At 36.2% G+C, this 250,942-nt stretch overlaps 8 protein-coding genes across 11 annotated transcripts in view; 3 read left to right on the forward strand and 5 right to left on the reverse strand.

The window, feature by feature from the left end:
* Positions 1-278: 278 nt before the first annotated feature.
* LOC133525025 (tryptophan 2,3-dioxygenase) lies at positions 279-15,409 on the reverse strand. Its single transcript, XM_061861220.1, has 10 exons — positions 15,276-15,409; positions 10,142-10,314; positions 9,501-9,634; positions 4,991-5,113; positions 4,187-4,278; positions 3,361-3,505; positions 2,652-2,773; positions 2,286-2,413; positions 1,744-1,837; positions 279-1,391 (listed from the first exon to the last, which is right to left on the reverse strand). The coding sequence occupies exons 1-10, from the start codon at positions 15,290-15,292 to the stop codon at positions 1,214-1,216; spliced, it is 1,206 nt and encodes a 401-aa protein (XP_061717204.1). The 5' UTR covers positions 15,293-15,409; the 3' UTR covers positions 279-1,213.
* Positions 15,410-19,603: 4,194 nt separating this feature from the next.
* Positions 19,604-42,343, forward strand: LOC133525030 (probable protein phosphatase 2C T23F11.1). 3 transcript variants are annotated; one of them, XM_061861226.1, is made up of 9 exons: positions 19,604-19,806; positions 22,319-22,412; positions 24,720-24,816; positions 25,348-25,445; positions 27,189-27,341; positions 28,229-28,409; positions 28,666-28,757; positions 29,123-29,302; positions 35,834-42,343. In XM_061861226.1, the coding sequence occupies exons 1-9, from the start codon at positions 19,775-19,777 to the stop codon at positions 35,927-35,929; spliced, it is 1,023 nt and encodes a 340-aa protein (XP_061717210.1). In that variant the 5' UTR covers positions 19,604-19,774; the 3' UTR covers positions 35,930-42,343. The 3 variants fall into 3 exon arrangements, with proteins under 3 accessions (XP_061717210.1, XP_061717211.1, XP_061717212.1); XM_061861227.1 differs by lacking the exon at positions 35,834-42,343 and adding an exon at positions 30,254-33,358 and having other exon boundaries at positions 19,605-19,806; XM_061861228.1 differs by lacking the exon at positions 19,604-19,806 and adding an exon at positions 19,909-20,189.
* Positions 42,344-43,566: 1,223 nt separating this feature from the next.
* On the forward strand, positions 43,567-96,345 carry LOC133525026 (transient-receptor-potential-like protein). The gene is given in 27 exon segments (XM_061861221.1): positions 43,567-43,639; positions 52,388-52,447; positions 53,838-53,968; positions 54,375-54,612; positions 54,847-54,989; positions 55,306-55,486; positions 55,733-55,924; positions 56,221-56,455; positions 56,750-56,902; positions 57,424-57,566; positions 58,615-58,727; positions 59,508-59,641; positions 60,321-60,444; positions 65,797-65,992; positions 76,290-76,457; positions 80,387-80,518; positions 80,952-81,039; positions 81,912-82,107; positions 88,624-88,730; positions 89,797-89,943; positions 90,513-90,604; positions 90,930-91,065; positions 91,324-91,418; positions 91,789-91,902; positions 92,099-92,182; positions 92,185-92,274; positions 95,368-96,345. Coding segments are annotated over 26 exon segments (3,615 nt in total). The 5' UTR covers positions 43,567-43,639; positions 52,388-52,420; the 3' UTR covers positions 95,524-96,345.
* Positions 60,438-62,957, reverse strand: LOC133525029 (tektin-1-like). Its single transcript, XM_061861224.1, has one exon. It carries the CDS (start codon positions 62,955-62,957, stop codon positions 61,671-61,673), a length of 1,287 nt encoding a protein of 428 aa, XP_061717208.1. The 3' UTR covers positions 60,438-61,670.
* On the forward strand, positions 63,547-65,761 carry LOC133525028 (tektin-1-like). Its single transcript, XM_061861223.1, has one exon. The coding sequence runs from the start codon at positions 63,640-63,642 to the stop codon at positions 64,924-64,926; it is 1,287 nt and encodes a 428-aa protein (XP_061717207.1). The 5' UTR covers positions 63,547-63,639; the 3' UTR covers positions 64,927-65,761.
* Positions 96,346-104,303: 7,958 nt separating the features above from the next.
* LOC133525027 (transient receptor potential protein) lies at positions 104,304-172,850 on the reverse strand. The gene is made up of 21 exons (XM_061861222.1): positions 172,753-172,850; positions 143,866-144,029; positions 133,814-133,958; positions 126,103-126,198; positions 125,038-125,180; positions 124,217-124,418; positions 123,534-123,707; positions 120,259-120,357; positions 117,348-117,483; positions 115,759-115,911; positions 115,300-115,445; positions 114,220-114,460; positions 113,486-113,609; positions 112,629-112,824; positions 112,201-112,365; positions 111,377-111,599; positions 109,676-109,841; positions 109,278-109,438; positions 108,602-108,781; positions 107,727-107,828; positions 104,304-107,584 (listed from the first exon to the last, which is right to left on the reverse strand). Exons 2-21 carry the CDS (start codon positions 144,021-144,023, stop codon positions 107,085-107,087), a joined length of 3,510 nt encoding a protein of 1,169 aa, XP_061717206.1. The 5' UTR covers positions 144,024-144,029; positions 172,753-172,850; the 3' UTR covers positions 104,304-107,084.
* A 17,893-nt stretch (positions 172,851-190,743) lies between these two features.
* On the reverse strand, positions 190,744-236,178 carry LOC133525031 (FMRFamide-related peptides-like). 2 transcript variants are annotated; one of them, XM_061861230.1, is made up of 3 exons: positions 236,105-236,178; positions 193,761-193,903; positions 190,744-192,638 (listed from the first exon to the last, which is right to left on the reverse strand). In XM_061861230.1, exons 2-3 carry the CDS (start codon positions 193,892-193,894, stop codon positions 192,248-192,250), a joined length of 525 nt encoding a protein of 174 aa, XP_061717214.1. In that variant the 5' UTR covers positions 193,895-193,903; positions 236,105-236,178; the 3' UTR covers positions 190,744-192,247. The 2 variants fall into 2 exon arrangements, with proteins under 2 accessions (XP_061717214.1, XP_061717213.1); XM_061861229.1 differs by having other exon boundaries at positions 190,744-192,647.
* A 14,284-nt stretch (positions 236,179-250,462) lies between these two features.
* The window catches only part of LOC133525217 (uncharacterized), a 1,233-nt gene continuing 753 nt past the window's right edge, over positions 250,463-250,942 (reverse strand). The window contains exon 1 of the mRNA XM_061861506.1: positions 250,463-250,942. This exon is cut by the window's right edge and continues 753 nt beyond it. Coding sequence (XP_061717490.1) covers positions 250,463-250,942 — 480 coding nt within the window.

The raw sequence follows: 250,942 nt of genomic DNA on the forward strand, positions 1-250,942 counted from the left end.
GGTACTGTCGAGCTGATCTGATGATGGAGCCGGAAGTTATGAACTGGAACTTCATGATGGAACATCGTATCATAGTTGTGTTTGGATTTGTCAGAAAAGTCTTGTAATGAACTTTGACTAATCGTGGTCTGATGATGAAGCCAGAAGATAGGCACTGGCACTCCATCATGGAATATCGTGTCATAAGCGTGTTTTATAGTGTTTTTAAACTATTAATTTATTTAACTTTTATAAGATGATGAATTTGTTGAGAATTGGTTTGTAAATAAAGTCATAAGTATAGGAAATGGTGTTTATTATGTAAATAAAATATACTTAAATAAAAAAATTACGATTAACCTTTTTTTTGCTTAAAATTATTATAACACCGGATAACAATGTTTTTTAAATGCATTAAACTTCGTTTTACTGAATAATAATATATGAAAATTACATATAGTATATGATATTAAGCGGCATATAAAAATTATTTATCTGAATTACTTTGACTGCTGCGACTCACCATCATGATTGGATTGCTTACCATATTAGGCAAACTAAAATGTTATTTTAGGCCCACATTGGAGCTGGCTTCCCACTAGCCTTATCAAGTCTAAAAACTTAACCTACTCACCTAGACTAATCCCTATAAAAACTTGAAGCATTCCTTAAGGCAGTTCCAGTCATCAGTCCTATTGCTATTAGCTCCATCCTAGGTTAGGTTAAGGCTGCGCTTCATGCCGTCGTCCAGGGGCGAAAAGAGAGAGCGTGGAAATAAGACTGGATAGGTCCATCAGTGTTGGTCAACGGGCTCAAAAACTATTGAAGGTCATGGCCTTTCCCGCTTAAATTGTTTAGGTGAGTTAAAGGTGTTCTTTTAAGCCCACACTGGAGCTGGCTTCCTAGTAGCCTTACCAAGTCATCAATATAAAAATTTAAGCTACTTATATAGGGCTACCACTATAAAGACTTGAAGGATTCTTCAAGGCTGTGCTTCATACTGTCGTCCAGGGTCACAAGATGTCGTCAGGATTCAGGGTGTAAGAGAGGTGAAGAATGTGGCTAGGTTGAAAAGGTCCAAGAACACTGTTGGTCCGACAGTGTTGGTTCACCGACTCCAATAGTATGTACCGAAGGTAAACTAAGACGTTCTTTTAGGCCTACACTGGAGCTGGCTTCTTACTAGCCTTATCAAGTCATATCTATCTAAAAACCTACTCAACTAGGGCTACTCCTATAAAGACTTGAAGGATTCTTCAAGGTCGTTCTGGTTATCGTTTGCGTTGCCGTTGGCCTCGCCCCAGGTCAGGGTGAGGCTGCGCTTCATGCTTTCGTCCAGGGGTGGGATGAGAGAGCGAGGCAATAAGAATGTGGATAGGTTGAAGAGGTCCAGAAACACTTTGTAGCGGTCGCTGCAAATATAAACAAGTATGGTTTAAAAAAATCCTATAAGTAATTTGACTTCATATTGTAGCGCACTTTTACGAGTACAACTGGAATGAATCAAAAGTAACCTCATCGGCCACAATCCGTCAAGTCACTTGAGTTGCAAAACATGCCAAAGAAAAATATTCAATTATCAGAAACTATTATTATTTGACTTATCTGGGTTTACGAGCGACTTGTACCTGGACGAGGCCTGATACAGAAATATTACGGTAAAAGTAATTAAATCTTACTAAATAAGTACTCGAGCCCTTTTGTTACCAGTCATTCAACACAAAAGACCATAAAGATGACGTATCTAAGAGTAGGCAAACATACCTGAGCGTGGAACGAAGATACTGGTAGCCTGAAGAACCGCCTGTGCCAAGCTGCTGGGAACCTATCATACGCTGCACCATAATCACGTGATTATCTGCAATAACAGAAACAGTTTTTATAGAAAACAACGGGAAGAAAAGGCCACAGAGTCCACAGATAAAGGAAGGCTGGTAAATAAAACTACTAAGATCGATGTCGAGAAGATCGGCATATTATGTGAATTTGAAGGGAAGACTCGTATTTGTATAGGTACGTCGCTCAGAAACAGTCGAACAGTCAGAAAGGGAGAGTTTCAGCCTTCTGCTCTACCGACGTATCTAGTAGACGGCCTTTTCTCATAGACGGCCTTCTCCCCACATTGACCACAATGAGAAGTCTGTGATATAATTTTTCCTTGTATGTATTTGTCTAAACGCAGTATATTCATGGAGAAAAACAGGGATTACTGGGGGGTTGATTAATTTTTAGCCTTGCAGGGCTCGTAGTGCCTTGAGAGACGATAGGATGTTCCCAAATGGTATTATCTTAGATCATGCACTTACATCGCCACTTGGTGATAAGACTATCCATGTCCATCAGAAGTGTCAGAAGTTGATGCGGCTGCGAGAAGCGAGGCTCGTCGCGGTAAAATGTGATCATGATGGCACCTTGTAGCGCTTTGTGAGACAGTCTGAAACAAAGATTGGCGCATTAGGAATCGGATAAGTATTCGTCTCATAATGCAGAACAATTTTTGTCCTGGATAAGACGCTAGTCTAGATTGCCACAAACTGCGGTACTGGGCAGGCCCTAGCGAAGTTTATGAGATTCCCTGACTATGGTCAGCTGAAACTACTCGAGGAAGAAGGAATGGGAGGAAGGGCCTAAATGCTCTGCTAAGAGAACGACCAAGTAAAGATTTTACTGACCTTCTCTCGCCTCGGGATCGTAGAGCATCGTGCACGGAGCGATCGAAGATGGAGCGGTAGATCTCGCGGCGATTCTCAGCGTCCTGCAGGCGGTGGCGACGGACCACCTCGTTGGGTTCTTCCTAAAAATAATAAGTGATGATTTCATTGATCAGCCAAAATGATGATCCCCACTTGAAAACGAGAGGTGCACATATACCTAAATTGGCAGAATCTTTCAGCACATCAAGTTTTGCGTAAGTACTAAGAGTAGGTAACTCAGCACTATCAGGAATGCTGCCGATAACTTCAACCCGCCATTGAATGTATAGGAAATGTCTACTTGTGGAATATTATTCGTAACTCTCTACCTACTCTATAGTCTAGTAGTCCATCTACATATTACATTACATACCTATATTTATCCTTTTGAAGTAAATATTTTTTATTGGCATCGCATACAAAACAAATTCAAACATGAAAATAAATAGATGATCTATTTTCGTCATATTCTTCGATATTCATCCTCTCCGACCCGAAACATATGATATAGCCACTCAGCATAGCAGCAGCGATATCCTCTTTTATCAAATTGTGGACTGTGGTTTAGAACTTGCCCTAAAAGTTGAAACCGTGCGCGTTGAGGCCGGGTGTGCATTCCAGCTCGCGCTCGATCAGTGCCAGTTCCTCATCAGGCCTGAACCAGATGAAAAATAGGTAAGTCACTCACCATAGCAGCAGCGATGTCCTCTTTAATCATGTTGTCCACGGTAGCTTGGAATTTGCCCCAGAAGTTGAACCCTTGCGCGTCGAGGCCAGGCGTGCGCTCCAGCCACCGTTCGATCAACGCCAGCAGTGCTGGCTCTTCTTCTGACCTGAAGAAGACATTTAAGCAGGTATAAGATTAAGATCGAAGGTACGCCGCTTCATTAGACTCTACTTTACTTGGAGTTGGTGGTACTGCCCGGAGTGTTTTTTTTGGGTTGGTCCAAACCTGCGGTAAAGGGGAGTACTCACTAATGTCACAGAACATACCTTACTTGTAAATTGATTTTGCGCATTGGGCCTATAAATATTTGTCAGCCCACAACCACCAAAAACTGACCGTTGGGATCGTGTTACATCGTCTAGCATACGCCGGTACTCCGGACCAACCCTGACTTGACTACGGGAGACCTATCTTGGCTCTAAAGTAAGTACGCTCTGCCCCAATCCCTGGCTTTAGGCAAAACACAGTCTGGCTGTAGGCCCCGCGAAGCACGCTCCTTAGTAAGTATAGATTTGCGTCAGGGTCTATGTGCTCGATACCCAATGAGCCAAAGTAAACTTGTTGCAAAATGAAGTAATGGTAGGGTAGGGAGCTCAAGGGCGTCACCAGGTGATGGGCTAAGGGGGGGAGTTAGTTGCTATGGCCCTATAGCCGATGGCGGAGGGGAGATCTTATTGTCTAACAGCGCAAGCAGCCCCCTGTGCCCCCATCTCCCTGGCAACGCCCATCAACGAGCCTCAGTACACAAGATGTTCAATTTCTACAAATATAGTAGGTATTTCTTTACTTTTGTAGTTGTTCCATGGCTTCTGGGTTGTCTCCGAAGACAGACTGATAGTTCTGGTTGTACTTCACGCGTAGCGCTTGCTTGAGGCCAAGCTGGAATCACAGAAATATACTTACGTATAAATGCGGCCAGCCAACGACTAGTAGGTATAATATACAGTATGAATTATAATCGCAAGTAAAATTGCTACGGAATATCTGCTGAAGGCATACCAAAACATTTGTATCTTCATCCATAGATACGAGTATATGCAAATGAAAAACAATATTATCATCATTTATACGTCAGTACGAGTAAAGCGGTTTAGCGTGTCATATACCTAAAGTTTGTTTTATCATGTAGTATTTTTGAAGATAAATTGCTATGCAACGACACTATCATTTTACTCACACAGTAACAGGATAAACTCACGGTCTGGTCATGATCATGGTGTAGATTGAGGGTGTCCTAATTCGTACAGATATTTTTCCTACCAACCCACCCTACCACCACCACCCTAATGTGTGTGGGATATATTGCTTATTTGACAGTTTGCAGCTGCCAAATAAGTATCGTGGTGCCATAAAAATCATATTTTCCCACGTCGTGCGTTGGCGTCATTTCACGTTGCGTGCGTTGGCGCGCATAGACAATAATCCTAAATCCCATGACCCGTAGCAAAAAGTCATGACAACGCGCGGAAAATGATTGCAACCCTGAATATCAGCTTAAAATCGACAGGAAAATCAAAAGCGTGGAATTCGTAAATTACGAGTACATTGGGGAATAACTCCAGGTGATGAATTACCCGAGACAGTTGAGTACCTTGTTCTCCAGTAGACGGAACTGCAGACTCTGAAACCCTGAGGCAGGCCGCAGGTAGTGCCTGAAGTCCATGAAATCCAGCGGCGTCATGGTCTCCAAGATCATCACCTGGTCCACCAGGAGCTGGAAACCAGAATTCATGGTAAAGTTTTCACTGAAATTAGGCAAAACTAATTTTCTCTAAGGCACTTTGCGAAAAAATAAAAATCGTTTTGATTGAAAAACTATAGTTAAAACAAAATTTTCTGGAAACGATCACTGAACTAAGCCGCAGATGGACAGATACACAGATAGACGGATAAGGCGAAATTATAAGGGTTTCTAGTTGGCTACGGAACCCTAAAATTTCAGTACCAAAATACATAAATATTATTACAACTTATCATTTGATTTCTTGTTTGAGGACCCTATCTGCTCCAATGTGCCTAGGTACTTGTCCAGAAGGCCATTTTTATAATTATAGTCCCAATAATAAATTATATCCTAATGCTTGCAAATTTAGAATTGTAAACAGATTACGTTGATAACCCGGACACCGTTAGGTCTAACCCTTAGCTTCGGGGGCGATGAACGATAAGGATCGGCTGGGCGTATGTTATTTTCAGGATAGTGTATAATAAATTTAATATTTTTTTGAATGCGCGCGGACATACCTAAAGCTGATAGTACTGCTTGCAGTTCTGCAAGAGCGGAATACAGTTATGCGCTTAAGGGAGAAAGTAATATACGAGTATTAGGTATAGGTTTGTATTATCATCACTCTCTGTCATATAGCATTACTACCTCTTCTCTTCCAATGAGTAAGGATTAGGACTATTAGACTTATAAATTTGTTGCAGTATGAGATCATCAAGTTATATTTTCTAAGTAACCTCCAAGGCGAATTATTGCAAGGTCTGTGGAGCCCTTAATTTATTAAACTTACTTAATTAAACTGTGTATTTGTGGTAAGCCGTAATATTTCTTGCCAAATGTCAAATACATTTTTCATCACACTTGCTCGAAAAAGATTTTATTTCATGCAGGTGTACTGAAGGGCAAAGGACTATTTTGTTCCCGCGAGAGTTATGAATTGTGAAATAAAAATCTATAACTCCCTAGGGTGTTATAGTTTTTCTTTTAAATTATGTCACCTATTCATACAAACCAAGTAGCATTACTTTTAAAATACTGACATTTATAATTTAATATTTTTTGTTTATGTTTAAAATTATTTAATTTGATTAATTTAACAGCCGTTTAAAATATTTTTACATAATTTTCAATCGTGGCTGAATGCCGAATAGGTCTGGGCCTTCGATGCTTAACCTAGCGAGAAATCACAAAATGGCGGACGAATGTTTGATATGTATGTCACCGTGTTTAAGAATTATGTCGCATAAAATTTTTCTTCGCAAGTGTGATGAAAAACATTGTGTGTAACTCCGGGGTAAGAATATTGCAAACTCGGGTCTTTAATTCCCTCCAGCCTGCGGCTGTCGGGAATTACCGCCCTCGTATCCAAATTTTCACTTACCCCCCTCGTTGCACAATGTACTATTGTTTTTGTCGTGCTGTATATTTTAAAATGGTAAATACAAAAACAATATTTTATTATAAATGTGTAAATCGAGCAGTTTAATTTGATACCAAAACTAGGCCATACTTTCTGACATACAAGATTATCAGAATAACAAGACCCCTCACAAATAGCTATTTGGCCTTCTAGGCTCTTCTAGCCCCGTAATCCCTTCATCGAGCCTGCTCATAATTTAATGAATAAAATATAATGCCCTCAACAATGTGTTTACATATTTTCATTTAACTTAGAAAAAAATACTAAGTTATTGCATAACAACATATTATCTTCAGATAGCTCAGTTAAAAAAATCGAAATGCCGGGACGTGCCCCTAGCCACAGCCCTGTGTTCCAAATTGAAATTCCTATCCCTATGGACATGAATATTTTTAGGGCTGTATGCACTATTTTATGTCCGCTTAACAAGTTTTGTTAAAGTTTTACTCCCATAGTTCCGATCACTGGTAATCATATCGTCATATAGATATCTATGTAGCACGATAATAATTAAATCAAAACAAACTGGATCACAATCTGGTACCAACCGGTTAAAAGATGCTTCAGTATTTGATTAGAAAGTATATCGCTGTATTATGATAATGTGTAGCGTAGCGTAGGTACTTACTATTGAATGGAATATTAGTTCATTACATAAAATAGGAGGACTAATTATTTATGCCACTGCTTTAGCTTGTATTTAAATTAATAATGTAGGTATGTAAGGCATGTCTATTCATTTGATTCAAGTGTAATGTAATAAAAATAAAATAATCGTCTACTCATAGCTAGGGTTTGCACGACGGATCCGAAATGTATAGGAAGATACACGGATCCGGATCCGGATCTAGATCCGCATTATTACAATTTCATACATATCGAATCCGGATTGCAAACCCTACTCATAGCAAGTCTTTTATTTAAATTACACCTTGGAGTTTTATACTGGAAAATAAATTAATTTTTACAATTTGCAGGTTGGTCACAAGTAAAAGTCGTTCAGTATGATCTGCGTATTCACCTCACGCTGTAAGGGTTAAAATACTCTGGCACAGAGACCTTGTCAGTACAAAAAGCGGCAAATTTAGAAATTGCAGGCGCGAAGAGTTGATTTAGAATATCCCGTCTTTTTCTACTGACAAGTTGGGTGTGTTTCATTCAGTATAATAATTTATTTTGTGTTTTTTCTTGCAATTTTCTTTTTTCATTATTTAAAAAGTCTGATCACTGGCCGTTAAAAAAATCGTGTTGTCGGTACTTCGATTGTGATGTGACGTCGTACCGGGTCGGATGCCGAGGGGTCAGACCTCGTATCTTGAAAGCCGATATTGAGGTTTCAAATAAACATTACACGATTGAACGCACAAGGTCGGTTGTTGGAACAGTTTCCGGAGGATAATTTATTATTATTTACATTATATTAACGGGTCATTCTTCAGACAGTAAATTATCTGCATCTAGAGGGAAAAAGTACCCGAGACGTTAAAAAAATTTGACCTCATTATTTTTTTACAATTTCACTATATATGTCGTATTGTAACTGGGCCACGATTCGTTTTTTGTTTAATGTTGTTAACGATTAGTCAAACGAATACAAAGGGTCTATATCCCAGTACCCTGGCGCGTCAATTTCCCATGTTTTGAACAAACTGCATCGAAAACAAGTACTATTGATTTTGTCGAATTTTCAGCAGATTAGTTAATTAAATGATAAAAAATATGCGCCCTGTATTTGTCATAGTTTGTTTAAATATTTTTTTATGAAATGTAATATTTATCTTGGGTATACATGAGACACTGTGTATTAGTCGCATGGAAATTACATTAATGTTTAAATCTGTTGATTTAGTAATTATTATCCTAATGTTAACGGTTTCAGAGCAGTTGATCAAAAACGTGCGTATTTATATTCCCCTGGTACTGATTCCCTTGTCGTTTGGATTGGCGCATCAAGTAAAATTAACACGTGGCACATATTTCAATAGGTCTTAAAAATAACATTAAGATTGTTAAGAGCGGTTTTTGATTCACGGTATATTTTTGGAAATAATCGCTCCAAAAGTCAAAAATATGGCGCTCCCCTTTCCCTTTCCTTGTGATTTTTTTCATTTCCTCATCATTTATATCATTACATTGTTGTTTTTTGCATTGCCTTTGTCAATTTTATCATTCCACTGGTAGCTAAAATTCAAATTGCTAAAATTGTGTAATAAAAATAAATGGACCAAAAGTGATGCCTATTCGGTAGATGGGCTTATAATTACTTAAATTCAACTTCATATTTTGTTAAAATTTGTACAAATAAAAATCGCTATGCCATATGCTAAAATCGGAATGATATGAATAATCCGTTTTTAAAGAATGACCCTAATCTGGAAATATTATTGAGTACTAAATGTAGTAAACTGTTATCTGAGGTGTTATGAAATGCAAGTCATTATGACATTGACACAAAATGCGTCTTAAATTTGATGTGTTCTATATATTCCGTTAAGTGCTTAATTTCTAAACACGTTGTAATTTTAAGGAATGCATTGGAGTAATTATTCAAATAATCTGGCTGCATTAAATTTCAAAGGCTTAAAACCTGTATTAATTAATTTAATATCGGGTTAGACATAAAAATTGCTCATATTCTTTGATTCCCTACAAAAAAGCAGAAAATTCCAAACTAACGAAATAACTATCACCCATCACCAAGCTAAAAAATATCTCTAATGAATAAGTTTGAAACCGTTTATCCTTTTGGCCCCTACGATGCTACAGACAAACAGAGTACATGAGTAAAAGTAGTAGGTAACGTCCCTAATTTTGCGTTGGTGTATAAGTGTATGCAGCACTTTTACCAACCTAAATAAATTTCAATCGACTTAAAAAGGACGGTTTCGATTTGTCGAGATCTATTTATGTCTTATTGAATATCGAATAGTACCTATGTCAGGTATAGCACGTTACCTTTAGAATAAGGACGACTCGATTGAGCCGCTTCAGTATCTCCATGGTATGACCCTCATCCAGACCTTCAACGTCCAGCAGTGCTCGTACCGAATCCACCTCGAAAATGATCTGCTTGAACCAGAGCTCGTATGCTATAACGAAATGATTAGGTTGATCAGACTAATGTTTATCACGTGATAAAAAAAGCAACAACAGTCTGCCCGTTTTGCTTAATATCCCCCGTTGTGTACGCCCGACTTAGACATTTTTAATTAAAAATATTCAAGAAACATGATGCAGCAATCCTAGATTTTGTGCTAAACTGCGAGATACATATCTTCCACAGAACATCCGAGAAAACCCTTCTAAACATGATTATTTCATTATTCGATCCAATACAGGGTGTTTTTCTACCCATTGCCATATTCAGCAAGGCGTAGCACTGAACAACTCTGTGCCGATCCCGAAATCGCAAAAACCATTTTGTTTGTCCAATAGAAGACGTCGACATCAGATCAGCAAACAACAGACAATTTTTTATATAGTATGGTAGAATTTAAGAATATCCCGTACGATGACATACAGGAAATGAAGCACAAAACACGTCAGGATTACCCACCCCATTACAGGATCCGCAAATAAGTATATGAAAAACTTACCTTGGTGGGTAACGATGAACAAGTGCTCATCATGAACAGTCTTCGAGCTCTCAGCGCTGAGCATCCTTTGGGCTGTAAGCAGCTTGTCCAGCATGAGATATTCGCCGTACAGCATACCGGCTTCGTTGCCCAGGCATGCGCCATCTTGCCCCGCTGATTCGTCGATAACTGATCTATAAAACAAAAAAGTATTCAATGAGTTTTTTTTCGGGAAAGTCTTATTAAATCTTAGATGGTGTGAAGTATAGTTAGGATAATTATTTTATGCTGTGATGAAGAGTACGATAAGTGACATTGGACAAAAAATGACGGAGTCGGTGACTATTACATAGTGAAAGACAAAGGCAAGGCAAGGCTTTGTGGTAGGCAAAGTTCGATAAATCATAAATAATTAAGTACTTTGATCACCAAGAAGCCTACCGCGAAAAAAGAAATTTGATGTAACTCTGTCTTCACCTCTATCACACAGCATTTCAAATTTTGTATTTTTTTGTATTTTGTATTATAGGAGTTAGAAACATTTCAAATTTTGTATGAAATCTGTTTTTCGCTCCTAATTTTTATAATAATAATAAAAAATCTAAAAAAGTCAAACGTAGGGGCATAGTTATGGTTAATATACATCAAATTATGGAAAAATATTTTCCAAAATATCAATATCCAGAGAGGAAAATGGGGACTACATTTGTATGGAGAATCGGCCGTCCGCTTTCCTCTTAATCGCCAGTACTAGATATAAACTTTGCGAACATGGTACCGTATACCTACTTTTACGTATTCGGTTTAAAATTGATAAGATAGGTATAGTCGTTAGATTTGTAGCTGGCCCCCCACGGCTTATCCTTTGTCTATTGTTAACTAAAATGGCGCGTGCCACTACCTGCAAAAAAAAGGGCCCGGTCACTTTAACCGGTTATTTAATTACAACTCCTATGGTAATTGAAATAAGATTCAAAATGAACAAATGGAAAAATATATATTTGCTATTTCTTGTGTGGTCCCTATACGTTTATTGAGTGCCGGCGAGTCGAACGTTACCGAACCAGTCTAAAAAGTGTCCTCGATATGCGTAACAAAGGCGCGTTTTCGGAGAGCACACCTACACTGGTTTTTTGAGCGTTGGATTAGCTCGCGCTCAGGTGCTAATTAGAATTATACGACCCTTTTTAGGGTTCCGTAGCCAAATGGCAAAAAACGGAACCCTTATAGATTCGTCATATCTGTCTGTCTGTCCTATTATGTCATAGCCACTTTTTTCCGAAACTATACGAGCTATACTGTTCAAACTTGGTAAGTAGATGTATTCTATGAACCGCATTAAGATTTTTACACAAAAATAGAAAAAAAAACAATAAATTTTGAGGGTTCTCCATACTTAGAACTTAAACTCAAAAAATATTTTTTCATCAAACCTATACGTATGGGGTATCTATGGATAGGTCTTCAAAAATGATATTGAGGTTTATAATATTTTTTTTTTCTAAACTGAATAGTTTGCGCGAGAGACACTTCCAAAGTGGTAAAATGTGTCCCCCCCCCCTGTAACTTCTAAAATAAGAGAATGATAAATCTAAAAAAATATATGATGTACATTACCATGCAAACTTCCACAGAAAATTGGTTTGAACGAGATCTAGTAAGTAGTTTTTTTTAATACGTCATAAAATTAAAAATATTTTTTGTTTTCATCAAACCCATACGTGTGGGTATCTATAGATAGGTCTTCAAAAATAATATGTAAATTTCTAATACCATTTTTTTCTAAACTGAATAGTTTGCGCGAGAGACACTTCCAAAGTGGTAAAATGTGTGTCCCCCCCTGTAATTTCTAAAATAAGAGAATGATAAACCTAAAAAAAATATATGATGTACATTACTATGCAAAATTCCACCGAAAATTGGTTTGAACGATATCTAGTAATTAGTTTTTTTTAATACGTCATAAAATTAAATAAAAAAATTGTCATCAAACCCATACGTGTGGGGTATCTATGGATAGGTCTTCAAAAATGATATTTAGGTTTCTAATATCATTTTTTTCTAAACTGAATTGTTTGCGCGAGAGACGCTTCCAAAGTGGTAAAATGTGTTCCTCCCCCTCCTGTAACTTCTAAAATAACAGAATCAAAAATCTAAAAAAAATATATGATATACATTACCATGCAAACTTCCACCGAAAATTGGTTTGAACGAGATCTAGTATGTAGTTTTTTTTTTAATACGTCATAAATGGTACGGAACCCTTCATGGGCGAGTCCGACTCGCACTTGGCCGCTTTTTTTTTGCAGGTAGTGGCACGCGCGGTTTTAGTTAACAATAGACAAAAGATTGGCCACTTCGGGCCAGCTTCAAATCGAACGACTATAGTTGTGTGACAAAATGCACTCTGTCGTTAATTGATTCAAATCTATTTCGAGATAATTTTATGATGCTCTTAGTTTATTGACTATAAAATATCACAAATCTAGCAATTATATTAGTGTTACTGTTCCATGTAGTTTTCGTGAAAGAATTCTCGTGAAGTTACTGTAAAATTGTAGGTATAAAGTCAAGTATAATGTATACTTACGGGATTACGAGAATGCTTTTATTAGCACGCGAGTAAAGTCGTGGAACACGCCAATCATCGCCAAAGTAATAATTAATGGGAAGCCGTCTAAGAAATATCAGTCCACTTATAACGGTTCAGAAAAAGTTGAAGAACGACGGAACCGAACCGGTCAGTCAGCAAAAAATACGCGCGTCCATTGAAACGCTGCCTGATATTTCATCATTCAAAGTCGCTACGGCGAACATGTTCTGCTCGACATTTTTTATTAACATATCTAATGAACTATAATGGGACTTTAATGCAATTCGGATGTTTCACGAAAATATCACTATACTCGTATACTTAAGTTTAGTTTTAGATCATTTACTTGTGTTTGTGTTGTAAATATTATTCGTTCTATCCTTATTGGGAATAAATGCCCAAGTAATTATTATACCATTCTAGCACTGTTAGTTAATTTCGAATGACTGACATATAACTTTCTATTTAGGTAAGAAAATAATTTAAATTGTTGGCTTGTTTTCTTCTATGAACTATTACCTATATAATTAGCTTTAATTTTAGTCTAGAGAAATTTAATTGTATATTTAATTTAATTGTATATTACATGGGAATTTAAATTGGGAACACCGTTCCATTCTAACGTTTTTTTTTTTATCTTGTCCATCACTAGTTATGAATCAGTTAAAGTCCGCACTTTGATTTGATTCAATGAACTTTGGTTCCAACTGAAACAAATCCCATCAAACACATAAATGTGAAATGAGCGCCAAGTTCAATATTAAGGATATACATAGTTGTTGACTTCGCCAGGAAACGAATTGAGATGTATATGGGTCACGGCTGACTTTTGCAGAAATCTCGATAGGCGCTTAGTGTGTAAATAAAAACTGTTTTTTATAAAATATTACAAATTGTAAAAAAACTGCTTCTTTATCCTAGGTTCGAAACCACACAATTGCTCAGCTGGACGCTAAATTTCAACTTGCTAGGCCATCTAGAAGTGGGTTAGGATTTTGATGTCAGGTCAGTCAGTCAGTCATTGAGAAAAACCCCGATTATTAGATGTATGTATATTAATAACCGGTTCATGAAATTTGGGGTTCTTCGCCGTTCTAGTTAGCCTTAATATTAGTTAGAACCATTTTTCATATGTTTATGTTCAATATTAGATTTTGAGTTACGTAAGGGTCGAAGGTGGCTTGAAATGGTTAGACACACGGTCACGGCCGTTGCGTCACCAGTTCTATTCTTTTGAACTTGGCTTGACACGCTACCGCGTGTCTATATGAGGATGCCGGTAGCCGGTTGAGCCAAAAAGTATTTTAGTCTGCTTTTAATTTAAAGCTTGCTGACTCTAATTAGAGTAGGTAATTAAATCGGCGCGTGGGGCTGGGTATTATACTTATTATAGATGCATCGGATTTTATCTATTACAACTGAAGTAACCAATCTTGTAATAAAAAAATATTAAAAAGCATTACAGTCAACTCTCTTTTTAACCCTGAATGAGATGATTTTATGAATAGGATGAGTATCACCGAAAATAATAGATCAGTTTATTTAACTCTATTGTACGAGGGGTGGCCGTTTACATGTTGTAAGAAAGGTGGTTTCAGAGTGTACTCTGCTAATACCGTGCAGGTGATATTAAGAAACCAGGTTATTGTAAGTCTTTTAGTATATGACGAGGATTAGCTTTGGCGAGGTGAATGAACACTTATATCATAGTACCTAATGGAGTCGATGGTAAATGCATGTGTACGTACAGGATATCGATGATTTTAAAAGTTGTGAATCAATGCTATATACTGGTAAAGAGAAAACATTAATAAACTTGTATTAGAATACATTATTGATTTCGAATTGGATATTTCATGGTAACATAGAAATTTGACACAGTAAATAAAGGTTACATCATCTCGCGCCATTCAAATTGTATATGGATAAATGTATTTTGAAACATTTGCATAATTAATTAAAAACGTTGTAAACTAGGTATTTATTATTTTAAATAAATAAATATTTATAGTGTATTTTTTTAAGCTAAGCTCAGAATTTGAAGCAACAGACAAATAATATTTAGCGGCGGAGATTTGCAAAATTTAATATTCTAAAACATGCCTTTTATTTAACAAAATCTTTATTTACATAATAAATGACAGAGGTATTAGGTTTTTTTATATATATCTATTTTACACAATGTCATTTACAGTAAAAGTAGTACCTTCAGGTAGGTAGGTACTAACCGTACTAATTACTTGTGTTTAATTCAATATTATCTAAGAATGAAGTAAATCATTTAGTTTAAAACAAGCTACTAAGCTAGGTAGGTATGAAGAATTAAAACAATACCACTTAATTTACTTGGAACGCGTGTTACTTGAAACCATTGAAAATTACCCACATAACGTTTTTACGTCTCTTTGCAAACTATTTACACTTCCCAGTTTTTACTTTTAAAAATACCTACGGAATTACAGTTCAAAATAAAATTTTGGTGATTACTTACAATTAGTAAAATAATGTTTTTTAATAGAATAAAATACATACGTATTAAATAACCAAATTAAAAATTATTACCTCATAGGACACGCCATGTTTATAAACACAAACCACAGACAATTAAAACTAAAAAAATAAAAAAAGTTTTTTTTTCTTTAAGTCTGTGCGCGTACTTTCGCGCCGCGCGGTTACTTGATACTGAATGGCTAGGCGATGTATTCCCTTACTTATCCAACGCAGCTGAATAACAGGCTCAAATAAACCAATGTAACTATGACCCCGCGATTCATACTAAAAATGCATATTTCAGAGAATGTATTTGAACTGGTTTGCCTGAACGTAAGACCTGGTAGGCGATTTTAGTGAATGAACATCGTGGTATCAGTTTCGGACTCCCAGTGTAATTTAAAACTTCTATGGCTATTGATTAGAACAAATGCCGCTTTCTCAGGATGGAAAAGTTTAAGGTTGCCCATCCGATAATAGTTATTTGTTTTACAAGGGGGCAAAGTACATCGCGGTCCATATTGGGATACCCTCCTCCAATTGAGGGGGGAATTAAATCTTCGCGGGTCAGAGGTGTAGGGTTAGAGCCGGTGTAGCTTTATTTGACGTTCATAAGCGCATTTTAATATGCCTACTTGAATAATAAAATATCTTTATCTTTATCTTCACATACTTGTTTAACCGCTCGTGCTAATATTGATACCCGAGCAAGCGAAAGATTCCAAACTTGAACCACGAGCGTAGCGAGTGTGATGTGATTGATCGTCATTTTAATCATCATCAAAATTAAAAAAATCGAAGCGAAGTTTGTAGGTAGATTTCCCCACATCGGCGCACGCATAGACTACGCACCTAAGCTATAACCTAGTTTTAGGCGGAGGCCTCATTTTCATTTAAGAGGAAATACCACAGCTGAGCCCCCCTCAGACTTGACAAATTTTAGGTAAATATCCTCCGTCGCACTGTTGTAACGGGGGTGGCTCCTAAAATTAATGCGATAAGTACAACTGCAGCTTAAGCGAAAAATCCTGCGTAAAAGAACCTCAGAAATCGAGGTCTCCATTTTCCTGCTCCAAAACTTGATCAATCGCAATGAAATTTTGGGAACAGAATGAGAAAAAAATTATCTGTGTCTGACCGTTTTGATTTTTGCGTTTATTGTGCCTGACTTTGTATGCTAAGCGTCTGCTTACAGCGCATTGATTTGGCCGTTTTTAGCGCTTTTTAAAGTAACTTAGTTCTTATAAAACAAGAATAAAAGAAAAGTAAAACACACAGGCAAGTTCTGGTAATATTGAACGCATAAAAAATATTCATCTAGGCCCAAAATCCAGAGAAGAAAATGCGGAGAACGTTTGTATGGAAAAATTACCACTACTGCCTGGCGTCGCATTGCGTTAGCGTATACTAAAACTTCTCATTCTCACTTGCCGCTGTCGTAAAAGAGTGACAGAGATGGTTTTCAATTTGGCTTTATACCGAACACTCGCTCGTCTAAAAGAAAGTTGTAATGTATGGAGTTACATGACAGCTGGCACACCACCTGCAGAATACGTGACGCAAACGATTTTGTCCCATGCCATGTAAACGCCACAGCGAATCTGATGTCACATTTCGTCAACTAACCGTCATATTGCTACATCGTGCATCGCGGTGTTTTGTTTCTATTAAGTCGACCTTGGTAATGATATTATGCCAATCGAGCAATAAATATATTTGCGTGTCGTTTATCAATTGGTATTGGCATATTTTAATGAAAACATCTTGAACCAATACTTTTGTAAAGTACACCTCTTGTGTTTGGGGTCCCTTAGTCAACTAGTTTCACTATATCCGTCTGTTTCTCTCCAGCTTAGGTAACTACGTAGGTAGGTATTTAGTCTACTGAACTATAAATAGGTAAGGTACTAATTTTAGCTTGCTAATAGAGTTAATTAAATAATTTATAATTAAAAAATTTAATTAATAATTAAAAAAGCGGTGGTGGCCGAGTGGATATGACGTCTGACTTTCAATCCGAAGGTCGCGGGTTCAAATCCTGGCTCGTACCAATGAGTTTTCCGGAACTTATGTACGAAATATCATTTGATATTTACCACTAGCTTTTCGGTGAAGGAAAACATCGTGAGGAAACCTGCATACATCTGTGAAGAAATTCAAAGGTGTATGTGAAGTCCCCAATCCGCATTGGGCTAGCGTGGAGACTCTAGCCCGAGCCCTCTCGCACATGAGAGGAGGCCTGTGCCCAGCAGTGGGACGTATATAGGCTGAATTATTATTATTATTAATAGAGTTAATAGGTACTGAGCATGGTCCGACATGCTCTTAGTCAGTATTTTGCTATAAGTAAACATCCTACGCCGCGTTACTTCTCATTCAAATAGCACGGCAGCACGGCTGCGGCTCTCTCCGTACATAGACAGCTAGTAGACACGAATAGTAGAATACGAAGTAGATGAAAGTTGTAATGTGTGGCGTTATATGAAAGCTGACATACCGCTTGCAGAGCATGCAACGCAAGCGATTTGACATCCTAACCTTTTTCCCATGCCATGTACACGCCACAGCGAATCTGATGTCACATTTCGTCAACTAACCGTCATATTGCTACATCACGGTGTTTAGTTTCTATATTAACTCGACCTCGGTATGAATGATATTATGGCATTTATAGCAATCGAGCAATAAATATGTTTGTGTATCGTTTATCAATTAGTAGGTATTGGCATATTTTGATGAAAACATCTTGAATCAATACTTTAAATAAATAAAATAAATAAATAAATAAATATTATAGGACATTATTACAAAAATTGACTAAGTTCCACAGTAAGCTCAATAAGGCTTGTGTTGTGCTAAGTAGACAATGATATACAGTGTGGAAAGATAAGTCAGGCCCTGGAGGGAAACTAGCTTAAATCCTTAAGCTGGCTCATTTTGAATTAAATTAAATTGAATTATTGGATATGGGTTCAGCTATGATCGATTTCGACAGATTGCAATGGTATCATATCGCGACTTAGAAATATGTTTGTCCGATGTTTCATTTGCCAGATTTTGGTTTGGTCGAATGTATTTCTTTTTTCAAAAACTTTTTTTTTACAATCAATAAAAATAAAATCTATTCTATTATATTCTATTCTACATCGGACAAATTGTTTCGAAGTTGCAATAGGTAATCCACAAAATGTGGTGTCAAAATTGAGGTAGGGACATATTTAATAATGGCGAGGCGGCTTTACATGAGCGAGGTACCTTCGATGATATATTTAACTCAAATCGATCACAGTCAATAATTAATGTATATAGGTACTGGTAAATAATCGTAATTAATTACGAAGGAAAAATCCGTGCCTGTGGTGTACCAGGTACTGGTCGGGTTCTTATCTAAACGTATTGGGGAACAATAAATCGGCACATCACGAGACATAAAATTGAGGTGGCGATGTGAAAATGACACGGCCGTCACTTTAATCACTTTAATATTTAATACGTCTATGATACAATAGTAGATTTTTAACCAAGGGATGCAAATTAAGGCACTCATTTCAGTCGAGGTAGTTTAGTACGCGCTGGGTACGGCTGCACGCGCCGCCGCTCGCCGCACCGCGCCGCTATTAATTAATGTTTATTATTATTTTTATTTTTGTTTGTTGTTATAGGTGTCACTAACATAGATTTATAAGTTTTGCTGTGCTATGTACTAACACTAATATGGATTGTATTATTCGAATTAAAAATATTGAATTGAATTAGTGCTCGAACGTAGTGTGCTTTCACCTGAGTTAAACAGTCTACTTTTAATTTCGAACATGAGGAAAGTAAAAATAGTTAAATATATGTGTATTAAAAAAACATCACTAAGTATAGTCTGTCAAGCCCTTTCCGTCAGAAGAAAAAAGCAGCAAATTTGAAAAATGTAGGCGCGAAGTGTTATCGTTCCATAGAAAATTTAATTTACTTAGCACTTTTTTTTACTGACTAAGTTGTTTGACAGACCATATAAACTTTTCTAGTGTTTCTTGAGGGTAACTTTTTAACAATTTACGAAGTATTATTCATTATTTACGAAAAGGGGAGTTAAATATCTGTAATATATAAGTTTTAATTGCTTATCGTAAAAAAAACGCACTTGGAAAGTAAAATGCCCTAAAATAAATATATGTATATGCCGTAAAGTGCCCTAAACTAAATTGATTAACAATAATAAACCTTAATGTTTACAATAAACAACAATAGAGTCTGCGTGGAAAGAGCAGAGTCGTGGAATGTATGGGGTCCATTACATTCCCCGACTCTTCTCTTTCCGAACAGACTCTATCATTAAAAAAATGGAAAAAACTCTTTGCTTTACGTTGCATAAAAACAATATTAAATACCTACTGGCTAGTAATCAAATATCAATACTTCAAATCACACGTCATTCAAAATTCTGTGTAAGTTTCATTGCTTATTTTATTTATTTTGATGTGTTTTTTGTAGTGTTTTATTAATATTCCCGAGCCTTGTGATAAACTGTGATATAAAAGCATAAATCACGTTGCATAAATACTAGTGTATTAACTGATGATATGGCCCTTTCCGCGGCGTCTAGAATTATCAGGTTAGTTAAAGATCCGGACCACCAATTCTTTTCTTCCTACATATGTTAATTGTTAAAGAAAAGCCGGTACTGCTTTTCTTAATGACCACACTTATGTTTTGTAATGAATTGATAATATGATAACGCTCACCACGTTTAAATTTAGCGGGGTTTGCTGGTCTATGTCGTGAAGTGTTTAGTGGCGGAAAAACTGAGAGCAAATTGCACGGTCCACGAATCACATAACTTTGGTTTATGTTCTCTATGGTAGCTGTCAACTTGACGTTTCGTATATTTACGCATTTCGATCTCATAAGAGCTACTCGTATAAATAAAGCATTTATTTTGCAAGTAAACATTAAGATATTTTGTAGTTCATCAGACGTTTTAGTGTTTTCTTAACTGTGAGTAAAATATTTCATATGACAATTGTGTAGTTGTAGTTATAGGCGTTAGATAAACACTGTAGGTAGTTGTTATCATGTTTTTTGTTTTAATTTCGATAATACGGCTGATATCCGTTAAAAGGCACTTGTAGATCGCTCAACAAACAATCTGTCTTGCCGTTGTTCGGGTAAGTCTCTGCATAAGATACGTATATGCGAATGACATCAGAACTTAGTCATAGTGTCAAGTACTAGAGTTTGGTTGGTGTTAAATTTCACTGAAAGTAAGGACTAGTTGCCAACCGAAACGCGCGTATAAAACGAATTGAAACGTTTAGTTCAACGTTTCGTGCAATGCTTTTAGTTTAAAAGTAGATTTAGTTAGTATATTGCCTATTTTGTTTATGTAATTTGAATCTGCATTGAATTCTACCTATAGTAAACAAACAGAGGACGTTTTCATTTGATAACCCCTGTGATATAATTGTTTTGTTTTTGTGCAAGAGATTAGTTCGTGTGTATCAGTGAATGCAGTGGCTCTAGAATTGCTTTGTTTTTGTATTTGTACATTGTGTCTCTTGCGATTCATAAACAAAAATATTGAACACATGCATACTGTGAAGTTAGTTAATATTGACCACTGCTGCATAATAAGATTTAAGATTTCTAAGATTTATTTATTTTCATTTTATTTTTACATTACAAATATTTTGTTGATATAGAAATTCTGCTTCCTAAAAAGGTATAACCTGTACTTTAGGGTAAACAGCACTCCTTCCCAGAAATTTAGTTGCGGGAGATGTTTTATTTATACAATTTTAGATAAAAATTTAGAATCATTGATAATGAAAATTTAACATATAAATTTAAATTGGTGTATGTGTGTGTGTGTGTGTGTGGTATATGTGTCTGTGTATGCAGAAAAATTTACAAAGATGTTCAATAGATAGTTAAGTAATTATATTGTGAAGTTATTTAATACTGACCACACCTGCATACTGTGAAGTTATTTAATACTGACCACACCTGCATACTGTTAAGTTATTTAATACTGACTACACCTGCATACTGTGAACTTATTTAATACTGACCACACCTGCATACTGTGAAGTTATTTAATTCTAACCACAACTGTATATTGTGAAGTTATTTAAAGTTGTGTATGTTAAACTGATAACCAGCTTTTTATTGGGTTATTCATGTAATTATGGCAAGAGAGGGTAAAAATAAGTGGGATAGAGAGGTAGCGGAATGGTATCCTAGAGATGGAAGGAGGAGAAAAGGTAAACCAAAAATGAGATGGTTGGATGACATCAAGAAGCATGCGGGAGTTAATTGGATTGGGACAGCACAGAACAGAGAGCTATGGAGAGAGCTGGAGGAGGCCTATGCCAAGAAGGCAGACTAAATAATTAATGAAAAGCAATGGTATTAAATTATATTTATTAAAATCAATATAAATGCCATATGAATTCATGTAAAATTTTATATGTAATGAATTATTATTTTGGTCAATAAAGGCTATTCTTATCTTATCTTATTCATGTAATTTTTTTTTTCTCCATATTGAATATACATTGTAGTGACAGAGTCTGGAGGTAAAGTTGTAAAACAAGTAATTATTTTTACATAGATTCATTCTCTAGGTAAACCATACTGTATTTACAATTCATTGTGAATAATACAATAAAATATCAATTCAATAACTTTTTGTAAATAATAATCCAGCTGTTTAAATAGTTCAGATTACAAATGGCAGATGTGCAATTGTTAGTCATAACTAAAAAAAACTTAATTATTATCAGAGAAAATTGGTCCTAGTATTTTTTAACTATTATAATTATGCTTAGAATATATTTAAAAGTGGAAAAATTACTGCCTTGGGTGAGACTACTGATACTCCAGTGCTCTGCCAACTGAGCCATAGTTCACCAGTTACAATATGCTACCCATACTAAATTAATTTTTAACAAGCAGAAACGTCTGCGAATAATGCTATTAACATCACATGCATTAGCATTATTTGCAGACAATTCTGCTTGTTAAAATTATTTTATTATAATTACTTATAAAAAATGATAAAATGATCTAGTTATCATCAAAAATCAAAGCGGTGTGTAAAAGGGGATATTTCTTGCATTGTCTAGAGTTATGGGTCAGACCCTCTCGGAGCCGGTGACAGAGAAGCAGTCTACAACATGCCAGGATTCCCGCTTCCTCATTGGCTCGTCATGCATGCAGGTAAGCAAAACTATATGATATGCCAGCAAGAGAAATAACTTGCAATGAGCAATGTGCAAGTTATTTCCTAAAGGGTATAGATAGGTTTCTTTTGAAAAAAAAATTGTCTATTACTAGGTGCTTTCTCACCACTATTTGGATGGATGTGTAAGGAACCAGCTGGACATAAATTCAGTGCCATAGCCATCGCACTCTAGGGGGCATTTTGCTGGCAGGACAGTAACTAATGCCTGACTAGTAATGTATGATCATGCGCCATGTTGCAGTTTCATTGGAACTAAATTTTTCATACTAAACTGAACTGTCACCCTATACAAGAGAATAACAGCGCCCTCTTTACAATGATCATAGTATATTTCTGGTCGGGCTTTAACGTTTGCAAATAAATGCATAAATTTTTGAGTTGACAGAAAGTATTGAGGTGACAGTACGGTATTTGTAACCTGGTATTTTATCATAATACATTATTTTAATTTATTATATGTACCTTTCTTCTTCCTCGCATTGTCCCAGCTTTTTGCCACGGCTCATTGAAGCCTGGGGTCCGCTTGGCAACTAATCCCTCGGTTTGGCGTAGGCACTAGTTTTAACGAAAGCGTCTGCCATCTGAAAGTGGTATCTTCCAACCCAGAGGGTAAACTACCTAGTTTGTTACTAAATTCTGTTACTGCAAATAATCTTTATCTACATAAAATATAAGAACGAAAGTTGAATAAACTATATATTAAAATGAATTACACAAAATCAGGAATTACATATGACAATATCATTCAAAATGGCCTCCTCTGGCCTTGACATAGACATAGACCCTCAAACGACGAGGCCAGTCATCAATAGCGGCACGCACGATTGTCATGTCTAATTCCGTCATTGTCTTAACTATGGCCCACTTGGGGGAGTCAAGATTTGGGTGGGGTTAAGCACAGGCTTTCTCCTCAATAACCTGCCATATGGCCTAATCCAGGGGGTTAAGGTCCGGGCTGGAGGACGGCCAGTCTTCGTGGGCAATAAAGTCAATTGTGTTCCTTCGAAACCAGGCTTGAGTTGTTTTTGCTTTATGTGCAGGAGCTGAGTCCTGTTGAAAGACCCATGGCTGGTTTTGAAATAGGGTGTGGCTTAAAGGCTTCACTATTGGTTCGAGAACGGTTTCCTGGTAAACTTTGGCCCCAGTTTTCACACCTTTGTGTGTTTTAGCCCTCAGTATGACACACCCAGCCAGATCATCACATAAGAGGGATGATGGCCTCTTTGCACTCTCGGAACAGCCGCAATCGCCTCTTGACTGTTTTTTGCATACACTCTGTCATTCTGGCGGTTACAACATTCTCCAATGGTAAAAAAAATTTCATCTGTAAATAGTATTTTTCGGTGGCCATTTCGTGCGTACCGCTTCAATAGCACGCGACTTCTCTCTAGCCTCATGGTCTTTTATCGTCCATTAAGCAAATAACCTTTTTGTCTGCGGTAAGCGTGTAGTCCAAGGTCTCCATTGATAACTTTTTTTAGGGAGCTTCTCTTCTCTCCGGAAGCAAAAGTTCTTTTGCTTTTGCTTCCGGACGGGGTTTCATGCAATTTTCGCCTTCACTGCCTTTATTAGAGCTGGGGTTTGAACGGTGCGTGGTCTTTCAGACTTGCGGTCATCGAAGCTCTGAGTACTATTGTATCTATTAATTGTGCGATAAACAAATTGTTTGTTGATTTTTAGGTTTTCAAGCAACTTCAAAATCATGTTTGGCGGGCGCCCACATTTGTGCAATGCAATTACTGCGATACGATTTTCTTTTAGGCCCCAATTCATTATAGATACGACGAGATAAGCGTTATGTGTGGTATATAATTATAGCTCATAAATCCACCACATTGTCATTTTTTCGGTAGCATTTGTTTTAGGTAACGGAAATAAAGAGGTTGCAAATCGAGTAACAGAACTTAGTAACCAACTAGGTAGGCCTTATTGGGATTAGTCCGGTTATTTTCCTTCACCGAAAAGCGACTGGTGAATATCAAATGATATTCCGTACATAAGTCCCGAAAAACTCATCAGTACGAGCCGGGGTTTGAATCCGCGACCCGGATTGCAAGTCGCATGCTCTTCCCGCTAGGCAACCAGCGCTTCCTAGGCCACCAGTGCTTCGCAGACACACAGTGCTTAACAGACTGCCATAGGAGCTTGAACTCACGACCTTTCACGTTTCTTGTCAAAGGGTTAATCCAACATAGATGTATACTTTTAGCGTGTATAACTTGTCTCATGTGCGTAGGACTTTTTTCGTGGTCTCTGTATTAATATATTCTCGTATTATACAGGGCTGGCGCGTGTCTATGGATGACTCGCATACGCACATACTATCGCTGCCGGACGACCCAGGGGCGGCGTTCTTCGCGGTATACGATGGACACGGAGGTTGGTTCTGTGGGATGGTTAAGGGCTCGACTGGAGATCTACCTACCGCTAAGCTATTGAAATGCCATCGCGTTCTCTTGACAGTTCCAAGGACTTTGACAGGCTTGGGCTCGACGCCCGTTTATGCATATGGGATCTCGCATTGGCTCACTGATCTCACCTAATCGGACGCAATATAACCTCTTACACAAATGCTACAGCCAAAACTTGTCACGAGCTTAGTTTCCCCACTTTCTATACCTTTTGGCGTTGACTACCTTTGTTGCAAAAATTATATTTTCATAACCCCTTTTTATGAATGTGCTTACCGTCGTGGGGCGCGCCCTACTAATAGGGAAGGCTGGCGAAAGCTATGGAAAGTTTATGGCGGTCGTTAAATATTATATTAATATTATGTACGATGAGTGAGAGACAGAAGATGGTCTGTCTTTAACTATTTACTGAAACCATATACAGTCAGAAGGCTAAAACCATCCAATTGCTTTCCTCATTGAGAACCTCCCAGTGTAAACTAAGTCGTCTAATTTTCAGGAGCGAACATAGCGGAGTACGCCGGTAAACATCTTCACAAGTTCATCACGGCGCGCCCGGAGTACCATCTGGGGAACATTGAAGAGGCTATGAAACAGGTATTTTTATTCATACCATCTACACTGTTAACCCTTTGAACGTCACGCCTATCGGACGCGCGTCATCGTGAACATTGTCGGAATGTACGAAGTTTGATATAGTTTTACAGGCTAAGTCTAGTGTGGGGATCAATGTACTGCTGCTCTTGTAATGCCAAATTCTTGAAATAAATATATTCTTTAGATTCTTTATAATGTATTGTATATTGCTATTATAAGTTAAGAAGTAAATATACCTAAATGTAACCTGAGTGTTAGCATGTAAGGTTTATCTGTTAGTGCTAATATTATATATATATTAAATAAAAAAAAAATAAAAAAAAAATATTGGGCTGGAGCCGCGCGCGTCAGTTGACGTCTTTGGCGGTCAAAGGGTTAACTGACAATTCCCTTAAGGCCTACCAATGGTCCTTCAAGAGTGTGGCTGTCAATACATAATTAATTTAGGACTAGGTATCCAGTTGACGCCCTTTGCTGCACACTCAATCAGTCTAACGTACGGCATGCTTCATAAGAGCTCGCTCTTGCAAGACTAAACCCGCAAGAAATTAGACTGAAACCGTAAGAAATCAATCGCAGTGCGTTCTAAGCCTTACTCAACTTGATCTATTCCCAAAGTATGCATAATAAGGCTTCTGTGGCGGGTACTAGACGACGATATGTATGTATAATAGATAGACATATAAAATTGGCAAGAGTTATGAATCACTGACTTGTATTTACTATTCTACCCCTAATATTGTGCTTACTTTTGACAAAATTCTTTAAAGCCCTAATGAGTTGATATCTTTCACCTATGAATCATTTCTTGTTTGGTTCCAACCGATTCTCGACTTAGGCTGCGTTTCCGCCAGAGGTGCGAGGATGCGTATCGAGGGATGCGTTTGTTAAGAACCAACAGAATCACTTCATTTACCTTTCCTCGTTCAGCGTGAGCAATTATGTACTTACATATTGTTAGACAGCCTAATGGCAAGGATTCGGCGAATATATTATTATTATAGTTAAACTGAATATTGCATAAACTGTCTTTACAATTTTCTTGCAGAGAAAATAAGGTCGGTATTTATTTGCTTGTAATGTTTTGTTGAAATTTCATCTCAGATTTCAAACATATATGGAAACTCCTTAGCTCCTTAGTGTTATTTTCGTTAATGATGTGAACTATTACAAGGCCTTGCGTGTTCTGATCATTTGTGAACCTTATGTTCTTTCAATAAGGTCTATGAATGGTTATTTAATTATTACTGGGTACAAGGAGTTCGCGTGTGAACTCGACCTCGCAACGTTTAGCGTTGCATGTGATAATATCCTTGCTACAATGTGAGGGTTAGGGTCGCTAAATGTTATAACGAAGGTTCACAGAAGTCCCGTTAGATTTCGTTCACAAAAACCACAAAAAAAAAACTATTTTCAACGATTGTATAGACTTTAAAGTCTAAACACGGTTTGTTTTGTCTTAGAATAGACCAACCTTGTATCTATTTGTAACATCTTGTTTTTCGCAATAAACAATAATTGAATTCTTATTAGATATAGAAATATACGCTTAAGACTGAGACTATCTTTTGCAGTTATTTCATTATATATTTCAGTGTATCAAAAATTCTAATATTTTATACCCTTAATTTAATGGCTTGCTGTTTTCAGCATCTGGCATATAATTATAAATTTCGTTCGTAAGTATGACTACTAGTGTGAGATGCTAAAACAGCGTAAGCAATCTAGTACTTGATTTTCTAGGGTTTCCTTGACATGGACCAAGCTATGTTAGAAGAAGACATGCTTCAAGAGAAAGTAGCCGGCAGCACCGCTGTGGTGGTGTTGATCAAGGACAACACCCTGTACTGCGCCAACGTGGGCGACTCTAGGGCTATAGCGAGCGTCGGTGGCGCGGTGAATAGTTTATTAGGTTTCACCATTGAACAGGCTATGTGAGAAGACATGCTTCAAGAGAAGGTCGGCAGTGTCGCTGTCGTGGTAGGTACTGTCCAAAGAGAACACTGTACTGCGCCAACGTGGCCGACTCTATTGCTATAGCGAGCGGAGGCGGCGCGGTGACTAGTTTACTAGGTTTAATCATGGAACCGGCTATGTGAGAAGACATGCTTCAATAGAAGGTCGGCAGTGTCGGTTCTCGAGAACGTTCCCCGTTATGTATAAGGAATGTTCTCGCGCGAGAACATTCTCCATACAAAATGGGGAACGTTCTCGAGAACGGCACAACTATAGCTGTGGTGGTACTTATCAAAGAGAACACTGTACTGACAACGTGGGTGACTCTAGGCCTATTGCGAGCGTCCGAGGCGCAGTGGTTTGGTCATTGTTTTTGCTTTCGTGGTTATCTTCGTTATTATTATTTACAAAAGTTTTCATTTTGTTTGACTTAAACAAGTGTGCCCTCTACGAGTCCACCAAGGAGCCTCCATAAAAACACCTCATCAAATTCTTTGCATCATCAGGTATTCGATTCATTTTCTTGCTAGGATATGTAGTCTCTTTTATTTTATTTTCTTAATTCTTGAAAAGTTGCGTGATGTCATTATGATATTAAATAAACTGATAGGTTTATTTCGTGTACTTGCGTAGCCATTTGTTCTTGACCACTTAGTTTGTCTCACAAAAGATTGTGTGAGCGATTGGCCGAATATTTTGGTCGTGTTTTGACGCCTTAGAATAGGACGCTGTAAACTCTGGACGCTGCCAGCGTTGCAACCCTTAGGGCATTTTTTCGTGGCATTCGGGTTAGTCCCCAAAATTAACAATATAATCATCACTTTCAGGTGGAAATGCTCTCTTACGACCACAAGCCGAACAACGAAGAGGAGCTTCGTCGTATAACCGCGGGCGGGGGTTGGGTCCAGCTCAACCGAGTTAACGGCAACCTGGCTCTGTCCCGCGCGCTGGGCGACTACGTGTTCAAGCGGAACTATAGACTGTCTCCGAGGGATCAGATCGTCACTGGTAACGCGGTCTTGACATTGCTCTCTTTCTCACATTCTTGGTATCTCGCTCCGGTGTGCAAGTGGGAGATTGCTATGCACGAGATTAGAGCTGTTTCGCTTACAAACCAGAACGGCGTGCGGATTCGTTTAATTTTGACTTCCGAATTCTGGGCTTTTTATCCGAATTTAATTTTAACTTCCGAATTCCGGGTTTCAAATTTCGCAGTTTGCTAATATGATTATTCATTAATTATAACCTTATTGTATTTTTCTAGCGTATCCGGATGTACAAGTTAGGCAACTGAACGACGACTGGGAGTTCATCGTGATCGCTTGCGACGGCATTTGGGAGGTGTTGTCCAATGAGGTAAAGAGTCACAATACTCATAATTATCAACACTCGAGGGAACTATTGTGGAGGAAGAGATTCAGCAACCGCTTCCTCCACAATAGGAAAGGGAAATTTTTGTCAAAATCATAACTTATCAGATTTATTGTTTTATGAAGTAAATGGAGCCGGAAGGAGGTCAAAAACATTTCAGGACCTCCTCAAATTCCAAATTTGGGCATAACGAAATTGTGAGTCGCCACCTCTGAACAGCTTTACCTACTCGAGGCCCACGGTCTCGATAAAGCGTCAGCATAATAATCAAAACTCGGTCCTAAATTTAAAACATCAATGTCGTTTTTCAGCTTGCAAATTTACATCCCAGTCATATTGTAATGTTTCAGGAAGTGGTATCATTCTGCCGCGTCCGTCTACTGAGCGGCTGGGAGCCAGCCGCCGTGTGCGAGGCGCTCATGCAGCGCTGCCTCGCGCCCAACTGCGCCACGGGCGGCCTCGGCTGCGACAACATGACCGTGCTGCTCGTCTGCATCAAGCCGTTCCCCAGCGCGCACCCACACATACCGGTCAGTACAGACTGTTCTCGGCCTTACTGCACGGAGATCTACTAGATCTACAGCATGTGCGAGATCACGCAGCGGTGCCTCGCGCCCGACTGCTATGGAAATACCAGTCAGTACCTGAGACACTGTTAACTGAACCGTACTACACGGAGATAAGGTCTACTACGGCGTGTGCGAGATTATGCAGCGCTGCCTCGCGCCGGCCGCTTTCATACTGGTCAGTGCCCGAGACACTGTTAACTGAACCTTACTGCACCGAAATAAGGTCTACTACAGCGTGTGCGGAATATGCACCGCTGCCTCACGCCGGCTGCTTCCATAACGGTCAGTACCCGAGACAGTTAACTGAACCTTGTTGCACGGAGATAAGGTCTACTTCCGCCCAACCGCTTCCATACCGGTTAGTACTTTACATTTGGCATTGTGAAAAATGTAGTGCGAGAGTGAGCTATTATAAATGAGAAGAGAAAGAATGAGAGAGAGAGAGAGAGAGAGAGAGATAGATAAAAACACAGACAACGTCTGACATTGTCGTTCTTTCATTTGGATAAACTTTTTGTGGAATTCGTTTCCGGATGCTTCAATTTTGTTTGTGCTCTTGTGTTGCATGTTGTATGTGTGTTTGCCTGTTCATGTATATGCATGCTACAGTGAATGTATAAATTAACACTGACATTTTTTAATACACACTCTAGTAACTGAAAAACTACCGCTTAATGATTGGTCTATTTCATTTCATAAATGTTTTTAACACAATTTTTTTTATTAAAAATTACTTACTGAGATCTTTTTTGTATAATACAAAAACACTTTAAGATGCATGAATACCTATTAAAGGTAGATTCTTAACTACATATTTTGGTTTTACAAATACACGCTCATATATTCGGTGTACGAACCCTTATTATCTAACATTTAAAGTTGAATGTCGCACCTCACACCTGCATGTTTCAGTCGTTCAAGCGGCTGGACGCGTCGCGCGCCAGCAAGCAATGGCTGCTGCCGTCGAGGCGCTTCTCTTAACTCCGCCAGCGTGTGGATCGGTCAAACTTACACAAATTGCACTCTAAAGGCTCAAACACACTTGTAGTTACAAACCGCTAGGGTGCGCTGTGGGGCGGGTCGCAACTTTTTTTTTTGTATCCAACCGCGCTCGTACGCATTTAACTGCTATAATACGAATTCTCTCAAATGATTTTTTCCCTCAAACACTGAGCTGTTAAATAAAATGCATTGTTTCTTTTGTGCACCGCGGTGGCTACCGAATACCGAATTAGTGAGAAGGATTAAACCAATTTAAGCGTGTACATATGGCTCAAATTTATGTAACAGCTTTTTGTTGTCTCAGAATATTCTTACCCATCGTCCTACATTACCCAAACGTGTTATCTTCGAATGCTGCTACCTGAATTTAAACCATATAAGTAAAATGCTGAAATTGCCTCTTAGAGCGTGATCCTTTTCACCAATGAGAAATTAGGAAGCCATCGCGGCGCAGAAAAGAAACAATGCCTTTTGTTTAACAGCTTAGGAAACCCTTTTCGAAAAAATCATTTCAGATAGTTCGTACTGTCGTGTACCTATATAAGTACCTATGGAATGCAAGCCCACTGCCGCTGTAGCAACCGCGAGTTCTTTCTTGGCTATTTTTTTTTCGTTTATTTTGTAATTTTGAACTTAACCTTTACGTACACTTCTCATAGCCACAATAAAATCATCGAGCAATATTCTCAAAAAACTGTACTAATGTCACGTTTTTCAGTATTGTCTTAAAACTTCAGGTGCTGAATATTTGTCTAAGTTTGACCGGTCTAAAATGAATATAGCCGTGACACCGGAAAGGTTGACAGCTAGTAAAAAAAGTAAAATGTTTCTAAAAAATCATAAAAAAATGTACAGAGTAATTGTAAAAAATGTACACGAATAGAAACTTTAGAGTACAAAAGAAAATACTTAATCTTCGTACTGTTTTTAATAAATTTTAAACCTGTATTAATCATGTACCGAATCATTACAAAAGTATCTATTTATAGCCAGAAAGCCTTTTCGGTTAACACGGTTAAATCTTCCAGTGTATTACGAACTGTGATCGATATCGAATAAATAAGTAAAAAGTTTATGTAACAGCGCTAAGTTACATGTTACTCCGCCCCGCTTTCAGAAACTTACGTACAGTGGAAATCGAAAATATCTTTACATTACCGAATATTTTCCTGGGAAAAAGACACGTTGTCACGTGACAAAAAGTCATTAATATGAATCTTCGAAAACTCAAAGGAATTGAAATGTACACTAAAACATTTTTTCTTGAATAAGTTTCCACAGTGCGTCTCTTCTTTGCTATTGTTTGTATCGCTCCGTCCGCCAACATTAGGTACAAACTGCTGCAAACATATCTACCCTACTATGGGTAAAAGAGTTATGTCTAGGTTTTTCCGAATGTGCTGGTAGCACAGATACTTTTGCAGCTGCATGTACCTAGTTAGTCACAGAGCTTATGGGTATTTGTTATTTGAAATTGATGTACGTACGTATTCAGGAACGTATAAGCCATAATATATTTTAGAATGTATAATTTAAATGACAGTTAAATATCGCCAAAGTTAGTCGTAATTGCTCAATGATTTTAATCTTATTTTTTAATAAAATTGGTTTATGATATCCATTATATATTTAGTTTATGGTAGCTGCGTAAATAACTGACTAATGTGAAGTAACTTGAAAAGTTCTCACTGGGTTGCATTTCGGCAGAAGTCATTAAATTATTGATTTATTTGTTATGTTTCCTCGTAAGTCCCAATGTCAATTGCAATGTACACTCCGTTTTAATATTATCGGAACCTTTCATAAATCAAATAAAGTAGCATTTATTTCTCAAACAAACGAAATATATTCTAATTTTCACAACAACGTTAAAATTAAAAATTTGAATTAGAGGTGGATTGTCAAAGAAACCTTTGTAGCCACAGTAAATGTACTGCCATCTTTCGACACATTATTAAAACTTTTAGAACGCCATTTGACTTTGACCCTTATTCTTTAACTAATATGTGTTAAATATCAAAAAGTGGCGCCATCTTACCGGGCATATGCCAAAGGTTATTGCGCCATCGTTCTAAATGATGCCGCCATAACTTTGGCCTATGTTCTATTAGATGGCGCCACTTTTTAATTTTCACCTATTTTAACACATATCAGTGAAAGAATAAGGATCAAAGCCAAATGGCGTTCTAAAAGTTTTAATCATGTGTCGAAAGATGGTAGTAACTGTGGCTACAAAGTTTTCATTGACAATCCACCTTTATTTCAAATTCTCTTTGGCCTTACGAGGATAAAAGTGAGACTGATGTGTGCCATGATTTCAGTTGAGGAGGTTTTGTACATCAGTTATTGACAGTGAATGTTCCTACAATTTTGCCTAAAAATCATGCAAATAACAACAGTTTTCTAGTTCTTTTTTAGCTTTGTGTATAAAAGTGTAGTATTTTAAATATCAATTTATATTTGGTGTAGATGTGTAACAATTATGGAAAAAGGTTCATTTTACAATAAAGTCTGGTTTAATGTGCTATTGCAATCGAGGTACTGGTTCCAATGCTATTAACTATGTCAATATCTTTAATTATTTGGTGTATTGTGACAGTAATCAAATCGTGACTACGTGTTATTTATGATAATTTGCCTATGATTTTGCGTTTGATAGTGTGCCTCGTCAGTTTCAGTTATACCTAATTGCATGAATGAGTTTACTAGAAGATGTAACACAAGAAAACGATGCAATACAATATATACCCCACGTTAGGAATCTCTGAAAATAAGAGTTTACTGTGTGCTTTTATGATATCGTTAATTGGTACTTTTTTTCGAACAATACAGGCAAGGATGTAAATCTTATTTGATATAACACGTCAGGCGTGATTACTGTCTCAATCTCATTCGTTGTCTTTCGTGATATTACTTTTTGAACTTTTTAACTAATCGTGAGCGGTTTTTGTTTGATACTAATAAATATTTAAGTGTTATTGTCTCATTAAAATCCACCGTGGCGCACACCGCATGAATACAGGGTGATTCAGGAGACGTGAGCAGGATCAAGCTTGAGCATTCAGTAAGTTATAAGCAACTGTTTCGTACCAGTATTTGTGAGATTAACGTTCTTTTATTTTTTACTGTTCAAAAAAAATTGTTTTAATTTATTTACGCCATGTATGGTCACCCTTTGTTTTATCCATAACAAGTGACAAATTGAATGTCTGGTTACTTTTGAATAATCGTATCTCACTCAAGTGTGACATTTTGTTTTCTTCATAATCAAACTGCTGTCATAACGGTTAAAGAGGTTTTATCTTTCTTAATTAAGTGTTGGAGGGTGTCCATGATTGTAGATTATCAAATTTGTCCTTCCCAAAAAGTTAAATAACAGAAATAAAGCGAGATTGTTTTACTTAAATATGATGATGAACGGTTCATTAACATTTACTGATTGTGTAGGCTTAGTCCTGCTCACGTCTCATGAATCACCCTGTATATCCAGTATTCATTACATTGGCTTACTCTTATGCAGTCTAAAGACGACGACATTTTTGTATATCGTGCTAAACGCCACAAAGGGTTTTTAAGATTTTAGCGTTTAAAAATTAACTAACTTGTCGGTATAATCAAAGAGAATTTGAAATAGAGGTGGATTGTCAAAGGAAACTTTGTAGCCACAGTAAATTTACTGTCATCTTTTGACACGTGATAAAAACTAGAACGCCATTTGACTTTGATTCTTATTCTTTCACTGATATGTGTTAAATTTGTTAAATATCAAAAAGTGGCGCCATCTAATAGATCAAAGGCCAAAGGTGCCATACCTTTGGGTTATGCCCGGTAAGATGGCGCCACTTTTTAAAACATAGAAAAAATAAGGATAAAAGATAAATGACGTTCTAAAAGTATTGATCATGTGTATGCTCTAAACATGGAAGTAAATTTACTGTGGTTACAATTTTTTTTTGACATTCTACATTTATTTCAAATTCTCTGTGGTATTATCTTGATACCTACAGTATCTACATAGTATGACTTTCTGATTGGTACGCATCCCCACCAATCAGGTTGCGTTAGATTCTTTACCACCAAGTCTGGAAAGTACTGTTTGATATCTTAAAATCAATGTCGCTTTTTACTGCATGTGTCCGTTAATATATAAGTGGCATGTACTTAAACGCATGGATTTGTTTGTGAACGCTTATTCAATTTGTGAATGAAATGTTTGGATTTACTTTTATATTGATAACATTTACGATTTGTCGATGTCGCACTAAACACAATTTGCTTTGGTTTTGTACTCACTTTGTTTTCTCAATAAAAAATTATAAAAAGTTTTTTAATGTTATTTATTATTTCAACCCGACTACCAGCTATTTAATCTTATTTTATGCCGATACCTAGTCTAATTTATAATAGGTAATATACGATCACTCATAGGTATATACTTGGGTCGATGTTATTTTCGATGTCTTGTTTTGGACCACTCTGTCACGCTGGTATAAAATATAAAAAAAAGACATTGCATATGTTTTTAGCTGTAGATTACATTTACAATGAGACAAATTAGAGTCTAAATTTCATTTCATACAAAAACCTACACCTTTTTTAGAGACGAAAAACAAGACAACGAGAATAGTTTTGACCCATTTACAATTAGTTCTGAATTTCTCCCTAGTTTTTAATTTAATTAGTATTAAGTCTAGTTTTTTCCATTATTTCAAGTCCCTATTCGTAAAACTTATTTGCTAAAGAATTAAAAAAAAGTTTCATATGTTTTTGTATCGTACATGGTTTGGTGGTAGGGCTGCCATCCGTCCGGGTTTTCCCGGATTTGTCCTAGTTTGGAAGTGACACTTTCCATGTAAGGAAGCACATTAAAACTACATGTAAAATTAAAGGTCTTGTTTTTTAAAAATATTATTTTCGGACTCGTCCGGGGAAAAAATGCGATTTACGCCAAATATCCGGGTTTTTTTGAATCTTTGTCCGGGTTTGGCGAAATTCGAGATGGCAGCCCTATTTGGTGCGTATATGTTATTTGGATTTAATGTTTGTTTTATTTATATATACATATGCTTGTCCCCCACTGTGCATGCTTTAACTTCTTTAAGGGTGAGTACAACAACCTATATTTAAATGAAATTTTATATGTTTAATCAAGTGACTTGAAAAGTGTTTTATTAGTTGGGTGGGTATCTAGACCCAACCAGCACCAGGGTAAAATGTATGACAATCAAAAACATTGATCATTGGCACCATTTTTTGTGGGAAAGTCATTAGAGTACACTAAGCCAACTTTGCACGGGCTTGAACAGAACAAAGTGTGGAAGTATCTGTAAACGTCATATTTTTATAGAAATTTGACATTAATGATGAAATTGCCACACTTTAGTCGTTCCAAATGCTATGCAGTTAGCTTGATCCGACTCTACGGGTTGTCGCCTTTAGTTTATCCTAAATTAATAATTATCTCAAAGTTAAACCCCCTTTTCTTTCTAGGAGTCCCTACCAGCACCTGAGCAGCTAAGTAGTAAGTTTATGACTAAAATGGAAGATTTACTTTACGTCGAAGACGACGAAGAAGATTTAAAATGAAGAGTCAACAGTCTTAGTGTAAATGTGTACATAAATAGTGTAGTTGAAGCTTTACATACGTTTGGTAGGTTTTTGAACACCGAAACACAAAATTTAGGTATTTTGTTAAATTTAACCGGAACAGTAGTAAAATCCGGTTTTACGTAGCTGTATTGTTTGTCAATATAGTAAAGAAGTCTAAGTAATGATTTCATCTTGGAAAACATTCTAGGACTTATGTAGTCAGAATGTGTACGTCTGTACAAAAAAAATAAATAAATAAAAAGTTACAAAGTAGAACTCTTGCATTTAGAGTTAACGTCTTCAGAGAAAAGTTGAAAGTTTGTACACAGCACGAGAAACATTTTTAAGGTTTAAAGTATGGAAGGTAGAGGCATGGAATACAATCTCCATAGGCAGAACTGTTGCAAAAGCGTCCAGCTGTAAGCTATAAATAATAGTTCCAAATCCCTCCAGAGTAGCGCTAGAGTAGTTAAGAACCTAGGCGTGACTGACGGAGTGAAGTGCGCTGTCTATGACTATATTTTTTTCTCAAGTATTCTAAGTATTGTAGAGCCACCTATTTATGGTTTTTTATCGGACACTTTTTGGTATATGCAGATTTTATTCCTTAACTCTACTTTCCAAAGGTTTAAGTGATATGCGGGCGATTTTATACGCAAATATGAATTATCTCTACAGTTTTGCACTTATAATTTTATGGTTCATTTACATGCATAAAATGTGCACTTATGCCTGAGATACTCTGCTTTTCAATCCGATTGCGAGGAAAATATACAGAATTATCAAATATTTAAGGTGCAGTAGGTTCAGAAAACGGAGTTTTAAAAAGTCGTAGCCCTTTTTTGGATTACAACACGGCTGCCATAAATTTAATTAAGGGTCTTAATCGATTCGTATCCTGAGTTTTGACTTTCGTTCCTATCAAAAAAAATACGAACATATTTATTCTACCAAATTATACGAAAGAGAATTAGAAATAGAAGTGTATTGTCCAAGAAAACTTTGTAGCCACGTAAATTTACTGCCATCTTTCGTCACATTATTAAAAATTTTAGAACGCCATTTGTCTTTGATCCTTATTCTTTCACTGATATGTGTTAAATTTGTTAAATATCAAAAATGGCGCCATCTTACCGGGCATAACCTAAGGGGTATGGCGCCATCGCTCGAAACGATGCAGCCATAACTTTGTCTTTGACCTTAGATCTCTTAGATGGCGCCACTGTTTGATATTTAACAAATTTAAGATTTATCAGTAAAATAATAAGGATCAAAGTCAAATGGCGTTCTAAAAGTTTTAATCATGTCTCGAAAGATGGCAGTAATTTTACTGTGGCTACAAAGTTTTCTTTGACAATCCACATCTATTTCAAATTCTCTTGCTTGGGCAAGTGTGCCAGTAGCAATACATTCTTCTGTCTGCTACCGTCTTCTTCTTCTTTGCCGTTATGCTCTATGTAGTGTCGTGGGCAACTGCTTACATCAGGCACAGATGTTGCTTGCCGTACGATTTCTCGCCATTTTCCGCAGTTGGAGGTCATTCTGGCAAATGCGTTCAGGGGTGCTTCCATGGCAGGTTCGATCTGGTCAGTCCATCGTATAGGTGGTTTTTTACGCGGTCTTGTTGCGGTCTACCCTGCACCACTAGACGCTCTATGGAGTCATTGTTTCGCCTCGAGACGAGACCGAAAATACTGAGTATGCGGGTCTTTACGAAAGTCGAAAGGCGCTGCCTGATACGGAGCTCTTTAATGATGAAAACATTGGAGACATAAGTCCGAAAGTCGGTCCAGGATATCCCCAGCATTGTCCTCCAGCACCACAGCTCTAGGGCGTCCATCTTCTCTTCAGACTTTCGGATAGTCCACGTCTCCACAGCATGTAAGAATATGGGAAAACGAGGCCCCGCATAAGCCGAACCTTGTGGTGTTTGTGACGTTTCGGTTCTTCCGAATTCTTTTCAAATTATCCATTGCGGTTCACTTCATCTTTACAGTCGCCTGTATTTGATATTAAAGCTCCAAGATAGATGTAGAATTGTACCACGTCTCAGTTCGCCGGGCGAGTTCTTGTCGCCATGTTTAGTTATGATCTTTGTATTTTTGCGATTAATCTAAATTATGCTTAGGCTTATGCATTCCATCCTGTGAAGTAAGTAATATCGTCTGTTACAGTAGTTATGTAAATATTTAACAAGTTGTGTTTAGTAGTGTTGTTACGCGATTTGATTAAAGTGAATTGTAATGCATATTCGTGTAAGTATATATGTGTAGAAATATGTCAATTAATCTATAATAATATATTACCGTTCCCTTGACTCTCAATATCAAGCAATTTCACAACAAACGCATTTGTATATAGGTCCTACAATATAATACTTACATCTGGAATTGCACTCACTTGTAATAGCAATACTGTATGTTAAAATTTCACACATTATCGTCTTTGCCAGAAGTTACCTTTGATTGTTTCATATAAAAAAAAACAAATCAGTTGAAGTTGTAACGTCAGCATGAAAATTAGCGTATCAGACTGTGCGTCAAAAGTGTAGATACTTCTCTAATACGAGTAGTTTAGTAAAAAGAGATGTCTCAACATATAGATCAATTAAACTGTTTCAGATATATACTTTTGAAAGCGATTTGTCGAGATATATCTCAGAAACATTGACTTATTACTTCGTAAAGACGGACCTTACGGACACTAAGAATGGTGCCAGTTCAGCGGTGTTATTTTGGTTATCACTCACGAATTCGAGCCAATCGTGCAGTGTAACGCAATTAGTTGCGACCAATCGCGCGCGTAATACTAACTCATCAACCAATCGCATTGTAACATTCCATCCAGGCACACCAAACGAGAATGTTAGGTCGGGATTATATGAACGGGCCTATTTTTACTTTTGAAATCATTGCTCAGAAAAGTATTCAAGGCAGATACTTTTGATTCGTTGTTTCATACGCTATTATTGATGTTGGCAGTACAGCGACTGTTGTCCGCGACTTAGTGTAAGGCCTGAGTGGACGCTCGAAGCGGAGCGTTCGGCGTGGCGTGCAGCGCGGCGTCGGGCTCGCAAGTAATTTGAGCAGCGTGCACTAAGGCCGCTCCTATACGTTTGCATTTGTTCAACATGCACGCCGCACGCCCCGCCCCGCTGCACGCCCAACTCGAGCGTCCACTCAGGCCTTACACTGAGTCATCACTTGTAGACAGAATAAGTGCCCGCACTTTTCCCTTAACTTACTGGGCAAAGTGAGCACGAAGCACGCGGAATGGCCTCCTATAAAAATGTCATCTGCTGGATTAACCTTTCATATGTGTGATCAAAATTTATTATCTTTGTTACTATTATTATTGTTGTTTTGTTATATTCGTGTAGATTTTATTAATAATTTTATAAAATAGATATGATTTGATTTGATTTTTTTAGGGTTTATAAGTTTTTTTCGGTCCAATACTGTCAATAAGGTCCAAAATATTTGCCAAAATAGACCATACACTAAAGTCACCAACTAAAAGGAATTGTAAAATCGACCAATAATAAAACCAGCGGATATAAAACACAAAATGGCACGTGACATCCACTAAGATTAAATGGAAGAAACTAATTAATAAATTAAAATCAAGTAATCAAAGTGGATTATGTATAAGAAATTACGTATATCCAAAGAGTTATTATGAATTACTTTTTGGTATAGAAATAACCGTTTTTTATTTAAATTATTCATGGAACTATATACTAGAAATTATCAGGCCAAATAAAAAAAGAAGGACCCATATAGACTTTAAGAGTCCGCAGCAAGTTCGGTCGAATTTGGACTTTCGTTCTCATTTTGTTGTAATGAAACTACACATACATTGACATGAGGTATATTTATGCTTGTAATTAGTTTTATAGCTCCAGCTTATAAAACAAACGGAATAGAGCACAAACAAGTTTAGTATGAAAATTAATTCGATGTTTTTTAAACTATGGTATGTGAAGCTACATAAACCAATCACAGCCATAGACAGGTATACCTTCTCTTATTGTATGTAAAAAGTTATAGAGCAGTCTAGCTAGTCGTTTTGAAATGAGAGCGTAACGACGTTTCTGTGGAGAGCTTGCTGCGGACTCAAGACAGATGGTTACAAGGTTTGGTCAGCCAAAGTTATTAAAAATTATAGTGTTTAAAAAAACTTATAATCATATTACGTAGTTTTACCCAGCTCCTTATGGAATCAATAACTTAAAACATCGATGACATGATTTTTAACTTGAGAGTAGTTTTGTCACTTTCTCAGTAAAGGAATTGAATATATATTTACAATTTTAGCAAAGCGTTTGAGTAGCATTTAACTAATTGTAATAGCATTTTTGAAATATACCATTTGGTGAGGAATAAACATAGACTTCATTTGCACGTGACTGAATTGTTTCATACATTTATACATACGAACATAGTTTATTGTGCTCGAGGCAAGACAAACAGTATGAGGATTCGATTTAAGTGTTTGTCTTGGCCCGGAGATAATCTTACCCCAACTTACCTTATTAGTAACATCAGAGATTAGAGAATGCCCTATACACCGTGTTTTTTTTTTATTTCCGTTTATTTAAAGGGTATGCACCCTGAGCTTAAATTAAGTAACTTTCTCAAAGACACCGGTATTCTAATTAACTATATTTCGGAGATAATCAATAATTGCGGTACACCTGTCTTAGGTCCTGTTTACATATTTTTTAGTGTTTAGTATGAGTTAATGCATTTGCTACTAAACGTAAGTAGGTACTTATCTCGGATAATCAATGTTCGAAATGACATTGATTTGTCACAGATTTCAATTGTTTGGTTGAGTTAAATGTAATGCCCGTGTTACAACAACGCTATATGCAACATTTAATTACTTTTTATAAAAAAGAAATTAATTAAAAAACAACATTTTTTTTTTAATTAACTATGTCATTTAGTTTCCTTAAACATGTTTACCGATACCTGGAAGTTAACGGAATTCAATAAAAAAAACACGGTGTATACAAAATTATGAATCATGGAATTGGAAATGTATCGAACATTGTGCGAAAAATTGGATCACGACAAATAATAGTAACATATACTTAGGCATGTAAGTTTTGAATTTTACTCATTCGTTTGTTTTTTAGTATAGCAAGGTCCAATTGTTGATTGCAAAGTTATTTAGTCATATTTTTAAGTGCACTAGTCATATAAGTACCTATATAAAGAGTAGCCTGGTGTGTACAGTTCTTTACATTAAGATATAGAGTCCATATAGTTCGTGTCATCCACGATGACGCGCAGATTTGTCAAATCTATCCTTTAATAACATGGCAATAAGAGTCAAGGCACGCGTCTTCGTGAATGACACAATCTATATAAGCCAACCTTGCGTCGACTTGAACAGGACAAAGTGAGTGAGTGTCATTACAAACTAATATTTTCATAGTCATTTGTAATTAATGATGACACCGTCTCACTTTGTCATTGCAAATACCCTGCAGAGTTAGCCTGGTCCGACACTACGTTTCAAATATTGTAATAGGCATCTTTTTTGGCGCCATGTTTGATCAAAATGATTCGTCTTCAGTAGATTTGATTATATGAAAATTTTAAATTTGAAGTTTGTTTATATTAAGTAATTTTGAGGGTGTTTCCAGATATTGTAGAACTCCCCACTTCGAAAATCTAGTCGTAATATTTGTAAAGATGCCACGAATAGTAGTTACAGCCGAATACCGAATAGTCGGCCACACTCTCAGCCGAAGCGCCGAATACTCGGCGGACGAATCGGTAAAACACGTGTACATTTTGAAACATATTTATTATGAAAACTAGTCGGTAACCGCATACAAAGGACAATGTTTGCTAAGATTTAAGTTTTGGTGCTCATACGCATACCCCGGACAGACAGCATTATTATTAACTCATTATTATTTATTTAATTTGCAGCCATATTTCTGCTAGATTTTCAACTTTCATTTGCCTATGCACTATTATCAAACCTAAGTCGCCCCCGTCTGTCCGGGGTATGCTCATGAGTCAAGCAAATCTAGCCCATGACAAAAATAAAATCATTTGCCAGCAAGTGCTTGAATATCCTCTTAATTTATAACAAAATTTTAATTTATAACTTTGAAGCACTTCTCGAAAACACATTTTAATTATTATTTAAATATAATTGTTTTCGTGACACTTTAATTGTGCATTATCTTCATAAATTGATGTAATAGAGGTATTCGGTATTCGGCCGAATAGAACGCAATATTCGGCCAAATACCGAATAGTCGGCAAAGTGGCCGATTAGTCCGAATACCGAATAGTTGACGAATATTCGTGGCATCTCTAGTAATTTGTTGCAAATTTTGAAATGCGCCTTCATGATATGGAATACAAGTTTTACATTTTTAACAAAGCGTTTTAATATTTCATCCTATGTATAATATTGACCCACCCCTCAGACAGAATTAATTTAAAAAAGTTTGTACAAAAAATAGGGGTTTTCCGAATACTTCTAAATGAAAAAATAAATGAAATATATTTTATTAAATGAAATATTTTCGAGAATGGGTTACATGTTTAGCTAAAATTGCTACTTTTGTAGTCTCACCAAACTCTACCTTTTCAGGCGTAGGTACATACATTTCAGGACGACTCACACAATCACATTATACAGAATTAAAAAAAAACGATAATATATAATATCGATTTAAAATTCTATAACTAACATACCTAAATAAATTAAATTACTTACTTACTGCTGTGGCGCAGCGACCCGAAGTGGATCTTGGCCTCCGACACCAAAGACCGCCATTCCATGCGCCATTAAAGTTAAATTAACATGTCATAGTTTACATTATGAAATTATTCATCATGAAAAGTGTCATTTAGATATTCGTTTATACTATAATAACATTTTTGTATAAGCCATTGTTAAACTAAGCTCTTAAATTTATTAAAATTACATTGGATATGTCCGATAACTTATTATCAATAAAAATTGGATGACATGAGTCCAATTGCTCCACCCCAAAAATTGCTCAAATGCAGCGTTTTTGCACAAGGAATACCTGGACTCTGTCTGTCCTATTTCCCCTAAAACTACACCGTAGCGGAGAATTGAGTCTACGTACCCATGATATTCAACTAACTTGTTTTAACACAGTTTTTGCTGTCCACATGATTGCATAAAACTACTTATTCTGGAACAGACATTACAGACTTCAAAATGCCGGTAAATACAAAAAAATACCCAGAATTCTATGGATGCTCTCTGGCGATCCCACATTGCGTTTTGGCATTTTTTATTACCTAGTGATTTAGTACATAATTTGTACCTAACTACTAAATTTTTATTTAGTTACTTGACAAAATTGTACCTCTATAGTTTGGAAGTGCCATAATACATAAATGAGTTTGGAACTCCCAAATTATTACGTGAACATTTCGAATTGGGCTCTTAGAGTTAAAAGTTCAAACTCGACAATAAGTATCCTCTGTCCATTAGGTTTCAGAGTCCGCTCACTAATGTTAAAATGAGCGTAAAACGTGTACACAATAACCACGTGACGATTAAACAAATGCGAATCGCTCGAATATCTGCCTCGCTTCGGCTCAGACGACGTAATTGGTTTAGCTTCACCCCCCTATATAAGGGTAGGAGGGCGGGATAGCGCAGGAGTGGCGGCGCGCCAGCCTCAGCGTTCGTACTGTGAGTATTTTACGTTAAGTTTAACCTTTTGAATACCAAGAACACCTAAAGTCGTCATTACTAGTCGTGCCCACAGCGCCAATTACAACTATAGGTATTATGGCGAACGCTGTCAAAGTAACCTTCACACTTTCAACTAAGGTATACATTAGCTCACTGTTGCCCGGCGTCCGGGACCTCGACGTGTCAGTGAAGTTTTTGTTTATGCCGCAAGGCGTTCAAAGATTAACACATTCACCGCTGAGCTACGGTCGTAGCGCGTCGTAGCCGACAACATAGGTTTCTCGGTATATAGACGAAATACTTTGTAGAGGTAAAACGATAATGTGTCGTGATTAGCGCTGAATTGGTTAATCAACAAAGTGATGAAAACAAGCAAGAATGTTTTTTTTCGTCACACCAGCTGGTAGTCTCCCCTTATTATCCACAAAAGTGGCAATGTATTTAGATGCAAATTTCGAGTTTATTCCTCATGTTGGTTGGTGAAACTGACATTTAACCTTTTGGACGCTTTATGTCATAAACACAAACATCACTCAAACGCCACGGGGGCAAGCGAGCTAATGTAAACCTTACTTGAAAGTTGTCCTTGGCGCTGTGGGCACGCAACTAGTAATGACTCCTTTAGGGGTTCTTGGCGTTCAAAGTGATGATTTTGGATAACAAATATTTAGTTAATAACATTAACCTTTTGAACGCCACGTCTATCGCACGCGGCGCGTAATCGTGAACCTTGTCGGTACGCATGAAGGTTGATATTGGGCTGTAGCCGCGCGCGTCATATGACGTCTTTGGCGGTCAGAAGGTTAATTTTTTTTTTTTTTTTTTTTTTTTTTTTTTTTTTTTTTTTTTTTTTTTTTATTCAAACAGATTACACAGTATTACAGTGAGACACTAAGGCACTGTGGAATGCATACAATATAATTACTATCCAAAAACGTTAACGTAAAGTTGTGTTATACATTTGATTTTTCGAGATATTTTCGAGTCAGTATTTTTCTCGCGGTGGTGTGATGATAAATTTTGTGTTTCACTCGGTAGCATATAGGTAGTTTGTTAAATCCTCGTCCCTTAAACTCCTGAAACGCTCAAGATTCTACTTTTCCAACGCCCAAGAATCTACTTTTCCAATCTTTCAATTTTGAAAACTTTTTCTTGCTTGGGTATCGGGGAGTTAAACTACAAATTCACCCCCTTCTAAAATAAATGACTATCACTGACGTAGGTTATCCCGAAACTGCAGTTGAAATATGGTAATTATTATTCCCTTGATATCTCCAGTATCCTTCCCTATAGTATTTTTCAAACAGCTTGGGTATAGTGACAGATGTCATCTCAATACAAAATACTATAGGCAAGGATAGTGGGGATATCAAGGGAATAATAATAACCATATTTCTTTCATTGTATTTGCAACACCTACAGACATATGTAAATTTACAAATTTCCGCTACCCAAAGGCTGTGTGGAAGAGATCGCTTTTTAGCGATAAGACCGCCTGTTGTTTCTGACCTCTGCTTGTGTTCCTATTTAATTGAGGTGTACAATAAAGAGTATTTGTATTGCATTTGTATACATTGCAAGTTAAATAAAAGCTTGTAATAATAAATAATAAAAAGGGAGTATTTTATTTTCGAAATGATTGGTCTATTACACTATAACTATCCAAATTAATTAAAATTCATATTTAGTTAAGTAACATAACCAAACTCACTAATTGCAAAGAAAATAATTACACAAAAATGAACCTTATTTTGGTACTAGTAGAGTCTACTAAGTAGACTAGTACGGTTCACTATGGCTCTTAACCTGTGGTGTGCTTATGGAAAGTCAGGCTGGCTAGGAACTTATACAAATAAACAATATAATACGGTGGAAAACAGTTATTTGTGACAAAAACCTGTATCAAAACCACAACTTTTGACAAACACTTTGGGCTATTCCGAATTTGAGCGACATCCCACATCTGCTCAGACAGAACAATGGGTTAAGTAGGTTAAACAGGGAAACAGACCGGTGTTCATTTTAATCCAACAATGGAGGATCGTCCAGAATGGTAAATGTAGCTTACGGACTACTTGTACTGCCCTAATACCCGAATACAATATGTAACAAATGAGTCCTTAACTGTGTCCAAAATAGTCCAATCAATGAGCAGAATTAGAAAAATTCTTCTAATTTTTATAATCCATAATCAATTTTTTGTTTTGGTGTAGCTTAGGTTTGGTTGATAAATACTTATCATATACCTACTCATAATTTCAATCTAACCCTGAAATGTCGTATATACCTTAGATTTAGGACCTATTATATAAAAAGGAGATATTTTTTCTATGTCCGACTAATAAATAATAATCACTATCTATTTGACATAAATAACAGAATAGGCGCACGAGTAAAATCAAATTATCGAGTCATGATCACTTTTATATCATTGAAAATATATAAGTACCTAAAGTGTAATTAATTCTGAACAAAACAGTACATAATCTGCTCAGTAGTCAATACGTTTCTGTTCGTAAATATTGAAATACATCTCGAACCAGTAAGGGTCTCCAAATAAACAAAAAAAGGCCAATTTAATCTAAAACTGCCGAATAGCAAATTGTATCACATCTTCTAGCGGAAATTCGTCGATAAGATCAATTTGTAAGATTTTAGTTTATATATATAAATATCGTATTACATATATCGTGGTCTAAGTATCCACAACACAAGCCTTATTGAGCTTACTGTCGGACTTAGGCAATTTGTATCCTGTCCTATGTATGTATTTATTTACTTTTTTATTTAAAAACAATTATTTAATTTTTAACGTGAGCTCCCTTTATGATTGTAAAATCTTTTTTTTTGCAATAAATACTCATTAAACTGTTATTTTAATACTCTTGTACACATATTACATGCTACTATTTTTCCGGACCACTCTTTAGTGGAAATGTAACAAAAACGATGCATCAGAATCCTGGCCAACATTGATGAAATGGAATCCTGTAAGCCATTTTTTATTAAATCACCCTTACCTCTATATATATTCTAGAGACCAGCAAATTTGTAAGGAAATATAGTGAATTATACACTCCTGAAACATTAACCAAAAGAAATGACCGCAATTTAAATAAACTGAAACTTCCTTTTACTAAAATGAAATTGGTGACATGTAGCCTACACTACATGTCAATAAAAATATATAACCAACTCCCAAATAACATAAAAAACGAGGATAAACTAAGCCTGTTTAGCACGAAACTAAAATCATTCCTGATGTTAAATAAATGCTACTGTAGTATAAGAGAATTTTTTGAAGATACATAATATCTCTTTTGTGTAGTGATACATGTGATTGTAAATCTTTAATTAGATAGGTATTATTAAAATGTAAAACAATTAATTAATTATTAGGAATATAACGCAAGTAACACATCTGCAGTTGCAGGCGTCCATAGGCTACGGTGACTGCTTACCATCAGGCGGGCCGTATGCTTGTTTGCCACCGACGTGGTATTAAAAAAAATGTAAATAATATGTATAATTTTAGAATAGCTTAGTATGTAGCCCTATGTGGAAATATGTTGCTGTGCCCTAACAGGGCGTCACATGAACAACAGCCTTATATTTAACAATTAGGTACCTGTCCTGCTATGTGATACGCAATAAATGATTTCAATTTCAATAATTTCTACGGGCTAAACGAGGTATCTCTTTGACTGGATTATTTCAACGCTTCTTCATATCGTCTGGTATCCTTTTATAATTCATGTGTGCGTGATGTGTCTATTTCTTGCCAGGGAATGATCGACTCAAGAGGGATATTCTTGATCTTGTGAAAAGGAAAGCTGCAATTTTTTACAACTTATTGGCGTATTTGCAAGATATTTAACCTTTTTGCACAAAAGTAATCGTTAAACTACAAAAGGCGGACTTACTGCCATGTACATACAGTCAGCATCAAAAGTAGCGGATGAAACAACGCACCAAAAGTATCTGATATTCCGGATAAATTTTCTAAATGTAGGTAAATCACTAAAATACACGTCCAAAACTATATCGTTTACAGTCTAAATTGTTCTACATATAGAACCATCACTTTTTTAAGCTGTTACAGAATGGTAGATACTTTTGAAGCGTTGTTTGATCCACTACTTTTGATGCTGACTGTACGAGTAGCATCCTGTGGGTGTATTGATATTCCCATTTGATTCCGCCCCAAGTGACCGCGACCATACGGCAGGGCCAAATGGAAATGATTTTTTAATTTGTGCCCGGGAACAAAGAAGGGAAGGGAAGAAATACACCATCCTGCAACAGATAAGATCCTTGTAAAATTTTCATGTTTTTAGTAATTTTATGTGTTTTCAAGATTATCATTAATAGAAGCGGAGGTGGTTGAGTGGGTCAGTACGGCTACCACCAGTTTGAAACAGACATATTCTTTAGCGTGTACGTTACTTACTTTCTCGCTCGTACTCGCATCTTGTGCGAGCGAGATTTATAGAAAGTAAGTTACGCAGACGTTAAATAAATATGCCAGTTTGACACTTCTGGCAGTCGTAGTAAGGCTAATAGTATTACCGTACAGAAAGGAAACTTCATACAAAGCCGAAGTTTGGCAGCGATTCAGGGCCGAATAATGTTGTTCCTTTCTAATGTATGGAACTATCCCTTTCGGCTATTTAGGGTTGTCAAAATTCATGTAATTATCTTATCTGTGGTTGTGCACGCAAAGGGACATCAAGTTGTGCCAACCCTAATAATTGCTCGGAGCAATGCCGAGCCGAACGGAGCCGAGAAAGCCCGAACGCTCTAGTTTCCTCCCCCTGGTCCTACGTTCAATCCTGAGGTCGCGGATTCAAATCCTGGCGCGTACCTACGAGTTTTTTTAAACTTCATTTGATATTTACCACTAGTTTTTTGGTGAAGGGAAACATCGTAAGAAAACCTGCATACATATTCGAAGAAATTCAAATGAGTCTATGTAGTCCCCAACCCGCACTGGACCAGCGTAGGGACTATAGCCCAAGCTCCTTCGCGCATCAGAGGAGGATTGTACCCAGCAGTGGGACGTATATAGGCTGAGCTTATTATTTTATTATTCATAAAAATGTAATATTTTTTTAAAAGTTTTAACGAAAATAAACATGGTTAAAATCGAACAAAAGAACGTACACCAATTTACAAATTACAAATATGCCCACGTTTTAATTCGAACGAATCAACGTGATTGAAAAACATGCAAAAGAAGATTTATTAGTAAAACTGTGAGCTTCGCTGGAAAATCGAACATTTATTTTACAGTACATATGGTGGTACTTTACCGCACGGGTGTGGGAATGAGCATTTTCCGTGCATTTGTCGAACCTTTAAAGATGTACTGTACTGTACGAGTAAAACGTTGTAGGATACACGTGCGAATAGGCAATTCGCAATTCGTGTCGATTTAAAACACCTTGGGTCATGTTTTAATTTATCACCACTAGTTGCGAATTTCCTATTTTCTGCACTTGTATCGTATCTAATAAGGAGTAATACTGCAATGTTCTGCCGCCAGAGGCAGCACTAGCACAAACGATACAGTAATTTTATATACTATGCTTTAACATATTTTTAACAAGTTATCACTGATTATTAGTTACGAATATATATGACATTTATGCATCGAGGCGGTTCGTTTACAGTTTGTAGATACTAGTAGCGCTCCCTACGCAGTTTTGCGTAATATTCCTCATTATCAAACTTGGAGTTCGATTCTGATTCGATAAATTAATTACGGGTTTGATCTTATTATGATACGACCTGGGGCTCATTTCTCGATCGGTAATTAGTCTAATATTATTTGTGTGTTGCCATGGTAACCCATACGACTTGGCAGTTTGTGGACTGATAATATTAGTCTAATAACGTTCGAGAAATGGGCCCCTAGAAATGGGCCCCTTGAAGATCGCTCACACTGATTGCTGCATGTGAAATGAAGCGAAAGTCGCGCGTGAGATGCGCGCCGATCACCAAAACAATTATCAAAACTAGTACAAAAACCATAACAATTTGTTGAATAAGAATACTCACATAATTTCATGAATTGGTTGATAAATGTGACGTGTAGAGAAGAACAACCGGACTGTAAAATCTTCGCCGGTCTCAGGGGCCCATTTCTCGAAGGATATTAGACTAATATTATTAGTCCACGAACTGTCAAGTCGTACGGGTTACCATCGCAACACACTAGTAATATTAGACTAATACCGTCCGAGAAATGGGCCCCAGGTGTTGTAATTGTAAAGGTGTCAAATAATAGTGAACTGTAGAATTAAGCTGTTTACTTTCAAAATTACAAGATACGAAAGTGACAAAGTGTATGGTCGTTGGGGATTCGGAATAACAACGTTAAGATTTTGAAAGCTCTAGAAATTGCCATAGTTAAATTTAAATATAGAGACATTGAATGACGATTGAATTTATACATTTTTTAATTGAAAATATTAATTAAAAAATATGCAATTTAAATTAAATTAATTATATTATATAATTAATATAATTATTTATCGATACATGAAATTAAATTATATTATAAATTATGATCTCGATTTTTAATTGCAAATATTAATTGAATTAACCTAACTAATAAAGGATGAAAAATTTGACCATTTTTTAACGATTCGTAACACGGACAGACATGAAAACGTTTTTGCCGAAGCTAAAACCTTCTCTAAAAGCGGCAAAAATGTTGTAATGTCATAATTGACCCCAGATCTACTTCAAGGGGATGAGATAGCAAAATGTTATGATGTTCATACTTACATTTGAATTATCCTTCAAAGTTTGCTTTGTCATTGTTGTTCTGAAAATGACCTCGGTTCTCGGCCTGTTGGCCGTCTTTTGTTTAACTTAAGAACATACACTCACCAACTTTTGTATAGTAGATCTAGGCAGTCTGAACCTGAACACGTAATAAATTAATATTATAGGACAATTTTACGCAAATCGACCAAAATCCCACAGTAAGCTCAATAAGGCTTGTGTTGAGGGTACTTAGACAACGATATATATAATATATAAATATTTATAAATACTTAAATGCATAGAAAACACTCAGGAACAAATATCCATGCTCATCACACGAATAAATGCCCTTACCAGGATTTGAACCCGGGACCATCAGCTTCGTAGGCAGGATCACTACCCACTAGGCCAAACCGGTCGTCATTACATTACATTACATAATTATTTATAGAATTTTTATTTCACTGTTGCCGTATCGACACTAAGACCAACGAAGCCCTACAAGTAATCCTGACGACACCGGCCGTCACCCACATATGACATAACCTTATCGCTGGTAATTCAATTGTACATGTAGGCTTTGTTTGTTGTACATGCTACAGGTCCGAGTTAGGGATTATGATACGCGTATCCATAGACTCAGTTTAGTAAACGCTAAACAGCCTAAACGTCCTCGTAACCTATACTCTGTATCTTTAGTTATATGAAAAAGGTAAACAAAATCTACCCTCAAATGGCTCCTTAAGTCAGTTGAGGGTAGATGAGAACATTACATGATCAAATAATGTAGGTTTAAAGTCAGGTCGTTCAGTGAAAGATCCAGGCTGTTTTGTATTTGGTTGGTTTACCAATAAATATTATAACTACCCGAAAATGTACTACAAATTGTTTGTTTACTTTTATTTAAATACCTAAAGATACAGAGTATAGTATAGTAATAAGTCCTGGATTCCACGTCATCCACTAAAATCACCTGACCCGATCACCCAGGTGATTGTATTTGACGATTTTGTCTTCTGAGATCCCCCAGGTGATCCCATTGGGCCATGTGTCAGTCATGCTCCCCCGGGTGTTATAGCGGACAGAATGATATCCAGTAGGATACCCCAGAAAGTGTTTTTTCTCAGCGTGTGATCTTAGTGGAAAAACTTATCCAGCCAGTCAATTTGTGTAATAATGTCGTATAATAAAAAAAAAAATACTTTACTCTTTGGTCATATTGTTAATATTGTCATTTTTTATCAGGCATCGAAGGCACAGACCTATCCGGTATTCAGCCACGATTGAAAATTCTGTAATAATATTTTAAACGGCTAAAATTAATCAAATTAAATATTTTTTAACATGCAACATAAATAAATTATTAACTTCAAAAGTATTCAAAAGTGTATTTTAAAGTTTATTTCAAAAGTGTACAGATTTTTAAAGGGTCGGCAACGCGTATGTAACACCTTTGGAGTTGCAGGCATCCATATGCTACGGTGACTGCTTATCATCAGGCGGGCCGTATAATTGTTTGCCACCGTCGTGGTATAAAAAAAAGTAAACCGCTTAACAAACCGTAACTCCTGCGGAAACAATACATGCCTTTGTCCTTCAGTATACCTGCATGATCAAATCAACACTTGATTCTATCGCATGTTGATTCTATCAATTGATTCTAACAACTGTGGATAGTGTAATATCATTTGGAACACCCAAAAATCATTGATTGAAAAAATAATCAAACAACAATCTACTTTGTTTTATTACTACTATACGGTTGATAAACACCCCAACTCATAGCCGGAAAATGCCCACACTGCAAACCTAATCTTAAAACACATTTATTTTTCTTACATCACCCTTTCACTCCGCACTTCAGACGGTCTTCAGTTTCAGTCCCTTAAAAATATACTTAAATATTATGATCCTGTGAAAACATTACCAAGATGGCGTTTTACGTTTCTAAAATGGCGGACAATGTTTCAGTGAGTGCTGAAGGGGCGTTCTGCGCTTTACATCATGGGGGACAAAAAGGATTTGGAGAGCGTAAGTTTTACTATAAGGCATGGATAAATTTAGCCTTCATTCGAGGATAAAACGATCGAACAAATATTATCACACGTATAGGCAACGCAATCTAGCACAATACTTTGTCTTTTGCAAAAGCGAAAGTGCTGTGTTAAGATCGTAGCAGGTGTAAATCCGTAATCCTTCGAGAAACGTATGATTTTATGTTTGCATGAAATGAAAATACAATGAAAAATAAAAGTGACGTTCAAACTACGATGGGGACTAGAGTCTAGAGTTCTTTATGGTATATATGTTACGAGTTGAAAATAAACGAACATTTTATCGACAATTAGAATTTACCTTCAACTACAAAACCTCTCGAAGGAATGCAATACCTTTGGCTGCTATGGCAATCTTTTGACATGAATAGTTTCACATTACCGCCAATAAGATTGTTCATTTATTAACTAACTTTAACTCGTCGTTTAACTTAGTTGAGACTTCGTCACTTCTCACAAAAGCGGCCAGTTACTATGTCACAAGTTGTCAGTAAACAAGCCGGAATAGGCAGGTTAGTTAGGCAACTAATTATGTTATACGCATTAACAACTATAGTGATCGTTACTGTTCAAATTCTGTTCCATACCATTTGTAAAAGTAGCCCTGACAAGGGGGCATTGAAAAAAAAGTAATATTGTCATTACTCTGACCACTTTAATCACCAGTAAACAAAAAAAAAAAAAGATTGTGTTAATGTAGGAACTAAGTTCATTGCCTACTTGGCGTGAATAAAATTTAGCTAAGGATAAAATGCAAAGGTATGCACGTTCTAGAAATAGCAGTCAGCATTTACCTTTAACCATTTTCCATACATAATACGATTTATCGACCACATACGCGCCAATAGAATTTCAACTTTAGCATTCCGATTTAAGGTTGCACTTTCGGGAAATGTGACTTATCTTCAAATGAATCATCTAAGCTAAATTAATTGGAATATATTTAGATTTTTTGGGAAAACCTTATATATTGTTGCGGCCTGGAAAAAGATTAAGACTGACATGTCAGGCCGAAATATTCCGTAGTAAAATTTATTAATTCATAAAAGGCGCCCCGGGTAAGAATTAAATTGCAATTCCCTGGTGTAATATAGCGACAAGACTATTAAGGACTGTGGCGTAAAAAATAAGATTAAACTATGTAAAACAAAGGTGATAAGTAAGTACTTATATGCAGACTAGTCGAATATCTTTTATAGACTTTGTTTTGCCACCCAAAGAGTATGGAAGCCTCCCATCGTCATTCACGTCAAATTACACCATTGCACATGCATTTAGCATTAAATAAAATTGAGGTATATCAACTCTGATATGTTCACTCACAATGTACCTATACTAAAACTTTGACTGCCGGCCTTTTTGATTAGGGGGACCCCGCGCTCGAATGCTCGGGGGTGCGGGCGATGACAGAGTTGCCGACGCTGCCCAAGGCCCTCACCTATGAGGAGAAGAAGTATCTCCTCGCCGTGGAGCGGGGAGACATGGCCAATGTCCGAAGGTAAGTCATCGCAACTAATGGCGACACAATTAACAATGCCTGACAGTTCGGTCTCAATAAGCCCGCAACAAATCGTTCCCTGCGATGAGATAGTTGCATCGCGGCAGCCTCCCTTTCAAAAATTTCGCAGTACATGCTTTATCGTACTGATGATAAATGTGTTAAATGACGTAAAAAAGTATGCATAAAGTAATATACTTAAGTATAGCATTAGTAGTATGCAGGTAGTAATCAAGGTAAGCATGTGTTAAGTTACTTATCTTCAACTAACCGGAAAGGTTAGGAATAAATACTATTCGTTAGCTTCAGATGCATGGAGCTCCTTTATGAGGCGCCAGGGTACCTACTCTTATACTTACTTTCAATGAGGGTCTTTATTTCTTACTAAAGATTTTTTTGATCCTAGGATCTTACAGCGAGCCCACCGTCAGAAGCACGTAGACGTAAACTGCGTCGATTCCCTCGGCCGAGGAGCTCTAACCCTGGCCATAGACGGGGAAAATATGGAGATGGTGGAACTCCTGGTCGTTATGGGCGTGGAAACGAAGGATGCTCTGTTGCAGGCTATTAACGCCGAGTTTGTTGAGGCAGTGGAACTGCTGCTGGAGCATGAGGAGCTTATTTATAAGCCTGGTGAACCGTACGTAAGTATTTCAATTAAACTCCTAACCAAGGAAACTGTAGATTTGCTTCTAGAGTATATTCATTACGCCTGTCTTGTCATTTTAAACTTTGATATGGTTTTTTATGGGCGTTCCTACGCTATTCCCAACTAAGGTACCTAAATGTCGCATGCTTAAAGTAATAATGATGAAACACTTATAATGTTGATCTGTTTAGTGTCTTTTGTAGATTAAATTACAATTTTTCCTAAACAGAGTTGGCAGAAAGTGGACCCGAACACGGCCATGTTTACTCCAGACGTGACACCGCTGATGCTGGCAGCTCACAAGAATAACTACGAGATCATCAAAATCCTTCTGGACCGCGGAGCCACGCTGCCTGACCCTCATGACGTCAGGTAGGTAAATAATACCTAGAATTTGGATGGGGAAAAAGTTTATATTGATTGAGTGGGAAAGGGAACTATCCTTTAGTACCCTAAATAAATAAACCTACTTAGTTACTTATGGTAATATCAGAAGGAAAACGTCTGGACAGATCCCACGTGGATATGTAAAGACCGGTCGGGTGCTATCCTCATCTAACTGCAAACTTGATCAGATTTTATCTGAGTCCTCAGTACTAAATAACCTTATGTATACCAGCGGTCACTAATCAATACACTCACCGTGTGGTCACTTATTTAATAAATTGATATTTATGTTGTTATTAAGATGCGGTTGCGACGACTGCATCCGCGAGTCATCTGAAGACTCTCTGCGGCATTCTCTGGCGCGCCTCAATGCGTATCGCGCCCTGGCCTCTCCATCTCTCATCGCGCTTTCTTCTACCGACCCTATCCTGACAGCCTTTCAGCTGTCGTGGGAGCTCAGGAACTTGGCTTTTGCTGAACAGGTTGGTTTGCATGAAAATATTTAACACCGATCACAAGAAACGTAGCTTTCACTGAAGCTGAAAACAGGACCCTTTTAGACTTCGTTTGTCATGGCAAATAAGATTGAGTTTGGGCCAAAATCTTTCAAGTGAGATACTGCCCGTAAGTCAGGTCATAGGTATGTGAAATAATGTTTAAATAAATGAATATCTAAATAATTTCTCGATATAAACTCGGTAGTCGTGAACGCTCCATTGTTACTACAGGAAAGCAAAGCAGAATACCTTGAGCTCCGCCGGCAAGCGCAGCAATTCGGCGTGGATCTCCTGGATCAGTCCCGCAGCTCGCAGGAGCTGGCCATCATCCTGAATCACGACCCCGACGAGCCGCCCTTTGCGGATGGCGAGCATATGAAGCTGGCAAGGCTGGAGCTTGCCATCGACTTTAAGCAGAAAAAGGTAGAATGGATGTTTGCAGGCTAGATATTTAAAAAAACAAATTTAAAGGATCAAATAGTGTGATTTCTCTAGCCTGGATTAGTTCCCGAGCTCTCAAGCGCTAGTTATCAAACTTAACAGTAAGCCTGACGAGGCCACCGTTTCAAGTACATTTTAAAAAGTTGATTATACAATACAAAATGTTCTGTAATAATACTCAACTTTATGGGTCGCTTTTACTTTGGGGTTTGTTTTATAATATAATACTAAGAAGGTAATAAGTACACTTACTCACAAACTAACCTCTCCTCTTTCAGTTCGTAGCCCACCCAAATATCCAGCAGCTCCTAGCATCCCTCTGGTACGAGGGAGTACCCGGATTCCGTCGCAAGACGGCCATGGAAAAAATCAACATCATCTGCCGCGTGGCGATGCTCTTCCCCTTCTACTGTTCACTGTACATGGTGGCCCCGAACTGTGCCACTGGCAAACTGATGAGGAAACCTTTCATGAAGTTCTTGATTCATGCATCTAGTTACCTGTTCTTTCTGTGTAAGTATTTCTTTAAATGTTCCGTAAATGTGTATGTGAGGAAAGGAGAACGGAATCCTTAAACTAAGCTTATGTTCAATCCATGATCATTATTTATTTTTTATACTACGTCGGTGGCAAACAAGCACACGGTCCGCCTGATGGTAAGCAGTATCCGTAGCCTATGTACGCCTGCAACTCCAGAGGAGTTACATGCGCGTTGCCGACCCTAACCCCCTCCCGCCCCTCGTTGAGCTCATGTTCAATCTTGGTTCCTACAAATTATGATGGTTTAATTCGATCACTTTATTCCAGTAATTTTGATCCTGGTATCTCAAAGAGCTGAAGTGCAAGTGATACAGCTGTTCGGTCCAGAGTGGATGGTAAAAGAGCTTGAAAAAGAACTGCTGAAACAGAGAGGAAATGGACCGACTTACTTGGAGCTCGTCGTTGTGGTCTACGTTCTTGGTAAATACTGTTTCCTTTTCCATTTTCCAGAACCGGGACTAGCCACGCCTCACCAAAAGAGAATGTTCTTATGAAGGTATTTGTACCTACAAACTAAATTATTAAGAAGATGAGCCATTTTCAGCAAAAATCATCGGCGCATTTATCCACCAATTTTGATTTAGTGTGTTTGGTTGCCTTTTATTTTTTGAGGTCTTCTATCTTCAATTGTACTTTGAAAGACGTACTGAGACATAGTGTGAGAGTGCCACTAAAACCTCATATTTTCGTAGGAACTTTATATTTACGAGTATGGTGGCGTGTTTATACTGTCGCTTGCCAAGTCAGAGGGCCAACCGCGAAAAACTAGGATCGGAATCGTTTTTCGTTCTTCCATATGTGTGCGATAGATAGGCAGATAACGAAATATATTATGGATTTTCGTTTTTTGCGGTTGGCCCACAGTGAAGAGTTAACTTAGTAGACGGACTTTACCGAGCCGGGGGTGCCTACCTCTGTCTCATCTATTATTGAAATTTCAGGATTTATATGGGAAGAAACACATGAGATCTTCACAGATGGCATTCGCGCATACCTCCGGGACATGTGGAACTTCATCGACTTCACACGCAACTTCCTCTACGCGACCGTGGCCTTGCTCCGGATAGCGGCTTATTTGCAACAGGTTTACACATTTACTCGTAATAATCTATCACTTGTTCGATTCGTACTGCAATGGTACTGAGTATCTGGCTGCTGATATTCCGCAGGGAGAGTTACCATATGAAAAAGGAATATGCTGATAAAATTGCAGACATCACACTAAAAGTTCTGACATTTCGTAGACGAGTCATTTCTTCAAAAATTCCTCCATTAAATCCCTTATTCCAAAATCTTTCGTGGGCTAGTAGCATAACCTTCCCTTTCCCCTGCACATGAGGCTTGAAAATTTTAGCTTGTGGTTGAGGTTTCTTAAAAACCCTGACACTCGCTAAGTCCCCCGCAATCCTGACAAAGACAAACAAAAATCCTGACATATCTGGGGAAATCCAGATGTATGACAACCCTATCCGCAGGTGACGACATTGACAGGTGACTACCGCAGGTCGAATAGGGTTGTTTCCATCTACAAATCTTAGGGCAGAATTGTATCCTAATCAATTCTTTTGGATTATAAGATCATGTTAAACTACTTTTAGGGGACCTCTAATAACCATATTTTTGTAAATTTTGAATTTAAAATATCTTTTGGCACACGTCACGTGACCAAACTCGAAACGTCATTGAACATTCTGATGACGTCACAACTCTCGGATTGACACTGTTGACAGTTAGGCGATAATCAACAAATGACAAATGTCAGTTGACAGTTCGTATCTTCGACGTGCGTATATATAGTTATGTGTCAAACCGTAAACTGTCACGTCACACAATTTTCAAAGAGCGTTTTGGGGGCGAAAGCATCTGTCAAAATATAGTTTGTTAATTTAACAGATTTAAAGCAGTTTTTAGTATAAAAGTTGAATTTTACGGCAACTTTTAGTTAATATAGAACGTAATACGAGCGTTTCAAAAAATTGGAAACAACCCTATTACGTGTCACGCAAAGTTAATATTCTTTCGACAAAAAAGAGACGAACTGATAGCCATTGTTACGCGAATTACAACGGTTTTTTTTTAAATATAAATGTTGTCAGGCATCATTTCTGAATAAAATGTATTCTTTGCTACAGATCACGGAGATCAAGAGAGACCCGCAGACCAAGTTTATACCTAGGGAGCAGTGGGACGCTTTTGACCCTCAGTTGATCGCTGAGGGCCTGTTCGCTGCTGCTAACATTTTCAGGTACTTAGTTATTAAACAATTTATCCCTCTCAACTATATAGCCCTAACTATGGGAAGGAGGGAGCACCGCGACACTATCTCGCCCGCGAGATAGACTACCCGTCACTCTCTAATTATACTTCGTTTTTTTAGCATTAGCACATAATAAAATATACTACCGTATACAAAGAAAACTTCCTACAAAACTGAAGTTGACAGCGATTCAGGGCCGAATCATGTTGTTTCTTTCCAATGTATGGAACTATCCCTTTAGGCTATTTAGGGTTGTCAAAATTCAAATAATAATCTTATCTGTGGTTGTGCACGCAAAGGAACGTCAAGTTGTGCCAACCCTAATAATTGCTCGGAGCAATGCTGAGCCGAACGGAGCCGAGAACGCCCTAACTCTCTAGTTTCCTCTCCCTGAAATTAGAAAAAAAGGTAATCAATTTTTACGTGTCGTTTAATTGAAAATAATTTGAAAACGCTTTTTTTTAATTAGTTTATATTACTTATGAAAGGAACGGAATGTAATTAATGGTCTATGATATATAATTCTTACATATTTGCTGTGACTCATTTTGTGTAAAAGTGTTTTTTTTTTATTTATAAAAAGACACGTCATAATCGCTTACCTTCTTTTTAATGCTAAAAACGAACTATAATACAGTAAAAAATGGGTGGTCTAGGCGAGCTACTGTAGCGACGGCGACGTACCTGTGCTAAGCTGGCTGACTGCGCTTTGGAGTGTGGCCTACCTGTCAAAAAATAAGCCGAATACTAAAACATGGTTCTCCTCAGTGCTCTGAAGCTGGTGCACCTGTTCTCCATCAACCCTCACCTGGGGCCGCTACAGATCTCCCTGGGCCGCATGGTCATAGACATCGTCAAGTTTTTCTTCATCTATAGTTTGGTGCTCTTCGCTTTCGCTTGCGGTAAGTTATTGTTTCTATAATAAAGTTAATTCTTAAAATACTGGATTTTAATAAAAAGATGACTAGAGCTCAAAAACGACTCAACTACGACTCAACTCTACAGCTCGTAGTTTGACAACGTCAAATATTATAATGCCGCTCAAGAGGTTTGGGTATAGAATTATATTTTGGGTTCTTCCCACTATAGTCCGTTTTTTAGCATTAGAAAGAAGTTAAGCGAGTTGACGTGTCTTTTTATTGAGAGAGAGGTAAAGTCTAAAATAAATGGCCCCTTAGTTTGACATTCAAAACTGGCCGCCCGGTGCGTCCGACACGTCATTTTCTATGACGCCTGATCGGTGCCCCGGCCTTGGTGTAACGTAAGTCATCCTTAAATCATATACGATAATTTACATCATTTTTCTTTCATAAGTAATAGTTACTGATTTAAAAAAAGCGTTATCAATAACAGACATGTCAAGATTATTTACTTTCTTTTCTAAAACAAAAGAAACGAACTATTAGTTACCACCAAGTTACCAGTGGGAACAGCTGAGGATTTTTTCAACGTTAGGACAAGAATCAAATACACATTTTATTTATGCATTTATTTACGTTAGAGATACCTTACTGGGCAAAAGGGCCGTACCCAAAATATGATGCTAGTGTATATGTTTTGTTTAAATTTACCGGTACTTAGGTCTTAACCAGCTCCTCTGGTATTTCGCCGACCTGGAGAAGAAGAAATGCTACGTCCTCCCAGGAGGTCTACCTGACTGGGATAATGCCGGTGACTCTTGTATGAAATGGAGGAGTTTCGGGAAGTAAGAAGTTTGACTTAGGCTAGCATAATCAACTTCGTTGCTTTTTTTTCGATTGTTTAGTCGGAATGACAAAAATAATGTATCCTTACGTTAATGGGGGGAGATAATTCTCACTATAAAAAGAATTAAATATCCTCGTCAGACATACAATGCTATGCGTAGTACTAAATACTTCTATGTAATCTAAACAATCTTAAATTGGATTACACTTGAATTTATTTTGTTTCGTCCAAATTTTAACCAAAATAAATTCAATCGTATTTCCTTCATTATTGATTTCATATTTAACTGGCATTTTTTGTATCGTGGGCCTTAGGAGGATATTAATTCTTAAACGCAATTACCTCATAAGTAATATAATCTGCCAGTATTGCGTCGGAGAACTGCATTGTTGGCTATTGCCGTACAAATCATAGTTACTGCTAGACTCTTCATACCACATAAAATTATCAATTATGTCAACACGAATAATAATTATTGTTTTTGTTGGCCGTTACCTCACATTTTATAAGCTATTGTTTACTTATTTATGACCGTACTTACATTTTTTGTTGATAAGAAACAGTGTTAACGTTTTTGTCACGTACCAGACAAATAAAGTGGTTTTTTTTTGCAAAAATGAAGAAAATGTATATTTCATCGACTATGGAATATTAACAATAAAAATTAAAATAATAAGTAATCGATGTTACATAGTAAATAATGTTTACTAATTAAGTAAGTAATACTTTCAGTTTCAGTTTAGTTAGTAGCAATAGCAGTAGTAGTAGTAAGTAGTTTAACTAATTTAGTTAATTTAGGCACTTAACAAAAGTTTTTATCATGTACCACACCAAAAAGTGGCTTGGAATTCTTTGCGTAAATGAATATAATTACATTTCTGCGAATTTAACCTTAACATTAAAATAAAAATAAAAAATAATTAATCGAAATTACATAGTAAATAATATTTACTAAGTAAGAATTACTTACATACTTAAGTTAGTTAATTTAGGTACTTAACAAAAACAATTTTATCCTTTCTCTTTCAACATAATACAAACATTTCCAGAACTTTGCTCTTAAATATTTACCTCTACTAAAAGGCCTTAAACACTTATTTATATCGTTAGAAAGAGTTCGAAAAGTTTATCATGTCCGTTAACACACCATTACAATATACCTCATTAAATTAAATTAAAACTACGACTTACTTCCATATTCTAAACGAGAGTCATGTCCAAACTTCAATAGGCATGATAGTCCATTGTCACCCTCAGAGACATGCAATCTACCTCATCGATCTTCAAAGTATTCATCTTTATGTTAATGTCCTCTTCCAACTGGATTTGTGTCTGAGACAGATAACGAAGAGCGGCCGTGGCGTCTTGCAGCATCTTCTGCAGTTGTTCAGTGCTGTGACGAAGCATCTCGCATTCATAGTATAAGGCTCGTCCAGGGGAATCTTTCACCAACTCAGCGCCGACTCTCTGAGCCCTTCTCCCAAGTCTCGTATGCGCCACGCCAACATATCCTTCTTTATCAGCTATGGCTTTCTTTAACAATTCAATGTTCTTTTGCATGGCAAGAGCCTTTTCAGTGACTTCACGATGCATGTCTTCGAGGTTTCCTTTAGCGAGTTTAGTCGCTTGTATACGCTCGTTAAATGCATGATTGCATTTGTTATAAGCCGCCCATAAGTCGTCGATGACCTGCTTCAATAACGTGTCAATAAAAACTCGAATTGGGCGGGCCGAACTCACTTCTTTTGCTGCCAGTTGTATATTTTTAGCGGAATAGAAGTTGTATTCTTCAGTTGATATATCTGCTGGGTCCATATTTGTGTAACCTTCGTAAATAGATAAACATGTGTCAGTTGGTTTTAATGTAAGCGAACCTTTATCGGCATCAATAGCAGCTTGTTTGTATTGCAAATCTCGATCGAGCTGGTATCGCGTGGAACGCAGGCGTCTCATTTGTTCATTCAACTGCTCAAGAGCTCGCTTCAACAGACTTTTAGCGCCAAGAATGGCTGATATTTCTTCTTGTAAAGCAGATTCCACATTGTCAACCACTAGATCGATGCCCAACCTGCCGTCTCTCAGCATGAGACATTTTCTACATATGTTTAAAGCATTTTGTTCTAAAGAGGCCAGACAATCTTGCAGCCTAGTTTTGTATACACTCATAGCTTCAAGTTCGATGCAGATTTCTTTTCTCTGTAGACATAACTCATTTTTATTAAATTCAACATCTAATATACGCTCTTCAATGCGCATTTCAGATGTAGCTTTTAATATTTTGCTTCTGTCTTCTGTTTCTTCTCGGACTCTCTGACACTCTCCAAGGACCTTGTCGGCTAGTTGTTGCTGGTCTGTGGTGATTCTACTTTTCGCGTTGTTGTTCAATTCCCATTCAGCGAGGGTAAACTTGGCTGTTCTGGGGGGTATGCACACCAATTCTTGTTGCGATAGCATTGTTGTTGCCACTGGGGCGCCGATAACGTGGCGAATTCCAAATTTGGTGTCGCCCATAGTTGAATTCTTTACAAGTAGGTAATCTTAACAAATCACGAATAACACTTAGCTTTAACCACGAAGGTGTACCTATAAGTAAGGAATAAATATGTGGTTCTTAAAACGTAATGTGAACCAAGTTTAGTAATTGACTTAACTGTTTGTTTCCATGGGAATAATTAAGGCGTTGCTGTGCGTGCAGCATGTAGAAATAATCCCCCTCCCTTTCAATAAAATCGGGCGCAACCTAGTGCGTGTCTGTGAAGGTTCCGTACACGTAGTTTCATAGAAACAACACGAATGCCACAGTACTTGCACAGTACTGACGAGTTTTATTAGTCTCAGTATTTATTTTAGCCATAACAGAAAAAACAGGTAAACGACTAAACGGTTTCTATTTCAGGTTATTAACTACTTAAATAAATACAGTATCATTGCACAAAATACTTGTACTAAAATATAAAAATATAATGATCAGTGAAATGGCTGTTCGTTTAAAAAAAAGCTGAGCCAAACTAAATATAACCTGCGTACTTAAGTACAGAGCACTGCCAATAATATTTTTAAACCACTTTTCAAGTAACTTTTTTGCCGTCACAGTTTTGACAACGAAATTATTTGATTGACAAATATTGTCATTGACTATTATTATATTTTTGTTATTTCCTTACAAACAAGTTTTCGATAATTATTTAGCAAAATGAGCGACGCGCAATTTGGTGTGCGCCACGTAATTGGAGCCCCGGTGGCCACGACGCGGCTATCTGAGCAGGCGATTGTCTGTGTACCCCCCAGGTCCGCCAAGTTCACTCTCGCAGAGTGGAAGCTCAACAACGACGCCAGAAACAGAAATGCTGAAGACCAAGCCCAACTCGCCGACAGGGTCCTTAAAGAATGTGAGAGAGTCCGCGACCAAACGAAAGAAAGCGCAAAACTCTTAAAAGAAACCTCAGATCGGCGCATAGAGGAACGAATTGGTGATGTCGAGTTCAATAAAGGAGAATTAATGGTACAAAGAAAAGAGATTTATAATGAGCTAGAAGCTTTAGGCATGTATAAGACCCGGCTACAAGACTGCTTAGCTTCCCTGCAATCAAATGCTCTTACGATCTGTAGGAAATGCCTTATGTTGCGAGACGGCCGGTTAGGAATCGATTTGGCTGTCGATAATGTTGAAGATGCGCTGCAAAATGAAATAACTACTATCCTCGGGGGGCAAAGTCTTTTGAAACGGGCTCTAGAACAGTTGAACGAACAGATGCGACGACTGCGTTCCGTTCGGTACCTACTCGATCGCGATTTGCAGTACAAGCAAGCTGCCATCGATTCCGATAAAGGATCACTCACGTTAAAACCGACTGATTTATGTCTGTCCGTTTACGAAGGCTACGCAAATCTAGACCCCGCTGATATTTCAGCTGAAGAATACAATGCGTACTCCGCAAAGAATATACAACAGGCAGCACGAGAGGTGGCTTCCGCTCGCCCGATACGCATATTCATTGATACTTTGCTCAAACAAGTTATTGATGATTTATGGACATCCTATAACAAATGCAACCACGAATTCAATGAGCGTATTAAAGAGACACATATTGCAAAAGGAAGGCTGGAGGAGATGCATCATGAGACGGCGAAGAAGATTTGTGACATGCAGAATAATATTTTAGAATTGCAAAAGGCTTTAGCTGAAAAGGAAGGGTACATAGGTCTGGCGCACACGAGACTTGGTAGGAGGTCTCAGAGAGTAGGCGCCGAATTGGTAAAGGATCCTCCAGGGCAGTCCCTGTACTACGAGTGTGAGAGCCTCCGTCACAGCGTGGAGCAGCTTCAGCAGATGCTACAGGAAGCCACGGCCTCACTTCGATATTTGCTGCAGACACAAATACAATTGGAAGAAGATATCAACGTCAAGATGAATACTTTGAAGATTGATGAGGTGGACTGCATGACTTTGAGAGCCACTATGGACTATCATGCGTACTAATTATGCCAATTGCATGTTTTATATACATTTATTATTTATTTTTATTATATTCAAAATCGTATTTTTTCATAAATTCGGATTGAGTGTTATTACGTAACAATGTTTTTCTTTGATATGAAAATTTTACTGAGACATTTCTTCAATGGCTCCAAAATAGATTTAGAAATAAAAACACATTTATTTTTAGAATGCTTTATTAAGGCAAATTCGTTACAAAACATCTATTACCTATCATTTTTGTACTTAATGGAAATTATAAGTATTTCCCCGAATCTGAACGTAATTTCCATATATTTATACGTGTGAGCTTTATTCTGAAATGTAGTTACTCCTACGTTACTCGTCAACTTGTGGATATGGAATTGGAAATAAGAACGACTTTGTTACTTATTCTAAACAAGCGCTTGTATAGATTTTTTATAGAATCATATTTTGCTATATTTTTAATATAAATTGGTGAATTATGGACATTATATGTACTGTGTTAAAGCGCTAATTAAATAATAAAAGTCCGTTTCATTATGATTTTATTTGATTTAAACACTAGTGAATCTGGAATTACGAGTGCGAACATGTCCTCGTTTTATTAAGAATAAATAGATATATATCTACGAAATGTGCAAGAATCATTAGAGTAGACACATAATTTATTAGATATTTTACTATTTAGAGGGACGAGGGACTTTTTTGGATGATTCACAAACAGCCAAACTAGAACGCAGAACTTGTTTGAAATACTTTTTGTTAGTTATATTTGATGTGCTTTTAAGTATCTGTTTTACCTTCAAGTTCATTAAGATATTCCTTTAAATTAGACGGATTCTACCCCGCTTGAGCTCAAGGTGTTTTAATTCTTTTTTTTACCACCAGCGTATTCGAAGCCTCTCAATCCCTCTTCTGGGCGTCATTCGGCATGGTGGGCTTGGAGAACTTCGAGCTGGCTGGCATCAAGAGTTACACTCGCTTCTGGGGGCTGCTGATGTTTGGCTCTTACTCCGTGATCAACGTCATTGTGCTACTGAACCTGCTCATCGCTATGATGTCCAACTCTTATGCCATGATTGACGTAAGTGGAATTTAAATTAAATTTCAAAACATACTCGTATATTCTGTTTTGACGAAACCTGCGCTGTGGATCTGATGGTATGCAATTTATTTGGTTAATTTCAAAATCTGTTTCTTAGTAGGCAGAGATGACGGATCGCCACTTGACATTATCATAATCAATTTAGAACCCATTTAGAACCTATCAAATTATTATTAGGGTAACATTTTGTATCAAAGGAAAAATGGAAAAACTTACCGCCTCCGCCAGGAATGTTCAGGTTAATGTGGGGAAGAGAAGAGAGAGAGAAGAGATACAATTGATGGCATGGAAGACTATTATAGATATCGGAAAAGAACTCTCATATTTGTATACGTCTGTCGCTCGGACAGTCAGAAAAAAAGATCTTCAATCCTTCGGCTGTACCGAACTTTTGTAAGCTTTTTGTGAGCTTGTAGATGCTCTTCCCTTATAGATTATTGTATTAATACACTACATAATACTAATATGCTAAGAGCGGGCAGGCGTTGCAGAGATATCTAATCATTCGGTGATTTACAGAACAAAATTCATACAGGAGATAACATTTCAAATTATCTCCGATCTTATCTTTAGGTGTTAATCAACTTGTACTGTATATAGGCAAGCTGTAGATATTTGTTTAAAGTATTGTAAAAATTGTTTGCATTTATATACGATATTTTTGTATTCAAAAAAAGCATTAGCTTCGTATTTTGATATGTAAATTAAGGAAACTATAGGTCAATTTACTGCTGCTTAATCTACTGTTCAATGTTATTGAATGACTGTTTGTTTCTGAATAAAAGAGAAAAAAAGAGATCTTACATACCTATTTTATTATTAGTACGAGAAGTTATCGGTAATATTATTATTTATTAAGTTAAAGGAATCGGTAAATTTTCAGTTACATTTATTATTAATTTAAGTGTTCGAATAAAAATATGTACTTAGTCCTTATTTACATTAAAACACTGAGATAATCTCTTATATTTCGTGCTGGAGCTTTCAGCAGATAATTTAATTCTATATTTACTTACTATAGATCGCGTCATCGAGATTACATGAAGTATTACATTTTTGAATTTTTACGGCATTTACTCGTACTCTGCTATTAGAAATATTACTAGTGTCTCTGTGAGCTGTAGACCTCGCGATAAGCTTAGGAATTGAAAAGTGAAAAATACTTAGTTCATGGAGTCATTGTCACAGTGGACTCACAATGGTCGTAAGCGCCATAGATCCCATTGGCGCTTAAGTCCTTTATGCCAAAGTCCGCGTAAAAAAAATCCGAAATCAGAATCGACAAAAAATTCTATTTCATCACAGAATCTGGCCACAAAATCACACGAGAATCGGTTGAGAATTGTGACCTGTATAGTAGAACATCCAGACATACGAAGGCAGTTTTCCCGAGTCAAAACGGACACCTTCGCTAACGCTAGATGCGCCAAAGAATGCTCGGTTCTTTTTCTATCCCCGTTTAGACGGCCTAAGAAAATTTGCATGCGATTTTCCTTACATTGAGGAATCTGGTCGATCGACTGAATTCATTGTACTGTATAGTTATATACAGTACAATGAATTCAGTCGATCGATGTAATGAATATTGCTTGCAAGTTCTTGAAGCCATAAGTGTGAATGGTAGTGAATGGGATTTTGCGTCCATGTTTGCTAGTATCATAAACCAAACTGCAAGTTCATATGAAACATGAGAAAAATAAAAATACCTCGACGGCGCTGGCGACACGTGTCATGTGACATTTTCTCGTAGTCTATCCCTAGCTTCACTCTAAGTTCAGGGTTTTTTTGCTATTTATCTAAGTATTTATATCAATAATAAATAATAAAACCTAAAGGGGCCCAATGATTACCAGTTCGCCGGACGATATCGGCCTGTCAGTTATTCGCAGCAAAAGCTGATAAACACGATACTCACAGGCCGATATCGTCCGGCGAACTGATAATCAGTGGGCCCTTTTATTAAGTACTAACCCCCTTATTCATAAACGTCTACTAAAGTTGACAAGCCGCTAATAATCGTTTGTCCCTTTCCATCATACCAATACGTCAAGGGACAAACGATTATTAGCGGCTTGTCAACTTTAGTAGACGTTTATGAATAAGGGGGTAAAGGTTTGTTCACCATTTAAAAATCTCATGTCCCAATCAATGAGCCAGTATGCCATGGTGGAACTCGGTTTCCATTAATATTAACTTAGTATCTATTATTAAACTTAAGTTCTCAGTCAAGTTAGTATCTTCATAAAACATTTAACCGGTATGATTCGAGTTGTGTTTGCGTGCTAATTGTTCACAGAATCACAAATGTGCTTTGTAATTAGTCTGATGGAGGTCAGAAATGTCTGTGAACCAAGTCAAAGTTGTTTAATAGTCGCCATCAGATATATCGGAACGGCCAAGGTGCTCGAAAATATGTGAACACGCACTCTAACGCCTTGACAATAGAGACCTGTTCAGATATTTGTGAGCACCTCGGGCGCTCCGATATATTTGATGGTGACTGTACGTATATGTTATAAATACTAAAGTATCTCTTTTTTCTTGACTCAGAGAAAAAAGCGTGCATAGGTTCATGCGTAGCACGCCGTAGGTACGCCGCATTATTTCTAAACGATTGTTTTTTTAATCCAATATTCCTTTCATATCAACAAATGGTAAAACGATCCAACTTTTTACAAGCTTTTATTTAACTTGCAATGTAACTATGTATTGTTCGTACGGGTCAAAGCTTGCAAGTTAAATTCGACTCACTCCCTGGGTCAGTCGGGTGACGATGGAATACGGTACCATCGAGCCGACCTGATGGAGACAAGAGGTAGCCATAGGAACTCTCTGATAAAACAATGCAATCTAATTGTGTTTGTTTTTTTCGTAACTTAAAAAAACTTTTTATTATGACCTCGTAATTAAATTTTAAAAATTTACCCTCCAGCAGTGTAGCAAGCGTTGGCAGCAAAGATAATTTGAAATAGAGGTGTATTGTCTAAGAAAAACATTGTAGCGACGTAAATTTACTGCCATCTTTTGACACATAATTAAAACTATTAGGACGCCATTTGAATTTGATGCTTATTACGAGTATTTTACTGATATGAGTTAAATTTGTTAAATATCAAAAAGTGCCTAAAGCCTAACCTAACCTAAAGCTTATGGCTCCATCGCTCGAAACGATGCTGCTATACCTTTGGGCTTTGATCTATTAGATCAGATGGCGCCACTTTTTGATATTTAACATATTTAACTCATATCAGTAAAATAATAAGGATCAAAGTCAAATGGCGTTCTAAAAGTTTTAATTATGTGTCGAAAGATGGCAGTAAGTTTACGTCGCTACAAAGTTTTCTTTGACAATACACCTCTTTGGTTGGCAGTTATTTAGTTAGTTAAAAAGCTCGTACCTCTCTCGTAACTTTTGTATTGCTTGTACAGTCAGCGTCAAATACTTTGTAGTAACCAAAGTAGCCAAATAGTTCGGTACACCATATATTTAGTATGGTGTACCGAACTATTTGGCCACTTTCACTGCTACAAAGTATTTGACGCTGACTGTACATTGCGGGCTGAATTATTTTGTATGGTTAATATTTTCATTGTATTTCTAAGCAACTTATCTCAATATACTGCTTAGGTCCTGTGCTAACCATCGTTTAAATATTCGCCCATATTGAATTTACACAGGGAATACTAACAGCGCAAGTTAAATAAAAGCTTGTTAAAATAAGCGTCCGCAAATATCAGTTTATACCTATTCATTTAGGATATTACAGTAATTCAAATCGGTTTAATCAGAACAAACGGTATATATTCCGTGCAGTTTCATTAATGGGATTGCTTTCAGCTGCGCGGGCGGAGATCTATATCATAGTGCACTAGCAACGATGACAGTTTGCAACTGTCATAAATACAAGAACTTCTAAACGAGCATTTGCTGTGTAAAGAAACGCCAACAAACGAGATAGAATTTAAAAAAAATCTTACGTTAGGTGTCATTAGTGAGTATTATATTCTTTGGGTGTCATCCATTAATTACGTCCCACGTTTAGAGGAAGGGAAGAGGTCAAGGAAATGTGACATGTTGGGACAAGGGGGACACAGTCACAAACTTTGTGATGTCACAAACTTCACGAGAAACCGAAAATAAATTTATATTTTAACACTTAAATAAGGAGTTTTCGGAATAATACTCATTTTGTTCGTGTATTTTTTTTCTTATCGGTTTTGTGTTATTAAATGTCTCATATTTCTTTTATCAAAAATATTAGGGGTTTGCCAAATGTAACCAAGTGTGACAAGGACGGGGAGAGGGGTCAAAAATCAAAATCATTCGTACAAGTTATATGGCTCGAAATGAAACTTTAATTTACGATTACTCCTGAAATATTCATTTAAATTGTATGGTGTAAGGGATCATTGTAATTTGTATGAAATGCTTAATATGAATACCGTGTAAATAGCTTTGCAAATGCTACATATTACATATGTGATATTTTTCTAGAAGTTAAGAATGGGTATAGTAAGTTATTCTTAAAAGGAAGATATTCACCATCGCGGACTTTTTTGTAGACCCATGAAAGAAAGACAACCCCACCATACATTGTGTTGTTATAGCTGAAACGGATTAGGCAGCGTTTTCGATTAAAGCTCCTAGCCAGCGTGATTTTCTCCGACAACATCGTCATATTTCAACAAATTTACACAAAATATTAACAAATTATATACTTAAACCGTCCTCAAGAATCACTCTATTGATAGATGAAAGTCGTATGAAAATCCGTTCAGTAGTTTTTAGTTTTGGAGTAGTTTTATAAGATGTAGTGAATTGATGTTTTCCCCTAGATTTGCGGATGCTAGGTTGCGTGACAGTCATGCACATAGCGAATAGCATTTTTAAACACATTAGGTACGGTAATAGCTGCCATCTCCATAAAATGTATAACCTTAAAACGCAAAATGGTATTGAGATGACAGGTGTCAATGTACCCAAAATATTTGATTTAAAATACTATACTTTCAGTATATACTCCATAGAGTATATTGCATCTAGTATGTAATTAGGTTTTTTGACGAAAGCGTTAGTAACGTATTATATGAAGTAAAAGCAATGCCAAAAGATAAAATTATATTTTGGCAAGAAAACAGGGTTGCTATTACTTAATAAAGTTGAGGTACTCAGCTACCTCATCCAGTAAAACTGTGATCTCCTGTTACTTAAGTTGTTACGGGCACGAGGCTCAAGTTGTAATGGATGTCAGTTGAAAACAAAACATTTCGTGAATTGGGTATTATTAAAGACGACTTAAGCGTATAGGGTAAGCATTCCTATTGTTGACAACAATAATACCGGCTGGATAAAAGACATTTTATTATTTGATGTGTTTATATCCTATTGTAACATGTAATTCTGACTAAGCAATATAGTTGAAGTGTATGAAACCACAGGAAAAAATCTGTAATTAAAAGGGAACAAAATATACGTATGGCGCGCCGCGCGAAATTTGCGACGTGAGATACGGACCGTGCTCGTTCGAGAGTCTGCCATCTTGTGGCCTGATTTGGAAACATAAACTACATTGACACTTCACGTCAAAGCAAGTGCTGCCCTCTACAGTTCATGTACGTTTTTTATGTACTTATTGTAGGGTCTGCCATCTTGTGGGCTACATTGGAAGTTTAAACTTGACATTTCCACTTCGCACCGATAAACAGGGGGTTTTTGTGCTGCCCCTTACAGTTCATGCACGTTCCCTATAGGGATATCGAGTGGAATATAAACATGTTTAACGTTTTACTTGAATTAGTCTGAAAAAGTACTTCTCGTGATGTCACAAGCTTATATCACTACGTATTTTATAGTACTGCTATGGTATGCAGGGTAACGATATATTAGATTATCCCTTCCAATTGGCAGATATTAGTTTAGTTTTCTTAGAATGTAATTTTCTGTTAATTACATAAAACCTTACAGAAAACCGCAGCCAAATAACACTAGACCCTACTCATAGTGTTGTGTTCTTGCCGGAGAGTAAGGTTGCCGGAATTCAACGAGGGTGCGTAGGGTCAGCAACGCATGTAACTCCTCTGGAGTAGCAGGCGTACATAGGATACTGGTTATCAGGTGGACAGTGTCCTTGTTTGCCACTAACGTAGTATTAAAAAATACAAATAGCCATTCCCGCTGCGGGAGTTTGTCGAACGAAGGGTTTTAAGTAGGGTACATGGGATCTGTGATGTCAATTTAAACGTCGCTGGCCTGATTCCATTAAAACAATTCAATGTTTGTTCATTTAAATTATAACCAACCACAATCAATATTAAAACTATTTACTCAAATGCGTGCTTAAACTTGCTGGAAACACTTTCATATTGTTTAATAATAACTTCAGGGGTAGTAGGCGGTTAAGATTAATTATCTTTAACGAAAATGGTTGTACTCGTATTCTTCAGAGAATAACCGGTAAGTACTTAATGACGTGACAGGCTAAGCTTTGAGATATAAGATGCGGAGATTAAATAACGATTAAGTAACAAGGGAAATTGTTGACTCGAACTCAAAGCATTCAGCATATAGGCCACAGGAGTCTAATTTTTACAAACAATAAATAAATATAACCAAAATACAATTACATATAAATATGGAATCAAAGAAATATTAGATACTTGTATACAGTCTCTTCTTCTTCTTCCTCGCGTTGTCCCGGCATATTGCCACGGGTGCTCATGGGAGCCTGGGGTCCGCTTGACAACTAATCCCATGATTTGGCGAAGGCACTACTTTTACGAAAGCGATTTCCATCTGACCTTCCAACTCAGAGAGTAAACAGGCCTTGTGGGGATTAGTCCAGTTTCTTCACGATGTTTACCTTTACCGAAAAGCGACTGGTAAATATCAAATGATATTTCGTACATAAGTTCCGTACTCATTGGTACGAGCCGGGGTTTGAACCCGCGACCTCCGGATTGCAAGTCGCACGCTCTTACCGCTAGGCTATCAGCGCTTCATATGTATACAGTCTCTAACTATCGAATTAAAAAAAAAAACTATAATAACAAGATAAAAACCACAGACAAACACTAAAATTCTTTAGAGATGTAAAAGTATCTAAGTGTCCGAGATAAAATATATTTAATAAAGAAAACAAACATCCTTAGATATCTAAAGGGTCTCCAAGACTTCAATTCTTATACAGGATGTTTATTTAGTCACCTGCAATCAGTTACGGGGTGAATATATAGGTCATACTGAGCATCTTTTTACTATGGGACGAACCCAGATATGGCGAAAAATTATCTGTTTCATACATTTTGGCTGTCTGACCTGTATGAAAGCTAAATAAATTATGATGTAATATCTGTTAGGTAGGTACACAATTATGTACATGTATTATTCAAACAGAAGTTCGGGACTTACGTATGCACTAGTGAGGTTTCCACCCAATGAAACTTAATGTATACGTAATTTATGTTTTGGTATAACAATCATGTTAATTGTTATTAGTTTATTAGTAGGGTAAGTTTACTTAGTATCCATCCAATGGCGGACGTGTAGTGTAGATATTTATTGATAGCAATAGTACTGGCAAAAGTGATGAGTGCCCATAAATGAGTCTTTTACCCTATGTTTTATCCATAGAGAAGAGGTTATATGATTTGTTTAAATTGGTTTTGTAGAATCAAAATATGTAATATAGAAAGGAACCTCATTAAATACCTATGTACGAGTAGGTAAACACAAATGTACATATGTGGGCTGACTTTTATTTTGTTCTACGTAAGATCTGGATAAAATTTGGCTGGTCCTCATTCTGGGTGAATTTTATGTACCTACAGAATATAACTCCATCCAGCCCATCTATCTACCTATATGCAACATTTATTTATCGTAATCTGACGAAAAAAATCGTCAACAAAATAAAAATCAGGCAGTGTTGAAAAGTGTTAAAGTAATAATAAATAATAAAATAATTCAGCCTATATACGTCCCACTGCTGGGCACAGGCCTCCTCTCATGTGCAAGAGGGCTCGGGCTATAGTCCCCACGCTAGCCCAATGCGGATTGGGGACTTCACATACACCTTTGAATTTCTTCGCAGATGTGTGCAGGCGTGTGTGTGTGGGTGTTAAAGTATTATGAATAAATAAATATTATAAGATATAAAAGATATTATCATACAAATACATACAGTAAGGTTAATAAGGCTTTGTGTTGTGGCTACTTAGACAAAGATATATGTAATATATACATATTTATATATACTTAAATATACAGAAAATACTCATGACTTAGGGACAAATACAGGGTGTTTATTTATTTAGTCACCTGCGTATTTGTTTAGTTTGTATGACCAGTACAGAGTGTTTGTTTAGTATGGGACCAACCCCGAAGTCGCAAAAAAAATTGACTTTCCCATAGAAAATGTCAAGGTCAGGCAGCCAAAATGAATGAAACAATTTTTTCGTGATTTCGGGGTTGGCCCTATAGTAAAAGTTGCTCAGTATGACCTATAGGTAGGTAATATATATATTCACTCCGTAAATTATTGCAGGTGACTAAATAAACAACCTGTATAAAATATACATCATGTTTAAGAATGTATATTATAATATTTTTTAATTAGAATTACCTACACGGAGCTATAAGGGTAGAACGCGTTTTTGATAAAATAATTCTACACACTACAAAACTCTCTAGCAGAGACGCCATTACTTTCTGGAATCCCTACTTTTCTGCTCTAATTAAACCCTCGCCTTCGGCTGCGGGCTTCAATTCAGACTCGTTCGTAATTTAACTGAAGTGATTAAGCCCGTAATTATACAGATTTTCTTCAAATGAGTTTTACGGAGATAAAGATAACATTCGAATTTGCTTTTTATCAGTAGGTACCTAAACTCTTTTTTTCATCACAGTAGCTCATAAAAGGTGTTATTATACGTAATCTGTACGTAGGTGATACGGTTCGCACATCCAAAATTTCGAACCAGGGTTGAAATGTACATATGTCCGAAATTAGGCAGAAGATTAGATTTTTTTCCCTTCTTTTTTTTCTTCGCAAGTGTGATACAAAACATTGTGTACTCGGGCGGTACAGGAATTACGAATTCGGGCTAATTAAACCCTCGCCTTCGGCTGCGGGCTTCAATTCAGACTCGTTCGTAATTTGTGTAACAATTATCACCCTTGGTGGTAAACAATTATCACCCTTAATACACAATGTACTATTGCACCAGTAAAATAAACGTTACAAAGGATTTTCCGATATCTTAGAATAATATACGGTCCTGACACTATCATTTAGAATGACAGGGATGCGGGATGCGACGAACCTCACGAACCCATGGCTGACTGGTTTTACCCAGAGATCTACAATGACGCATACTCTTTTAAAGATAATTGTAGTGTGCAAAAGGGAAGCCATCAAGTATTTAAACATTGCATGAGTACGAAAGAGAAAGACTACAAAAAACGTGACCAGTTTTGAGCTTTATAGCGGCCGCTAACGGCCGTTTGAGTGTACCAAAATGTAAGGTTAGCAAACTGGAAAATACGAAAAACTGTAAGCTGTCTTAGAATTACAATATTTTACGTTATAAAAGCGAATAATTTACACCAACTTATACTCGTATTATGAATTCAAATTCTTCCAATGATATTTGACATCTTTTCGACATTGATCGCGCTTTTAATTTTTGACAGGCAATCTTGAACATTCTAGACCTGTGAATGTGACCAATCCAATGCCGACTGGTTTCACCAGTGCAAAGTCAACGCAGAGCAGTTCGGGAGCTGAGGTCCACATACACTGAGGGCTCCTGAAGTGTGTTGCTCTTGAGCCATCTTAGATAGCGCTTTTTGTGGGGCCCAATATAATATGTTGATAGGGTTTACTCTTCGAGCAACACAGGGAAGGGAGACGGCATTCATACTATTTCTCCTCTGCCAAAGCATAGGCACAACTGTACCTATGGCGGTGCATGTCGTCCGTACACAAAAAGAGATCGAGGTCTAGATTCTATGTATTTGTGTCGTCATTACACATTGGATTTTGTATCTAGTGAGTGAGAAGTGTGACTGTGTGCACGTTTCCCTCCGCAAAAAGGCAAAAGATTTGTACGGTTTAGGCTCCTCCCTTCCGACGTGTCGGAAGCCGGTGTTGCTCGAAGGGTTTACTCGTACATGTCGAGTAAGAAATATTAACAGAGCGCAGAATACAATTTCTGTACGACCAAACAACGCCATCTCTCGCAAAATTTAGAAACTAAACAGACAAACCTTTCACAGGAACACTCTGACGTTGAATGGAAGTTTGCCCGAACTCGTCTCTGGATGAGCTACTTTGAGGAGAGCGCGACGTTGCCCCCCCCTTTCAACATCTTCCCAACCCCCAAACTGCTGCTTAAGATGCTGGGTCTGAGGAAGAAGGATCAAAAGGCGAAAGAAAAGATAAAGGTATGTGGTGTGTAGTATTAAGAAGAAAGGGGAATGACGTGACTGCTTCTCCATACAAACGTAGTCCCCATTTCCCTCTCGGGATATTCACATAGAAAATATTTTTACGAAATTTCATATATATTAATCACATTCTAGGCCCCCTCGTTAGATTTTTAAATTATTACAAGAGTTACAATGGAATGGGATTTGTATGGAATTTGTTTTTCGCTTCTTACTCTTATACACTTTGTTTCTTTTTATTCCGTTAATTTCAAAGGTGCATTCCTGAGGTTAAATTAAGTAAGTTTGTCAAAGACACTGGTATTCTAATTAACTCGATTTCCGAAATAAGCAATAATTTATCTTTATCCGATAAGGCCCCTACGAGTGTATACTCTTACTTTAGGGCCTGTTTGCATATTGCTTAATGTTTTACGAGTTTATTCATTTGCTACTAAACGTCTATCTCGGACGATTGATATTCAAAATGACATTGATATGTCACAGTTTTCAATTGTTTGTTTGTTACAACCACGCTATATGCAACATTTAATTACTTTTTACAATTTTTACAAAAGTAAAAAACAAATAAAAAAACATTATTTATAAACTATACCTTTTAGTTTCCTTAAACGTATTTACCCATACCTCGAAGTTAACGGAATGAAAAAAACACGGTGTATAATAATAAAAAAGTCAAAACGAAGTTATATAACTATGGGCATGTACTATAAATTGTTTAAAAATGTTTCCATAGTTGGTATACATGGAGTAATAAATTGGTACAGTCGGCACGCAACACGCCTTTATTGTCAAGGCGCTAGAGTGCGTGTTCAGATATTTATGAACACCTCGGCCGCTCCGATATATCTGATGGCGACTGTACTACGTTAATTGGAGAAGCAGTCGACACACTATCTAAACATGGAGGTATTCTATGAAGACACAAATTTTTTTTTAATAAAAATATTTTACTTGTGTTATTTTAAGTAGAAACACTGGAGATATATTTAGTTATATTTTTTTATGAACAACTCTTATGTGACTTTCGGACACCTTAAATTTTTATTTATTGGTAAAAGTAGAATAAATAGTTTTTTCATCATGCTTTTTTTTGTGTTAGTTTCTTTTCTGACTGCCTTATTTCTTCGTGAAGAAAAATGAAATAATTTATTATGAAATAAAGGTCAACATATTGCGTTACTCAAATATTATTACTCTCAAAAGCGTGAACACCTTAAATTAAAATATCCAATTAAATTGAATGACAGGTAAACTTCCGAGTAAAAAATTTGGTGTAAAATATTTTCGTCTGTTTTTTCGGAAAAGGCTCTTTTAACGTTATTAATTAATCCAGTAATTTGAGAGACGTGGATAATAACGGAGGTGTAACAACCGCGGGTTTAAAGGTCTCTTTTTAAAAAGGTATGGTTGTAATAAATCGTTAAAGTTTTGGAGAACACCGAAATGGCTGGAAACCTTTACATACTAACGGCCCGATGCGAAGAATGATTAAGACACGTTTAAGATCTTGAAAAGATCGTTAAAAAATTGATAACTAAACGACATGTCAAAACTGACGTTTATTTCGATTCCGCTGTGATTCCAATAAGAGATCTACGATAATTCTAACGTCAAAGTGACATTGGTTGCCCGAATCGAGCTGCTTCTGTCAATTATACGACAAACATACGATATCTAAATGAGAACTTATCTAAACCAGAACTTATCGTTATCGTATTTCATTCTTCGAATCGCGCTGTAATTGCCACTGGTTTTAATTACTGTGTGTGTGTTACAAGATCAAAGTCGTTTCCGCACATTAAGACTCTTGAGAATTACTATACATATTTTTTTAAATATTAGGTACTAAGCATGATAATGATAATACCTTGAAAGCTGTGTTGTGTAAGTTATATTAATTCTTTGGTAGTCATTTGATATAATAAAAGTTTTCTTAAACAACAGTGTTTAAGAAAACTTTTTTTTTATATGAATTAATTTGTGAGCCTCTTTTTTGGCTCCAATTTCGTGATAAAATTCAGCTCAGTTCCTAAGTTCGGGAACTCGTGTCCCCTGTTTCGGAATAAAGTTTTCTAGAGTAATTGGTGATAATTTGTTGATAATAATCATAAATATTTAACGAGCTTACCTACTTGAGTAAGGTCAAATTAATGATAATATTTAAGTACATAAAGAACTATGTTAACTTGAGATCCAGCTAAAAACTTTTTCTAATCGTCGACTTTAATGGTTGAATTAAGACTTCGTAAACCTAACTATAATCGCATACATACATGTGACTAAAAAAACATTTATAGCAGATCAATGATCCATAGGATGTTAGTAACAATTTTGATTTAATAACTAAGTTAGTAGGTGCAGATAATATATTCAAGAGAGGTATGGGCATTGTGAATGTCATCTCCCTTTGTGTGGTAGGGCACAGCCGGTGGATGTCATTCCAGATCTAGAGCAGAGCCCAACTGGGGAAGTATCTCTACTTTACAGAAAACAGCAGCCAAATAACACTAGACCCTAGGCATTAGCATAACCAGATAAAATAACCCAATCTCTTAAGGCGGTGTCTTATGTCACGTGTAGGTAATTTCATATTAATAATTTAATCAGAAAGTAAATTATGCTTCGGCTCTGTGAAAGGAGACAAAACGTTTATGACAACGGCGTCTGTTCTATGTCAAACAATTTAATTAATAAACATTCAATCTTACGTCCTCCTGTCTCATATTTTGAGCTGCAGCAAGAGGATACTTAAAGTAAGAAAATTATCTGGACCGATTTTTTTGAAGCGATGAATTTTTTGCTTGTTTGAATAAATACTCATTCTGGACAGAATAAATATGAAATCAAAACTTTAGATACATTATGATGTCTACTTGAACATGTTCACTTAATAAACCGCTGCTCAGAGGTTTAGTTTAATTAAGAGGCTCACGCAGCATGAGTTTTTTAATAAGTTTAATGAAAGAGTTTATAGGGGCTTAACAATTTCTAATGAAAACCAAGATATACCTGCTGTTCGGGAAAATTTACTTTGTCGGTATCTGATTTATTGAGTGTTTATGTAGCATAAATATTTGAAATTTGAGTATTGACATACGTTTAAATTTTTTTTAATATTCATAATATCCACAGCGTGGCAAATATAATTAAATAAGTAATTATATTTTCACGATACCAGTATATAAAGGCTACATTATTCTTCGTTCATATCACTTGGATTTGATTTGTAATGTTTTACAGTTAAATTCTCCTTGCTGTTGTTTGTTGGTGTTTGTTTGAAAATGTTGTGTTTCACTCGGTAGAAAAGTTTAACTCTCGTGCCTTGCAACCCTCGCAACGCTCAAAATTCCAATTTTGGAATATTTCGCTTGCTCTGTAGCAATATATATATCTGTGTGTGTGTATATCAGCATGAGGAGTCAAACAACTATTTCGCGCCTTTGTTAAACAAATAACTATTAAGCCACATCGTGGATACAATAGCAGATTGTGTCACAAGGGAGCAAAATAATATATTTGAATTTTGAACGAATAGAAGGATTCTAAAATAGAATTTTGAGCGTAGTAAGGGATTCATGTGTTGGCGCCCATTGTGGAAATAATTTTGCTACCGTGTGACACTTACTGCACTTCACATCACCTATGTGGAAATTATTATGTTATAAAATATAATTTAAGTGAAAAGTGCCACTTGTGTGCAATGGTAGGAGGCAAGGAAGAAAATGCCCGTTTCTGAATAGGTGATGTGAAAATGCCATTTTAATATTATTCCGACTGAATTACGCTTTAGTAGGACCAAATCGTCTGACACCGTTAAAGCGTTTGTTTTTTTGGTGGGAAGTTTCACAGTTCATTGTTGAGTGATGCTGATCATTCATTAATTGTGTGTCTATAATTATTTATCCACATCCATTTTTATCTAGGAAAAAGTGGACAAAGAGCTCGACGTCCGCTACACCGCCGTGATGCGAGCGTTAGTCTGGCGCTACGTGTCCGCCATGCACCGCAAGATGGACGATGAGCCGGTTACCGAGGACGACGTCAACGAGCTGAAGGTAACCATTTGTATAACGCGGCTACATCACCGTGATGCGTGTTGCAGTGTGGCGCAACGTGTCGGCCATCAGAAAGATGGACGATTGCTCACGGAGGATGACGTCAGCGAGGTGAAGGTAAGCATTTGTATAACGCGGTTAATCTGGCGCTATTACGTTTCGCTCATTCCCCGCAAGATGGACGACGAACCGGTTACAGAAAACGACGATAACTTACTCAAGGTAACCATTAGTATACCTAGTAAATGTTTTCTCAATCGTGGTATTGCCTATTGGGTTCAATCAGAATGGACTAAGAAATATATAAATTGATTTGTAAGATCGGCTTTATCTAAATAGCCACGTATTACCACTTTGATATTCCTTAAAAAGAGGGCGCAAAAGTGTGTGTGCCAAATGTAAATAAAGAAATTAATTATTCATTTCATTTAAGGGTGACGTGTCGGCTCTTCGGTATGAACTGCTTGAGGTGTTTGAGAAGAACGGCATGGATGTGTCCTTCACCGACCGGAAAGAGAAGAGTAAGTATAGTATGATATAGGTATTTTAGGTTGGCTTACTGGTAAAAATCGTTACTATAGGTAAATGCGGCGTAGGTACATTACGTGCCATGTACTTAGATTATTTTTATTTTTATTTTTTATTTTATTTCTTGGGAAAACTTACAGCTAATGTAACAAAATAGGTTTCGAAATAAAAACAGTAAGCCAATTACAAGTTTCCACAGGTAGAAACTGCATAAAGTACATGGCGTGCGAAATTGCAGAATTAATAATAACTATTATGCTTATAACTATGTTGCTTGACAGTTAGACAAAGTTAAACATTTAACGAAAAGAACAAAAGATAAATAAATAAGATGGAATTGCATAAGTGTTAACAGTGGGAGAAATCTTGGCTCATTAGTTTGCGAATTGAACTAAAGCTATCACAGAACAGATCGATGTGATCGTGATGTTTACAAAGCTGATTAAAGGACTTAGCAGCTCTTAGAAGAAATGAGTTATTCCTATAATTAGTATGAACGAGGGGAATATGAAACGTTCGTTTGGTGCGAGAGGATAGGCGTGAGGGGACTGAGAACCATAACCATAGTTATAAATAGGTTGTTCCCATGAAACTCTGACAAAGTACTGAGGCTGTATATAGGGAGACTGTTTATAAGAACTGAGATGTTTGTAATAAGGTCGCAATTTTTTACTCGGCTATCGCAGATAGGATACTAATTTTGTTCGCCTATATATATGAATCGTCGTGTCGTTTATGTCTGTTCTTCAGTGCATTATGTGTAAAGCCTGGATAGATGTGCTTATGTTGTAGGAGTGAGATGATAATTACTTATTTCAAATAATTTGATCATCACTCATCCTCTACTACCTACTCTCTTCTCCAGCGGTCCTCGGCAAACGCATGAAGGTCTGGGAGCGTCGTCTGATGAAGGACTTCCAAGTGGCTCCAGTAGCTCTAGAAGAAGAGGGAGAGAAGCCGCCAGAAGATGGTCTCTCCAGGTTCAGAAGGCTTGCCAAGCTCGCTGTAGCGTCCACCAGCACCTCCAAGTGGGACCAGACGTTAATGCAGACTGGAATCTCGTAAGTAACTTTAAGTTTTTACTATCTCTCTTTTATAATTAAATTGAGAAAGTTCTCAGGAGAACGGAGGTTGCCAACACAAGCTTTAGAGGCAATGGTCAGTGTACCTAAGGAGAAGGTTCAGGAGGCTTATCAAGCTCGCTGTGGCGTCGATCACCACATCCAAGTGGGACCAGACATTAATGCAGACTGGAATCTCGTTAGTAACTTTACCTTTCTACTAGGTATCTTTTCTAATTACAGTGCCTATTTGCTCAAGATGGCAGACATTTTCAACATAAGTTAAATAAGTGCCTCCGATGTCTTGCGCGGTTGCATGAAGCAAGTGCATGCCTTCGGGTACTCGCGGCCGCTGCAGTTAGCGTTGGTCATACTATTTCAATTTCAAGTTTCAGCGGAGGCACTTAGGGTCGGTTGCACTAAACCGTCAGTTACCGTTAAAGCGTTTACTAAATTGTATTGTATGGGAAGTTAGGTCTCTGCTGCCTGACGTTGATCAGAATGATAACTGGGTTGGTGCAATTAAATTGAGAAAGCTCTCAGGAGAACGGAGGTTACCAACATAGGCCTTAGAGGCAGTGGTCGGTGTAAGGGGTTCTTGCAACTCTTTAGCCCTTAGTGGCAGTGATCGGTGAGGAGTTTTGAGAAGCAACCTCGTGTCGGAAATGTCGCACGAAGACCCCTAACAAGCTGGATCAAGCGGCTAGATAAATTAACTGGAAACTTTTGGATGAGATCAGCGCACGATCGTTAGTTGAACCGAATTAGGATTTGAAAATTAACTATTTGCAGAGACTAGTAAATTTTCAAGACGAAAAACCTCTTCACCGCGTTACTCGCGGATTTGTTAGGTAAGTTTTCCAAACGCAGTTATTCCCTGCAGCTAATTTTCTTTTCTTATTTTTTCCCGAAAGCGATTGTCACTTTTTTCTTGTGCTGTGCTGTGCTGTGCAAATGCTTTATTTACGCATTAAAACTATTTTTGTAATTATAATAACTGCGGTCAGTCAAGTCTGATTTGAAATTAAAAATAGCATTAGGTGGCTACGCAAATTACTAAAATGTAAAATAATATTTCATGTCACCTACAACGTTGACGATTCTTGCAGCGTTAGATGGAAAATGTTAATAGGGGATATTACACAAAACTCTGGGTAGGGAACGCCTCTAGCACATACTGAGGGTCTACCGCGAAACACGAAAATCGAAGTTTGGTCATCTGCCTCTCTATCACTCTTGCATATTCGAGCGATACAGGGGCAGATAACGAAATTTAGATTTTTGCGTTTCGCGGTAGGCCTCTGTAAACAAACTGTGAGGTATGGTATGTATAAGTTACTCTATGGTTTAGAATATGTGATAGTGCTGCTTTCTGGCGGCAGAACTTTGCAGTAATACTCCCTATTGTTTATTGTCAGTCTACTTTATTTACCTATTCGACTCTGCTATTAGGTATCTAGAGAATAACGATTCCAATACAATTCGGTTTCATTAGCCGCAATATAAATTGTAATGTGCAACGAATAACAATTAGGTTATAGTTAGTAGTAATTAAGGTGACCTTAATCTTATAAACTTGGTTTAGTTATTCGTTTAGTTGTGGTGAAGAAAACACAAGCGACGCTAACGCACGACGTGGTAAAATATGAACTTTCATACTATTTGGCGTCTGCCATCTGTCAAATAAACAATATGTCCCACACTTACTAGGGCGGCGCCACAGTCATGCACAAAGCGAGAATATTATGTAGGTACTGTCACCATCAGATATATCGGAGCGGCCGAGGTGCTCAAAAATATCTGGACACGCACTCTAACGCCTTGACAATAGAGGGGTGTTCAGATATTTGTGAGCACCTTGGCCGCTCCGACATATCTGACGGCGACTGTACAAAGTACAAACGTAAACTATACGTTCTGTTGTCAAATGATTTTCAAAAGTATATGGGTAAAAGTCGTTTTATATTTTAATAGTTATTTGTGCAACAAGATACGAAAGTTGTTTTTTTTTTGCGAGTGTTGATTTTGAGTCCCAAGTAAGCGAAAGATTCTAAGTTAGAATCTTGAGCGTAGCGAGGGACTCAAAAACACGAGATGTAAAATAACTTTGCTCTCGTGTGACACACAACTTTTTGCCTCAGTAGTGAGAACATAATATTAAAGGTTAATAAAATTCAATATCAAGTTAACCACATTTATTTACATTCATGAATGAAAGGCATCATCATAAAATTGCCATTGCTGATAATAGTATATTACTATACAAGTGCAAAAAATGGAAATTCGAAACGAGTGGCGATAAATTAAAACTCGATCGAAGGGAGTGTTTTAAATCGACACGAGTTGCGAATTACCTATTCGCACATGTATCGGACAAAGTTTTTTAAAGTACATATGGCTCTTTAAAATTTCGACATAGTTACGTAATGTGCTAATTATCGCACTAGTGCGGTAAAGTAGCACCATATGTACTGTAAAAATTAAAAACATGCACTTTGTATCACTGTATGTATAAAGCTAGGATCCTAAGCACGAAGAATTTCGTACAGTCACGCATGAAAACATCGACACGTTTGAAGTGCCAAAAATATGTATACATGACCTTATGGCCCATATATTGGGGTAGTGTATACATATTTTTGGCACTTCGAACGTGTCGATGTTTTCAGACGTGACCGTACATCTCTATCGCACACGCATAATATACACCGCCCGCATCATTGGCGAGACAGCAATATAATTATACGTATGCGATAGAGACAGAAAATGACGTTTCGTAGGTACATTGACCTACGAAAATGTTCGTGCTTATAAGGTCCTAACTTTAGTGTATCAGATTAATGATTGAACGTTTATAGTACATTGCGATACAAGTGCGAATTACCTATTCGCACATGTATCGTACAACGTTTTACAGTACATATGGCGCTACTTTACCGCATTAGTGCGATAGTTAGCAAAATTCAAAATTCAAAAAATTATTCTGCAAGTAGGCCTCAAGGGCTCTTTTACAAGTCAATACAACATTTATAGTGACATGAAAAATACATAACAACATTTATAAATACAACAGCCAATACCTGGGTAAACATTACATTATAATAATCTTAAAATAAATAATTAATACAATACAATAGAGATGTATAGTCTCTATGGTTAAAAACACATTAAATCTGGAGATGTAAAAGGTCCCCAATGTCATAGTACTAATACTAATAAAATTTGGAGGTGTAAAGTCTCTCCAAGTTTCAAAATAAAATTTATACTAAATAAATAAACCGCGTCTGGACTGTTAAACTAGCAGTCTCATAAACTAATAATGCTACATTCTGTACATAACTAGTATGTACCAAGTCAAGTATATTATACAATATGACAGAGACGTATAGTCTCCACGGTTAATACATTAAGTTTGGAGATGTATAAGGTCCCCATGGTCTGAGAAAAATAATAATACACAATAATAAGATTTGGAGGTGTAAAGGTTCTCCAAATGTCAAAGAATAAAAAAAATAATTTTTTTTATGAAATACATATTTCACGTCAAGAGACTGTTAAGCTAACAATCTTAAAACTAGTTCTACAGAATACATAACTACTATGTATTTAATATGTCAATGTCATCATCAAAATAACTAAAACATAACAAACATTAATACATAAGGTTGAACAGCTAGAAACAACAGCGCCATATGCCTCTCCGGGACACTGCACGCAAAACTATTACAGCTTTTGAGACTGGATACTTGGCCATGATTCCGTGTCTCCCAAGTAGTCATCTATTTTATAGTATCCCTTTTTGAGAAGTGCATTTTTGACGTATTGCTTGAATGAAGTATAGGGCAGGTTCCATGCCTCTAAGGGTACTTTGTTATAAAATGTTACACAGTTTCCCATGAACGATTTTTTAACTTTCTGTAGACGAAACTTGGAGACTACTAACTTATGTTTATTTCGCGTATTATAACTATGGATATCGGACAGTTTCTTAAAGGACTTTATATTCTTATGCGTATACATTATCACATCTAGTATGTATTGTGAAGCTACTGTGAGAATATCTATTTCCTTGAATCGTTCTCTCAGTGAGTCACGAGAAGCCATGTTATAAATAGATCTGATTGCCCTCTTCTGAAGAACGAAGATGGTTTCTATGTCAGCTGCTTTGCCCCACGCCAGTATGCCATAAGACATAATACTGTGAAAGTAACTGAAGTAAACTAGGCGAGCTGTCTCCACGTCAGTAAACTGCCTGATTCTTCTTACTGCATACGCGGCAGAGCTCAACCTTTTCGCCAGGGCAGATATGTGAGGGGCCCATTGCAGTTTACTATCTAAAGTAAGGCCCAGAAAAACCGTATTCTCGACAAGGTCCAGCGTTTCGCCATTTAATGTGATGATAGTTTCAGATTTTCTTACATTCGGCAGCGAAAATTTGACACATTTCGTCTTTTTCGCATTAAGTAGTAAGTTATTTGCTGTGAACCATTCTAGTACCTTTAGCACATTACGTAACTATGTTGAAAATTTTAAGGGCCATATGTACTGTAAAACGTTGTACGATACATGTGCGAATAAGTAATTCGTAACTAGTGCCGATTTAAAACACTCCCTTCGGTCGTGTTTTAATTTATCGCCACTCGTTTAAAATTTCCTATTTTTCGCACTTGTATCGTAATGTACTATTACAGTACATATGGCCCCTTAAATGTTCGACATATTAACGTAATATGCTAATTTTCGCACTAGTGCGGTAAAGTAGCACCATATGTACTGTAAAATAATTTGTATATGCTGGAAGATAACAGCATGGAAAAACTAATTTGCATCACTTCAGATAGAGTGACATACGGACATAAGGTCGCCGATCTCCGGGATGGAGATTGCACGTAAAGAAGAAGAAGTCTGGCAAACACAACTTGTCAGTCAGTAAGAAACAGGAAAACTATACTCATCCCTTTCTTTTAGGTTCTAGTACTAGCGTAAGACAAAGACAGCATGGCTCTCTGTCTATGTTTGAAATTAGACAGTCTTGCATCAAACTATATTTTATCTCTTTGGTAAACTATTAGGCATCTTTACTCGACACGTGCGCGTTGTTCACACTCACTCACATGAGCAGAATATTTACATGATGTATAAATCACGTCTAATGCGTCAAAGTGTGCTCGGTCTAGCGTAAACATCGGGAAATCCGGGCGAAGTGAAAGGTCGACTTATTTATGGCAAAACATCCATCATTATATGATTATAGGCAAGACATGATAGTATTCTTAACTCTATAGTGGTCATGTTACGAGCATTTTGACCCCCCTTGACGAAAGAACTATGATCGTGTGTGTACTTGAACATGATATATTTGTGAAGGTAATTATTTGTACAACTAAAAACTATAATTACTATTAGTTTCTAATAGTTTTTGATTTTTTTATTCCATTAAAATGATTAGAAAACTAGTTTATCCGTCATTTTATACAAACAATCCGTTATAACAAATCATTTTAAGTATGGGCGGCCAGATGCTCCCCAAGCGAGCACTTGCGTCGCGTGTCACGATTACGAAAAGGCGCGACTACTCTAGGGTTAAGATAATTAATTCAGAACCCTAGAATATTAATTAGTAAGTACTAAGAGTTTGCTCTAGTCTAAAGCCCACGCACATTTCATTGATTAAATTGGTTTAAGGGCCAATATTGACACTAAATCGGGCCTGGTGTCAGGCCCGAAGTCGGTATTTTTCCGTTTCACCAAATATTAGCACATAGTTTACAATATTTGATATGTAAAAAATACTTTGTCTCTAATTGCCGAAAGTGCTCAATATTTGATATTATTGCATATGAACTAGTTTATTTTCATTTCAAAAATTTCTAACAATGTGCTAATATTCCGAGAAACGGAAAACGATTATCAGCCCCAACATCGGGACTGACTTCAGGCCCGATTCAGTGCGGATATAATTGGAACTTTAAGAAAATTACCCATTTAAGCCTTCGTATGTCTAAGCACTGATCAGGGCGAATGAATTTAAACCTATTGTATTATACGTTGCCGGACCTTGCTCAACATTACAATTTACAATTGTCCCCTAGTATATGACTATTAGGCTTTGTAATGTACACCTATTGTATTAATTTCATACACGCAAGTTTATGGCACGTGTACAACTGTAACTTAAATCAAAACTAAGTTTGATAACACAATAAAATCAATAATAAAACTAATAGAAGTTCTTAACTTTAGGTATGTAAGAACCACGTGGGAAAGACCGTCTAAAAGCTCTTTCATTCTTACAGAAGTTCGGTAGAGCCGAAAGAGCGAAAATTTTCGTTTCTGACTGTGTCTGATCGAAGTTCGTATACAAATTCGATTTCTTGCCCTACGGCTGGCTTCCCAGCCGAAAAAAAAATATGCCGGTCTTCTCCGCATTGACCTTGATTTAAATTTTTTTGCATTTCACCCTTATTGGGTTTTTCACAGAAACGAAGAATAATGATAAAATAATTGTTACAATAGGTCCCAAATCGGCCGCTGCCGCAGCAGGGAGTCCTTCAAGAACCAGCAGAATCTCCAGCGCGCTATGGAGGAAGCTAGGAAGCTGGTGATGCGGTCGCCACTACCAGGTAGACTATACAATCTGAAACAAATTACAGCAAACACAACTTATCAGTCAGTAAGAACCAGGAAAATTATATTCATCCCTTTCTTTTGGTTGCTAGTACTAGCGTTAGACAAAGACAGTAAGATTATCTCTGTCTAAGTTTGAAATAAGACTGACCTGGGCCGAACTATTATGTCCGCAGTTTTACTTCACAGTGTTGCCATATTAAGAAATCGGTTTCCTACCCTTATTTTCTTGGATGAAATAAAGGTGTCGGTTATTGGTTCCTGTCTGTACGTGTGGTTGGATGTAGGTACTTTAAGAGCGTTTCCACTCTGTCCGATCCGATATCGATGTATCATCAAATCTTTTAAGTTTTACATTAACGCTTTCTTTTGAACAACAAAATATAATATAAAAATATATAAAAAGGCACTTACATTCGATATCAATTCGGAAAAAGTGAAAATACTCTAATAAAACGTAATATTTACCTTGTCTTATATTTAGGCCCTTGCGGTCAACTTACGGAAAATACCCAGAAAATTTTAGTAGTAATCATTCTTTAAGAGGAATTCCTATTTGCGATTTTTCCATACAAATGCTCTCCACTATTTCCACCCTGGATTTTTAACCTAGAGCAATGATTTTTTCAAATAAGATCATCCATGATGGAACTCCTCAGGAGTTGCTGGCGTACATAGGCTACGAAGACTGTTTACCATCAGGCGGGCCGTATACTTGTTTGCCACCGACGTAGTAGTAAAAAAATTTTATCTATCTGTGCCGCTATGTTTTGCTTTTTTGGATTATCTTATTTTGAAGAAACTTACAGCGCCTCAAAAATCGCAAAAACGGCTCAATTGAATTGGCTGCAAAAAAAGGCGAAGTATGCAAATATGACAACACATATCTAAAAGAATCAAAACGTTTGACGTTCGAATGTTTCCTAAATCATTATCAATGTTTGACGTTCGAATGTTTTCTTGCTTCTTCCTGTAGCTCTGATTAAAATTGAAATATAAAAAAAAAATTTTAAAACAAATCGAGGCAGTCACTGCTAATAAATCTTTCATCCCTCATTGCAGAGGGCTCTCGTGGCGCTTCTCCCATCTCTATGCCAGCCACCCCTGGCCACACCCTCCTGGAGCTGATCAAGGATATTTCTGAAGAAGTGGGACCCACGCCTGAAGGAGGTTCTACGCCATTAACCAAGTCACCGTGGAAACCACCTAGTGAGAATCGAGCCTTGCTAACACATCCCTTTGTTATCACTATTTTTTGATTTTCTATCGTATCGTTAAAGTCACAAAGGCCAGGTTAAAAATATCTACTATTTTACTAGAAACACATTATTGCATTCGCCAATTACCTAAGTAAACTATTGGCGAAAATGTATGTGAAGTGAGGTTTAATAGATATTGCAAATAATGTAAACAAACCCATCTTCATTTCTGCGAAATCTCGAACTATTTGTGGACAACCATGATTTTATCAACTGTGTATATTTAATAACTTAAACCTTTTTTTTTATATTTAGCAGTTAAAATATAATTTAATGAATTCAACCATCGTAAACCTTTTAGGTCACATGTCAAATGCAACAAAATCTATTATATTTGTTTACATTATTATCAATTTCTATTGGACCTTACTTAGGTTAGTATAGGACCTTATGCATATATGTATAAATCGAGCATTCTATTTTGAGTAGTGCTGATTACGCTTATCAAAATTTGCATAGGTAGTTGTCTTCACAGTAAATAGTTTAATAAAAGTAAGGCAAATATTATGTTCTGTTCAGGTACCGGTGCTTTACTGGGCGCTGCAATGAAGAGTCCCTGTCGAGGCAGCTCTCCCAAGCCTCGAACGACATCTCCTGTCCCGCTGAACATGGTACGTTACGTTTAGGGTTAAAGTAAGGACGCTAAGCACCTGTCATTTCCTGTTTCTATCGAACGCGCATAATTATTTTGTTGTCCCGCTCGCACAGTAACGTTGACCGCCGGCCGGCATCATGGGCGGAGCTTGTACTTGTTGTGCCATGTATTTTCTTTTTGACATTATTGTTTTTCCATTTGTTATTTCCACCTATCGTCAAAAGTTTTACGATATTGATATACGCACGACGGCAATTTTCAGCTTATTGTTTTGCCTCAAGGAATAGTTAAAAGTCCAGTGCGTTATAGACTACCAATAATTTATTTCTTGTTTTTATCAGGGGATAGTAATAACTCCTAGACCATCACCGGTGCCATCACCGGCGCCATCACCGGCACCCACACCGCGGGGCCCCAGCCCGGTGCCAAGTACTTCCGCGAGGCCCGTCAGTCCGGTGCCAGAAGAACAACAAACTGGTAACAATATATACATCTTTATTAAATTGAGTGAGTTCTCAGTCCGGTGCCAAGCGCTTCAGTGAGGACAGTGCCAGAAGCACATAAAACGGTACCTATGTTCATCTTGTCCCGGACAAAATAAAATATATTGCTCTTAACCCACCTGTGCTTTTACAATCGTATGACCTTGGCATTACAAAACTTTCTAAACTAATATGAAAAGTTTGTTTTGGTTAAAATTGATTTTAATTACCTATAATTTTTCTTCTTGTATAGAACCAACCCCGTTGGTAGGAAAGCGTGTCCCTGGCGACACACCACCAAAGGTCATCAAGAGGAAACCGCCTGGGCCGCCGGTACAAGATGACCAGGTAAGGCCAGGTTATCCTGCGTTACTGTTATTTCATTAAATACCTTTCGTTATCTAACATAATTACATTCAACGTGTAAGTATATAAACCAATTATATTAAGTTCATCGCATTAGCTTTCATGTTTCCACTATTTTAACAGCATTCTAATTATAGAAATACATTAGTAATTCTAACAAATTTGAAGATTAAACTATGCTTTTACTACGCATTTTCTAGTAATAATTCCAAATAGGTACGTTTCAAACATACATTTCAAGTAAGTAACATGTCGTGTTATTCTATATCATTTCAGAAATGAAAGTGTATACCCTGCATGTTATATTTTCTAGTTTAAACAAATTACAGACATTATTATTTTGGCTGAACAGGCACCAGCAGACGACAAGCCTCCTGAGGACATTGCAGTCGCCAGACCAGTGGCCCCAGAAATAAAACCTACAGAAGGAAACCTACCACCTCCACCCGCGCCGGTCAAACCTAAGGTAAAATATGCGAAAGCAAAACGAAGTACAAGTTTGTATAAAACGGGTCGTAGATTGCTCAAAATAAATAAACCAATAAATAAACTAATAATAGAAAAATAAATGCTCATATACTTATTTCTATGAAGGTGTCCGAACTTATAAAAGTATCATAAAAAGAAAAACCTTGCATAAAACACAAGTTTTTCACCCCCAGGCTCCACCAGCACCAACAATGGAGGTGACACCGAGCACGCCACTGAAGGCCCCCACGCCGTCAGCGAAGCCCCCTCACCTCCCAAATCCCCCACACCGTCGTCCAAGCCACCTTCGCCCCCTAAGTCCCCTGCTCCGTCGGTCAGGGCTACGAGCCCGCAGACTTCTGCACCTCCGGTAAGTCCAAGTCTCTCCCCAGGGTTTATACATACCAGGTTTCACAGAAGTCCTAGCACTATCCAAGTCTTCCACGCCGTCGGCGAGCTCGCAGATTTTTAGCATCTCTGGTAAGTTACCACACTTGAAAAGTATAAGTTTACCCTCAAGGCTTCACCAACGATAGAGGTGGCACCTAGGGTGCCCTCAAAGTTATTCTTTGACTCACGTTGGTCACGAAATCTAAGGCCGCGAGCCCACTGACTTCAGCGTCTCCCGTGAGTTACTACACTTGTATGGTACAAATGTATCCTCCAGGATCCAGCAATGATGTTGGCATCTAAGATAAGATGCTGTCCCCTACTCTGTCAGAGAACCCTTCTTAACTCCTCTGGTCTAGCCTCGATTACTGCCGTAATTTGACGCATGTAATGTAAGGTCACGTAATGTAGGTATACATATATTATATTTATCCCCTAAACACTACTTCTTCAAAAAGCGGATATAAGAAAGAAGAGAACCATTTAGAAAATGCAAGTAAGCAAGAGATTAGGGGAGGTATGTATGGTCGTACTACGCTGTAGGTAAATAAGTACTCAAGATGGTAATGAATTTCCCTTAATCAAGTTAAATGGTTTTACGCTCAAATAACTCTACGTCAGTGTTAAAGGTATTAAGATACGTTTTTGAGATCGCGTTACAAATGAATTATGAATTAATAAAAAATGGACAGGTAAATATTTTTACAAACGACCTTTCGTTTGCTTTGTCCGGTATTCGTCAGTCGCGTGGGCTTCAAATTTCAACTTTATGATTATTATTTCAATAGAATTTACTTGACAGTGGCATTCAAGGAATATTGTGTTTTCGGTGGTATGTAATTGACTATGTACATCAGATGTACATACAAAAAATCACGTAGTTCTTCTAATGTAAATAAAATAAATGAATAAATTAGGATAAAGGAAAACGCAACACTGCTTCTAAGTATAACAGCCATAACAGCCATAGGAAAATGCATTCAATTGTTTACCGTATCTATTTCGCGCAAAATATTTTAAGCTTAACTGGTTTTCCAATGGCTGTTGCTGTTACATATGTTAGCGTGGCACTACACTAGCATTTAGTTGTACATTCGTTAGATATGCCTAGGTACCAAACGAAAGTAATCCTCCGTGCACTCCTCCGCTAACTGACGCGGATTATCTGGAACGGACGCGCCGTCTAATAAGAAATTGTATGAACAGCGCTAAATGGCGCGGGCGCGGGCGACGGATTTGGCCTGGGAGCAAGACCCGCGAGCGTGCGCACGCGGCGGGCGTCCGCGTCAGCTAGCGTAGGCCCTAACTTTTGGTCTTTGTCACATAGTTTTAAACGGAAAAATGAGGCCACTATTCGAGGCCACCGTTCGACGCAGTCTTAATAATATTTTGTTTTGCATTCCCTTGAATATAAACCAGTCAAAATACGCCTATTTATCTTAAAATACTTTACCTTCATCCGCTTTGATAACGCTACGAATATTTCCGTCACGGAAATATGTATTTTTGACGTGAAACATCCTTTGTTCAAAGGGATAATAAGTTCAAAGTCATTATTTACTTTGTTTGGAAAAACGTTTTCATTTTAAAACCACGCAGATAGTTAATTTACCAACCTACATTCTGAAAAATATTTGTTACAATTTTTTGTTGAACCTTTTAGAAATTTGGGTCATTCTCCTAAATTCAACAAAAACACATGTTAAGTTTTATACATGCGATAGTGACGTGTGATTGGACGCTTTTATTCAAAAAGCTTACTCGAGTTAATTTGCAACAAATAAGTCCTTATCAAATGGCGGTCAAAAATAAATATGGTTTCCAGGATTACATTTCGTTATATGTAAATAAGTTATTTGACTAATGTATTCTTACCGGTGTGAAGTTACCGGCCAAAAGTTGGCCAAAAAAAAATATATTGCTCTGTACGATGCAGTGGGTGTAGTTTACTCGCCTGCCGTCGAAGATGCCGAAAAACTTCAATAAATGCAAATGTTCATAGAAAGTATCAGATTCTTATTTGATGCCCGTGCACCATTATTATGTCGCCGAGTATCACTCTAGAGATAGTGTTATTTAATAGATAGTATTATGTTCTGTACGATACAGTGGGTCTGGTTTACTCGCCTGGCGTCTAAGGTGCAAAAATTCTTCAATGAATGCAAATGTTCATAGAAAGCCTAAGTTTCAAATTTATAGCCCTTGCATCATTCATATGCCGTAGAGTCATACTATACGACACACGACGACGACGACGTATACGAGTCATAGAGCATCTTATAGGGTATTTAAAGCAGCTTTTAGTAGAGCTGTACCCCGTTTAGTTTGGACGTTATAGCAGCAGCAGAATTATTTCTAAAAAGGTTTGTGGAGAATAATTAAATATTTTATTTTTTATCAGCTAACTTCTGGATCGATGATTGGGGTTGCACTATATACGTTTCATTAAGCATCTAATAGACTATCCAAAACAGGTTTTAGTAGAGTTGTATCTCTTTTAGTGTGGACTATATAGCACTAACCGAAATATTTCTAAATGGTTTTACGTTTTGTAGAAAAGATGAAATCTGTAATAATCGGCTGCAATTCTGCAGGGCAGTTTAGACAAAATACCCTTATATAACGAGACACTGCCCTAACGTTCCACCAATTGTGTTATGTATGGTTAGATTTCATACGGACTTCTTAATTTGGTAGGTTAGTTTTAGTGTGAAGTTGGCGGCCAAATGTTGGCGGCCGATTGGCGTCAACATTTGGCCGCTAACTTCACACCGGTTGTATTCTTCGGTAAAAAGTAAACCCACCTTTGACAGTTGCCCAAAAAGATACTTGTGATTAAATATTTTGCACTTGAGAAGCGATCCAACCAATCAAAAAAAAATACAGCCTCTTAAACGCCTCGCCTATCGTGCGCGGGTTCGTGGTGCCATATTGTGAACCTTGTCGGAATGCACGAAGGTTGATATTGGGCTGTAACCGCGCTCTCAGTTGACGTCTTTCGCAGTCAAAGCGTTAAGAGATAGACAGATTATACCTAGGCAACGCTCAATTTTGAAAACTCCCAATTTTCCAGCGCTCGCCGACCCCACCAGCCTCGGCCCCGCGGCTGACCTCGACGTCCAGCACTGAGCAGCTGATTCCCCCGTCATCCCCTGAGCCCCTCCGCCCGCAGGTGAAGATCGAGGAAGTCAAGACCATCAAGAGGCAACCTAAGTATGGATGGCTATAGAAGTACTTAGTTTATATTATTTAGTTTCAGTGTTTAACACCCGATTTTCATTTATTTATTTTTAGACGAGGAATTCAGCTATTAAGATTAATTTAGCTTTTTAAATAGCAATTCATAGCCAATTACAGGAACTCGCAGATATAAATTGGATATGTAATTACACAGTACACCCCTTGATACCAAAGCACATGTGATACGGAATATGTATTACAACAAGGCACACCTATTTCAAAATTACAATAAAGAACAGATCATTTTAAAGCAATAAGTAAAAACAGTTATAAATTTACACAGAAGTGAAAGAAGTAAGTACAGTCAGCAAAACCATTAGTATTGCATTAGCTTAAAAATGTATGCGGGGGTGCTAAACTAATACATTAGCTGACTGTACATATTTGTAATTACTAATTACATAGACAAAATATAACGGGCACAAATTATTTAAAACACAACATAAAACATAACTAAAATAAAGCATCAGTACACAACATCTAAATCCTAGTTTGATGGAATAAAATCTAATTATTATTTGTCGGAAGGGAACGGAACGAAGTGGAACTTTTGCCATTGTAGTTTTTGGTTGACAACAAGATTATATTGAAATATTTAATTGAGTACAGTTACTATTGATGTTTGTTTGATTGACATAAACATACTTTGAAGTAATTTCTTACGAACACATTTATAAGTAGGTAAGCGAAGAAAATTGTGTTACAAATTCCACAAAGAAGGCTTTAGTTTTCCTGCGAGTTTTAATATCTACGGTATCTACGGAGAAATTGTTTAACGATAAAATACATTTCAATCTTTGTACCTATTAATTTTAATGTCGTTTTATTATACTTTTTATTATAAGCTTTTATTTAACTTGCCCTGGTAGTGTGTATGTTATTTATTTATTGTGTTAGTATCAAATCTTGGAAACTAAATATGACCCACTTCCCGATTTCCGATTGAGCTGCCATTTTGCATACATATATAAATCGGTTTACAATGCAATATTATGGTGACATGGAGCCAGTGGCGGGGCAAAACCAAAATTGTATGTGGGCAAGGTACATTTAGCGAGGCCCTCTAGTAGCGCAAGAAATAACAATATTTTTTACGTTGTGTCCGAGATATACTTATTTGAGGCGTGAGGCCCCTCGGATCGCGAGGTCGTAGGCGGTGGCCCACGTCGCCCACGCCTAATGCCGCCTCTGCATGAAGCTGATCTGATGATGGCCATGCGAACTATGTTATAAAGCAATGCAAACTATTTGTGTTTGTGGTTTTTAGAATTGTCTCGATGAGTAGTAGTTGCCCGTGATAAGAAAAGTACGAGTACAGTCAGCGACAACAGCAACTTATTTCTTAGTTACTTAATTTTGAAGTGCCAACAACTGCTTTTATATAATCTAGCAAATAGGTTTCAGTTTTCTTATCACTTCCGTAAAAAATCTTAATGTTTATTTAGGCTATTATTTTTTCTCGCTTTTTAATAGGTCAGTTTATTAAACTTGTTAAGTTATTTTGATATATTATAAACTAATAGGCGATTGGCCATAGTCACACGTGATGGAAAGTGAAGCCAGGGGCTAAAATGGAGCTCACCCGTTCAGTAGTAGTCTATTTCCTCTAGCGATAGATGTTAGCACAGTTAGCCAAGAAAGTGGTTTACCACTTTTCGACTCTATTACTTGACATGCCTCTATTGTCAAGGCGTTATAGTGCGTGTTCAGATTTTTTTGAGCACCTCGGCCGCTTTCATATATCTGATGGCGATTGTATTTATGTCACATTGAACTGAGCTTATTCATGGATGTAAATATAATATTTACCTGAGACAGGTTAATGCTTCTTATCAGGAGGTTGTTGACATCAAAAACAAATCTGCCGAATCATTGCCATTAACACGGAGCATACTTTACGGAAGAGTATTCAAAAGGCAGTTGTCACTTTTAATTAAGACCTTCTAGTATACAACTTAAGGTTTATTTTTGAGTAGTCTTATGAAGGAATTTAATGCCTTATATATTATTATTTGTAAAAGTGTCGTGAACTTTAGGCCGCGTAGGCAATGTGTACTGTCACTGTCGTATTAATATGGAAGAGTGATAGAGAGAGATGAGTACGCTTTGCTACGGAGCGTGATTGGCACGTTGGCTAAGCACCCAGGTGTAATAGCAGGTAAGGTACTATTATAGTACCAAGTTTTCAAGGCTCTGTGTGTGACCCTGGTTTTCATAAACCTTTGCATCCTTTAAAGTGAAAGAACTTAGTTTAGGTACTCAAATAGTCTGTGCCTAGACTAGATCTCTTTTAATATATTATTCAATATCATTCCAATGCTTCAATTTGAGATATTTAATATAAACTATTCATATGTCACAAAAACATCAGTATTTATTGTATTTTTATATTACTCTGAATAGTTTCAATCATCTGTTCAACAACCCTTAACGTAATTGCTTGCTGATTTCAAATTATTTGCAATTCGGAAAGTGGATATCGTTAATAAGTAATTGCATTACTTTTAATTTATATAAATATTGATTTGTGCGGTAATCCCAGTGAGTGCTCAGTGAGCAACATTTTAAGGGTAAAAAAATTAAATTAACTTTTTTGCAGAATCATTACATCAATTTGAAATATTTTGACAAATGAAAATAGATCAGATATTGTCTGTAGGTGTTTTTAGGGTTCTGTAGTTTATTATGGCATTATGTTACAGCTACAGTCAAGTGTATAATTATTAAATTATTAAGTTCCTCAAAAATATGTCCTAGTTTTTATGTCGACGAATTAAGAGCTACGGGACATATTTTTGAGTAACGACAGTTTTACACTTGACTGTACCTACTTACTTACTGTATGGTGACAGTACTTACACATCATTTAAGTACCTATACGATACACGTAGGTGTGAATTTATGAGCATAATTTTGTTAAAATAGCCTGTAGTTCTTTAGCAATCATATTATACAAGTATTTACGAGGTGACAATATTGATCTGTTATTGAAAAGTTAAACAAATGTGACTGCGGCCGGCAAAACGTCCCACTTTGTCGCTTGCCATAAGAACGCCATTTCAGGTTATTCGTATAAAGATGCAAGCAAATCTCGTCCTTATGGCAAGCAACAAAGTGGGACGTTTTGCCGGCTGCGGTCACAAATAATGCTTAAGAAATAAAGAACTATTTTTATTGAAATAAAATTATATTTTTAACAATATCTATCGCTAAATAAGAAATATTTTTGTATGTTCTAGTCATTATCTCATTGATATTTTATAGGTTAATATTTTTAACACTGCCGTCCTGTTTTAGAAAAGCCTATAATCTTTTCTTCTTTACTTAAAACATTGATTTGTGCGCTATAATAGGTATGTGGTTTGATTGTGTTCTATCTTTAATAATAATATGTTTACAGTGAAACCTGGTTAATTGGGACCTGGATAAACGGGAAATCTCAATAATTGCAACCCAAGGTCCCGGTCCCTTGGGACCAAAAGGCCTCTATTGAAATTATGGTACCTCTTTATTATTGTTTTGTTTAGAACTTAACGAACTGTTTCATAGCAGTGACAGACTCCATAATTGATTTCTAATATTTCTATTAATATGTATCAACCAATCACGAGATTAACTATTACGGAATTAGCTAATGTATCTTGACGTGTGTACATTGTAATGTACTTAGTTGAGGTATTTGTATCCAAATATACAGGAATCGGCAATGGATGACTGCTCGTGTTTCCGGGGCTTCAAATGTGCTTATTGCGAGAAATTTCCAAAAAAGCAAATATCTCGGAAAATTCAGGAAATATTCGGTAAAAAACTTTCATTTTAGAAATGAAAAGTTTTCATTTCTATACACAAAAAATTTAAGTATTCGAAATTTTGATTTTGAAGTGGAAATTTCGCAATTTTGTATCCTTTCCGACGTCACAGCGAACTTAATATAAAGGAAAGTAATTACCCATATACCTTATGAAATAATTGCGAATATTAGATTTCTTGTTATGGCCCCCACGTTTTGGTGAAAACCTGTATTTTTTTCGGGCACAATGTGCATGAAATTACACTTATTTCAATAATATACCTACTTGTTGCATAAATAGTTTTTTTAAAGATGGTTGGCAGCCCGAATAACATTTTTGTATTATTATTAGCATTAGCAAATATTTAATCAGCGAGGTATGTGCAGAGTTTTTTATGTTAACGAAATACAGTATCGATTCAAGACTAAGGTTGAACAAAATTGTTGGGATTCGTGCTTACAATCTTCGGATATTTATAATATTTGATTCGTACCGTGAAATTGGGACGAAACAAGAATATTCACCCCTTAACCCTTTCCACTCGGTCAGATTCGTGAGGGTCGACTGCAAGTTAAATGTCAATTTTAACACATTGTCACTCTCAATATTTCGATTAAAAAGGGTTTATATATGGAAGGTAGAGGCAAGGAACAGAATCTCCATAGGCAGAACTGTGCAAAAGTGTCCAGCTGTCAGCTATAATAGTTCCAAACCTCTCCAGAGTAGCGCTATAGTAGCTAAGAACCTAGGCGTTATTGACGGAGCGAAGTGCGCTGTCTATCATTTGATTTTTTTCTCAAGTATTCTAGGTATTATAGCGCCACCTATTTATAGTTTTTTATCGGACACTTTTTAGTATATGGAGATTCTGTTCCTTGCTTCTACCTTCCATAGGTTTATGCTAAATCTAAAACTTTTGTGTACGTAGAAGTGGGTTAGATACTGACTCTTCTGGTCAGGACAATGTTCGTAGCGCTACGCTAGTAGCCGATCCCAGCGTTTTCCCGCTTTGTAGAGAAAAGCGACTACCAACAGAGAACCTACCGAGCGGGTTCCCGGCACTCAATGTGTTAATTAAGTGTTAAATGTCCAATATAAAGCAAATCCCTAAATGACTCAACAATTTAGTCCGTGACTATCTATAAACAAACTTGACAAAGATTAATGTACTCAAAGGCGAATTTATCAGAAGACATATTGTTCATCAATTATAAAGCCATATTTTAAATATTTCCTTTTCTCGCTGCCTCGTTTCTCTACAGTCCTTAAATGACGAAATACCTTCCTTTTGATCCACGGCGCCATAACAATTTCCGCAATACTCTTCAACGAATTCCGGTTACTTTAACGATTTTACTTGGTTTCGATTACTGTATGTGTAATGGTATTATAATGCAGGTTTTTGATTAAATTGACTCCATAAAATAAATAAATATTTTGCGGAAATTTCATTACCCTCTTCTTAAAAATATGCGAGATCTAAACAGTTGTTATTGATGCTCTAAAAAACTCAACACGGCATTAGTGCCCTGAGCAGCTATTGCTTTATTACTTTAAAAATATGTTCTTGGTGATCAAGCGAGGCGCACGGGCGGGTGATGTCAAAATGAGATAAAATTAATATCAATTTGTACATTCGAATCGGCCTCCTCGAGTGTAAGCCAGCTTCACATTCACATCTAAATGATGTACCTATCGTAACAATTTAACTATGTAATCAGCTTGCACAGAACAGTTTTAACCCATATAGGTAAGTAGTAAGGCAATTTGCAGATTTCCTAATTGATGCGATTTGTCATACATACGATAAAACTGCGAATACCAAGTGCACGTGCACAGTTAAATCGCTACTTAAAATACTTATGGTCAGATCAAGCTAAGTTGGCAGCGATTTTGATAGCCCAGCCTAAGCAAGTGCTAAGTAAACGTCATAATGTCATAGATGTTTGACGTTTAAAATAACACTTGCACTGTCTGGGATTACAAAATCGCTGCTAACTTATCTTGGTCTGGCTTTACGTAAGTTACTAAAATCGTTAACCAAAAGATATCTGAATAGGCATTGACTTATCGAATTGGCGTCGAATACGCGGATAATAAATGGCGCGAGCAGAGTGCGTAGTTTCAGAGCGTCAAATTCATGACTAATGTGAATGTCTGATAGACCCTCTTGTCGGCCTTCGTTCGTTATTCCATGACGATTCGGTGTCGGTGTCGGTTTCACATCGTTACTCATGACGTAACAGATAAAATAAGTTGTACCTACGTTAATATACCTGAAGGTACCAAGATTGTTTGATTGATCCTTTTTGTCAAGGATTGTATTATATAAGTCTAAGCGTAAGACCTGAGCGGACGCTCGAAGCGGAGCGTTCGGCGGGGCGTGCAGTGTGGTGTCTGGCGCACATGTGATGTAAGCAGCGTGCAGTAAGGCCGCTCCTATACGTTTTCATTTGTTTAAAATGCACGCCGCACGCCCCGCCCCGCAGCACGCCCAACTCGAGCGTCCACTCAGGCCTTACACTAACACAAATTCGTGCTTCGAATTAGACAGCTAATACCGCATAATACACGGAGCTGTATAGTGCCCGGTAACTCTGGTTGTCAAAAGCTGATTTTTAGCAGTTTAGTCACGCAAAATGGTGTACAGCGCCACCTTATTTATCTATAAAACTCGAGTCAGTATTGTTTTTTCTTTCAATGAACTCAATCTTAAGGGCATTCGCTAGCTCGCGCGGGTGCACGTACGCGGGTGCCAAGTCATTGTAGGTAAAATCCAGCGTCAGCGTCCGCGCTAGTTAGCGTTGCTCGTACTACTTATTTTTCGTTAACCCGTTTACCCGCTCCGCGCAATCGCGCCAGCTGGCGGACGCCCTGAAGCTGATTTTTGGCAGTATTTTTTCTTCTCTTAGTCAATTCAACCTTAAATGGTGTTAGGTTAAATTTAAACTCATACTTTTTATTTACAGTTCTAGGAATTTCAGTGTCTGTTCTCGAATATTAATCTTATCTATTTAACCAGTTGCAAAAGTACACAGATTGCTAACTTTAAACATTTGTCACTGTGTATACTTACCATCAAAGTGAGAAACAACCCAAAGCTTTGAAGTACATTGCGTCTTTTTACGTCACTCTTTTAGTGCTACATGCAATAAAAGGGTTAAACGTTGTACTTGGTGTATTTGCTATTTCTGCATATTTATAAATTTCTTGCTTATTATTAGTTTTCTGTATAGAGTTAATAATTTGTCATTAAAGATATATGTATTTTTATATAAGTACTTATCGATTGCAGTTGGAATGGAGGGGAGGGTTGATCCTAGTAATAAAAATTGGAAACTGAATTTTGTACCACATTGTAATACGGATTTGAATAAAAATGTAATCAATTATTACGTTGTATTATTTTGGTCACTTTGCTACATTTATACATTATACCTACTTATGCTCGTCACTACTCCTAGACCTACTCATAGTGAGTAAGCTTGCCAGTGCTCAACGTGGGTGCGGAGTCTTGGGGCCGGCAAGGCGCATGTAACTCGTCTGAAGTTGCAGGCGCACATAGGCTACAGAGACTGCTTACTATCAGGTGGGCTGTATACTTGTATGCCACCGACGTAGTATAATAAAAAGATGGCCCAAAATAAGTTTCCAAAAAAAAAAATAGGAATAGTATTCTTAGAATCTTCTTCCTCGCGTTGTCCCGGCATTTTGCCACGGCTCATGGGAGCCTGGGGTCCGCTTGACAACTAATCCCAAGATTTGGCGTAGGCACTAATTTTTACGAAAGCGACTGCCATCTGCCCTTCCAACCCAGAGGGTAAACTAGGCCTTGTTGGGATTAGTCCGGTTTCCTCACGATGTTTTCCTTCACCGAAAAGCGACTGGTAAATATCAAATGATATTTCGTACATAAGTTCCGAAAAACTCATTGGTATGAGCCGGGGTTTGAACCCGCGACCTCCGGTTTGCAAGTCGCACGCTCTTACCGCTAGGCCACCAGCGCTAGAAATAGTATTCTTAGAATAAATTTTACAAGTGGAAAAATTACTGCCCTGGTTTAGACTTGAACTCACGGCCTCTGGATCGATACTCCAGCGCTCTGCCATCTGAGCTACCAAGACCTCATCCATAGGCAGCAAATTTACCCACCATATGAGTGTAGGGGACTCATACGCAGACGTTTAACAGATTTACGTATTCAGAAGATTAACGTATTTTTGATTTTCGTGTTTCGCAGTCTGCAGACGGATTTTTGAATTTCGATCGCTCGATATCGTGTTCTCCGTTTTATACTATCTCCAATACTAGGCATTACATTCTACGAATAGAATTGATAACGAGTGGTTAATACCACTCGATTCCCAATTAATATCGCTCCTTTTTTAAACAAGCATTTCGCCGTTTTACACAGATTTTGAAGTGATTTTAAAAACATCGTTCTAAAAAAATGTAAAAAAACGACTATAAATTAGGCCGAAAGTATGATGATTGTAATAATAATATATTGCATCTGATTAATCAGCATTCACAAACTAAAACTAACCTAATGTAGTTAGCTACCAAAAAGGTAAAATAAATAAATTAGATTTGTAATGTTTAAAAAAAACTTCTGACTTCATTTTCAAAATTGTTCAGACAGACAGACAGCGATGCGATTGATCCCATAAGGGTTCTTAATTTACCTTTTGAGATAACCACAAAAATGAAGAAAATTTGCCTTTGTAAAAATTAATACCTTTTATACCCAAATTCAGACAGTAATTATTCCGACTACGGCCCGATTCGAACTTTAAGATACATCAAATATTAGGTCTAGATACGATATGGATTGGACATATCAGTGTCAAAAGTAACGTTTTTTCAAACAAAACCGTAATTTCTCAATTGAAACTTGAAATATGTATTTTGAAAAATGTCCCTTAATGGCGATAAAAGTTGTATTTTACTGGGAATTAAGTAAATTGAAACATGCCGGTGGCAAACATAAAACAAATGTTTTATTTCATTCACTTAGAGTAACTCTTATCATTAAATTATTATATTAACAAACTCAATAAAATATAAATATTGTGGCTCTGTATCAGTTATAAAATAAATAAGCACATAATGTATGTTTTCTTAATAAAAGGCAATAAAATACAAGCTGTAGCAAAAGAGTGGAGATCCATTTAAAGGCATATTAGGAAAATGTAGAAGAAAATTTTTTTGACGAGAAAAAAAACTATAGGGCAGGTCTGTCTAAGTCGGCCAATCATTATTCGCGACAAAACACTTTTATAATGAGAATACAATACCAAATATGCCCTTAAACGGATTTCCACTATTTTTGTTACACCTTGTATTTAATTGTTTTGTGGCAGAGTAAATGTTTGTTCGTCTCACAGTCGACGTAAAGATGTTTACATTTTTCGCCTTATTAGATCGTTTCACATTTTCCGATCCGATAAGGCACTATAACGACACAAGCTTCACCGATACACCGATATTAAAGGCACTATGTAAAGAAGAGCACTATAATGCGTCCGCACCGTACAAAAGACAGAGGACTGTCATGCAGTGGCGGGGCAAGACCAAAATCTGGTATGGGCACGGTACATTTAGCGAGGCCCTCTGCTGGCGCAAGAAATAACACCCAGTTATGATGATGATGTCCTCCCAGACGTATCCGTCGACGGCGACATCCTGACAAGTTATTTTTATTTTTATTAATATTGTTTTTAAATATCATTTATTAACTATTACGCGCATGGGCGCGAGCGTGACTTGCAAATCCAAATTTAGTTCTGAAAGTTCGGCTGCACGGAGCACAGTAGAGCTGTCCAGATGAGTTGTATGTATAGTTGTAGGAGGGCTTGGGCCGAGTTTTTCGGAGCTGACGTTTGGCGTCAAGATCTTCAAGCCAGTTATATGTAGGTTGAGGCTCGGAGTCCCTCAGACCGCGAGGCCGTAGGCGGTGGCCCACGTCGCCCACGCCTAGCGTCGCCTCTGCTGTCATGTAAACTCACCCGTTCCACTTGCATCGCCTTTGTCGCTCACCAATTACGTGCTGTCTGAGTTTTCTGGGCTATAACCGCGAAAATCGAAGTTCATCAATTGGGGGCATTTTTCTGTGTCATTCAATTACGTCTCAGTAAGAGTAAAACAGAAAGATCCCCGCAATTTGCGAATTTCGGTTTTCGCGGTCGGCCTTTGGTCTAGCTTGTTAACATGGATAGAGTATAAATAGTCCTACATACATAATGTCGGGCCGCGGGGTGTACACCTACAGCCCACATATACGTATACAAACAAAAATGATCGGTCCGACGGCCGCCCAGATGTCTAAAATTATCGGAAATGCAAATCCGATATCGGACGTCGGGTGGCCTCTATGCGAAAAACAGATGCTAGAGAGTGCCCCGAGGCATGTGTCCACCTTTTTAATTATTATTTTTTATACAGATTTCTTAAATGAAATACATTTTACTGCTATCAGTGCTATCCGATTTCCGATATCGGACCGGACAGTGTGAAAACGCGCTTCCCGGGTAGCTGAGGTACAAAACTACACAAATTGACTATATCCCACAGTAAGCTCAATAAGGCGTGTTGTGTGTACTTAGACAACGATATATATAATATATAAATACTTAAATACATAGCCCATAACTCAGGCACAAATACTCGTGCTCATCACACAAATAAATGGATAATATCAGGATTTTAACCTGGAACCATCGGCTTCATTGGCAGGTTCGCTACCCATTAGCCCAGACACAGGCCCTCAACATATACGTATATATTAATTTGTCACAAATGGAAGGTATTTTTCTAGATATACTTACAATAAAATATGGAAACTGACCCTGCGATTTTTACCCTCTAAATCGAGTTTGATATCCAAAATGTTGTTTTATTTTATAGATATTACAGAGTTATGTACAACGAAATTGGGTTTAAATTACATTCAGAATTCTCTCAGCTGCATTTTAATGAACTTATACTTGCGTTAAAAAGATATGGGAAAACTGGCGCTATTACAATATGTTACGATTTGGGTACATTTTTCTGGGAATTTTAAGAAGTAAAAAAGTAGAAACAAAGTAATGTTCAAATCAGAAAATTAAGCTTATTTTTTGATGTCTACAGGATATAGTATAAACTTTAACTCATAATAAAAAGTTTTTGACCGGTATTTGATGAAATTGGAGATATTCAACGGATATTATACCCATAGTTCATAAAGTGACTTTTGCCTTATGAACTCACGTCTTTTCCTTATCACAATTCCTACCTTCCTTCTTTAACTTTTAATGGTAATATTAAGAGCGTATACATAGGTATTTCAGCTGTAAGTAGTTTTTTTGTAGAATTATTAACAATTATAAGATATGTTTAATTGATATTGTCGGTAGTAGTAGTAAACTTAACTTTTACTTAAGTGTTTAATTCTAATAATTCTATAAATTGATCGGGATAGTTGAAAGTACTATGTAGTCAGCCTAAATAAACGCTACGTAATCAAATTGAATAATTGTTTATTGACATTATACATAAATTTGGCGATTTTCTAGATTTCATGTAAAATCCATACATTTTATTTGGAATTAATACCGCAATTTTCAAAGCGGCAAAGTTTAATTGCAATTGCAACTATACATATATATCTAAATTCGATTCGAGTGCATTACACACAATACTTTCAATACTTAAATCTAATTATTGCTATGTCAATAAGGCATTTCTCACTAATACGTCACTAGTAATAACCTAAGAACTAAAGCCAACCGGACACAATTTTGCCCGTGATCTTCGATTTTCCTTTGTCAGTTTTCATCATGGAAGGCGACGGTGACGGAGTTAGCGAAGGACTGACTCTGGAAGATCTTGGACTTGTTAAGGAAGACCTAGATTTTTCCTTTGATGTCTCAGTTACCATACTGACTTGTGGTTCAGGGGTAGGTGTTACCCTGGAAGTTCCATCTTGATGTTGACCTTCGAGTGTCGCAGCAGATAGAATTTGCTCTTGTGAGCGCACGCTCGGTGTCGGCGTGATAGGTTTTTCTAGAGCTTTATCTTCTTCTTTAGTGATGAAGAGGCTTTTAGATGGTGATTCAGGTTCATCTATTTGGATAACGTGGTCTTTCTTTGTGTCAAGCTGTGCTGGCGATGGCAGTCGCTTGTTGCTGACAGGGTCGAAGTCTGGAGTACAGGGTTCTGAAGGCTCTTGAGAGGACGATTTGAGAGGCCTCGTTTGTTCAGAGCCGCCTTCCGATTCTGTATTAGATAAATTAAAATATGCTTAACGATATTTCGTACAATAAATAGTAGGATCATGGAAACATGGTATATAACTTTTGTTGTTGTCACCATCAATTTAATTGAACTTTAGACATTGAACATGAAATGAATTAGGTACCTTTGGTTTCGGTCTCAATGTCAGCTGCTACTTTCATTTCATTGTCTTTTAATCCTTCGTCATCTGAAATTTCTGGAATCGGACTGCTTCGGAACGATCGAGCTGAAAAATATTAAAAAAATGTTTAACAATTCAGGTAATCACTATTATTTGTTCGGCGTATTAACGCGTATGTACAGCGCGCATAAGCGCATATTATAACCATAACTGTTAGAGCAAGACTTTAAATTGTCGGAATGCTTTAAAAATTAATTCCTAATCATTCAGATGTTCATGTCTCTCGCAGTGAGGCGTATTCTCATCTGAGAATCTAATTTCATTTAAGCTTATTTCCACTGTTCCTATACTATCACTGCACCTTAACACCTTTAAACAACATCGAACGTGAAGTTCCCTTTGTTTCTAGACTCATAGATAGACGTGATTCACAGCTTTACCGTACCGGGTGTTTCTTCGGAAGCTCGAACTCCTCATTTATAGTATGAATTTTCTTTAATGTTTTTTTCGGGCTCTGTCCCTAATCTATTAAACAAAGCTTTTGTTTCTTTTATGCGAGCGGTCTTCAGCACATACCAAAGCAAAAATGTCGTTTAAAAAGCAACTATCGTGATAGTGTTGAGGTTCAGGGAACAATCAGCCACCATTATGCGTGTTATCTCCGAATGGGTTGTTTCATGAATTTGAACCATATAAATAGAATGGTAAATTTGCTTTTCAAACGGGCTTGTTCCCGTTACTTATGTCGGGTTTATTAGCCCTCATTAGCCTACAAAAATCATGTGAGATAATTCATACTAAACCAGGCCTTCATTTCCTTTGGGCTTGTGGCATCTTTTTCTTGCTATGATGTTTCTAGATCTACGAATGTTACTCACCGCTTCGCCGCACCGGGTCTTTCTTCGGTGATTCAAATACCTCGTCTACCAAACCTTCGTCTGTCTCGGACTCGCGCCCTTCGTTCCTCGCGGTGAAATCGGCCTTGATCTTGTTCCTCATAAACTTCGCGTACGCCACGCGCGTTGTGGGCGTGACGCCTGACAGCTTCGGGTTGTATTCTGAAAGAGGAGGTGGAAGGTTCTAAAGAATAGGAGACGTACGTAATATTCAGAGGACTTTGTTGTGTTGTGGCGGTGGCTTTAGTGGAATTGCCACAGTGCCATTCAGGTTATTACAAATAATTAAGTTAGTCATCACAAATTTTAGCCCTGGCTAGTATCGATGATAATGATGGAACTTACGTACTTTACATATCACACTCGTAGTATACATCATCATCATTATCATTACGTTCATACTTTCAAAGTACAAGTTCTTCTTGAGTGAACGAAAACATGAGTAAACTGGACGTACATATCCCAATCTCAATACCAATAAAACATGGTCACAACATGGTCATAGTAAACAATACGGTCTGAGTAGGAAGCTCAAATAGTAGTCGTTTATGTAAAATATGCCTATGCCAATTTTAAGGATGACATTGCTCGGTCTACTTGAGACCGCAATTCGGTAAAGCTTTAAGTTGAAAGAAAAAAATGTCACATAGTTCTTTACCCAGGAGCTTCTCTGGATCCATGGTCCTAGCCTGCACGTTGTCGAGGATGTGAGCGCGCAGCGACTGGCGGCTACGACGAGTCATGGCCTCTTCGGTTGTACCGATAGGATCGCGCTTGCCCGTGTTGGTGCGCACTAGGGCGTTCCAGTCGCGCTTCTTGCTGTTAATAAAAACAAAAATACAGTAGAAAGTTTATTAAGCGCATGGTAACACGCAAACCCGTCAAGAAGGTCTAAAGACTTGCAATGAATTGATAATCGTGTAATGTTGGAGTTATTATGTCAAATTTTCAACAGTCAATCTATAGCAGTTACAAAGATGTATTTTTTTTATGGTCGGTATTACCAAGCCCGTATCTTCGTATAGGTACTAAAAATAATATATTACAGACACTTACCTATCAGTGCTGCCTCTCCTTCCAATGGCTTTAGCGATTTGGCTGAACACGTCTTTAGGCTTATTGTCCTTGGCTGACAGCACATCCTTGATGATACCTTCCACTATACCGATTTGGAAATCTTTAAGAATTCGCCGCTCCATGACTTTGCCTTTCTTACCAGCCACTGCAAAAGAAAAGGTCCCCATGAACTTTAGTGTTTTCTTTTTTTTTTGTTAAAATAGACAAAATGAAAGACTGTATACAAATACATGCCACCACAGTTGGAGTCGTTCGCTCAAAGCATCCGTATGCGCAACTAGAACACTCGGTCCTATACCCGGAAAAAAGAAGATCAAAAGATGTGCAAACAGCAGTGGATTCATATTCAAAGACGTCCGAAAAAAAAATAGGTACAGGATCACTCTTGTACAAACCAGTGAAAAGGATACAAAAAACGTGCAAATAGTCGTGATTTCAAACTTCAAAGTAAAATGTTTAACAGTAAAACATCTAAATAATCTGTTGATATTATTAACATCTTACAAACTGAAGGTTTTCAACTCCAAAGACATCTAAAAAATCAAGAAAAATCAGACAGAAAAAAAAACACGCAAAAGTCAGTCGTGTCTATCAACACCAAGGACTTGTGAAAACCACTTTTAAATAACAAAATATCCTCACAACCTGCATGGTGACCTCCATGGAGATCCTGGGCGTCGTCATGCCGGTGTTGTGCAGGATGTCGATGAGCTCGTATCTGTCAGACCATGACGTTATCGGTGACGCCGGTCTCATCTACTTATTCTCTAAGCAGCTCACTCGACTTACCTGTCCTCGCGTAATCAAGAATACACAGCTTGAACTATCTATACCCTTGGAAGTAAGAATAACAATAAAGTGTATTTTTACTTAAAGTGTAGACAGAACGGCGACAGAACACGAAAATATGATTAATGTAGAAACTGTTGTCTTCAAAGCCTATGGAGAATCTGAATCACTCTTATACAAGAAAAAACACCAAAAATGTGCATTCAAAAATTGAAAGGCGTCTAAAAAATACTAAGTCACTCTAGGAAACTGAAAAGTGCAAAAGTTGGTACGTATATGACTTTCAACTTCAAAGATTTGTGAAGACCACTTTTATTATAAAATATCTGAATAAGGACAGAAAGATTGCGAATAAAGTGCAAATAGTCGTGACCAAATACAAGAACTTGTGAAAACAACTCTTAATTAATAAAGTATCCTTACAACCTTTACTAGTGACATCCTAAATGGTGATCCTGGGCGCCACAACATCCTTGGTGACGCCGGTCTCATTTGCTTATTTTCTATCTCACTCAAACTCAATTGTCCTCGCGTAACTAATGAGAATACAGCCAGAACTAGTTATATAGGACGCAAGAATTTTAAGAGGATGCTTAAAACGTATAAGTAATAAACGTAAACGTAATAAGTCAACATTGCATGACTTTTGATTTTTGAAGGATAATATGGGTAACAATGTTATTTTATGTTGTTTGATGCATTTTGCAAACAGAACTCTCTTGTACAAGAAAAAGACAGAAGAAAAGGTATCAGTGGTTCACAACTTCAAAGCTAGGTGTCTCAAGAAAAACCGACAGAAGGAAACTAAAAAAATTGCAAATAGACTTGAAAAACTCCAAAGACGTGTGAAGATTCCACTCTTAAATAACAAAATATCTGAACAACCTTTACCAGTGGCGTCCTGCATGGTAATCCTGGGTGTCTTCATGCCGTTGTTGTGCAGGATGTCGATGAGCTCGTAGCGTAGCGTGGAGATGTCCTGTCGGATCTCCATGACGTCGTCCTCGGTGACGCCAGTTTCGTCACGCGCGCGCTGCTCAGCGGTGACGTAGCGGCGCACGAGCACGCGCATGACGGACTCGTGCTGTTGGCGCGCTTTCTCGCGTGATTTGTTCTGATGGTGTGGGTTTAGATTAATGATAAAGAACAAAAAAGGCTTCAAAAACAGCTTGGTCGTATAAAACAGATGGGTTGGACTTTATATTATACACTTTTTGAATTTCTTCGCCGATGTATGATTAAGGCCTAATTCACTAAAATAAATAGGCTCCCATTATTTGACTCTATGACGTAACATGTAACAAAAATATATCCACCCACATACATACATACATAGATTTCTAGAATATTTTTGGCTCTAATACCGAAGTCAGGTAAAAATAGCTTTCTTTCAATCTTAAGTTGGGTCAACTTGAATGAAATGGTTCTATAATTAAATTTACTTTTCTATTATTTATTATTATTTGATCTTATCAAAAATAATTCATTTTAACAAGGCGTGGGTGATATTGCAAAAATTACTCGTACTTTTCTGAGTCAATTCAATTTGAGTTCAAACATGGATTTGAAACTACACAAAAGAAAATCATTGTTTGACAAAAACATCCGGTATGGTCTGACTATATAAAGATATACATTATTTTTAAGGATAAAATTATGACAAACTACGAACGTCTAAAGAATAATACATTCAAAAGGTTCAAATGTCAACTCACGATAATAGACCCCATGTTTTTATTATCACAACAGTTTTTGATCCAACCGGAAAAGTGCTTGGGGGTGGGAATGATGTTAAATGGAGGGGGGACTGTATCACCGTCTTCGAAATACGACATCCAGAGGTTGCTGCGTGCAAATTTCCATTCCACATCTGATCGTTCCTAAAACAATATCTCAATGAAAATTACAAGTGCAAACGGTTGATTAAAGTCGCTAACGCAAAAATTGAAAAATAATGATTAAACGTAAACACCAGAAAAATACAAGTTACACTCGTGACTGTTGGTGAATGGCTAAGGATGATGATTCCTTAAGCATCTTTGATAGTATTGATATTAAACAGAAAAATTAATAGGGAATAGAAACATCGTAAAAAAGTCATTCTACGAGAATTTTCGGAATAAAGTAAAAATGAACAACTCACAGAGATGATCTGATAAGAGTTTGACATCATGGCGATGAGCATGTTCAGCAGCACAATTATGTTAATCACGGAGTACGAGCCGAAGGTCAGCAATGCCCAAAAACGGGTGAAGCTCTTGATGCCGGTCAGCTCAAAGGTGGTCAGGTCCACGAGGCCGAAGGAAGCCCAGAAGAGGGACTGAGAGGTTTCGAAAAGACTGAAAAATGAAATCAACTCATGTATCGTGAAAAAAATCCTCCTTACAGATAATAGAAAAGTAAAGTTAGGCCCCAAGTATATTGCCTTGCGGAACACCTATACTTACTATATTAATAAAACTTCATTATTGAATGAGCGTAATTTATAATCTCTACAGTTGCAAGCGCAACTCTTTATTTGAATAGAAACTCAATACTTATATTCCTAAAGCAGTAGCTAAACGCAGCCGTTGGGCTCGGCTAGTATTCGGAGGCTTTTCTAAAGCACCAAGAATCGCTTGTAAATCAGTATCTTTTGGAAAATTATGACACTTCACTACAAATAGAAGCGTTTTATTTGAATCGTCGAGATCCTGACCTGCACGGCGGCTGCACCTGCTGATATTATAAATGAGAAAGTAACTCTGTCTGTAAACTCTTCACGCTTAAACCGCTGAACCGATTGAGATGAAATTTGGTATGGAGATAGTTTGAGACCAGGGTAAAGACGGGGATAGTTTTTGTCAATCATTATCATCATTCCACGCAAAGGAAGTTGCGGACAGAAAGTATACTCAACAGTAGTTTTAAGAATATACTACCCCATAATACCGATACCATAATGATCGACTGTTAGTAACGTACTCGTATTATTCGATGCGTCAAAATCAAAAGTCTTACTTAGCGTATCGTCTCCATATAGTGCAGGCTCGTTCCTGGTTATCAAAGTCTGCTATACCGTTGGGAGTGTGGTAGCATTTGTTTTTCTCCAGTTCAGCGTAGTACCACATAAGTTGATTGAGACCTGTGGAATATCAATATTAGTTTATTGAGATGATGGCACATGTTGAATTTTATAACAAATTCTAGTTAAATTGAAAATTAGCAATTTTTCAGTAAAATAAACAATAAAAATATTGAAATGATAAAAATAGGACACAACCTCAAAGATTCAAAATTAAATACGTTTTTTTAACTACCAAAGTAATAAAAAATAATAGTTCGTCATTCGATTCCTTAAATTGTATAGCAACTATTTACCTAAACGCAATAGGTAAAGGGTCGGCAATGCGCATGTAACACCTCTGGAGTCGCAGGCGTCCATAGGCTACGGCGACTGCTTACCATCAGGCGGGCCGTATGCTTGCTTGCCACCGTCGTGGTATAAAAAAAAATCGTCAAAGAAATTGTTTTTTTGTTTTCCATATTTCAAGACGGTTTCAACAGGATCGTGAAGTCACGATCAAGTACCGTTAGATAAAGGACATTTCGCGCGTTGTGTACGATTTTCGGAGTTAAACTGACGTATATAGAAAAGGTATAAATATATTGAAGATTTAAATAGATATGGACGCATTACTGAATTGAAACGGTAAAAATAAAGATGTAGCAGTGATAAAAACCAAAAAACGTACCACATCCAAAAGCAAATAGCACCAGCATATAAACGAAGAAGAACTTGATGATATCCAGAATCATTCTTCCTAGTGACACTTGAAGTGGACCGAGATGAGGGTTGATGGAGAAGATGTGAACCAGCTTGAGGTAGGAGAAGATCATGCCAGCGGCGAAGGCACCTTCTGAGAGCAGCATGGGGTCAAAGGAGTCCCAGCGCTCGCGGGGGTACCAGGGGTCTAGGCCATTTTTGTAGTCCCTCTGTTGAAATATTGTGGAATAAGCAAAATGGAATTCAGAGCCAAGATAATTCTATGCCAAAGACAAGTGCGTAAATAATCCTACGAGCAGTGCGTACATAACTACTAGAGTTAGACCAAGATAAGTCTGCAATGATTTTGATAGTATACATTGTGCAAGTGTTATTTATACGTCATCATTTCATAGAAGTTTGATGTTTAAAATAACACTTGCACTGCGTGAGCTATCAAAATCATGGCAGTGTTTTTCGGCTCAATAGTTTGTAGTATATTCGGTTTCATTTGAAATGGTGATGGAGATTAAGATTTAGGTATATGACGGAATACATCCTTTACTATAGATCAAATCTAAATCGAATATTTGAAAATTTTATCAAATTTTCAATAGAGATAATGAAACACCCATTTTACTTCCCCGTTCCCGAATACAATGTGGTTCTGCTCGGGGCGAAACATAAGATATTTCAAATAAATAGCGAGCCTTACAGACCTTCTAAAAAGAAACACTGATTGATCAAGACTTTGAATTCAGGTCAAATCTTTATTTTTGTGACAATATTATTGAGGAGTGGTTTTATATTATTTGCGAATCGGTTTGCGACCCAAATTTAACGATTGTAATTTAATAAGGCAAAGAAATACCGTTTCAGTGATATTTTGGAATATTACTTGAGAGAACAGGAAATTCACATTGAAAACGCGTGTATCTGATATTTGTTCAACCAAATTAAAATTAAATTTATAGAAGCGTTTTCGACTTTCTATTAGTAGGCTTGATTGAAATGTTTATATATATGCCCTGGTTTAGTTATAAAAAATGTCTTTATATTGTTTGAATACCTGGACAATATACCAAGAGGAGACCCGCAAACTGATCCAAGCGATATAGAACATGTTAGTAATGAAATCAACTATGTTCCACAAGTCGCTGATATACTCCAAAATGCCGCCTGTCCAGAGGGATCTTAATTCTGCCCATATTAAACCTGAAAGAATATGAAAATTAGGGCACCGAGTCATTTAATGTTTTGAGAAAACTAATAAATGCAGAGTTCTATGGTGGCGCACGGAGAACGATTTCAAGGCGAAAGATGAACAGGAGGAGCTCTGGTTTTCTGTCTACTGATTAGCTCCCGTAGCCCAAAACCTGCTTCTTAACTGCACTACGATTCTACTGTGTTGGATTCTTATTTAACCCCCAATTTTGAAATCAATATACGCAAATAATGCTAAACCCTTGGTTCGGAATCTATGCTATTGCATTAATTGCAACGAGGTGAACATAAGTTATCAACTCACTGGCTATGTAGACGATTACTGTAAACTCGATGAGGCCAGGCAGGGCCCCTCGCTCGTGCTCCTTCCAGTATTCCACCAGTTCTTGCAGCCAGCTGATGCCCGACCACTCTAGGACTAAAAACTCAGCGCGTTGCGAAGCGAGGGAGAGGAGCACTGTTGAAGATTATTCGTAGTGATTAAGCTGGCTATCAACATTTTTGTGAACTGGGTAACTTATTACACAATTTATGTAGGTGGCATGTCAAATACACTCTTTGCACACAAGGCTGTTTTTGATTGCTGATATGAGATTTGGTGTCGCTGCCGCGCACTATTATAAACAGGATGTTGATTAAAATTTTACTTAACACATATTTATAGCAATTTCATAAATATATACCTAAACTATGGCTCAGTTAATATTTTCAAACTAATAAAATATGACTTGCATGAGTCGTTAATACGAGTACTCGTACAGTATGATTTGTAATTCGAGCTATGCCTTGAAAATTACTATATAGATCATTTTCAAAGATTTAAGCCCGTCAACGAGTCTCTATTCTAGGTCTTAATTCACTGTTTTCAAGTGACATATTTGAATTCTAAATTATATTAGAAAAAAAATCGCCTTTCGCCCTAAAACAGCTTGGATAAAAGATTCACCTATAACAGCATTTCCGGCGGCGGTAAACGGGGTTTCATGGCGGCGACAAATGAAATTGACCAACATTTGTTTAAAGGAATCAATAGAGAGCATACAGTTTAGTAAACGGTATACCTACCTCATATTAAATCTAGATTTTCCGTATCTTTCAATCGAAGCATAAATTCGGCATAAACTAATAAGATCATATACATTTAGATATTATACAAATAGATCAAAGCTGACTCATAAAGTATAAAGGAACAAACAATAGCTGCCACTTATAATAATAGTTCCCGGAACACTTTGAAGATGGGTTTTCCGAATGGATTTAGTGTTGTACATTTTAATAAAACGATGATAACACGGTAGCCTTTAATCAAGTGAGTTCGGCAAAGTTTTCGACGTTTCTAGGTCGGTTGAGATGATGTTGGATTTTTTTTTCTCAATTTGTGGATAGTGTATGGACTTGATTCAAATGCAGAATAGATAATAATGAAATTCTCTATATATTTTAATTTTATTATCTTTCTGAACGTCATACTGAGTGTGTTATGAGTGTTTAACTATAGAAAACAAAATAAATTGCCAACATTATTTTATTACCTGACGGTGTAAGGAGTTTACTGTTGCAAAATAACCGGTTTTACCTCCTGATACGATTTTTATATTTTTGCATTTTTTCTGTTCGATGTTAAACCATGCACTCAGTTTTCAAGAAATTATGGTTGTCAAACTTTTAGGTGTAGGGTCAATGAACCAATGTGGGGTTAATTTCACAAATTTTGTCGGTGTTGAAAACTTGACGTGACAAATCCGTTATCGTTAACCGCCGAGACGATCTCTAAAATGTTCCGTTAGGTAACGAATTTCGTAAGGAAATACAAAAACATAGATATAATTATAATGAATAGATATCTCCATAATACCTATTGAAATATATTTAATTCAGATTAAGAATTCTTACTTAGAAACAACATGTAGGAGGAACTGTGGCAGATGAACTTGACAAAAGGTTTCTTCATAAATTGTCCGTACTCCGAGTTTGGCGCCAGCATGTATATTGTGCAATATATGGGAAACATGGCACCTAATTTCGCGACCTGTAGACAAAGAGACGGACAATAATGTAACATTTTCGACACTGTTAGCTGACCACAAACCTTATTGCAAAGTTATAAGGTCGGCCTTTATGTTATATATTAGTTGGAAATTTCTGAGGTGATTTTTTGAGCTCTTATCTGTTAAAAAATTGTTTCTTTTTTGCAGCAGTTACTACTACTACTGACTCCGTCATAATTGTACAGGGACCAATTCACGTAACAGCTCATTAGAGATAACACCTTACGTTTTGTTATATAAAAAAAATACTTGAATGCGGGAGGCCGATCGTTCTACAACTCCCAAATGCGTTATTTCCGAATGAGCTGCTACATAAATTTGAACATTAATACTATCCCGATACAGTTGCTTTTTAAACGACATTGTTGCTTTGGCAATTGCCGAAGACAGGAGCTGACCACTTTACATAAAAGAAACAAAAGCTTTTGTTTTACATTTATAGGTTGAGGCCCAAAAAATCACATCAGACTATTTGAACTAAGGTATAAGTATGGGTCAAATATAGCCACGTTAAGGTTTGACACTATATATATCTCACTGTAGAACAGTAGAAGTTACAAGTCCTAATTTATTTGATAGTGTATTTATTTATGTAATTTATTGCAGGCATCAAAAAGACTAGGCACGGATAGATTAGAATTTGTGTTATTTTTTTTTATTAGGAATATTTCCGACAGTGTATCTAAATATGGGCAGGTGATGGCCATATTAACGGTATGAACGGACACGGAGGTCATTTCTATTTGTGATGGAATTGAATGCTATAAATAAAATGAATTTATTGAAACAACTTGTTTAATCAAATAAAGGAACAAAAAAATCAACTCCGAACAGAAAAAAAATCTAATAACAACCCTTCTCATCTATGTTATAAATGATTATGAATAATAAATTCTTTCTGGTTTATGCACCATCTCGTTATCTTCCAGCAGCTTTTTCAATTTCGTAAAATAGTCTGGAACCACAGCTTTCTTAAGTTTTTGAGCTCTAGCTGGATTCAAGTTTTGGGTTTTTCTTTTACGGATTCTCTTGTGCCGATTCATAAAACCTCTCAGCCAATCTCTGCCAATTAAGGCATCTTGTCTAGCCTGTACCATTTTTTTCCCTGGCAATACTTCTGGACGCACAGACGAAGCACACGTGACGTCAATGGATAACCAACAGCTCCTTTTCTTCCTGATTAATAAGAAGTGGTTTCCTTCCAAACTTGGATTTATTTTCCTCTATAAGATATCGTCGAAACGTTCGCAGCAGATAAAACCTTCATGACACCACTTTTAACAGCTGCAATTGCTGATATCATATCAGAGTCTGCCCAATTTCCTTGGATTTGTTTTGAAACCTATTGTGGAGCCATATTCTGAAAGGAAAAAAGAAAAAAAAATAACATTGAGAAAAATATCTACGGTTAATATGGCCAGCAGATGCCGAAAGTAAAAAAACGCATAAGGTTAATATGGCCAGTAGGTGTCGAAAATATAGCCACTATGGGGCCATATTTCCAGTCACAAACATATTTTACTTAAAAGATCAAAACCAAATATATACAAAAGTAAGCATGAAAATAAACATACTCATATAATGTACGATTACTAATGAATGACTAAATGAGAATATAGTACATTACGATACAAGTGCGAAAAATAGGAAATTCGAAATGAGTGGAGATAAATTAAAACACGACCGAGGGGAGTGTTTTAAATCGACACGAGTTGCGAATTACCTATTCGCACATGTATTGTACAACGTTTTACAGTACATATGGCCCTTTAAATGTTCGACACAGTAACGTAATATGCTAATTTTTTGCACTAGTGCTATAAAGTAGCACCATATGTACTGTAATAGTACATTACGATACAAGTGCGAAAAATAGGAAATTCGAAACGAGTGGCGATAAATTAAAACACGACCGAAGGGAGTGTTTTAAATCGACACGAGTTGCGAATTACCTATTCGCACATGTATCGTACAACGTTTTACAGTACATATGGCCCTTTAAATGTTCGACACAGTAACATAATATGCTACTTCTCGCACTAGTGCTATAAAGTAGCCCCATATGTACTGTAAAATATTTTTAAGCAAAATTCAATAAAAGCAAAAAAATCATCGAAACTTACGAGTGAATATTTGTATCCGTGACACGTGGTTTCACTTCGAGTGCCATTGCGGGACTAGCGGGGCCTCAGGGAAGATGGTGGCGACACCTGAGCATTACTCACATATGGACATTTTAACTCGTGTAATGTGGCCATATATTCGGGCTGGCCATGTTCGACCCAGGTAAGTACCTTATAGTTACATATGCGTTACATATGGAACTTGTCGTTATAAGCACAGGGTTAAAAAATATGGGTACCAAGCGTCGTTCAGAGAAAACTGTGATTTTTACGTGTTTACGCGTGATATGCTCACATTCATAACTCGAGGGACGAGTGATGATGAAACCCAAAGTGAGCATATGTTATGAAGTCACAGTTTTGTCTAAGCGACCCTACCCGTCTGTAAACTCTGTGGTTATATGAGAGTTATAATACTTTATTTCATATTATTATGTTGTTTTTTTGCAAACCTGGCAGCGAGGTTGCATGTGTAGTGGGAACTAAGTAAGCCAAAAGCTATATTATCTTTTTTCCATTCTGTGACGACACTTTGGTAAGTACAGCTGACAGACTTCGCCCCGGCGAACGCATAGAACCTTGTTATCCCTGCTATATTAATCTATACAAGTAGGTATGTGGTGGGTTGTGTACCTGCACAGCTTGGCCGACGATGTTTTTTCGTTTAAATCCTGGCAGGCCCTCGTACCAAATCGCCCCAAGCAACTGCTGGACATTCGGATGAGCGACAAACTGAAATAGATAACCACTATTAATATACTGGTAAAGGCTGCGTAATTCTTACGATAATTAGTCGCCGTTACTTCAAATTAGTTTATTTATAACTCAGCTATAAAAAAAAGCTTTGATTCCTTTTATTTAGGCAGTTGGGTGTCTGTTTTTCGGGCTTCTCGCTTACCGGTTCTTATACGTTCCATTTAAAACGATTACAAATGAACTTTTAGTTTAGAAGATTCTGGATTTGGTCACTTACCAACACAAATACACCATGTTTTAAATAAAATAAACATAAGAGTGCACTGCATATATCTTGACAGGAGTGTAAATCTGCATTTTAGCAAAATAGATATAAACAGAATCCTTTTTCATGTTTTGTAAGTAACCATGACGTATGAGTACGTTGTAGTTTGCCGTCTCAAATGGATGAGAAGTTATGTGGTAAGGTCACGTTAGAGCATACGCGAGATTTTAAAAAGTTATTATATGAGAGACTATACCTATTTACCCACTCAAATTATCGGCATTGTAAGAATGTAAAACTGTACTTAAGTCATGTATTTATCCATAGGTCGTTGGTTCATATCCGGCTCGAAGGACCATGTTAAAGGCTGAACTGTGGCCGTAGGGTCCAAATAAGTAAATTAATGTATTGAAAATGCAAAAGTACGTTCATTACGAATATTATATTGTCCAAGAAGAAAAATGTTGACATTGTTTCATGTTACCATGGAAACCAGTAAAGTTTTTAATGTTCATATACAAACTCCATTCTGCAACAAATAGAATTAAGAAGTATGGAATGGAAGAATAGCTAACACTCAAAACCTGACACAAAAACTTGCGAGGCAGCGGCCCCAAGCGCCAACAATGTATAAAATATCGATTAATCACAATGCAAAACCTTAACTAACATGAAATTTATTGAATGGGTCCAGCTCATCAAGTGGGAGATAACCCGCAAATGGCCTTATAAACCAATTATTTGAAATGTAATTATTTATCAACCAAATTGTCATTTGAATCTTATAAATGGATTATTTAAATCGCTATATCTTATAACTTGTTAAATATACTTTTACACTTTCACTACAATATGGGTGATAAAATATATGGCTTTACACCCTCATCACTCCCTGTTTCTGTAAGAAGTACGAACAATAGCGATCTCAGCACAACTTAAGTCCTTTTTGAAATAAACTGACAAGGAAAGAAACAGGTGGCTTTACCAAGTTCATGAATTTATTTCCAAGCCAATTGTAATAACTATAAGTGCAACGTGAATGGTCTAGTCGAATAGTAAATCACATATTGTCGGTAAAATTGGAAATAATATAGTATTTATTTTGTTATATTTTAACAACATTTATCAGAAATGGTGATTGTAAGGACCGGTCTGGCCTAGTGGGTAGTGACCCTGCCTGTGATGAGCACAGGTATTTTTTCTTGAGTCATGGATGTTTTCTATTTTTAAGTATATGTATATTATATACATCGTTGCCCGAGTACCCACAACACAAGCCTTCTTCAGCTTGCCGTGGGACTTACTAAATTTGTGTATTTTCCTATAATATTTATTTATTATTTATTTTTCTATGTGCCCTATAACCAAACTATTCCTAGAAAATTGCAGGAATTTCCTGAAAGAAAATGGCTACTACATCAGGTCTATGTTCTGGGGTGTGATATATATTATGAAAGCCGAAATTTATATACAATACAATTTTGGGCCATTAGGCTTTGAAGTTGAGGTTTAAGGGTGACCTGAAAGACTCATACAAATACTCACAAATAAAAGGTAGGTAGCTTACTCGTAGGTATACGTAGGTATCGAAACCAGAGCTGATTTATACACAAACATTCGACGCAGATTTTGAAATTATATGTAATGTTCTGTTTTTAACCGACTTCAAGATTTCAAAAGGAGGAGGTTCTCAATTCGGTTGTACGTTTTTTTATTGTTTGTTACTTCATAACTCCGTCATTTCTGAACCGATTTTGATTTTTTTTATTGAATTTATATATGTATATGATTGATCCCGTTTTGTGAAAACTCAATTCTGAAGATGGGATCCATGAGGAATCGAGGGACCTCTTCAAATATGAAAGGCATACATTTAGTGATTTTTGTATTTTCATCAACAAATCAAGCATTTACATTTAAAAAAGTGACAATTGATGAAGTGGAACTGCTGATGCTGATCAGAATGGAACGCTTGGCGAATTGTCGTCTTCGCTATGTTTGTTAGGCAAATTACGTTTTCAAGACACATTTTTTTGTATTTCTATCCTTTTTATTAAATAGAATTTGTGTTTAGAAATAACTACTACCATGTTTTTCTAATAATTATCTGGTGCTTTATTTCATGCATGGTGTGAAATAATTTATTTTAAATACTATCGAACGAATATCATTGCGGGTATCTTACCAGTCAACCCTAGGGAAAATCTGAAATGTGTCAAGGTGGGTGCAGTGACAAAAATATTTTACCTCCTTTTCTACATAATTAGGCGTAGGACGCCGTCTTTTTAATTCCAATGTATGAATTCCAAAATCTTTCTTTTACCGGTCTCCCGATGTCAGATTTTTTTCTTAAAAATTATTGTAGGTAGTGATAGGGAGTACAAAAGGCAACTAAAAAAACACGGCCTGAGGTGACCCTAGGGCTGGCTCGTACCTAGACCAAAAAATAGGCATTACCGTCCAAAGGGGGAAAGTAGGCAAGGGCACCCTTCCCAACATACCTGGGGGCTTTTCAAAGGTGAGTATTTTTTCTTTATTTTGTTAGATTTAATTTAGTTAGTAAAATTATTATCTGCCTTATATTTAATAGCCAGCTTGAGTCTCCTAAGCGTCTGCCGTTCCTTCGGCTCCCAGCAGTCTATGTCCCCGGGGTTGTAGTTCAGCATGATCTCCAGTTCATTGGACGTTCTCTTATGGTCTAGGAGGGAAGAGGCGTACTCTTGGTACTGATGTTCTAAGGCCTATTGTGTTGTAAAATAATTACCATTGTCTGCTTATATTTGATAACAAGCTTGAGTCTGCCAAGTGTCTGCCATTGCCCCGGCACCCAGCAGTTGTAGTTCAGCATGATATCCAGCTCGTTGGACGTTCTTGTGTGGTCCAGGAGGGAGGTGGCGTAATCTTGGCACTGCTGTTTTAATACCTATTGTTGTTGTAAAAGAATTACCATTTTCTGCTTATATTGGATAGCCAGCTTCAGTCTGCCAAGTGTCTGCCGTTCCCCCGGCTCCCAGCAGTCGATGTCTGAGGGGTTGTAGTTCAGCATGATCTCCAGCTCGTTGGACGTTCTTGTGTGGTCTAAGAGGGAGGTAGCGAATTCTTGGCACTGCTGTTTTAAGGCCTGGCACGGAAAGTTAATAATTATAGGTAGCAAAGCGTATCGTATCACTCTGAAAAGGAGGCCTTTTTAGAAGCTTTATGTTTTTACGTTATGTTCTACTTCTGCACTGCTGATTTTCGGTTACCAGTAAAGTTTAAAACTAGTAAAGCCTTGCAAAATAAACAAGGCTTACATATGACGGTGTGACAAATCAAACTACGCGTCAAAAGTAGTATCTACCATTCTCTTATACCTTAATAAAAATATATGCCTCTAAATGTTAAACAGGGACAGACCCTTTAGAACGCAAACTATAAAGATATACATATGTATAAATATACTTGGAAAAGTATTCCAGGACGGGAGATATTTTTGGACAGTTGTTTCATCCGCTACTTTTGATTCTAACTGTACTAGATAGAAGATTTGGTACTTAGCTGTCGATACCGCTATGGAGGAGTATACACTTTGTGATGGCGAGTAAGACAAAGGATACCTATTAGGAATGACGTAATTTGCACTTTAGTTACCTTATATTCAACTCTAAACTCTGTCTCCATCCTACTGAGCCTGTTGAGCTCCCATGAAAGCTGGAAGGCTGTCAACAGCGGGTCTGCTGAAGACAGGGCTATGAGGGATGGAGAGGTGAGGGCACGGTATGCGTTGATACGAGCTTGTGAGTGCCTGAGGGAATCCTCCTGGGAAGACTTGACACACTCGTCGCAGCCGCATCTGGAGGAGCCAAAAAAAAAATTAGACGCATGGCATACAGCATCCGATTCGCACGTTACTCCGTAGTTTGACAGACAACGCTATGTGCGTATTAAAGCGACATCCCGGTCGGACGTCGGACGTGATTACCAAAATTAAAACGATGCATATATGAAAAGTAACAGAATTGTGTAAGATCTAAAATAAAAACTACCCAGCCGTGTGTACAATTCACTGACTACATCCCAAAGTAAAGAAAGAAATAAAGATAGAATCAGCAGAATACTTGGGAATCCCACCCATACTAAGTAAGAAAGATGAATGAAAGAAAGAAAAAGTATGTGGAATAAAAGTACGAATAGCATAAAATATAGAACTGGAATGGAAGAGTACCATAGGAAACGAAAAGTCTCCGAGGATTTTGGAGGATATATGAAAAAAAATCAACAGTCCGAATAGCTTATAGTGGTGAGATTCTGGTGACGAAGGTCATAATCTAATTCTTGTTGTTAAATGAATGTAGTACAGGAAATTAAATTTTGGCTCCCCTATCCATAGGGGATTTCTGTCAGCATTTTTACAATTTTTATCTAAAGTTATACTTTGCATATCTACTTACGTAAATCATGACTGTACCTACTTGACGTCGTGAGGTACGGGCAGCGTTGCTCCTCTGTCCAGCAGGATCTTTAAGATCTCATAGTGGTTTCGATGTGCTGCGAGGATGAGAGGGGTGATATCTGGAGTGAAAGTAGCTACTGAAGGCTCCACGGACTCCCAGCTCTGTCAAAAATACCTAATTTTAATCCTTTGACCGCCTAAGACGTTAACTGACGCGCTCGGTTTCATTACAATATCTACCTTCGTGCATTATGATAAGTTTTATAATGGTCCGTTGTATATAAAAGGCGTGGCGTTGAAAGGGTTAAGACGTTTAAGTCACATACTTATCATGTAATGTAGACGTTAAATAAGAAATCATGTAAAAAGTCACGATTTGCAAATCACCAACACCAATTGGTGTCATGTTATTGTAAGTGAATAAATACTTGAACATGGACATTTTCAGTCCTGGCCTACCAATAGTATGTAAGTAAGCACTTTATTGTAAGAGAAAAAAGAAATATCGATTACATCAGATAGAACATAATTGTGTACTACAAATGCGAACTTAAGTTAGAGGTCTCTATTCCAGTAAACCTATACCTAAAAGACTAATTAAAACTATACCTAAAGTAATTATATATTATTTTATTACATACTATAAACTATACGTAAATAAATATTTTTATGTACATACATGAATAAATATAAATATATCTTCATCACTTCTTACGCCACGTCGAAAACTCCTGATTCTCGAAACTTCTCGCATTGTGATGAATCTTAGTCAAAGTTTCAAGTGCTAATGTTTACTTTGTATGTCATCAAGGCGCTTAGCCGAGATGACAATAGTTTGCAGAAAACTCCCTCAAAGGCCCTCAGAAGTCCGCGCTCGCAACGAAAACGCACTGTCACACGTGTGTTCCTATTCATTTATGATTATGACATGTAAACACTTTTTTTTAGGAATGTGTTAAGCAAGTCTTTGAGAAAACCTCCGCACCATACCCAGAATCAAACATAGCCAGAGTGTTTGTAGAATAAAATCTCTTAACGTGAGTTATACGGGGGTGGCTACTGGTATTTGAAACTCGCTACTTACATAAGGTTCTCCGGGGACGTGGTGCTCCTCTTCCCACTGTAGCAATAGTTCCACTGCTTCCACGTACTCCTCTTTTATAGCGTGTAGAAGCGCGTCCTGGCGACAAATAGAGGTACCTAGTTATAGTATATAGGTTTTTTCAGCTGAAATTTAATGCACAGCAATGAAGTAATTGATCGATAAAATATTCTATTTATTTTATTTTACTTTATTCTGGCAATAAACAGTCATTACATCAGAAAATACAATAACGATACAATAGATGTACGGCCGCGTAGCCGTAATCGTTAACGCTGCGTAGCGTAGCGAAGTCATCTATCTCTATCACTCTTCCATATTAGTGCGACTGTAACAGTTGTGTTTCGTTCGCCACGGAGCGTGAACGATATGCACGTTGGCTACGCGGGCAGAGAAGACAAACAGTGCCGATTTTTTTTAAAGTAACATTGTGGAAACATTATAGGAGTTGATACTCAGTGGTAAAGATAGATTACTCGTGCAACCCAACATACAGGTTTACAATATTTAAATAATGTACGTATTACTTTATTGTATACATGTATGTGTATAATATATTATATATTGAAAACCTTCCGCTGTCAGTTGAGTTGTCGATGAAATCCGGCTAACAGTTTAATTAAATGACAATTAAAAAAAAATGCGAGAAATTTCTTACAATCTATATATACTCGTAATTACTGGCCACCTTATACTCGTACTAAAAGGTATTGTGTTTAATAATCACACAATCTTAGTTAATCATCAGAACGATAGTTATTTAGTCTACTTGAATTGTGTAAATAAATAAACAGAATTCTTATTTTAGCCATTTTAATATAAGGTGGCCAGTAATAGACGGTTTACCCTACATTATTCAAAGTTCATATTATCGGGGGTTATTGACTGGGATGTTTTAATAATAGTAAATATTGTAATAAAGTAAGAAATGTCTCAGATCACATGAAATGCCGCTGCATGGCCGAGCCGAAGGCAAGGTTGACAAACATGTGATCTGAGACTCTTGTATTATGTGTGTAGGTGTACTATTTTTCGGTTAGACGGACCATGCCGAAAGTTGACGGTTTCTGCACGGAGAACAGAAAAAATATTGCTATATTATTTAACGTTAATGTTTTATATATCGGTATATTTTACGGTACATTTCTGAGGCCAAGAGAAGGAAAAAATGTTGTATAAGTTTAGGTCATTTCGCCAGAAAAAAGATCAGGAATATACACTATTAAAATTTTCGTGAAAGACCGTGTGTAGCCCGTTTAACTAGCACATGGACTGCCACTGTTTCATAAAATGGCTGGATAAGCAATTAAAATTAAAGACTAAATTGTAGAATTGGTCAGACTACATTGTAATATTTATTCATCTTGACTGAACAACTCCATTATGTTCATGTAACCACATTGTTAAAATAAAGTTTTGAAAGATAAAGAACAAAGTAAGAGATCAGAATTTCTCGCACTGACACAAATAATTGACAAAGTTGCAATAAATGTCGAGGACCACATTCTGTCCGACATATTACATATGTCGATTTCTGGTAGAACTTCAAGATGGTGGAGTCTCGAGAATATTTTTTTGTTTTTTTTTTTGCTGATTAATGCTGTTTAACCTTTTCGCCGCCATTGACTTGATATAAAGTCAGTGCATTTTGTGCCCCTCACGGCACGACTTCATATTATTATGCAGTAAACTAATGTGGACGTGGGCAGCTTATGAATAATTAATCTTGAAAGGCGTTTAACCATTGTTTAGTCAACACCCGGTAATACATATAAATATGATCTTTCAACCTTGACGCTGGGGTAAATTATTCCACTGGACTAATGTCTTCATTAAAAATAAGAGCTTCGTGAAAAAGTTTTGCTCAGAGCTCTAAAAACTTAAAAACAATGAAATGGAAAACGACACCTACTTAAATATAAGACAGCATTCTATAATTAAACATTATTGAAACTCTGATAAAATTAAAAGTTTGTGTGTTTGGCACAAAATGCTAAAGAAGCCTTTTATTTCCAGCCCCGTTGTCTCGGAGAAAGACCTGTGTGGTCAGTGGTCGTGGTGTCTTTCTCCGAGATCACGATGATAATCCCGTCCTCGAAAAGCGAGAAGTAATTTAATGAAGGAGTGGAGCTTTCAACTTCAGCTTCATCAGAAACCAGGATATGGGTAAAATTTAACTGGCAAGATTTGACCTGTAAAAACAGTTCTTTTTTTAGCATTAGATAGAAGGCAAGCGATCTCGACGTGTCTTTTTATTAAAAATCACTTTTGAAAAGTAAGTCACAGCAAATATGTAACAATTATAAATGATATACGATCTTTCATAAGTAATATAAACTAATTTTTAAAAAGCGTTTACAATAATTTTCAATAAAAAGACACGTCAAGATTGTTTACTCTTTTTCTAACGCTAAAAAAACGAAGTATAGGTACATACATTGCAAGTTAAAAGCTTGTAAAAAGTAACGAGGCCCTCCAGCGGTGGTAGATGTAGTGACCTTTTTCTTTAGCCCGTCACGTTTAGGACGCCACTTCTCATAAGGTGAGACAAGGGTTAGTATTTATTGATAAAAATACAGAGTGTCCAGCGGCAGATTTTCGATTTAAAAATGTTATTTATAAAAAAACTAAAACATATACATAAGCCAAATATTTTTTTTAAAATATTCGAATTAAAATTTCAAGGATTCAAATTTTTGTAAATCACATTTTATAACTGCCGTTCTTTGCTGATTCTCAAACCTTTTCCGCATAATACGAAATTAATACAACACATACGCCTTGTGGTACTAAGTAAAAAGCTATTGGTACGATACGCCTCAACAGCACATGCACACTGCTCGGTCACAAATCAATGCGCAATATTCACGAAACTAAAACACGCCCCCGTGATTCCCATGCTCTTCGCGTGGAAAAATATTAGAATTCGAAATCGGAAATCTGCCACTGGACCACCTATAAATTTGGTCTTATTATATACTATACTTACTCGTATATTCAATCTTAAGCCCTTTAAATTTTCTTCAAGGATAGGTTAAAGTATCCTGAAAGTTCTTATACTCGTATTTACTGAATAATTTTTGTTGAGTTGAATTTAGGTATCAGTTCTATTTTTCGCGACATTATTAGCATAAAATAAATTTTGACGAGAACATTAAAAGCTTGTGGTTTGGTACGCCGACGCTTCAAAATATTCAGATACGTATAACCGATTTTATGAACTTATAATTAACTTAATAATAATTGTATAATCAAACCAAATCTGAATGGCTAGCAACGTTTATATTTGAGCTTCTAGGATTCTTATATTAAATAGGAGGTAATTAAATAATACATAAGACGAAAGTAGACAACCGCCCCGAAACCGCCTTTTCAAAAGTCCCTATTTTCCTCTCTAGATAAGTATTAACATTGATGGAAATATTTTAATGCAATTTCATGTATAGGTACTGTAAGACTTTGTACAATATACACCGTGTTTTTATTGAATTGCGTTAACTCTGGGGTTTCGGTAAGTACGTTTAAGGAAACTAAATGGCATAGTTAATTTAAAAAAAAAAATTTTTTTTTTGTTTTTTTTTTACTATTTTTATTTTTATAAAAAGTAACTAAATGTTGCATATAGCGTTGTTGTAACACGGGCATTACATTTAACTCAACCAAACAATTGAAAACTGTGATATATCAATGTCATTTCTAACATCGATCGTCCGAGATAGTACGTACGTTAGTAGCAAATGTATGAACTCGCACTAAACACTAATCAATAAGTAAACAGGCCCTAAGGCAAGTGTACACGCTCGTAAGGGCCTTATAATATAAAAAATTATGATTGATTATCTCCGAAATGGAGTTAATTAGAATATCGGTGTCTTTGGGAAAATTACTTAATTTAAGCTCAGGAATGCACCCTCGAAATTAACGCAAATCAAAAAAAACACGGTGTATATACGAGTAGGCAATTCGCAATTTGCGTCGATTTAAAATACTCCTTTCGGTCGTATTTTAATTTATCACCACTCGTTGCCAATTTCCTACTTTCCGCACTTGTATCGTAAAAAACCATGTATTTATATTTAGCCTTCACATTTAGTGCGACAAAAGGCTTGTACCATCTACAAATCTTTTACACACTTCTACAAATTTTATCATATCCCAATAAATTCTTTTGGATGATAACAACATAGTGGACCTCTTTTGAGAATATTTTTGTAAATATTGAATTTATAATATCCTTGGACACACGTCACGTGCACGGTGACGTCACACAATTTTCAAAGAGCGTTTTTGGTGCGAAAGCATCCGGAAAATATATTTTGTTAATTTAACATATTTAAAACCGTTTTTAGGGTAAAAATTAAATTTTAGGGCAACGTTTGATTAAAATACAAGCGTTAAATTTTTTTGAAAATAATCCTATTTGCGTTGCGTACTCTTAAAACTTCTGACTTAATAACTATATTTGTCTTATAAGTATTTGTATGGAGAATACCCCTTGTACATGCCTCACTTACTTTCTCGGAATTCTAGCGTTGCTGGGCCTAGCCAAGATCACATGACAATAGGGTTGTTTCCATCTACAAATCTTAGGGCAGAATTGTATCCCAATAAATTCTTTTGGATTATAAGAACATGTTAAACTACTTTTAGGGGACCTGTAATGACCATATTTTTGTAAATATTGAATTTAAAATATCTTTTGGCACACGTCACGTGACCAAATTCGAAACGTCTTTGAAGATTCTGATGACGTCACAACTTTCGGATTGACACTGTTGACAGTTAGGCGATAAACAACAAATGACAAATGACAGTTGACAGCTCATTATCTTCTACGTGTGTATGTAGTTATGTGTCAAACCGTAAACTGTGATAACACTAGACCCTACTCATAGTGTTGTGTTCCTGCCGGTGAGTAAGGTTGCCAGAGTTCAACGAGAGGGGGAATGCTAGGGTCGGCAACGCGCATGTGACTCCTCTGGAGTTGCAGGCGTCCATAGGCTACGGAGACTGCTTACCATCAGGCGGGCCGTATGCTTGTTTGCCACCGACGTAGTATAAAAAAAATATCTGCCTCTATCACTCTTGCATATTCGAGCGATAGAGAGGCAGATAACGAAATTTCGATTGTCGCGTTTTGCAGTAGGCTCTCTGAAAACAAACCGCCAGGATGCATCAAAGTTATCGTGAAAACTTGTCTTAATAGTATACTGTATAAGTTAATCTATGGTTTACAATATGTGCTAGTGCTGCACTCTGGCGGCAGAGCATTACAGTAATACCCCCTTTTGAAAAAGCGAGCATCAGTAGGCAGTAAATAAGTAGGTATTGTATGCCAAACTTATGTCTTTCGGCAAGAATTCCTAAAAACGGTAAGGTAAGTTAGGCACGGTATTATGTAAATATCGACAGATGTGATCAACCGCTCTGCCGCGCTGATTTCCCGAGGGCTACATGCGTATCTATTCCTGTGTTTTTCTTACTTCTTACCTTTGGTATTTATTTTCATAAATATTCGTCTAAAAAACAAAATAATTTCTTAAATGGTCGTAACATGGTGCTAGTAACTGTAATGTAAATAATAGCTCTTTTGATCCTAATATATAGGAATAAAAATATTTATAACATGATAATAAACTGTTTTGTTACCTTTTATATTGAAAAAACTTCAAAATACAGATATCATTATCTCTTAGGACAAAAGATGCCTGTGATTTTGATTAATATGTAACATAATATTTTTTTATTTGTGAAATGCTAATTTAAAAACCTCACCCCAAAAAAAACTAAAATGAAAAAATACAAAAAGAAATTCCGTCGCCGGGATTCGAACCCAGAACCACTAGCTAGAACTGGATCACTACCTACCAAAACCCGCCAGGCTAAACCGGTTGTCAATTTTAGTACTGCGATACAAACAGAGCGCCACTAGTATAAACGAACTTTTGAAAGGGACATTTTTTTGTATGGAGTTATCGTTCTTTATATTCTTTGCTGAGAATAGACAACGGACCTCGGTTGATCGCCTAAGAACTGTCATCAGTGCCAAACCGAGAGTTGTGACGTCATAAGAATCTTAAATGCGTTTTGACTTGGGTCACGTGACGTGTGTTAAAAGATATTTTAAATTTAATTTTTACAAAAATATGCTCATTAGAGGTCCACTAAAGTTAGGGATACAATTCTGCCCTAAGATTTGTAGATGGAAACAAGCCTATTGTTATTTTTTTTAGATTTTAATGTATAGAGCCTGTGCGGACGGAGAAGAGTCGTGGAATGTATTGGGCGCCATACATTCCACGACTCTTCTCTTTCTGCACAGACTGTATTTTGGTTTTGATCTTGATTTTAATTTCTGATCTCAAGTTTAATTTATTATAACTGTAATTCTTTTTCTGGTGCATATATTTATTTTCAATTAAGTCTAAGTTTCTTTTTTAATTTAAACATGTAAATTGTCTTTGTTTTTAAGTTTAAATTGTAATTTTAAGTTTGATTTTAACTTTAATTTTGTAGTAATTCAATTTTAACATGTAAATTGACTTTATGAATAAATGAGTATGAGTATGGGTACTTAGGGATAAGAGTTCCGAAATGTAATTAATCCATATTATTTAATGTGATTATGATTTACGTAAGATGATTTGTAAACTGATGGTCTGTATCCTTACAGCTATTTGATTTTCACTTGCTTGAAAAATCTAAACTAGACTTATATCTAAAATTGTTAATTATTTGGTACAGTTTCCAATTTTTTGACAATGGCCATAGAAGGAGGTACCCAAGAGCTTACCCTTGCCCATGGACAACTGAAACACCAGAGGGGTTGTGTGTTGCCGGCCTTTAAGAGGGAAGAATAGCTTCTTGAATCTAACGAAGTAACTGTAAGTTCTCTATGAAATTCCGTTTCGGGAGAAAACGGTTTCCACTACAAGTCACTTTAATTTTGATGTCGATCGCTTCAGCATAATATATTCTAGGTTTGTAGGTTTCTCTTTATCGAATTTTTTTTTATTCTGCAAATTTTTAAAAATAGGAAAACCTTTCAACCTAGTTTTCCATTGTGTCAATAATATAGTAAAAAATCATGGATAATGGAAAATATTTAGAAGTGGAAAAACGTTTTCTCTTTTTGTATACGTCACGTCATGTGCTATACTTCCCTCTTAAGATGCACTGTAATTGTGTCAATAATTATGTATCAATATTCAATATGTATTATAATTATGTTATGTTACGCCAGTGGCCCTTTCAAGTGTAAAAGCTTGTAAGCCAAAGGAAGGGAAGGAAAAAACTTACGTAAAAAGAAAACTGTCACCAACAACCGTATTTTTTCGTTAAGGATTGAGTGTAACACTATTTTGTAGTTTCTTATTTGCGCTTAAGTTGGGTGTTACAGTGGCAAGGCCTCTTATTATTATTATTTTGATATATTTATATGTGTAGTGCGATCCTACGAGACTAATTTGTTGCAAAGGCAAACGGCAATAAACCGGTCGTTCAGTAAATACCTAATACAACAACAAAAAATATTTTTAATATGGAGCAAAGATTCTTACTTGTTACGGTTCTGATCTTATTTGGATACAACCTTGAAGATCGCGAAGATGTAGTGAACGTCCTGCGTGAGACGCTCGTCAATCATTTATCTATCCACGAGGTTTTTTGGTGTTGTATTAATCTTGACACTAACCTTGACTTTGATCCCCGATGTAAGCAGCAGTTTTATCAGCTCGATGTTCTCGTTCTCGATGGCTGCGATGAGGGCTGACCGGTTGAGAGGGTCCACGCAGTTGATGTCGAACAGCTCGGGACTGCCGGTATACTGGTCGATAAGTCTGTGAACAATCATCGTCTTGATGATTATTTGTGTACCGATGAATTTCTTAATTAGACTGGTTCCCTGCCGACACAAAATCTCATGCACATATGATGCATCAAATATATTTATGCATATTCATATTTATAGCGTCATTATCTAGTTTTAAGATTTTTAAACCTTTCCTAAGGGTTAAAATGCTTTATTTTTGCTTTTAATCTACTTTTGTGACTAAAATGATGTTAGTCAAGCCCAAGTTTACGTTCTGAATTTATAAATAACACAGCTTGGTGGTAATTTTCATATACTAATAACATAAATGTAAAAATAATATTTAATGTAATCTACAACATTGACGATTCTTGCGGTGTTATATGGGGGCTGTCAATTTTCTTTATTTATTAATCCCTGGTTACATTATATAATATTAACAAGTAAATCAGCCACTCTAGGTTTGGTTTTCATTTTTTAGAGTTGTATAAAATCTAATTGTGAAGCTGAGCTGGTAGCTTCCTCGCACAACGTATCAGTATTGCGATACAACGGGGAAATGCCGTCAGCAATCCTTGGTACTATGCCTCAAGGGCCTATTTTAGATTTAAGCTGGTTATAGTAATCCTCTATATATATCCATTATGTATATTGTTATTGTAAATAAACTCTGATTGTCTCATGGGACAATCTGGTGGGAAATTGAAAATAGTTCTAGGGACTGCACGGCACTGCCGAACTAATAAATACATATAAATAAATACTACATTGTTGTTGCAGTTATTGCCTTATCTTTACTACCCAAACTTTGTGTAGAAGAGATCGCTCTTTGGCTATAAGACCGCCTGTTCTTTAAGTTCTACTCATGTCCATATTAGTAAGTAGAGTCTGTTCGGAAAGAGAAGAGTCGTGGAATGTATTGGGCCCCATACATTCCACGACTCTTCTATTTCCGAACAGAATCTATCTATAATAATATACTTATATGAAATGGTTTATTGTTTGAGAGTTATTGTATTGCATTGTAACACCACAATCAAGATATACAGAACATAATTACCATGGATATATAATAGTACTTAAATTTTTTATTATCTATATGTACCATTCTTGTGCATTGGTTTCGCCAGTAGATGTTTTGTTTTGAACCGACGGGCCTTCCTCGAACAGACCCCCTTAAAACAATCTTTAGAATCTTGTTTACCGACCTATTTATATGACATTGACGTTGGACGCACAAAATAAGGGTGTCAACAATCTCTACATGACGTTGTAGAAACGCTTTTTTCTTTAAGGTAAACGTGCTTGACTTGCCCAATAGATGACACACTAATGTTTATAATTTTATTATATCTCCTCTATTGAAATAGACGATAGCGGACGACTGCTTCCCCATACAAACGAAACGTTGTCCCCATTTTCCTCCCTGGATATTGACATAGTGGATAATTTGACAATAAATCTTTTTTTACTAACCGACACCCAATCGTTTGTCTTTATTCATTTTTATTATTATTATAAGGAGTAAAATGAAATTCGTAACTCTTACAACTATTAAAAATCTAAAAAAAGGTATGATAAGTACCTATTCATCAAATTGTGTAAAAATATTTTCTGTAATTTTAATATATACAATCTAGATGGGTCTTTTTAAAAATAACACTTTTGTAAAATAAGTCGTGGCAAATATCTAACATTTATAAATCATAGACTATTATTTACATTCTTTTGCATGGTTTCATAAATAATATAAATAAACTATCTTTTTAAAAGGGTTTTTCAATAATTCCCAATAAAAAGACATGTCAAGACCTTTTTGCTAATGCTAAAAATAAAACAAATTATAGGTAGAAAGGAAAATGGGGACCACGTTTGTACGAAGAATTGGTCGCCCTTTTTACTCTTAATTGCCATTAGTTCATCTCAGCTAGTCGGTGCACGGCAAGTAACTATCATAATAGAGCTATTCCGTACACGGCGGGAAGAATTCGATAACATTTAAGAAGTTAGAACCTCATGTAATTTTATTTTAAGTTCAAATTTCGTCAATTTTATATCTTGAGTTATCAACTTCTTCCCGCCGACCGAATTATGATTTTTGTATCGCAAATATATAACGTTTAAAAGCTAAAGTTATTACCAAGCATCTAGGAATATATTTAAGTACTTAAGTTCTGATTTAATATAAAGTGAAGAAAACAAGTGGGCTTGAATGTCTAAAAGGAACCTAGCAATGCCGATTCAGACATTTGCTCAGTTAAGCATAAGCTGCTTTTGAGGCACTTTCATTATAAATTCTAGGAAGTAAAATAGGTACTTATTAATAGCTTATTACAGTCGATGTTTTAATGAATTTTTTCTACTACCGTACTTTTATTTGTCATTTAAAGGATCGTGCACACATCTTTAAAACCCTACCTTATAGTTGTCAAGACAATCTTTAGTCTATGCCCCAAAAACGCATTTTTGCATACACGCAGTATTTTTTTTGGCTCTTTTCGATACTTCGTGTAATGACCACTTAAAAAATATTGTATGAAATACATTGTTGCCAACCTTATTTTAAATGACATCTCTGACAAATAAGTGAACCATAGACATTTTTTTTTAATTTAATTCATTCATTTTCCCACCCGTACCCTCCATTCTTTGCTACTTCTTGACTGTGGTTACTGTGGTTGTCGAATAAAAACTTAAGTTTTGTGTTAAAAAACAGTGTGTCTTTCAAGTTAAAATGGATGAAGACAAAAACAGTGTCTACGCCTGAAGAAATATCAGTGATGGCCCAAGAAGTCACTAAAAATTTGCTGCCTTCAAAATCGCGATAGATGACTTGAAAAATATTTGTTAAATTTACAATTTTATTTCAAAGTAAGTGCTTGGTCGTAGAAAAAGTATTGTATGCAACGTTGTTTAACTGAGTCAAAAGATACTCGTGGCGTCTTTATTAACAATTTTAGGCTTCGCCTCAAATTGTTACTCCCGCCACTCGCCTTTTTTGACGTCTCTTAAACAACGGTTGCTTAAAATACTATTTTATGTTTTGCTCAAAACTTTATCTAGCAAGTTTTTTAGTCTTTTCTCTACTTACACTTAATTTTTTTATAATATTAGTTACTAGTAGTATAATTTGGTATAAAAGTTAGTTAGGACGTAGAAGCGTAAGTAAACCAAATACTTATTAAAAAGTTATGCAGTAAGGAAATCGTGTTCCTAATTATTTGAAGGGGAAAATATTAGAGAATAATGCTCAAGTACCTATAAGTATGGAAAACTACAACATATGATCTTCCTGAATGATCTTCCTCTCTCTATGAGACAAGCCCAGAACAAATTCTCCTTCAAGCGCATGTTGCGCAAGCATCTGTTTGACAAGGTTCAAAGGTCGTCCTCATGGTGTTTCACAATGGGTATATATTTATGCATGTATGTATGTATGTATATTTATGTATCATATTATTTATGTACGTATAATTTTATATAATTTTGTGATATTTTTTTGTCATTTTACTCTGTTTTCTGACCCTGCACCAATTAGGATCTTTCGGTTTGGCTCATGGTTGACTGGTAAAGAATGCCTTCTGGCATTAAGTCCGCCATTTGTACCCTTCATGTATTGTGTAATAAAGTTTAAATAATAAAAAAAAACATATCAAGATCGGAAGATCTTTACTGGAAGTAAATAGGTATTTTTTTACAATGAAAATACATATTTTATTGAATATTCGGAATTTAGAATCCTAGCGTAGTTATAGACAGTCAAAGAATTTAAATTCAGTACCATTAGTTATTCTGTGGTACCATTTCGTTCCTAGTGACTGTGACAATCAATATGAATGTGTTTGCATGGCTCGTATATTTCATGCCATTGACGCAAAAATGACGTAATTTAACACACAGGATTTTTTTTTACAACACTACAAATTTAAATAACTTACCTATTGACACGTAGAAAAATAATAACTTTTTACGTAAAATACACTGTTAAAAATCAAAAATAAGTATAATTATAATAAACTTATAATCTATTATTTAGTTGAGTGAACATAAAATGAAAACCAGTTAGACGATTCTGTACTTATCAAGTAGAATACTAACTGAAATTGGAATCAGAATGTAGCGCGACGTCAGTTTTCCGTCTATGGCATGAAATATACGGGCACCGGTCGTATCATTGTCAATCTGTCAAGGTATGAAATGATACTGAAATTAAGTTCCTTGACCGTACCTAGGAGCGTTTTCACATTGCTCAATCCGATATCGGTACCCCTAGTGTAAATTTATTCGATAGTGAGACGTGTACGCGTTTGCGTTAAGTCTCATTTTGTATGGGATTTTGAGTTTCCAAAAAGTCCCGCTTGGCGCGCTGTTTTTAAATCCCATACAAAATGAGACTTGAGACTTAACGCAAAAGCGTAGGTACGTCACGTTACGCTATCGAAAATAATTACACTAGGGGTTTGGATGTCGAATACGACCACTAAAAAGAAAATTAAAAAGTGTTTTTTTATATGTTAAAGAAAAAGTTACGAAGCCCTCCAGCGGTGAAGGCTGGAATGGACCGGCGTCTTTAGCAATCCAGGCTAACGCTTAGTACCTCTAGGCCACCCCGCCACGGCGGAACTGGCCCCGATTTCCCGACTATATGCCAGCTAAGTAAGACTAGGCGTCTTGGTTCAACTGTGACTACCAGTGACCGACACGGACAGTGCCACACCGCGGGACTCCGAACAAAAACTTAACATTGACATGAATGGACATGACTCAAATGCAGCGATTTAGTTAGTTTTTTTTTTTATACTACGTCGGTGGCAAACAAGCATACGCCTGATGGTAAGCAGTCTCCGTAGCCTATGTACGCCTGCAACTCCAGAGGAGTTACATGCGCGTTATCGACCCTAAACAGCGTGAAAACGTTCTAAATGTTACCAATAACGGTTGTTAAATCTGGTATCTGATATAAACAGAATTTAATACCATTAGACAATAAAGTTATAATAGTCCTATACTTTTCGATTCTCGGCTGACAAATTGAAACAGCCTTCAATCATCATTGAAAGGTACAATACAACATTAATTACTGAACACGGTTCTGAAATAACTTGTATAGCCCAAATTGACATTTTGGCAGCAAAAAGTTACGGGTTGGGTGGACGAAGTTGGGCGAAGTTAGGCAATCGGAAACGGCACGGCTAGTACACACTCGGGTGAGTTGATTTACATTAGAGTAGGCCCAATTAGGGAGAAATAAATCCAAATGTGTGTCGTACCACACATATGGTTTCATATACATAACTCTATACCAGTAGTCCCTAACCTTTTCAGTCCTGTCATCCCTAAGACTAACTATCATCTTTGTTATCTTTAATTAAGCTTATTACCCCCGTGAAATACCAGTTTTACCCCCACGCGGGTAATTACCCCCAGGTTAGGATCCGTTGCTACGGAATAAGCACACAAAAAAAACGCAGTTTGAGTATTGTTATCCACCGTAACTTTGAAAATCTTTATATCGAAGTGAACGTTACTTAATATTTTTAGGGTTCCGTACCTCAAAAGCAAAAAACGGAACCCTTCTAGGATCACTTTTTTGTTTGTCTGTCTGTTAAGAACCTTTATCTCGGGAACGGGCAGAGGTATCGAGTTAAAATTAAAACTAAATACTCAGATCCACAGTCACTTGAAGCTGTGAAATAAGTATAACCAAACTTCTAAGTGAACGTATAGAAATATAACGTAAAGATTGGTCGTTTATGCCGCAAACTATAAATTTATCAAAAAAATTGTATGGAATCCTCTTCTTTTATTTTTCATTCGATTTTTTTTAAGTGAAAACTTCTTTAGCGCCGCTGTGTGTGTGTATTTTTTATACAATTGTTTTTTTTTGTATGACGATATTTTGTGAAATTCTTAGTATTAAATTTGATCTATGAATTATATTGATTAGTATAATATTATATGGAATAATATTTACATCAATAAATTGCTCTGATAATTAAGATAATTATATGTAATACTGTCTTACTATTCATAACTGCTTGTTGCTAGGCCTACATGAATAAAGTATATTTGAACTTTGAACTTTGAATTTTGTGCACTTTTTGTGATGGAGAAAAAATGTTAAACTCGCGTCCGGTATCACGTGACCGACAGATTGAAAATTCTTAAGACGGACACGTGACATCATGGTGACGTGCAAATTGAATGTCTTCGAAGCCTGGTTACTTTTGAAAAATCGTATCTATTCAAGTGTTACATTTTATTTTTTTCATAATCAAAGTGCTGTCATAACGGTTAAAGAGGTTTAATCTTTGTTAATTGTGTTGTTTTGTATCTTTGTGTTGTTGGGTGTCCATGATTGTAGATACTCAATTTTTTCCTTACCAAATAGTTAAATAACAGAAAAGACGCGTGATTGTTTTACTTAATATTTTGGTGAACGATTCATTAACATTTACTGATTGTGTAGGCTGTAGTTCTCCTCACGTCTCATGAATTACTATGTATATGTTATATATCTTATACCTTTAAACGAGCAATTCTTGTATATATATATATATTTCTGTGATCTCGGAAACTGCTCTAACGATTTCGCTGAATTTTGGTATATGGGGGTTTTTGGGGGGTATACAATCGATCTAGATTAGTGTTATGTTTGGGAAAACGCGTGTTTTCGAGTTTTCAGGCGTTTTTCTTTCGACGCAGAATATGGTCGCTAATTTCGTGTTGCCGGCCACTGTCCGTCTGGTCCAGCGGGTTAAGACGCGGACGGCTAGAAACGAGTGTTACGGGTTCGAATCTCGCCCGGTGCTAAACTTTTTTTTTTAATATGTTCAAGTTTATATATAATTTTTTAATTTTTATTGTTTTAGACAAGTTTAATTTAGTAAAAAAATATAGTTAAGATTATCACCTATACACCACCATATTACAATAAATAGTTATAACCGAGCAAAGCGCGGTCGCCCAGGAACTTAACACTAAAATTGGCATTTCAAAATATCTTCCACACTCAAAACTATTTACGTAGGTATACCTAATAGAGAATTATCACTTGTTATAAAACTGCTACAATTTCTCCAAAATATCAAAAATGCACAACGTTAATATTCAAGTTTTACGATTTGTGATACTATATATTTAGTATCACAAATCGTCTCAAATTAATAATTGTTATCTACTAATTATGTATGACATTATAATATTTCCATAATTAATACAATATATTTATATTGCCTATTGATTACATAATCGATTTTTATCGACTTACGGAAATGTTACACGAATCGGAACAGCAGACATGGTCACAACACTAAATAAAAAAAAAAGACGTAGACCGTAACTGTTTGCATTCTAAATTGTTATCGTAAAATATTCAATAACTAAGATATGAAGAAATGTAACATTCATTAAGTTACGAGTATGTTTATGAAAAGTGAAATATTGTGTTTAGGTACATGACAAGGTGTAATATCATTATGGGATTTTGTTTATAATTTCAAAGCGTCTTGCGCGTTTACGTTCTAAGGGCGTTGAGATGTGTCAAAAGTTCATTCTTAGAGATTTTAGACTATAGATATATGAATTGAAACATAATGTACTGTAACATCACTATACAGTATCAATGCAAATAAATAATTTTTCATTTCGGAAAGGAATACTAAAGGAATGAATTTATATAAATTGTACCAAAGGTGCGCGCGAAGAAGAAACAAATCGAAAATTTGACATTACAAGGTTTAATTATCGATGTGAAAACTTTTGGACGCCGATATTTGAGTGGCTTCACGCGTTCAATAGCAAACATAGCTACAGTAATCGGGAGGCATCGTGATAACATACTACACTAAATAGGATTACAGCACTTATGCGGCTGCGGCTGATCGCCGTACTTAACGACAAATCGCGAAAATCGGGGACGTCCGAGCAGATTAACCGGATGGCGACGAGTCGACGTAATTCTTTCGAGTTTTCGTGTAAAGCGTGTGTAATATTTAGCGGTTCACCAAAAAAAGAATAGAATCAAGAAATATAATAGTTCAAGTTCTTTTCTAATTTCGATATAAAGATACTCCATCATGTCTTCGTCCAAAAAATAAAGTGCTGTTATACAAATATATATACAAAATTTGTAAATTGTATCGCATTGTAATTACTGTACTTAATTCATACACATGTAAGTCTAAAGCATACGCTAACACACTTGCATGCATATAACTTAAACATGAATGGCTTATTCGTTGTAACACAATGGAATCAAGGACTAATTACAGGACCTTAACTATGTAAAAAAAATTGCAATGTGTTTTATATGTTGTCGAGCGTTTGGAATTTTAAATCACTTACTGCATTAAATACATTTAAGTAGCTATTTTTTAAAGTAGGTTTCAGTCATCAGAAAACTAGGGTGACCAGGGGCACTGGTTAAAAGGTGGGTAAGGCTCTTTTATTAATGTTTTGGTGCTACCAATTGTAATATAGGTATTTACATTATGCAATGAGGGGGGTAAGCGAAATTTTGAAAGCGAGCGTGGTAATTCCCAACAGCCGCAGGCTTGAGGGAATTATAGGCCCGAGTTTGCAATATTCTTACCCCTACAGTTACACACAATGTTTTTCATCACACTTGCGAAGAAAAAACTAAATGTTAAGCAAAATAATTCTTAAATACATATCAAACATTCGTCCGCCATATTGTCATTTCTTGACAGGTTAGGCAACGAAGGCACAGACCTATTCGGCATTCAGCCACGATTGAAAATTATGAAATAATATTTTAAACGACTATTTATTAAATAAAATTATTTTATTTTTAAACAAAAATATTGAATTATAAACGTCAGTATTTTAAAAGTAAAACTCATTTACGCTACTTTTTTTTATGAATTAGTGACATAATAGGTTAAAAAAACTAAAACTTTCTAGGGATAGCTTTTTTTTCACAATCTATAACTCCCACGGGAACAATATAGGTCTTTGTCCTATAGTACACCTGTATGAAATGAGGTATTTTTGGAGCAAGTGTGATGAAAACGTTTTTTTCTTGCTGGGTGCAGCCTGTCGATGTATTCGATTCCTATGTCGACCTAGTTTTTAAGTAATCAATTGATGCAGGCGCAGTTTTAACAACATACACAAGTCAAAGTACAAATTGAACTGTGTTTTGAAACTGAAAGGCTAGAGTGACGTTTAAGAATACGTTTTACCTAGGTACTACCTACGTGTTACTACGCCGCTTTACGCCCACTTTTCTAAGGACCACATTTAAGGTCTTAGTACCTCATTTTTAGCGTATACTTATGTGGTGTGTATTCCTGCTATGTGAAAGCTTAGCTGGAGGCTTAGCCAAGATGATAGTGATTGAGAAACACCAACCGAAACTCAAAAAATGTATGGATGTAATCACGTGACTTTTCTTAGTAAATAATATTCACCAGACTCGATATAAATATACATAAATTATTTGCTTTTCGAACGGCTTTAACAATGATCGTTTATTACAGTAGTAAGTACGTCTTTTCTTTTTCTAGTAAAAGGGCGCTTCAGGACCTATTACGGATTGTATTCCTCATTTCTCCTTTTAGTTACTTACTTCTTAACGGTGGCATATTGGTAGTCTCCTCAGTTGGCGTACAGTAAGTAGGTATTTTCCTTTCTAGTGATAGGAATGACATATCCAGGACATGTCACTATCGTAGCTCATGCTGATACTGGCTGTTTACTTACAAAATAATCAGTTTGTCAGAGGAAGTACTTCCATAATAAAGTAGGTACTTACTTCTTAACGCTGGGATAGTCTTCTCGGTCCACGTGTAGTAAGTAGGCTTTCTCCTCCCTAGTAAGAAGCATGATATCTCCATCTCCAGGATATGTCACTAGCGTAGGTCATGCTGATACTGGCTGTTTACCGACAATCTGATTAGGTAGGTACTTACTTCTTAACGGTGGCGTAGTCTCCTCGGTCCGCGTGCAGCAAGTAAGTCTTCTCCTCCCTAGTGAGAGGGCGCTCCAAGACATGCCGCAGGTCGTGCTGGCTGTTCCGCAGCGCCTCCTGCGAGCTGCCCAGCAGCTCTTCTCTTGAACCTTTGTTCATTTTCGTCTGTAAAAAAGAAGTGTTGTTAAGTAATGAAGTACTTTTATAGTATTTTATGCATCAGTTGTATAAGAAGGGTCAAAAAAGGCGAGTGGCGTGAGTTACAATGTGAGCCGGAGCCGAAGGCGTAGGCGAACATTGTAAAGGAATACGCCACGAGAATTTTTTGACCTACTTATACAACGTTGCATACAATATTTTTCCTACGAGTCAACAAAAATTAATCTTAATTTAGGTAAACAAATTACAGCAAAAGTATATAGCCAAGACGCGCGAGCATACCTTATTACGCGCCCGGCCCGCCCCGGGCCGCGGCCGGCCGGTCGGCGACACCTCCTCGTAACTCATGAGGCCCTGGTACTTGCTACTTGCTAAATTAATTTTTTGGACAGTTTTTTCTCAATTTTGGCCACCGTAGCCTACGGAGACTAACAAGCAACGCTAAGCGGTCTTCGTAGTCTATGGGTGTTGCTATATTACGGGTGTCACATGCGTGTTTCTGACTTATGAAGTAATTATTTTTACTATGCAACCAAATGAATATTTTGTAAGTTGGCATCAATGCACTTAGTTTAAAACCGTATTCGTTTTGATTTTGTTAGGTTGGTAGCCATTAATCGCAGTAACGTTATAGCGTATAAAAGCACAAGAGCTTTTATGAGGAATAGACAATATAGACTTTTCTTGAAATCTTTTATGTATGTTCTTATATTCGTGTTAATGAATGCATAAATGACAGATAACAGTTGAGGAGTAGGAAAAAGCCTTTTGTTTACGGTATATTATCTAAATATGGCAAGATTTATACGAGTGCGTACTCGCGTTATTTAATAATGCTCATGCTCAAGCAGCAAGTAGGCGAAATAAGTCACTCTCAACATTTACAAAATGTAACTTCATTTACCAGTAAGCAATGGCATTTATTTCGCACGGAAATGGAGATGGATAGCATATATTGTTCAGAGTGGGGAAACAAATAACGCAACCATCGCTTTCGGTTGAAAACCGCTGGATGGAAGCCATGGCTCCGGGCGCCCTGTACAACACTCTTGGCAACGGTCCGTCATAAGTGAGCTACGAGCGGTAGGGTTGGTTGACGAGGCTAAAAGGGTCGCTGAAGATAAGAAGGCAGGGCGTGAGCTTGTGAAGGCTTATGAACAACAACAACATTTAACTACCTGTAACGACAGTCAACGCACTACCTAACCAATTGAAGGAACGTTGTATAGAGTTTTAGTAAGGAATGTTTTTTTTTTAAATCCTCAAGTGAAATGGCACATTCGCCAGAAGTAAGTCAAAATATTATTAACAAACAAAATTGCCCAAATTACAGACATGTATTAGGAATATTTTATTTGTAACAAAATATAATATATTACACATGATTATTTTCCCTTTAAGTACATGACGCAATACATGAAAATCGAAAAAGTTTACATCGGTTACACAAAAATACCTCCGACTTTACGATTTGGAGGAAACCGGTTACGCAATTTCAAAGATTGTAAGTAATTTATTTTCTCAACACCTTTCGCGAAAGTTTAAATCAACTCTCACAAAAATAAACGAGATTCAGTAAAACGGTTTTTCACGTTTTGATTGTTAGCTGTTTACTGTTTATCAATTACAAATAAAAATAAATATCTATATATGGTGTCTTGTAAAAAAAATAGGTATTTTATATACAAGCTTCCATACTCGTAGTCCAAAAAAATTGAGCTTTTAAAGTTTTGTTGTGCCATCTAGATAGGAAACTGGAATTTAGATTGAACATATACAGGATAATTTAGGAGACGTGAGCAGGACCTACATATACATTTAATGTTAATCGAGCGTTCACTATTGTATAGATATTTATTGCATTTTACATTGTGTTAAGCAAAAGTTTGATTTTGTATATAGTTATTCGTGGTCATCCTACAACGATTATTGTCCCTGTCCCTCAAGATCGTGTCATTCACGACGACGCGTGGCTTGACACGTATTATCATGTTATTAAAGGTTAGATTTGACAAATCTGCGCGTCATCGTGGATGACACGAACTATAAACCGTTTAACTTTAAACTGTTTTTTTTTTTTTTATGTAGTAGGCTGCAAACGAGCAGACGTGCCACCTGATGGGAAGCAGTCATCGCCACCCATGGACATAAGCAACATCGGAGGAGCCACTTATGCGTTGCCAACCTTTGAGAACCCTAAATACCTGCTTCTTGAAGAACCCCATGTCATAGCGCAAGGGAAACACCTCAGAAGGTAGCTCATTCCACAACTTGCACGTTCTGGGAAAAAACGAGCGAGATGTCCGCTTGTTCTTGGTTTGCCACGTGTCGAGAAAGTGAGGATGAACTTTGACTCTTTAGCGGGAGGTGCGGTGATAAAAACGTGACGGTGGCACCAATTCAAAAAGTTCTTTAGAACATTCCCCATTGTACAGACGGTAGAACAGGCATAGAGAGCCAACGTCTCTCCGAAGACTGAGAGGTTCCGAACCGACTGTGAGATCGGGGTCACCAACAATACGAACTGCCCGACGTTGGATGGAGTCAAGTGGAAGAAGTTGGTATTTCGGGTTTTGTTTAGACAGTACTTTGATGAGGAGGAAAGTAAATTGTCACACTTGAGTGAGGCACGATGTTCTCGTCAGTCAGAGCATTCTCTGTGGTTCACCGTTCACCCACGTTCGCACAATAATAATGCTGTAGATAATGTATAATAGACCGAGCATTAGCAAAGTTCTCCGTTTCAGCTTGGGCAAAAATGCTTTCGTATGTTCTCCTCTACAGCCGTGGCAGCATGGTTCCATTTTTATCATTTGTCACTATGCCCGTCACTTTCGCGCTTACATACTTGTTAGAACGTGACAGGCATGGTGACAAATGACCATCTTAGCCCTACAGGTCGCAATTCTCAGCCGATTATCGTGAAATTTTGTAAGCAGGTCGATGATGAAATAGTTTTTTTTTTATTCAGTGTTAGGATTTATTTATAATGGCAGAGTCATGCATTTATTCAATTTTAAGTTATGCTCTCGAGGTCACAGAACCACTGGTACTAATTTAGTATAATTTGTATATAATCCAATTGTAGGAGGTCCCGGGTTCGATGCCTGGTAAGGGTATTTATTTATGTGTTTATCACAGATAATTGTTTTCTGAGTTATGGATGTTTTCTATGTATTTAATTATTTATGTATGTATATATCTAATATACACCGTGTTTTTATTGAATTCCGTTAACACCGGGGTATGGGTAAGTACGTTTAAGGAAACTAAAAGGCATAGTTAGTTTTTTTATTATTATAAAAAGTCATTAAATGTTGCATATAGCGTTGTTGTAACACGGGCAATACATTTAATTCAACCAAACAATTGAAAACTGTGATACATCAATGTAATTTCGAACATCAATCGTCCGGGCAACAGGCCCTAAGGCAATTGTATACGCTCGTAAGGGCCTTATAAGATAAAAAAATAATTACCGAAATGGAGTTAATTCGAATACCGGTGTCTGTGCGAAAGTTACTTAATTTAAGCTCGGGAATGCACCCTTGAAATTAACGAAAAAAAAAACACGGTGTATATGTATATCGACGTCTAGTACCCACAACACAAGCCAAATTGAGCGTAATGTGGGGACTAGGTTGATTTATGTAAGATTGCCCCGTATTATATACATACATATTATATATTAAATGAAGATGAGCAAAAAATACGTCTTTTTTTGTTATTTCAGGTAGGAATTGAACAGACGAAGAAAAGGCTATTACTCACAGCTCTGCCAAGAAAAGCTATATTTTTGTCACAACCACATAAGTACTCTATGGGTAGTTAATATAGCCCCAAAGGAATCTTTTTCATGTTTTACTAAAAAATAACGACTTTTATTTTTCTTTATAAAATAATTTAGCAGGCAATTTGTTTTTGTTCCAAACGTCGCACTTATTGACGCAACGTCACGCAGTATTATAAGTGATGACTATGCACACAATTATGCAGAATGCCTCTAGAAAAAAAATTGTATTGTTAAGGCTATTTTTCAAAAAATCTTTTAAAATAGTTTCATGGCACTGAAACCTGTGCCGAGACAGGACTCAGGACAATATTAGTACAGTAAGGCACTTTATCTGTATTCAAAAAATGTATTATCGCTCCTTTAGTTCTTTAGTTAGTTTAGTTTAGTTAATAGTTTATATGGTTATCCTAAGATATTTATACTTAAAAAAAGTTACCAAAGGAAGAGCGGTGTCTCCCAACACAAGCATTTATTTTGCTTACAGGGAGACTCCATCCCTTTGATCATAATTTACGTGTTTTTGTTGAATAAAGAATTTTGTAATTAATAAAAAAATATATATCGACAACGTATTTTAAAAGTAATTTTTTCAACAATACAAGTCTCATACAATTTTTATACGATCAAAATAAAGTACATTAAACATTACTAATACAGGTCCCATCACACTAAGTCGTTTGATAAACATCTTAAAAATTATTAAATTAAATAGGATTATTGTTTTTCGCTAGACGAATTTCATTGTATCGAGGCTAATATAATTATGTAGACTGGCCATGCATGACAACATTTACGAAATGAAATAACTAAACTACTTACTTTAAAAAAACTAAATCTACATTTATTCTCGTTAGGCCCACGGTTCTAGTCCTCCTACCCGTACCACTAATTCCTTCAATGTAATTATAACCATTTTCAATTGGAATAGAATTTTATTTCTTTTGTTTCGATCGATTTCAAAACAAAAGAAATACAAATAAATTTCCTGGATTTCAAATTCAACTGGCCTTAGGAGGATAAATAAAAACTATTGTTAAATTAAATTGAGTAATACAAACTATCTCCCCGCGGCATGGTTCCGTAGATGCTGGCAGCATGTCACGGTTGTATCGCAATACTAATACGTTGAGCGAAGAAGCTGCCAGGAGATCGATTCTGTTCTAACGTTTTGATATAGTTTTCATCTAATTTTGATATGACCTTGATCGTGAGCGCCAATAAGCGTTAGCGGCTCACGCATCTACCTATAGGCTAGGTACTTATTGGTGCGCATGAAATAATTGACACGATTCCAGGTCGAGTCAAAATGAGAAGAAAACCATATCGAATTATTAAAACAGAATTTGCCTCTAGTTCTACGGTGACGGCCGGTGACGTCCGCTATGTTTCGAAGTGCGCTCCAACACCACGGGCCACGGGTCTCGACGACGCTAAACGGTGAGGTGAAGGTGGCGAAGTGAGCCTGCCGTCTAAGTGCGCCTACCTTTATATATCTATATATACACCGTGGGCTGGTAAAAGTGGTAAAACCCGCCCGATTTTTAACCACGCATTTCTGAGGTCATAAGGAGCAAAAAATGTTTTATGAGTGATGATGATTGGACTAATTAGGCCCTTTTTCATCGCCGAGAAATTTCTGTTTTTGTGTTTTCTTCTTTCTTGTAAAATCTTGGCGAAAAAAAAAAACATTACAACAAATAATTTAAGTTTTTTAATTTTATTTACAGATCAAAATTGCGTTTCCGTAAAAAAAAAAAAATTTATGTAGTTATGTCTAAACCAATTCAAATAGTGGCAGCAGCGTCGCAGCTAAAAATAAGTTTTTAACAAAGTTAAACACTAAGTTATAACACTAGACCCTATTCATAGTGTTGTGTGAGGTGAGTAAGGTTGCCAGAGCTTAACGAGGGTGCGGAGTGTTAGGGTCGGCAACGCGCATGTAGCTCCTCTGGAGTTGCAGGCGTACATAGGCTACGGAGACTGCTTACCATCAGGTGGGCCGTATGCTTGTTTGCCACCGATCTAGTATAAAAAACGTTATTACAGAAACAAATTTTTACATGAATTGTCATTATCTCTAAAACAAGACCAATTTCAGAAAACTTTGTATGAAAATTTAATCTCTAAATGCGGCCAAGAACACACCTTTAAAATCTGTCGGATTTAACCAGCCCACGGTGTATGTTAAAGGTAGGCGCACTTACACGGCAGGCGCACTTTGGCCCCCTCACGTGTAAGTGCGCCTTTCTAGTTTTATACGGCGCCGAGGCCCCTGTATTTGGTCTTCTTTAATTTTGCCGCTCCGGGATTAGCTGGCGTTCCGTGGAAATAAAACGGTAGGTGTAGTCTGACTACATGGAAATAATTCTGATCTATTTGTTTTTAACACCTAAATAAAATGGTAATCTATAAATTGAACCGGCTTACTTTTTTATTGAGTATATTTTGTTCCTAGTGGTAGCGGTTCTATCGCAAATTAATTTGTTTACTTTTAATTCCGCTGTTTTGGACACAGGTTTCATTAAAGGCAAACAAATTAAAACTGTAGACCCGCTAACATTACCTATAGTAGGTATGTATTGAAAACTGTTTACTTTCAAATGTAATGTAAGTATATGTTAACCGTATAAATTATAGTTTCCGCTGAACGTATGTACTAAATGCTCTCAAGGCAAGGTTATTTTAGCAAACCATTTAAATTATCAAATTAATGGTTCAACAAGAAGTAACGAGGAAGCTACATTTAATGGAAGTTATAAGATAGACTCGCGTGGAGAGATTAAAGAGGCGCCAATTTCAATGGGTATACCGACATACTTTGTACTCGACCGTACTGAGCCGTCAGATACCATTTTTTTTTTAATAAAATAAAAATGAAACGATTCAGCGAGGAAATGCTGCCAGTATCGCTTCATTCATCATCTAGTTAAAGACGCTTTGTACTCCATCTACGATTTTTTTTTGTAATTAATTCTACGTATGTAGAAATGTTAAATAAATACAACAAATTGTAAATGTATAAATATGTACTGTAAATGTATAAATATATAAATAGTAACTGGAAATGTAGCATAAATTATAAACTGGAAAAGTAAATAACCCCATGCTCAGAGCCGGATCAGGAACTCCCCAGTTGCGGCGAAATTATAACATCTGTAAATATATAGTGACGTATAAGATGTAAATTTTATGAATAAATAATTGAATTGAATATCTTTGGCACTATGCCCCAGGGGCATATTTAGATATAGATTTTTAGTTTTTAATTAGTTTAAGTTTGTATTGTACCTTTATTTACATTTCACTCTGTTTAAGTTAATATGTTCTTTGGATAAATTAAATATTAAATAAAATGGAATAATTCAAAATCTTGGGCAGCATAGATATGTTGACTTAAATTTGTCTATACGGTTTGTTCTGTACAGTTTGCATGAGAAAAAGGGCGTAACTTTGCACTTAAAACGTCAAGAAAAAGAATGAATGTAAGTAAGAAAAAGATAGAATATTAATTTATTTTCAGCCTCACAATTTGAGCGAGTGTCAAAACTACTCAGAGCTTTTACAATTTCAATTTCATTAGAATTACACAAATACAATGAGGATAGAATATAAATAGATCTCGTTGAATGATTTAGAGTAACACCAGACTTTCATCGAGCAAAGATAACATTTGGACGAGCCAAAAGTAATGTAGGTCATATTGTTTGATCAATTTAAGATCGACAGGAAGTTGTTTACTTCGTAATAAGCTGTGATCTTTCATAGGCATTGAATGAGACTTCGTTGGGTATAATATACAAATCTCTGTTTTGATATTTTTCTGGGACATCAGTTATTCTGTGAAATCGGTGTCGAGACGTTGGTAAATAATAGTACATTGTGCAACGAGGGCGATAAGTGAAATTTTGGATACGAGGGAATTAAATACCCGAATTTGTAATATTTTTACCCCCGGAGTTACACACAATGTTTTTCATCACACTTGTGAAAAAAAAACTAAATTTTAAGCGAAATATTCTTAAATACGGTGACATATGAAACATTCGTCCGCCATTTTGTAATTTCTTGACTGGTTAAGCATCGAAGGCACGGACCTATTTGGCATTCAGCCACGATTGAAAATAAAAATATATATATTTTAAAGTCAGTATTTTGAAAGTAAAAATCATTTATGCTACTTGGTTTGTATGAGTAAGTGACATAATTTAAAAAAAAAGCTTTTTTCCCAATTCATAACGCCCCGGGAACAATATAGGCCTTTGTCCTCCAGTACACCTGCATGAAATAAGGTCTTTTTCGAGCAAGTGTGATGAAAATATAAAATAAATTCGCTATAGACCCGGTTATAAATGTAATTTAAAATGTGTTCAAAACGCGAAAGTTTTTCAGGATCACTTGCTTATTATTTTTTATAGAGGCTTTATCTTCTCGTTTTGAATATTACCGTAGAATATTTGCCTCTAATCTTGATGTTGACGCAATCGACAGTATCAATGAAGCCATAAAATTGAAAGATTGATTGACTGACATTTTTTCCCGCTTTTTCCGCAACATATGTTTGCAGGTGATTGTGCCTTGAAATATGCGCCGTTGCCAGTTTGTTAAAAATAAATGTAAGTATTTAAATTAACACACACAGTCAAGATATTTAATGTTTATACGGACAAAGTGACAAAAATATGTAAATACTACCTTAATATATAGGCAATAAGGTCGTGTATACATATTTTTGGCACCTTGTCAGTATCTATATTTAATACTGTACAACAACGACAAAAGGTCAATAAACCGATCGTTTCAGTGTTATAGTAGACGCAAAAACAAATTGACGATCGGAGTCGTAACACTTCTTATTCACGTTCCCGTGGTCGAAGGTAGGGTGAGAGAGATAGAGATATGACCCCGGTCAGTTTGGTGTGCGTCTACTGTAACAGCACGCTTAACTGACTAGTGGTAATCCTTAGGTCTTTGCAATAAGGTATGCTATCAGTTAACAGAAGGTGAAAGTAAAAAATTCGCTATCTCTATCGCTTGAATATGCAAGAAGAGAGACAATAAAGAAATACCAATGTTCGATTTTTGCGGTAGGCCCTCTGTATGGACGATGATACTTGCCGTTTTCCAGTGGTTAACATTTTATGTGTGGAATTTTAGCTTCACGCGGTTTTTATAGTTAGGGAGGCGAATAGGGGAATTTTCGGTAATACTCGAGCGTGGCAGTTTAAGATATGAGAGATACCTTAGACCTAATAGAACAACCTAGTAAAGTATTTAGCTCTATATGTAGTGACGCGCGCCTAGGATAGACGATCAGATTAGTAAAAAAAAATCGATAGTCTGAAATACTCGAGCGCGTCAGATTAAGATATTGGGGGTTGATTTTAGTGTTTTAAGACTAAATTTAACTAATCTGACGATAAGTCCTTGACGCCGCCGAGTTATAGGGTCGCGAACTTGTAAAAAAAAAACGTTAATCCGGCATTCTCGAGCGCGATTTCTTTTAATTTTATTTTGAAGAATATAATCTAAAACTTACTAAAAATACAAAATCTGCCGGTTTCCGCATGACCGGAAGTGTGGAGGAGCCATTTAGTCTTCCGAAAAACGCGTTGCGGCATATAAGTCGCAAACGATACATTTTACAAAAAAAAGTTTAAATAAACAAAAAAGGGAATTTTATTATACACAAAAAAGGTCTCTTTACATTTTTGTCCAACGTTAAAACTTTTTGACTTGAAGCATCATAAAAACTCAAACTCCCGGTTTTTTTGAGTATATCTCGAAAACTGAGGGTGTTAAAAATAATTGATATGAAATAACGATGATTAAATTATGTGAAAGAAGAAGAAGATGAATTGTATTGAGCAAAAATGTAAAGGTCATATATATTAATTATTATTATTATTGTAGTTTGTGGGCCTTTGACTGCCACGTCGACCAGGCATTGGTCTATTGTGACAGCCCTTTAAAGTTCATTACTGATGCCCGTTGAATCCAGGAAATTCCAGATTCTTTGGGCCGTAATGTTGTGTACCTCATAGGTTTGCAATACGTACCGCCCTAAGTGGGTACTTCTTTTTGACATTAGTGGTCCACAGGAGCAGAGAATGTGCATTGCAGTCTCCTCTGAGTCATGGCAGAACCTGCATGTCGCGTCTTGTTTCTTTCCAATTTGAAACATGTGTTTGTTCAATTTACAGTGTCCAGTCAAAATTCTGGTCACCGCGCAGGCTTTGTGTCTTTTGAGCCCTAGAAGCTCCCTAGCAGTTTTGCTGTTGAACCCTTTGATTAGAGCTTTCGAGTGTTCTTGTCCTTTTACGAACTTCCACCAATCGTTTGCCCTTATTTTTTCTAAATTGCTGAGCAGTGAATATGCATCCCGTTTTGTGATTCCACAGATCGGTTCTGGGCCGACCAGGGGTGTGTCTGCGCCCTTTCTAGCAAGTTCGTCCGCTTCTTCGTTTCCGTTAATGTCGGAGTGCCCTGGTACCCATCTAAGTGTGACTTTGTTGGAGTTTGTCAGTGCATTGAGGTTTGTTTTACAGTTCTGGACTAATTTTGAGTTTGACTCAAGGGATTCTAGTGCCAGCAGAGCAGCCTGGCTGTCTGAGTTGATGTAGATATGTTGGTGTCGTAGGTTTTTATCCAGGTTAATCTCCGCACATTTGTTGATGGCGTAGACTTCAGCCTGGAAGATTGAGGCCTGTGTGCCCATGCTGACGCTGGCTCTGAGCTTAGGTCTCTCACCATAGATCCCACATCCTACACCAATGCCTTTCTTGGAACCATCCGGGTACCAAATATGGCTTCCCTCTTAGACGTACATTTGGTCGTTGGTCCATTTGTCTCTAGGAGGTATTTCTACTGTGTACAGTTTAGTGAAATGACATTCAGTGTGCGTGTCATCGGTGGGCATGCTAAGGGTTCTATTTGCAAAAACCCAGGCCTTTAGTTTGGTTAATGCTTGAGAGCGCCATTTTGGCCTGTTTAGCATGCATATTCTGTAGACGCACTGCTTAGCCTCCTTTTGCACCTGCAAGTGGAGTGGTATAATATCCAGCAGTGCGTCTAGGGCCGCCCCCGGTGTCGAGGAGAAGGCCATATATAACAATACAATTATAATACAATTTTTATATCATTTCATTTTTTTATACAATAAATAATACAATTCGTACTATATTTCATCTACATTTACGTTGGTTGCATCTATCGCTTTATTGTCATTCTTAAAATCCCCGTTTTATCAAGGAGAAAGAAAGGAAAAAAAAGAAACCAAAAAACCTTTTTCGGTCAGATTAAGAGAACCCACCAACATTTTTGTCAGATTAAGAAAATATGCTTTCAGGATACCGAGATAAACCTCCCCTATGAAAATCTGACGCGCTCGAGTATTTCAAAAAAACTTTTTTTTTTTGCATTTTCAAAAATTCATCGTAACTTATCGTCACGCCGAAATCGTCAGTTTTTTTAAAGGGAGCTTCCTTGGGGCCTACTTAACACCCCTTCCGAAAATCTGACGCGCTCGAGTAATTTTTTTATTTTGAATTTTTGACTACTTTATATTCCTACCCCCACCACGCAAACCGGCAGATTAGTATACCGTTGTTATCAGAGGCACTTGGGGCATACGTAGTATGAATATCTGACGCGCTCGAGAATGCCCAAGTAACTGTTTTTTTTAACATTTTCGAAAAACCGTACACGCCAAACCCACCGCTAAAATGGTTTTTATCATATGAGCTTTTCTTTTCGAAATTATTTGATCTTTCGATTTTGATAGGTCTCGACGGCGCCGTTGAATTACGCCATTTAGCTACCTCGCCTCCCTAACTATTACGAACTCACGACCGTAAATTTAATTTACTGTGTTTTAATTTATGGCTTCTCCACTAAATCTTATAAGTAGTTTTCCTTCATGCCACATCTATCTTAGATCAGATACTAGTTATGATTTGTCAAAGTTTACCGTTTTGGATTTATAGGAGGTCGCAGCCTTGTGTTCAAAACATCGATTTAGATTAATAACATTTTTGATGCGATGCAAATGTATGAAACTTTACTACAAATCAATGTCTAATCAGACCCTTAGGAAATCGTACACGCTTGTAAGGACCTTATTGGGTAAAATTATTCATTATCTTTAAAATGGAGTTATAGTCTGTGCGAAAAAAGAAGAGTCGTATAATGTATGGGCCCCTTTACATTCCACGACTCTTCCGGTGTCTTTGAGAAATTAACTTAATTTATGCTCAGGATGCACCCTTGATATTAACGGAGTTTAAAAACAAGGTGTATAAGGGATACACCTTGTTTTTTAAACTATATTAATTTGAAGAGTACATTCATGAGCATAAATTAAGTTACTAATATTATAAATGTAAAGGTAACTGTTTGTCTGTTGTTATCTTCATGCTTAAACCGCTGAACCGATTGAGGTGAAATTTGGTATGAAGATATAATAGTTTGAGGCCGAAGGAAGGACATTGGATTTTTATAAATCATTATCATTATCCCACGCAGACGACGTCGCGGAGAGAAGCTAGTAAGCCTTTAATTAACCTTTGCATTAAAAATAATTGAGCTAAAATTAGCTTATTTCCTAAACAGCAGGTGAAGTCTAGAACTTTAATTTACGTCTTCCCACGCGACTCTTTACTTATATTGTTTTTGAACACAATTATAAAGACAAAAGATTCCTTTCATTTCCTAATTATGAATTTATTATGGACGATGTTATTATTAGTCCGCGGATCAAAGTGTATAAGGCAGACAGTGAGTGTAACATAGTATTAACATAATAAATGAATTTGTGTATCTCACGAGAAAGCGTGCAGGTACAATTTAATTAAATACAAAAGGAAAGTAATTAATTGAATTTATCTTGTTGCATTGCGCTTGCAGAATTACATGTTTTCTAGTAATCACAATATGTTGATTTTTTTTTATTTACAATAAAAATATACATAATGGATATACAGACGATTACTATAACTAGCTTATATCTAAAATAGGCCCTTGAGGCATTGTACCAAGGATGATGGCGGCATTTCCTCGTTGTATCGCAATACTGATACGTTGTGCGAGGAAGCCGCCAGCTCTTCGGTCACCAGTTACGTCAACCAGACGTTTCGCGATTTCTCCAAAAAACTTCTGCGCGCTGGGACCCCATGTACCTAGAGTTTCAACGCCAAAGGGTACAAAATGGTACTCTCTACAGAGGCTCTTATATTTATTACGTTTCAAAATTTCGGCGCTTTCCGCCGCTGCGCCCGCTTTTACATTAGTCCGTCGGAGGTGGGACGGTGCCAGTGTGTCTACGCAGGTAGTATCCCACACTAACATCTGTCCCAAGCTCCAAGGAACCAAGGACACCCCATCAGGCCTCTTGCCATCATCCCTGATAATGCCAGTCAGCTCAAGAAGAGCAGGCACATTGATGGTGGCAAGAGATCGACGGATTATGTCATTAAGCGACGCATGTCTTGAAAAACGACCTGCACTTTTTTGACAAGATAATCCATGGTGTCCCAGTCGGTCCACGTCCTTGCCACAAGAGCATATATGTTTAGTTTTATTTTGACGTGCGCTTATTAAAGTGTTTGCTACAACCTGCGCCTGAATTGTTTCTATGCATGTATTAGAGTCCCCGGCAAGCTCGGCCGCATTTCATCTTCCCATACAAACGGAGTTTCGTTCTCATTTTAAAACTACAAGGTGGGCAAATAAGAGTGATACACTTTGTTTTTAAATTTCAATTAAGTATATTAAGTCCAAAATTTATTTAATATTTTTTCATAAATATATTATTCAGGGTTGGCAATTTGAATACGGAAGATAATTTCTGCCAAATGTATACCTCTAGTAGCAAGCAATTTTTTCTCTAATGTTTGTGTTGGTTAAAACACGTTGTTTGCTTGATTAATTTCGAGAAAAAGTGACAGTGATTGGCACCCAAATTCCCCAAATTTTTAAGGTCCTGACTTTCTGTTGGGATATCTAAAAATTACGTGTCTATGCTAACAAGCTGATGAAATGTAAAACAGTTAAACTGACTATTAGACACAAATTTACTAAGATATTGCCGAAAATGTGCAAAAATATGCTGAAAATTGCGACGATAAGGGCTTAGATTTGCATGCTGTTAGAGATGGAGATATGTCAGACATTATATTCCGCGTGTATTTGCCAACCCTGAATAATATATTTTTAAAATAATACTTAACAATCTTCGAACTCAATATAGTTAAATTTTAAAAACAAAATGTATACTTCTTATTTGCCCATCCTGTATGTGTTTGCACATACAAGGACATGAGGTATATCTAGTCCTGTTATTAGTTTATATAGCGTCATTTTATAAAATAAACGAAATAGCGCAAAAAGAAGATTTGTACCTATCAAAAACCTAAATTCGCTGTATTTTTGTAACTATGGTATGAAGCTACATAAAATACTTAATTACAGGACTAGATTATACCTTGTTGCTTTAGTATAAAGTTTCAGAGCAATCTAGCTAATCATTTCAAAATGAGAGCGTACAACTACGTTTGTGTGGAGTCCCGAACTTGCAGGGGACCCTTAATACAAATTTTATAGAATTACAAAAATAATTAGCAGTTAGCAAACAAAAAATATTTTGAGTTAGTCGGCTTTTGGGAACTAAATTCACTAATCATGCATTTTTGTAGTTGTTCTCCTATCCCATTATTGTCTATCTAAGTTATATACGAAGAATGTATTACAGTTTTTTTTATTTTTAAATCATGTTGTTTTTGTCTCGTGGCAGATTGGACAGAACAACAACAAAAAATTGATCGACCCGACTACTTGGATACCTTTTGACACTTCGCTATTACACCTACTTACTAATAATAAGCAGTCAGTCAAATTTAATTGATGTTAAAGGCCAGTGATGACTTGCAACACCTAGAGAGACTTGCTACGTGGATGGATCAAGAATCAGATGCAAAAGGCAGTAATATTGGAAACGGCGCGTAGGTACAGAGGTCCTTCTTTCTGCGGCCCTTTACCACTACAGGCCAGGGCTTTGCCCCGCTGCCAGCAGCGGCGCCCTCAGTTAGGTATTTTATATATATATATATATATATATTTTTGTATTATTTTGAAAAAGTTTTATATTTTTAACAACCTAATCTGAGATTTATTATTATTATTATTATTTATAAATGCACAGGCAGCTTATAGCTGCTATGTGCACATCAATGTCCTGCATGGTTTATATTAGAAGAAATAAAGTAGATACTTGCATTTAAAAAAGATTTGCCCATAAGATCCGGTATTTAAATATCACTTAACAACTAGTCTAGAGTAATGAACACTTCGCGAGGTACCTTCGAGGGATGGTGACCGACTGACGTTCCCCCAAAACCCAAAATACTTAAAGTACATATTGAATGAACGTAGGCCAAATGATAAACAAATATACACAGGCAATGGTCAAAAGGAAGGCAAAGTTATCACTAAGGAAATTTTGTAACATATATTTTCGATAGTCTCAGTAGCCTTTTGTGCTATGAACAGTAATCGACTCCTTTATCATAGGGTTTTATTACAACAGTCGCAATTGAATTGATATTGGATGGAAAGCGTATAAATACATATTTTTTTCATATCTAAATAGATTGTATGGCCTATTTATTTCAATCCTTTTAAGGGTTACACATAAATTAGGGTTTAAATCAGGTTAGGTATTCTATTTTCAAAAACTACGGTCAAATGATACGGTGGATGAAAGTCCCGTTCAATATTTTGAGAAATTTAAGAATACTAAGACATCCATTATCAATGTTTCGGGTACCAGTATATTTAATTTTCTTGCTTATTTAATATGCCTAAATAGACTTATAAATAATCTTTAATAATAAAAAAATGGAAAAACTAACTCTGTAAATAATTTTTTCCTTTATCTTACACTTCGTGGTTTCGTTACAGACGTCCCCGTTAAGGACAAAAAAAAATTCACCACCGCAAAGCTCCCTTGATTGTTCAAAAGCTGATGAGAAATTTTCATTTTCTCCACATGTGTGGCAAAGTAATTTGATGCAAACTTTGAGTTGTTTCCTTATGTTAAAATGATGAATTTGAATGATAAATATTAAATAACGTTCATTTGAATTTGATTGTATTTGATGATTTATAGTTATTATTTTCTTCGCATTGGGGTAGTGAACATTTTTATGTTTCACTATGTGACACAATTGGTTTAACCCTCGTGTCTTGAAACCCTTGCAACGCTCAAAATATCACTTCTCGAACCAGAACGAGAACGAGTATCAATATTACCAAGAGCGGTTTAACAACAAATTTTCCCCATGTAAAACAAATAAATATTGTATTTGTCGAGTCTTACCAAAGAGTTGACGTTGAAACGCACCCGCACCTTGTGTTCTTTTTTCCGTCGCCTCATCTTGGTCGTCTATTATTTATTAGATTTTTGCTAGCACATTAACCCATTTTTTACACTTTGATTTCAAGGTTTTTTTAACCTATTTATTTTCCTTATGTATGCATTTTGTTTTGCTAACTCATGTTGATAACTTTGCTGAAATTCAAGATTTTGAATAATTACGAATTAAACACTTATTTAACATTTTTTCTGTACAGTCGCCATCAGATATATCAAAGCGGGCAAGGTGCTCACAAACATCTGAACACGCCTCTATTGTCAAAAGGTGTCAGAGTGCGTGTTCGGATATTTTTGAGCACCTCGGCCGCTCCGATATATCTGATGGCGACTGTAATTATGCTTTACCTTTGATTTATAATTTAAAACAATTTGAACATATCATAAAAATAATAATGTTTTAAACATGATGTTTATAATAGGTGTATAATAAAAAATAAAATAAACAACCAGTACAGGAACGGTAATATCTGTTTCTATGCGGTTTGCACAAAAACTATAAACTCAGCATTTACTTTCATATACTTATATAATATTAATTTGCACTGAATTTCACTTGATTCCTGTAATCACAATAATTCACTTTTAACGTATAAAACTCGTCTAAATCTTGGATCACTCCGATTCGCGTATCTGCGCGTGCGCTCCTACTAAAGAGCGTCTTACTCTGAGTCAATCAAAACACAGATCTGCAGACTGATCTATATCTATAGTGTCGGCCAAAAATACCTTTGTGTCTCAAGGGTCATGAAAAAATCCTTAAAAATGGATGGCTGCGATTTAAGTGTAACTGGCCTTCATATTGGGGCCTGTTAACACATTCATTTCTTGAATATTTATGCTGTTTATTGTGTTATAATAATATTTGCAATAATAGCAAGTAGCTGCTTGCATTTAGTAGCAAATGTATAAATTACGTAAGATTTACACAAATTTAAACATTCCGAACCTTTTTATTTGTTCAATGAGGGCTAACGTGTATAATTTCGCCGCTAGGGACGCTAGTGTAGACGGAGATCTTTCAAAATGTCTATTTTAATTATTTTTATTTTATTGTTGATTATTCATGGTAAACATTAGATAGAGTCTGTTCGGAAAGAGAATGTACGAGCTGAGTCTGAAGCCAGTGACGTCATCATTTCAACGAATGAGATTTCAGTCTTTCATTTATTAAACAATAACGCTTACGCGACGCTTGGTGCCCAGAGGGCCTACCGCGAACCACGTTCGACGTGTTGCCTCTCTGTCGCACTAGTAAATTCGTACGTAAGTGTGACAAGGAAGCAACCCGTCGAACGTGGTTCGCGGTAGGCCCTCAGAACTCTATGCGTCTCGTACTCGTAATGTTTTTACGATACGCTACACTTACGCTACGAGTGCTGAGGGCCTAAGTTTTTCAAGAGTAGGCAACAAGCAGCCTCTATATGCTCAAAATATCTTTGGCTATCTGCGTGGCAATGCAGCTAGCATATTTGGGACGTTTGGGCCCGGCAAGGAAAGCTCGGGGCTTAACTATTAAACTGTATCTTTTTTTTGACGAAGCATATGGATACTATTTTTGTGTGTAACAACTATGACGAAGCCTGTGTTAAAATGTTAATGTAATAATGACAAATATAATAAAATAAATAAGGTTGATGAGCGTTTATGGAACAACAATGCAAGTCACATACTGAACTGTTTATAGAATAGCAGCCAGTTTACTTTTCTCGCTGAATGTCACTATCTAAATATTTGGTTTTGATGTATCAAAGGAATAGAAGCAACACGAACGTTTAAAATTAGGTTCAAGGAAATGCTACGGCTGTTTATTTATTAACAGCGTAGGATGTCCTAGAAATTATAATTTTCTCAAATGCGGAAATATCGTCATGCGTAGACTACGAAACATCGTGTTGCAAGTGTTTTATTGAAACGCACCAGATACGTAATGCATTTTCACACAACATTTTCGGCTTTGGTGGGCAAAGTTACACCCTCCACGCGCCAGCTACGCTTCGCAGCCTCACGATCCAACTAGATTCAATGATTTCCTAAAGTTACGATATGGATTGGATGTGTCAGTATCAAAAGTGACGTTTTTGTTTGAAGAAATGTCCCTGTGTATATTTAGTAAATGTTTGACGTATCTTAAAGTTCGATTCGGCCGTCATTCAGCGTGTGAACAGTACTTGTGCAATAAACTTTGAACATATTAGTTTTTAGGTTTGTTTTATTGATTGTTTAAGTCTAATTCTTGGGGAAAAAGGAGTTTGCAAAACTTATAACCCTATAAGGCCTTGCTACCTTCGACTTCGACCGTCTGCAAGAACCAGGCCAGCAATCTCTAATATCCTGGCAACTGTTGTAAAATTAGTAACGTTAAACGTAATGTAATAATACTACCGCTCTAATGTAAATAATACTTGTATATCGCCAATCTTCGTCATGTTAATTTAACTTGCTAACTTGTTATAGTGCGTAATGTTTCTTGATGTATTTTTTGTTACAATGTATCGGTTACATAATACATATAAAGGGTAACATATTGTCATAACAGTGCAATTAGAAATCATCCTTATCGACAACTTATAATGTTGCTTCCATTTGATTGAAAACATCACATATTGGTTTGGTCACACATATTAGTAAGTAATATTAGTGGATAGGTACCTATTTTAATTACATCAGCAGCAAAAATAGTTGGTGGCCGAGGAGTTTAAAATTATCTGAAGACTTTATTGTATGCCAATGTATTATATTGTGTGTTGTTATAGCAACAAATAAACGTCTTGTCTATCTATCTTATTCTTAAGGGAATAAGACTGTGTGTATGTAATAAAATAAGACACCCGCCAGCGTAGCGTCAAGCGGCAAATCTGTTCACTCCAGATCTTACGCTTGAAGTTTATTGAAGTGTGCAAAAGGGAAGCCATCACGTATGTGAACATTTCATGGGTGCGAAAGAGACAAACTACAAATGAAAACGTTGCCACATTTGAACTTCATAAGGGCCTCTACATTTAGGAGATAGTGATAAATAGAGATGTAGTGTATGGTTATATCTTCGAATATAATGTTACAACAACCACAGCCAAATAACACTTGACCCTACTCATAGTGTTGTGTTCCTGCCGGTGAGTAAGGTTGCCAGAGCTCAACGAGGGGGGTGGGGTTAGGGTCGGCAACGCGCATGTAACTCCTCTGGAGTTGCAGGTGTACATAGGCTACGGAGACTGCTTACCATCAGGCAGGCCGTATGCTTGTTTGCCACCGACGTAGTATAAAAAAAAAATACAACAGCAAATAATTTACGCAATCGCATATTAATTTTGGATTCAATACTTGCTTTTTCACAGGCAATCTTGTACATTGACCTGTGGTGTGCTCTGAGAGCGCTCGCATTCATTTTCATTTGTTTGTTATGAATGCCACGCGTCTCGCTCGAGCGTGTCAGCTCTCTTGAATCGCATCCACTTAGGTCTGTGAGTATACTGATCGATAATGCCGCTCCTTACGCAAATCTGGTGGCGAACTATAACTTAATCGGTCGAAGCTTAACTCGATTAAGTACTCGTCCCTATGTTGACCTCTATTGTCTTATTTGACGACTATTAACCGGATTGGCAGTAGGTACAGTCACAGACTTTAAATGATGGTCCATTTAGGGTTCAAGCTAATTTGGTTATGAATACGTGACTGTACCTGATTGTTAATTATGTTTTTGAATTAAATGGGGACAATCTTATACAGATCGACTTAGCCCCAAACTATGCAAAGCTTGTACTGTGGGTACTAGGCGACGATAACCTATATCTACCTATAATACCTACTAACATTGATAAATCAGTACCTCAAGATGAATGATAATGAAATCAAGATCAATATTTAAACGACAATAAAATAAACAATGTAAATATCGGCATGGAAGTTGTAGAAATGCTCGAATGCATGCTAACATAGTATTGAAGTGTTTAAAACTAAGAATGACAGCAATGTAAGCTCATTATGAGCTTAAATCTGTCCCTACCCGCAACAGTCATAACAGTTGTTGGCAAATCGGTAGGTATATGGTAAATTTATTCCCACATTTTACTTGTAGATACATGAATGACACACCAAATATAAGCCGGCATGTCGCTTGTTTCTTCCCAGAACCTGAAGAATTTAGAATGAGTTACCTCCAGACCATCTAGCATGAGTTGCGTTCTCGCGCGCGTGTCCATACTTGAAGTCACGTAAGATGTATGGAGTCGCGCGCGAGAACACAACTCATGGTAGCAGGTTTGAGATGTTTCCTTTGTGCTACGACATGAGGTTCTTCAAGAAGCGGGTATTCAGGGTTCTCAAGGGTCGGCAACGCATAAGTGGCTTCTCCGATGTTGCTTATGCTGATGGGCGATGGTGAACGCTTCCCATCAGGTGGCTCGTGTGCTCGTTTGCGTTTGCTGACTATTACACAAATGGTCGAATTAATTTTCCAATGGTTTTGGAAGGGCAGAAATGTGAATTGGTTTGTGTTGCCAACAGTCATGCACTTTTTAGTTCTCTAGTTCAGTCAGTAGCTCAACAGATCCATCCAAATCAACAGTACCGGTTACATTTCTCTTATTTGTGGATATATTGAGTTGAAAGTAGAATTTGATAGACAATTTCATTCAATATGAATCATTCAAATAAATAGATTTATGAATCAAATGGTTGGTTAACAAAACAATGTTTTAACGTGGCGTCTTTGTCACTCTCTAGCGAATGAGCAAGTAAATGAAAATATAATTAAGCTGAATCCGAATTTAACTAGTGAATGAAAGAGTGAAATCAAGTGAAGTACTTCATTTGAATATTTTATTCGCGTACTACTCATGTCTAGTCGCCAAAAGGTGGCATGGGGATAATAAATACACTGATACTAGCGAAACAGTTAATTAATTAAAAGGACGTCTCGTCGATCGCTACACTTCGAGAAAGTGTAGTGAGTGTAGGTTTAGTTTTATTTTAAATTTAAATTTTCGCCATCACGATATCATTGTATACTACCTACCTAAGCATGATACCAATTACATAGTGTATTTGGCAGATATTTAATTTTTAGTACAAGTTTTTATTGCCGTCTGTACTTTTCTTACCACAAGCAACTAATACTCATGGGGACAATTATAACAACCCCTACAAACAATAAGGTTATTTTATCATAGAGTTCTTATGGCCACCTCCTGTCTCCATCATCAGATCAGCTCGATGGTACCATAATATTGCACTGTACTGTACCCGACTTACATACTCGTATGTAATGATAATTTTCAGCTTCACCGGAAACCGGAAAGTGAGTTAAATTTAACTGGCAAGATTTTAATTTAATATCTGTAGAGGGTCAGACAGGCAACGGAAAGTCGAAACAAAATAAAAGACAATTGAAAAATGTAAATTTTCCGTCAATGACTCATTAAGTCGACTAAATACATACAAATCTCTTTTCAACGTTCGAGATCTAAATCTCGATCAGTTTAACGCCATATATCACTATAACAATCCACGGCCTATAAATATCGTGTTATATCTTCTTTAAAGAAGCGTAATTTTCCAATCGAATATAGGTCTTATTGTCTTCTCGTTAAGATTTAAGGCTCCAGTATGTTTTTTCGATTCGAAGCGCCATATAGCAATGTAAACAAATTAGTCGTAACGTCTGGATCAAAGATGTTTTAGTGCCGATTTAATAGAACGAGACGGGAATAGGTGTGACGTGTCACTGAGTCACTTCGCATCCTTCTGAACTTCTTAAGGAGAAGTTCCGAAGAGTCTCTTAAGAAATCTCCCTAATGTGAATCCGAAGTTAGTTTAGAAGACAATTAGTTTACGAAGTCAAAGTTGACTCCTTTTCCTATGTTAGTTTTTTGTTTTGTGTGACAAAGTCATCTAACTAGAGGCGGCATTATGTTCACAAAATATCGCCGTTCATTTGTTCGATGTATTATTATAATATACATGTACCTAGCTACCTAGGTAATTTGTAGCTAAAAATACTTGATTTTGAGTAGTTTTATATTTGACAAATTAACATTCGATTGGCAGCATCACATCTAAAATGTCTATGTAACATCTTACATGTAAGAATTAATAAAAACGACATTTCTAAGATCCTCTGCATCGGGCATGCTACACCTAAAGGCCAATGCACATCACAGCGTATGTAGCACGGAACATTCCTACCTACGCGCACGAGCACACGTCGGGTACAGTACACGCTCCTGTATTTTCCAGAAATAGTTTTTTCCAAGTTTCGATTTCTGCCATTTGTAATTTTTACCGCTTTATTTTTTCTCAATAGCTTCCTTGGCCGAAAGCATTTATAACCATTTCTGTAATTTCGATTTTTCTTATGATAATATACCTACGAGACACAAATTACTTCTTTTTGTAAATCAACATCATACAATAAAATAACCTCCTCTTCGCTTCGCTCGTCGTCGCACCTATCTGTACTCTGTTAAATGACACCTTTCCGTAATTGTAAACAAATTAAATATATTGGGAAATTATGCGAATAGTCAGAAAACTATCAGGAAAACAAACTACCTATTGAAAAATAGATATAAGGGATAAACATGCGAATGGTTAGAAATGCTGTTGGGAAAGGAAGCTATCGATAAAAAATAAATTGCAAATAGCAGAAACCTCAGATGTCAGAAAACATGTCTCAGAGGAAACTACTTAAATCTTTACATTAAGTAAAGTTCCAATATTGATGCGACGGAATATAGCGAGCTTACAGACGTTATCCGAGTCTGTTTGTTTATTTAGCGCTAATCTTCCGGAACTGTATGATTTTTTACGTTGCATCAAATTCATACCAAAATGTCATAAGTTTCATGCATTAATAAGCAAATATATCCTTTTAGAATAGACTAGTTTAGTTATTGGGTTTATAAAATTACATACCCAGAGCGCGATTCAGATTACGGTTTTGATCTGGTATTGACACGACCTTATTGACGATCGCCTTGGTGACTGGCCCGCATCTACGACTAACGTACGACTTTCGCTTCATATCGCAAGCAAAATCAGATGAAAACCGTACCATTTTTTTAAATCTGAATCGGCTTCCCAGTCGTATGTAAATCTCGGCCGCTAATGTAAACAAACATAAAATAATACGTTAACGTGGGTGCTTCTACAATATTTGATTATTTAGATAAATATACAAAACTGAGGTCAGAATGCTTTTTCGTGGCCACGTATTTTGTACATTCGTAAAATGTTACATCATATTTGTGACGAAACTAGAATGTAAAGTACCTAATAGAGTATGGTTGGAAGAAACATTGCCCGTTAAAAATGATTTGTTATATGGTGCTGACTCGAAAAAGATATCTTGGAGTTTTTCGTGGTCTCCAGCAAGCTCGGTTCTCCATACAAACGTACTTACGCTCTCATTTTAAAACGACTAGCTAGATTGATCTGAAACTTTGTACTTACAAAAGGATAAGGTATATCTAGGGCTGTAATTCGTTTATGTAGCCTCATATACCATAGTTAAAAATACAGCGAATTTAAGATTTTCACACAAAATTTGTTTTTGCTACAGGAGCTATATAAACTAATTACAGGACTTGATATACCTTATGTCATTATATGTGCAAAGTTTCATTACAATTCAACACGTAGTTTTAAGATGAGAACGAAACTCCGTTTGTATGGGAAGGCGAAACTTGACCTAGCTTGCCGGGGAATCTTAAGTAGACGATATTACGGGTATTAATAATATAATGATATCAGCAGCAGAATATATATAAATGAAGCTTTGAATTACAAGTTATCCCTTTTTAGGGTTCCGTAGCCAAATGGCAAAAAACGGAACCCTTATAGATTCGTCATGATCGTCCGTTTATGTCACAGCCACTTTTTTCCGAAACTATAAGAGCTATACTGTTCAAACTTGGTAAGTAGATGTATTCTATGAACCGCATTAAGATTTTTACACAAAAATAGAAAAAAAAACAATAAATTTTGGGGATTCCCCATACTTAGAACTGAAACTCGAAAAAACTTTTTTCATCAAACCCACGTGTGGGGTATCTATGGATAGGTCTTTAAAAATGATATTGAGGTTTCTAATATAATTTTTTTCTAAACTGAATAGTTTGCGCGAGAGACACTTCCAAAGTGGTAAAATGTGTCCCCCCCCCCTGTAACTTCTAAAATAACAGAATGAAAAATCTAAAAAAAATATATGATATACATTACCATGCAAACTTCCACCGAAAATTGGTTTGAACGAGATCTAGTAAGTAGTTTTTTTTAATACGTCATAAATGGTACGGAACCCTTCATGGGCAAGTCCGACTCGCACTTGGCCGCTTTTCATAAATATATCCCGCCCGCAGCTTTTATATTAGCTACCACCGAAAAATAATAGTACTACCGTAAAGAAATGACACTTCCTACAAAACCGAAGCTTGACAGCGATTCAGGGACGAATCATGCTGTCCCTTTCTAATTTTTGGCACTATCCCTTTCGGCTATTTAGGGATGTCAAAATTCAAGTTATTATCTTATCTGTGGTTGTGCACGCAAAGGGACGTCACGTTGTGCGAACCCTAATAATTGCTCGGAGTAATGCTGAGCTGAAAGGAGCCAAGAATGCCCAAAAGGATCAGTGTCGCCACTGTCGCCCCACTGATATTACCCAATACACTATATACCGCTATATGAAAAAAGTTTCGATTGGTTAATAAAAAAATTGATGGGCATAAAATGATATATGTCAAAGCTCTTGCGCGGCATTACTATATACGACGTTGTCAACATGCGCGCAGTACAGTTCGAGTCGCTCCCACACACAATTCCCGTGGGTCATTTTTAGTCAGGCTCCTATAGTTCTTCCAATTCGTTGAATAATATAAGTATATGTATTATCTAGTTGCTAGGCTAAGGCGTACCATACATGGGCTGAAATAATCAGACATTCAGCACCGGAATCTTTATTTATCCTGACGGAATAAATTAAGATATGCCTAATTAAGCACCGGAATTGAGCAAGTTCCATGCTTTCTTCTGATTCGGACTGTACTTTGAGCTCACAAGTCGAAGTTCTAAATAAAATTGTCAGTCTGTTCCAGGTCGCAAGAAATATGTAAAATAAAAGTCGTTGTAAGAAGAATATTATTGATGATGAACGTTACTTGTATAAATAATAAACCTTAACAGATATTTTCTAAATATTCATGTAATTACATGTAAGCACGTATTCTTGACCTCGTTCCAGTTAATGGCAAGCGCAGCATTGGCTTTTAAGGAAGCTATCATATTTATGGGTAGATGAATCATTTAAGTAATTGTCCGCTTTTAGCGTGCCGAACGTTTATTTGCAAATATCCTGGCAGTGCTTTGCAATTATTGCAGACGCGACTCTTTTGTTGTATTAATTATTTCACGTCCCCCTCAATATGAGATTTTTTTCGGGACCTTCTTCCACCGCTATTTCTAGAATTTTATAATAGACGGCGAATCTCCTAGACACCCAAAAAGGTCGCGACCCGCATGTTAAACACATTTAATTATGACAATACAAGAGAAGAAATTGAGGATATTTATTTGACATCAGTCATTATACTACCTCTAGAAGACAGAAGTAGGAAGAAGACAGTTAAAAAAAAGCATATTAAAATTAATAGGTATTTGGCTGAATCAACTTTTTTTGTCAGGAATATAAATATTTGGCCTACTTTAACAGTGATAAAACAAATACCGGATTTTATGGAAAATAATTCTTATTATATAAAAAACAGATAAACAAGCTACGTAATGCAATATTTTTTTATTCGTGATTTGATATTTTATAACTTGTTTAAGAGCAGTGACCCCGGGACAAAGCTGTGTCCCGCACTTTTGTATGAAAATAAGGGGTCGTTCACCTAATTTTTTTATATTAATTTTTATATTAAATTTGACGTATTTCTATTTCTGCAGGATCTGGCATAAGTATAAGTATATTAAAGTTCTTGTTTCATCTTGACCATGACAAAACTTTCAAAAGTTGAACTAATAATGATTAACGGCAATTCTTGCAAAAGACAAGAAAGAGTTGTATCACCTTTATTTCCAAGTTTAAAAAACACAAAATCATATTTATTGAAAGGGAAGAAATGGAGGTTATGACGATTATTTGACAGACAATCATGCATTGCCCAAAATACAACTAGATTAGCTGTGAACTCATTGTACTACGCCAAGGACACAAAGTAGAGGACAGAGTACAGATAAGAAACCTAATCAAAAGTTATTAGGTATTTAGTGTCAAAGTTTTGTGATATTTTTCGTATCATGGTCTTTTTTTAAATTGTATTTTTTCTACATGTCTTCTTGTATAGAACTACGCGATAAATTCTATTTTCAAGATTTGATGTACAGACAACAATGCTATTCGCTACTTTTGCATACAAACTTCTATGCAGGGGGGGCACTTTTTATATACGAGTATTTGAAATTCATTATTGAAAAAATTAATCCCTCTATGTCTCTTATTCGATAATTAATAGTATTTTTTGCGACATCCTACTTAATAAGGATTCTTAAATAAAATTCAAGGGCCGAAGTTACAAAACGAAACGAAGTTGACTCAACTTCGTTTCGTTTTGTAAAGACAGTGCACACAATTTTTTTTTCTAAGACAGCCGCAAACGCATAAAAAAAGGTATTCATAACAACATTGCGTTTATAATCCTATAAACAAGGACCCGGCCCTCCGCGAGCCGCGCTTCTTATGAAGTTGATTTCGAAATTACTGGCAGTCATCGACAAAATAAAAGTATCGGGGTAGAAAAAGGTACATATGTACATTGTAATACGCTTAACTTGAAGATTTGTATCTAAACTTTAATGAGCCCTAGGGCTGTGCAAATGTTTTTGAAGTTTTTCACATCCAATTAATTCCTGCTACAGAGTTTACTTTTGTTCTAATTCCTTAAGTACAAGTTTGTAGCGTTCGATGCAGTAATAGAAGCCGACGTTGAGCCACCAAAGTTAGTTGAGTTTAATTAATTGCTACTTCCTGACTGTTTGGAAGTGACTGTTCCGAAACAGGTTTATTATGCGGATGTTGGTAGTAAACAATAGGCTAGTTGGATTGTAGTAAATTGAATTATTTTCCAGAAGTCACGAAGATTATGAAACATGAAAAAACAGGTTAATATAAAAAAACTGGCAACAAACAAAAACTCATTTAATGGAAGTGGATTCATCAATTTTATTATATGACGTTGAGGCCAATTCGAAAGTACACGGACATCAGAAAGATATTTGAATCATATATAATATGATTATCATACATCTCGTCCACGCTATTACATGTACGGACAAGTACGAGCGAAATGCACGATAGCTGAATGACTTCAGTTAGGTATCATTTTGATATCAGTGTGTGATTATTTCGTTAAATTATAGGTAGGTATGCTCTTGCGACTTACATCAGCATAAACTGCTCATAACTTTGGCTAGTACCTAAATAGTGGGCAATAAATTCATCCATGTCTGTAACTTTCGGAAACAGGAAATCAAAACATAAATCTCTGTAGATATGACGCATATTGGAGCCTTTTTCCAGTGTCATTTACGTAATGTATTTTAATACTTAGTGGGTATTTGTGAAAAAGCTAGGAAGGCAACTTTTGGTTTCTGCTTTATGTGTTGATGTTGAATGACTTTATGTTTTGGTTTAAACTTTAAACATTTAATATACCAAAAACTCTGCTTGATATATCATTACTGCCTTATAAAATAAAGTCCCCCACTGCGTCTGACTGTAAAATATCTGATAAGTAACTCAAAAGCGACTGAACAAATTTTTATGCGGTATTTACCTATGAATAGAATGTTCCTTGAGGAAGGTTCTTTCTTGATATACTTAGATTTAAGTGTATAATTTGTTAACCCGAGCGACGCCGGGGCGGGTCGCTAGTTTTTAATAAAAGCAGATGGTAGAAACATGCACATACTTCGGTTTTTCGGTTATCTTTTCTGTCCCAGAAAATTAAAATAAAAACGTCGGTAAAAGAAATGCTTCCAATCTTGAATACTAAGCACGTTATAAATCGATACGATTTGTACTTTCGGGAAAAAAGACACAAATTTCATATTTTTACACGCAACTTGTTAAATATTTAATTAGGAAGTCCATTTTTTGTTGGCATAGTCATGCGTTGGCTTAAAATTTTAACCGTGATAAACTAAAAATCTGCTCGTATTTAATATGATCGATTTCAGGTTCATTCAAGAAAAGTATCGGGTACGTGACGATATTTTGTCAACACTTCTGATAAAGCTAAGAAGCCGATATTTGGCGTGATAACGTTTGATAGCCTGTAGAAATCGGTATATAATACGGTTATTAAGGTAACTATACTCGTCACGTCTCCGACAAAGTACACTTTTTTTAAGGAATGCCCTTTTAGAGGTGTTGAATACCTAAGTAGCGTACGTTAGCGACACTCTCATGGAAAGTCCCTAAACTTATTGAAAAGATAAAATGAACTTACCGTATTCACCTGGAATCACAGTGGCTGCACATTATTTTAACCGGCACCGTTTAGCGGACTCGCCAGTCCAGCGGGACACTGGACAATATTGTAAGTGTGTCCATGTTAATCGAATTTCATCGATGGGCTGGCCGCGGTTTGCACAGAGGATATCGATGGTGCCATTTTGCGGGAATGGGAGTAAATATTTAGCAGGTAAATAAATGTACCGTAAAACTACCCAACTATTGGTAATCCAAAGGCTTCTATGGTCCAAAAATTACTGAATCCCTTCGGTCAGGGGTGATTATTATTTAAATGTCGCAGTTCTAAGGCAAAATATTTTTATAAGTGTAAGAATAAACTAAACGTCTTAAACGTCTTAGCTACTTCTGCTTATATTAGGTATACCATAGGAGCGCCATACATTACGTAAGACTTGGCATAAAAACTTAGTGTAATAAGAATCTAAGGGCTCGATCTGAATACACGCGAGCGGTGGGGCAAGCAGCAGATCAAGGCACTCAAACATTGCGCTCGACCAAATGTATGAACGGCCTTGAGCAGCGCCTCGTCCAGTCCACTGCCTGATGATACCAACCAATGAAACAATTTTCTTGACTGATATACACTTTGGGTAAACCTTTACATTATTTTCGGCTGTAACTTCTCGGCGCCGATGTATCTATCTCCGTCTTTCGTAATAGGGCATGAGCGATAGGAAAGACGAATTTTAGTATTCGATACTTTGTGGTAGCCCTCAAGTACGCACATGGTGCCCTCAAGTACGCACATGGTGGCTAATGGTGGAAAGACATAAGGAAAGAGGGGCGATATATGCCCGGCAGTCCGGTAAGCTATAACAAAATCTCTCTTCAACTAATCTATCGACAAGTTTCCCCTCCCTACGCTTCAAGCCACGCTAATGTCATTAAAGTAAGTCCGCTCGCCAATACGTCTAATTTGTGAGTGTATATATCCACACGCATAAAGAAATTAATACATTAGCGAATGAATACCCTTTGGTTATGAGAATAGCGTTATTGTGGCGAAAATAAACAACAATGGGTTAGCATTTTGGCTGACATAATACTAGTGTGATAAATAAATAAGTGATATCCGACTTTTTAAATGAAACGCCAAAAATTAAATTTTGTTTTCCTTTGTCTGTTTTTATTGGAAAAGGGTACGGTAAAGGGTAAGGGTAGGGTTGAAATAAATAATTATTCTGGTAACGGTAGTACGATCGGATCCCGCTACCTTAATTTTATTATTTTTATATTTATTGAATGTAATCTTCTTTTTTTTCTTTTATCTGTATGTAAAGACAAAACATAATACACACATTACAAAGTACATTCTTACCTACACTATTTCTACATACCAGCCCCACATACTCATACACGTACATTAATAAACCATAGTACAGGAACACACAAATACACAAAGATGTCAATATAGAGCTGTACCTAAGAAAGGTACATTATGCTAGTAGTGACCGACCCCAATCTCTCCCGGGACCAGTCTGAAAATCAGCGCAGAGCCCTCTGGCACTGCACATGCTGAGATTGGCACCCTTTGCCACATTATAGATTTAAGTTGTAATTATTATGTTAATTTAAGTTAATTAGTTTAAGTTATTTTGTATTTTTTAGCTATTTTCACAGAAATTGTAAATTTTGTTATGTGGCAATAAATATTTTTTTATTATTATTAATGGCCTAATAACTTTTTAAATCTAAGTAGCTTTTAGTCTAAAAGTTATTTCATCCAGGCTAATACTTGATATATTCCTTCCCCGAAAAGCTAGTTTTCCTTCACCAATATCAAATTATATTTACATAAGTTCCGAAAAACTCATTGGTAAGAGCCAGGTTTTGAAACCGCGACCTCCGGATTGAAAGTCAGACGTCACACTCTCTAGGCCACCACCGCTTCTAAAATATATTTTTTATAATAAGTATGTTAGTTTTAAGGTATTTATCTATGGACCACTAGTTTCCTGATAGAAGGTTATTTTCATTTTTTTTTTCATTAAGCGTCTTAGTACTAAATATGATGTCATATGATGCTAAATAAATAGTCGTTCAGTATGATCCAATAACTTTTTTGGCAAGAGATTTATACGAAACCTTCAAAATGTTATGTTGCCACTCTATTCCTCAACAAACACAATATGAATATTTGTAATATTTTTGTATGGTCGTTGGTCGCCCTAAATTTACTTGGCGCCGTTCCGTGGAGCAAGAGGATAGTTCTGTGGAGTGGAGTAGAGTGGGTGTATTTGGGATGGAGTGGGAGGAGGTTACCCAAGCTGCCCAGGACCGGAGTCAGTGGAAGAAAATAGTTCGGGCCCTACACCCCAGCAGGAGTAACAAGATGGAAATAATCTTTATGTGCCTATCTGTCGTGGCGGCAACGAATGGTCCCTACGGAAGACCAGCACTGGTTGCAGTGCTAGCGTTATCCGGAGTTGGGTCCATTTCGTGATGCACACATAATCTTTTTTTTAATACAGCTGCTCAAATAGTGCTACTTTACGTAGCTGTTTAGCGTGCGGAAAGTTGGTTTTCGCGAACTAGTGCTTTTCATTTTTCCATTTTTTTAAAGTGAAAACTTCTTTAGCGGCGCTGTGCACTTTTTTTATTTATTCTTGTTCCAATTCATGACTACTTATTGATAAATATTAATGTTAGTTTTCTTTAAAAGTCGTAATGAACATAATATTTGAATAAAAATATACATATTTCATATATCTCGGTACTCGTGAAGTAATGACATAATTTTCGCACTAGCATCGAAATGTTTCTGTTTTCGCTACCTGAGCCCCTAGTGTAAATTTATTCGATAGCGAAACGTGACGTACGCGTTTGGGTTAAGTCTCATTTTGTATGGGATTTAGAAACAGCGCACCAAGCGGGACGTTTTGGAAACTAAAAATCCCATACAAAATGAGACGTAACGCAAACGCGTACGTCAAGTTTCGATATCGAATAAATTTACACTAGGGGTACTGTACATGTTTGTAAATGTTTTGTGATCATCACTAATAAATGTATTTTATTTATATCTTATCTTTATATGAATAAAATACTAAATAGAGTCATATCAAAATAAGTTGGTAGTGATTTTGACAGCCCAGTCAGTACAAGTGTTATTTTAAACCTCAAACTTCTATGAAATTATGACGTTTACTTAACACTTGCACAGACTGGGCTATTGAAATCGCTGCCAACTCAGCTTGGTCTAGTAAATACCTATAGAGGCTCTGTGGAGGAAAAGCAGCGGCTACTGCCAGTGAATTGTTGACAATGACCACGCTACGAAGTAATCTTAATCCACATGGCATTGTGACATCTGGTCAGAACCGGTAATACAATATGGCGGCCGGGGCCTTAACCGTGTCTGTACTTCCTACAACATTGACATTCTCACTGCATTTCCACGTGATTCTCAAAGTTTGGTGAAATAATTTTATAAGGGATACAACATTATTATAGATTAGTATTTTTCACATCACCTAATCGGTGAAGGACTTTGTCTTCCATGCTAGGAGCATGCATTGTACGCCCTCGCCGTAAATATGTCATTTTGCTCCTTTGTGACACAATATACTATTGGATCTCTATTGGCAAATCGGTAATAATCTAAAGCAATATTGACCCTGTTAAGTCTAAAGAGACACCGTGTTTGTGTCTGATAGAATCGTGCACAGTTTGAGCACCGCAGAGGGTTAATAAGATTAAAATAAATGTGGCCGGATACGAAGCTCCTGCACGCATGTGCACATAATGTACAATCCATTTACACGGTTACTCAATCTGTACATTATTGTAGATTACATAAAAATAGAGCCCGTATTCTCTCGCTGCCGTCATGTTTCTGGGGGCCTAGTCAAGATGACAATCTTTGGTAGAAAACGCCAATGGAAATTTAAATAATGTATGGAAATAGTCACGTGACTATTCGTAGCATCTGTCATATAATACATTTTTGTATTCGTGTGGCGTTTGCCGATATACGATTGTCATATTAGTTAAGCCCCCTGAGATAGAAAAGAAACACGTGTACCACCTTGGTTGACATAGCCACATTCTGTGAAAACCGACGGACTATATTGTGGTACCTATTTCTGGTTACCAACTCCACCTGGGCTCGGTAGTGCGGAAAGCCTAATGGACTGACTAAATTTTCATGCCAACAAAAAGAATACCAAAGATTGTGTGAAGTGGAGGAAAACTCGAAAAGCGGGCCCAGGGAATAATTAGACAAACGCAAATTTTGTGTTTTTAAGGATAAATATTTAAACTCTTTACTTTTGATTAGATTTGAAATACATTTTCCACGCGGTAGTGAGGTGGATATGTTCGGCAGCTTTTCTGTTTGCTGTCTTACGTCAAAAGCCTCGTCAACTTACAGGATTGTACGTTTTAAACCACTTATTAAATTTTAGTATATTTTACTCTGTCGCTTTTATCATCGTATGGTCGGCCATATATCATCAGGATCGGGAGACCACGGCGGCGCAACCAGTTGCCGGTCACCAACAAAATGTATACAGTTTTATTGAGGGTATCTTACATGGTGTCCGCTTGGTTGCGCAAGACACGACACAATACGTACACACACACATGAACATGATCGGCAAACGATCACTTTATTTGTCACCATTCGCATAACAATTAAATACGATTACTAAGAAATAGTGGTGAACGCAGGTCGTATACTCCATCTAGTAGTAACAAGGGATCCGTGACTTTGTGCCCAACTACTTATGTCATAAGTTGTATTTTCACACTCTACTGACATATATAACGCGACGAGGTGCATATAACATAATACATACAGTAATAACATATATTTTACAATTGAATTAACCATGATGGACGTTAGACCGGCCCGGGGACAGGCCGGGGCGTTCGACAATTCGTTTTGTAGAAAGCATCACTTTATCACCGATCACCCGTCATAGAAAACGAAGTGTGTGGGAAACCTCGGCCCGGATCTGGACCGTTCAAGCTTGAGTCATCCTTTACTCGGCAGCGGGGCAGCAAGGACTGTGTTATAATGTGGGTATGACGCGTTTATCTATGTTTTTTGTCTAAAGGTAATTAATACAACTTCCTGCCCACTTGTATTTTTAAGTTCAACTACTTATATACCCCATAAATATGTGTGGTGTATGTCCTATGGGTAGCACAAATGTAGGCACAAGGATAAATAAATTGGAAGTGGAACCCGACCGCAGACGACAGCAGCAAGCGAAGTGTCGCTGCGACACTACTAGTTTCTTTCGTAATTAGCGGCATGAAGTTAGCAACGTGTTGGCGAGCGGTAGACGACACTGTCGCCCGACTGCAGATCTTGGTGCATAGCCAACGTGCCAATCGTTAATGCTCCGTAGCTAACGAAACGCAACTGTCACTGCTGCACTATTTTGGGAGAGTGTTAGAGATAGATGACTACGCTACGCTACGGAGCGTTAACTATTGGCACGTTGTCTAAGCATCCAGGAGTGCCTCTCTTACCCTCAGTGTCTCACCAACTGGATCGCCACCGTCTTCAATCGGGATCGAAATCGTAACAGCACCATGCGCCACGACGTTAACGCGACGACATATCGTCTGCTGTTGTCACCTGCGGTCGGATTCCAATTCGGATTCGTTTTTATGACGCGGGTGATATATTTTACTGACTTTTAAAGAGGAAGAGGATTGTTACGTAAATAAAACATATGTAGTTTAAGTTCCCAATACGATTTTGTTCTTTTATTGACACGACCTTGAAGATCGCAAGTACACGCGGAATTAAGTGAGCGTCGGGCGTGAGTTGCGCGCCAATCGCCAAGACGATCATCAAAACCAGTTGAAAACCAAACCAATTATAAAATAAAATCGACCTCCGGAAAAGCCAAAAGGCACAGTTGGCATAATAAATAAAGCCACCATATTTCTCACCTAAAATAAAATGTTACAAGACATCGATCTTTCAAATGTTATGATAATCAGATACGGCAAAACCATTTTCCCGAGTGAATGGAAATCAAGAGTTTTACGGCCGCAGAACGCCCAGACTTAAAAATTGGGGAGAAAAGTGGCTACTTTCGGCAGTGTTGGTGCGGCAGAGAAGAAAAGTCATATTTTATTCAAATTGACGTTATTGTAATTTATAGCGGTGGTTTCGGGTCTGTAGTTTGCTATGATTATATATTGTGCGAAAGATTTAAAGGATACTAAAAGGCTTTTAATGCCTTGTATTGATCTACGGGAAAAGGGGATTAGATTAGTGATTTTGTTTAATATAGATCCTTATTTTTGTTAATTGGATTAAACTGCTGGATTTAGCTTTACAACTGACGAATTTCAATACTATCTCCACTACTAAATTGAAAACGAGTGGTCAATACCAAGCATTAAATTCCCAACAGGTTGTATTTGTAAAATAGCATATCGCCGATTTCCACAGATTTCGAGTGACAAAATGGAGCGCCCGAAACCGAATTCGAGGGCCGAAAAATTGGTGTAGATCTTGCAACAATATTCTGTAAGCAAAATGAAAGTATTATGAATGACATAAGTCTCATCTTGCTACTAGATAAGGTATTTTATATATTAAAAAAAACATAGGACATTCTTACACAAATTGTCAATGCCTTGATGCACCAAACACCTTGTAGGATAATTTTTGACTAAGATGAACCTAGTTCCACACCGACCGACCAGATGTTATTGTAATTTTTGCAGTTCCATCCTGGAAACATTATTGATTTTTATACATGTTTAAGAGTACAAATGAGCCAGTTGCGAAACATGTCCTCAGTTGAGAAAGTTCACGGAAATTTCAGAATAAAATCACGGCAAATAAGGGAAATTTTCTATCATTTACGAAATGTGAAATTTCTTCCCCATACAAAAATGTGAGTTGTTTCCAAAAATTTCCCATAAACAAATTTCGCAATTTCAAATTACCAATGGCGCACCAGTAGTTTAAGGCATTACGCTTAATTGACCGAGCAACCGTGCAGCTTAAGTGCGAGAAAAGCATCTCCAACCATTTCAGCTTGGGCAAATATAATTTGTTATACCTATCCGGCTGTTCTCCGCTACAGCCTATTCTTGTGAAATTGTGTGAGCAGGTTCGATATGGATTTTTTCCGGATTCAGATTTTGAAAACTTTTAAATATGGCAGAGTCATTGAGGTTCACGAAACTACTTTGACCTTGTGTTTTGTTGCCATTTCTACGTGTCTGAGGATAACGAGCAAGGAACAGAACTACTTAAATGCAATCAATTAAAAGACAGATTTAGAAAATTCGAATCATTTTGAATTGTGGATATCTTCAGATCAGGTCCTTAACTTGTCAGAAGACATTTGATTCATCCTCTTACCGAGGGATTCCTAAATTATTCCGCCAAGCCAACTTTACATACGCAACATGATTTAGCAGACGCCACGGAAAGCGTTCATTAATCTCCGGTACTAGTATAAATCATTACTGAGTGATTGTCATTCATGCTTCACTTGATAAAGCTGGATTGATGGGACTATTAGAAACTATACTTATTTACTTGAAGACCGTGATATGTAAGAAAAAAAGTCCGATAGCGGATCCTAAACCCCGATTCAGATCTCACAATTTGTTATGGTTTTCATCTTATTTTGATAAGAGCTTGTCATTAAAAGTCCCCGGCAAGCTCGGCCGAATTTCATCTTCCCGCGTACAAACGGAGTAACGTTCTCATTTTAAAACTACGTGTTGGATTGTATTAAAACTTTGCACATACAATGACATGAGGTATATCTATGCCTGTTATTAGTTTATATAGCTCCAGCTAATAAAACAAACAAAATAGAGCAAAAACAAGTTTTGTGCGAAAATCTTAAATTCGCTTTTTTTTAAATACGGTATCAGATGCTATATAAACTAATTCCAGCTCTGGATATACCTTTTCCTATTGTGAGTATAAAGTTTCAAAGCAATCTATTCATTTTAAAATGTAATATAAGTGCAACTATGTTTTTATGGAGAACCGAGGTTGCTGCGGACCCTTAAGGGGCTCCACGCGGTTTTCATTGATTTTTGACAAGTTTTGAGTCATTACTCCTACATTTGCACTACAGATAGAATTATAAGACAAACGACTATCGATTACTCAATCTTTTATCTCCATTCTGGTCTGCCGGATTTTGAAAGAAATGAATACTTATTTTACAGTACATATGGGGCTACTTTATAGCACTAGTGCGAGAAGTAGCATATTACGTTACTGTGTCGAACATTTAAAGGGCCATATGTACTGTAAAACGTTGTACGATACATGTGCGAATAGGTAATTCGCAACTCGTGTCGATTTAAAACACTCCCTTCGGTCGTGTTTTAATTTATCGCCACTCGTTTCGAATTTCCTATTTTTCGCACTTGTATCGTAATGTACTATTTTATGATTTATTTTAAACATTGTCTAAAAAACCCTTCTTCGTTACTCGATTGCTGTGAAAGGTCTTACATATACGAAATCTACATATTTTAAGTCGTCTTTGACGTCTCTAAAAACTGCTCAGAGATTTTAAATTTAAACTAATTAACACAAAAGTTATGGCCAAAAAAAAACAGGTTGTTGGCCTAAAATTGTTCAACTTTGATGCCAAATATCGAAGATATTGAACTTTGAAGTAAGTATGGGATAGTATATTGCTTACAACAGTTGATGTTATTATGATAAGCTACAAAAATCATTAGGAAACTAAGGGATTCAGATCGAAGGTCGATCTTGCTCATACTGATTGGTGCATGCGAAATAAAGTGCAAGTCGTGCGTGAGAGGCTGTCACTAAAATGATCGTCAAGATTCAATAACATAACAAGTTGCGAATCTTAATCGGACTCTTGGGCTCTACCGCAGCAAATGAGGGTGCAACCCGGATAAATCTTATGTAAAGACAGAAAAAGAGACATAAGGAAGTTAAGGACTCCACTCACATTGCAACAATCGCATATGATTGATTGATCGATTGAATTCGTTATTGTCAATGTAGGTATCAAGAATCATGCGTTTTTTTTATTTGGTAGTTTTTAAGAAAATTTGACACTTGTCTCTCAATTTTCCATAGTAGTACGACAGTGACAGTTGCGTTTTCGCTACGGAGCGTTAACGATTGACACGTTAGCTACGCGCCCATTTCTGTAGGGCTAAGATGGTCGACTCTTTATTATTTGTCACCATGCCTGTCACGTTCTAACAAGTAAGTAAGCGCGAAAGTGACGGGCATAGTGATAAATGATAAAAATGGAACCATGCTGCCACTGCTGTTATAGATTAAACAACTATACATTGATACAAATAGGTACGCAATACGTACGTACATTTTGTAAAAATTGGAAGAATATTTTTTATTTACTTTTTCCTCTTCGAAACACAAAAACACAGTGAATCATAATAGTACATTGAGCACAAAAAATAGGTACTAAATATATAGTTAACTGTTATGTAGTACCCGTATATAATAAATCACAAAACTTGTTACACTCGTAGTAATGCTTTTAAGTCATTTCGCACTTCCAATTTAAAGTACATTGTTTTAAAAGCTAAGTGGCGACCTGGCTACTCAGCCAGAAAGTTGGAGCGTAACGCTTTTAGCAAACAGCGATGCCAAAATCTTATCGAAACCTTAAGAGCGTAAAAACCATGTTTTCTTAAAGGCATAATCTTATGTTATTGTGAAATATGGAAAAACTACGCGTGGCGTTATTTATTGTCCCTTTTCTACTGGTAAATAATTAAATATCAGGGTACTTGTAGAGATCAACTTTGTTTCTGATTTACTTGCAAACATTTTCATTGGCATTGGCTCTAACGTGTAACGTGTAACTCATTGTTTATAATGTTTGATAATGTCACCGTAATTATTTCGCTTAAAATTTAGTTTTCTTTGCAAGTGTGATGAAAACCCTTGTCTTGTCTGTAACGAGGGTTTCCAAAATTTCACTTACCCCCCTCATTGCACACTGTGCCTGAGAAAACCTGAGCAAGTTGTGTCAATTATATTGTCCAATATGGTGTTTGCAAAAATTATGAGATAATGCTCTTAGAGCATTATACACTAATACTATCAGAATTTAATGTCATTTTATTTTTATTCTAACTCTGTGTCCTGTGACTAAATGGTTTTAGTCGAGAAAAAAAGAAAGCAAGATTTAAGCTATATTAATTTCGAACTTAAAATAGAGTTCTTTTTTCGAAACTTTTTTGCTTGCACTTCAGACCTTTTAAATCTATGCTAACGACTTAACAATAAAATAACAGTAAACATTTCCACATCTCGATAGGGTTGTACCTATTCCTTTTTTGTCGTAGAGCCTGAATTTGATTACGGCAATTCATGAATAAATAAAAAAGTACCAACTGTCGCGTGATTATTCAGAACCCTTGAGAGTATTTTGAACTAACAGGCCAATTCAAAGGTGCACTTACAAAGATAAAGTTAAAGATAGTTTATTATTCAAGTAGGCATGTTACAATGCGCTTATGAAAGTCAAATAAAGCTACACCGGCTCTAACCCTACACCTCTGACCCGAGAAGATTTAAATCCCCCCCTCAATGAATGGATGGATGTCATTCGATACCTCCCTCACAGGAGGTATGAGCGGCCGCTTACGCCTTTCGGCTGTGGCGGTCTATTCGCCGTCGTGTGGGAGACGGTGTGTGTTGCTGGTGTAGACCAGCTCTTCGCTACCGATCGTTACCTAACCCCACGACCCCTAGCCTGGTGCCCCCCCTCAATTGGAGGAGGGTATCCCAATATTGACCGGCAAGAAACTCGGCGGGACACATCTTTTCAAAACATTACATGTTATAATTAACATGCATTAAATAAGAAAAAATACAATTTAAATTATTATAGAAATCATGCCTTTTTCTACTGCCAAGTTGGGTCGGTTTCACTAAGGTTTATCAAAACCATGATCTAAAAATCTAAAATCACGCTCAAACTCCAATCCAGTCACATGTATGATCACTGTCACTGAACAATCGGCGAGTAATATCGCAAACGAGTTTCGGTCATTCATTCGTTCCATCCGTTCGATTCATTACCATTCACTAATGAACCGATACATTAACGAGGGAAATGATTCCACAATGGGGATAGAAAATTATGGAAATGACGGCGGCTTGAAGTAAAACAATAGTATCTGAAAATACGTTTTAACCCCTTTTCTTTGCAAAATGTACCCATTTTTGTAGATAATTCTTATTCATATATTAATTATTATAGATAATGGCAAACTTCGCCTTTATTTTTTGTTTTCTAATGAGGTTTGAGGACCACATTCTGTTTTTTCGAGAGTCGATAAAAAATACCTTTTCAGCCTTGGACACTGGAGGCCTCAGGCCTTGATCACTTTTTCTTTCGTATATGATATATATTTTAGAAAAAGACCTTTGCTCGGTGCTTGTAACAGTTAATGGTGGTCTAAATTTAACGACCGTAACGAGAAGATGTAAAATAATGAGTTGTTTAGTAAATAAAAATCCCTAAAAGCAAATAAATATATTACCCACTACAAAATATTTCAACAAAATATTTCAAAATTGTCATTGCAAGAGATGCATGGTGCTTCGACTTGTATTTTATTAACGTATGCATTGAACAAAAACACCGGTTCTACGCATAGAATTTTCAACAGAGTTTATTGAGGCGTCCTCGCCGGCACAGCAGACACAAATTTAGCCTCAGGCAATTGCTATTATGGGACCACAGATAGTTTCGACCAGTAGGTACAGTCCGCTGCAGAGAAAGGGTACCCCCGGCCCCCCTGCTGATGCTGTGCATAGCTAGGTTAATATAACCAACACAGACTATTGAGACCCGACGCCTATGCAATGAACGGAGACAAGTCAATGAAACAAGAGATGTAATATAAGAGATTCCTCAGAATTGTACCAATCAATGTTGACTTATGATCGATGTTGAAGGTTAACTCAATCTTTGATAGCTTTTTGAACGAGTGTTAGCGAAGGTCTCCGTTTCGATTGTCGGGAAATTTTGTGAGGAAAGAGTTAAGGTTTGGTAGTTAGATAAAAAAAATCAGTCGTTTTCTTTTTTGAAAAATGTGCAAAATGGTGGAAATTTGCGTAAAGGACTTTAGTGCCATATAGTATATGTCACTTAAGACCATCGTGATTTCGTTATAAAAATGACTCAACGTTGTAAGTATTTCTTATTTTAATTTTTTAAGCTATGAAGCTTTTCACGAGGTCTACAGCTCACAGAGCCACTGGGTTACTTAATGAATGATCGGATTATATTTACCATCCCAGCATTAGTATAGGTAAAAAACTTAAGTAAGTCACCTGTTGTATGTAGTTGTGACGTGTTCGAATAGACATTTGTTTTGTTTGTGTGTGTCTTTTATACATGTATTGTCTATTCGATCTCAAAACCTTTGCTATGTTGCGTGGGTGGGTATTAGGCCCGGGCCTTTTCAATAACTATGATTGTGATATTACAATTTTAAATGTATGTACTAGGTTTTATTATTAAAGGTTTTGATTGATTTGAGGTCAAGCCTTTGTTTTGTCACACACCTGTCTAAGTAAGTAGTTTAAATGGCAAAAATGGAATGAATGGAATGTTTATATACTATGTTGTTAACAGCAAAAAATAGTAAAGAAAATTACTAAGATTAATTTCCTTGGGTCTGTCCTTACATGCTTATTAGTTAAATCGTAATGAAATAGCTTTATCATTTTAACCTATTCATTAGAAAAAAATTAAATATTCAGAAATGATCATACTGATATCAGTGTTATCCGAACATGCAATAGGTATGAATAAAAATGGTCCAACTATGAATGACAAATTTTATGGAAAAATAAAAATGCGTGAATATCGTGGAACACTCAAGTCAAAAAAGTCAAAATATTCTTTATTCAAATAGGCCTAGCAACAAGCACTTTTAAATCGTCAAATTTTACAAATATCATCTTAATCTAAATATCAGAGCAATTTATTGATGCAGTTATTATTGTTCTAAAAAAAACATTGAACTATTATAGATATGGTAAACTTAATAATAAGAACTCGGTTGGAACGAAGTTAAGAAAGGGTTGTGACGGAAACTCATCATGTTCGTGTTCGTGTCAGTATCCGTGTCCAAGTCCGTGTCCGTGTACGTGTCCGTCTACGTGTCCGTGTCCGTGGCCGTGTTCGTGTACATGTTTGTCTATTTCCATGTCCGTGTCCATGCGACATTGTATTCAAATCGAACTAGGTTGTGACGGGTTTTCGTGACAGAAATATCTTACACTTTTTCGCCGTCAAGTCCCTACCGTCCGGAAATTCATTCCAAAAATCAAACAAAAAAATATAAACATTGCAAGTTTCTAACGTTGCCAAAGTGTCCTCTTTTTCAAGTAAATATAGTCCATTTTTTGCAGCAGTGTTTTCATTAATATGCGTTAAAATGACGAAAATTTAAATAGAACCTTAAAAGAGTATTTTTAATTGAGACAATTTCCAATTTTCGAAGAGCGAGTCCAGGAAATTGGTAACATTTTTAAGAACAACGAAATCCTTCTAATAGTACTGAGTTGGCTATACTTACTATATTCCGGGCGTCTAGCAGATGCTGTTGATTGGCAGAATAGCAAAAGTGGTTTTACTATACTACCTATAGTTTATGTTACTGCTACAAACCTAATAAAAGGTATTAATATACAAATGTGGATATATGAAACGAGCTGAAAGTGAGTTACATAAAACATTCATACGAGTTTTTGAATGCACTACACAGGCATTATAAGCTCTCTAAAATGTTCTCAGGAACCACATGCTATAACCGCAATTGCGGTATTTAATCATGCCCTCAATATAACGTCATCTCGACTGATGTTAGAAATGAGTTCAAATGAAATTCCTTTGTTTTTCAGAGATGTTCGAAATTTGTCGTTATTAAATAGATATGGACGTTATTATTACGCAATAACGTTATATTTTCAGAGATTTTTTTTTTTATAATTGTTTATCTCAATGCTAACAGTAATTTGCGGTTTCTGATCTCATCGTAGAGAGTTTATGATATGTGTTTAGTTAAAAATAATGTATCGATAAAACTGTAGGCTTTTTTTACACCACCGATGACGGATCGTACAGAAAACTAATAAGACGGATTTATCACTAACTGACAAGAAAATATATTTAAACATGTAAACTTTAAATATTCAAAAATAGAATAAAAAATATAAATGATAATACCATTGAAAATAATAGATTTAAAATATAAACTATGTGTCTAGAACCATTAGACGAAAGAGGACGGGACGACCCCCGCGAAATTACTTTTTGATACAAACGTATGCCTATCTGGATATTAACATTATTGTAAATATTTTGACACAATTTATTGTATATCAACCACAGCTATACCCTTTAGATTTTAGATACGTATTTTTTTTTTGAATCTATGGTTAATAGAAACCAAATTATGAAGAATTAATTTCCATAATGTCAATATCCAGACAGGAAAACAGAGGCTATGTTCGTATGGAGAAACGGCCGTCCCCTTTACTCTTAACACCAGCGCTTTCCGTGGCGCGCTCTTAGTCTACAGGTACTGGCTTACTTAGTTTCGGAATGAATTCCAACCTCTGATGCTTTTTACGTAATAATGGGTGTCTTTGATGTGACGCAGATGATTACAATTTCTTTTCGCCTACTTTATTTATGTATAATTCACAGAAAGAAACGCATCAACGTTTCATTATGATATATTGTTTTCCGTATTTTAATAAACAAATTTCATATTGTATGCGAAATAATGTATGTCATAAATCTGAAAGGTTACTTTGATATTATTATTATTTGCAATATGGTAATAATTATGTTTTTCGTTTGTATTACATTTTAAGGGGGTTTTTTAAAGAATACCTACCTTTTTATATATTTTAATATATAAAAATAAACAATGACACTTTTACTATTGGTGTAGTTTTTAAGCGTTTGATACATTTACTAAATTAAAAATCCTAAATGACTTACGGCCCGATTCGAAAAATGCTCCTAAGAAGTCTCAGCGATACGATACCGATCTGTCAGGGTCAGAAGTGACGTTTTTTGTTTGAAGAAATTTCAGTTTTGATACTGACACTGACAGATCGTTATCGTGTCTGTGACTTCTTAGAAGCATTGTTCAAATCAGGCTGTTAGTGTGTATATCGCTTTAACCAAGTATATGTATCCGTGAAAAATTGTTTATGGTTGCCTAAGATATGATTGGTGATTTAGCTGTTTTTGTCTACTGCTGTTTTACATTGGATGTTGCTCGATATATTAATATTATTATGTGTCTAATTTAATTATACCAGTTTTTCCTGTAAGTCTCCGCGTACTTGTTAAAATTATCTTGTACAAATACAAAACCTGTTTTGATCTCTTATATGTATTATCGTCGTCTAAAACCCATACCACAACACAAGCCTTATTAAGCCTTGTAGCCTGGTTAAACCAGAATAATTTGAATGTTAACATAACATTTGTTTTTTTTACCGTTCTAATTATAAGAAGTTACATGTATAATATTAGATGTATTAGCATAGTTAATAGATATCCGCGTGTTAGTGTTTTTACATGCCATCATCTGCTGGTAAAATATGCATGTGCTTCTTAAGTCCATCTTGTATACCATATTTTATACAAAATAAAGATATTTGATATTTAAATTTACTGTGGATCTAGGTGGATCTGTATATGATTGTCCTTTTTTATACAAATGAAAAGTTCCATATTTAGAAACGCAGAAATGTCCTCGATATTACACAGTGACTCGTTTTTATTTTGTGTCTATATTTCATATTCTAGATTTTCAGAGAAAAATAAGACGATTTTAACTGTTTTCTCCCTTACCTGTCAAAAATATTATTTGTAGAAATAAAGATTTACATGCTACTGCACCCATTGTTAAAAAATCCTGTGTCAAGTTCGTCTTCCAGCCCATCAAACTCTAATCCTATCTAACGGCGAGCCATTATAAAGTGTTACTGCTGCAACTCGAAGCTAAGCGTAGAATAGCCAATTAAACGAGTCGTAACTGAGAATTAGTCGAGTAGCAGCTTTAATGGCTGTCACGAGATACTTAAACAGCGCTTATAGGAGCTAATCTTAACTTGTTTGAGCCGGTCACGAGTTGAGGAACTAAATTTTAACCTTACAACCATTTTTTGTCGACCCTTCCTTCTTCTTCTTAGTCGTATACTCTTGTCAAAGTATTCGTGGTCATTTAGGTCATTGTACGGCCTTTTCTATTATTTCCCGACATGCTTCTAGAACTATTTATTAAATTCCGCACGCACCCATCCTTAGTAACAACTTTTTTGTGTTTCTTTGGTGGCCTTCAACATGAAAAAAGACTAAAAACTATATTTAAAATTTTCATGATCAGAAAGTGGGTCGTTGTTGTTCTAAAAGGTGTGCAGAAAATGATACGTTTCTGCTCTAGAGCAAGGTAATACTTTTTAAGTACTTTTTTTTTTAATTTAAACGTTTTTGTTTAACTCAGCTGAAAGGCACCATTTCAGTCTTGGACTATCTCGACAGAAATGGATGCCTTTTGTCCCTCGGTTAACAATAATCTACTATTTAAGTATTGGTAAAGATTTTCACGCTCTTAGACCTAGTTGGGAAAGTTAGAAGCTAGGTCTAGTTGGAAACGTCTGAACTGCCGGAAGTACTAAAACAAAGTCGTCTTTCCTTACCATTTGTTTAACTTACCCGTCGAAGCGACGCATCACTCGACACCCAGCCACATTTCTGCCGTTTACGGAACGTGACAGAGACAAAGGTACATATAATGCGCTAGCCACCGATGTCACGGTCGCTTGCCACCTTGGCGTTATTGATTACCAAAAGTTTTATGCTGGATTTTTATATCCCAAAAAATGGTCCTAAAAACATAAATAAATGCCAAATAATGATTCCTAAGTTGCATAAAAGTGATTACATTTGCGACCCAATGTTTCGATATTTATGTATGTTGATAATGTTTATAACAGTCTAAATTTAAAAAAATTTACTTCTTTAATTATTTAGGCGTCACAATATATGAAAACTAGAGTGGGTAAAATATCACAAACCTAAAATTTTGTGAATACTTAGACTGTACCTTATTTGTTTTGCTCATTGTTTAACATAGGTAGCAGTAGCAATTTTAGTTTGCTCAACATAATCATTTTCCATAATATCTATAAGTAAAATGTAGTAAAATGGTTTCGTAAGGCCGCAATTAGACTATCATAGAAATGATCATTACAATTCGCAAAAACGTCAATTTTGTTAGTTAATATCATAAAATACGCAAAAATCGGCTCTGGCGCTGTTTGGGCACGGCTTACCCACCTACCTTTTGTCTCTGACAAAACTAAAGCGCTGTAAGTCTGTAACCTTCGCTAAACCAAATCTGAACTACATTTTTGGGCTGCATTCGTAGTTTTACCTAACCATAAAATTTTTAATTAACTTGTTGCTAAATATTTATTTGAAAAAATTGGATTGGTAAATATGCGGTTGGAAATGCTTGGTTGGAATATTTTGGTAAAATAGCGTGACCCCCTATAGTTATTATATTTGCATTGAGCAGTCAGAGTTGCTCAATAGAAAATATAATTTAAAAAAAAAAAACTTGCCATACCTGTTTTACATACGTCGTCGGCGATCAATATTGTACGTAATTTATATTTATATGGTTTACCTAAGTAGGTACCTCAATTTTAAAGCTTGAATTGTTTTTTATTTACCGGTGATATAACACAAGTTACCATAGAAACCTTTGAAATTGGACCTACTGTGGACCTACCTGAAACTCATATTGATTTGTTATAAATTAAAATATCTAGTTACAAATTTGGTTTTCGGTTAACATAAAAGGCTTTTGAAATAGATGGAACAACCAATTAATCAAAAAATTTAAATATAATACTGTTTTATTTACAAATAAAATGAAATAAACTGTAACACAATTACTTTACACTTTCATTGCATTTATTTAGTTTTACAACAATTAATCATATAATAAAGTCTGCATTTTGTTCATTATCTAAGTAATTAACATTCTTGTTTTGAATTATACATTTAGTATTTATAAGTTAATCTATTGGGAAAATATCTAGAACTAAAATTTGCCCAGCCTTATTTTTAGTTTTAGATACTTTCAGATACTAAAAACATTATAACAGTCTATATTTAAAAATTGCTTAATCCATGTTTTGGGGCTTTCACAAAAGGTATACTTTGTCGGGAACGTGAAATGTATGACAGTTACCTTAATAAACTGCAGAAATCTGTATTATACATACATATACCGTTAAATTTACAACTAAGTCATCAAATGTTATCACGCCAATTATCGGCCTCTTAGCTTTATCAGAAGTGTTAAAAATATAAGAAACGTAATCAACACTTTTCTGAAATGCTCGTTTTTCAGTTAAATTAGTAATTATACTGTTGCAAATATAGTTTCAAATAAGAGAGATTTATTTCATAGCAAATATAAAGCATGTATTTTTAATAAAACCGCATAACCGGTAGTTTACGCTTTAATGGACACACTTTCATAGGTTTTATAAAATAACAGACGACTTTTTTTTCCATATAAAATAATTCAGTAAGCAATGTACCACTACTTTGTTTTAACTCAAAACGTGGCATTTAATGTCGCGACGTCACAACTCTCAAAACGACTATAATATACGAAATACACTGCCGCTCCAAAAGTTTTCAAAAATGCTAAATTAAAAAATCTATCAGAATTTTTTTATTGCACTAAAACCTACGTCTAGTTTAAGTTTGCAGTTATATCAAAAATACACATTGTATATTTATTTTAGAAAGAATACGAATACAATGTAATACTGCGGGTAAGTATAGTTATAAAGAATTTAATATATAATATATAAGCGCATTATGCTTTAGGTACTTTATAAATTTTCAAATGCAAAGTTGAGATCACAAAAACTACCTTTAGGTATCTATTTTAGAAACGTTAACCTAAATATACAATAATATCATAGTTACATGTAAATAGTGTTTAATTGTTTAAAAATACGTATTAGGTTTTCAAAATTTGTTACATCAATGCACCATAGCGTCTTAAAACATCGAATAGCCAGGGAAATTCATTTTCTTAGACAACCATTAGGATGTTGGTAAGAGACATGATGGCTTGAAATTTCACGCAAAATCTTACAGTAGCACAAATTTTACAGAACAGACGATAGAACGGTAAGTAATAATAATTTAAAATTGGGCTCATTTGGTAGGTGTAGCCAAGTCATTTTTACATTTAAATATTTATTCGTACATAAAAAACTAGGTATGTAAATTGCAGATAATGGACCAGCAGAATGGACCCATAATTTATTTTAAGTTACCTTATTTTTTTACTCCATTACCTATTTCAGATTAAGAAAATTAAAATGTAAAACAATTAGTGCAAGAAATCTCAAGCCATGAACCACAACACGATTACGCCTGACACTCTTGGCATGCGTCCCTCTTCTTTCTGCTCTCCTCATCTTCCTCATCAACCTCGTTAAATTCCTCGCTGTCCCTCCCAAGCCTCAAGAACTGGTCTCGAGCCCTGCTTTTCCTTTCATGGTACACACCAGTTTCTTCAGGCTTCTCACCAGACCTGCCCAGCCTCATGAACTGCGGGCTTCTTCCGAGTCTCATGAAGGTGGTTCCCCTCTTGGCTGGTTCTTCGTATTCCTCGTAAGACCTTAAGAGGGATATAAGGTCGTCAGAATTCATGGTTAAGGGTTGAGATCTGCCGAGGCGTAGGAAGCTGGTGCCTCGTCGTACGGGACGTTGCAGTAGCTCTCGGATGTCTGCCGCGGATGGTTCTGCCGGGTACGATCTGCCGAACCTGTGGAGTTAGTAAACCGCTCAATTTAGAAATAAGCCTTAACATGCAGCGTGCATTTTAAATATTGGCTAAAAGGCAACTAAATGGGAACTATTAACTACAAACGTATGCTGAATTGGCTTGTAGAATTTTTGGGGCATGCAACGTTCACAGAATATACTAGTGAAAATATCCGTCAAGGGATGTATTAATCTATCAGACTGTTGTTTCGTTCTACAGCAGCAACTTACTGTCTACGTTACTTTATTATTTAATCCTAGGTATTACAGGGATACAACGTCTGTATTTTATCGATTAGGATCCGGTACGTGAGTCTTTCGATACAGGTCAAAACTATAAGTATCTATATAACCTCAATTCGGCTCCAAATATATTTAGGTACCTACTACAGAGCTAAGTCATCTGGCTAGGGTACATAAGTGATTCTTAACCCTAGGTAATGTTTAGGTATTTAAGTTGTCAAACTGTAAACTGTAAACTGTGTCGGTATTTAAGTAGAGAATTGCCACGCCCTACAGGTTGCACATGCTTCAAAGCAACGCAAAAGATATGTTTACACTTTAGTCGTTCCATCTACTTATCTTGTTCACGTATTTCTCTTTATGAAATACCAACACGATTTATTACTAAGCTTAAGTTAGGAGGTATGAGTCAATGTGTATGTGATGCCGTAATTAAGTCACATTCCTTTATCGGAGTTTTTTTGCTGACTTTGAAATCTATGAACCTTCTTTGATGTTGGATTCTTTTTTATACCTAGTGTATTGTTCTAATTTCTATATTTGCTCAATCTTACTATCTACCAAAAAGTTAATAAAGACTAAGAAAGAATCCATGTTGATCCATTAGGGTTCCAGCTAATTTGGTTGTCAATACTAACGGTATTAAATGTCCAATGAAAAGTAAACCCTAAATGGTTCAACAATTAAAGTCCGTGACTCTACATTATGCGCTAGCTCTGGTTACTGAAATAAAAGTTGACGTTTAACAATTCTCTTACAACAAAACAAATGGCTCCGTCCAGTTCGGTTGCCAATTCGGCGGCACAATTTTTTCTTAGACATATTCTTTTCTTCTATAATCAATAACTTCGTATCTACAAATGGTGCTCACCTGATCAGACTCCGGTCCACCGCACTCCGACGCCTGGCCTCGATGTCCTGCGACCTCCGGGCCGGATTGGCGGCGGCGCCCATCATCAGGCACATCACCGTCATCGCCAGCAGGTTGCGGTAGCCAGTCTTCATGGCTGTGGCCTGCAACAACGTTCCTTGCTTAGATTCGCTAAGTAGTACAAGAGTTGGGATGGATAATGGGAGGAGTTGGACGGGAATTGACACTGCTTCGCTGGACAGGAAAACTACGAATACAAATAAGTTCCGGACTATTTAGAATAGAATAGTATAGAAACCATTTATTCAGACAACACATCAAATCAAGTAACACATATAGCAAATACGTATCCTGTATTAACAAAACAGTAGAAACAGAGATATTTTTAATTCAGGAGATACAAACGGTCCCCTATGGCGAGGTTGCAAGGAGACAGAATAGCCTCTCATGTGGTATTGAAATGCAGCGGAGTGGCTCCATACAGGGCAAAACATCTCGGTTTCTCCGAGATCCTGCTCAACATCAAATGTTTGATAGGATTCCTTGAAGAGTTGGGCTGGTTGGACTAGCCTACCCTCCACCTCCTTCACGCAAAATAGGCGCTAGTCGTAAAGTTGCGGAAACCTGCCCGTGCTACAATAGAATACAATGAGTTCCGAGCCGAGATAGCTACGATACCTGATCGTAGTTTACCTATTTAAACAGGAATGTACGGCCACAGTCTTTAGTTGTTGACCAGTTTTAGATTTAACCTAATTTGATTGTTCAATACTTATGCTGTGAAATGTTAAATATAAAGTAAACTCTAGTCTCCACTTAAAATCAGTGATGGTGGACCACCGAGCAGTTTAATTTTTAGATTTTAATTCACGTTTTATATTTATTTGGTTTTCGTATTATAAAATCCACAACCACCAACGTGTATAAATGTTTACGTTTACGCCCTTCCCCCTTTCCTGCCTTTTATATGAAGCTTTCCTTAGCCTCAGCACAGTCAGAACCTTCAGATCTAAGAATGCGTTTTACCAATGCTGTAACGTTTGTAAGATTCATTGCGTTTGACAGTTCAATTAATGGTTAATGCATTCAAACTCAAAGAGTTAATTGTTTTAACAAGAATTGAAGATCTGAGGAAGCTCATTCCACTTATAATTATAAAAATAATCGTTCAGCGATGCAGTAGTTATTGTAGGTATTATTCGTCTACAAAGCGGGACGGCCTTCAAACCAACTCGATTTATTTTATCTACTAGAGTTGGAAGTCAGTACAGTTGCATGGCACTTGTTATGACAAAGTGTCATTACTCATTATCATAAATTAAATGTAATTTTTGTATGAAAATATCAATGACACCGTCCTATCAATCAATCAATCATTTATTTATTTGCAAAAATACAGTAACAAAAGGTGTTAGAAATATTCAGGTACAATGTGTATTTTGCTTGCAAGCAAGCGTGAAAATATAATGTCAAATCTAAGCATTGAAAAATAACAAAAATGAAATTAATAAATTAACATAAATAGTTAGAATCAATATTGAGGGGTGCAGAGTTAGCTCTGACGGACTCTTCCGACGCTCTCCAGCCGCTCTATGGAAACACAGACAATAACATCTAGTTTTTATGTACTCATAATTATTATATACACTGAAATGAAATAAACATTATGTCTCCCACCATAGGGCTTTAAATGCAGGGCTCAATTCTACTTGCTAAATCGAGCTGCTTTTACTATGGGACCAATATTTTTAGGGGCCCATAATTTTTTAGGAGCCAATATTTGCGATTTCGGGGTTGGTCTCATAATAAAAGTAGCACAATGTTGGGAGTAGAATTGAGACCAGCATTTAAAACCCCACGATGGGAGACACCCTAAATATTATGTCTAATCCAGTAGAATGCCAACTCGTGGCTCCCTAGGATGCCCATGTTGACGGATGACGAATTCGCATTTGTTTACAACATTGTTAATCTTCATATACAGTCGGCACCGCACTCGTGAGGAGTTTAAATCTGACAGTTTAATTATAATGTAATTTTATAGGTAAAATTAAAAAAAGCTCAATCCTTCCTTATTTGTCAGATTTAATAGGTAAGATTCGTAGTAAACAAACTTTACACTGTTAATGGCAATGGCATTAATTATTTCATTATAAATTAGACTTTGAAAACCACTAGAGCTACATGCCGACCGACCTAAACTACAACACAAAAGTGTTTAAATGTGAACCGAAACATTTAAATAAAAGAAAATTGCATTTTTCAAGTAGTGCAAACCCATGTAGTGCCGTGGAAAGAATAACCCAGTCACAAACTTTAGCAAAAATCTGATAGTCTTACAAATTTCCTTTACATTTAAATGAGAATTTAAAAACACGTAAGTAGCCAGCAAAATCCTATCTAGACTGTTCAGCATGCATTTGCTTGTCGTTGAAACTAGTTACTTACTTGTCTGACCCTGCAAACTACTTTTAAACATTTTCCTTGTTGTCTCTCTTTTTAATCTCTTTCTCCAGTAGTTTACTTGGAACCTTTGACTCTGTTCTGTTTTATTAAAATAGTTAGATGCTTCGTTTTAATTTTAATAATTAAAGTAGTTGCAATTATAACATCAGAAATATGAAGGCAGTGAAGTGAGCATCCTTTGCTCTTTAAAAGAATAAATGTACTAGAAGATATTATCAACCACCCGCTTTAATTTTCAAAGATCTGCATTGGTCAGAAACACTGCAATAAAATTACTTGTATTGTTTTTGTATTTGTTTTAATGAAAAATGCAGTATACAAATATACATACATCATCTATTTTAAGAAGGGGCCAACGCAAAATTATAGTTTTTATATCGAATTGTTACATAGGTAGGCAAAGTTGTCATCCATTAATTACGTCATACAAATTTCTAGGTTTTTTGACAGTGTGAAATGGAGGGGGGAGGCCCCCTGGTCACATTTGGCAAACCCAAAACTGATTAGTAGTAATTAAAAAAGAAAATTTAAACGAATAGAAACGAATATCATTCCAAAAACATGGTATTTAACTGTTCAGCGAATACAAATAATTATATTTTTCGGTTACTTCTGTAGTTAAAGTGACGTCAAATTGTTCGTGACTGCCCCCTCCCCTTGCCACAACATGTCACATTTTCTTGACCCCCTTCCTCCTAATAAATATATGATACTCGTATATTTAATGGATGACCAAAAATGAGATGTTTTCGTGTTTTCTATCAAGCCAACTTGAACCTTTTTAAGGTTTTGGTTAAAGTCTACTCTTGCAAGCACCTTATCTTCCTTGAAAGTGTATTTTCGTGATTCTCGAGTCAAGTGAGTAATTTTCACTTTTGTGATAATCCTCTCTTAAGATTGGTCTTCTTCTACCTAGCGTTATCCTGGCCTCCTTCAAGATAAGCTCTCTATTGTCAGTAGGAGTCGTGAGCGTACGATCATATGTTGCTCCTGTACTGTTTTAGTATGAATTGAAATTAAATTAAGGACCAATCCAACTGAACGCCTGACGTGTAATCACTAATTATTTGCTTTGTTTGTAAACCTATTTACATGGCACGTGTTTCTCGCACTATTTTGGATAAACAGTAAAACAATTGACTCAACACGTTGCAAAGCATTTCCCGGCGATTATTCATTGATGTTTACGTATTCACGACTAAATAAAGATCTTTGTATGGATTTATGTTATTTTACATACCTACATAATTAAGGTTCTACTATTAGTTACAGTTACCTATTACTATATATATAGTAATGTATCTTAAGACTTCTTTATCTTTACTTAATTTATAAAATAGTGTAGCTATTACTTTTTTAGTTAGCTTAACATAAGCCCTTAGTTAGCTTAACATTGTATGGACCGAAGTCTGAAGTAAAAGATCTTATTTTTAACATACGGTACGAGTTTATCAATGAAAGAAAGAATGAAAGCATTAATTTCGTGCTTTGCGCTATTAGTATGTATGTTACTTAGCGTGGGTCAAATCTTGGAAGCTAAATTTGACCCACTTCCCGATTTCCGATTGAGCTCGAATTTCGCATATACCTATGTGTAAATCGGATCACATGGATTATGATGACATGGAGCTGATGATGGAGACTTCAGGTGGCCATGGGAACTCGGAGATAAAAAAACGCAAACTAATTGTGATTCGGGTTTTTAAATTTGTCTTTACGAGTTGCTTGTGAAAATAAAAGTGTGTACCAAAAAAAAATCTTTTTCCGTAAAGCTATTTATATTTTCTAAACACGTTAATTCAAGTACTTGTGTACCTAGTTAGTTCTCATATCTGTATATTATATCATATCAGATCCGCGTATTTATCTGACCACTTCCGGCAATAACGTCCGCATCAGTTTGAATGGTTTGAATTTATTACGACTTCCATTTAGTGTCCATCCGGTAAAATTGACGTGCGTGTTTACATCCTACTTTTAGCCAGTTGTACCTATATCACGAACAAATCTATGGGATATCTTAGCTTTTATGCTGTTTGAAATTATTTTGTGAATGTCATATAGCAATAATATATATTCTCTGAGATTCCCACGTTACAGGCTGAGCCTAGTGTGGGGATCAATGTACTGGTGTTCTTGTAATGCCAAATTCTTGAAATAAATATATTCTTTATTCTTCTTTATTTAAGATCGAAAATCATGTAGGTAATGATTTTTAGGTCTATATATGGGTCTCAGTTGCCTGAAAATAAATGATATTTATTTAAATAGGCCCGTCAATTTATAAATTACATATACAAATGTCGATCACAATGGCGTTGAAACTCTAGGTCCATGGGGTCCCAGCGCGCACAAGTTTTTTGGAGAAATCGCGAAACGTCTGGTTGACGTAACTGGTGACCGAAGAGCTGCCGGCTTCCTCGCACAACGTATCAGTATTGCGATACAACGAGGAAATGCCGCCAGCATCCTTGGTACAATGCCTCAAGGGCCTATTTTAGATATAAGCTAGTTATAGTAATCATATGTATATATCCATTATGTATATTGTTATTGTCAATAAATATTTTTCACATCACAATTAAAACATCAACGATGATCAACTCTGGGCAACGTGGGAATCGAACCCAACATCTTTGGATTGCCGGTCCAACCAAACCGAACGGTGATACGTTCCACAATAAAAAAAAAGAAAAAATATATACATTTAGGCCCGTCAATAATCATATTTAAATATCGGACCACTGTTTTAATAGAGGACTATAGTTATGTAACTTTACGGTACCTATTTCTCCGATTACGTTTTCTCTATGCCTATTTCAGGCTTAACGTAGGAATAATTATTTTTTTATGTATTGCAATGAAAATAATGATTAACCTCTTGGAACTCAGGATTAAGCCGTACTTCTTTGAACTTTTAATATTTATAGCTTTTATTGCAATAGGCTTTGCTTGGCATTGAGTCATCTACAAACAAAATATGAGCTCAAGAGAATGTTTAAAAGAACTTCACAGTTTTAATTAAATTTTCCTTCATTTAAGCAATAATAAAATCAAGGAAGCATATGTGTAATATGTTTATTTGCTTGTGCCTTTTTAACATATATTAATAAAAGAAAAAACGTATGTATGTATGTATGTATATACTTTATTGTACATAGAAATAAAAACACGAAAAACACAGTTACAGAGTAAATTAAATACAACAAAGGCGAACTTATCCCTGTATGGGATCTCTTCCAGTTAACCTTTGAGGAAATGAGTAAAACAGAAGTAACGGTGAATGAATGACAAACACAAACAAAAGTGTACAATCACTGAAATTAATGAAATGCACGTTTTGAATACACATTTATACAAATATACATAGATAGAAAAATAACCATAAAATAATGCATACATATATATATAAATAAAAATGAATAAATATTCAATATATAATATAAATAAATATGAATTCGAACCAGAAAACTAAAGGAAATTAAAAAGTAGAAGTACTCAATGGAACTAGGAAGTCGTAACCAAAGTATCGGAAAGCCACAATTTTTTAAGCTTCTCCTTGAGTGATGCTACAGATTGGGATTGCCTCACGGACACCGGAATCTCGTTCCATAACTTGACGGCATGGACAGTAAAGGATTTCTTGTATGTGCGCGTCGTATTGGAAGGAATCGTGAGTAAAAGATTGGTGCTTGATCGAAGGCGATGACCACTACCAGCAGCTAAATAACTAAACCTTTCGGAAAGGTAAGGTGGCGAAGCAGGATTAATTAAACGTATCATAATTATGATCAATGCTATAACTTGTAATTTGAAAAAAAAAACATGACTATAAAAAAAACAGTTAATTTGGCATTCAGTGTTTCCCCTATGCATTTTACTTTTAACAGCAACATTTTTTTTTAAATCTATAATGTACCTACCTTCCTAAATATTCCCCATTTAGTAATATATATCCTAGCGTAAGAATGAAATGGCAAAATTCAAGAGATAATAAAACGTTTTGTATTACACGAGTTTAATGCCAAGGTTGTAACGCCAGACTTGCCGGCACCGGAGTACATTATCATACTACCATAGACAAAAATAAATAAATCTTTAAGTCATTATTACACAAATTGACTAAGTTTACAGTAAGCTCAATAAAGCTTGTGTTGTGGGTACTTAGACAACGATATATATAATATATAAATATGAATACTTATTTAATAACATAAAAATAAAGAAATAAACAAACAATCAAAATCTTGGATTTATAAAGATTTGTCGGCGCGCCTAATAGAGGCCTCGGGCGAACAGAGGACTAGCCACTATTTCGCGCAGCGCATAAGTATCGCCATACTGCGGGGAAACACCCGCCTTCTGGGCACCTTGCCCATTGACGGCGATTTGAACCAAATTTGTTACCTTTAGTTTGTGTACTTGGTAAGTTTTAATATGAATGAATGCTTAAATATATAGAAAACATGACTCAGGAACAAATATCCGTGCTCATCAAACAAATAAGTGCCCTTACCATGATTTAAACCCGGGACCATCGGCTTCATAGGGTTCTACACATTATTTGAATATACCTACGTTTAACTTAGAGGTTTATAACAGCTGCGGCTATAGTACGGTCGCATTTTTTTTCGCCTGTCACCATACCTGTCTCGTTCTAACAAGTACGTAAGTGCGAAAGTGGGTCTCTATTGTTTCCCATAAAGTTTCAAGTCCGCATTTTCGTTAGTCATAATTTGGTTTTTCTCAGAAACGCGTTACTTATCAGGATTGCCATAAAACAAACCTAACTTAACCTATCTATAGGATACCCTTATGAAAATCCTGAAAAGTCAACGGTTTCAGAATTATGACTAATGATAATCTGACAATCATTACATTATGACTTTCAATAATTATGTCAAACAAAGAGATCCGTGCGAAAGTGACAGGCATAGTGACAAGTGGTGAAAATGCAACCGTGCTGCCACCGCTGAACTAGATAGTGCGACGCATTGCAGCAGTTTTTAAGATGCCAAGTGATTGCGAATGTTAATCATGCTGCTCCTGCCTACGATATACGAAGTAGGAGGTACCTGATTCGAATCCTCTTTAGAGCATTTATTTATGAGTTCATCTTGAATTATGTTATGTTCCCGAGTTATGCATGTTATCTATGTATCTAAGTACGAATTTATCTATATAAGTATGTATATCGTCTGTCACTGGCAAAAGTGACATTTCTTCCAACAGAAACGTCACTTTTGATACTGATAGATCATATCAGTAATAAAAACCTGTTATTACAATCCGAGTAGGCCTCTAGGTATCATTAATGCCAAGAAGTTCTTTTACCAGCAACGTTGCCAGTCAGTCCCTATATTGCAATTGAGAATGTTCTCGGCTTAGTCTTTTGCTATCACCATAGAGAAATAAGTAAGCATAGAGTGCTCATTCTATACATTCGTTTTCTTACCAAAACGATTATTATTTTTGTAGTAGACAATTTGACATCTAGCGTCAAGTAGTGGATTTATCAGTGTTGCTACTTGACACTAGATGTCACCAGTGTCGCGACTGACAAAAAGTGTATTGCTCAACAATTTACAGCTAATATTACAAGCAGAAGGAGTTGAAAATAGAGTCTCGATTAATCTGGTTATAATATTAGCTGCAAATTAATGAGCATTATACTTCGTTCGTCGCGACATCTATTGTCATGTAGCAGTAGGTACTAATAAATCCGCGACTTAACGCTAGATATCGACTACGAAAATAATAAGTGTTTTGGTAAGAACACCGATGTATAAAGTGAGCACTCTATATTTATATAATTCTCTATGCTATCATACAATTTACCTGCTCTGCAAAAGCCCTTTCACAAAAGTTACAAGGCCTATACACGCAATTTGCCGACTGGTTTTTATATGTCTCTAAATATATTAACATGTCTTTATTAAGGCTTGTAACTTCTAGGGCTTGGACATGATAGTTTCATGTGTTGTATATTTGTTTGTAGTTTCAGCATGAAACTCTCTGAGAATAAATATACAATATTTTATCTACAGTCAGATAAAAATAGTACTTAAATAGGTAAATGATGGAGATACTGAGCGTAAGTAGGCAATATATTTACTAAATCGCGAACATACATATAGACAGACAGGACGGGGGACTTCGTTGAGCTGCATAGATTATATTTCTACGTTATTATGTATATACCTATACAAAGGTAAACAAAACTAAATATAGATATATTTCGAAATGCTAAGTTGGTCATTATCTAATCTCTTTTTTTGGTTCATTCATTAATTTGGTGCACGATGGGGTAACTTTGTGTTCTTAAGTAAACTGTATAGGTAAAGATTTCCCAAATAATGGATATCTTTTGACCCTTCTTCATTGCTTCAGATATATAATATAGAAACATAATGTTTATAAACCGATAAAAATATACATATTAGATAAGATGACCTTCCTAATGTCTATTTTTTCTGCAGAAACCTGACGTTGTTGACGTAACTGGTGACCAAAGAGCTGGGGGCTTCCTCGCACAACGTATCAGTATTGCGATACAACGAGCAAACGCCGCCAGCACCCTTGGTACAATGCCTCAAGGGCCTCTTTTAGATTTAAGCTAGTTATATTAATCCTCTGTATATATCCATTATGTATATTGTCTTTGAGAATACATAGTCATCTGAATATATTAAATAATGAATGGTTTAAAAATATTTATAATTTCCATTCTGGTATCAAATTCGGGTCGTTAAACAGTGCCATAGACAATATCCAGCTCGTGTGTGATGTATCTAAAAAGTATTACATAGATATTAGATCAAAGTTAAAAGGATTTCTTAAAATAGCACAAATTGAATCCGACTCTTAACTCACAACAGTTACCCAGCAGCCCAAATATGTGCGGTCCTATGCAGGAATTGAATTCTTCAACTCGTATGACGAATCCCGATACAGCTTACTGACATTTCAGGCACGTAACGAGTGGACGGCATGTGGGTAGATATTTAATCTTGTCCAGATTATACGGTTAGATAGGTTTGATTAAGTACGCGTATTTCATCTTACATTGTTGAATCATATATAGACTACACATTGTACTATACAGGGTTCAAGTCGACGCGACGCAAGTACTAATAAATAAATATTGGTGGTGGTTGCATACTAGAGCCGTTTGGGGTTGAGACTCTGGGGCCCTGGAGGGAAAGGGTCTTCAACGAATATAGCCGCTCGTTAGTGGAATTGAAGTGTGACTAGCGGATCAGCATTGCGATAAAACTGGCAATGCTACCAGCCTTCTGATGGGCAAGCTGCCAATTGACGGTATTGTTTATATTACCTGTTATTAGTTAATAAATAAAAATAATAGGATAAAATGGAAGGAGAGGGGGGAGGCCTTTGCCGTGGGACAGTGGGACACAATGGGCTCGTTTTAATAATAGGATAATAAATATAGTAGGGCAATTCAACTCAAGCTTACGACGTTTTGGTCGCGTGGTACCATCAGCTGCAAAAGTGCATGGCGACTTTATCAATGAATTCATTCATAATTTTTCCATGCAATTTCTCAGCTCACTGTACAGGTTACGATTGCGATAATTTCATGGTTTGATATCGCTTCTCTACAGCGTGATTCAGGAGACGTGAGCAGGATCAAGCTTGAGCATTCAGTAAGTTATAAGCAACTGTTTCATACCAGTATTTGTGAGATTAACGTTCTTTTATTTTTTAGTGTTCAAAAATTTTTTTTAATATATTTACGCCATCTATGGTCACCCTCTTTGTTTTATCCATAACAAGTGACAAATTGAATGTCATCGGAGTCTGGTTACTTTTGAAAAATCGTATCTCATTCAAGTGTGATATTTTGTTTTCTACATAATCAAACTGCTGTCATAACGGTTAAAGAGGTTTTATCTTTCTTAATTAAGTGTTGTAGGGTGTCCATGATTGTAGATTATCAAATTTGTCCTTCCCAAAAAGTTAAATAACAGAAATAAATCGAGATTGTTTTACTTAAATATGATGATGAACGGTTCATTAACATTTACTGATTGTGTGATTGTTAGTCCTGATCACGTCTCATGAATCACCCTGTATAGCGAATAACTCAAAAATCCATCAAGAATAAAGGCTGAACTTGGCAGACTGACATTGACATCTATAGATGACGATCTCATAAAAGGCACTTTAATGTGTTTATTGTGTCATTTGAAACGTCATAAATAGTTGATGGATTACGTTGAACTATTATTACTTGGATTAAGATATTGCTTAAAAAAATATATGTAAGTAATTTTCTATTGATTTTGAATAGAGGTTCTCATGGTTATATTGATCATAGTTTTAGCTGTAAGTTTAAAAAACTGAATTATAGGTAAAATATTTTAAAATAATGTTTAGTACTGGGTGGTGGTTAGGTGGTTTTTAGGGTTTCGTAGTCACCTAGACACCCTTATACTTAGTTTCGCCATGTTCTTCTGTCCATCCCTTGAAATTGTCTACCGTTATCCTGTACAAACGCGAATTTTCTAAAGATTTGCAGGTACAAGAGTTTCCTTTTCTGTGACTAATGGTCAAAAATATGCACAGAAAAATAATCGCTTGCTATAAACGCCGAAAAAAAGTCGCAAGTTCGCAACACAGGAAATAAAATGCGTCCATACGGGACAGCCCGTGGAATGCTCGTTTGACTGAATATGTTATGCGAATATTTTCTAGAACCAAATTGGACTTCAGAAACTTACACGTAGCTGGTTTTATCGAGTAAACAAATGACGTGTCAAGATTTTGTCCGATAAACTTACACGTGCAGTCGATTTCAAAAACAATAACTGGCGGCGTATCCAACGTGCACCGTTAACCCTCTGTGGCGTAGCGTAGTCATCTCTCTTTATCACTCTTTCATATTAGTGCGACAGTGACAGTTGCGTTTCGTTCGCTACGGAGCGTTGCCGTATGCTGCCGTATGTTGCCGGTGCATGAGGAAGTAGGGATGTTGCTGGCATTAGAGCAGTTCAATAAAGATGAATTTAAAAACTATATTAATCGCCCTAGATTAACAAGAACAATAAGTAAAAAAATGTTAGAGGTTCCGTCGTGCCGTAATAGTACATTACGATACAAGTGCGAAAAATAGGAAATTCGAAACGAGTGGCGATAAATTAAAACACGACCGAAGGGAGTGTTTTAAATCGACACGAGTTGCGAATTACCTATTCGCACATGTATCGTACAACGTTTTACAGTACATATGGCCCTTTAAATGTTCGACACAGTAACGTAATATGCTACTTCTCGCACTAGTGCTATAAAGTAGCCCCATATGTACTGTAATAATTATTATGGGAAAAGAAGTAGAAAGTATCTGGTCCCCAAATTGTATGATGAAATACCGTATGATATAAGGGAATGTAAATCATTTAGGATGTTTAAATTTAAATTGAAAACGTTTCTATTAAACAAAATTAAATTACCACCACAATAAGCTATAAGATGTACCGTACTTACTTATTAATTAACTAGGCAATAAGCTAACCCATCTGTATTTAAGGGAGTTCCCTCTGCCAACAAACTGTTTTACAGTTTGGCAGAAGAAAACAAAATTGTAAAATCAGGGTTTTTTTTATCAGAATAAATGATTTATTTATTTATTTATTTTTATTTTTTTAACGATTGGCACGTTGGCTACACGCCCTGGTCTAGTATAACTTGGCGTAATTATATTTTTATATTTAGAAGAGCTGCCTGAAAACGATATTATTTTTACGAAATTGCCCTGCATGTTAGTTTGGTCCAACTTTGTATGATGATTTTATCTACACAAAGCTCCCTTTATTGTATTATAGAATAGTAATCTATGTTCGAAATTTGAACTCATTTGCTAATGATTTAGTGGTCGCTTTGATTTTGTGATTTGCACTTCCTCATACTTTTGTTGAATGTTGTTGATGTTTAATTGCTCTAAATTTTGATATGGATAATTTTACGTATATTGGAATTAAAAAAAACCCGTGTGGAAAGGAATTTTCATAACTTTATATTTTTGAACCACCCTACTGCGTGTCGCTCAGTAGGCCCGCAGCTCCACCAACTGTGCTATCGACCCCCGATCATGCCGAATATCCTTCATTCATATGTCTAGAATTGTGTCTTTCTCGAGAACGTTTTATGTTGGGAAATGTTCTAGTTTAAAAATGTTTGCCTTAGGAAATATTTCTATCTCGTTCTCGAGAACGACACAACTCTATATATGCCAATTTCATACCCTTCATCTTTCCTTATTTTGATGTTTTATTTTAATTATTTTTTAAAGAAAGAGTCATAAGTAAGTCATATATCTAGTTTAGATGCCGCGAGGTAGACAATTTTTTCTACAAAATGCCCTTTTTAGGGTTCCGTACCCAAAGGGTCAAACGGGACCCTTTACTGAGACTCCGCTGTTCGTTCGTCCGTCGGTCTGTCCGTCCGTCCGTCTGTCACCAGCTTGTATCTCATGAACCGTGATAGTTAGCCAGTTGAAATTCTGTTGCCACTATAACAACAAATACTAAAAAACAGAATAAAATAAATATTTCTTTCCAATCTCGAGGTTCTCATCGAATCACCGAAGTGAAGCAACTTCGGGCGGGGTCAGTACTTGGATGGGTGACCGTTTTTATAGATAATGGTACGGAACCCTTCCTTTGCGAGGACTCATACTTGGCCGATTTTTTTAGTTCGCCTATAGCAAAATCTGATTTAAAAATATAACATCCAGTGTTCAGTTAATATCAATGATTCGCATTATTACAAAATTATATCAAAATAATAGAAGAAAAAACCAATATTTCATTATATTACAAACTATATAATGTTAAAAAACAGTGTTGAGTTAAACTTACATTAACCTTTTAAGTAGCCTTTGTACTCATCATTATCACCTACGTAATTATCCTGTAAATTTTATACTAAGCTTGATGTATTCATTCTCAGAAAGACATGACAGTTTTTTAAATAGATACACAAAATACATTTTATCCGGAAGTCTCTTCTTGGAAAGCTTTCCTTAAACACTTATTAGAATCTTTTAAACGAAACAAGAATAAATAAAAATGCGTTCTTTTCTTTGGATATTATGCAAATGAAACTCATCTGCGTAACGAAATGAAGATGAAATGTATAGGAGTGTGAAAAGTATCTACTCGAGGAAACGAGTGAATAACAAGAATAGCAAGATTTGTTTTCTGTGAACCCTCTGATTGAAGATTTGAAGAAAGTCAAACAGTTTGATTTTTAAATATCTGGTAAATGAGGTAATCAAAAATAACATAAGCGTCAATTCTTAAAGCGCGGCGGTTGTGGAAATCGTGCTATCGGTACTACGCCATCTATCGGGGAATAGGATCAACCTGTTTCTAGGGTTACATCGGCACAATACTGACTTGCAGTGAGACAAAGACCCGGACACGACAGAGCCCGACTTGGAGACAATATCTGAACTAGTACTATTGTAAAAGCTATTCTAGGCTATCAATGTAAGTCTTAATTCATTCATATTTTCTGCATCGCATATCGAATGAGCTACGGTCCAGGTAAGATAGTAATTGTACTTATTCGTACCTGTAAATTTCCATAAAATTTAGTTTAGTTCACTAAGTATTCTCTACAATAAGAAGCGAAAATTTCACCGTATGTTCTATAAAATCTTCCACTGAGTTACGAAATTACATACATTTTTTCTATCCCAAATTCTTCAAACCAGCTAAATATTACCCAAATTTAACGAAAAACAAAATCGTCAACAAAATATAAATCGGGCCAGATAACTATGTCTCCTTATCAGAGAGCCTACCGCCACCATTTTCGACGTGTTACCTCTCTGTCGCACTTGTTAATTCGTACGTAAGTGTGACAAGGAGGCAACACGTCGAGCGTGGTTCGCGGTAGGCCCTCTAGTCATATGATGAACGAGAAGTGCAATTATAATACTCCTGGTTTTTAGAACCTGTTTCATGTATTTATTTAATTATAGCAAAGAGAATTAATTGATTGTAATAGGTATAATCTAAGAAAAAAAACGTGCATCTTATTTGACATCCAAAACAGATGGCGTTGTACTGCGCCATATGTTTTGCGATCACTGAATTGTCAAACGTCAACTTTTACAGAGTTACCGCATATGTATCTATGGAGCTGTACAGCGTCATCTCGTTTACCTGTCAAATTCGAAGAACATTGAAATACGAAATTGTTTTAGATTTTACACATCTTACTCAATCAATGTATCTTTGATTATAGCTAACCATCAAATTACTTCGTTTAAATCTAGTGGCTCTTTTACCTATAAACTTCTCGATACCCATAGCACCACCATTTTGAACCTTCTAAATAAATATTTCCTCAATATAAAGAAGATCGATATTATTATTGAACTCACAATATTTCGAAAGAATCAATAGAAAAATTGAGAAATGCAACCTGTAGAGGAGAACAGCTGGACAGATATACATAAGAAATATACCCAAGCCAAAACGGAAACGCTTAGCTCGCGCATTGGACGCTATTTGTCAAGAAAAAAGACAAAAAACACAGACATACCATGAAAATATAATCATCGCGTTGCTGCATCAAGTTGAACTAGGTAATTTTGACATTTAGGAAATCCTCATCCAAAATTCGCTCCATTTGTTTGTCAGTTTTGTGGTTGAAAACTAAATCCGTTAATGTGTGCCTTATCACAATAGATATTGGGTCTAATATTCAAGCACGGTTTTCATTTGCTATTCTGAATTTGCCAGATTCAAATTCATTTGATGCGCTTTAGAGATCTGAAAATCGACTGAAGGCTAACGCTGAATTGTGTTTCGTCAATTCTGTTTGAAGTAATTAAAGAGGAAAGTTGATAAATTGTTTGCAATTAAATACAAGGACGATGGTTGGATAAGGAAATTAAGGAACTGTTACTTGTTTAAGAAATTAAAGCAAAATGTAACAGATATTTTAATCCTGGTTGACAATTTTTGATTAATTCTGTATTTGATTTCACACTGTCCAATCCGATCTCGGATGTCGGAAGAACCTTGGAAAAATACAACTGCAAGAAAATGCCCTATTTCAATAAGTCGTTTTATTTTTGTATTAACGCTTTATTTTGAACAATAATTATTACTAAAATGATAAATACATATAAAAAGGCACTTTTTAAATTTCATTATTAGTGGTCATGTCCGACATGCGATATTGGATCGGAGAATGTGAAAACGCTCTAAAGCTGTTCTATTCAAACCTCTTTTATGCTGTAAAGATTAAAAAAAAAAAAAACTTCGGTCATTCGCAGACAAGACGTTAAGCCAACAAACATTGAAGAGGAGAGTGTAGCTTCTCGCAACGTTTAATCTTTAGTTAAATCTGCAATATTGTTTAGACTTACTGTACGGTGAACCACAATAGACGTCAGAGCTTTGTATCAAGCGGATACCACTGTCGCGATGTCGCCGGGTATACACAGATACATTAATCATCGAATCTAATGCATTATTTGTATGAATAAAAGATAATGACTTGACAAAAAAGAAAATTTATTAACCACTGATGTAACCAATGATAAAATTTATAAATTAGGACTTAAATAAACCGACATGTGTAAGAATATTTATAGAAGTAGCGAAGCTCACGTTCCAATTTTTCATTAAACTTGGCAGGTCTTTTTACAATGTTTGGTTTTTATGTTAGTTTTGTTTGGGTTTGGGGGATTTAACTAGAGTAACGTAACGTAGAGCTTATAGGTGGGGATATTGAGGTTGGAAATTTGTATGCAAATAGATACAAAAGGCGAAGTCTTAGGCAAAAACTAATATTGCATTAACTTGCTTACGTTCGGTAAGTAGGTAAGGTCAATGGGGGTAAATGCGTCCGTTGGGATAAAAGTGCTTTCTCAAATACAAGTAACTAAATGAATAAAGTTAGATTTCAACACAAAAAAAACCTTAGGTTCAACTGTCTGAATTATTTTTAGGTAATGTAATTTAACATTTAATACTTTCGCGTTCCACATATTTATAACTAAATTATTTGTTACCTTTATTTCTGACGATTCGACGCAAGTTTTACTGGTCGTGGTCAAAATATCAAACATCGGAAATAAAGGTAACAAAATAAATTCACGATAGTCCTGGTTTTAAATATGTTTTAAAAGGTAATGTTTTAAGGAAAGACAATCTTTCCTGACTAGCGCAATTCGCCTGGTTTTAGTTATACTTACATGAAGATTTTTATCTTTGTTATTAATTTAATTTCATCGTCTCAGTGTCGCGACCCCGTTGACTACCTATACCAACTGGGATCAAATATGTAATAATTCATAAACAATGAATAGTTTAGCCTCGTGACGCATTTCGTCTACGATGTAGAAATTGGAACACTGCCAGATAATTAACATGTTACTGTAATGTTTTATGACCTAAAAGGATCTAGATTTTCATTTTATGACTCATGTTACTTAATAAAATAGAATAAAACGGTTGTAGCTCATGTAATATTGGTATGTGAATCACTTAGGTACTGATTTAATGTGTAGTAAAATGTTGACAAATAAAAGATATAAAAAAGTATATACATATATAAATTTAAAAAAATAAAAATAATATAGATATCGCATTCAACAAAATTACTTTAAGAGCGTTTTCATATTGTCTGATCCGATATCCCGTGAAGAAAAAAGCTGCTAGAGTAGAGAGTGCCCTACTGCATGAAATTCTTATATTTTCGCATTACCGCTTTCTTCTGAACAAAACACACATACATTTAAATAGGCATTTTATACTTTTTAGGTTTCTGTAGTCAACTAAGTAGTTCGCGGCTTTGCTCCGTGATCGTTAGTGCTAGAAAGCTGCAATTTAGCATAAGTACATAAATCAAACATGGTAACAGAACTGTAAAATAAAAAGTTCAGAATTTTTTTTAGGGTATCTCCCATACAAAACTTTTTTTTATTCGTTTTAACCCATTGTGAGGGGTATCGTTGGATACGTCTGTTCAATGGATATAACAATTTCTATTACACCCGAACGAAAAAAATGTTTCCTCCCCCCCCCCCCCCCCCTCTACCTTTTGAACTATGAGGCGGGTAAAACAATCGAAAAACAAAAGCTTTTTTAATACTTTCAATGCAAACTATAGCGAACATGATCGGTCCAGCCGTTTTGCAGTTATTGCAAAATATCTTCTCTTCTAAGTTAAACGACGTACAAAGCGCTGCGAAAGTACTCCCTTACGCTTGTAGTGTACATGATACTTATTATTGGGCCACGTTTACCATATTATGACGGAACGGTACGGAATCCTACACTGAGATTTTTTATTATTGGTGATCGTATCCGGTTTCCAATATCGAATCGCACAATGTGAATACGCTCTTATAGTAAACACCCCTATAATGGAACAGGCACCAGTAATGGGATGGTATAGGCAAATCCTGTAAAACAAGTATTTATTATCTGTTTTTAAACACTGGCAACATTTTACCATAAACAAGAGCCATAGAGCTGCGTAATTTTGATGTTTCATTGATTTTCCTTTGTTTTAAAATTAATGGCACCATACATCCCATGACTGAAGCAAAAAAAAAACATAGTTATGATTTGTTTATAATACTGAAACCAATTGCAGTATCTTTCATGTATCTTTCACTACATTGAAAACATAAAGGATGAATAGAACATTAAACTTTTAACGCATAAAGTGGTAGAAATTTTACAGGTGAAGAGAAAATATCAAAATACTCCAAATTTTCTCTTAAATGTCCCATGACTGGTGCCGTTAACATACTATGTATCAACTCCTGAGCCTTAATATTGAAATAGTTTATGATGGATGGGCATAACAGGAACACTTTGCAAGAAAACCTGAAAATTAGATTTCCATACCCCGCATAAGCTAAAAATAGCTTGAAGTATGGTCCCATGCGGTGATAAAAATTTGCGATGCACATAGCTTCTTATTTGAGCTTCGTTTGCGTTTGATTTGAAGGTTTTATTTTAAGAAAAATAATATTGAACAATATGTTCTGTTCTCAATCCTCTACAATTGTTTTTTATACATCCTTTATATGTTAGGGCTCAGAGGCGTAGTAATCTCGTCATCTACCGTTTGATTATATATAGAAAATTAGTAAACCGTACGGGTTAACAAATTATGCACCTAATCTTTCCTCAGGAAATACTCTATATATTGATAAGTGAAAATGGTATGAAAATCCGTTAAGTAGTTTTTGAGTTTATTGCAAATAAACATACAGACAGATGCGGCGGGGGACTTTGTTTTATAAAGTGTATTGATAATTTATATAAATATGGAAATGGCGGGAATAGATTGCATTGTAATGCAAACATTTAAACTTTACATGCAAAAACAGCTGAAACATAATTATTATATTCCGTCTCCCATAAATATGGTTGGATCAATCATTTCTACAAAAATGTGCAAATATACTCAATCCGTTTAACTAACTCTTTAAAAATACTCTTTATCAGAAATAACTTAAGGTTGAGTTTAGAAATCGAGTAAATTATGACATATGTTGTTTTCAAAGAAACGCCGTGCTTTTATTTAAGATCTTGGGGCGAGATTAAAATCTCACTCGATGTACATTTTCTGGATTATAGGGGGCACAAAAGAAGGCATTTGTCAGGCTTTTCTTCAAACAAATTTATGCAACGGTAATCTTTGGCATACATGCTTTCATTAAGGATTAAGGGTCCCCGGCAAACTCGGTTCTCCATACAAACGTTAGTGACGCTCTCATTTTAAACGACTGGATAGATTGCTCTTGTAGTGTTGATGTCTGGCAGGCTAGCTTTAAACAGTGCTATTAACACTGGCTGCCTTTGAAATTACTTTTTTTATTTGTAGGTAGATTGCATAGTTGTTAGTCGCATATTCGGCTTTAAAACCTACAATTATAATTGCAACTTTCAACACTTCAAGATCGGGATCTTAGGGATTACTGCTAGATGGCGTTTCCGAATGGAAATATTTTTTTTAACCACGAGTGGTACACCTAATCTCACACTCATCACTTGTTTGAAACAGTGGATTCTATTTTAAACCATTTTTTTTTGCACACTGACAAAACATGCTAATTAATAGAGATCGACCAACTTGTCTTCCCTTTCCTCTTTTCGTTTTTTTTATTTTCCTCGTCGCCACATGTAATGTACTTTATTTACCCCAGTAAATCACACTATACACCGTGTTTTTATTGAATTGCGTTAACTTCGGGGTATTGGTAAGTACGTTTAAGGAAACTAAATGGCATAGTTAATTTGCAAGAAAAAAAATTTTTTTTGTTATTTTTTTACCATTTTTATTTTTATAAAAAGTAACTAAATGTTGCATATAGCGTTGTTGTAACACGGGCATTACATTTAACTCAACCAAACAATTGAAAACTGTGACATATCAATGTCATTTCGAACGTCGATCGTCCGAGATAGTACTTACGTTTAGTAGTAAATGTATGAACTCGCACTAAATACTAATCAATAAGTAAACAGGCCCTAAGGCAAGTGTACACGCTCGTAAGGGCCTTATAAGATAAAAATTAATGATTGATTATCTCCGAAATGGAGGTAATTAGAATATCGGTGTCTTTGAGAAAGTTACTTAATTTAAGCTCAGGAGTGCACCCTCGAAATTAAAGCAAATCAAAAAAAACACGGTGTATAATGTATTTCCCACGGTTCGGCAACACGTTACATCCCGTGATACAAACGCACTGCTCGCCGGTCTACCCTCGACTGGCCGTAACTGTCAGTGACGTCACCATGACGTAAGCGCTCGAAACGTCAATACACTACAGCTCTGAAATTTTGTACATACAATAAGATAAGGTTTATCTAGTCCGGTAATAAGTAAGTAAGTTAATAATCGTTTTTGTACCATACTGTAAAAAATAGACAGGAAAAAAAAAACACTTAAAAGCTAGGTAATAACAGATACCATAGTTAAAAAAAAAATAGTTTTTCATACAAAACTTGTTTTTGCTCTATTTTGATTTGTTTTATAAACTGGAGCTATATAAACTAATTACAGGACTAGATATACCTCATGTCATTGAATGTGGAAAGTTTCATTACAATCCAACATGTAGTTTTAAAATGAGAATGAAACTCCGTTTGTATGGGAAAATGAAATTCGGCCGAGCTTGCCGGGGACTCTTAAAAACGCTTTGATCTGCCGACAATCTTGGAGTTGTGGATATTTCGCCTGGAGTACGTATTTAGAAAACATTTTAGCAAAATAAACCTCTTCTAGTAGGCACCTGTTTCCTATAGAAGGATGTATTTTTAAAGCTGTTATTTAATTTGCCCTGTTAGTGTGGTTCAACTCTTGGAAACTAAATTTGACCAACTTTCCTATTCTCGATTGAGCTGAAAACTTACATACATATGTAAATCGGATGACAATGCAATATTATGATTACATGGAGCTAATCTGATGATGAAGACAGGAGCAAACTAATTGTGTTTTTGATTGTTATTATAACTTAGCAATAATTTTAAGCAATAATAAGAGAGCTGGCAGCTTCCTCGCCCAACGCTTGAGCATAGCGATCCAGCGAGGAAATGCTGCCAGCATCCTCGGTACCTTGCCAAGGGGGCCCATTTTAGATTTAGATTTTTAGTTTTATATAGTAGTTTTAGTTTAGTTAAGGTAGCTATAATTTAGTTTTAGCATAGTTTTATTTATAGTTATTAATTTTCTTTTTTGTAGTTCTAGTTAATTTTTACTTAGTTATTTCTGATTATATTATATTTTTATTCGGATTTGCGTGTTTAAACCACTTGGTAGAAATAAAGTATCAAAGAAAATAATTACATTTTAGTTGTTTTATTATGCTCAGGTGTATAACTAGTGTTTTATTTTTCTGCAATAGCCAGCAAAATTAGAGAATGTAGACCGTGAAAAAGTATCTAAATAAACTAAAGCAAAACTAAACTAGATTTAAATGATAAAGTGGCCTTTGGTATAGTAAACAAATTCTGCAATCTACTTCCTATATCGCGTTATTCACAGCCGTGATAAAAATATTTATTCCAGACCTTTGAGCAGCACGAATTAAAAACAGCGGGATAAAATATTTTTAACAGTGAAACAAGCGTTAAATTTGTCACAAATTTTTTATCAATCTGCGGTCTACTATATGTCTACCACATGACAGGCGGTTGGTAAATAAGTTACGTAAATACAAAAATAAATATTTATGTAAAAAAAATTAAAGACAATCTGACACAGATCGACCTAGCCCCAAAGTAAGCAAAGCTTGTACTGTGGGTACTAGGAGACGATATACATACGTATATCGATAAATAGATACTTATATACATAGAAAATACCCATGACTCAGGAACAAATATCTGTGTTCATCACACAAAAAATGCCAATCAAAGCATGGGTATTTAAATTAAGATTGTAGTTGGTTAGAAGAGAAGAGACATACGTAGAATGTAATGGTTCCCTTATATTCTACGACTCCTATTTTTCGTACAGACTACAAATTAGGCGACATATGTTACGAGTATGATAGCGACTCTACGTTTGACGTTAGGAAGGACACTTATTTTCCTTATAAATTGTTGTTGTCGCAGAAATAACACGATGATTATTAAACGGCTGCCAATTTTTAATAATATTTTTGCAATACAGAACTTATTTTACAAGCTTTTATTTAACTTGCCCTGTTAGTATGTATGGGACAAATGTTGCAAGTTAAATTTGACCCACTTCCCGGTTTCCGTCGAAGCTGAAAATTTGCATACATATGTCAATCGGGTGACAATGCAATATTATGGTACCATCAAGCTGATCTGATGATGGAGACAGGAGGTAGCTATAGGAACTCTGTGATAAAACAAAGCAACCTAATTGTGTTTGGGGTTTTTAGAATTGTCTCGATGAGTATTAGTTGCCTGTGGAAAAAAAGTACAGTCACCGATAAAAGCTTGTACCAAAAATAATTTTTGCCAAAAACTTATTTAGACATCCTAATTCGGCAATAGTTGACCGAAGCTTCAGGGAAGGCCTCCGTTTTGACTCGGGCATTTTGCTTTCGTTTGTCCGGATGTTCTCCTCCACAGGTTGCAATTCTTAACCGATTCTCGTGAAATTTTATGTCCAGATTTCATGATTTTTTTTTTGTCGATCCATTTCTTGGGAATTTTTTAAATACGGAAATTGGCATATAGGAGCGTCTATTGCACTTACCACCATTGTGAGTTTACTGTGATAACGACTCAACGAACTAAGTATTTTTCACTTTTACATTTCCTAAGTTTAACGCGAGATCTACAGCTCACAGAGCCACAAATTTTAGGTTTCCAGTTTAAATTAAATAAGAGTTTCCTTTTTAGTAATATGTAGTGTAGAAAATAAAAGGTAAATGTAGATACACAAGAATTTATTTACAAGGGTAAATGGCATACAAATAATCTCATCATTTACCTTAGACCTTTGGTTTGCCCTCTAAGAACGTTGGGTTAAATATTTATGAGAGCGTGTTCAAATCAGGGCCAACAATAATTTCTAGATACAGGCCGAAATCCCGATCTCATTTACGGATGGAGGTAATTTGGTTTGTTTCTTTGGTCTTGATCTACTCGTAACTAAGGTTATAGGTACTATCAACTTTAAAAAGGATAAAATGACGACCGGTGTGGCTTAGTGGGTAGTGAACCTGCCTATGAAGCTGATGGTCCCGGATTCGAATCCTGGTAAGGGCATTTATTTGTGTGATCACAGATATTTGTTCCTAAGTCATGGGTGTTATCTATGTATTTAAGTATTTGTGTGTTATATATACATATATCGTTCTCTGAGTACCCACAACACAAACCTTCTTGAGCTTACTGTGGGGTTTAGTCTGTGTATTTGTGTAATAAGGTCCTATGATTTTAAACAATAAAATCTAAAAATGCGGCGCTCATGCTGATACTTCATATTCTATATGGTCGTATGCGGCAAAACTGGTTTTACTTTTACCGTTTCAAGTAATAAGTTGCATATAATATTTTCTACGATTTTAATATCCAAAGGGAAAGACGAGGATTACGTTTGTATGGTGAAACATTCATCCCCTTTCCTCTCAAGGACTTTTGATCAATCTCATGTTAATTGATTTAATTGTGTTAGGTATATTAATCATGTAAATTGTAATTATTGTACTTAACTCATCTACACTACACATATATTCATAGCATATGCCAGCACACTTTCATGTATGTAACTTAAATACAAACGGCTTCATTATAGTTTCACAATAGAATCAATTAACCTAAAACTAATTACAGCTCCTAAACTTTGTATCATTTTTTTGCGATACGCCGGTTAGACATTTCATGTTGGCATTTTATGATGGACACCTTTATCTTGCTGTAATTTAGTTTTCATCACAGCAGCTCGTAAATACGCTCTTTATTCTCTCAAAACTGATGAGGAAGTTTCATTTTATCCACATGAGTGGCAATAGTAGATTGTTAACCAAGGGATGAAAGTCACCTATTTCTGTCGAGGTAGTTTCGAACGCAGTGAGAGCACCAATAGTCCGAGACTGAAATGGTGCCTTTCTTCTGAGTTAAAAAGTAGAAATGAAGAAATGAATAAATTTTCTGCACAATTTTTAGAACAACAACGACCTAATACTTTCAGAGAAAAGTAATAGTTGAAATATAAATGAAATGTACACCATTAAGAAAAGTATATTTCGTTTTACAATTTATTTAAATTGAACACTTTTATAGGTTCAATGTCAAAATTAACTTTTTTGTTTTAAAAATGAACTTACAATAACTGATTCAAATTTCAAATCTTTCAAGCTCATTTTCTCCATTTCAACTAATTGTCGCTTGATCGCTTATTTCATAACACTGTCCATTTGTCCTACTCTTACATTTCTTGTACGTACTCATATTCAGAATTATTTACTTTTTTTTTTACATATATCAAGAATATAAAAATAAAACTACCTTAAACAAAACTAGATAAAGCTAAAAAAGGGAAAAGATTAAAAACTAAAACTACAACTAAAGTTATAAATAAAAAATTGGCTACAGCTCGGTGCCTTGTGGCAAGGTGCCTAGAAGGCTGGCGGCATTGCCGTGCTGGACGGCATAAATAAGCTATAAATAAGCTAAAGTAAAAAAAAGACATAACAGTCAAGAGGAAAATCTTGAAACTCTTCCACATATACAGGATTACATAAAATCTAATATTTTTCCTTTAACTCACGTAATCCAAACCAAATCGCTGTTTTTCGTGACGATGTCATTTTGCCTTACCCTTAGGCTATTTGGGTATAATGTTACCAATACCTGACATTATTTTTCTTGTGTAAGATCGTGATATATTTATTATTTCATAATATATTTCAGATCCGCAAGAAATTGTTCTACGGGCATCATGTAATAAATAAGGTAAGTACACTTATTAACGAGCCCATCGAAATCGGAATTAATTACCGCGGTATGTACAAAAAGGCGTTTTATAAGAAATCTGATTGACTTTCTTTGAAGCCAAGTTGACACAAATAAAGCCTCCTCTTTTGACTATCGAATAAGTATTGTACTAGTATACATTAACCCCCTCATTCATAAACACGTACTAAAGTTACGATGCCGCTAATAATCGTTTGTCCCTTTCCGACGTATCAGTATGATGGAAAGGGACAAATGATTATTAGCGGCATCGTAACTTTAGTACACGTTTATGAATAAGGAGGTTGGGTCCCCGGCAAGCTCAGCCGAATTTCACCTTCGCATACAAACGGAGTTTCGTTCTCATTTTAAAACTACGTGTTGGGTTGTAATGAAACATTGCACATAGAATGATATAAGGTATTATAGTCCTGTCATGAGTTTATATAGCTCCAGCTTATAAAACAAACGAAATAGAACAAAAACAAGTTTTTTTATGAAAAACTTAAATTCGCTGTATTTTTTTTAACTATGGTATGTATAGCTACGTAAACTAATTATAGGACTAGATATACCCTATCCTATTGTAAGTACAAAGTTTCAGAGCAATCTAGCTAGTCGTTTTGAAATGAGAGTGTAACTACGTTTGTATGGAGAACCGAGGACGCTCAAGTAAACAAGTCGAAATTCGTAAAGTAACGCATCGGGAGCGCAAGATTTGGTTGCTGGTCTAATAATAAAACAATATGGCAACAGTCAGATGCATTTTAGTAAAAAATAATAATTTTTTTTGTGGTCTTAATATTATCTTTCAGTTGTTTGACTTTTTCGTTTGATTTGATTTCTATTTTTATTTTGTTCAGGGGATCAGCATTCCCGTCGAGGGGGGCATGGGGGCAATGCGGCCAGCCTTCTGTGCACCCTACCGATTTTTATTGAGTCAATTGTGTCATTCAGTTTCTTTGACCAATTTTCATTTTAAATGATATTTTAGGACATACAGCGAGTTATTAGATTGTCCGATTTTTTATGTCTTAATTTTACTTGTTTTAAGCCTAATATTGCATTAGGGGTTCAATAAATCTATCCATCTCGCGCGATCATCTGCCTTTACTTGATCGGACTTTAAAAAAAAAATGTGGATTTAAGAATACAGTCGTAAGTGTTGGCGCCTCTTTTCAAGTAACAAATACCTGTGTTAAGAGGCACCACTTGTCCTTAATTAGTAATTGAATAACAATATTTTATTTATTGTTATAACAATATTCTATTAGAACATATAGTATTGCTTATTCGGCGGTAACACTTGTAGTTTAGTGGGGCAGTAAACCAGTAAATTAAATTGGCTTCGGAATGAAGCTGCGGAAGTTTGAACACGGTTGTAATCCTAACCTTTACAATAAAACTGACATAAAACACTTCTTTTTACGAGTCATTCGTTTTAAGGTTCCATGCCGTGGCTACTAGGGACCATATATTGTAGCGTTAAGACTCTCGTAGTATGGCTTGCATCGTCAACTTTCCACAAGGGTACTTTTAAACGTCAACATGGAATTTACATACAAGCAAAAACAAGCATATCAACAATTATAAAATACAATTAATTGACAAATATTAATGCAAACAATGTAACGTTAAAGTAAAAGTAAGTAAAGTATTATTATTACTTAGAGATGTATAAAGTCTCTAAATGACGAATTACGCAAAAAAAACTAAAATAATAATTATAATAAAACACAAACGGATACAAAAAAAAACTAAAGTTATTTGGAGGTGTAAATATCTCTAAATGTCAGAACTTAATGATTTTTATCAAATTATCCTTAGAGATGTATAGAGTCTCTAAGAGTCAAAATTCTCTATAATTAAAACATTCATAAAGATAGAAGAAACGTACGAGAACCGAATGTGGTGTCTCCCGTAATTATACTCAAAAATAAAGTTATCTTAAACAGACCAGTCTCCACAAACAGCACCCGTTCACGAGTATGACGCGTATCTCAGCCATCGCCTCTCTCAACCTTCATTCGGGAAAGTGGCGACCCGATCGACGACGCCACCGTAAGCAATGACTTTTTAAGCGAGCATGACATGTTCAAGCTAACGGGGTATCGAACGAAAGGCGTCAAAAGTTAACGTGCGTATAAACATGTTTCTTAAAATCCTAACCTATAGATAACTGTAGTTCGATATTATAGCATCAGCGAAAAACAATCTTGACACATCTTTTTAATGCAAAGCTTTAAAAATCAGTAACTACTTATCACTTATGCAAGCAAAAGAATGTAGCACTCGTACCTATTATGATTTATAATTGTTATATATTTGCCGTGACTTATTTTTCAAGTGTTTTTTAATAAAAGAACACGTCAAAATCGCTCACTTTCTTTCTAATGGTAAATAATAAAACTTTTTAACAAAAAATAAAACCTACTTCAAATATTACCAAGAGCGCCATACATGTACCTATAACATTTGAAGAGTTCCCTCGATTTCTCCAAGATCCCATCATCAGACCCCGACTTAGTGCGAACGGGACCATCTCGGGGTTATACCCGTTTGATTTAAAAAAATCGGTTCACGATTCTCGGAGATATCGAGTAACATATATACTTACAAAAAAAAACTGTCGAATTGAAAACCTCCTCCTTTTTTGAAGTCGGTTAAAAATGGAAAATTTTCCGGTCTCAAAATGATTTCCTATAAAATTTTACTAAAATTTCGGCAAACTTTTCCTTTTTTGAAACTTTTTTGAAACTTTCCGCAACTTTCTCATCTATATGCGAGATAAACCCGACCGAAATACGCCTGTAGCGACCACAACGTGGGTCGATTCTCCACAAGGTTATTATGTTATTAAAATAAAATTAAACTCAGAAAATTCAATTTTAAGGCCGCACTTTGCATCCTGTTAATCGATTTTGACTCACAGTGTTGTAGGTTAAATTGAGTTTGTTTGGAGCCCGACTCGGAAATTCGTTTGATTAAAATAGTATGACAATCATTCCTTTTAAAAGGACAGTATACCACGTGATCTAGAAAACGTTTTTCCTTGACTGGAATCTGGAATCTCCGTACTCGAAGCATTAAGTTGTTACGTAATAATTAACAGCATCTTATAGTGACGCATATCAATATTAAAATTCTTTGATGTTTTATATAAATATATTGAGACTTGGCCATCGCCTGAAAACACGTGTAAATTCAATCGCCTGAAAACACATGTAAATTCAATTATTTAGTGCGATGGCCAAGTCTCAATATATTTATATAAAACATTAAAGAATTTTAATATTGATATGCGTCACTATAAGATGCTGTTAATTATTACGTAACAACTTAATGCTTCGAGTACGGAGATTCCAGACACAATTGATTTTCAATTGTTATGGACCACGATCGTGGTCTTAGAGACTGGACGTATTAAGACAGAAAGTCGCTTAAGTAGAGACTGAATAAATTAATAACCGACTTGGTATTACATGGATCTCACAACTTTTTACCGCAGAACAACTGAGTTGCGAGACTTGGTTTTTTTGACAAGTATTGTTTTTGATGGGATACTTATTTCAGTTAACATAATTTATACACCGTGTTTTTTTTTCCGTTAATTTCAAGGGTTCCCTGAGCTTAAATTAAGGAACTTTCTCAAAGACAACGCTATTCTAATTAACTCCATTTTGGAGATAATCAATATTTAATTTTTATCTTATAAGGCCCTTACGAGCGTGTACACTTGCCTTAGGGCCTGTTTATATATTGATTAGTGTTTAGTATGAGTTAATACATTTGATACTAAACGTAAATATGTACTATCTCGGACGATTGATGTTCGAAATGACATTGATATGTCACCGTTTCCAGTTGTTTGATTGAGTTAAATGTAATGCCCGTGTTACAACATCGCTATACGCAACATTTAATTAATTAATATAAAAATAAAATTAATATAAAAAAAAAGTTTGTTTTTGATAATTAACTATGCCATTTAGTTTCCCTTAACATACTTGCCGATACCCCGAATTTAACGGAATTCAATAAAAACACGGTGTATATATAGACCCACGGATCCCACAGTCAAACTGTGCAAACAGTTTTGTGGGACGTTATAATTAATATTAAGTCAATATCCATTGTGTTTTACTGAATTAAATAATTTAAAATATATATATATATATTATTATAAACCTTCAGCGGCTGCGGTCCCATTTTTATCACTTATCACTATAGCTGTCACTTTCGCACTAACATACCAGTTATAACGTGACAAGCATAGTGACAAGTGATAAAAATGCGACCGTGCTACAGCGACAGGTCTTTTTATTGGATTTTCGTTCTGCTGTGGTACATCTTTTGTATTGAATTTTTGATACGTTTATACGAGTATGACTGTTTCCTGAACCTTAAAGTTAGAATCGGGGCGTCAATTGAAACTAACATAACGTATGGAAATAGTCACGTGATTTATCGTAGCATCTGACATATTTCTACATTTTTTTCCATTGATATGAACTTAGAAGTTTTCGTTTGAATGTCATCCTGGCTAGGGCCCTTTTTGTGAAATTTTAAAACTATGAGAGTATTCAGCCGTCAATTCCACGGAAACCATGGTTTAGCAAAATATTTTTTTCGAAAACTGTAACTTCTATTCTGTGTAGAATGCGTCTGGGGCATGTTTGTTCTCCGGCGCATTTACACATAATAAATAAAAAGCCGGATCCTCTTTGTTCTTGTGGTGACTATGGGGACCTGAACCTTTTTTTTTTTGCATGCTTTCTTCATGATCGGTCTGATTTTCTTTCCAGCCTTGAATCATTACGCATCCCATTTCCTACATCCATAATTTGCTTGTTATTTAGTAACTCGTATGATATTTATAAAATCTTATTTGTATTTTTAGAAAAGAATGATGTTAAAATATAGTATATAATAATTATAATTATATATATTACAGTAAATCCAATCCTTCCCTTTCCAAATTTTCGTCTTATCCGTACTTCCTAATTCCTAGTTTCCCTAACTTTTAATCCCATTACAACTTGACATTGGCTAATCTAACAAAAGCCAGAACAAAATAAATAAAAAAACTATGAGAGTAGAAACCATTTTCTATATGTTACAATAAATTATAGGTAATAAACATACATCGGGGTGTGGAAAGAGAGAGGAGAGCGTTGGCAGTACGAGGAAATATGCTCGCCCGCAGGTTTGCACGCTGTACACAGGAAGTAAAGATAACGCTGTTAAAGGCTTATTGCCAGTCGTTTTACACGTGCAGCCTGTGGGTGAGGTTTACACAAAAGGCATATAACACGATACGTGTTCAGTACAACAACGTCCTCAGAATGCTGCTGGAGCGATCAAAGCACTGCAGTGCCTCTGGCATGTTCGCAGAGGCAAGGGCAGATGACTTCTTTGCAATTAGGCGCAAACGAATTGCCTCTCTGCTGAAACGTGTGCGCGGTAGCAACAACAGCATGCTGAGGACGTTGGCCGAGAGACTCGACTGCCCGCTCTCTAAATACTGGGTCGGTGTGGTGATTGGGAGGGATAAGTAGGGCAAAGCCTCTTGGTGAGGTGGTAAGGCATGGATTAGTTTGAAGTTGATTAACATAGATAATAAGATAGCTATTAAGATTTTTTACTAATATCGCTATGGATTTTTTTTAATGGTCCGAAATAAACAATTTTTAATTTTAATTTTTTAATTTAATTTTGGTGCGGGAATGATTTCGTGTATTTATAACTTTGTTTATTGTAAAATGAATTAACTATGAATTTTAAATAGGTAGTAAGCTTCTGCTTAGACATGTCATAATAAATTTAAAAGTGAAAAAATTACTGCCATGGGTGAGACTTGAACTCACGGCCTCTGGATGGCCAAGTTTCACCCAAGGCAGTAATTTTTCTTTTTTTTAATTTATTCAAAGCTTAATAGCATCGTTCGCAGGCGTTTCTGCTTATTAAAAAATAATGTTAAAATAGTTTCGGTATTTACAATTTTTACCTATTTTTTGGGTAGTGTAAAATATTCCCGCACTAAGAACCCCGAGGTATGATAATAAATCACCATTGTCAGAAGTAATTAAATTAAAGGGAATGCTTAATCAAAGGCTTCAGGCTTCACTTCAGGATGCATTAATCCAATTAGTTGGCTTTTGTTTTAATATAAGCACGATTAATCTTGCCTTAGTATTATGGTCGAACTCGGAAGAAAATGGGTATGCAATTTGTTAATGTTTTATTTAAGAGGAATGTCCCACTAGAAATTATCCATTTGGAGCTAAAACAACCCTTATGCGCGGTATTTACTTAGTGATCACATCAGTCTATGGACGTATTTAGAAAAAGTGACAACTGCTCTTGTTTAAGGCTACTGTATGCAAAAATCAATGAACAAAACTGAAGCAAAGTAGCTCGGCTAGCAAGATCAAATACAGAATAATAGTACAAGTGGCCAAATGCGGAGGCCGAAGGCCGAGCTCCGCGTAGGGCCGGTAGCGTGGAGAGTCCGACAGGTGCGCGCTTTCTGCAACTTCCCCGAGTATTTTAATAGCGAAGGCCAAAGAGAGAGCTGCATGAATATAGTGCTCAAACACGGAATAATCGTACAGGTACCTTATCAAAACAAATGGAAGAGAATGGGTATGCAGTTTGTTAATGTTTAACGGGAAATGGTAAAAGAAAAGGGACCGACAGGTTCTCAATACAAACGTAGTCCCCATTTTCCTCTCTCGATATTGACATTATGGAAAATATTTTTATAAAATTAATTAATTTATTAATTTCTTTTATTTGGGCTAGCGTGGGGACTATAGCCCGAGCCCTCTTGCGCATGAGAGGAGGCCTGTGCCCAGCAGTGGGACGTATATAGGCTGAATTATTATTATTATTTTATTTAATTATTTATTAATTATACCTAAGGCCTTTGATTCGGAGAATGGAGACGACGTTTGTATAGAGAATCGGTAGTCTACTATCGTCTTAATTATTAGTGTTTTTAATTGTTTCAATAATCGACTAATTTCAATCAAGGAAATAATTGTTTCATATTTAAAAAGTCAATGTTTCAATGGGTGTACGTGTCCACAGCGTGACTTAGCACATACAAATGGGTTGAAACTACAGGGTAAAGGGTTAGTATACCTAAAACTAAGTAACTGTTAGGAAAAACCCAGATACCGCTGGAGTAGCCAAGCCCGTAAAAACCCGTCCGCCCTTGGAATACCCAACTGGCGTGAAGTGGCGCAGAAAAGGGCAGAGTGGCGCTCTCTTGTGTCAGTGGCCAAGATTCTGTTTGGGCTACTGAGCCAGTGAAGTAAGAAAAACACTTTTACGAAGAAGCAATTTAGGTTTCAGTTAAAGTTTACAGATTTGTAGGCTCTCTTCAAGTTCGCAGTAAAGTTTGCGCCTTTCCGAAACCTTAAATACTTCCTCGGAAAATAAACTATAACTAAATCTTGGTTTTAGCATTGACCTAGATTTATTCGTTTATATTATTACGGAAAGGTACCCCCGTCCCCTTCTGCCCGCGGTCCATGAAGTCCTAGTTGGTCACCCCATTTAATGAAGCTAATGAGTTTGAGTGTATACAGTAAAGAAAAAAAACGAAGAAAAAAAAAGAAGCAACTTATAAGGTGTAAATATGTCAACTGAATATACACAGAAATGTTCATATTTCTTTCGTCCCTAATAATTAACCAAAGTATCTATTTTCACTTCCAATAGAATTTCGAACGCCACTTAGAATTTTAAATTACCTTCCCCACTATCTCTTTAATTATCCAAACTTCATAAAAACAGTATCTATAAATAAAACACATTCTGTTGACACTCGGAGCATCTAGTTAATACAGAAATTGACTGTTTTTCCTCGGTTGTTTGTATTTTTAATTGGATTGCGACATCTTTCCTTGAATCAGTTGTTGTGTTGATTGTTATTTTGTCACGTTTTGTGCTTTAGATAACCACACTTTTCTATGTAACAATAAGTTAAAATTTGACAAACATTCATTCAAAATAATATAATAAAAAATATCTGGGAGAACGAACTTTGGTCGGAAAACATATCAAAACTCAAAAATGCGCATTTTCCCACTTATCTTTGGAAAACGCGCATTTTTACTACCTAGATCGATTTTTCGCCCCTGAAAACTCCCATATAGCAAATTTCATCGTAATCCTTAGAGCCATTTCCTAGATCCCCGAAATATATAAGTATATATACAAGAATTGCGCGTTTAAAGGTATAAGATTCTAGTACTATGATTCGATCGCAACTAGCAGGCCAGTTCGAGTTTTACGAGTAGTTATATTAAATCTCATTCCAATATGATACTGATCTGATACTGATCTGTTAGTGTCAAGTGACGTTTTTGGTTGAAGGTTGACATAATGCGCAATTCAGCAGGGTCTCCAAAGGAAATTGGAACCATCACACAATATAAATTCGTAAGAATTTACCACGCCAAGTTTAAAGTGAAATTGTATATTGTGAGATAAATAAATCACATCATCATCATATCATATCATCTTATATAGGAATGATGTCAGATCCATACTAGATTACTATCACACACTCGTATATTGTTGGAATTGCCCTGTAGTTTCAACCCATTTGTATGTGCTAAGCCACGCTGCTATAATCAGATAGTCACCTAAGATCGGTGTTCGCATCGCGAGTTAAGTGACCGCGCACATCTCATAATAAAAAGAGATTTTGCACACACTTGTCAAATAGAAATAAGTAATTTATTTGAAATATACAGATTATTATTTTTTTATTTGAAAGGTTTTTATTTACAACGAAATACAAATGGATAGAAACACAACATAACACTTAAATTAAAAACTTATAAACAAAAAAATTGTCCCAAGTCGAGACCGCTCGGTACGGTGCCCAGAAGGCTCGCTGCATTGCCCCTTTGGATAGCAAAGTTTATCCGCTGAGCGGAATACAGGCCAGCCCTATAGGGTCACCCGAAGCCTTTATAAGGTGCTTTATCCTTATAGAAGCAGATTTATTTACGGATTTATTAAAAAAAAATATTTGAATTTTAAATTTCAGCAGTGGTATCATGGTCGCATTTTTATCACTTGTCATGTCATGCGTCATTTTCGCACTTACATACTTGTTAGAACGTGACAGGCATTATGACAAATGATAAAGAGCCGATCATCTTAGCCCTACTGCGGTAGCAGCGTGGTTCCATTTTATCACCTGTCACTATGCCTGTCATTTTCGCACTTACATACTTGTTAGAATGTGACAGCCATGGTGACAAATGCCTACTGAATATGAAGATTCATTCAGTTTAATAACTTGCTAAACTTTTAGCTACACCGTTTCGCTTTAAATACAGGGTTCAATTATACAGAAGGTCGTGTTTGGACTCGTGTAACTTGTGAAATATTTTAACTACGATACAATGAAAAAAAAAAGAAAAAAAAAATTTAAAAAAAAGTAAATAAAGACAATTTTTATTTTTGTTATCAATTCTCGAGTAATTGTGGACAATTTTCTGTAACATTTATTCTTGAAATGAATGCCCTAATTCATAAGCTATCAAATGATTTTTTTTTCAAATGTGCGATAGGTAAATGGACAGATAATGTTAATGTTAATACATTAACCAAGTGCAGTCATGTTTGGAAGCATAAAAGTTAGAAGGGGTGCAGTTTTAAAATGGTTGAGAAAAAACATACGTACGGGGGGGGGGATCATTTGTAGATAAAATTCATCGTACTATACGTGGTTAATGGCTCGACTATACGTGGACAAACACATTACATAATTTACTTCGCACCGTTCCCCTTGCCGTGGAGACGTCTGGGTGCTGGTGCGCGGAGGCGAAATCTTTTCTTGGGAAACTGGGGCGTCGCTCAAAGGAGAGGGGTCTCGACCCCCGCTCCGGGTCATTCCTAGCGCAAACGCAGCAAGCGTGATGGGCACCTTTGCGTTGGGAGCGATGCGGTGTGGGTTGTTTGACTAGTTTTTGTAGGTTAGTTTAGGTTTAGTTTTATTTATAGTTAAGTTTATTGATAGTTTATTTGTAGTCCTTAAGTATTTTTTTAATAATTGTATTTTTTATTTTATTTGTATTTGTTTTTTAATAAATACTTAACCATTTACTTTGTCGTTATGTTATTATAATCTTCAATTCCCGCATAAGGGTAGTATTCTACTTATCCAAGATCTTTGTCCAATATGAATTTTCTCTCACTCAATCATTGAGCAAAATATGAGACACAAATACACATTGGACCAAGATATTGGACAGATGGAATACCACCCTAAGAAATGATTTACCACCGCCATTTTGAAACCGCCGTTCATAATCAAGTTTATTAAGACAATTCTAACTGTATTCCATTTATTATGGTGCCTATGTCTGTCACTGCGGCATAATTTATAACTTAAAATGCAAGGCAAAAAATATTAGACGGCCAGCTATCATAAACAAAATTAGAAATTAAAACATCCATAATAATAGGTAAGTGGCCTGATTCAAACTTACACTGTCACATCGAAATGATATCAAAATAATGTCAGTCGGCCGTGTGTCTCACTCGCGCCAATGCATACAGACGCACGGGTGAATGAGAACAAAATTCCATCATTGATAAGAAAATTTTTGACGTCAAATGTAAATTTTAATTACCCTAAATATAAAGTTCAAACCTGACTTTCTAAATTTCTCGTATAATGAAAACTGTAAAAAGTAAGTTTAATAAAAGCTTGTAAAAAAGGCCAATTGTTTTAGAAAAAAATACACTCATCTATGAAAATGAGTCTAACCAAGTCAATTTTCGACAGCAACTTATTTCTAAAGAAACTTTATTGCTCCAAATGTCAGGAATTATGTATTTTTTTCGTACAACATTCTATTAAAATAGCCTTTTTTTTCAGGCCGGATACAGCCCCTCTAAACAATAGAACCTTCATTTGGCGACGGAAGTTTAAAATGCTAAATTTTTATAAGAAATTACGGAGTTCTCAAAAGAGTTTTCATTTTTCCCGACTCTGGCAATGCCACAAGGAAGGTTTGTGATTTAAAAAAAGTCTAAGCATGTTTTTTTTAGTTTTAAAAAATGGCTTCCGTCATATTTATGATGACTTCGCTAATGACAAAAGAGACGTTATTCGATAGTGGCAATGCTCGGAAATCGGTTAAATTTGCAAGCTGTTATCATGAACTTAGCGTAAGACCTTTTAATTTTTTTTTTTCGTAAAACCGTTACTTTTAAACCGGTTTTAGGAGAATATTTCCATAAAGTTCCTGTCAGATTAACCGGTTTAGAACATTAAAAACTGATTTTTTCCTAAGTTCGTGCCTTTATTTACGCAGCACACCACTGGCCGGCCAGCCGTCTCGTCCCTCGTTGAATAAACTGGTTTATTTAGATTACAATGAAGTTCCTAAAATGTTCGTGTTCTGATAAAAGTTCGAAGTAAAATCGAAATAAACCGGTATTTACCGCTATTGTTAAAACCGGTTCGAAGCCTTGGCTTTTAGTAAAATGGTCGCTTGAAATTAAAAATACACACCGTTTCAATACTAATTCTTCATTAGTTGCACACTTCCATGTTCGTTCAATGTTAGTAACTTTGATAACTTTGATTGCATAATAAGCTATCAATATTTAATACACTTTAAAAAAACAAATTCGCCATATTAAAATTCAACTGGAAATTCTAAGCATGTTCAATAATGATTGTACTTAAACTTTTTTTTTATAGTATGTATATGTAAGCCCTTTCAACGAAAACGATGAATGCCCAAAGTTGATGTTTGGTGCTAATGAGGTGTCAATCAACTCGTTTTGTCGTCACGAGGACATTAGGCTATAATTTAACGACTTTTAAAAAAACAATTAAAAACATACTAAAGTAAAAAAAACACTTTCCTAATTTACTGTTGGACATAGTAAAATGAGTTGGTTTGGATGAAAATATAACGACCACTATAATATCAAGAAAATAAGTGTAATATTTATTTATACATCTTATAGCAAAAGTAAAGGCAAGCAGCTAAAATAAGACAAAATAATAATTAGATTCGCAACTACGCATAATTTTTCGTATTTATCAAGGTATTCATTTATTGCATTACTGTTGTACTCGTAGTAGTGCAAGCAATATAATTATAACTTGTGTCGATTTAAAACACTCCCTTCGGTCGTTAATTAATTTATCGCCACTCGTTTTGAATTTCCTATTTTTCGCACTTGTATCGTAATGTACTATTGGCTTGCAGATTTAATTTTTATTTTTTTACTCGTCGACTGTAATAGTTGAATTAAGATTTCATATACCAACTATAATTGCGTTCTTTTCATGTATGGGTTGAGTTGGAAACTCAATTATAAGCTTCATTTCGATACGCTGTAGTCAACTATCAAAAAAATTGACCAATCACGTGCCGCCGCGCTCCCATAAGAAAGGTCAAACGGCTGAGCTTCGCGTTTTCATTAATTATTTAGGTTTTATAGTAAAAAAGGTATTATTTTACATGAATCGTAGAAAAAGTATTGTATATAATAGTGATATAATCAAGATTTTCAGTCTCGTATCTTACTTAGGCAACTTTGCAAGCTTCATTGCCTAAACACGGTACTCGACTGAAAAGCTCTCTATTATATTACGATTGTATAAAATACTATTATCTACTATCAAAGTGAAGTCCCGACACGGCTGTTGGCTGGAGTAAAAGATTTAATGTCTAAAATATGGCACTCATAATTTAGAGTTCGAAACGTTTTGCAATGAGACAAACGTACCAGAAAACGCAAGGTGTGTACTGTGTAATCTCCCTCACACTCAAACTGTTAAATCTAGGGAACAAATTCTTTCTTGGGCACCACATATAGATAATTGAATTAAGCAAAAAGCTGTTTGGATAACTCCATTCTTTAAGGCGCCTGCAGAACTTCCTTCCTCTCGATACGAAAACCATACTGGCTCTTTTACTCCCGTTACTCGACTACGGCGACGGAAAAAACTAAACGGCCAACGGAAGTACGATCAAAGATAAAAATAAAGATAAAGATAGTTTATTATTCAATATTTAAGTAAATTTTTGGCTAAAGGCAGTGATCACCGGCTGCGCTCGAGCGCGAATTTATCACTTGCTATACCCTCCCATATCCCTTCCATAAATCGGGGATACGACAAATCTTTCGCCGTACGTACAGTCAAACTGTGGAATGAGCTCCCTATTCCGCTCAGACAAGCACAATTGGTTGCATTGCTCAAGATTAGGTTGTAGAAGCTGTGGCTATCTGACTGCTGAATGAAATTTTCCTTTCCTAAGTGTTCCTAGTGTAGGTATAATTAGCATTTATTTTCCACTTTTTTCATTCTTTTTAACACGATTTCTCTATGTCTTTTTTGTGTAATATATGTACGTTTATCCTATAAATTTTGTATGTATTTATATCCTCTACTTTCTGGTACCTTGTTGTACATGTTGCTGCATTTGTCAGCCTCTTCTCACCCTCTCCTCTCATCTACTCAAAGGTTAACTGGTAGAGATCCCTTAAAGGGATAAGTTCGCCTTTGTTTTGTACTTAGCTTTTCTTAATTTTTACTTTTATCATGTGTTTTTGAACAGTAAAGAGTTTACTACTACTATGATGGATGAGATTAGCAAGAGATAGATTACTGTGCTCATCATAAGCGGGAGCCTATGATAAGTATTAATACGTACTTGGTTTTTGTAAGCTAATAAGTATTTCATAATAAGGCATACAATTCATATTCCGGCTCAGTTATAGACCGCGGGCCAGGAGCATATTTCGTCAGTCATCGCCTCCTGGCTGATACTTTGTCAGATGATAGTTTAGATGTTGTTTTAAACTAAAAAAAAACCGTGAGCCAGTTCTATCGCGGTGGAATGACCGTCAGCTGTAAAATGAACATGTAAAAAATATACGGCTTACCACTTTATGTGCGTGAAATGCAAAGTTTCATGATTTGTTATTGCTATCATAAAAGGTATAGCGCTTATTTTTTACATGTCCATGCGACCAGCTGATGTTCTTACCACCGCGATATAACCACATTTTAATCCACAACAGCATCTGAACTATCATTTGACAAAGTATCAAACGGGAGGCGATGACAATTTTTATTTGTTTTACGTGTTTCGGTGGCTGCCATTCCTCAACCCACCAACGAAGCGGCAGCTGACGCCCACGATGGTTCATCATACCTAGCCGTTAACCAATACACGAGTTTTCAGCCGGGAGGCGATTGGTCATGGAAATTGTTCCTGGCTCGCGGTCTATTAAGAAACTCCTTAACAAATTTCAAAAGCATAGTCCCATCCGGAAGAAAGCATGAAACTTGGCATTCATGTACATACTCGTAGCTTATGTGGGTAAGAAAATAATAATAAGGTAAAGCAACTTGTAAAGTGGGTATTTTAAACCCTCTTTTGTGCCTCGTTTTCCAGTATCTCATTGTAATTAGATATACGTTTGAAGTTACAACAAAACTGCCAATTAACAATATGTATATTTGTATATGTTTTGTGTATATGTTTATGTTTAATTATTGTAGGTTTTAGGGAAAAACGTGTTTCTTGCTTGAATTAGCGTGTCAAGGTTCTAGAACGAAAGAATGGGCTTTGATCGTTCAGTGTATCGTATGTTAGAATTATTCGATTATATTTATTGGATGTGGCTTGAAATGAAAATGCGTATCTGGGCCGGCGGCGTTACGAGGCTTGACCATGTTAGAAACATCTATATAAGAGGCAGTTTCAAGGTGAAATCTATCCAAGAAAAACTGATAGAGAGCCGACTGAGGTGGTTTGGACATGTAATGAGACGACCATCAGAACACATGACCAAAAAACTAATGTGCAAAAATCTTTTTTTTTTTTCAGTTAGCGTGGATAAAAAAATTGCATGATGCACATCGAGTTATCTTACCGCATATAATTTTAGAATAATTACTTATATTTTGTTTTTACTATACCCACTATTCAGGGTCCCAAGTGGTACCATATGATATGTATAAATAGGTACCTACAATAACTAAATATATACCATGGCTTGCTAGAAATAAATACGGAAATTCTCTGTAAATTAAAAATATTGCTTGTATTTATTTTAACTAATAAGCCTTACCGAGCTCGAGTGGTATAGGTAAGAGTAAATTAACTTTTGGAACACTGTTTTTTTATATACTACATCGGTGAGCAAAGAAAAATCGATTTTTCAAAAACTATGTTGATTTTTTACTTTTTGTTAACACGGACATTATTAGATCCATTAGTATTTAATTAACACACTAAAATTAACCACCTAATCGGATAAAAGTTACATTTTGCACGGTAACGCAGCAGAAAAAAGTTTGCTCCCATACAAAAATGGTGTCTCCCTGATTTTTGTATGGGAGCAAAACTTTAATATTGTCAAATAAATCAACATAGGTACCTAGTTTTTGAAAAATCGATTTCACTTTTCTAGGAAGTCTAAGGACACGAAACCTAGTGTTCTAGAAGGTGATTCACACACAAATTATACATAACTAATTTAAGCGTCAAAATCCTTACAGAACTGATAATTTCACTTATCACATTTCATTCATTAAAACCTCCTTAAATATTGATATCATTATTTTGTGTCAAAACCAAAGACACAAATCTTAAGTGACGAAAAAAGTATTCATAAAAGTTTTGCGAATACATTTAAGCAAAAAGGCGGCATATTTTATGCTAATGGATTTAAACGATTCGTGGGATTTAGTGGAAAGACATGATATTTGTATTTATGATATCATTTTTAAATTATTCATTTATTGTATTTTTTATGGCTAGATTTTTTTTATAATAAACGTAAGGTAAGTCCTTACTACAAGATGACTAAAGAATACGTTGAAAATTAATATTTAGGAATACTTTTCTTACTTACATATCTATTGACCCTTAAATGGATGATTTTTCTTTTTGGCCGAAATGAATATATGTGTCGCGTAATTGTTTGCTGATTTCGGTAAAAATAGTAAAAATAATATAACATTGATTATTACTGTGAAATCAGTATAATTGTCAGTAAGAGGTATATAAAAAATCTTACTACCATCAGAAATGCACTATTTGTGATAACCTATGATAAAGTTTATAAATATAAAATAATTAAAAACTCCGAAAAAACGTCCAAAATCACATACTAAAAATCATCAACTTCTGGGTTCTTCCAAGTTGTCCAGTTTCTTAAAACAAATGTAATTATTATAAATTAAAATACTGCGTAAATTTAAGTGCAAAATCCGAATATGGATTATTTAGTTTTACTATTGAAATAATATAGGTACATAATTATGTATAAAATTAGATGTTTATCTTGTATAGGCTGCATCCTACACTATGCATTGCTATGCAAATCAACAATCTTTTAGCAAATTTTACGTTTTAACTTAAGTACTTTTTGTCACTCGCGCGACATGCTTAGTCTCGCCAACAAACTGCTTAAGCAATTTGACGAGTACTTACCTTTAAAATTGATTAGGTACGTATAGTTCGCGTCATCCACGATGACGCACAGATTTGTCAAATTTAACCTCTAATAACATGACCATACGACACAAGGCATTATATACGTATGTTGTCTTTCAGCTCTTATTTATAGTTCAAGAATACTGATTTAATTACGTATTTATACTTGATACTAACGCTGATTTAGCATTGAATTTTACCTTTTCTTCGTGCAATTTGTCGCATAAAATAATTTCGGAAATTTTCAGTAAATATAGGCTTAGATACAAATATTCATGTTTATAACATAAAATTAAATTTTAAAAGTGTTGTTGTAATTTATCTTTTATTCGCAAAAACAAGAACATGAAATAATCCGCTTCAAAAAATATAGAGATATTGAACTTGATTAAAACTTCATACCATCTAGCAATATTGTATATAGTAATAAGTTATAAATAACATAAATTCAGATATGTATTTGTTAAGTTATTAAAAGAAAATAAGTATATTCATCCTAAATATATTTGATAAAATAAGAATTATTTTTACTAATTCCTCTAGCATTATCAAAAATACTAACGAAACATTCTAACTAAAACTAGCGTTAACTATATCAAATATTTAAATTGGAGTGAATCCCAAATTGAAACTAACTACAAGTTCGAAACCGTTTAAAAACTTCGTAGAACAACATTTAACACAAATCTTCCTCACATCATCCGACTTTCCAACCTTTTTAAGTTTCCGACGAGTTTACTTCGTCTCAAAGTTACGACTTATTTTCTAATATGTAAGTTTTTTATATAATTTTTTAATACATACTCTTTTTATAAAGCGTTGATTTCAAATAGCTTAAAATCAAAACAATAACTAAAAATGATGTTCCTTACTCTGAAATCCTCATTTCTCGGTTTCACTTATTAAAAATACAAATAAAAGAACATACCCAAATACACGAACGAACTAAGTTTGCACCCGGTCGCGACGCGTAGCGCGTCTACGCCGTAACGATGGTTCTACGGTTTTGGCGCTCGTAGCCACTCCGCGTAGCATTTTATGCGTGCCCACTACATTGATCCGCTACGCCAAAACGACTTATCTTATGTTACTTTCAATGGCGCATACGTCTTTCTTGAACATACACCTTTTTAAGTATAAAACGTCGTATGTGTAGTAGAAGTTATGTTAACTGCCGCCATTTTGAAAGTGGTGAAGTACCTGGGATGACGTCACTTGGCTTCAGACCAAGAGTCCGGAGATGGTGGGATGGTGTACAGTTGCGTACATTAATCTTAGGAGTCGGTTATTAGAACATTAATTGGTTTAAAATATAGAGGGTTTGTGTCGTTATATGTAACGAGGTTTAAAGATGGTCATTTCATGGTTTTGATTTAGTATGTAACGCTTATATCGAAATAAATACTGACACCGTATAAGTTAAATTAAAATAATAAACTTAATGTAACTTAATGTTATAAGTTTAGTTACATTAAAATATTTAATTAGACTTCAATGAGGCCTATAATTTCATTCCTTTTTTAATTATCTTTAATATAGAAGCAAGTCCAGCCAAGTTCAAAGAAAAAGGAACTGCTGACACAGCAACCGTGTGTTATACGAGTACCCTAGTTTTATTATATTGGCTTATGTTGTCACAAATTTATTTTGTTGGTAAAAAAACAGCCAAGTCCAAATAGTAAATTCAATTCACTGTAAACATTATTTTCTACAATAACTAGGCACCCATGATCTCAATTCTTTTGTCGGCGAAGTCAACAACAACCTATACTTCATATTGAACTTGGCTCTCATTTCACATGTATGTATTTGATGGGATTATTATTTAATAGGATTTTTCTATTATATTCTCCATGCTTAGTTACTTCCATTTTTGGTACATATATTGAAATACAAAGTAATTCTTCGTAAACAATATTCCAAATATGAAATTCAGTCCATAGTAATGCAGTGTAATTAATAAATTGTATTGGTTAATTATTTATATGATCCTTGACATTTCAATTCAGAAACTAATAATATTGGCCTTACGGGTATTAATCCATCAGTATTACTGAAAATTAATACAGTATGTATACCAACGAAAACCATTTGTTAAAACTGGTTGATGGGGAACTGGAGTTAATTGTGATAGCATGGTTTTTAATAGTTTCTGTGCATGATTTATGGTAGAGATGCCACAATTTTTTTTTAATACTACGTCGGTGGCAATACGGCCTGCCTGATGGTAAGCAGTATCCGTAGCCTATGTACGCCTGCAACTCCAGAGGAGTTACATGCGCATTGCCGACCCTAACCCCCTCCCACCCTCGTTGAGCTCTGGCAACCTTACTCACCGGCAGGAACACAACACTATGAGTAGGGTCTAGTGTTATTTGGCTGCGGTTTTCGATATTCGGTATTCGGCCGAATGTTGGCCACTATTCGGCCGAACTTCGAATATCTGTTATACCTATAAAAAATATACACAATAAAAATAACCGAAAACCACTAAGGGCATGTTTCACAATGTCCAAGTAAAGTCCTGAATAAGCTACTTGCCACTTATCTGACGAATAAAGTCATTGCTGGCGTTTAATAACTTAACAGCTTAACTGGAAGATAAAATGCTTAGTTTTGCAGAAAGTTTTATGTTGCAGTTAATGTATTTGTTAATTAGCTATCCAATATTCTACTTGGATATTGTGAAACAGGTGCTAAGTATATTTAATATTTAATACGTATTCTTGGAAAGTTGTTAAATACGATTTTTTTTTATGATACAGGAGGCAAACGAGCAGACGGATCACCTGATGGTAAGCGATTACCGCCGCCCATGGACACCTGCAACCTCTGGTGTTGCAGGTGTCCAGGGTTGTAAGTGCGTTGCCGGCCTTTAAGATGGGAGTACGCTCTTTTCTTGAAAGTTTGAAGGTCGTATCGGTCTGGAAATATCGCAAGCGACAGTTCATTTCATTCCACAGTTTAGCTGTGCGAGGCAGGAAGTTTCTGGAGAAAGCAGGAAGTTGAGGACTGTGAACCACCCCGAATACCCGTTGTTTGAGCATTTGTTGATTACAAATAATTTTATTTTTATCATGGGTCTGATTTGATTGAATCTAACCATATTCACTAATTCTGAGCAACAAAACTGAAATCTTAGTAAACGTTGTGCTTTGTTGCCGATCAGTTTTCATAATTAACGTGAATCAAAATGTTCGCATGTTATGCCAAATATTCGGTCGCCGAATATTCGGCGCTTCGGCCGGGACAGAGACCGAATATTCGGTATTTGGTATTCGGCCAAAACTACTATTCGGGGCATCTCTAATTTATGGCATTAAATTATTTAATAAATTTCTCAAGTACCTTCTTTTTGCAGTTGGTTAAAGGTCCTTAAAAGCTTTACAAGGTGTTAATGTAAAGTTTGTTTACGTTTTTGATTTATGAGTTTCTGACATTGCATTCATTCTGGGCCCTTATTCGACATGCTAAAAGTGACGTTTCGTGTTGATTTCCATTTGATGTGAGAAATATTGTGACTTGTCGAATTGCTATTATCACCACCTGTCAGTGAACAATATCCACACTAGAGGCGGGGCGTTGTACCGGAATAGTTTTTGGAACAGGTTATTTGTAATAGACTACTTTTAGCTTGTCGAGTATTTAAAAGTACGGACTTTGATTTCTGAAATAAAACAAATATGAAACTTTTATCACCTCGTACCTCCATTCTTACCGTTACTTTAGGTAAAATAAAATTTTGTTAACAGATGGTTGTCTGGGTGTCTGTTGTATCTAAAAATAATGTAATAATATATAACAAAAATATGACAATAGATTCATAGCCTTCACTCAAAACGTCACCATATTTCCGACCCTTACCGAAATAATAAGTCGATATTTGTATAAATAATCCTTATTTGTAAGACGCCTAAGCACGGCAAATACGTAAACTGCCTATTGGGGGTCATACTCGTAAAACTGGTATTTTAGACGTACTTTTGGTACGAGTAACAGAGACGTACTTTTGGTACGCAGTCCCAGCTCTAGTCAGGATTCTAGTTGTCAAATATAAGCGTGTCGAATACGTATTAGTTAACTGTCAAATGAAATTAGATCAACGGTAGACTTTTTTGTCGATGGGTATGGCTGCCATGTTTGGATTTATGACATTTAAAAGGGGATCCTAAGGCAGAGAGTAGTTTTACCTGTACGATTTTGATTCTTCTACTGGACGCAAGATGGAGTTAGCTGCCAAATTCCGATCAGGCTGACGCAACTAGGAAGAAAAAAGTTTTGTGTGGAATTTGTTTCGCAAATCATTGCCAACGAAGAAAAAGAAAACGTCAGTGCTATTTATTCTGTCAAGTTTACATCAAGTCTACTGTCAGCCTAATTGCTTTGTTTGTTTTGAAGGCTTCAATGTTTTGTTCGGGTATTTCGTGTAATTTCTTTATTATTTAGTGCAAAAATCGAAAATAGTCAACCGTGATCAGAGCAAAGAGCGAGTTTGTTACAATGCCAGCGAGAAAACGGTTTACTAAGTGTGAAATATGTGGCAAGCGAGCCACTCGAGAAAATCACGAAAAAAGGGATTTTATGGCGAAATTTCCCTTGGATGAAGACTGGTAAGTATTGCTTTAGATACTTTTGACCTTATTTTGGGTCAGCAGGCTATAAACACATCGAAAATTAGATATTTTACATTATTTTTCGTTGTGAACTAGGGATGTACTATAACTATCGATAACTAGTTTTATTTGTATATCAGTGTAAATAATTAAATTAAATATGTGAAATTTCCTTAGAACTAGCATGCAATATGACCATAATTAATTCGTCGAAGATTAATAATGCATAAATTATCTATTACTTATGCATTAATGGTCATTAGTTAACATATTTTTTTTATCTAGTGATTATTTAATATATTAACCTAAAATGTAAGAAAATTAATCTCTGTTTTTATGATAAATAAAAAAATATTATAGGACATTATTACACAAACTGACTTAGTACTAAAGTATGAATGGCATGTGTTGTGGGTACTTAGACAACGATATATATATATATATATATATACCCACAACACATGCCATTCATACTTTAGTACTAAGTCAGTTTGTGCAATAATGTATATATATATGTACATAGACCTAATTTATAAGTATTTATAAATACATAGAAAATACCCATGTCTCAGGAACAAATATTCATGCTCATCACACTAATAAATGCCCGTTCCAGGATTTGAACCTGGGACCATCGGCTTCATAGGCAGGGTCGCTGCCAACAAGGCCAGACCCGTTCTCATGATTAACAGACATATAAATACATAAAAAGTTAAAGCATTGATATAGGGTTGTTGATAACTGGATGCCGAAAAACATGATTTATAGATGCATATTAGCGCGAAATAATCAGTTGATCATCTCATTAGCAAACACATGGAATATAAACTGTAGATAAAGTCATGCTTTTCCAAGGCTGTATGTTTTCAGATGCATGCAGTGGGCCAAATTTGTTGGGAACGAAGACCTGATACATTTTCCCATAGAAAAGTTACATTTATTCAAACATGTATGTGCTCATAATTATGAAAATCAAGCATTTAATAAAATAAAAAAACACGACTTAAAAACTGTATTAAAATAATTCGGGTCCACATTAAGCCCGACCAGATAGTAGTCCAATTAAGAACTATCCACTATATAACATACAACTTAAATGTGGACTCGATGCTAACCTGATTTCGAGTACAAAATTTGTAGACAGGAGCCTATGTTTCAACCCTCCCCATTTTATCGATATCGATAAGAATCGTAAGCGTGTAGCGTACTACACTATTTAAATCGCTTATGTTGGTACTATGGTTCTTTCACGGTTCTTTGTCGTACATTTTGGTAATGATTTGCGAAACAAACTGATTCCACTCGCTAGTATGGAAGTCCCGTCTCTTAAAACGTAGTGATTATATGCTCTTTGACAATGACATGCAGTTGCGTCGATGTAGATCTATCATAAAACGTACATGTGACGCATGTGACAATTGTCCAGGATGAAAGAACTATCTTGACAATTAACATAAAGCAATACAATACCACAAAATGTCAACAAGAAAACAGATTTATTATAAAAATACAAATTATATACAAAGCTTCATTTTAAAACCAATGGTCGTGGGTTCTAACCCCGGCTCTTAACAATGTGCATCTTGTAACATGTACCGATTGCTTTACAGTAAAGTAAAATATATAATTATCATGAGGAAGATGGAGTAGCCCCAATAAGGTATATTTTCCCCTCTGGGTTAGAAGGTCAGATAGTAGTGAGACAGGGAGATATAGTGAAGAATGCGGAAAAACAAGCATTTATTGTGTTGTTAGGCTAGTTCTTTTTTTCAAAATTTGAAAACGAACGCAACAGCATGCTCAAAGCCCCCTGTGAGTCAGAATCTGTTAAATTCAGGCTTAAGACGAAACAGGAGCTGAGCCCGTACACAAATTTGAGATTTTTAGGTAAAAGGTAAAAAATATCGCCGTCGCGCTGACGAGTGTGGCACCCCGTACCTAGCTAGAGACTATCCCTTGTGTGTGTACCAACAAACCAAATTTTAGACAAATATGATACGTCTTCTTCTTCTTTGTCGTTGTACTCTTTGCAGAGCGTCGTGGTCAACTGCTGATATCAGGCGCAGATGTTGCTTGCCGTACGATTTCTCGCCATTTTTCGCGGTTGGGGGCCATTCTGGCAAATGCGTTCAGGGGACCCTTCATGGCAGATTTGATTTGGTCAGTCCATCGCATAGGTGGCCTTTTGCGCGGTCTTTTTCCGTTTGCTCTACCCTGCACCACTAGACGCTCTATGGAGTCGTTGTTCCTCCTCGAGACGTGACCGAAAAAACTGAGTATGCGGGTCTTTACGAGAGTCGAAAGGCGCTGCTTGATACGGAGTTCTTTAAGGATGGAGACATTAGTCCGAAACTCGGTCCAGGATATCCCCAGCATTTTCCTCCAGCACCATATTTCTAGGGCGTCTATCGTCTTTTCCTCTGTCTTTCGGATAGTCCAGGTCTCCGCAGCGTGTAAGAATATAGGAAAAACGACGGCCCGTACAAGCCGAACCTTCGTGGTGTTTGTGACGTTTCGGTGATACGTAGCCTATACGTAAAAACTAGCCAAGACAAATCTTTTATAATTTCAGGATTTTCTACACAGCACAGAACATGGGACCCATATAGATCTCAATTCCGTTGTCGGCGAATCAACAACGACTCATATTCTTAATATTGAACTTAACTGGCTCTCATTTCACATTTATGTTTTAAATTAATTATAGGCATAGACATACCATATCATATTATAAGTACAAAGTTTCAGAGCAATCTAGCAAGTCATTTTAAAATGAGAGCGTAACTACATTTGTATGGAGAACCGAATTTGCTGCGGACGCACTATGTAGCATAATCGGATTAGGACAAACCTCGAAATCTCTGTAACAGTCATGAAATTTATTATGTATATAAATTAAAGGCCCCTTTTTCATGCCCAAACCATTTAACATTTGGGGATCTCGAGGAATCCGAGCCATCTTGGAAAATGTGTACCATCAACACAACAGTCAACATTAAAACTTATTAAATTCTACACAAAAAAGTCCTCGATATCTTTGCAGAACAATACATCTTGTTATAGAGAATACTTGCTGAATCTAAGTTTAACGCTTATACACTTCCAGGGGACATTCTCTTAAAAGGAAACTCGGAGGAATATGAATTCTATTTTTAACTATACATTTGTACGTGGTCTACCCCAATATTAACATTTTACTCTACTGTGACTATACCAGAAAGAAGGGTTATGGGTGTACGTACTGATGATTCAGTACACCCAGTAGCTAGGTATTAGGATACTGGACGGATTTTTTTAAATGACGTATCGTTAGATTTCTCTTGCCATTCACAACCTACTTTTACTTGTTCTATTAAAGAAAAATCAATACAGCCGCCTTGAGAGGACTCCGAATATTAAATCATATTTTTTCTTCTAGCGCCTAAACTATTGAGCGGAGTACAGTAAAACAGACATCAGTAGATCCACAGTTAGTATACAAGTGCTATGCAATACAAAGTTACTAAAATTAACGGAAGAAAAAAGTTTAGGGCTAAATAATACGTCATTTAAAAAATCCGTCCAGTATCCTAAGGTACAGGGTGTCCTGAATCCTCAGTACTTATACCCATAACCCTACTTTCTGGTTAAGTTGCAGTCAAGTAAAATATTGATATTGGGGTAGATTATGTACAAATGTATAGTTAAAAGTGGAATTTTTATTGTTCCTAGTTTCCTATTAAGAGAATATCCCATGAAAGGGTATAAGGGCTAAATCTGGGTTTAGCAAGTATTTTTTACAGCAAGATCATTTTTTTTTCGCAAAGATGTCTAAAACTATTTTATGTAGAATTTTATAAGCTTGAATGTTGCCTTACACGATTATTGAATAAAGAACGTAGATTTAGAGTAAAACGCGAATTTCTCCTGGATGGTCCACATTTTCCAAGATGGCTGCGGTTCCTCGAGGTCCCCAAATGTCAAATGGTGTGGGCATGAAAAAGGGGTCTTTAAGGGGCGTATATACATACCAAATTTCATGACTGTTCAGACATTTCGAGTTTGGTCCTAATCCGACTGTGCTAATGCCACTATGTACGTAAACTGTAACTGTACTGCGGACTCAACCTTCACGTTATAATTTTTTAAGTATTAACGTTGACATAGTAACGAAAATAATAAACACGTCAATTGAAGTAAACAATATTATTATATGCAAGAAAATTTTGCAAAATAGGTACATTAAACATTAATGATTAATATGTAAAACACCATTAATTATTGAATTAAAATTATGATTTTGTGTTAAAAAATATGAGACCAATTATACAGCCCGATTACACGGGCTACATATTAAAAATGATTATCATGGACACAGTAAATATACACAGGTGAACAAAGTTATAGTAAAATAGGTGCATAATTTCAGAGCTTGCCTGGCCCACCTGTACCACCTACCATGACCACGGCCGTCTCCTACTATTATTTTTTTCTAATACCTATGGCCTTACTAGCGAATAGTATTCCATGTTCTTGATCCAGAATTTAAACCCTTAACTACATATTTGTGGCACTTGGGGTTGAATTTGAAACTGTAGGGCACTAGCGTGGCTCTATGAGAGCGCCTTATTTAGGCTTCTGGTGACCAGAGGATCAGCATTGTTAACCAGCGCGGAAATGCACCCAGCCTTCTGGGCACCCTACCGAGCGACCAGAATATAGGGCAAATATTTTATGTATACGTTTTTGACTTAAGTGTTTTTATCATGTTTTATATTTAAACTTACAGATGTCGAACTACCAGCAAAGTTTTTGAAGAGGTGTAGTTTTTATATTTCCTGGTACCAAACTGATACAGGAAATTGGAACATCAGTAAATAATCTACACCGAAGACAATGAAATATAGTCACATAATACTTTAATGTTTTATTTTATTAAAGAAATCGGTAAAAAAATGTGTTAACTGAAAAAGATAAATTTTATTTTATTTGTAGTTGAATAACAAAATATGTATTTAATCTCCTTTTAACATAGGAATTATCTTTGTGTAGGTACATATAAATAATAGGTACTTAGGTCTTGGTAAGTAATATAGACAGGACAGTAGGTCTTATCTTAATAATTTGAGATCTCATACATGCGTTCCGATATATCTGATGGCGACTGTACATACAATGGGGTCGCGTATACGAGTACAAAGAGCATTAAAATAGTTGTTGATAGACCAAGTGAGCGAGCTACTATGGTACCTATCTTTATATCAATTTTATGCATTATGTAATAGCGCAATACAAAATTTTTTTTTGACAAATGTAGTATTATTTTTATAGGAATAAAGGTTATTCATGAACCATCTCGTAATTAAAAAAAAACGGACTTTATCTCTAAATCATATGCCTTATATTTACAGATGTGTTAGGTTACAACTTGGTTCGTGAACGTGGTTTAGAAGCAACTTGAGACTGGGTGCGGAGTAAATTGCATCAATTTTTTTTACAATTTTGAGCGTTTCTAGGAGAATATGTGGAGCGAGCATTATTCGACGTGTAGGTGTGGGTTCAACAAAAAGATCGCATGTCAATAGTGCTTTATTGTCGTTAAAATTCAATTAATAATCGCCTTTATCGACCATCAACTGTGTGGTCACTTTTTAATTGATTGACATTGTCAGGTATAGTTTCACTACTCGCCGCCGCATTATTCATAGCGCATTACTTATACTATCGGATACAAGATGTCGCTGATTCTTGTAAAGTTATGTTTTTAAAAAAAAAGACGCCTTACTCTATGCCATATATTGTATGAGAGGAAGGGTATTCCCTGTCGTACGTCAAAAAATCCAAGATGGTGCCCAAGCCCATAGACAATAAAGTCTAGCAATAAAATCAACACTTGTCAAAATTTGACATTAGCAATCCACAGTCAGGTGACAATCAAATCAAACCGATCCACTTCGAGTTCAGAGCCATTACAAACTGTATAGTAGTAATAAACAAAGTTGATTTTAGTTTGATTATTTTTTCTATGAATGAGTTTTGATTGTTCCAAATGATAATATCCACAGTTGATAGAATCAACACTTGATACAATCAACATGCGATAGAATCAAGTGTTGATTTGATGTGGACGCGAAATTTGACAGTTGTGCATGTCGAATAAGGCCCCTGTTAATATATAACTAGGGGCACAGTGGCAACATGGTTTAATTTTTATCACTTGTCACTATGCCTGTCACGTTCTAACAAGTATGAAAGGGCGAAAGTGACAGGCATGTGACAAGTGATAAAAATTCGATCGTGCTACAGCCGTTGATCGACATTTTATGTGACATATTGCAGGAAGAAAAGAGTGTAGAAACCGTCCTACCGTCCATAAAGAAAAGTTATAAATTAATGCTCAGCTATAGTATTTCAACGATTTTCACTTAATTGCAACATTTATAACATGTTGCCAGGCAGAGTGATGGCAGGTGGACCAAAATGTTGACGGATTGGTGGCCGCTTTCGGATGAAAGAAGCGCCTGGCGTCCGTTGGCTCGTTGGGTGGACGACATTCGAAAAATCGCGGGACACTTCTGGATTTGACTAGCCCAGGACCGGGATAAGTGGCGTACACGAAGAGAGGCCTATGCTCAGCAGTGGGTGACTGGAGGCTAAAATGATGATGATGAATAACGTTTGATGACAAAAAAAAGTCATTTATTACTGATCAATGATATATAGCATGTAAGTAACAATTTTGACTTAAAGGTACAGAAAATATACATGAAGGAGAAACACGGCAAATTGGCCAGCGATTGGTCGCGACCTCATCCTATACCCAAAAGGGAGACCATCATAGACTCGGTTCTGTCAATTAGAGTCCAGCGTAGAATAAATCAAAAATACTACTTGATACCTCATGCATAAACATTTAATATGCAAATTGAACTAATGGAATCTTGAAGAGACACGGAAAGTTGGTTTTATGCAAATGTATTTCCCGGTAAGTTTTTTCTACAGTTTGTATTTTTGATACGATTGCATGATCAAAGTAGACTTTAATTAACACACTATCTTACATTTTATAAAAAAAAAAATGGATGACTTTTATTTTTTCATATAAAATAATTTAGCAAGTAATGTATGACTACTTTTTATTAACTCAAAATGTCGCATTTAATGACGTGACGTCACAACTGTCACAAGCGACCGTGATATACGAAATATATTGCCGCTCGAAAAAAAATCAAAACGAATTATGCGCAAAAAATCTTTCAGAATTGTTTTGTAGCACTAAAAATACACACTGTATAAAGCGATTTTTAAAGATGCCTTATGATTTTTTTTATATACAATAATTTAATATTTTGTGTTTTTTGTTACTTGGTTGTGTTTTTGGTAAGTAGGACCACGCTAAGTTTTCATGCCAAGTGCTACGTCAAGTATAGAGCTTATAGGGCAGCATAGCATGAGCATTCTTTCTGCCAAGTTAGCGTGGTCAGTGTCTATATATTTAACACTCTATAAGTACGATAGGTGCGTCCAGATTGCCTGAATGCACCGCGAATGCGTCGCTCGCTAACGTGCTGCGCGCGCGCTGCTCCCACACCGTACGCGCGCTTGAAGCTAGCCTTCTAGTGGTGTGGTGGGCGGAATAGCGCATTTGGGTGATCTGGACGCACATTATATAGTTTAAAATTCACTTGCACGATGTTATTTTTTATTTTATTTTATTTCACACACTACCTACATTAAATATGTTTTCTACCTCACCTTTTTTCTCCCCTCCATCCCCTTTAGGTCCCTAATCCTGTAGGTATAAACATTTTAACACTTTTGAAGATATCTGTACGTGTTTATGTCCAGGACTTGACCTTGTCGACGCAAAAGTCTTCCACATACTAAGAGATTTATTGTCTGCTTTAAAGTATAGTTTTTATTTCTTTTTTATACGTTGACGGTGGCAAACAAGTTTTCGGAACTTAGCTATGATATGGTATATCACTTGATATTTTACCAGTCGCTTTTCGTTGAAGGAAAACATCGTTAAGAAGCTGGGCTAATCCCAACAAGGCCTTGTGTTCTCTCTGGGTTGGCAAGTCAGATGGTAGTCACTTTTGTAAAAAACTTGTACTTACGTCAATCCTTGGGATTAGTTGCCAAGCGGAGCGCAGACACCATTGACATATATCTAAGGACGGGCCTTACGGGCACTAAGAATGGTGCTAGTTCAGTGGTGTAACTCACGAATTTGATCTAATCGTGCAGTCTAGTACCGTGATGAGCCGTGGCAAAAAGCCGGGATAAGGCGAGGAAGATGAATGTGGAGGGAACTCAACGCCATCCTGAAGGGAACGTTGGTGACTCAGATTTCTAGCTGCGATATAGACTTGGTCTAATTAAAATACGAGTAGAAACTAGAAAATGGCGGCAAATTCTGTATGTGAAAAATGTATGTGACCCTGAATTACTTTTGATAGTTTTTATCACAACACTACTTTCCACTCTGAACCTATTCGTACAGTCCAGATATATCAGATCGGAGCAGCCAAGGTGTTTAAAAATATCTAAAGCGCGGCCCGTCTAATTGTAAGCCGACTTTGTTCCGATATTTGTAAACCTTGTGCGCTCCGATATACCTTATGGTGACTGTATCTACGTCATATTACTTGGTAAATATTTGCCAAGAAACTATTTTCCATGAGCAATGTAAGTAGTTACATTTTAAATCAGATATTATTTAATAAGTTAATAAATCATAATACCATAAGTTGCTGAGCGCATCGCTTAGAGAAAGTAAATAATTGCCATATTCAATGGAAGAGTCGTGGGCGTTCGTTCATTTCATTCTTCAATTTTCTTGGACGCTGGCCAATTTGTCCGTATCCGAAGACAGAGGGTCAAAGATCAAAGAGAGCTTCAAACATGAAGATATTAAGTAAATTAAATGAGTTTTATATGACTTAAATTTTCTAACCTTATGGAGCTCACTGATTACGAGTTCCCCGGACTATATCAGCCTGTTAGTTATTCGCAAAAGCTGAAAATCGCGAATAAATGACAGACAGATATCGTCCGGAGAACTGGTAATCAATGGGCCCCTTTAAGGTGACTTTCGGACTGTGAAAATTTGTAGCGCTGTCCCGGTTTTTTGCCACGGCTCATAAAAGTTTGGGGTCCGCTTGGCACTGAAATACTTGACGTGTATTTTTACTGAAAAACGCTTTTGAAAAATAAGTCACAGCAAATATGTAAGAATTATACGGAATTTGTGATCATTCTTTTCTTTTGGTTTCATATGTAATATACACTATTTTTTAAAGCATTTTTCAATAAAAAGTCTGGTCAAGAATGACTACCCTATTTCTAATGCTAAAAAAACCAAAGCGAAGTATAGTATAGTATTGTATAGCGCTTCATCGGATTGCGACCGCAACAGCTTGAATTACCTACCGCGAAAAACATTACCCTCCTTCTAAGGCAGTCGGGTAAAAATGGGTGACATTCGTCACTGCCAATCTACTTTATAAAATGAGAGACAGTCTTTGGCTTCCGGTTCGAGCGCCATATTGATGGTCACGTCACGCCTCGTGATTAATTCCTTTGTTTTTTTACTTATTAATATTGTTTAAGGTGTAATATCGATAGCTTATTATACTTACAGTAAACTAATGTGGTAATGTGCAGTGAATGAAAATTAATCTTGAAATGCGTTTTACCACCATTTTGGAGTCAACGGCCGGTAGTCCACGTGCTACTTGTAAAGTCCAGCTATCACTTCACAAGAGCGGATAAAATCACCGTACACTGTCTTGTACTAACCGTACAATTATAGTCTCATTTAAAGCTCCTATGATCTTGATTCTGGCGAAATAGTCCCACTGGACTGAAGCCATAATTTAAAAAAAAGAAGAAGAGACAGTCTTTGGCGCGTTGCTGTCGCGATTAGAACGTGCAACCCGTCACTCATTTATAGTTCTGTCATCCACGATGACGCGCAGATTGGTCAAATCTAACCCTTAATGATATGACAATAGAAGTCAAGGAACGCGTTGTCGTTAATGACACGATCTATATCAAGGATATAGACAGTAATTTAACACTATAGCGTTGCGGTACCGTAGGGCTATGATGGTCACCATCACCATGCTTGTCACGTTCTAACAAGTATGTAAGCGCGAAAGTGACGGGCATAGTGACAGGTGATAAAAACGGAACCATGCTGCCGGCAGAAATAGGACATTTAATTGACGTTTCCTATATAAAAACCATAGGAATATATATATAAATAAAAATACAGGTACTTTTTTAAGCCAATCAGTGACAAATCTCCTATTATCTTATTCTTTGACGAAATTTAGCGTAAAGTAACTTGATATTGAGCTTCCATTCAAGGAGGCTTGATTCATCCCTATTTCTAGTCTAGTAAACATCATATATTTTCATAAATATTAAGACTATTTGTACATTGAAACCTACTGTAATTCCTACATAAAGCGATTTTAGTTTCTAATTGGGCATTACTATTTATAAAATACAAATACAAATACAAATACAAATAATTTATTTATAACGCCAAGTTACATGTCATGTTCATGATGGTTTTCATATCATTAGGTAATTAATTAATTTTATTCAATTTAATTATTACACATTTAATTTAAGTATCTATGCTTTATACAAGTGACTAGATTATAGTAAATGAATAATATTTATATGTTAGGCAGATCAAAGAATTCGTCTATGGAATAGAATGTATTGCCAAGAAGCCACTTGCGCAATTTCAACTTAAAGGCCACCGCAGAAGCTGCATCTTTTTTTATTTCATCCGGTATTCTGTTGTACACTGCCGGGCCGACGACGTACACCGACCTTTCGGATTTGCGTAGCTTGTGTACGGGGGTGACGAGGAGGTGGGCGAGCTTGTTACTGCGCATCTCGCGGGATGGGTTTACGCCACGTTGACGGAACGTACTCAAGTTGTTGTGCGTGAAGAGAGCTATCTGGTAGATGAACTCGCAAGGAAGGGGCATAATCTTGAACTCCTTAAATAGCTCTCTGCACGATGCATCGTCGGGCAACCCGGCAATGGCGCGCACAGCCCGCTTCTGCATTCGGAAAGCTCGCCCGGCGTCCGCGGCGCGTGCCCACAGTTCCACGCCGTAGGTGAGGAGACTGTGGACAGTCGCATA

The sequence above is a fragment of the Cydia pomonella genome, chromosome 14 (genome assembly GCF_033807575.1).
Source record: "Cydia pomonella isolate Wapato2018A chromosome 14, ilCydPomo1, whole genome shotgun sequence".
In the NCBI taxonomy this organism is placed as follows: Eukaryota; Metazoa; Arthropoda; class Insecta; order Lepidoptera; family Tortricidae; genus Cydia; species Cydia pomonella.

Bases quoted from the DNA above. Each gene is read 5' to 3' on its own strand.
- LOC133525025 (XM_061861220.1), bottom strand. The intron at 9,635-10,141 runs GTAAGTTTTTCA...ATTTCGTTATAG, and splicing joins GTTCATCGTTACCCACCAAG to CATACGAGCTCTGGTTCAAG. The intron at 1,392-1,743 runs GTATGTTTGCCT...TTATATTTGCAG, and splicing joins TATCTTCGTTCCACGCTCAG to CGACCGCTACAAAGTGTTTC.
- LOC133525030 (XM_061861226.1), top strand. From the start codon at position 19,775: ATGGCCCTTTCCGCGGCGTCTAGAATTATCAG. The intron at 25,446-27,188 runs GTATTTTTATTC...TTGATTTTCTAG, and splicing joins TTGAAGAGGCTATGAAACAG to GGTTTCCTTGACATGGACCA. The intron at 29,303-35,833 runs GTCAGTACAGAC...TTTTCTTTCTAG, and splicing joins GCGCGCACCCACACATACCG to GAGTCCCTACCAGCACCTGA.
- LOC133525029 (XM_061861224.1), bottom strand. From the start codon at position 62,957: ATGGGCGACACCAAATTTGGAATTCGCCACGTTATCGGCGCCCCAGTG.
- LOC133525028 (XM_061861223.1), top strand. From the start codon at position 63,640: ATGAGCGACGCGCAATTTGGTGTGCGCCACGTAATTGGAGCCCCGGTG.
- LOC133525027 (XM_061861222.1), bottom strand. From the start codon at position 144,023: ATGAACAAAGGTTCAAGAGAAGAGCTGCTGGGCAGCTCGCAGGAGGCG. The intron at 120,358-123,533 runs GTAATTCTTTTA...TATCTATTTCAG, and splicing joins TCCAATATAAGCAGAAAATG to TTTGTCGCTCATCCGAATGT. The intron at 108,782-109,277 runs GTAAAGAACTAT...CTCCTCTTTCAG, and splicing joins GGATCCAGAGAAGCTCCTGG to AATACAACCCGAAGCTGTCA.
- LOC133525031 (XM_061861229.1), bottom strand. From the start codon at position 193,894: ATGAAGACTGGCTACCGCAACCTGCTGGCGATGACGGTGATGTGCCTG. The intron at 192,648-193,760 runs GTGAGCACCATT...CTAACTCCACAG, and splicing joins GTGGACCGGAGTCTGATCAG to GTTCGGCAGATCGTACCCGG.